General features: G+C 40.1%; 1 protein-coding gene and 1 long non-coding RNA gene across 3 annotated transcripts; one reads left to right on the forward strand and one right to left on the reverse strand.

Moving 5' to 3' along the window:
* Positions 1-22,441: 22,441 nt before the first annotated feature.
* plxna4 (plexin A4) lies at positions 22,442-234,443 on the forward strand. 2 transcript variants are annotated; one of them, XM_067490113.1, is made up of 32 exons: positions 22,442-23,080; positions 45,009-46,357; positions 58,328-58,510; positions 147,301-147,429; positions 157,909-158,009; positions 172,514-172,637; positions 176,166-176,319; positions 178,532-178,631; positions 179,043-179,157; positions 186,564-186,764; positions 187,594-187,690; positions 189,319-189,509; positions 192,605-192,756; positions 193,811-193,934; positions 194,106-194,242; positions 194,434-194,601; positions 194,893-194,986; positions 196,892-197,131; positions 197,544-197,690; positions 198,667-198,901; positions 199,244-199,386; positions 201,058-201,326; positions 206,226-206,292; positions 206,969-207,115; positions 209,155-209,314; positions 214,123-214,226; positions 216,737-216,836; positions 218,869-219,059; positions 222,321-222,490; positions 225,659-225,871; positions 229,855-230,005; positions 230,789-234,443. In XM_067490113.1, exons 2-32 carry the CDS (start codon positions 45,113-45,115, stop codon positions 230,882-230,884), a joined length of 5,748 nt encoding a protein of 1,915 aa, XP_067346214.1. In that variant the 5' UTR covers positions 22,442-23,080; positions 45,009-45,112; the 3' UTR covers positions 230,885-234,443. The 2 variants fall into 2 exon arrangements, with proteins under 2 accessions (XP_067346214.1, XP_067346215.1); XM_067490114.1 differs by lacking the exon at positions 22,442-23,080 and adding an exon at positions 25,214-25,234.
* On the reverse strand, positions 228,214-230,871 carry LOC137106596 (uncharacterized). Its single transcript, XR_010911980.1, has 3 exons — positions 230,770-230,871; positions 228,646-228,684; positions 228,214-228,339 (listed from the first exon to the last, which is right to left on the reverse strand). It is a non-coding gene; the product is annotated as an uncharacterized lncRNA (long non-coding RNA).
* Positions 234,444-252,176: the final 17,733 nt, after the last annotated feature.

The following is a 252,176-nucleotide window of genomic DNA, read 5'->3' on the forward strand; positions in this document are numbered from 1 at the left end:
GGATCAAGACAAGAACTGAGACAAGTAGGACAAGCACAGGGTGACTGTGCCTTTGAGGTTTTAGTTCCTAAACTTTGGAGCTCTTTGCCACCGGACTTTCATTGGATCTGTCGATATTTTGGATTCTTTAAAAGCAGCTCAAGACTTATTTGTAGACATACTCTTTAATGTTTTTACTTCTTTTCATACTTTTCATATTCAAATTTCTGCACCAACTCGTGAATCAAGACTCTCTCTGACCATTTAAAGCCACCAGAAAATAAAGCATGTTCGTGTTCTCTGATGCTTATAGCAGGTTAGTTATGATATTTATGTAATAGTGCTTATTGTATGTTTAATATATTCTGCAGCCTGCACCTCTACCCTTTTGCCCTTCTGCCCGTTCTGATATCTTTCATCATTAAGGCTTTCACTTGTCTCTTTAAGTGCTCCGCACAGACAGTAAAACTTTGTCGCCTCGACTGTAGAAAGCGATTAGGATGAAGCTACAATTTCATTTTGATGCTTTCATGATATTTTAGTCCTATATTGCCTCTCATCTCCACAGGAAAAAAAGAAACAGAAAAAAGCGGCAGAAAGCACTCAACTCTGCAATACAAAAGACAACATCCTCCAACACGATGACTAATCACATTCAATTTAATGACCTCTGAAGAAAAAGGGAAGTTTTCCCCTTTAAAGTTTTTCTACACTCCACTCTATGGCCGTTATCCATTTGTGCGTCTCTTTGTGCCTCTTTTTCTTCTTCTGCTTACTCTTTTACACTGCTTCATTTCCTTCCCTCTCTCTAACTTATCAAGTTTACTGAATAGGCTGGCAGCCTGGGGGGCGGATCTGTTTGGCGGTGATTGGCCCTCCTTGCTTGCCAATGAGGTGTGAAGCGCCTACCACGCTGCTGTAACTCTTCTCTGAGGGCCACCCTCACCGTCTTTCACACACACACTCACACCATCAAAGTTAAAAGCACTTGACAAATGCATTCACCCACACAAATTAAAAAAACACAACAGAAGACCGTTTCAAAATGTGCTTATGGTTATGACAAGGACACCTTGCACTGTTTGGACTTCAGTAAGAGTCACAACACGCACACGCCCAAATGTTCTTGATTGCCAGCGATGCCAGTGGGGCCTGCAGATGAGAACAGAGCGCCACACACTTCATTCTAGTAATGGGTAGGCAGATGGCAGGCTGCTTTGCAGCCTCTGCTTAGGCTGATGGCTCTATTCATCAGGCTGCGACACCCTCCCCGTAGCCCTGCACCGGGCTACAATTTATAGAGTTCTCTTTCACCCTTCTCTGCTATTCTCTCCCATTCTTATTTATTTGTTCTTTTTTGTTTTAGTGTGCACCCCTCTCCTATTCTCCGTGGCTCTGTCTGCTGGGTGCCATAAAAGGCCGTTTTATTCCAACCCAAACTTGTGCTGCAGGGACAGTAAGTCATTGGCTCAGTGTTGCTACCTTCTTGGTTTTTTTTGTTTGGCAGCTTTTTTGGAGACATACTACGGCTGCTCAGTGAAAAGTCTCGTTGGACGAGTTAAAATGTTAGTAGAACTGAAGCCAGTTTACTGCAGTGCGGTACATTATGTTGGCATAAAACACAACACTTGTTTTTTTACTTAGATTTGATGAGAAGATCAATACCACTTTCATATCTCTATTCTAAACTTTTATTCTAAAGCTACAGCCAGCAGCTGGTTGGCTTGTGGAGACTAGAAGTTGAAGATAAAATGCTGCTGGACCGTTTTCTTGGCCAGGATAACTAGAAGTTGCTGGTGCAGAGGTTCCCAAACTTTTCATGCGAATATGATTAGTTTCTGGCTGTTTAGTTTAATTTTCAAAATTTTTCTTAAACATAGTCACTTTTTACATCTAAAAAATAAAATAAGCTTATTTGCCACAAAATTGTAAAAACAGTCTACAGTCAGTGACTCTTCTGGAAAATGATGTGCATGGAGGCCTGTGGAGAGAGGGTCAGCAGGGATGATGTGAGGTAGTACTGTGCAAGTACAAACCAAAGAAAATGATAAGCTGTCACTGAACAGCTTCACAACTATTTATGAACGTCGTGTGTCATCAGAACTACATTAACACTAAGAAGGTTTTTTTTGCACCAGCTTTTTAAATTGGTAACAGCTCTGCAATGAAGACTTCACGTACGGCGTGTCAGTTAATTTGGTACGAATCACAAGATTGTTGAGTGGACAAGCTAAACAGATAAAGATCCATCAGTGGGAACAGATGATGGACTGAAGGCCGAGGATAAAGAGAAGAAGATAAACATGATGTAAAGAAAGTGATGGAATAAATACATGTGGATCTCTGTCACGAAAGGTTTGACATCAGTTATGGTGTGTGTGTGTGTGTGTGTGTGTGTGTGTGTGTGTGTGTGTGTGTGTGTGTTATATGAAGGGGAGACAGAGGCAGTGAGTGAGAGGTTGGTTTCGGCTCTCAGTTTCCCTCCAGAGATAAAGTGAGCAGTAATGAGGTCCTAAGCTGCTGTGCTGAAGAGACAGTAGGGCCGTCAGGAGAGGAGGCTGACCTTAAAGACCACACGCACACACACACACACACACACACACACACACACACACACACACACACACACACACACACACTTAAAGCGTAAAGTCATACTATCTGGTAATATACCATACATGGTCATCGGTTAAAAAAACTACAATCAGTTTCTACAGACCTGCAATAAATTTGACACTGAAAATTTAATACTAATTACTATTTAATGTAATCTTGCTGGGTGCCATTATAAACACATTCACTCACATCATCATTTTACTGCATAATGGTAAATGGCTGAAGTGCTTTACCTATTCACACAGACACGATGGTGGCTGCCATACAAGGTCCTCACCTGACCCACCGGGAGCAACTTGGGGTTCAGTGTCTTGCCCAAGGACACTTGGACACATAGCCAGGAGGAGCCAGGAATCGAACCACTGACCCTGAAGTTTTCATTTCTCAGCTATCTCTGCATTATTTTTAACAGTTTGACAAAGTGACAGTACTCTCTATGCCACGCACCGGCCAGCGTGCGCCTTCACTTTTCTGGGCTTCTTGGATTAAGAAGAACACCGGCTTGTTAAAAAGTCTGGAGTCAGAAAAGTTTGGTAGGGAGGCAAAAGTCATTGCTGCCCGAACCCCAAACACTAACACACTTATGTTCTGGTATCCTGCTGCATTTTACCTCCTAAAAGTAACTGGAGCTGGTATTTGGATTTCTACCGTACTGTTACACTACTGTACTGCTATATTGTCAAGTACGACATCATAGTACTCACCACATTTCTTTTGTTATGGTATAAACTTTGAAATAATTTTGAAAAGAAAGTGTTTTCATGTAAAACTCTGCACAGTGAGCTGTAACTATGAACTCTTTATCCACTGATACATGATGTGATGTGCACGTATGAAGGTTACACGTAGCTACATTGTTCAGTACATGTTAGCAAAGCCATAAGCCAGTGGCTTCTAAACCTGTTACATGGCCCTGCATAAGCCTATCCATCCGTGACCTGCAAGAAGCCAGTTTAGACTAATCCTCACAACTGTACAAAATGTTTTCTCACCCTTCAGAAGAGGATTTAAATTACTTTACACTTGCAACTTGCACTCTGGCTTGTGACTGTGATGTGGTCTGCAGCTGCTGCTGCTGCTGTTGCTGTTGCTGCTCGGAGAATTTCTGATGTTAATTTTCTCCACGAACCTAATATCAAAGCCCATTTATATACTTTATATTGTGCTCACTTTGTCCCTTCTGATGAGAAATAACACATGCGCACGCTAAGATGTACTTTGTCGCAGCCTTTTTGTTGTCCGCTGAGATGCTTTAGTACATAAACACGTACATACACACAAACCTGTGCACCTGTTCACACAACACACTGACACTCAGGGAGCACAGAGACACACATAGGTATTTATTATTTACAACATGGCTGTGGCTTATGCACATTGCGCACAGAGGGCTGGAAATATATGCTGCCCATTAAAGTACATGCATTTGTTGAGAGTATTCATTTTTTTTTATTGCTTGGTTTTGTCACTGCTGGTATTTAATCAGCACACACTTAATGAAGTTGTTAATATGTCTGGTAAGGTTGCAGCCTGAAAGCGTCGCTGTGTGACAATGCTTTGTGGGTCCCAATTGGTGAGGAAAGGCCATGCCTTTCTTAGCGATGTATCACGTCCTCGTCTCGGTGAAAAAAAAGCCGCCACCCTCACAGTTGAGGGACAGGGTGCCAGTGCTGCAGCCTGCTCGTGCAGAAAGAGCCTTTACACCCTGCAGCGTAGCGCTGCTAAACAAATCCTTATGACAGTTGTCACTTTCTAATTTATTCATGATGTACTTTTGGATTGTTGTTTGGTCTAATGTTTGTCAGTAATCGTAATGTTCTGTATTGTTGCCTGGAAATGTGACACAGTTACAGAAATATTTTTCCAAAGGACATTAAAGGAGACATGAAACTAAACTACTCACACACATGCATAAATTGTGTGTGAGACCTCATTGTCCCTGACGCTTGTGTAAAGTGCCTTGAAACATTCACAACACGCACACAGACTCAAACATAATGTTGGAGAGTCCTACTGAGATGCGTGACATCTTAAAACGATCAAACACACAAACATCTGTATAACCCATGGGACACTGACACACAGCCAACACTCAATCCAGAACATTGGAATATGGCATTGAACTGATGTGCTGTATTAACTGTTGTGTGAGCTCATGCGTGGGTCATTTTCAAGATTGTTTCCTAGTTCCTACATTTATCAGCTTTAAATTCACAAGATACATTAGGCTTGAACCATCTGGAAGACATCATTGCAACTTTCTATCTAATCCTTTTATTTTTTTCTTCAGCATTTAGGCAGTTGGTTCATCTGCATTGCCTGCTCGACAAAGACAAAACAGTCAAGCAAAGGAAATGCAGTAGTACCTACAGTCCACCCTAATGAGCTGCCCCGGACTTACACTCTGTGATAGTTTGTCCTTCTTCAAAGTTAAGTTGTGCAACTCTTCTGCAATGTCACTTTCTTATGCACAAGCTGGCATTTATTTGAATTCACAAAAGACTGTAAAACTCTCGCCCTCATCTTTAAAACATTTTATTTACAATTCAATCCCACGTCTTTAACTTTGATGGACCTCTTATATGTTTATATCTCTGCTGAAAATTGAACATGACTTGGTTTCCTTTGAAAATTGTATACTAACTTATTGCTTTTCAGCAGAGGACAGGGTTGGAGTTTATTTTTCCCATCATACTCCTGGTGAGGAAAACACCGCACGCTGTCATTTCTCCATCACAGGGCTATAGAAAAACATCCACACTTATGGAGCTTCCACTATACCTGACCTGCATGTCTTTGGGCTGATAAAAAGGAAACTGTAATGTGGTTACGCAGCAGTTTGGAGCCAAGTGTGACCTGTGAACCTTCGTGCTGGGAGGTAACCAGTGACTAACTTCCGTTCACATGATGAGAAACGTGGACTAAGTTAACTGTACATAGTAATGTGATGTGTGACATTTTCCCTGCTCCATCAAACAGTCATTCAGTCCCAAATGTATGTTGCTGCCATGGTTATTTCCAAACATGGCACTTTGCTGTACTTTACCTTATTTTGCTATGCCTAATGGGAAAGGGATTTGCAGATGGCACCCATGCATTCACTATATAATTACATTAGACAGGCCAACTGATTTACAATTTAAGTCCTGTGTAGATTTTAAAATGTAAACTGTATAAAAACTATAGGAATGGTACAGAAATACAAAAGTGAAATTTGCATGTAAGTGAAAATATCTGAAAGAAACATAAAGAAATAACCCCCTTACCCCCACCCCATTTCACGTTTGTTAATCAGAGTAATGGCAGATGGCAGTTCACTTACTTTTGCCTGCCACCCCAGCTAAATGAACCATTCTCACAACAGTTCCTGTGCAATAGTGACAAGCACCCACTGTACATTCAGCGTCTTGTTTACGTTCAGGCAGAAACATCTATTTCGTGCAGAAAATATGTTGTTTTAGCTGAAATGAGGCTTCTGGCAAAGGACAGCAATCATATCAATTTCATAATTTAGTCTACCATTAGCAAAAGAAGAAAAGGAAAAGCTCACGCAGACCCTCTGCTCAGCTGCCTCCCCATCGGGCCCTGCTCAGCTCCTCTTCATTGGAGAAAGACATTCTGAGTGTTGACTAATCAAAAGCCCTTTTATGGGCCGAAGACTGATGGATTAATTAGGGCTGCTAATTTTAATCACACTTAAATATTTATAAGGGGGAATTCTTTTGTTTAGCCTTGACCTTTCTGTGGAGCTCATTAGCATGGTTATTATTGCCGCTGGTGTTTTGCTGTTGCTCTTAAACATGACCACAACACTCGCCCTGGGGCCATTATTGATTTTGATGGAGCAGCCATTGTGCTGTGTTAACGCTTTGTGTGAATGACTTTGGCTTATCAGTCTTTGGAGGAGTTTAACCCTCGAGCAGTGTGTGTGTGTCTCCTGCTTGTGACAGTGTGTGTGTGTGTGTGTGTGTGTGTGTGTGTGTGTGTGTGTGTGTGTGTGTGTGTGTGTGTGTGTGTGTGTGTGTGTGTGTGTGTGTGTGTGTGTGTGTGTGTCTAGGCAACCAGAGGGGACGAAAGGCAATATCTTATCAATGAGGGGAGCTTATTGTGTTTAAGTGGCAGTGAAGATAATAGAAGCAGGTTCATAAAACTAAAGAATGTTTCTTGGCTTGTGTCAGCTCAGCACTTTCACTGAATTTCATGGCTGAAATGGAGCTGTTGTTGGCAACACACACACACACACACACACAGAGTTAACCATCTTTTTGTGACCTAAATTGTTTCTCACCTACAATTGCACAGAGCCAAAGGCAAAAAGTTTCATTACTACACAATACCTGTAGCACTTTCTGGATAATTGTAGAGGGCACAGAGGACGGGAGCATCTTTTCCCATCCAGAGGTGAAGCAGTGCTGCTACTGTATGTGTAGCAGCATCTGCAGCGCAAATGCAGTTCCTCATTACTGGTTCAGCATCACCAAATGTCTGTTTAAGATACCAGAAGCTTATACTAATGACGTGTGCTTTGGGGTAATAAACATCTTATGCTCAGAGGAAAAATTATTGTGGTGCCGTGTTTTAATGAAAACCATTAATCATTCATTGTTATTCTCTCAATTTAATATGTTCAGAGTGTGAGCTTCTGCATGAACTTTTTATTTTTTTCAATTCTACTTAAATTACCCTCCAGCCTCCCCAACCTCAACACCAGATGGTTAGACAAAAACCCATACCTTGAATGCCGTGTATTTATTATTGTTACTATGACAACAAAGGAAAGCCTGCCACCGCTGTGCTTCTATAGGTGTATCAGATAGTAGGGGGTAAACAGTATGTGGTCGTTCAGGCTGGACATTGATAAACATGCACAAAGAGGTGTGTGTGTGTGTGTGTGTGGTAGAGAAAAAAATGCAACAACATAAAAACAAATAAAAAAGAAGAGAATTTCTTATGGAATAATGCTACCAGATTGAAAGCAGCCGCTCTTTCTGGCAGCTCTGTAATCACTAAATGCCGTTTGGGAAGTGACCGTAAGCACTTCAAACCACCTACGTGTTTCACAATCAGACCGATGAATAAAAGATTTGAGTTTTAAGTGCCTGCATTTGGAATTTAAAACCAGTGGAGATGTGGGACCATGGAACAAAGCCCAAAAAGGACCAAATAGAGTTTGTGGCGACTTCTGCCTCCTCGTACTTCATGCCACTTGTGGAGGCGGAATTGAAAAGCTGTTGTCAGTGTAATGCTCGCTGTCTCTGTCTTCAAGAGTGAGACGGGGAAGCAGGTGCAAACGTATTTTCAATCCCGAGTAGCCTCTTTCATGTTTTAGTCATTGCCTAAACGCACTGTGTGGGACTTTTTGCCTCAGTCCTGCTGCCACCCACTCTCGCAGGATTTCCAACCATTACCCCACAGAGACAGTTAAGTTTTGTCATCTTAAGATATGTATATGGAGATTTTTCAGCTGCTTAAATAAGGGCTCTGTTTTTCAAGTTGTGGACTGGAACCGTTAAATGCTTTTAAAGCAAAAAAGATGCACAGGAGTTGTGAGAGCTAAAAGTGGATAAATGGATATTGCTATTTCTACAGTGGCACCCTTTCCCATAGCAACACATTAAAAAGATGCAGAAATGTCAAACTTTACAGTAGCAGTGATATGTCATTGTTTACAGATCGGGTTATTTTAGGACGAAGATTAAATTCATTTTCTTTCACTGACAATGCAGGAAGTTTAAACTATGAAGGAAGAAATCCCAATGTAAACAATAGAAATGTTTTTAGTTGTTCTGTTTTCAGTTGATGCAATATTAATGTATTGGTATGATTATTATTTAAGCTTTTGTAAATGCTTCCCTTAATTCTGCAGCAATGTACTTGCTGTTTATGTTCATTCCATTATGTTTTAGTCTCCATATTTTTTTCCATCCATCCATTATCCGTTTCTCCTGTTCAGGGTTGCGAGGGGCTTGAGCCTGTCGCAGCTGTCACTGGGTGAGAGGCATGATTCCCCCCTGGACAGGTCACCAGTCTATATCAGGGCCAACGCAGCGAGACATACACAGACAGACAACCATTCACTCTCATATTCACCGCTAGTCACCAATTACCCTAACACGCATGTCTTTGGACTGTGGGAGGAAACCCACACAGAAAGGCTGCAGACAACCGAGATTCAAACGTGAGGCGGCTACACTAATCACTTCACCACCTTGCTGCTCTATTGCTGTATTTCCCCATTTCACTAACTGTTGGCTGACAAATGCATAGTTCAATTTTTTAAAATGATTAGTATTAGTAGTGTTTTCTCACTAGATTTTGATTTGTAAGTGCTTTTGACAATTCTTATCTCAGGAAATGTAATGAAATAAAAAAAGCGTAATTTTTATCTGGTCGGGCCAAAACTGTCCCGAATGCGGGAGGGAGGCGTACAGCCATGATGTCAGTGTGCTGAAAGCGAGGAAACATGAGAGAAAACAGCCGAGAGAGAGTGAGGGAGAGGTTGAGAAAGACCAAAAATTCTGTTTGCTGATGGTAACCGGGTTACACTTGCCTCCACAGAAATGCAAAATACACACACGTATTACAGGTTTACCCTACAAGATTCAAGTACTCGGGCTTGAGTAGCGTTATCGTCTTATTTATTGCTGTCACCAGTGTGTTGCGTGTGTGTTTGCCACAGCCAGCAGCTGGACAGGTGTTGAGTGGGACAGCTCTTCATCCCTAATAACCGCAGCAGGAGAGACACACTTACAGACAGACACACACAGACAGACATACATTCGCAGCAGGTGGCTTCCTGTAAGTGTCAGTGTTCTTGTTTAACGTTCTGTCAACACTGGAACTCAGCTGTGGATGTGACGAGTGATGGTTTTTCCACTACCTCCTCTCAGTTCTCTCTCTTTTTTTCGTGTTTTTCATTGTAATTAATTCTTGGAGCACCGCGCCCTTATAAATAATACTAATACAAACAGTAGGTTTGATCGTGGGCCAGTAGGGGTTTATATTGTGGCAAAAGCAGGTCTCTGTTGCCTCTTAATTTGTTTTGTTTGTTTGTTTCCTTTCGACCCTAAACTTCTAATCTGTCATATTTTTCTCTTCTTCTTCATCACGTCCCTGTGGATAATCGTAGCATTTCCTAAAGCAATAGCCACCTGTGAAAATACATCAACAGAGAGGTAGATTTATTACTTCTACATCTAAACGGCATACTCTGGGTGTGTGTGTGTGTGTGTGTGTGTGTTGTGAAGCACTGAGGAGAGGGGTTTCTGCTGCACTGAAACACTGTAGCCAGAGCTGCTGCTCCTCAGACATTAAAGCTCTTAGGAAGCTCGTGTGTGCATCTTTTATCAGTGTGTAAGGGCATAATTTCCACTAGGTATTGGGCGGCCTGTCCAAAATGCACATAATTCAACGGAATACTGCTCCTCTTAGGCTATATACAGGTGTAGAGACACTACTTAGGTCTCCTCAAGATTTTCTTTTTTAAATATTACATTCATATTTTGATTTAAAGGCGACAATGTGTCATTTTAATATCCTCCCTGAAAGACATTTGAATTAAACATCAATCAGATGTAGGGCAGCAAAGGACAGAGCAGTGGAGACGGGAAAATGGGTTTCGGTTTCCTTTTAAGCTTTATTTCACTTCTTTGTAGTTGTAGATATGCAGCATTTCATTGTGAAAGGTGCGTGTGTTTCTGTGCACATAGGCAACATTTGCGTGCACCTGAATGCTCCTGTGCGTGCCCTCGCCGCAGGTTCAATATCTTAGCTTAGCTAAGTGACGTGGAAGGGATTGGAAGGAAAAAGAGGGAGAGAGCGGAGGTGAGAGAGATTAGGGATTGATTATCGATCGCTGTGGAGTTGTCAGGAGGCTGAGGAAAGATGGAGCAACACAGCCTATTTTCCTTTTGTTTGTATTTTTACCCCCTACTCTCTCGTTCATCGACTGGGCGGGAGATTGGCGGAGAAACAGAGCTGCACAAAAGATTCATGTCATTTCTCCTTCATTTACCCTCTCTCTCTCTTTCACTCTCTTTAGTTTTGTTGGGATCTAATTTTCTTCTCTTTGTTTAGAAATATTGAATTAAGAATGAAGGTTAGACAAAAGAAAACAACACATGGTGAAGAGAGACAACGAGAGAACAGCAAGAAAAGCAAAATGGATAGAAGAAAGGAAGATACACACACACACACACACACACACACACACACACATATTACTTTCTGGATAAATAAACCAACATGCAGAAAAGACCTTGCAGTTTTCAATTCCCAAATCAAACAAGCACTCATTAAAATCGTGTTGTCCTCAGCTGTCTTCGAAATAGTTTCCACAAATCCCATTTTGTGGAAATGCATATATTTCACCCCAAGACAGTAACCAAACATAACTGTATTGTTCATTTCCATTCAAATGACACAGATCCAAGGCATTTTTATCACCGATCACAGTGCATGTAGTCTACCAGCATTCACAAACAGGAGGGTGTGTGGGTGTGTGTGTTTCCTTTTACATGTGTGCACAAGTCAATAGAAGTCCTAGACTTAATTATTCCATTACGGAGACAGTGCACAGCAGTGTGCAGTGACTAAATCAACAGCCAAACACACACACACACACACACAGACGTCAGCTTTAAACACTACGAAGTCGATAAACCATTTCCTGTTAAGGTTGAGTGTGTGTTCTTGTCTGAGTGTGTGATCTCTGAGTGTGTGCGTATCATTCTGAACAATGGGTGTTCCTATTCGTTGGATAAATTTGTCCCCTTCCTCGAAGCTTGTCTCCTTGAGCTGTCGGGGAACACAAGTCCACGTTGGCCCTTGCAAGTTTTGTGTGTGTTTGTGTTTTGGCCACGGTGTCCAGCAGTCGATGTTTTTGTAACTCTGATTTGGACGTGTGTGTGTCTCTCTCTCTCGCTCTCTCTCACACACACACACACACACACACACACAGGTTCCTGTTTGCAGACTGCAGCACAGTATCCTGCTCTCCTTGTACTTTTATGGAAGGACTTTACACATAATGAGTAGTCCTGGGACTTGAGGCTGTTTAACACACAGACACACAGAAGTACGCACATTTTTATACCTATACACATGACATAATGCTTTCCGCACCCTCTTATTTTATCTTTATTTCAACTTTAAGACTAAACTTTCTTTATAAGTATTGTATTAATGTTGTATTTATTAATTAATTTGTTTATTCCCATGGAAATTGTTCAGGGATGAGTGTCCTGCCAGGGGAAACTGACATATGACCAGGAGGAACCAGGTTCAGGTGTTGACCCACTGACCCTGTGGTCCACAGACAACTGTTTAACCAACTGAGCTGCAGCCAGCCCTCAATCAAGTCTCATCTTTTAAATGTAAAACACATTTTTTTCCAAAATAATGCCAGCAAAGTTATGTGTGAAATCAGCTCTACGACTGACTCGTGCTGAAACGTCTTTGAGGAAAGACACTGAATCTTACCTCTGGCTCACCTGAAGGAGAACAGAAGGGAACAAAAATCGCTCAGAGAAAATCATCACTCCATATCTGTGCATGAGTCACTCCAAACAGATGCTATTAGTAGTTTTTTACTGAAGAAGCTTCAGTAAAAATCTAACATTAACATTTACATATTTAGCTGATTGGTGGTGCCTTAAACTTGTCCAGTGCCGAGCTAAGGGGAGGATTGCCGAAGCTCTATGAGTATAAAGTATAATAGTAATATAACATCTCAGCTACCAAAAAATATATAAACAATTCAAATAGGTTTCTTTTCAAAGCTGAACATTATCAAATTTGATCAAAGGTTTGTACCTGAAAACTCGTAGAGCTACCACTTTGTTGTGCAACCCTATAGAAATGTAAGATATAGACAAGACTTTCCTTTCTCTTTCCCTCACACAGACACACACACACACACACGGGTATCCTGATATATGGACACTGTAAGCCTGGGCAACATTTTCAGTGGCAGATGATGAACAGCAGTTGAAGGAGTCATATCCTCAGCGTGTGAAACTGTCCCCTAAATGTCACCTTGTGGAAACACTGCACACACCTTGGCTGACATACTCTGCTCTATGCAAACACACACAGAGAGAGAGAGAGAGAGAGAGAGAGAGAGAGAGAGAGAGAGAGAGAGAGAGAGAGAAAGCTGTATGGCTGGTTTTGTAAGGAATACATGGAAGAGCAGAGCACTTTTATTGCTTTATTTTCTCTTTTTTCCCCACATTCAGTGTTTCACCTTGGTGCATAAAAACACAGGTGCATCCTTTTTGAATCCTTTGCTCTACACACGTGTTAGAATCTTCTTGAACTTACAGTACCAAGAGTAAATAAAAACTAGCAATACCGTCACCCCCTCACAATCATTTCTTGGATTTGTTTCATACAGATCCAAGAGGAGCATGGCAAAAAGCATCTTTCCAGTAATAACCAAAATCCAGCAAAGTACTATTGAAGGTATAATATGTGCATTACAATGGCAGTACAACCTTAACTTCACACCATCTCATCAGATGAACTATTGTGTGTCCTTTTTGATATTGGTTCATTTCCTCCTGTTCTTACAGTAAACTGTTGCCAGAAGAAGATCAGAATTCTGTAGACAGGAATGTACAAAGCCCAGCTTTAGCAGTATGTAAATATGTGAACAATATGTGTGTGAGGAAGAGAGTGAGGATGAAAATGGGAGAGATCGCTCACACCATCTCTCCTCTTTCAATCAATAACCCTGTGATTCTAATAGACATTGATTGCATCTGAATCCCAGATCCCAAGTCACAAATGTGATTATAAAATGGCCAGTCTTGACACTTTATTGAAAACAATGAGGCTGGAAGGAGAAATGGGAGGAGGGAGGGAGTAGGATTGACTGGGCTGAGAAAGATGGATTAATCTTCTGCTTGTCAGCTCGCTAAAGTCTTCCCCTTCATTCACTTTTTCTTTTGTGCATTTCTCTGCATGAGCACAAGCATATACGTAGATGCATTCTTGTCTGGACATCAGATGTCACGACTAGTGTGCATCGTGGAGCATCGAAGTGTTGCTGAAAAAGAAAACACTCTCCAGTTGGAACTATTTCCACCGCAGCACTTGCTGTACCTTATCTCAGCCACCTGATGGTGGGCCTTCAAGGGCTGTGACGGACCCATCAGTCTCTTAAGCTTCTCAAAAATCAATCTTCAAACCAAACATGATTTATATGTTCTTTATTGTAGACAAAATGTTGGCATGTAATAAAATAATATCAAATTCAGGATTGTGGTATTTTATCATAAAGCCCACAGTGTCATCAGATGCATGTGTGAACAGTCTGACTTATAGCATTTTGTTTGTGCTTTTAACTGATCATAAACTCAAATTGCTGCTAATTATACTGCAAATATTTCTGATGTAAACAACTGTTCAAAAGCATTAGAAAGTATTAATAATTTAAATCTAGCTCTTGCCTAGCGTACAGTAAGTTACCAAATTAAAATGTCTGTCAATCATTTTGAGACTGATAGGAGACTTATGTTTTTAATTTTGTTCTCACGGCATTTGAATTACAAACTGTGCCTTTAAAACATCAACCATAGCAATAATTTATCTCTAGATAATCTAAATAAAAAAAAATAAAAAACATAGCAAGCAACTTGGTTTGGTTCTTACACTCGTGTGCTCCATGGAATCAGCTCCTGCAAACGCCTCTTGTTTTCATTCCTTTTAAGCACATATTTGAGGTCTGATGCTATTTGTTTTGCATCCACAGGATACAGTGGGTAATAAATGATGAATCTATCAATTAATTAACAAATTCATATCTTTGCAAAAGAATCCACGGAATATTGGTCAGGCTGCAGGTGTAAAGGGTGCTGGATGTGTTGCTGTGATGCTTTTTCAGAATGTGAGAGCTGGTTAAACAGCATTTACATGGATTTATCCACAACTATAGCCCTGCACAGTACTGTGTAACATTCAAGTCTGATTGCTTTCCATTGTAAATTGATGACATTTCCATTCAGTACCAAGGATTTGTGTGTGTGTGTGTGTGTGTGTGTGTGTGTGTGTGTGTGTGTAGGTGTATCAAACATGTGCCTGTATGTTTGCTGAATGCCATCAGGTGCCTGTGACTGAACCGCAGTGTGGCTCGGATGCTTCTGGCTGGTATTTTATCCTAGGTTACAGTACATAATTCCCTCTGCATTGAAAGACGCAGCAAAGGTATTTGCTAACCCTTTATTTGTGACACAAGTGCAGACTAAAATATGGCTTTCACCTTTCATTGCTGTTCTCAACTCAAATGTAACATAGCTATAAGAATCCAGTTTTGATGCTTTTTCAACTGTTGGAATTTAGAAGCAATGGTTTGGTAACGCAGTGAGAGCTCAGCTTTTATTCACACTGTTTGTTTCTACTGGAATGTTATTACGACTTGGTCAGAATGGGCTTTCCTCACTGACCCTAATACAGACCAAAGCTTGTACATTTGCAGTACTTTTTCTTGTTTCTTGTTTTTTTTTCGAAATGTATTTATTTATTTTTTGTCATTGAAACATCACAGCCAGTGCAGAGTGGGATTATAAGGTATTACTACAACTACAGTACAAAAGATTCATTGAAGGATTATCAAAAGCAGGGTGGATCCAGGACAAATGCATGAAAAGGGATTTCTTCAGTGACTGCGACTACAAACAAGACGGCATGTTGGGCATCCATTGAAATTTTTAATAAGAATACTCCCCTGCATATTGTTTGACAAACAGGCCAGAGTGTGCTGTTTTTATGTGTTTATATTCGAACTCAGCTTCTGTGTTTTGTTTTGTCTTCATTCACATATTTCTCGCTTTGGAGCAAATATACCAATATTATTATAATGTTTCATCAAACGTGCCAGACCCTTCTGAGCTATCGGCTGTTAACAGAGCACAGCAGTCCCTCTGTCGAAACCTCCAAGCAAAAATGAATAGGATATAGCATGTCATTCATTGTTTATGGTAACACATGCAGCAGTTTCTGGCAGAGTGCAACGACATGGCGTGTTTATGACATGTATTCATGCATGCATAATTGTACCATTTACAGCTCTTCCATCAGACTTGGAAGACTGATCAATTTAAAATGTAAATGCGTTCCCTCAATGTTCAATCAATTAACAGTGAAAATAACATTTGTAGTTAATGTAGAGTTTTCCCTTCCTGTTCCTCCCTCATCATTGTATTACAATCACATATCATCATGTATGAGCTAAAACTGGTATTTAAATGCCACACAGTAAAAGTGAATGTCTATGTATTTTCAGCTATGTTTAGTGAAGGTTTGGTTTACATACATGCCATTTTTAGCTAGAGGAGAAGTTAGAACGGACACCTGAGGATAGAGGAATTGCAGGAAGAGAGGATTAATCATTCAGTTACTCCATTCATGTGTTTTAAGGCAGCAAATGTGTGCTTCTGGGTCTGTGATTTGTTTGAGTTGTCATTTCCTTTTGAGAATGTTCCTGTCTTTTAATATTCAACATGATGTATTCAGACACATGTCAAAATGATTTTAAGTCACAGGTGTTTGGGTATGGAGACTGTAGTTTGCACAGATGGCTACATCTGCCTGGGATAGTTGTTTTTATCACAGGTCACAGAACCCAAAATAAATTTACTATGGGCACAAAGACTTCCTTGGAAAGACTTCTTTATAAGCCAAGAATTTCAGCAGATGGAAATATAACAAGATAACAATATTTGAAGACATGAGCCTACTGTAGAAAACAAAGCTATTATGGAAAGTGGATACTCTATGAGCATTAACATAAAGTTGGCCAATGCATGAATTCCAAAAGGGAAGTAGAAGGAGAAATAATGATAACCAATATTGTGCTGAAAGCTCCTGGTGAAGTTGGTGAAAGAAATGGAAATATTACATCCACAGACCACAGCAATGGACTCTCAGCACCATCAGCGTGTTTGTTTGTGTGTGTGTGTGTGTGTGTGTGTGTATGCTTGTGAGTAACAAAAAGACAGAGAGAGCATAGATGAGTAGAAAAACAAGTGCCTTCTCAAACTGGACACTGCGGTTTGGTCCTTATAAGTCTACATTGCCTTGTGACAAAAACACTATTATCATTGTGTTGGTGGCAAAAATCATTTGAGACCAGGACTCATCAAGCCAATAGTAGCCTGGCATGTAGCAATAGGCTATTATTGAGCACCTGTGGCCACAACCCTATAGTTTCATTGGTTTGTCCAGCTCTGATGAGGCTACATAGCTCTTATAATGGCGACTGTTTGGTCATTTGTGCATGCGGAATCTGCAGCAGAGGCAAACAATAAGAGGGAACTCTCTGACTGCCTGATCAGTCTTATAACATCACGCACATTGCAGTTTCTCATTATTTTCCACCTCCTCCTCTAGTGTTCTTTTTACACAAAGAAAGCCCCATGATACCAGCACAAACCAAAGCAAAGTGTTACAGAGGTGGTTCCAACATTTTACAAGATATTATTTTGAGCAAGTGAAAATCAAAACTTACACCAATATGAAAAATGTAATAACAAATACAGTGTGCATTTGCTGACTAGGTATTTCTTCATGTGCAGGTTCAGAATCAACCCTCATAGTCCATCATGTGGGCTCGAAAGCACATAAAGTGACGCAAATCAGTTATGACATTTGTGCATTCGTTTTTGAGGCAGGTGTGGTTGCCATGGCTCTTGAAGAAAGAGAAGGAGATGGAGAAACTAAAATGACTATACAGATGGTAACCCTATTACAAGATAGCATCACTGAAATGTGATTATTGCATTCAAGGATATTTTTGTGCAACGCAGCTGAAATAAGGATGCAGTCAGGCATAGGAAATCATCACAATGGCTCTCCTTGTGGTTATGAACTATGAATCTTTCTTATCTAAGTGTATGGTGAAGATGACCAACTAAAACCAAGATCTGGGGGAAAAAATGACAAATTTAAATAATAAAAACGTGAATGTCGATTACAGGTCTGTGATGATGAGAATGTAAATGGATACAGTACTTTCTAGTGCTAGTGTGATGTTATATGTTATAATAGAAACTGTGTAATGGTTTATCACTTTATTTTTTTGTTCCTGTGAGTCTTTGTATGTATATTATGCATCCCCTATGATCTCCAGCCCTTTGACCATCTGCAAGGCCAATCCCAGTGGAAGAGTTTCTATCCTAAGGGGGGACAGAAAGAGGCACAGTGGGGGTAGCATGGTCTCTATATCCATGGACATGACTTTGGATCTCTGGAGAAATAGCTGGCAAAACATTGACTCACCTGGCCCTGGAGCACACAGATTCATGGCAAGACAGAAAGACAGACAGACAGGCAGCTGCTAGCCTGATGGGGAGGCTTATGGAGATGATACATGGATGAACAAACACACACGTGACACGATAGAATAAGAACCGAAACACAAGTGCACACATTTTCACAAAAAGCATCATCAATATGCAAACTAACTAATTATATGACTAAGTGACATATTCAATGCTGTCCATCCACCCCCATGTAATGGCCCACGCACACACACATCCACACACACACACAGACAGACACACACACACACACACATAATATACAGAAATGTCACTTTCAATATAATTTACTATTTGGTAGCTCATGATACAGGGAGAAAACTGAAAACCTATTTACAATCCAAATCAATAGGATATCAGGGTGTCATTCATTGCGTCCATACAGAACATAAAACTTAATTAGCTCAGTGACACACAAATAGATATTCTACAAAAAGTAGATATCATGGATGAGCCTGACATATCTAGAGTTTGTGTCTGAAACCAGGAAGAAATAAAGCTTTGAGAAAGTGAAGGGAATAGGCAGATGCTTATGAAGACGGACACACTAAATCTGCCATCACTGCTGGCATCTCATAAATATTATCTTCTCTGGGATAGAAATGACTTGTAAATTGACCATAAGGTGGATATATATACACCCTTCATATGCTTGACTTGGCAACCTGGGATATACTGTAACAGATGCATGATGACTGTCTAGAATGTAGGTGACATAGCGTGTGTGTGTGTGCATGGTGAGTATATTGGGGCTTGCAGGGGGAAAGGGGAAGACCCCTGGGAACACTGTACCACTGTGGGGTGATCTCTGTATCCCTATAGGCTTAAGATAAACCATGTACAGCTGTGTTTAAAGGGGTTCGCTGAGTTAAATGAAAAGGACACAAGGATGCAATGCAGACACACACACACACACACACACAGCTTGTGGTGAGATGAGGAGAGCTGCTGAAATAACACTGTGCCAGCTGGCAACAGGGTCCACACAAACATAGAGCTGCACGTGCACACCTCCCTCCGACCCATTTGACTGCATTAAAAAGGAGGCTTCATCAGAGCCATTCATATTGCCTCCATAAGTCATCATCTCATTTGCATGACAAATGGGGAAGTCAGATTGGTCAGTGCATTTTAATGAAGAGCTAAGCACTGAGTTAGCATGCTTGTCTCTGAGGCTGAGTTTATGGAACTCACCAAGAAACAACAAACCTTGTGTATATATATACAATTTTGGACTAAAAGCAAAAATGTCAAGGTTAAAAATTAAAAATGAAATACACCTTGTTTTCGAACGGCAAACAAATTCTGATATAACTTTTTGCCTAGAAAGCTGACAACAACCCCAAATGATCCCTGAGAATCACTTGCACCAGTAATATTCTAAGTTGTTTCTACAGTCAGAGAGCAATAGACATTAAGATGTTTTCCTTAAAGCCATGCCTTTGTAAAGAGTGCCCGGTGGATGGTTTGAATGTGTGATTGTCTCTGTGGGGTGTCTGTCAGAATTGTTCTTTGTACACTTTGTGCATGTTCGTGATTGAAAATATAATTAAATACAAACAAAGAGTAACAAATGTAGGTTTGACCAAATATAAAGTGAAAAAGATTGTGTGTTTAATCCTTAAAGACAAATCTTTGTCTCTAAACCGAATTAAGATATGCTCATGCAGCACCCAGATATGATATTTATCCTATCATTGAAAATAATTATACAGACCCATTATCATGTGGTCCAGGCATGTGTGATCTACAATTGGACCCATGACCTTAACGTTAATTTCATAAGGTCACGCGATCCTGACCCTTTATGAAATTACTATTGTCAGTCTAGATTGCAGCGGTATTGATTTGCTGTGCTTTGAAACCTATCTTATATTGGGATCCACAGACTGTTGATTTAGCTGTGGTTGTATTGAATAATTAATTGAAGCCAATAGCTTTGTTGATATTTATGCATTTTTATCCTTCAAACGACTCCAAGACATTCACTCAGAGTCTGTCAGGAGAACCAAAGTAGAAATAATGAACAAACATCTGACACAGACTGAAATCAATGGGCTGTCAAAGTGGTTTTGGTAAATTGAGGCCACCCTCCAACACGCAGCTATTGTGGGGATATTGTCTGAACTGATTTACAAGGGGGCAGTCTTCCTCAGAGGTGACACTGGGCACTAAAAAGCTCAGAGTTATTTACAAAAGGCCATCATCAAAAGGCCACATTCTTTATCTAGAATTTCAAACATCTCCAAAATGATTTCCTTATGACCTCATTTGGTGGCACGATTGGGTCCATCTCTTGAAAGTCAAGTGTTTCCAGTCCACTGAATTCGTGTTTAAATCCTGGTGGAGGTCCCCAAAATTTCAGATAAGCATTTACAGCATCTCAATTTGCCATAACAGTGAAGCCAATGACCATCGCATCTTCAACAGAGCATTGGAACAAGCATTTGCGCAATCGGTGACGCTGCGTACCACGTGCAAAAACTTTAGGCACGTCTGGAGGCTCCTATCCTAAATTTTATCCGCAATTTTCAGAAATTACCCATATGCATGCCTCAGCTATAGCTATAGCTATAATTATGCAACCTGGCCAAGCTTAGCCTTTTGATAATTTTAATAGGCTATATTTACTTTGCAGTAACTTCGAGAAACGAGAAAACACAGGTGGTCGAGATAACGCCACGTGATACAAGCTGACAAACCAGCTTCAGGACGCTTCGCCCTTGTGTTTACAGAATTTGAAGCCCGTTAAAATTTTGCTTTTATCACGTTGATTTGAAAAGTGAGGCTGTGAAAGATGTGTGTGAGCGGCATAATGTTCGCCTTGGCTGCACAGCTTTGGGTAACATTTGAGGTGAGTAATATTTCCACAATGTTAGTGGGTGGTTTTCTGTTTATCGCTGAGGGCAACGTGGTAGCATAGCTGTTCGCCTCCCCAGCGCCATTTTGCTCAAGTTTAGCAGTTACGGCAAATTAGCATCGTTTATGTGACTGTTTTCTTGTTACTTTTGGAATATAGACGACTAGTGTGTGTTACACTTTCAACGCGTTGTGCCCCCTCCCCTACCCGAAAAACCCCGACCATAGCATTTGACCGAAATCACAGCCAGACTGAGTTTTGCGTTTCATTAGTCTCCTTAAGGTTTATGGTCTTTTACTATTGGAATGAATGGTTGTCAGGTCAGCACATCATGGTAAAGGTGCACTGTGTCCTAGCTATCTGGACTTTACTGCGAGGAGTTTATAGTCTAATATTTGCATCGTGTATAATATGTTTGTTAAAGTCCACGTGGAACTTGGAGACCGGTCCTGGAGCATTGCAGAGTCAGAGTAGCACCTTGCCTTGGTTTGTATGTGTCAGTGTCTGTTTCTTTGGCCTGTAGATGGGGCTCTGATGCAGTGTTTCAAAGCCCCTGTGGAAGTGACAGCAGGGAGGGGAGGGGGAAAAGGGACTACGGAGGGAGAGGTTGGTGCAGCAGGCACAGATGCCCCTCTGAAAGACATACTTCCACTCTGCTCTTAACATAAACCCGATTTCTTTTCTCACAAAGTTTGCAGTGTATTCGTTGTTTATTGAGTCAACTGGGCACGTTGCAAATGGGCCAAACCCACATCCTGTAACGGACTAAATAACAGTACAGACCATTGGACTTATTTAAAAAGTTATGTCATTAGATGAAAGTAAAGAAAACCTTAACATGATTGATCACGATTTTTGTTTTTAATTGTCTCTACATATAAAAAGAGAGGGCTTCAATTGTCTATATCATGAAGAAGGTTTAAGAGCTAGACCCCCGGAGTGGGGACACGATTACGTAATTAGACTTTGAATATAAAATACCTCATGTATGGGCGAACCCTGCATTGCTAAAGCTTATTAAAAGATCATCAAAGAACAAAAATGCAGACACTAATGCCCTACAACCATGCAAGTGTCGTAATTATGTTGCTGCTTTGCCTAATCTCTGTCTTTAAATGATCCTGCGATTAGATATTTAAATCTGATGATCTGAACATTTCACCTCAGTATTGTAGCGCATTTGTGTCAAATTCCCCTTTGGCATTGCCAAACCCTGTGCTCAATGGGGTGAATGCACTACGTAAACCTTTGCCATAAGATGAGTTTAATCTCGTGTTCTGTCATAGTCTGCTCTTATTTTCCAATGTGGGAAATACCCGTGGAATTGCTGAATATAAAAATCAACTTTTAAACTAATTGTCTAAAGCGTTCTGTGCGGACACCAGAAAATATAAATGGACATAGAGGAATTGCCTCACTTCCTTCGGTATTTCTTTGCTATCTTAAAATTGTATTAAATCAGAAACGTGATTGTGTTAATAAATTGCTTGTTGAGAATGGGTTTTGTGCAGTGCTTGTCAATGCGCATTAAGCCTGTGTAGGGTAGTTGCCAGGGACTTAAATGTAGCATAACCAAAGCGCAGCCCCCTCCAGATCCGTGATGTTACCGCGAGCGATTCGGGATCCTTGGTGACAACAGTCGCCTTTTGCAACGGGCGAAGCGCCATCTATCCAGTCCCTCCCGAGCTTCAAGATCCACTGCGAAGCTGCAAACTCTGAGCCAGCGCACCTCTCTCCCTCTGTCCCTTCCGCTCTCTCTCTCTCCCTCTGTCCCTTCCGCTCTCTCTCTCTCCCTCGGTCTCTCTGTCTCTCTCTCTCTTTCGCACTCCGCTGCAGCACCCTCAGCACCTCAGTTGAGCTGGAGCACCACACTGAGTCACATCTATACACGCACACACATACACACACATACACGCACACATACACGCACACACACGCACACAAGCACAGCCTCCTGCGGTATCCCATACGGCGCAGCGGCTTTTCCAGCGGCATACCAAGTGCGTCCTCGCCGGGAGATGGGAGTTGCAGCTCCGGGGTCTCAGAGTGTTCAGAGCGGCGTAGAAGGCTCCTGCTGATCGGGGATGCTGCCGGAGTCTGCTGCTATTTCTTTTTCCCGTGCAGGAATCACCGTCCAGCTGTACCTGTATCGGGGATTTAAAGTGGACAAGCCGTTTGATCAGGATATAACACTGGTCTAAGCATTTCTGATTTTGGGGGACACTGAACGGAGTTGGGGATTGCTCTGGACGTCCTTCTTATCCGCAGTGTCAATGCGGCTGTGAAGTGATATCTGCATAGATTACAGGTAAGGAAAGAGGCTTGTCACGGCATTAGTTACCACAACCAGGACAATTTGTAGTGTGCTTTGGTGCCATTTCACACGGGATTTGGGTGTGAGGTTGCCACTGCACCATCCAGGTGATGGGAGGCGTGTTGCACCTGTTCTAAATGCGCCAAGACCGCTCTGCTCACTTCGGCGATTGGGCGGGTTTCGTTCCGAACCTGTTCATGTGGACCTTATAAGCGATCCCGATGAGAACAGCTGAATAATTGAACAAGTTAGACTGGACTCCCTCTGCTTGGCGCTTCATTCATGCCCTTCATCAGTGTGAGTCGGACGGAGCCGCATGCCCAAACCGCAGCGGTAAACTCTGAAGGTTAAAAGCTGTAAGATTTGTCGGGGATTCCGCGTCGGATTTACACATTGCCTCTAAGGATAAATAAAATGCTTATGACCAGCGTTTAGTGGCGTGTTGCCACCAAGACAGCAATTGCAATTTAAGTCGTGCTCCAAAGCATGTAAATTGACAAAATAGATCTGATATTCCACAGCACATGGTTCTGTGAACGTGCTTGTAAAACTGTAGGCTATTTCCCCATCATTTGAAAATTTCAGTGGTGATAAAAAGCACTGCGTACAGCAATAATGAACGCGGCGGGGTTCTTTTTAAGAAGTTATTTAATCCGTGCTGTTCTGGAGCGTGTCCTGCATCTGATCTGGAAGGACTGTCCGAAACTATTCAAGCATTTCCAAACGGGTTCCTGTGTGAGCTTTTACAGCTTCCCTGTCCGGATGAGAGATTTCTTGTATTTCTAGCTTTTGATATCTCCTTGTAGCCAGTATATTTTTAGAGCTTACAGTTTAGCTGCACTTATTTTGTCTGTTGCCTTGACTTTCGTAGGAACTCGTGTTGCTTAATGTAACGTAAACCTCGGCACAGGATCGTAGTGGCGGGCTGTACTAAGCTTCTGGATTTGAACGAGGGGGCTCAGACAGAGCGCTTCAGGATGGTCTTGACTTTAAGGTTACGCTACTCATGTAATGTCTTTACGGGGTCTTACTCTCTCTGCTATGCATCCACGCACTAAGTTTAATGTCGTTTTATGTAAACTCTGGGAATTGTATAATCTATAGCATTATTTTTAGTTTCATTTAGGGTCACGGTGGATGAAATTTAAGGTTAAACTCGTTTTTTAACTTATTACTGAATAAACCTTCAGAATTTTTGTGTGTATGTGCACCTATGAATTTTAGTGTCTTCTGACATGATGCCTAGTTGAGGTACTAAGTAAATGTTGTCAGATCACTGAGTGACATATGAAGCAAATTTTTAACAATCCAAGGCTAGAATTTTTTTATTGCACTGCCCAACTTTAGTAAATGAAACTTGCTTTCTTTTATTTACTGAAAGGAATTGGGCCAGAGGTCTTTGGTTAGACAACATTTATAGATCATCTCCCTTTTGTTTTAACTACAGTGATAAGCATGGTAAGCAAGTTTTCCTCTGTACATAGATGCTGAATATTGTCTTCCAATTAAGCATTTTATTCTGTAAACTGCTTCCTACCTTACCAACACATTGGTTGTTGCCTTTATTTTAGTTTACAAGGTTAATCAACACAGTTTATTTCTGGGTCCGTTTCTGGTTTGTTGGTGTTTGAGCTGATTGTAGACATTTAAGCATTGACAGTACACGCTTTTTATAATAAACTACCGGTCTACTTCACCCAAGAAGTGTGATGTAGGTCTGACTTTACAGTTTCTCCCTCGCCTCTCTACATCACTGCCCTTTTCGGCTCTCTCTTGCATTTCATGCATAGAAAGCAGCTCGTCCAGCCTATGCAAAACGTAGATCTCCAGTACAGCAGTCACACTGAGTACTCTGAGCCCCTCTGCCGGTTTCTACCTCGCTCTACCCACCTGCTCTCTAGACTCAATGCATCAATTCAGTATGGATCTTGCAAAGCCTATTTGATGTCACCCTAAATCTAATGTACAACATTGTTTAATTGTGTTTACTGAAATACCTTACTAGTAACGATGCACATATTGTGTTATGCTTATAATGCACACTCAACAAAGTGTGAATGAAGGAGCAAGGCTATATACTGGAAAATCCATGAGGGGCAGTGTGGCTTCACAGGCTGGTGCAGTAGTTGGATTGAGACCACATCTAAGGTTTTTATTGACATCTTTTTTGATTTTGTTTTAGTAGGATATATATAGTATTTCTTTGGTAATTAATCATAATATTTAATGTTTTTTTAAAAACTACACATTAATTTATAAATTATAATCATGTTTTTATAGAAAGTGTTTTACAGCATTTACAAATGTATTTGGGGTTGTCAGGGGAAATCCAGTGTGCTATTCTGGATTTTATGCTTTTTGCATTGAGAGAATCTACTGGCACCAAATTCACTCTGATGGGTTTTTGGGGCAGCTGTAAACAAACATGAGATACTGCTGGTTGATATGTGCTCTCTGTTTAACTGACAGTGATGGTGAGGTAAAGGAAATTTGTTCGTCTGTAGGGCAGAGTGTCTTCACTGTGTTGAAATTCCTGCATTCCTGCAAATTCTGCATGTTATGTCACTGTAACTGTGGCGGGAAGGAAAGCTTGTGTGTGTCATTGTGTTTGTGGTATTTTACAGTGTTACTGTGTACTTTAGCCCATTTCCAAATGTTCACATTAGTGTGCTTGTCTTTTTAGCTTTTGTGTGTTCTACTGCTGTCAATGTCTCAAGGAAAAAACACTTTGTTCCTGAGCAGTTTGATAACCCTATCTCATGTATGTCTTGGCTCTTGTCCCCTCGCCAAATTCCTGCTTAGTTCTAAGCTCTTAAAGACTGTACAGCCACTTAGCACTGCTCATTCCTGCTCCCTCTCTCCTTTCCTCCCTCTTTCCTTGTGTGCTGTCCATCAAGGCCTGCCTTTGAATTGAAACAGCAGCCTTTATCAGCTGTAAGCACCTCATATTGACATACTACCCCCTGTCTGTCAGCCAATGGTACGGCTACAGGGCTGTAGTTTGGACCGAAGAGCGCGGCCTTGTCAATATTATGGCTTGCTAATGGATAAACTCTTACTCCAACCTTGGCAGTAAAGACATTTTAAACATTGAGGGGTGGTGCACTTACAAAAGTAAGCCCTAAAGAAAATCTTTGCAAGCAGGGAAGTATGAATGTATATAAGTAGGGAATCTTAACATTTCTCCTTAATGACACAAATGCTTGGTAGCTGTATAGGAAAAACTCATGCAGTGTGTCTGAGTGGGTATGAATGATGCATCTGTGACTGGCTTGGCGATGTCCAATATGAATACTCTGGTCACAGATGTATCATCATGTTAGACTGAAAGATGTGTCTGTGGATTGGACCTGAATGGAGCTCTCTGTTTGTTCTCATTCTCTCTGTCTCTCTCTGTCTCTCTGTCTCTCTCTCTCTCTCTCTCTCTCTCTCTCTCTCTCTCTCTCTCTCTCTGTCTCTGTCTCTGTCTCTGTTTCTCTCTCTCTCTGTCTCTCTCACTCACTCTCACATACACGTGTACACACACACACACACACACACACACACACACACACACACACACACACACACACACACACACACACACACACACACACACACACACACACACACACACACACACTTCCACTCCTTTGGGCTGTGACAGGACTACCAGACACAGGCTAGTGTTCCATTTAGACCCCCCTCCTCTCTAATGACACCAAACACCACAGAAACGATTGCAAATTCTATTTCCCTGTCACCAACTGTTCTTCGCACCATAATCTGTCTCCCATATTTTAGGATAGTGGGACACATGATTCTTTGACAAAAGAAAAATAGGATGTATATTTGTGCCGGTTTATTTTATTTTCTAGTTTCACTAATAAAATGTGTAAGTATTGGGTTGTTGGAATGTGATATCATTTCTTTGCTTAGGTTTAGTTCTTAGCAATTTTTGGTAAAGCTGGAGTTGAATACTATTTATTCAATTATATTTGCCATAGACCATTACTTCCCACCTGCAACGTTTCTCTGTTATCTTGTCTGTGTGGACTTGGCCTCAGAGTAGGCTTCAAAGTTGATGTGCTGTGCCGGATTCTATGTCTATGATGTTGTACTTGACTTGTCATTACAAAGATGGTATTAACTGACTGACAGCTTGATGGTTCTCATCTAAATTTGAATATTAAGATGAAGATTCTATGGCAGATTAAGAGAATAATTGCTTACAAGCATGTAATTAACCCCTTGGTAATGCATCATAGAGCTGCACACTGATGTTTGCCACAGCAATGACAGCTGAGATCTGAAGTAAGGACCTCCAAACAATAGGTGTTGTGAGTTCCTTGGGGAGAAACCAATACATGTCAGAGTTTAATTTAGGAAGAACCTTTGTTCTCTACTGAATAGTTTACGCATCATATGGGGTATGCAACACTAGAGAAGAAGATGCAAATAATTGTAAATGTGTGTGCACAAATATCCTGCTGTTGAGAACTTTTTTCATCCTGGCAGCCAGAGTCCTATTAAGCTGTCATGTGCCTTTATATTGGGTCTCAATACATGTACATGCTACTATATCACAGTTGCACCACTTTTATTTTCTCCCTCCAGCCTTCTCTCTTGCTTCCTTTCATTTTTTTTCTCAATCCTTCTCTCTTTCTGACTGTTTCTGCCTCGAGCCCTCTGCTTCCATATCTTTTTGCCTCACTCTAAGCTGCCAAGCACATAAGTGTGTGTGTGCGTGTCTGTGTGTGCGTGTGGAGCGGGGCAGAAAAATCCTGATTGTGACATTGGAATGACCTGTGAGGCAGGATACAAAGCAAGAAGGAGGCAGGGGATGTTCCTGTTTTAGATGGGAATCAGTGAGATGCGGAAAGGAACCAACATATCGGTGTGTTTGCCAGACTGTTCCTTTTGATAAGACCATATTAAGTGTTTCTCCCAGGTTTCTATGATTCATATGGAGCTGGGAGTCTAATACATAAACTGCTCTCTTTGATGCAGCGGTAGATGACACACTGTGGCATATTGGGTCTATGTTTGTGTTTGCCAAGCCAAGCATGACAAGCATTAAATTAGTTTTGTTTCAGAAGGATGAAATGATGAGAAAATTGCAGGCAGACTTACAGCCTTTTTATTTTTTATTTTATTTATTTTTATTTTTTTACCCCCTCTCGCTTGCTCTCATTTGCTACTGCACTGAGGCCTTAAGTCCAAGTAAGGATTAGGCTCCTAATTCTGTTTTCATCCTTCCTGTCACAAGTAGGCATGGGCATGCATGCTTAAGTACACACACACTTACTCACTCACTTAAACTTGGGCACAGCCATGGCTCAGGAGATAGGGCAGGTCATCTCCTAACTGCAGGGTAGGTGGCTCAATCCCTGGGCCCCACCTGCTTACAAAGAAGCTATGCCTTCAGTGGTGTCAAGTATTTTTTCAAAAGAATCAAAGTAGGTAAAATTACTTTAAAAAAATTATTTTGTATATTTTTTGGCAGTGGGATGACCAGATGATTTTAAAGTTAGTCTCTCATCGCTCTGTTTACCCATATGCACACACTCTGTCCAACTCGTTCTTATCCCCTCTCTCTCATTTCCTGTATCCTCTGAGTGTCATTGGTGTCAGTGGGCATCAGTATGCATTGTTACAACAGTAATTATAAAATAACAGGTTCAGGAAAGACCCCTGCCGAATTACAATCAGAAGGCGGTGGGATGGGGGAAGGATCTTCTTTACTTTAAAACCCTCACTACCTCATCCCACCTTCTCCTGTCTCATTGCCCCCCCTACCTCCCTTCCCACAGGACATTTCATAGTCTAGCAGCATAATGTTGGGGATGTTACAGAGCGATTTAACAAGGCTTACATGGGGTTTTGGTGTTATTCTCTCTGTGTGTTACTCCCTATTGAGTTTGGGATTTTGCCTTTCTTGAGTATTTTTTTCTTCTGTTGATGGGATTTGGAAAGGCTTCTGTCTATGCGAATGCAGTGATTGACTCAAGGCCCTACTCTTGCCAGATGCTCAGGAGAAGTTTGTAGCTCTCCTCGAATAAAACATGATTAAATAAAACATTTATTTTCCTTGAGCCTCAAACTTTGATCACTGATGGGTATTGATTTTTGATTGCTGTGTTGCCAGGAAAAAGTGACTGCATCAGTACATAAAACATTGTAACCCTGCAAACCTTCTCTGGTGAATCATGAATTTGGACTTCTGACCTTAACAGCAACTGTAGAAAAAAAGCACTGTAGGTATTTCTTTATTACACGATAGTCCAAAACCCAAAGATGCATATTATTTAAAGTACACTTGCATAGAAAACTTGTAAATACTAAAATTATATTGCCATTAAGATTAGTTGTATCTTTCTCAGAACCCTTTGTTTAAATTTTTTTTTTAACTAAGCATTTCAGTAGTGGGCAAACAATTCCTCCATCTCTCAACTCACCTCCCATACAAAACAAAGGGATTTTATGCAGTCATGAGCCCTACTCCAATTCTCAGATGAAAGTTAAGACACTTTTGGTGTATTGCAGCAAGTATCCTCCTTGACATTTTATTCTGTCAGCTTACAAAAAGGCCACCCTCCTCTCTCCTTGAGTCTACATGTGTAACTGTGAAGAAAGCGCAAGTTCTCAGGGAGTTTTTCATCCAATCCCCAAACCTTCCCTTTCTTCACGTCCATCTGATGTGCATTGTCATGGCAGTCCTTCCAGCTGTGGTTTAATTGAGTTGTTCTGGGCCCACCGGCAAATCTGGCAACCAGATAGTCATGTGGTGTGTGTGGGTACATGTGTAAGTCAGAGTGTATAACAGGTTTTTCTCCATGTCTCTGGGAGAAGCAATGTGAAGAGGTAAAGCTTGCAGAAAATCAAAGTCTAGAAACGGCCATGACCAGTTGTAGAGAGAGACGAAAGCAGGGGAGGAGGTGAGGGAGGAATGGAGAAGAGGGGGGTGGAATGCTGCATAACAATTTGCATCCTCTCGCTGCTGTGACGGGTGGCTAGAAAGCTTGTCTGATGTGTTTATGCCATAGGCTTTTTGGGATGGAGTAAAAGAGGGAGAAAGTTTTGAAGCAAACAGTGGAGAGGGAGGGTCTGTGGGGATGTTGTTAATGTTGTAAACCAGCTTTAATTCAGGTTGAGAAGTAGCTCACAGAAATTCCATGATAATGTTTAAGGATGTTTTTGTTAATTTAGTGTACATTCTGCCAAACTGTCAGTTTTATATTTTCCCATTACTTTAACTACACTCATAACATTGTATCAATCAACATTAAATAAGCTTATACAAAGTTATTCGAGTGCTGTATTTCTGCATGTATGATTCCACATCTCCTCTGTTCACATGTCTCGTACTTGTTTTGAAAAGCACTGTTACAACAGTTTTGCATCCTTAGTAGATGCAAGGTTTCAAGTGTAATAATTTGCCAGAGGCAACTAAGGCTATGAACTCTACTTTAGTCTACTCTTATTATTGATGGCTGGTGCTAAAGGTTTTTGTGGCGCTAAGTTTTGTGGTTGCGGAGGCAACACTGCCTAACACAACTGGACAATTATTTACTGATAAAGCACTAAAATGTTAACAATGAGTAAATCTCATATCAATGTGGGTTTATTGTTATAACACCATTAATAACATGATAACCACCAGCAAACTATTTTTTTTTAAATTTTTATTTAATTCAAACATTTAAATAACTTATGTTTTAATATTTATTTTTTAATATTTTAATACTACTCCTGCTATAATGGAACCAAAAGTCAACTTAGACTCTGTCATGTTTATTAACAAGTCACAGTATCACTGTTTCAACATAATGTTTTGACCTCTGTTTCTTCTGGTGTGCAAATGTCTCAGTGGTTTCAGTTTGTTTGTTTTTTTCCACTGACAGTATGGTCAGTGTGTTCACGCTGTACTGGCTCTGTTGTTTCTCATACAAGTTTTAATTCCTGTTGTCCTGCAGCAATGTGACTCTGACAAAGTGGTCCGTGAAGATGTTCCCTGATTTCCCAGTCTGGAATCATATGACCTAAGAGTCAAAAATGATGTGAGATGACAACGTGACCATTTCACCTACATCATAAAAAGTTACTAACAGATAATTTTTTTTTTTAATAGATCCAATAAAATTGTGTTTACAGGCCCTGCTGCATTTTATAACACAAGTTAATAAAAAGATTAACGACAAATTTTACACATGGGTTAAGCTTGACGATACTTACTTTATAACATCTATACTGCAGTCTGATTGTCAAAATATCTTACAGCATTTTAGAATAATATTTCACATTGTTCTAAAACATGTAACAATATTTAATGACCTTCACTCTTAAAGATGCAGTGCATCCTGGACGATGGAAATGTCTAACCAACAATACTACATCAAAATCACAAGCTGTGGGGAAATAATAAATGAGGTTTTTATTTCTAATATAAAAAATGTCAAATTAAACCATAGTTTTCGTTTCACTGTCTTTCAAATTGAGGGGTGGGGTTATAAAATATGAATTGGGATTAGTCCTACCTCTTCCCTAAAGGCCAATGTTAAACCGTTATCTATTTTGGCAGCAAGGCTCCAGGCAAGATGAATGCAGTCTGGCTAATGATTTGTAAATTGAGTAGACAAACTACAACCATACTTGGGAACAGGGATTTTAAACCGCTTTCTCTCTTTAAACCTAGGATAGCTCACCTAATGTAACTGCCAATGGCAGCCGCTGTTCTGTACATTTTTAAGTGAGAACATTTGAAAACAAGTTGGACTATGTTTCTGTAGTGTGCAGTATGATTGTTTTATACAAGGCCAAAAAGGAGCCTGTAATGGAGGCTGTGACTGATTCTTAAGCTCTGTTGCAGAAAGTTAAAATTGGCCTGTACCTTCTTCTTGAATGACAACAGGGTAGATTAAGGGGTCTTTGAATGATTTTCATCAACCTCATTCCAGTAGACCTCTTATCTGTCCTGTCCTGTGAGGCACGTTGTATATTTATGGTTCAGTTGATTATTATGTAGTTGTTTTTGAAAGCAAATTACTTTCCACAAAGACTGTTTGTCAAAGGTTTAGCATCATTTGTGCTTTGAGCCTTTTTTTGCAGTCAAGCAAAGCCAGGGGTGCAGGAGAAATATATAGCACATACATGTACACGCTATGTGTTTGTGTGTGCATTGCCCATAGCAAGACCCTCCTATCTTTAATGCGTAGACTGCAGAATGTCTATGAATGTTTTATGTATTTGGTTAAAATTCACCCTAATGAACACAAGTTTGCATTTGCCACAATAATGTGTCCCCTTGTGCATCGCTCAACTCATCAATTAAATATTAGGATTTTTATAACGAGCCCAAAGGAGAATCTGCACTATTAATTACTGACAATTATTGCCAATTACTGGCAATTACTACCTATTATGGCATCATGCAAACATTAGTTTTAGGAGTTTTTAGAGAAATGTTCTTCATTAGACAATGGAAGAATAAAGAGGATAACATGTTTTTGCACGTGTGCACAGCAGTTATGTTTTTAGAGGTAATTGGAATTAAGTGTGAACATGTTAAATTTGGGGAGCAGCCTAAATATCATTATTTAATCACATCATTTGTTATAATAATGAATATGGAGTTAGTTTACTCACTCAACACTATGTGAAATCACTGACTCTTGACTTTGTCATTTTTAGTTTGACCTTTTTAGGGAAATCACACGTTCACTTATCATGCCAGCTGTTTCTTCTTCTCTCTCTTTGTCTTGGCTTTTTCTCAGGCAGTTGTTATAATATTGCACCATTTGCTGAATATGTTTAAAAATGGGGTATCTTAGTTGCTGGAAGGGCACTTTTGACACATCCTGTCAAGCTGCTCATTTTTCAGTTTTCTGAGCTCATTAATACAAGTGAAGACAGTCTGTCTTCACTAGGATGTCCCACATTCTCCATCTACCCTACATGTCCTATTCTTGGATAATTTACACAGCACAGACACGTGAAAAGGGTGACAAAATATGGTATGGTAACTTCTTTCTTTTAAAAAAGAAGAGTGGGATTTTAGGTCATACTTTTCTTTTTAAATGAGGCAGGTGCAGAGTTAAGAGCGAGAGGGAGTCAGAAGTACATTGAAGATGAGAGAAATGCCTGTGCTGTATATGACAGTGCATTGACATACCTGCTAGACTCTAGAAGTCTGAACTGTCAGTAGCTGTAGCATCTACAGCTACTGGGTGTCAACACAACTGAAGTCCATGAACACGAGTGATGTCAAATACAGTATTCAGTCTTCTGCATTTGATGTCAAATACCATGTTGATTCAAGTCAGTGGAAATTTGTGCTGTTGTTGAATAAAACATTTTATGGTTGTTCTTGGTATTTTGTCCAACTTATGCACTTATCAACAGACAGGATGAATTAAATCAAAGGATAGGCACGTCCGGTTAATGTCAGTCCAGTAGCCATTAAAAATACATTTTAAGGCCACAAGGAAGTGTATAAAGTTTTTCCTGAATATGTTAGATCTGTAATTGATAGAATAAAATAATAGTGAATTGTCTTGAATTAGGGGATGTTACTAAATGTAGCAGGCAGTTAAATGTGAATTACAGAAACAAAGGAAATAACAGTTTAAGGGGTATTGGAAAGTCTACTGACCTCATTGCAGCTGTGCATAATAAACCAACGGCTGAGGTCTTTAAGACTCCTCTTCATCACCACTACGGATTATAAGGAAAAGCTGTAATCCATGTGCTTCGGACAAACAAACTCAACAACTGTACTGATGAGGCTCGCAGATGTGCATAATGAAATAAGATGAAATAGGATGGATTAATATGACTGGTTTGTTGAAAAATTTATTTCTTGTCTTTATGTTTGAGTTCAGCACAACACACATGCAAACTAACACGTGCATTTCACATTTTAAGCGCATTTTCACATCTTTGTGGGTCACCAAAAATTGTGAACGGAAAAAAATTGGATGTAGAAACGGAGTGAAGGATCAGAGAATAATTAAAGCAGCAGTTTAACGTTTTATTATAATCATCACAAAGCCTTCTAATTTATCAAGCTTTCATGTCTTGGAAGTTAATCTCAGAGGACATTTGTGCTTTAATTCTGTTTACCAACAGTAAACAAGGAAGACAGGAGAGTAGTTGATAAACACAGGTTATTGAACAAAAGGGGAAAGGAAGAAATAGACCCTATAGATGTAAAGAATAAATATAAAATGAAAATGCTTTTTGTGTTCAGTGGCTGGTGTCCGCCATTATGAGACGTATGAACTGGGACACATTTTTGTTTATGATCATTTACAAGTGCTTTCCCTGAAGGTGCTAGCAGTTGGTGGGCTTGTCTCAACTTGGCTCATAGCTCTTCAACTATTCTTCCCTTAGGCTCTGAGCTTTTGTTTGTGTAAATCTGCATGTGTGAGGGTTGTATGTCAATATGTCTACATTTTCTGCTGAAAGACTTATAGACTGATTTATAACATTTAATAGTATCTCAATTGCGTTTGTACTGAAGTTCCACAGTCCTGGTTATGTTAAGGCTTCCCTTTTCTCAGAGTTTTGGTCAGAGTGAATGTGTGTGTCATGCACGTCAGAATACAAAACTTCCTCTAAAGTTACAGTCAAGCTTTTCCTCTCCCCCGCCTAATAGAGCTTTTGGCAGCAAGGGCCGTCCATTACACATTAACAGCTCGGTAAAAGTTGACGAGCCTTATTGTGTATCTGCATTTAGGGACCACCTCCTGCCGTAGACCCTGATGATTGCCACTTCGATTTCATATTGATGTTATTTACTGTGACCTCTTGTTGTTTTGCGTTTTTGTATATAATGGATATTATAAATGAGGATAAAGCTTTGGTTCCTACATTGATCACACAACCTCCTATCTCCTCTCCAGACGTCACTATCTCATTCGCATTATCCCCCATTGTACAGCTATACTCTAATTCCTGTTTTATTACCTGTTACTTTGACTCTGAAATGCCTAGATATAACGAAATGAAAGAGACAGCGAAAAGGTGAAGAAAATGGAAGAATTGAAAGCTATGTGAAAATATAGATTTGATTATGTCACATTTCCAGAAAATCAACTCTTACCACAGCTCCACAGTCCTGACTATATGGTGATTTGAAAACTCATAGATCGCAGTATGCTTTTGTATGTGCATAGATGCTTAAGAGTTTGTTGGTTACATACATGACTGATGTGTGTGCATATCCACATTGAGCAAAGGTGGGATTGTTTTTCATTTAGATTAGGCCCCAACATTGTCAAGAAATTATTGATACTAAATACATTTGAAAAATACATTGGCTGTCATTACTGCACAAGATAAATATTCTTCATTTAGATTCCTTAAAACTGTTTTCTGTGATCTGTGATAATCTAAAATTGGCTGGGCAGCAGCACAGCAAAATCCTGCCTTAAAGGTAACGGGCAGCTTCTGTCTCTTTAATCAAAACACACAGGCATATGTGCACAGAAAATACTACGCTGACGTGTCATAACTCATATTTAATTAGTGTGTCGAGAGGAAGAAGGGTCTTACTAGAAACTACAGATGAAACAGGAACAAAATGGCAAGAATGAGGAAAAAGGAAGTGGGGGCAGAAATTTCAATGTCTTCTGAAATAACTGAAGAGCTGAGGGACAAATGGAAGTAGAAGATGTACAGGGAAGTAAGAATGGATGGATGGATGGAGAAAGCAAGAGCGTGTTGGGACTTCAGATGGTGCCAGTCGGCATCCGATGGAAGCGAGAGCTGATTTGTCTACATGGCCCTGCATTCCTGTCTGCCCGTTAGAGTGGGGAATGAGGGAATTGAGGGAGAGAAGGAGAGACGAATGGTAAAGGAGAGAGAGCTGGAGGCTTTGACTATGTCGTATGAAAGCAGCTGTCAGACAGTGCCTAGCAACACCATTTAAGAAGGATTTTGGCTGCATTTATAGTAATTACTGCAAATATCTCTGCCTTTTGATTCCAAAGGGCACAACATGCATATAAGTATGGGGCGGCTTGAAGAATAATCACAAGGATATCTTCTTTGTCAACATAAATTAAATTTTTTTTCTTCTTAAAAACTGCAATATATATCTAATATAAGATTATGGTTTAAAGTTTTAGGTTTAGTAAAGCATTAGTTGTCAAAAGGCTTTGAAATTTAGCTTAGGTGTGCCACTGTTGCCATTAGCTTAACCTATATTTATACTTTTTCTATTAAATCTGTATTTATACTTTTTGCATTAGTCTATTTTGCAATTTAAACAGTTAAGTAGTACATCTTCAATCTCAATAATGTTACCACAATAATTTGTCTGATTACAGTCTCTAATGCTCTGAGTGGCTTGTGCGTCTTACTCTAAACTCAGTCAGCATAATTGAATCCAGAAGTGCAGAACTGCTACCATAGGTCTGTCAAACTCAAAAGCCCTTCCCACTCAGAAAGTCAGACACAGTCTAACCCAATCACTGCGAGCTGCTGATAGCAGGCTAGTGAACTCTTCAACAGTCCTTCTAATGACATTAGAGCCTCTTGATCAGCGCTGATGATAACATACTCCACTAACCTCTGCTTGCATCACACTGCACAAAGCCCCTGCCCGAGCTCTCTGTGTGTGTGTGTGGGTGTGTGTGTGTTCGAGTGACCTTACTTTGGAACCAAGGGCTGTTTGAGTGGTGTACTCCCATAAGGACTGTGTCAGTCCCCACTCTCGTTGCAGTGTAGTAATACCACTTGTGACATTGTTTCATAAGACAGAATGCAGGCAGGGTTATTTTTGTACACAAAACATTCTGGACAGGTCTGACTCTGTGTATTTTAGAAAAATCTCTACGTTTGAATAACATCCTAGAAAGAAAGATTAGGAAATGCCAGATGTGATAAAGGAAAAAAATTGCAAAAATAAAGAGTGAGTCAAGATAGGGATAGGCATATGTCAGTTATTTCTCTAAAATCCAGGGAGGTTGTCCAATTGGATCCTTGCCTAGACCTCTTCGTTGAAATGCTCTCACTCACTGTAGAAGAGTGAGTAGGAGAGAATGACAGATAGCCAGCAAGCTAGCAAAAAAGCAAGAAATGGTCTCGCGCAGAAAATTGTTTAAGCTTGACACACTTGTACTGGATCAGTCATTTATTATGTCTACCTATGATTCTTTCATGCAGTATATTTTCAGGGTGTATACTTTTTTTTTTTAGCATTTTTTTACTGTTGCAGTCGAATACACTGCAATTTAAATACACCCTAAAGCAGTGGCAGAATGATGAATGATCATTTTAATGTATTTACATTTAAAAAATATATTTTATTTTTTATGTTTACTTGGGCTGTTCTAGGGCAGATCATCATTAACTTTGCCAAATAAATGAATATGAAGCATTGCAAAGTCACCAAAATCATTCTTGTCTTTTGCATACCTGCATCTGTAGTTCACAAGTTCAGTTTCCTGTCATGCACATGATAAAGTGTGTACCCAGTTGATAGTACAATCCTAAGGCTTTCTTTGTAATATCAACAGCTCTGTGGTAGATTAGACCTCCTAACCCTGATCTAGACAGGGTATCCAGTGACAGTAATCCATGCTGCTAATCCATGTCTTGATGTAAACACCAAGGACAGCCTGTCTTCTCCCTCTATCCTCTCTGTCCTCCTTTTTTCTTTTCTACTGCTGCCTTCCTGAGGGAGATGAGCGTGCCATCTGTTTTGTATGTCAGCATGGGTTAGCTTAGCCTGATAGGCATGTTGAACCTAATCATTCCATCCCGGCCTAAGATTTTCTCTGTTATGTCACATTTTTATGCATGGGGCTAAGCTTTATTGTACATCTTAGTTTTCTGTTGTAGTACATTATTATGGTAGAATTCAGCCATGTTGATATGTCTGTTAGTGATTTCTATTTTGCTGGAAAAGGGTTTTGGCTGCCCCAGAAAGTAGTAGTTTTATTCATAGGACTGAAGCTTTATTGGACACATACTGTATAAAAATTGTAGTGAAAGTTGTTCACTGCATTTAAACCATCCCCCTGGGAGCAGCAGTGAGCAGCCACAGGTGGCACCCTGGGGCTAGTGCTGAGTTTCTCTGTCAAGGACACACCTGCTGTGTGGGCTGGAATTTGATCTGGGAGACTTCTTTATCACAGCCTGATGCTATACCCATTGATCCACCAGGCCACTTGTGAGTCCCTCCAGGATGTCGCAATGTTGCAATCAAAACTATTAACTTAACTGATGGCCTGTGAATTTTGCAGGACCTTGCAATTTGAAACTGAATTAGAAAAACATATAAACATGCAAACACTTTGCCTTTGTGCATGGTCTTCACATTAAAGGAAAGAAGAGCACTGTTTCCATAGAAGCCATAGCATTAGCCACTGTGTGCCAATGTGCTGTTGCATTTAGTACAGACAGTACAGAGTGTAGGCGTTTATAGCCCAGTATGCAGTTACTATGTGTGGGCATTACGTTTTTGGTATTGTTGCACGGTAATATTATACTTTTATAATGTTTACATAATGTAAAAAGAGAATATCGTTTTTCTTTATCAATATGTCTCACAGGGGCCTAGTTACTAGGGGAAAGCATATAGTTTAAGTAAAACTATTTTGATCACGTTTAGTCTTTAGTTTATGCAGACATAAAAAACGTATTAAAACTGTGAATGGTTCAAGAATACCAAAACAGAACTATTTAGTTTTTGGCCATATCACCTAGCCGTATACATATGTTTTATATAGCTAAATAACTATAGCATAACCACAGCAACTGCAGTAGCAAGATGTAGGCCCCGTTGTTGGAGCAGATTTTAACTTGATGTAAAAATACTTAAAGCATTTTAATACATACAGGGTCATACGTATTGTACAATCATATCTGCCCATGCTGTTAGTCTCCCTGTATTTTCATTTATAAGTGATTTTTAGTCTTACGTGTGTACACTTTATCTAGTTATATATAATTGAATTTGTGTAAAAAAATCTTTTTTTAATTTGTCAGCGTTGTAGTAATGAGTCAGAAATCCTCCTTCGCTCTGTTCCTTGCTAATACTTTTGTTCTTGCAGACAGGCAGACTGTAGTGTCCATGTTGTTGTTTGGGTTCTCTCCTAGCTACAGCTTCTCCTGAGCTGCATGCTTTAGAAACATGGGCCTGTGCTTTTCCCCAGCCACACAGCAGGCTGCAAAAGCCACACTTTTCTTTGCTCTTGCTTTTTGTGGGGATTGTAGGTGACGAAGTGGAGCATTCTTGCTCCATATACTTCTGGTGTTTTTATCTTTCTTTTTTTTTTTATGCAAAAGTGTAATGTTGGGGTGTTGTGCCCTGGAGTGTGTGTGTGTGTGTGTGTGTGTGTATGTATATGTGGATGCTTATGCACATTTGTGACTGTGACTAGGCTGGGTGAGTGCGGGGACACTGGCTCCTGCAGACTCGGTATGTGTATACAATACAGAGTGATGCTTATTTCTCTGATCAGTGCCAGAGCTTAGCAGGGGAGGGGTGTGAGGGTGGAGGTTTGGGGGTGGGAGGGGGACATCACCAATCCAGTCAGAACATTAACTGATCTGGGACACACATTTCTGTCTGCTTGTTTTGCTTTTCTTTATCTACCTCTTTGTCAGAGTCCTGTCTTTTCTATCAGTCTCTTGCTCCTTTGCTCAGTTGTTCTTTGCTCTTTTTGGTTTCAAAGCCACAGTACCACACTATATTTTATACTTTTGCATATGCACACTTTCTGACCTACTGCTACTTTAGCTCAACACATCATCAAACCATTAAAACTCACCATGCCCCATTATTATCATTCAGGATTCCAGTAGCTAGTGAGCTGACAAGTGATGGGTCATGAGAGACATAAGCTAAATGCCAGGCAGACCTTAATGCAGAGGTTTAGCATTCTCATAAGAGCAGGTGCATTGCCTCAAGCAGTGCCCATGGTGACCTCATACATAACCCTTGCCAGCTGATATCACATCAACCAGAAAGATGGATGACCCTAGCACTCACAATGAAAGAGCACAACTGGACAGGGCAGTGACTGCCATTCACCATTTGCAGTTAGGCTAAAGCCACAAAATGACCATGTTTGAATGGTAGGCTCAAGGAATTCAGGATATGAGGAGAATCTGCAACATGTGATAACATTCAATATTGTGATGACTAAAAAAACCTTGAAATGTGCATATTAGCTCAACAGTTCCTATGCCTTCCTGTTTTTATAGGTTCACTGCTAAGAGAACCCAAATAATTACAAGTAGCAGGAGTAAAATAAATAATGCTTACATGGTCATGGTGGTGGGGTGTGTGCGGGGGTACAGCTGCTGTCAGAGTCCTCCAGAACTTGCTCAGTTTTGAGATGCTCTGTTGTAAATTAGACTGAATGATTGCACATACATAGGCCTTTAGTCACCTCTTGTTTTAGCATCTTCATAGCAGTTACTGAGTAGCAAACCTATAATGCATACACATGATTTTCAGATATTTGTTTTGAACACTTAGTTTTTTCAGTAAATAGCCTTAAGTCAACATAAATGCCTCCTCTCCATCAGAATGTGAAAAGGAGATTATTTTTTTTGAGTCTTGCTTTTTGTTGTGTCTCCTCTAATTGTCATGTCTGGCCTTGGCTCTCAATTACACAATCATTGCCAAACAAAATGCCTCCTGACAAGTCTATAATAGCATTGCCTAATAGTTTTGTCCCTGAGATTAGCTTTGCAGCATCAAAATACAGGCCATTGATCTTTGAATTTAACTGGTGGATTGTGTCTTGCCTTATATTTTTGACAGCCGGGAATAAGGCACATTTATCCATCTGCAAACCCATTTCTAGTGTGTAGCTATGTTGATGCCACTTTACCTGATAGAGCTCAAACACATCTAGTGAAACTAATCAATACTTCCCTCTCCTCTCCTCTTATCTCCTATCCTCCTCCTCCTCATCCTCCCATATTTATGAATGCAAATGTACTTTATGACTCAATTTTTGGCTACGGTTTTGCAGCTATCACGTCGAAACAGATACCTCCTAATTATTTTCTGAAGTTGAGCTCATACTGTTTTGAGTCTCAGGTGAAGATAATGCACAAACTGTTGTTTTGCCCACAGGTACAGCATTATAAGGAGTGTGTGTGTTTTGATACTTAAGTATATCTGGCAGCTAGCCCAGAGCAGGCAGCTTCACTCTCAGGTCACAGAACAGAAACCTCCCTCAACCTGTTCCATCTTCTCTGGAATATTTGTTGCCCAGTTTGTGTATGTTACACATTTCCACAGCTATCTTATCAACTTTTTCTCCAAATTCTTTCAGTCCAAGCCAGCATGACTAATAAATTAAGTGAATAAACTATTTTTTTTTTTTAATCATAATTAGAGGTTATTTTGCTGCCATGTGGCAATTTGCACATCTTCTCAAACACAACTTTCTGTTCTTTTTTCCAGCAGTAGCACCTCATTTATATAAGAGCAGCCTAGGGAAACGCCATGTACTAATGGCACACTAGCGGGTGTGTGTTTAATGCATAAATCCTCAGAACCAAAGCATGCTTTAATTAATGGTGCTTGATGATCAGCAGGCAAAGGCAAACAGCAACTAAACAAGTTTGCCCCCCCGTCAGGGAGGATAATTGCATTTCACCAGCAGATTCATGTGGCAGACACATTGTCATTGTGGGATGTTTTTCCTCTTCCTTTAGGGTGTCAGTGTTTTATGTTCACAAAACTTCCATTTATTTCTCTAGGGAGACTTCTTGAAGCATATCTTCTCTAGAGTTGTCTTGTTTTTTGATTTTGGATGTCCACTTTATGTGTGTGTGTTTGTGAGAGGTTGGAACTGCTCATATTTATCAGGACAGGTGAATATGAAGGTGGCATTACAACCTCTCCCTCTGTCTCTCAGTATCAACTCCTTTTCGTCTTTCCACTGTCTTTCCATTTGTTTTCCTAATAGTACTTGCCAACAAAATAAAAGTTGCCTGGGAATTTTAGAGGAACACTTTATATGGATGTTCCACCGGTTCAAAAATGAGATGTGGGAACTTCATTGCTGTTATCAATATGCTATTCTCCTTATTTATTGATTGATTTATTGTTAATATTATTATTATTTTTTAAGAGGGACATTATGGGTTAACTGCCCTGTAATTACTTCCTTATTTGCAGCACCTTCCACTAGCTTCTTTCTCTAAACCCTTTTCTGTCTTAAAGTGTCTTAAAGAGTCTCTCTTAAGCTTAATGTTTATGCTTTTGCAAGGAGTCGGTGCCTTACGTATTGCATAGGTACTACATACCTGCATTCCTTGGGTAATCTAATTGCACGTTGAGGCAATGCAGACTGCAAAACTAGGGGGGTTGGTGACTCAGTGGTAGAGTGTTGGTGTCAAACAACCACAACAGCGCTGATTACACCTGGAACACAGTTCAGCAACAGTGAAATAAGACATGAGTCGACTTTGCAGTTTTACTTGATCAAGGGGAGCCCGGCAGGGTCTTAGTGACTTAACACTTCACTCGAACTCAGCCAGCTCCGCCGGGCTCTTCCTTGTTCAACTTATTTATTGAAAGCAGCGACAGAGCAGACACGGGTGTGCCTTCATATGATTGGACACTATATACATATACGTTACTTCTCGTTTTAGATTTGCTAAGCAGATAGAGCTCTGAACAGAAAAACAACTCCTTTATAATGTTAAGTCAGTTAAGGATGTATACAAAAAAAGTACGTGTTGAAACCTTCTGTCCTAGCCGCATCCTGTGACATAAACACACTTTTCACCAAGTTAGTCATATGAGTATAGGGTAATGTGAACAATAATAAACCCCAATAAAGCCCCGCCCAGCCAACCTTTGTGCTGATCCTGAGCCCCGATGAAAATGGGAGGGAACTCATGCCAAATTAATGTGCGGAACATGTTCCGCTGTGGCAACCTCTGAAGGGACAAGCCAAGATCCCTTGATTAGTGTTGAAGAAAAGTGTACATTAGTATAGATCCCCTATTGTCAACTAGTGGTTTGGCAGTTGTATTGCAGAGCAACACAGACACACCAGTGCAAAGGTCTCTACTTAGATTCAATGCAGACACACATTTCACACATTTGAGTACACATGCTATAGAGCATGTGCCAAATTGGTGTCCAGATTATATGTGGTTTAGTTTTTATTCCATCATTTATTATGTGTTGCCACTAAATTTGTTTTGAGGGTTTTTAATATTTTGACCACGACTTGGCTCTTGCCATGCTTGTCCTGCAATTCCCTCTCTCATTTGGTGTGTGTGTGTGTGTGTGTGTGTGTGTGTGTGTGTAATGAGTGTTCTTTAACTTACACTCATCCATGCACAAACACACACATCTGAGAGCCCATGTTACCTTTTCTATCTCTGTATCAGTTTTTATCCCCTCTCATCATCCACTCTGGTCCTCTTATCATGTGCTGAGAGGCTGTCTACTCTTTTCATTCTTTCTCTGCCTGCCAAGAGATAGAGGGGAGATTGATAAGATTGCAGTGAGGTTGCATTTGACACCACCAAAACTTGTGATTCCTTGGCTATGAGATGAGATCTGTCTCAGGATAATGTCAGCGAGCTCCACCTTTTACAGACGTAAACATTCATAGTGATTGTAGAAAAAACTTTTTTAAATGTGCTGCTTATACTTTTTTTTTTTTTTAATACATATTCTAAGGTCACACTCCATGGTAATCGCTATGTATGATAATCCTGTTTTTGTTACAATTTATACTTTGATCAATGCCACAAACCCTTTAATACTTTTACTGTCTTCATTTGAACTTGACTAAAGTTGACAAACCTTTTATAAAGGACAAATTATGTAAGAAAAATTAGTATACATTTCTTGGCATTTTCACATGCTCTTTTGTGTATATTTTAATTTAAAATAGTGTTGCACTTTTCTTCTTGTGTCTGTACAAAAATTAATACCCAGAACTACCCATGTGATCACTTCTCCTCCTAATAGCCACCTTGTCACTGGAGAGGACTAATGAGCAGGTGACAAACGCAGGGAAGCACCATGTATGTTTACGGGAAATGCAGCAATTTCCTTTACCAATCTGTGCTGGTTTGTCCAACACTGTGTATCACTATAGCTAGATAGGTTCTACCCAGTACATGCAAAATATCTATGCTTTTATATTGATTGTAGGTTTGTGTGTGTCTGTGTGCACCGGTCTGTTATGGCTCATGTGTAATGTGTATTGGTGAGACTTTACAAATGACCCAAAACTTTATAGGAAAATGTATTTCTGCAACCACTTGTGTTTCCTGCCTGATTGTTCCTCTGCCCATAAGGGTCTTACTGTGTGTGGGTGTGTGGGTACAGTATGTTAAAAAGAGGAAAGAAGGTGCTTTTCTCTCTGCTAGCAGTGTCAGCAGGTGAGCTGCCCTATTGGGAGAAAAGAGAGAAATTGCCAAAGGATGCAGCTCCAAGGGGAGAACCAATTAGGTCTATAGCAGCTAGTGCATAAAGGCAAGGAGGATTGGAGAGGGGATGGGGTCAATGCAGTAGGATGGTGCAGAACATGGTGATCACCTTGGGTACATTTCATCACTCTTCTTCGGTCCCCTTGCTCAATCCATGGACTGATCCTACTGGCTGATGCTTTCTGCACACTGCTTATTTGAATCTCTGCTGTGCTTTAGCCTCATTCTTTTTTTGTCTAGCCCATTTCTTATCCAATTATAGATTGTGCTAGGGTCTCAAGTGTGTGGCCTTTTCACCTGCTTTTTCTTTCGTCTTTTGTCAGGATGCTGCGCTCTAATCTGTGCCACATAGTGCCACATTACAAATGGTTCAAATATTGTCTTCATCTGCATGTGTTTTACAACATTTAAAAAAAACATGTGACAGTTGCCTAGGATGTACAGTAATTTTGTTGTATTGTTTTGTTTTCATGGTGCTGGTTTTCACAAGGGATTGTCTCTCCCCCTTTAGGCCTATAATGCCCTCCATCTTGAGAGAGGCTTGATCCTGACTGGCTGACGGTACTGGACTGTGCCTCCTTCCCACTCCTCACTACTCCCAGCATCAGCACAGCTATGACGTCCTTTATCAGGACACGGGCCTGCTTTTTTGTTTGCTGCTTTTTGTCTAGTCTGGTGCTTCCTGTGACATCACAAACAGTGGTACAAGCATCGCAGATTCACAGTGCCGGCTCCCAGGTAATCACAGCATCCCTTCAGGAGGAGGGGTATGCATCATTTCGTGCTGAGAACCCTGAGTGGACATTCAACCATCTGGCGGTGGACTACCGTAATGGAAATGTTTATTTGGGAGCTGTTAATCGCATATACAAACTGTCTCCAGGGCTGGAGGTCCAGGTTTCGCATGAGACTGGCCCAGATGAAGACAACCGCAAGTGCTACCCACCACGTATCGTACAGCCCTGCAGTGAGCCACTAACGTTAACCAACAATGTGAACAAAATGCTTCTAATGGACTATCGTGAGAACAGGCTGCTGGCATGTGGCAGCCTGTACCAGGGCATCTGCAAACTCCTCCGTTTAGATGACCTTTTTAAACTAGGAGAGCCCTTCCACAAGAAGGAACACTATCTTTCTGGTGCCAATGAGAGTGGTTCTGTGTTCGGTGTTATTGTTTCATATGGCAATGCCTCTCCGGACATGCTGTTTGTGGCCACAGCAGTGGATGGCAAACCAGAGTACTTCCCTACTATCTCTAGCCGCAAGTTGGCCAGAAACTCAGAGGAGGATGGCATGTTTGCCTATGTCTTCCACGATGAGTTTGTGGCCTCAATGATTAAAATCCCTTCAGACACATTCACTGTCATTCCAGACTTTGACATATATTACATATATGGCTTTGCTAGTGGGAACTTTGTCTACTTTCTAACGTTGCAGCCTGAAATGGGGGGCGGTCCAACTACTGGATCCTCCTCTGCTGGTCGGGAACAGGTCTACACTTCCAAGATAGTCCGCCTTTGTAAGGCAGACACTGCCTTCAACTCCTACGTAGAGGTGCCTATTGGATGCATTAGTGGCAACGTGGAGTACCGATTACTCGAAGCAGCTTACTTGTCCAAAGCAGGTGCTATCCTGGCACGCTCACTAGATGTGGCACCGGATGATGATGTGCTGTTTGCTGTCTTCTCAAAAGGCCAGAAGAGACGTCCACGACAGGCCTCCCAGGACTCTGCACTGTGTGTTTTCTCACTGAGGAAGATCAATGAGAAAATCAAGGAGAGGCTGCAGTCTTGCTACAAGGGTGAGGGCACGCTGGACTTGGCTTGGCTCAAAGTTAAAGATATTCCTTGCAGCAGTGCGGTGAGTTGTACAGTAATTCATCTACCCATTTGGTGACAGAGAACATTAATTTCATGCACTGAGGGAAAAAAAAAACAATTTACAGATTATCCAAAACAACAAACACTCTAGATATTAGTATTGCAGTGTGAAATAACAGGAATACATTTATAGATCTTATGTATTCCAAACATACTGTACTGTGTATAAACAGGTAAACACATTGTGTGCTATGACAGCTAGAACAGTAGGTGTCTGTGTTTAGAGTACAATTTATGAAATCTCCTCGTTTATGAAAACTAAAAATTTGTATTTTACTTTGTAATATTTTATTTATTTATTTTCAGTACATTTTTTTAAAGGTAAAATAAAGCTAAATTGTTTTAAACTGAAGCAACCGATACTGGGCATAGGGCATTTAGCAAAATGCTGATTTGCAGCCCCTGTGTCTGGCTAGGCTTTCAGATAAAGCAAATGAAAATTTAAAAACTAGAATCAACACGCATACACACATTTCTGTGTGTGCGTACATTGCACATAACCATGTCAGCACCCTCAGCCCTGAGGTGACAACACAACTGTATTAATGAAAAAAAAATCAACAATCATTTGTTATTGTTTTAATAGTGTCAAATGATACTACAGGTGAGAAAGGAAAAACAGTCATGCGAGCCCCCTCCCCATATCACTATAATGAGCTCTTGTTATAGTAACACTGCAGGAGGCTTTCATGAACGCTCTTCCAGGTTGAGTTCATGCTCCGTCCCATTATGCTGATATGTTAACATCCATTGCATCCTTTAGTCTGCTCACCATTTAAACAATGCAGTGGAATGTTTAACCAAATTACCGTCATTCCGTTCTCCATAATGGCATTACAAATTCAGTGATTCATTTCATTTGATTTCTCATTTTATGCACAAAAACAAGGTTAAATTGGGTGTTACATATTTACACCACCTTCACAATCGGCCAAAGCAGTTTTATGTTTTTTTAAAATATTTTTGCTTTGATCATATTATATAATAATCGAAACTAGCAAGTATAAAAAATACAAGAAGATATATAATAATTTTACCAACTAAATGGTGTATTTTTCACTAAAGCCATTAATGAGGTACAAATGAGAGTTTATACAGTTACAAATACTAGCAACAAGATTGTGATCACTTTGTCATGGTCAGAAATACAAATATGATCCTGTTTCTGCCTAGTCCATATTGTTTTGACCTTAGCCATGTTGAGACATTTTTAATTTGACCATTATGTGTTTCGTTAAGGAATCACGTTTATCTGTTAATCCGGTTTCGGTGCGGCACACTCGCTGGGGAGCCTTTGTTTGCTTCTTGAGGGCCTGATAAATCATGCCTGGGTTTGAGCTGTCAGCAGGGAGAGGAAGTGTGAGGGAGCACACAAGGGTTAGCGTGGAGGAATGGTGCCATTTCAGCATGCGCCACAGTATCGCCACTGCATAAATTAGACCCTGCTGAACAAGTGACGGTGGGCTCTGCAGGAGATAGATGAGTTCTGACACAAATACACACACACACACACACGCACGCAACCACACTAAGTTTGGTTAGTTAAGAGATGTTGCTGATTGCTTATAAGGCTGGAGAAATAAAATACAACAATGACAGTAAAGAAATGATTACATAAAAGTCTTAAATGATTTATTTAAATCAGATAATTCCAACCTGTTTTAGAGTTCAGTTGTTCCGACAGCCATAAACAGTTGCACTTATGCAGGTGCACAGCCCACACACAAAAAAGAAGTTGAAGTACAGTTGCCTGAATATTGGCAAATTAATGGATGTAAACATAGGTAGTATACATGTTCAGACAGAGTTGTGGGGAAATATCTTTTTTTCATGTTTGTATCTGTGAAAGATGGATGTCTTTCTTTGCTACTTTAAATGATGCATGACTGCGAGTGCACTTTCTTTTAAATCATCAGACATGTAGTTAAACTTATCATTCATATCTATTCTGTTTCCCCTGGAGTGTATAGTAGAGAGCCATCACAGACATAGTATACACACACACACATATTCATACACACCATCTTGAACTCCCAAAGAAGTTTGCTTGGAATTAAAGTGGAAGGCAAACTGCCTTTGGGATCACCATTCCAAACAAGCCAGTGCTATTAAAAAAAAATCCCCCATTTTACATAAAATGTAGTAAAAATTTACATAACAAGCAATGGAGTTTTTTTAAATCGTATACTGCATGTCACTCTGTTGGCTCTTGGTGCTAGAGGCAACTTAGATGAAAGGAAGCATTCTCTGAAGGGTAAAGCCCTTTATCTTGCCCTCTTCCTTGCTCAGTGGCTTCGTCTCCACCACTGTCTTATATATTTCATGCATTTTCTTTCAAACTGTCATAATATCCTCCAATTAGCGATGAACAGGCTCATTAGAGTGGGTTGGGTGTATGGACCAACTTGAAGACTCATTCATTTTATTATGGATAAAAGAAATTCAAACCCCATGTGGATAGTCCAAACCACATATTGTACACACCCTTTGATTTGTAGAACTTATGATGGCCATGACTACAGTACACTTTAACAATGCTATTTATTGTGAAATGTCAGTGTCTCAGAATCCATTAAATTTAGCATGAACATATGCTTTTAATTCTTTTCCAAAGTGAGCATGCTTCAATAAAGTCTAATAATTTTTAGGTTTTAATGCTAAATGAGACGGCGCGTTTGTCTTGACTAACGACCAGCCTGACTGATTTCTTAGAGGAACTTAGAAAAACAGTGAATTAATACATTCTAATGTATGTGATGAACACTAAATCCAAATAGGGTTCATTAGAGAATTATAAACTATTAGATTTGGAGATGCGGGGGTCTTCAAATAAATATGAATAACAGTATAATCATCTTAGCAGCATGTGGAAGGTCAAATGTACATTTACAGGACATATATAGGATAGGACATATACAAGATTGCACACTTAACTCATGTCAGAACTTTGCTCCTTTACAATTTTCAATCAGTATTAGAGTGGGAGAGGTGGGGAAAGAAAGGGACAAGTTGAGAAGAAAAAAGAAATGTACAGTGGCATAAAGGGTGAGAAGGCAGTAGAGAGGATAGATGGGAAGAGAGTGAGTAGGGGGGTGCTCTCTTTCCCCACTAAATGGCCACGCTTGGCCGGGCCACATAATGCGTGCTCAACAGTATAAGTCTGCAAAGAGCCTGCATCCATAGATCATTGTGAAGTGGCATGTGACCTACAAAAAAAAAATAAAAAAACGCTGCCTGTTCCCTCCATGTCCACTGTGTCAGCAGAAAGAAAAAACAGAACAACAAAACAGCAGGATCGCAAAAGTGCTCTCTTCGCCCTCATCCTTGATTCATTGTTAACTGCCTATGCTGCTCTTTCTCACTCCTCAGTCTCCCTTCATCTCTTCATGTTGTATAAAAATTGCTGCCACCATCCTATTTACTTACTGTTAGCCCCCCCCCTCCTTGCTGCCATCCTTCTCTCCCCTTTACCTCTCCTTACAATGTTTTCCATAAGCACAAACTTAAGTACTGCACCCCCCCGTTGACAAGAAATTTAAAAGGCTGCCTGTAGTCTCTGTCAGGCCATGGCCATCCCCTCATCCCTTCTGCTAATGATCCCTAATTACATGTCATTAACTAACATGCCATGAGCTATTCTTCCACATTTGTCATGTGCTATCGACTTCTCATTTTGAATTAAGTCCAATTAATTAGATTATTCTTCTCGGCCGCCGCTGTTTGAGTCTTTTTCTTGATCTCTCTCACAGTCCCAGAACACACATGCTCATTCCTCCCTCATTTCATCCTTAACTTGAAAGAAAGTCTTCCAATAAGACATCCTCTGTCTTTCCCCATGCTCGTGTTTTGGTGTTATTCCCTCTTTTTATTCCTCTGTTTAATTCTGTGCTTGACCAACCTTCGAACAGTGTTGTCTCCTGTGCAAGCCCCTCCATCCCTCCTCCTCCTGATTGCGGAGCTTAATCAGTCTCTGGCTGTTGCTGCTGATGAGTCAGTCTAGGCCACATCCTTAGGAACGGAAGGGCTAGTGGATTCATTTAGAACATCCAGACTGCCCCCCTCCCCACTTCACTCCACTCCATCCACATATCCGCTATCCTGTTTGCTAGCTGGCTTTCTAATTAAATCTCCATACATGATACCACTTGCTAAAGGTCAGAATCCATCACAATATCATTATTCTGTGATTAAACAAGTGTCTACTGTTTCCGCCACCATACTTTTCTGGATAGCTGCTGCCTGAAAACACTGACTGAAATTGGTGCCTTCATTTCTGCGCTCTGTTTTCCAACTATCTAACTCAGTTCCCAGCATGCAGATTGTGTAATATTTAAAAAGTAATTTGGTAAATTCACTGACTTGCCAGTGTAATTTATTGGCTACACATAGCTACTCGAAATCTACATCCAGCAATAACAATACATTTCAGGTTTATCCTAGTCATAGTTTTTGTTTTTTTGAACGCTGCATTGAACTATTGACTCTTAAATTCTGAGCATTGTGTAATTTGATCATTGTTTCTGCTGCTAAGATAATGTAAAATTATATTGCACTTTATAAACTGATGCTGTCAGTAACTTGCTGCTAAAATTGAGTAGATCACAGCTCGCAAAATATATATGGAATTAAAATGTTAGTATCTCTGCACTGAAGTATGGTGCGTGAGTAAACACTTTGAGTAAACACTTTGTGGGTCTTGCTTTACAATTAGACATAAAGCATGTTTTTATTTGCTAGCAGAAATGTTTTTCTGAATTTTGCATTTTATCCACTTATTTTAAAGATGTTTTAGGTAGATGGAAGATGGAAATGCATGGTAATCATTCCAGAAAGCAATGATTAAAGATTTCCTTCCAGTATGGAGAAACATCTCTCTCTTTTTATGATAAGTTTACTTTTTCAGTTCCTGAATTTGTTAATTTACTATTCACCCCTGCAATATTTTTACTCCCACCTTGCCTTTTACATTGTCTTCCTGTCTCTGCTTACCTTCTCCCAGCTTCCCTCCCCTGATGTTTCAGTTTCATTCCAAAATCGTCATGCTGTGTTGTTATTTCCTGAATTGATTGTTTTCCCCAACCAATATTTATTATGTTGTAGCTGCTCAACTAACGGTTGGCAGGTGTGAGCATTCACAAACTCACATTTACAAAATATAACTGGGGTATCAAAAGCTTCCTCACATCAAAACCTGCCAACAGAGTACACAAATAAATGAAGTTTTTTTTCAGGCACATCCTGAGTGTGCGTATAGTTTTTTTTTTTTTTTTTTTTTTTTATACACATTGCAATATAAACACTATTTCTGCATTTTACAGCACTGTTTGAATTCAAATATGCACTAACACCATTATTCACCACTCTACATTCTGTGACTGCACCGGGAATGATGGGACATCATCTCTGAGATGACATCACTGCCAGGCATTGAAGCAGCCCTGTGTGTGTGCCCATATATACTCCGTCTTTCTTCAGTCATAATCATTGTGACTGGTTTTCGAAACAGTCCCCAGGGCGCAGTACAAAGGGGAAGTTAAATCTACTTGCTGACAGTTCTTGTACTCTGGGTCGACATTTGTGCATTCAGACTGAATTTTGTGCACAATTGAGTCAGAGTGCTACAAAAAGTGCTTTCTTTTGGAATGCCCTGTGGTTGCCTTAACAGCGGCAAGGAGTGCTGATCCTCGGCCTTCAGAAACTGACAATGACTTCTGCTTTTACCATGACACAGACCGGCACATTTGGTCTTAAGAAGAAGAATTACCCTCTCGATTTACTAGTTAACAGGGATAAAATTACTTGATAACATTCCATGAACTCACTCATTTGACTGTTTCTGTGAGTCATTAGTAAATGATAGTTAAAAATGGGTTTTTCTTGTCAACCACTAATCTTAAAATTTCCTCTAGCTGTCCAGCATTGTCTTGCTGTGTCTGCCTAAAACAGGAACCTAAAACTGTAAGATGGCACACACGGATATGTGGTGGGAAAGTTTCCAAAGTAGGCAGTTTATAAACATAAGAATAATAATAATCAGTTTGGCATAGCAGTTTTACTGTAGTGGATATGTAACTTTAATAATGATGTTTCCTTTATGGTGTGCTAAATGGTAAGATAAATTAAAAAATTGCACTACGACTGTTGCGCAGGAGGTGAGGCATCCATCAACCATTTAGTGAAAGTCTTCACTAAAAATGTTTCAAGTACAGTAGCATCTGTAAAGACAAACATGGACTGCATAAAGTAAGTTGTGGTATATAGCTGAAGTAATTAATACTCTTTGGGCAGATGCTTCACTATAGACTGGCACACATTTTCGCTAGCCATACAGCCAATGTTTTACCATAGTGAAATTGAATGTTGACATTACATCTTTCAATGAACACTGCACACCCACTTAGTCACGACATAATTTTCTAAAGCTGCCAATCATCCTGGCAGGTTGGTCATTTATCACAGTAGGGTTAGAGGAAAATAGTGTATGTCTAAGTTGCTAATTATACAAAGAGTAACCAGTAGGAGAGTTTTCCTTTTTACAGCTTTACTTTTTTTGTAAGAGGAATTTGATGAATAATTGTAGAGTAAAACATGCAAATTATTAACAACAAATGTTGCATGAATTTCATGTGGCGGGGAAGATTATCGCTCATCCAGGTGTGGTCTGGAGATCGACGTGACTCATCTGCACTTTCCAAGTCAACTGTCATATCAGCTGGAGTCAGAAGTACAGGTGTCATATCAACTGGATTTCTTCTTCAGAAATCTTCTAAAGAAAAAAGAGATCTAGTCGACATAAACTAACTTCCAGTTGATTGCCTTTTGTAATAAAATATGAAGTGCAGAACCACCAAAGTCCTTATAGTTACCACATGAAACATATTAATTACAATGAATTTTCTGCATGTGCCAGAAATGTACTATACGCGAAGTGTAATGTCTCTGTGCTTTAATGTGGGTCATTAAGTTTGTAAACTTGAAGCTAATAGAACAACACTGCAAGCCAAGATTAGACCATACATCGGACAGCGTTAGAGAGCGGATATCTTTCAGTCTCCACTAATCACATTTAGCAACTTTCTCCCTTTCGCGTGCGCCCACTGTCCCCTCTCTTTCACTACACTCTGTATCTGCTGATCCCGCTGCACAGTCCAGAAGAGAGCTCTCTTTGTGCTGGTTCTGGCAGGCAGACAGAAGCAGAGAGATGGATATGGCTGAGACTGACCTGATTCTGCCTCAGTGCTTGGCCTTTGTCCAAATATAGAGACTCTGCTCTGATGTCAGTCTGTCTTTGGGATATAGCACTATGTCTTTTTCCTCTATCAGTACGATGTGGGACACTGGCTGAAATACCTAACAGACCTGAGCAAGACTGAATAAAAATAGAATACTTTCAATACACGTGAGTGATTATTGAGCTTTTCCTATTTGGCACACGTATTCAGATACACAACAATTAATATGTGTACCATTTAATAATTTATATCTGCCATGATTCAGTGTGGAGAAGTTTGACTGTTCAGTTTTGCTTATGTTATGTTCATAAAAATAATAGTATAATAACAATCTCTCTAATCATAAAGCCAAATACCAAAAGACATAGTATGTAAGCGATTGAGGAGAAACTGTAATTTCCCAAAATTATTAACACCACTGCTCTGTTTTTACACAATTTAAAATTGTTGACCTCAGCTAGACACCATCTTTTCGTATGTCACCGACTGAACAATGTGCTCACTGAGACAGCGCAGGAAACTATTAATATTCCCTCAAGCCATCGCAGCTGGAACACAATTAACGCAATTCCCTAGGCATAAACATAGAGTCAAAATCTTTCCCACACCAATCAGAACATCAGAGTAGATAGAGAACATATGGGTCAGTTTATTTATTTTTAATATAGTGGATCCACAAAAACCTATGGGCAGAGGAAAAGGACACAGGAGAGGAGGTTGGTAGTCCTTCAAGAGGTTTTTCCTCCACTCCCTGACTGGGGCTAATATTGCCTGTGACGTTGATATGCATAGAATGCTGCAACAGAATAAATGTTTGTATGTTTTGTATGGGGCACTCGTGCTGTAGGAGCTAGAGAGGGTTGGCTGGTAACTGCAGGGTTGATGGTTCGATTCCCAGCTTCACCAGTCTACAGTCTTGTAGCTTCTTCTGTATGCAGATTTTGACAGTACTTCATACAATTTAGTTTTTACTCAGTTTTAGTTGAATTTATTACAGTATGTAGAAGTAAAAAAAAATCTGAAAATGTGCACGTCTTAATATTGTATTTGTTCTGGAACAAAACCATAGGCATCGTTACTCATTAGGGATTGTGTCTTGGCAATTAAGGAAAAACTGTAAAAGATCCTAATATAGAAATTAAAAATGGAGTAAGAATCCTAATTTTGATACCCAGGGATCAATCTGTATATACAAATGCTTATGCTTTTAAAGTATGAAAATAATCTATGTGAGCTGGGGACACAGCTTGTGAATTTTGTGTTTTCATGTGGGTCAAATGTACAAACCGGCCTAAAACCACAATGTGCTACTTCACATAGCTCCATCATAATGCAGTGCACAGCCTTTTAGGTAAAAATCATTATTAAATTACAAAATTAGAATACTGGAAAGCTTACTTCACTGCACTGCTGCCAGTGTTGCTATGTGAGTCTGCAGAAGTTCACAGCAGATGTCAACAGAATCTCTCTACATTAGGATAACTTTTGGGACTTAATTCTACGAAAAAAGTAACACAGTGTAACTTTAAAGTCTGTATGATAGTGAATACCAGTGCTTGATAAACTTGTAAAGCACTGGCCACCATACCTTCATAAAAAAAATGCCAGAAAACAAAAGCTGGGAAAAATAGTAATGCCAGAGTTTGAAATTATACTTTGAGTTGGATTGAGAAGAGACCATATGCATGACAGAAGCAGTGACAGCAGTGTCTTATTGGAAGACAATGTCAAGAGCGACATTGATATTATTTGTTATTCTGACTGGGGATGTCTGTGGCATCACAACTCCAAATGTCATGTTTTGGTAGTAGCATAATAAAAATCTGTCTGCTTCCTGAACGGGCTGACAGACTGAAAGTATATTTCATTAGATTGCAGAATGCGGGACAGAGATGGCAGCTTTGATTGGCAACCAAATAATACAGCATGTGTCAGTGACAAGAGATGAAAACACATATACACTCATTTTCACACATGAAAAAATGTTCTTGTTCTTGTTGAACATGCATCCCCCTTCCTTAAGCAGACAAACTAATGTGTTGGCAGAAATACATTACCTGGAGTGTTTATTATTAATGAAAACCACTTTTATTTTTTTGGGAAAGTAAGCTTGGGAGAAGTACTTGCACCTTAATTGTTTGAGGATGCATTCAATTACAGTATGGAGGCCCCAATTACTACAAAATACTCAGTTCTGCTTCTGATAGAAACTGTTAACCTTTGAACCCTGGCCTAATGATGCTTTTTTTTTATAACTGATGAAATACACAGAAAAAAAATGCGTTAGTGGTGATTGCAGAAAACATGGACCAAGCAGAAACTAGTGGACATTGGTGTTACTTTGTTAGTAGGACAAAAGTAAGAGAAATGTTTATTATAAATCATTTTCTTGGTAGTGTAAGGGCAAGTTACTGTAAAGTGTATCAATGTCTACCCTGCCTCATAGCTCGTAACTACAGTTTTCCAGGCGGATTTGGCAAAGGTAATCTTGCACAAATCAGGGCTTTATTAAATAATACATTTCCGATTACAACTCCATAATTGTAATTACAACTTTATAAACCCTAACTTTTTGATGAATAGTATCATTTGGATAAAGTAAATGTTTAAAAGGGTTCCTTCATTTATACAGTTCATGTTAAAATAAGCGATAAATGCTCGTATTTCAGACATAAATTATTTTGATTATTATTGGGGAGTTAAAAAAGTTTTATTTGACTAATCAGAAAATATAGCTAAACTAATAAAAAAGGTTTTAAATTAACAACCTAACCAATAAAAAAAAATCTCATCATTTAGGAACACCATTTGTCGACGGTGCACCTTGACATTACTAGTAGGGCAGATTGTGCACTCTTCACAATGGCGCATTCTGAAAAGGTCAAAGGGGGAAAAGGCAAGGAAATGGCAGAGAAATTGGAGGAAAAAATGTCCACTTAAATGTTTTTTGTTGTGCAGCAGTATTCATCTTTGTATGCTTTCTTTGGCTTCTCAGCGTCACATCCTTATCTTATCTCAGGCTAATCCATCTTTTTTCCTGCTCCTTTTCATCTTAATCTCAAGCCTCTAACCACATGACATGATCTTGACCCAGATTCAGGTCATCTCTATCGATCATAAATACCACCTGATATAACCTTATGTTATAGCCTAAAGCTCACTCTGGACTCAACAAGCCATGTTCCATTTGTCTAATGAAAGCCGACCCCATATTTCCTCTGTGGTTCAGTCTGACGCTTCTGATGATGATGGCCTTCAATGAAAGGTTGCGAGGAGACACTTGCTGGTTGCAGGATTGATCGAGAGCCTAGGGTGTGCACTTCCAGGAAGAAAAATAGAAAATACAACATAAACTAAAAGACTCCCTTCCCCCCAGAGCATTCCACCTCTGACAGGTCAAACCACTAGGCTACTGTAGATTTGAAATGGATTGATGTCTTAAAGCCAAAAGGAAGTGCCACGGTCTTATCATTGAATATTATTGTTTACTTCTGAAGCTCAGGATTTAGTTGCTTTTTGAGGTAGTTCTTGTAAGGCTCAGGGCATTGGCCTTTCTCTTGCTTTACTTGTCGTGTCCCACTTGCTTATAAAGTTAAGTTTCAGCTAATTAGCTAGCTAGCTTCAGTATGCTTTACGATTGGCTATTATCAGCATACCCCAATCAATCATATCAGACCCATACTGTTTATGGTTTGCTACAAGGGCTTCTTTTAAACATTCAAAGCAATCCACAATAAATTACTTCTCGTTAAGGCATCACAATATTGCATGGATTTCAGTCCTCACACCCACTCTCTTAAGTAGTCTGGTCTTTGTGCTTTTTAATAGAATGTAAGGACAATGCCTTAGCATTTTTTTTCATCCAAATGGCCCACAACAGCTATTAATCAAGTAATGTCTGCTTCAGTCCTTGTTAGGCCCAGTGGTTCAAATCCACTAGTACAAACAGAATAATGACCAATCTCCAGTACAGTTATTCTCTTATCAAAACCCATTAGTCTTTCTGCTCACAGTAACTGGTATGGCTTTTTCCCTGGCAAGACAAAGGGCATGCAAAAGACAAAATGCAGATAGGCACATCCCATAAAACACACCCATCTGTGTATAATTACAAAATCACAGCAATATGTGCATCCTGAACCCGAACGAACTTCCATCAGATGTTCTATTTCTTATTATTCTCCATTTTTTTTGCATGCGTATCATGGTTTCATCAATCAGGGATAACATTATGACCTCCTGTGCAATTTAATGCAATCAAAAACAGTGGCTCTGACATGAAATCTACTTTTACAAGATTATAAGTTCTAAGTTTTTGGTTTGAAACTGTCAGAAAGTTGATAATTTTACTATGCTTTTATTATTGAGGTCAAAGAGGGAAGTGGAGACTTACTGCAGTGCATTCTAAGAAGAGGTGGTTCTAATATTTTGGCGACTCACTCATTTTAAATAAGGTGGTCAAAATAATAGAATCACCTCTTCTTATAACCAACAGATGCGCGCACACACATACAAATGACATATTCTTTTGCTCACATACATATACTCACACAAATTATTAATCTTCATTTCACTCTTTGCTGTTAGGGTCAGTTGTGCGTTTATCTTAAAGGAATGCTCTGGCAGATTTCAAGGCTTTACCTGAGCAAAATGTTCGGATTTGAAAACATTTGTAAGCTTAGTATTGAATATCTAATGCTTGTTCTTTTCCATTGCAGCTCTTGACCATTGATGATGACTTTTGTGGCCTCGATATGAATGCACCACTGGGTGTGTCTGAGATGGTGCGTGGCAAGCCACTCTTCTCCGATGCAGTTGACAAAATGACGTCTGTCATTGCCTATGTCTACAAGAACCATTCGCTGGTTTTCGTGGGCACAAAAAGTGGCCGAGTGAAGAAGGTAAGGAGGAAGAATACATGATCAAACGTAGCAGATGGTTAAACTGATGGAGGCAGAGATTTGGTTTCTCTCTATTTAGAATGTGTAGTAAGTAATGGGAATTGGGGACTTGGAGGAAGGATGGTAGTAGTGAGGCGGATTGACTTTCACGCAAATCAGCTGAGTCGACTGTATTTGCAGGAAGAAGAGGTGTATGTGTGCATGAAAGTGAGTGAAAAGAGGAAGTGTGTGAGTGGGGGATAAGGCGAGCCCCTGAGGGGGTTTAATTCCTACAGCCAAGTCTATCTGGTATCTCACAATATCCTCCTTATCCATTGCAGCATATATCACACATACACGCGTATACACCAGTATCAGGAGTATCCACTGTACTTTTCCTTCACTTTCGACTTGTGTAAAATCTAGCACCCTGGGGGCAGATTGTAGCACACATCAGCATGTTGCAGAACTTGGTAGATAGCACAGATCAGCATGTTGCCAAATTGATTGGACAAAGATTCTTATGTCTTTCTTGAGGAAAGTTGATGCGTGTTAATATGAAATTTATCAGTTTGTTTATTGTAACTATGCAATACTTTATCAGTACAAGAGACTTTGAGATGTACTTATGTACTAACTTTGTATACTGTTGGTATTTTTAGGAAACAAAACCAAAAGCTATGTTGGATGGGAAGCTTCCGATTAGTGTTGGTTATGGCATTTCTGGACATATCTGACCATAACTGTTTCTTCTTTGAAAAACATGTCACACTCTGTGTGTAAGCAAAGGCCTTGGCTAAACAAGATTTGTCCCTACAGTCTAAAACAGCACTGGATAAGCTGGGTTTTGGCATGTAGTGGCTTACACCTGAAACCTCCCTCTTGCCCCTGTGCCCTCCTCTCTGTGGCAGCCCTTTTCTGATCTAATGGGATGATGCACTGCTGCTAGGTGTGACAGAAGGGTGGTAGCTTGTGTGCATTTACCCTCCTCTTCCCACCCTGACTCCCATATATTGTAGAGCCATGACTGAGACTAATTCTTGGGCACACAGGGACGAGGACAGAAAGAAGGTTTGAGTGACTGAGGAAAGCAGGGGGGAGTTAAGCTGGGAGAGAATGATTCTTGAAATCCCTTTCTAAAGGTGAGGGAGATCATTTTAAGAGTTGTGTGTAGACAGATGAAGTGAGAGAGATTATCAAGGCCAGCAAAAGCAACTGATGACATCAGGTATGTTTGTACTGTGTTCATGTTTTGTGTTTGTTGATTATTGGAACCTGTTGTTGTTTGTTGTTGTTGCTTCTGTTCTGTTTAGGGGCAGAGTGGTTGAGAAAGCAGTTCTCCACAGACAATAACACGTAGACTGATGTGCTCACTGTGGTGATAAGAGTGAATTGGGAAGGGGACATTTTGTGGTTTTGAGTGTTAAAAGCGTTACACGCTGTTTCCAGGGTTTCTGAATATTGTTTTACTTCAGGACTTCAGAAACAAATTCTGTTCCTGGTTAACTTTGAGCTTTACCTCTTCTTTACCTTGGCCTCTGTCCAGACATCGCTTTTCAAAACCACATATTTGCACTTGAGGAAATCGTGTCTGCAGGCTTTTGGCATTGTTTTCATTCAAACTTGTCATGAATGAAGTTTAAATTGCCTGGATTTACCATATGTTCACAAAGAAGCCTAAAAGACACACGCCATCTTTGACAAAAGGGGATCAATATTCCGGGTGAAAACAGGCGTACACACAGGCACACACAGCCCCATTACAATCACACGCTCCCCTCCCTTGTACATACTTCTCCGCCCCTGTCGTTAACTGTATACCATTAGATGACATCACAGGCAATAAAAACAACAATAAAAGGTCTGAGCCTCAGTCCACCTCCTTCATCAATGACTTTATAACCCCTCAGCTAATGGATGTTGATTTATATACACTCCTCCACCTTATTTGTTCTATCCCTGAACCCCCTCCTCCTGCTTTTTCTTAGATTGTCTCTCACACACTCTGTGACGTGTTCTGTTTATTCTGTGTTATTTATGATCTTGTGACTAGCACGTCACTCTGAATAAATATAAGCATTACAGTAAAAGAGACAAGGTGGACTTTAATGCAGTGTTGTTTGGATGAGCTAAATGTTAGTATTTATAGTATGGTATTTATGTTTATGACATCATGAAGTTGGGCTTGGCAATAAGCTGAGTGAATTGAACTCAGTTTGCTCGTGAAGTACTTTTATGTAATAGAGGTTAGTGTAAAATTTTGCCAATATAACATGGGTACTGTGGATCAACATGCAGACATTGCAGACAGACTTCCACACTGATGAGGAAATCGTTAACCCCTTAAATATATCCCTAACCAACATCACTGCGCACTTAACCCCACCCCTTACCTTAATTTGAACCTGAACTGGAGATCAATTGAACACATAAAAATCTTTTTGATATAGTAACAGAGAAAGACATGACTACATGCCTTCATGTGATGAACACCTTCCTGCCAGCCTAAAACAGGTTGTGCTGTTGAATCCGTAGAATTCGGTACATGTCCACAGCCACAGTCTGACACATGGATTAATACCTTCAAATTGTATGGGGTGTTTATAATTTGTAAAGCTCCATGTCTTTTTCTTTTTTAATTTTCCTGTCTCTTCTGCTATTCTTGAAATCACCACACTCCCTAATTTTTTCCTTTCCATCCCTATCCCCACTTTTTTTTTTTTTTTTTTTTTTTGCCCCTCTCGTGGTAATTTCTCTCCCTCCCTCAGTCTGTCTGTCATAGCTGAGTGAAGTTGCTGTGAGAGCTCTTTGATGGGTACCTCCTGCCATTGCAAGTGAATGGACCATATGACTTCTTTCAGCCAGTATGTTGTTCAGTGTGTGTTTGTGGCATAGGGAGTAGACGGAAATGTGACGGAGATAAAAGGCAGAGTCTGGGCAAGGTTTAAACCTATTTATTGCAGGTCAGTGCACAGCAGCAGGTCAAGGGGAAAGCCTTAAGCCCCTGCAGGCTTTGGTTTAGTTTATGGTCATCTGGTCATGCTACACATTAGCATGAGAGGTACACTGTGCACTTGAAATAAGCACACATGAATGCAGTAGTAAACGCACACACTAGCCCACGTACACACTGCTGTCAAGACTGTCAAGGTACCTCCATGGGGCCGGAGGTCGATTAGGGGATGAGAAGTAGCTGTGGGGACAAGAAGTGGGGAAAAAATAGACGAGAAGAGATTGAGGGCCACATGCAGAGGTGCTAATGCATCTCCCCTCTTTCCGTCCCAATGGGGACCATTGGCGCTCAATACAATGAGCACAAACCTTGAACTTGACAGAGGCACAAAAATGAGCAAGGCCTGGCATGGAAATATACTTGGGTCAAAGCAGCAGCAGATATATGTAAGTTTTTTGTTTTTCTGTTCTAGTTTTTAACAGTTTATAGCAAGCATTATCAGAGATGGTGTCTGCAAAAAGCAGGCACAAGCACGTTTCCTGGACTAAAGGAAAAAGGTTGTTAACATCCTAACCACTGACGCCATTTTTCAGTTTGTCCAGGTCAGACAGAAGGAACAATATATATAGAGAGAGATGTGTTATTTAAGATTGTCAGGGGAGATGGCATGAGTGAGAAATGGGTTGGTTCTACTCCTAATGGTTAATGCTTGTTGCTGGGTAAGAGAAAGGTCAAACATTCACTTTAGCTCAACAACTGTTATTTTCCGTATTCTATACTATTTATGGCCACAGTCTCATTACCGCCATCTGTAACTACAGTACTCTATTTTTTATTTTTTTTCCCCTTTTCTTTATTTCTTTTCACTACCTATTTGCTGCCCTCCTCCTTATAAACATCGGGTTTATCTTTCATTTAATTTTTCCACTCATTTGTTTTCTTCTGCTTTTACTCCCATTGCATGAATTTATTTTCGTGTAAAACTGTTTCAGAAAATAACAGTTGAAGCAAGTGCTGAATAGAGTAGTAGTCTTCCATTCTACCTATTCTGCATTACTTTGAGTATGTATTAGAATACAGATTAATATTAGTTACTCAAAAGCTTTGTAGCGTTAACTAAGCAACAATTTAGACCTAGTAGTCTCATCAGGAAATAGTTTACATTGCATAGCCATGTCATTTCCTTGAGATATTTATTGCTCTGGACGAATTCCATATGTTTTGTGGGTTGATTGTGTCCTTGTTTTCTCTGTGTGTGTGTGTGTGTGTGTGTGTGTGTGTGTGTGTGTAATGGGTTGGTTAGCCCCAGATGCAGATTATTGAAATGGGCTGAGCTGAGCCGTGGTCAGTGGAGCAGAGGATTAACTGCTTAGAGTTAATGATGAAATATGCTTTAGGACTAGCAGGCATCATGTGTGTGTGTCGTCTGCATGGACAGGCGTTTATGATTTAGATCCCCTCTCTATACTTGTTATGCTATAAAGGCAATATCCTTCAACACTGGTGCTCACATTAATGCACACCATCATCGTGGCGAGTAGTCACTACAGCCCCACCCAGTCAGTTCATTCAGCACTGTAGTCTAAACCACTGCTGTATTCAGCAAATATTCCTAGAATGTCAATGTTCCCATACTGTTAAGTATTCCTTTGCAGTCTTCATAGTTGCCTTGGCACTGTGTGTGTGAGTGTGTGTGTTGCGTCTCCCACACCAGCAAGTGCAGCAGTACATAATAAAGCATGCTCAGTTGCAAGTTGCCATGGTAGCACAAGCTGCTCTACACAAAATGTATAGACGATTTCTGCCCAGGGAAGACTCATAAACACACATGTCTGTGATCCTCAGTGTAGACATTATGCTGATGCAATGGACTGAATGCACATTAGGACTGGATCTGATGAAAGTTGACAAGTATTTAATGCTGGGCGTGGTACACCTCACAGCTTTAAGGCTGAATAAAAGTGGAACATTAGTATAATGTTGTTTTGTGCTGCTGTATTAATTGCTTACTTGCTTTACTTTGTTACTTGTTGCAGAGCTAGAAAGGCATGTCAAAGGGAATCATTCAATGGGAACCCCCAACATCTCCTTACACCTTATTTTTCTTTTCTCAGCTTGTTTTGCACTGTTGGTCCTTGCCAATTGCTTGTCCATACATCTTGTATGACAATTGCTTCTGCACAAGGTATGTTTAAGCCTCCTAATAAAATTAGTTTTCCCTCTATTGCTTTAGAGAGTTGGTGCATTGTCTGTGTGTTTTGTACTTGAATATGATTTTCTGTGTTTATATACAGTGCATCCAGAAAGTATTCCCAGCGTTTTTATTCACATTGTTATGTTATAGTCTTATTTCAAAATAATGCAAACAATACCCCTAATGACAAGGTGAAAGAAGTTTGTTTGAAATCATTGCAAATTTATTAAAAACCAAAGAAATCCAAATGCCAACTAGAAAAGGCAATTTCCAAGGAAATTACGTGGGAGAGCTATTAATTCGCCCGGTAGAGGCCGACCGCTCAGAAGCTGCTGAGAGCAGAGGCGTTTGCACGTTCAAAGCCGCAAACGCTGAAGAGAGATAAATACAAACAAAAAGAGAAAAAAGAAGATGACAAGAAAAGGAAAAAATCCAAAATCCCAGGAAAAGTTGAATTCAGAAAAGAAAAAAAGTAGAAAGTAACAATGGAGGAAGTAAATAAGTAAAAAGTTGATATTTAAAGTGTAAAGAAACAGAAAAAGAGGCAAAGTAAAAAGTTGCTATTGAAAGTGTAAAGAAAAAAGTAAGAAGTGAAAAAGCAACAACTTGATTAACAAAAGTGGAAAGAAGTAGTAAGAAACAAAGGAAAAGGTAAATATTCCCAAAGGTAAAAGAAACAAAGAAAGAAGCAAAGGAAAAAAGTTGCTTTTAAAAGTGTAAAGGAAGAAGTGAAAAAGCAACAACTTGATTAACAAAAGTGGAAAGAAGTAGTAAGAAACAAAGGAAAAGGTAAATATTCCCAAAGGTAAAAGAAACAAAGAAAGAAGCAAAGTAAAAAAGTTGCTATTAAAGTGTAAAGAAAAAAGCTAGAAGTAACTACTTAGAAATGAAGGAACCATTTTAATGCTGAAAAACTGTTGAAAAAAAAAGTTGAAAAGAGCTTTTAATTTGAAAGTGTGTTTCCTGTCTGTGTCTGTGTGGTAGTTTGAGTCCACTGTAGGGAGACTTCAAAACAAACTCATTTTAGCATTTAAATGATAAATAATTAAAATAAGAATGATAAAAGGCTTTTATTCTGAAAGTGTGTTTCCTATCTGTGAGGGTGTGTGTGTAGGGAAACTTCACCACAAAGTCATTTTAGCATTTAAATGCTAAAAAGTGGATAAAATATTATGAAAGGCTTTTATTTTGAAAGGGTATTTCCTGTCTGTGAGGGTGTGTGTCTGTTGAGGGAGAAAAACTCAGGTAAAGTGTGTGGACACAGCTCTGAGGCTGATTACATGACGTCATGCAGCTGTGTCCGTTACCATGAAAATGACTGCTGCCCGCTGCCTGCCTGCTGAGTCATGTGAGCCAAATGCAAAGGCAGGCTGGAAAAGTGCTGAGACTATGCCTCGCAAAATGCTCAAAATATGAAAAAGTATTAGTCCTATCGAAACAATTCAAAAACTGTGAGTGACAAAAGGCTTCAATGAACACACTGATGTACTTTATTTGAAGATACTCCATAAAATGAAGGCGTGGTGGCGATTTTAAAACAGCCCCCCGTTTGTGATTTGATTAGAATTTAAGAACCTCTGTTATAATGGGCTCCAATGGGAGTTTTGACGGCACTCTCTCTGCTTCTGGACACTTGGAGAAAGAACCGTCAGTCCTGTGACTATGAGAGTTACATTTACTGAAAGAACACAAAAATACCTACATTCTGATGTATAGTTTGTTTATGTAAGATTAAAGTTGACTGAAGGAAAGAAGGAAAAAAGTTGCTAAAAGTGGAAGCTGAAAAGTTAGAGTGCGTGTGATGTCACCCACTCTAGCTGCTCCAACATTCCGCAATACACACTAATGGAAAAGTTGAAAAAGCTCCAAAAGTTGCCTAAAACTAAAACTGCGATTATTCAAAAAGTATAAAAGATACAAAGAAGCTGATCAACACAGAAAAAGTTGAAAGGGACTAGACCTGTATAAACTTTAAATGAAGTTTCTACGTAAAACTATGAAGCTACAAGAAGCAGTTAAAAAGAGGCAAGTTGAAGGGAAATTTTAAGTGCCTTCCATTCATTTTCTATGGGAAAAAAAATTCATAAAAAGTGAAATATAATAAAAAGTATAAAAGTTATTAATGAGAAAAGTAATACCACCCCTGTCCTAAAAGGGACCTACGTTTAGGAAGTGGAACGAAGTTTCTACGACAAACCGTCTAGGACTAGATAGCGACCGAAAAACGAGCTATAATAATAATAATAAATACACAATTACAATTGCATCAAGTTGTATGATGCTACAAGCTTGGAACATCTATTTCTGGGCAGTTTCTCCCATTCTACTTTCCAGTACCTTTCATGCTCCATCAGGTTGAATGGGGAGCATCGGTACACAGACGTTTTCAGATCTTTCCAGAGATGTTCAATTGAGTTCAAGTCTAGGCTCGTGCTGAGCCACTCAAGAACATTCACAGAGTTGTCCCGTAGCCACTCCTTTGTTATCTTGGCTGTGTGCTTAGGGTCGCTGTCATATTGAAAGATGAACCATCACTCCAGAGCGCTCTGGAACAGGTTTTCATCGTGAATGTCTCTGTACATTGCTGCATTTATCTTTCCCTCGATCCTGACTAGTCTCCTGTCTCCCCACGGCATGATGCTGCCACCACCATGCTTTACTGTACGGATGGTATTGGCCTGGTGTAGAGCGGTGCCTGGTTTGCTCCAAGTATGACACTCGACATATAGGCCAAAGAGTTTAATCTTTGTTTCATCAAACATTTTTTTTTTTGTTTTAATAACTTTGCAAAGATTTCAAACAAACTTCTTTCACTTTTTCATTATGGGTTATTGTTTGTAGGATTGAGGAAAATAAGGAATTTAATCTATTTTCTGAAACATAACGAAATATGGAAAATGTTAAGCTCTGGGAGTACTTTCTGGATGCACTGTATTAATGAGCTCTGGAGCTAGTCAGAGATAATGTCTGCTAAGAGGACGAGTATGAGAATTAAATTCTTGCAATCCCCACAATTTTTGTGGTTCATGCTGCAAACACAAACATCAGCCTCTACAGCCAGCAGAGGCAGTCTGGCATTTAGCGAGAAACTCTTAATGTATAGACAGACATGTGCTGGAGATGGAAAGGGAATATGAGACAAAGGGAAGATTAGGAGTTAAGAAAGGGCAGGGAAATCAAGCTTGGTTTAACAATTGGAAAATGAAGCTGATGCTGATTTGAAAAAAGATGAGGAGATGAAGAAAGCTTGTTAGATGGAGTGATGCTTTAAAGGAGATTTAGAAAAAATAGATGGCGAGATGCAGGGAGGGGTGTGTTAAAGGAAGACTGAATTTGCAACACAGGGAGAGAAAATATATGAAGATAGATAGATAGAAGGATAAATAATACAAGAAGAAGAACAAATAAAAAGGTAGGGGGACATGGAATAGAGTCACAGTACTGCAGTGGTAGACAACAAGAGGCCACTAGGGAATAACAGAGGATGTCTTCCAGACCATTATGAAATTCACTAGTGCTTTTGCATTTACACAGACAACACACACACAACAAACACTGTCAAGCTTTCCATATGGCCATTCAACCCCAAAAGGTGTTTAAATGATGAAAGGAATAGGAGAAGAGGGAGGAAAGCAATCTCTTCTGAATCAAAGTATCGCAGTTTCAGCTTAGCATGAACAGCCAATGTACAGTAATCTCTTTCTGACTCTACAGATACGCTACGTGTCCTTACGTGAAAGGTGACATTGCATGTTCTTTCAGTGTGTTTAACTGTCAACCTTTATGCGTGGGCATATGTGGTCAGGTGCAGAAATAGCTGTTCACCTCAAGCGTATCATTCAGGTGTGTATTTATAGATGCCATTGCTGTAGCTGGGCCTTATCCCTGCTTTCCAGTGTTCCTTTATAATTGATGAGCTGCCAGGGGCTGAGCAGGGCATCGCGCACACACACAGCCAACCTTGGTAACCCGCTGCTTTCGCTGCTGGTTGACAGCATGTTTGCACACAAATGCATACTAAGTCAGAAGCACTTGATTCCCTAAAGTTCCTGCAGCTTGTCCCAGAGGTGAGCCTCCAGCTATAAATGATGGTCCATGTAGTGTTTCAGCTACGGGGATCGTTCATAGTGTCTTGACTTGCCTATTAGCTGCAAAAGCTTTTAGTCAGGCTCATATTAAACTACCTCAGAATGTCAACTCAATATTAGGCTGCTGGAAAATAATTTTTAAGTTTTTCCAACCGTCCTCAGAAATTGAATTAGTGTTCAAATACAAGGATTTGAGGAGATTTATTTTAGTTTTTTTAAAGATCTTTTTTTAAATGGGAAGCAAGAAGAGAGTGGGTGAGTAGCTACAAAAAGGAGGGCATGGTAGGCATGACTGAAAGCATTTAGAGGGCAAAAAGCAAGCAAGAATGATTGGTGAAAGCTACAGAGATGGAGAGAATGTCGAGATAGGGTAAAAGGAGACGGTCTGATGGGAGTGAGGGTGAGAGTGGTGAAATAGAGTTTGATGTTCATTTCACTCTTGTGAGTCTGCACCTATTGAGAAGAGTACCAGTATGTGGCAGCCTATTGAGCTGTGAGTGATTTGAGAGGCTGTTCTCAGTAGTGTGTATGTGGAGTTGAAAGGCTTCAGCCAGCAGACAGGTTGGAGAGAGAAAATGGCTAACTTTAGTCTGATCTTTCTGTTTCCAAGCAGTTTGACCTGTAGTTGACTCTAATGCGTTGCTGGCTCAGGGTCAAGACAAGGCTGGCTGCTGAGAAACATGAGTCAGAGGCTGAGGATATAAACAAATCAAAAGGCTGACATGGAATCTGTAATTTGTTCTTTCATCACACATATAATTTGTGTGTGTTATTCTTTATTGCCCCTAAGTGGATGGTACTGTAGTCATGTCTAGCTAAGGAAATGTCGAATGTCGTTGTGTATGGACATGATATTAATGTGTAACATAAAAACATGATGAGACACATTCAGTCACTTACAAAGTAATTCTTGTTACGCACCCTGACAGTGCCTTTAATGTAGTGGAGAAGTGATCTTAACTGTGTAAAATACCAAATCTTAAGGAAAAGCAAATGCACAGAAGGTGTTGTGACAGGTTAATTACAGGCCTCCACATACACTGGAGAAAATGCTCCTCTCTTTGCTTTTCTTTCTTTCTTCTACCTTTTGTTTATTAGTTCTTCTTGAGTATCTCTGCATCTTCTAGCTTTTCCCTTCTCTTTCTTCATTTTTGTTTGTCTATCATTATCTCTTTCCTTCCTCTGCTCTCTGTTCTAATTAGCATGTTGTTGTATGGCTGTCCACGGAGGAAAGCTGGCAGTTTGTTTGTGTTTACAAGCTGCTCACTAAGGGTGGCTTTGCCAGGCGGCCATGGGGCTTGTATCGTAAAGCAAGTCAGACTGTTTTGGGTTACCAGTCTTTGCTAACACTGGTGCCTGCAGATAACAAAGTATGTAAAGAAGAAAAAATTACAAATTAAAATCCACAAAGAGGTGCTGACTGATAGCCCAGTGGTCACTGTAACACCACAACGTCCCCGGTTGAGATCTGGTTAAGGACCTTTTGTTGCATTTCATTGCCTCTACCTCACTGTCTTCCCAAGTTTCCAGTCTTCATCCTTACTAGTACAATCATGACGAATATGGATAAGATGCCCCCATCTTTTCTGATAGGCCCATTCTTGAAGCATAGGTTTACTCAGCCAGTTCAGTAGCATGACTAATAACATGCTTAAGTCATATCAAGTTTGTACAAGTTTTTGTTACGCCAGCAAAAGGGAATGTTAATATGTCCAAGCTTTCTTTCTTTGGTTCTCCCTCCACCGATGGATCAAAGAGGAGGCAACAACACGACAGCACATATACAGAGATTTCTACTTATATCAAAGGTGGCTGAGTAGTTAGCAGTCACTCTCTTTGGCTTCTGTGGGAGATAGATGCTGTTTATTTATTTATTTTTTTAGTGTCTGCGAATATGTGCTTGAATTGGCATTAATTACTCTTGTGTAGCAGACTGTGAAGGCATGGGGTCTTCAACACTTCTTAAAGGTGTTTTAAGGGGTCATCAATTATAGTATAGCAACTACTTCATAGCAGCTACAGCCCAGTAAAAAGTACAGTGCATCAATTATCATTTCAATTTTCTTTCATGCATCGGCATTTGCCTGTCTGTGAGTACCGAATCATTGCATCGCAATTGTTAATTTGTGCTCCAGCAGTCGAAAATCAATACAGTGTCTAGCAACTAATCGCACAGCGTGTTTCTGTATAGCTCAGTGGATGGATGGTTCGCAGTAACACTGCCAGAGCCAGAGTGTAATTTCCCATTAGCACCTCTCAAAACCACAAATGTATACTGTAGTACCCAACGATGAGCATTTGAAGAGTACAAAGGATTTTAGTCAATAAAGATTCATAATGATCAACTGTGAGCAAATATTAATGTTCTTTGCATTTCAAGACTGATTTATCAGAATTCTCAGTTTATCAGGTTTGTTCTGCTTGTCAAATTTGTCTTTGTCTTTTTCATTCCAACTTTCATCAATGTGTAATGAATTATCTCAAAGCCATTGTTAAATGACTGGTTGATGCAAATCCACTTATCCATTTTCCATTCGTTTGTATTGTATCCGTTGTATTGTATGTATTACCTAAATGTCCATGTTACTACTCTATAAATCTTTATTTCTTTTTTATTTTCCTCTTTCTATATTCTCCGTGTCCTTTCTTCTCTTTCTGACATCCCTCCCCTCTCTAACTCGTTGTGATTTATAGCTGAATCTATGCAGCTTTAGAGGACATGCCACTGCAGGTGAGCCCTCTGTCCCCCCCTCCTCTCACGACCTCCTTCCCTGCATGCCTGTAGCCAATCACTGCACACTGTACTGTACATCTCTTGGGGCAACTAGTGCCCCCACGCACCTTTCCTCTGCTTTTTCTCTTTCTCTGTCTCTCCCCTTCTCTCTCTGCAGAGATCAGTTTGCCTCATAACTGGGTCATTGTTTCTCCTGCCTGCAGTAAATGTTAGTAGCCATTCGGGTAGGCAAGGCTAGTTTGCATTCAAGCTAGTTTAAAATGCACGGGAGACTTTCCTGTCAAGAGGGTTGTGTTTGTTTGCATTTATGTGGGTGTATTCAAACCTGTTAAGATTGCAAGTGGGTTGAAGTGGGAAAGTGTGTGTGAATGATGGTATAATATGGCATATATTAATGAAGCATTTGTTTTCCACGTATTTGTGTATATGCTGGTTTATTCTTCTGTGTTAAGTGTCTGTTAACCTGCAAATGTATTATTGGAAGTCTTTGCAAACATCAGCTGCATCTCCCAACACCTGTTTGTTTGGCTTGGTTTATTTGCACAGTCTTATATTGCTCAGCTTTTCCTCCTACTCGTCTCACAGACACACATGCCACATGCACCCTCTAATGTAGCTGCATTGGTGTCAGTGAGTTGCGATTTAGATTACAGAGACTCTCCCATTAAGCAGATGGCAGCATAAACATCTTTAAAAGGGTCCCTGGGTCTGTCTATCTGACATCAAGGCTTTGAAGTGTGCCTTAGGTACAGAAGCAGCTTCACAGACACAATGACAGGGAGAGAATAAATAAATGAAATAGAAGGAAGGAAGAGGGTGAGAGAGAAATGCTAGGACAGATATGACAAAGATGGCAGAGGTAAGTAAAAGGAGAGAGACAAATTACATGGGTCTTTTAAACACCTACCCTCACAGTTTTGGCTTTTCCTTTTTGCTTCTCACCCTTTCTTTTCCCATCTTCACTGCAGACCTTAATAAGTCGATTTTTATCTCAGCTACACCAGTGCTCCCAAAGGATTATGGGATTTTTTCCCCCTCCACGCTACACACACAGAATGGTAATTGGCAATCTTTAGTCATAGACACTTCTTGTTTTTAAGAAATAAGGTAACACTAATTTAAAAACTGCTTTTTATAATGTTTTTAGTGTTGAGCAGTATAATTAGTAATGTCTTGACTCATTTTGTAACAAGTACTAAAAGGGATTATAATTTGAGTTTCAGTTACTATTCCGGTAATGCCCACTTACCTTTCTTGCACTTACCTCAGCTTGTTCGCTGTCTTACCAGGAGTAAGATGGCCGTCCGGTCCAGTCCTAATAGGTTGGTAAAAGTTATCATCTAGCAAATAAGTGTAGACCTCCATGTCTCCATTTATGAATCCCCTAGCTAGGTTCGTTCAGTATTGAAAATTGGAGAACAGCAAAGCTAATTTTGAGACTTATGGAGAGCAGTGTGTAATGATACATCTTATGTACAGTAAGGTCATCTACAGTATGTCACGTAAAACATTATTTCTGTTTTACTGTTTCTACCTGTGGAAAAATAAACAATGAGTAGGTTTGAATTGGGGTGAGTAAGGAAATTAGAATAATAAGTAACATAAAACATTTAGTAAGTGGATTGGCCTGTTTGGACTTTTAGCAGCTGTGTTGCTACGGCAGCTCTCTAATGATGGTCACTCAAGACTCATCACTGTGTAGAGTGAAAGGCCTGTGTCACTGCAGTTTGCTCGTTGTCTTCACACAAGAGAGCAGTTAGGAAATCACTAGCTAAAAATTACTAAAAACACAATGCTTGTGACACAGTCTGTGCAGTACCATGTTAGGCTCAATCACCACTCCTGCACTATTCCTATTTTGTCTCAGCAAGCGCCAGCTCTTTCCTGCTTGATATTCATGCCTGCTGTGAGACTGGACTTGTAGTTTGTTTAACATGGATAACAAAACAGACCTACAGCGTGTTACTGTGTGCGTTTGAATATGTTTTTGGAGAGTATGTAGTTTTTATAAACAATCTTTGCCATAAGGGAAAAAAACTGTACAGTCAGATCCAGAAGCTCCCACCACAAATGTTAGAATTTGTCAGATGGGTCTACATAGGGACTCATTTAGTGACATCTTCCTGTTTCCTTATTCTAATACAGCTCATAACAAATTCTATGATTTGTCAGAGAAGTTGCAAGGGAAAGAGGATTCTTTTTTCTACAATACAATACTCTTCTATGAGCAAAGGGATAAAAAGCACTGGGAATATGATGTGCTCCTTTCATATTTGTCGAAACATTGTCTGCCAGCATGAGATTAGCCAGCACAACCTCAGTTCAGTCAATGCTCACAGTACTCACTATGGCCATCATAGTAACAACACAGCTCCACAAACTGGGCCTGTGTGTGCAGTTTGCTGTGTGTTAGCGCACACAGTGTATCCTTGTGTCTGTAGTACCTGCCTGAATCCTTTAAAAACATCATATCCTTTTCTCCACATCATTCATTCCTAACATTTGAGGACCATAGGAAATTTGACTCTGTTGTGCACACCCCAAACTAATTACTTTTTTGTCTGCTTTTCATTGTTGACTAAAACTCAGTGCAGCATCATGTTGACTACACTCGTTTTGCAGTAATAGAGGCCTAGATTTTGCTCCCCATAATAGCACCCGTAATAAACTTCTCCCCTTTCATTAATGTTAAACCCTTAGCACATAGAAGAAGGTGGTAGCTTAGTCGCAGAATGTGCTGAATGGGAATGGGGGTTTGGGTAGATAAAGCAGAGAGGAGTTTAGAAAAGGAGAAGTTCAGAGACTCAGAGAAAATATTTAATATAAACAGAGAGAAAAAACTAAATTAAGATGTAAAGGAGACAACATCCCCAAGACAGCATCCTTCCATCTTTTGGCCTCATCTCTGAGTAAATCTCTGTCTGTGTTTTGTGTTTGGCTAACAAAGCCATGAGAGAGTCAGGCAGGCACGTGGTTGTGGCCGTTCCATCTGGTTTGGCTCTCCAGATTTCTCCTTGTTAGACCATTACTGTTGTTTAGTCTCAGTTGCCCGCGTCTACAATTGGCAAACCAACCAAACTACTGTCACAACTCTTGTCTGCTGTAGCAACTTAACTTTCAGCTCCAGGTCCAGTTCAGTAAGCTTTGTAGTCACAGAAAATATTTACCCAGTTACAGAAAAGCCTCAGTCTGGGAACACGTGTTTATGTAACTGTTTTAAATGTAATTTTATTTAAATTTCTAAAAGCAACTAATGAAAATGTTTAAAATGTACTAAATTAAAACACATCAAAACACAACATACATCATTCTTGCATCATATTGTATCAACACATTTGAAATTTTGCTTTTAAAGGGGAATGCTGGTTTACCTCTATTTATTCTCACGAGTACCTTGTGTTGTGATGCAGTGCCCTATGGTTTAGGCCCTGATTCCCTGGTGGTTTAGCACACTACAGATGTAAGTGTGTGTGTGTTAGAACGTTTTGGCAGGCACCATCTTTCACACAGCGTGGGCTACAGACTTGGCCGACAAAGACACGACAAGGGAGACACATTCCAAAATAGAAACAAGGAGGGTGCATTTTCATGTCTTAGTAAAATGTTATTTAGGTTTCATTTCTCCCAGAAGAATGCCAGAAAAAGTGATAGAACCGTCTAGAGCTCTGAGTCATAAAAAAAGTTTTTCTTTTTTGCTTGTGAATTTGTTAAGATATTACAAATAAATTCTGTACTGCACCTTTTGCCTTTTGCAAAATAAATGGTTTGTTCCATAATGAGTAGGTATTTCAGTCTTCTCTCAGCATGCTCATAGGATGTTTTTCTAAATCCAGATGTCTGTAAGAAAGTGTTTTATGAACGTTCACAGCTACTGTAAGGTGTGAGACTACATATTTAGAGGATTCTAATAATAAATATGTGACTTTATTAAGTAGATAGATGCTGAGAACAATTTAGTCAAATGGCTGCGAATCATGAGACGGACTGTTAACGTTCCAACAGATAAGAGTTGCTAAACCTCTCAAACCCCTCTGTATTTTGTCGATTGTTTCTGTGCTGCTGACTATGGAAAAATAAAGTTCTCTACTGTGGCACTGTCCTTAAAGCGATATAAATATAGTATATTTACATTATCAACTTTTTTCTGTTTAAGCAAATGGTCACCTAGGCATCTTTCACATAAACAAAACATGTCCACACACTGAAATACATTGAAACACCAACCTTCCTCGTGCTAAATGGACACTAATCCTCTGTATCTGGGAATTACATACAATTGATTTATGGATCAGAAATAAAACAACTCATGATTTGAAAGAAAGAAAAAAGTGTTTCTCAGACCAGTTTAGTAAACGTATTGTTCAAAAAAGTAGGCAGCTTCAGAGGGTATGCACCCTGGCATTTTAAAATCTTTTCAGTGTAAACACTTTTGGTTATCTTGTTGGCAAGTGGTCCCACTGCAAAATAAACTTTACATAGACTACATACGTTTAAATCCCTTTACATCATACTCCTTATCTTAGTGTAGTTTACAAAAATATACCTCCTTGGCTTCATACTCAAACACCATTTTTTTGCATCTCTGTTGAATATTTCCCCTTGTAGCCATATGAGTGTGAGTCAACAGAAACCTGAGCCAGCACTAAACACTAACACATCAAAGGCCATTGTGTTAGCATACAGTTGGAAAAGTATCTGTGTCTACATTATAGTTGATATGGCAGATCCATTTTGGAAGATTATGATGTTTTCCTTGGGTACTCTGTTAATAAATGCCTGCTTTGCTGAAAGTGAAGGCATTTTTCCTCTCGAGTTTCCTGTACAGTGATAGCATATCTAGACTGCTGCTGTTGCTAGGCTCTGTTACTAGGCAACAGTTTATACTATTATGGGATTTCGTGGGGCTCAATAGGGATGTTAGCATGGACAATTTGGCCTTCTGCTTTTTACACTTACCAGGCATATTCAAGTTTGAACTTTGTGCTTCAGTGGGGGCAAACTACAGTTTTGAGTCAGCTCCTGCCCTCAACATATGTATGAATAAATATAGAGCACAAGACCAAAATAATTCTAAACATGAAATGCTAAATGATAAATAATTTGGATGCACGAAGTAAATAGTTTTTCTACTTAATGCTCAGAAAATGTGACCGATTATTTGCTTGTGTCTGTGTGCAGGCGTGGATGCTGGTAAGAGTTGATAGAGAGACCAGGAGCCAATTGTGAGCTCAACTGTTTATACATAAGTGACTTTTACTGTATGTCTTGACCTGTCCACACACACACACACACACACACACACACACACACACACACACACACACACACATACATACACACACACACACACATACATACATACATACACACACACACACACACACACACACACACACACACACACACACACACACGAAAACACAGACACTGATCCACACAAACATTCTCTTCATTGCTCTACCTGACAATTGGCATCGGTGGTTCCCCTCATCCTCTGGTGAGGAAAGTCTCTGACCTCCCTACCACATTAAAAGTATTACTGTTCAGTTAAATATAAACATGCTACAGGACTGTGATTATCTGTGCACAGATGCCACATACGCATGCCTCAGACACACAAACAACACAAACACTTTTTATATCATCAGAGTGGGTACACTCAATGATAACTCCAGCCATGTGGGCTCACCGTTGGACAGGGAAAGGAGATGATTGTTGCCAATCAGGGCTAAATTAGCATGTGAATAGGCAGTGATGGAGTAAATGGTTAATTTTCTTGCAGGTCTAAAAAAGTCTTTTCTACTTCTTACTGACTGCGTAAGATCTTCCTGATGTCCTCTACATTTTCTTATTGTGAATGAGATAAACCGTGTAACTTGAAGGATATAATGGTCATTTGTTGAGGGTAAGATGAATTGTGATGATGCAGTCCATTTGATTAAGACTACATGCATTTCTGTTTACCTCCAAATCAGAGAAGGTGCTTTTTAAAAATAGCATGCATTATTTGTTTAGATTAACAGTTTCTACTTTTTACTAGAAGCCCTGACATGTAGGGCAAAATGTGTTTTTTCAAGCATTGCTACATACAACTTTGATACTTTAGTAAATTAAGATCAAAAGTGTGACTAAGGTTAACGACCATTTGGACAGAAATATAAGCTAGTTTTTGTAGAAGTAGTAAGCCATAAGTTTTGTCTTTTTAAACTGAGGTTTTATATGTGACATTGAAATGTTTGTGGGTGTGTTTATGCACGTTTCTGCTTGTTTGTGGATGCGGTGAGTCACACACAGTAAGGGAAGTGCTTTTACAGAAAATGAGCAGTCATAAAGACAATGGAAGAGATCTTGTGTAAGTGCATATGTGTGTATGTGCATCTGTGTTTATGTTGTTAGGGCCTCTGTCCAGGTGATGAATGAGCCAGGGTGCTGAGTGGAGGAGAGTGTCCATAAAAAAAACCCCATTCTTTCCCCCTTTCTTTGGTCCTCTGTCCTTTCATCTTTACTTGTTTTCTCAGCTAAAACCCCCTTTGCTTTTTCTCACCCTCCCCTCCTGTCTTTGTTTTGTCTATATTTCTCTGTCATCTATCTGTCTTTCCTCACAAACCTCTTGTCGGTTCTGCTTCGGGCTAAAGTTCTGGCAGCAAACAAATGGGTGCAATATTACTTTAGGGGACAGTGACTTCAAAGTTTCCTTCTGTCTGGAACAATTAACAAGTCAAAGACCCCAGGGGACAATGCAAGGAGAGACGGGTTGGGAATAGAGAGTAGTAGAAAAGGAGGGAAGCATATTTAGTGAAAGACAGGGAGTTTATGTAAAAACAGGTTTAAGCTGTTGTAGCTTTGTAAAGAAAACGAAAGAAACAGCAGTATAAGTAGGACATCATGAGGGAGAGGATTAATGAATGAAGGGAAAAAGGGGTTTGGAGAGTGAAGATCGAAAAAGTAATTTTGATATTGTGTTATGGGTTTATGTCAGTTGTTTTTCAAGTTAAACTTTCTGTTAATTTTTTGTGTAACGACTGTCAAGTGACTTGCAGCTGGAATCTGCTTCCAAGGAAACTTACACAATTGATGTTTCTGTGACACAGCTGGTGTGTAGGAGCGCAGACAGGGAGGACCCACATTCAGACATGAAGGTGGGGGAGGCAGGTGCACGGAAGTCACTTTAACAGAACAAATGATGATGATGAGAAACCTTACAGGCAGGTAGAAAAGCAACGTACAGGTAGCAGCCAAAGTAGTAAAAACTAGTCCACAGGATGTTCAGCCACCTATCAGGAAGATGATAGCAGTTTTCAATACTGAGAAAAAGAAAATGGAAACTGGTGCGCAAGTAGCCATGAAAGATCGGGGAAGAGCACGACAGGTGGAAGTTAAGTAGGGCCTGGGGTAAAGGGTGATTGTGGATGTATGGAGGATTGCAAAACACAGAGGCAGAATGTCCGAAATACACATACTGTAACTCAGACACAAATTGTGACACTTCAGTACAACACAAGTTATTAATATTGTTTTTAATAGTCAGAGCTCTGATGCATGATTTTGTTCACCTCCACCAATGTGGTCATTTTTTCCTTTAACACTCTGATCTCAGCCAGCAGCCAGTACCCCACACATACACTACACAGACACTACATAAGCGCCCTCAACACCACCCAGCTCCCTGTCTTTATATCATGGCGTCTTGCCCTTGTTTGTGCCAACTACCCCATACTGTGCTAACTAACAGCCCCCTTACACACACACAGACTAACAGTCACACAGGCAACCACTCCCCCCACCAAACCAGCTGAGATGAAAAGGCTGTGGATCACAGAACTGCTAAACTTTGATCAATCTGGCAACAAGTGTAAATAGGATCATTAATAGGGATTTAGCAGGGGGCTGCTGTCTGCGATTAGGCATAAGCAAACATGCTCCCATGCTTTAAAAAAAAAAAAAAAGTATTCCTCTTTGCTGTGTACATGAACACGCACGGGGAGACACAGACACAGTTCATTTTTCTGTTTCCAGAGACAAGCTGCTGCATGCAAACAGAGTACCAAATGGGCCTTTAATTGGGGTGTAATCTGAAAAGTGTAATTGCCTGGAGTGGATAGAAAGATCTGACAGCAAGAGTTAAAGAAGGAGGGATGGGAGGAGAGGATTACTGTGAAGGAAAAAAGGGGGTTGGGAGATAAAATTTGGTGGATAAGCGTAGAAAAATAACATGAACGTGGTGGCAGGGCATGGGAAGGGACATTCGTTCAAAAAATGTAAAGTAAGTGCGATACAGTGAAAGAGACTGTAACGGCAAAATGAGTTAGAGGCAGGCAAAGACGGGGAGCTTCATATGTTTTTCCAGGATATGTCACATATGGCTGTCTCTAGTCTTATTCTCTCACACACAGCTATACTCAGATTGCAGTCATTTGTCACATTAGATCTGATTCAAAACAAGTCTCAATCCAATTCAAATCCACAAATCAGTGAGTCTTCCCCTCCCTAAACTCCTTAGATTTCTATTGCCAAAACCTGATTACATCGTTTTTCTAAGCCACAAAACCCGCTGGTGCTGTGGCTTTCCAGCTGCAAGCCTCTTATCTATCAAAACGGACTAATGAGTTTGAAACTGACCATTACAGAAGCCAAGGTAGAGAGATTGAATGTGGTTGATACCTCTTTGGAAATGCTACATAGTGATCATGGAGATGAAATAGGACAACTGTGATCTCCCAGCAGGGGTGAATAAGGATTGTCAGGTTAAAAAAATAAATAAAAAAGGGCTTGCCCCCTCCCTAATAGTGGTTTTGCCCCCATCCCTTTCTTTTGTAATTAAATTTCACAGCCTTTTGTTTGCAATGTTTTTTAAATCAAAATTTGATTAGATATTTGTTGTGGTAATAAATCATTCATTCATCAATTTCTTCAGAAGTGGCTACTGATCTTAATTGGAAACTCGGAAAGCACTGGACCAGTGACTCAATTCTTCTTTAACAATATTATCTTTATTCATTGGCATTGACTGCCCTTCTGTGTTAAGATCAATTATGATGAGCATGTGTTTATCCAGACAAGGTCATATTGTATTGTCTATTGTTTCGCGACCTCAACCCTCACCTTAACCTCCCAAACCTTGACCCTGGGTCTGTGACCTTGTGGTCGTCTATAGCATTGTTTGTCCAATGACCAAGACAAAAAGACGAAGCAGGCAGCGCAGCTGCTGCTACTTGTTCTCTTCTTGTTTTAATGAGCTTCTTTTTAGATTATGAGTTTGAGCTTGTTTCTTTTTGGGTCTCTGGTATCTTCCTTTATTTTCTATGCTTTGTACCTTATTCATCCTTTTACTCTACCTTCAGAGCCCCCTTTTTCTCAAATAAAAGGAGCCTGACAGTTGGCATTTTGCTTTTTGGACTCTAGGCTTATCCCCCCATGTTCAATTATTCATGCTGAACTCCTCACTCCCCACAGCTTGGGATGTTAGAACAAACTCGTACACACACACACACACACACACACACACACACACACACACACACACACACACACACACACACACACACACACACACACACACACACACACTGATCTGTGAATGCATGTGCCATGTGTTGGCAGTGATATTTTGGGGCTTTGTTTTGGGAAGAGGAACTGGCAGCTTCGGTATAGAGTGTATACACAAGTGAGAGACTATTATTGGAGATGAAGGCAAAAGGACTTCTATTTATCTCCCTCCCTCTGTGCCCCTCCCTTTTATAAGTGATATAATTTTAAGACTTCAGACATATTCTCACATAATTACAACTCCGAATTCTTTTTTTCATTTTTAGGTTCATTTTAACACTTTAATGTGCTAATTTTTATACATTTGACTTTTATTTATTTGTCTTTTTCTTCCATAATGCCCATTAAACAGTGCATCTCTGTTGTGTGTCGTGCTTTTTCAGGTCCTCTCATGTATCTATTTTTTCCTCTTCAGTTTATTTCATTTTCATGCTCTGCTCATTTTTCATTCATTTCTTTTTCCTCTACAACTCCTCCTTCTATGAACATCTCGAAGTCCCTCCCCTTCCTCCCGTTCCTATCTACTCACACGTGTTATTCTCTCTCAGTGCTGTGACAGTGTCTCTTGCGGGGTTAGGTAACAATGTGCCATGCGTCCTACTGTGCCACTGTAAATAATTCAGTCAAGAGGACATGGGGCTACACTCTTATATAATCTGGATTTACAAGTTAGAAAATAGTGTATGTTCGAAAGAGAAAGTGAATCATCAGCTCAACAGTCAGCACAAACCATATCCTGCAATTGTGCCATCTACCCACCAGTTAACAGCTGCTCTACTAGACTTTGTTCCCTCAGAAATATGATCATAGTGTGCCGTTATGTGACATCTCCACAACTGGTAAATCACTGCACATTTCAATTCATTGTCTTGTGTCTGTGCAGTGCTTCATTGAAAAAGCTGTGAAATTGTGTGTTTGTGCTGTTGTAAGCAATGGAGGGGGGGTCATGTATATGGAGGGGAGATGAGTTACTGGATGAAAGGAAGTACAGGAGGAAGAGAGCACAACAAGAGTGAGAACCAATAGAAAATCACAGTGAATTATAGGGACTGAATCTAAGAGTCAGAAAAGACTGAAGAGGGTATGAGGTGATGAGAAAGGAGGAAATAAGGGACCAGTGAGTGACTGAATAAGAGCGATAACCACAGACAGAGGACTCCTGATGTGAGTCATCAGGCCGGTGAGAGATGTTTCACCATGGACACGGCCACTGACCCTGCACTGATGCCCGATCTATTGATCCCATTAAAGCTGTGTTTCTGTTCCTGTGTTTCTCTGTGGTAGCTTTCCTTTCTGAATGTATCTCTCTTGATGAGATCAACAAATAAGCGTTTCTCTCTTTGCATGCATCAGTTTCCCTCTAGCTGCCTGATTCTCTCTGCACATCTGCCTTCCAATTTTAGTATCCATTTAGTCTTTTTAATGATTAGCTGCCTGTAGTGTATAGCTTAAGTGCCACAAATAGCAACGATTATACAAATTTTGATTGAATATTTGAACAGGAAATAATACCGTGACATTTGTGAAAAGTGGTGATCTAAAGGTTAGCGAAGCAAACTTCACCATCTCTGAGACATAGATTAGGGCATTGGAAATTTTGATTCTTTTGCATTGAGATCACTGTAGAACATGTTTGTAAATTAAGTGTCAGCCATCACCAAATAATTTTTGTTTACATATATTGTATGCTATACAGTATATGTGGGTCTGTTGGAGAGGGAGCGAGAGAAAGAAGTCAGGTTATTCAACAGTGAGAATATTGGCAATTACCCCCCTTTGTGCCAGTACACATGGTTAAGAACCAGGTGGTAATGTACGCACGCACGCACGCACGCACGCACGCACGCATCTTGATTTAAAATCTGGTTGGTTGGTTTAATGCTGTTTAAACCATGAGCTCATGTTTATTTTCAATTAGTAGTAGTGCCTTCATCTTTCTTTTTCCCCACTCCAGACTCATACCTGTGACACTTTTTTAGATGCACAATGTCTGGCTCTTGCATTGCACACTCAATGAACATACTGTGTAGAGAGTTGTTTCTGTTTGCCTGTAATTATTTTGATGGATAGTATTTTGGGGCCATGGTGTTTAGATCACGTTTTAGCAGAATGACTTAAATGCCAGGTATGTGCGCACATACAAAGAAGTGGCACATAAACACGCACACATACATTTTACCGTAGGTTTCACTTGGTACAGTACATGCATATATTGAAACAAAATGATTCCAGTTTAGTCTATGCAGTTGTTTCCGTCCACTTTTAGATTGCATTCTCTGTGGTCTCTCTGTAATTTAGAACATCCCATAGTGCAAAACAACTATGTACTGCTTTCTAGATGTGAATATGACTCTGTATATGTTGATGGGATGGGAAGGATGTGGTGCACTGTAGGCAAAAGGGTGACATACTGCTGTTCTGGAATAGGTTGAATAATGTTGGGCAATAGACACTTCTCAAAGTTTGGTATTCAATGTAAATATAGAAATAAAATGACCTATGTTTTGGTATAGTAAGTCTATTTTCTCATTTTCCCTTGTGTTTGAAGGCAATGCAAGCCCATGTGGACTGGGCAACTTTAAGTTTATGAAACATGAGTAAAAGCATATTCATTGATTCATTCATTCATTCTCTGTAATCTGTATCAAACATAGTCTGGCATTCCACACAGGGAGCCCCGAGCTATGAGTCTGCCACACATTCACCTTGACATACCCATCATTTAAAATCAGGAGCACTCAAAGCTCTATTTGCAGGCAAAGAGGGGTGGCAATTTTATGCATTTTGATCTGAAACTTGAACAAGCTCCTTTCCTCTCCATGCTGGCTTTCAATAAATTCAGATGATTTCCCATGTCATTAAATTCAAAATTTGACTTGCAAATGGCCTCCTTGTGCTTTCTATGAGGACGAGATGAATGCACAGTAGACACACACACTCATATATCCAGACATACAGAGGCAGACAGACGGCACTCGCGTTGCTCATGTTTAATTAAGCGGTTTGTCTGTGAGAGGGAAAGTTATGGGTCTAATGCACCTAGTGTTACCTCAGCGCGTGTTTTTTATTTATTTATTTATTTTTTTCTATTTCTAATAAACTTTTCCTTTCACTACTCAATATCCTGTGCCCCTATAGGGGGCAGTGCATATTAGTGGCCTCTTTTGTCCTCTGCCAGCATGACCAAGGTAAACATCCTCTTGGATTATCTCTTTCATTCTTTATCTCACTTTTTTCCTCCTTTCAGCCCCCTTTCTTTACCCACTCCACCGCCTTCTCATCCTCTTTCACACTCACTCCATCTTGATTCTCTCTCTTTTTTTCTGTCTCAGAGATGAAAGCCTCCCCACAGCTCCTTTCACTTCTCCTGAAGCGGTCCAAATGAGGTAGCTTATCTGATGAATGCCCCTCCACACCCTTTCTTCAGACACACATGTATATTCACACAAGCACACATACACACGCAGATGTCTTACTAGCTAACACTCTCCCGTCATTGGCTCACAGCTATGAAAACAACCCATTCTGCACATGTATTAGAGGTCCCCAAATCATGCATGCACCATATAAACATATGCATAGGCAGATAATAAGTATAACACCCACACAGACACACATGCGGTGTGCCTGGAGGCATGGAAGGCCTGGTGGGAGATATTTTGGCCTGGCATCGTTGTATGAGGTGCCTGGTGTTGGGTCCACAGGGGTGGCTGTGATGTCAGGTTATTGGGCTCCGCACAGCAATGCCTTTTGGTCTACACCGTAGGGGGGCATGAGGGAGTGCATGCGTATGACAGCTTTTATTAAACAGTAATCCTAACAGCTGTTGTTCAATCAAGCACTTCCCCTTCCCCCCCTATTCACACATTTAGTTTGTCTTCCTTGTTGTCAGGCTTCTGTCTGCTTTACCTGTAAGAGCAAAACACAGGCCAAACAAATCTCTTAAATATTAGTTACATAATACATATTAATATTAGGAAGTTGTATTAGCAACAACTATCTACATGCCTGCTTTATCTGTTAACTATCGCATAATTAACATTTGTATAGTCACGTTGAGGCAAATCAAACATTTGAAGCAGGTTAGGGTGATATTGAAAAAATAAAGTCTACACTGACTTGAAGCACGAGATGGAACACATTAACTGTATATGCATTGACCAAAGCAATAATTAATTTTTAATCTTGACCAAGCCTAGACCTAACCAGCACGGGCATGCAGGACATAATGTTGCATATGAATATAGTTCAGACAGCAGTAACCTTCCCTCCCACATAAGTTCAGGAAAGCAAACAGTGCTATATAAGCTTATTTATAGGAAAATTGGTTAAATCCCCTCCTTTCAAGCATGCACACACAAAAGTCTCTATGCTGACTATAATGCTCAGCAAGCAATAGGGCGGCCTGTATTCAATAGAGAAGAGTGTTTTTTTTAAGTGTGTTAGTAGACCCTTAAATGTAGCATAAGAATAATGGATCAGAGTGCAAAGGGTAAAAGTGCAGCTGTTCACTGGCACCTGCACTCCACTGACACACACATGCAAGCAGACATGACCCCTCTACCTGCAGCTGGTTACTGATTGAGCTCTTCCCCACCCGAGGGACCCCCTCGATGTGGGACACGTGTGTGTCTCTCACTAATTACCCCCCCAACACCAGCTTGCCAAATGTGCACCCCTTAATCTTTTCCTGGCTCTTAATAGGAAGAAAGCTACTGTAGTTTCATCTCTGTCCCCACATCCATACATCAAACAGGGCCTTCTTACTTCCTTCTCTTGTTACCCCCACACCTCCCTGCTGCTTGTCTGTCACCCAGGATGTGCTGTCCCACCCCAGCTCTCCCCCCCCAGGCTCCTGCCCTCTCCCCTGGGTACCATGTGGAGGAAAGGCCTAGGCTTTGTCTCCTTGTCTAGATCCTGACACCAACCACAAGGGGAGAAAACTTAATGATGGGTTCTGCAAATGTGCTTACTGGCTCTAACCCACATGGGTGTGGGTGAACACACACTTTCTTTCTTCTCTCTCTGCCATCCTTTCTTCCTTCTTTTTCCCACTGTCACTTTCTCTCTTTTAGTGACAGGAATGACAATAGGCACGTCTGTCCACCGTATCATTAAAATGTCCACCGATGTAAAGTACTTATCCTTTTCGGTACATAATTAAGATTATTTTAATCTAATCATCATACATTTTAAGCTCAATAACATACCAATAAACTGTGGGCAATATCCGCACTGTAGCTGACTCAATGGTTATATAGTAAGTCTCTTCTGACTGCCAGGTTGGTTAAGAAAACTACATCCAGAAAAGTAATATTTCAAAAAGTAAAATAACATTTCTTAGATATATAAATAATTAAATAAATGGATTCACGTTAAATGTTTTATGCAAACTTGAAAATATTGGGATTCAGCATAGATTTAAATACAAATACAAAGTTAGTGAGCAGGCTTGTTTACTCCAGCTGCTAGAGGTACAAAGGGGGGTCAACACCATTGTCAGCTGTCTTGGAAAAGAATGTTGTTGGGGGAACATTTAGACCATGTAATTGAGAATTCATTGCATAAAACATATTTGCATTCTGTTTAACACAAATGAACTCAGAAAAAATATTGAAATCGCACATTCTAATTAAAGTTCAGTGTTTTTCAGGCATGCATCAATGAGTTGTTTAATCCTTGAAAGTTAATGACATTGCAGTGTTCCCAAATGGACGTCTGTGTAAGACCTAAACCCTATATTCCAAACAAAACTGCACCGCTGCTGGCTTTACCGCAGGGTTACCTTCAGCACTTTGCTCTCTTGATGTCATAGAACTTGGATCCAAAAGGTAAAGCAGCAAATGTATTCCTAAACCCATACCTCTGGGTCTCTGAAGGTGTAAAAATCAGGATTCGGAAAGAAAAAGTATGACTTTGTCTTAGGTAAGGGAGGGTAAAATAAAGACACTACCTGTCTTTCTGTATGTCCATTCCCTTTTTCTAAGCAGACATTCGGCATCGAGCACTACAGAGAATTCAGGCATGACTGGTGAATACTTTGACCATGATTGACAAAAGATGGCCGTTGCCCTTTTCTCCCCTATGTTTGTATGACTGTGTGTTTGTTTGTGTGAGCAGTGAGCCAAAGGATGAAACAACTGTGCAGAGAGTGTGTGCGTGTATGTCTGTCTCGCTCATCAGATTTTGTCTTTCTGCATGTCTATGTATGTCATTTTTGGGGGGGAATTTTGCTTTTCTTACCCCTTGATGCTTCTATATGTTGTCCCCACTATCCAAGAATTCTAATTTCTGTTCTTGATCACATTGTTGAGTGTAGTTTAACTGTCACTTTTTCTTGTTTTTTTTGTCTTATTGCTTTTGGTCAGCTTCTTTCTGTGTGTTTGTGTGCATGTTTGTGGAATGGCGGCTCTTGTTCTCTCTATAGGAAGTGTAATGAGCACGCCAAATTCTGTGGAATACACAAATAGACAAATAGAACTGAAACACACTGTGTGTGTGTGTTTGTGAGTGAGAGAGAGAGGGATTGGACCCTGCCAGTGTATTTCTCTTCAGCCTAATGAGCAATGCTGGACAGCCAGTATAACAATCATATCTCTGTTTCTGTGTTTGTCTGTTTGCTTGGAAGCTGTGAGCCAATGCTAATTCTACAGTAGAAGCTCTGCCGCTTGCTGAACTCTTACTTTGCTACTCCTCAGCAACACAGCCATGTTAAAGAGTAATAACATTTCGGCGCCTCTTGGTGATTTTTGTTTGTTGATATATAAAGCTGCTTGAATATGACAAGTAATTGTATAGAGGAGATTCGAATGTCATATAGGTGGAGTGGTTTAGTGTTACGACAACAGCTGTGGTTTATTTCAAAAGCTGTTGTGAAAGTGAGGGATAAAAGTCAATGCCATTTGTTTTGGAGCTGAATGATGAAATCGACATCTCTGTGGGCAGGAAAGTATGTGTGAAAGGGTTTTTGGAAAGAATGCCTTCACATATATTGTGCAACTGTGCTTTTCCCCAAGTGACTCACAGCAAGCTTATGTCCAGTCTGCAAGTTTGTGTGTTCTGAGGGGCAACATGTTTGCAGTTAGTGAAGTTCTTTAACTTAAAGAGAGAGAGCTTCTGTTTGATACTCTCCATACATCTGACCTATGATATTCATTTGTTCATTACTTTAGCTAGGTCTGCTACTCTCATCTATACATGCATCATTTTTTATGGCAGAGACCCCAAAAAAGTGTCCTTTACTGTCCCAGAGCCAGCATCTGGATTTTGTAAGAGAATGTTTGTAATGCACAAACTGTATATTAGCCAGATTGTGTGCACCTGTCTTGTAGCTTTATTTTTGAGTTTCATTGAGCATATAAAGACGTTTTCTCAGGTTTACAGTCTTCTGTGACTTTTTACAACACCAGTATATAGTATACTATATCACATTCTGAATATATTTATTTATAACACTGTTTAATTATAGCCTCGGACTGTGAGTGATACTTTTCTTGACTTTTGGTTTACTGTTACATCTGATACCACAGACTTTCTTCTTAATTCCTTAATCATCCTCATCTCTCTTTCCTGTCTACTCACCCCTCTGGTGGACAATCTTTGTGCCATCATGCACAGCACAACGATTGTCCATGCACAGCACAGTTCTTTCTTTACATTTCACTAAATTTACATCTCGTTTAGATTTTATTTGTCTGTTTTGTGCATTGATTGCTCTTGCATCCACTACTGTGTGTATCTTCTTCCTTTTCCAATGTAATTGCTATACAGTATGACCATTATCATTATACACACACACAGACACACACACTCTCTCTCTTCATGCCTCAGGGAGCATGTTACTAGGTCTGACCTGTGGAGTTTTGGCACCAGATGTCTCCAGCTGGCACCACTGGAGACATACTATGCTACAACTCCATCCTTTGTGTGTGTGTGTGTGTGTGTGTGTGTGTGTGTGTGTACCTTGGCACTTTCAATAAGCTCCAGTGTTTGCTTTTGCCTTATTGCCTTTTGTCTTTTCATTTCCACTCTCCTCTTGCTTTCCCTCCCCTTTTTCCATTCCACTGTTGTCTTTCTTTGTCATTTTGTCATATCACTCTCCTGTTTTTCTTTGAGTATTTTCTAAATAACCACTGCTTCTTTAGATTAAAGTATCAAGACTGCAGCTATTATTGTGTTAAAGCAAATTGTTTGGCCCAACTCCCAGCTGCTTTTGCTTTAAGTCTCCCCTAAGGGTAACAGAACAGCTTGGTATAATATGTACTAATGTGAATGTTTGCTGTCATTTTTACATAAATAGCATGCATGATATGGAAAACCTGCCACATGATCAAGTGTCCAAATCTAGACACGACATCACATAAGAAAATCAACAATAGTTTCCTATACGGTGTTTTTCATCCTCTGGTTCATCATTTATGAGGCCATTTATTCTTCAGCATGCACAGGGATGTTCCTTTATTTTGTAGTGTTGAATTATTCAGCTGGTTGTTGTGATGGTTGCACACACGGTTGTGCAGGCAGACAAGCAGACAGACAGACAGACACACACATGCAGACACACACACAGACACACACACCAAGGAGATTCCCCTTCGTGAACTCCTGGGATTCTTCTTCCGTTGTTTATCACTGTGCTGTGTGTCCCCCATGGTGTTGATGATGATAAATCATGACTTGCCTGATCTTGTACTGGTTAGGAGCGGCACCTTTTTAGCAACGACATCATCCACTATTCCTTGGTAATAATTAAGAATCATATTGTATTTACACTTTTGTGTAAGTTTTTTTGTTGTAAATTATGTTGTGGTCTGTGCAAAAGAGGAATAGCTTGTATGTGGGAGAGTCCCCTCTCATGTAGCGCACCATCTTACTTAATAAATGCCCTGCTTGACTTATCATTAGGGACAGTAGTTTGCAGCAGTACTTTCCCATCTCACTGGCTCAGCTATTCCTTTTTCTTCAGTACCTTTTTATCTTTTTCTTGACCCTTCCCTTCAATTTTTTTTTTTTTTCTGAGTCAACATGTTTGCCAGCTATCACCTACTTTTGGCTTTTCACTTTTGTGCCCTGTCTCAGAATGCAAGATGGAGAAATTCATATCCTCACAACAAAAGGATGCTGATATAGTGATTACAGAGTGTGCAGTGGCTAATGTTGGCTTTATTTCTTTGTGTTTGAAAAACAGTTTTGATACTGCTCTGCTTTTTTAGTAGAACAGAAACACAGCTATTAGTGTTGCATTGAGTTAACTATGTTGCCACACTAATAAATGTTTTTACAAAGTTGTTGTGATGGGTTTTAGATGCAGTGTACATGGTAATAGATTACTTTATTTTGGATTCTCCACTTTTGCCACCCCATAGATCAAAACAGCCGAGAAGACGATTTGTAATTAGTGAATTGGAAGAAATAATTCTTAATATATTCTTAAGCTCACCAATTTTAAACTAAAAAACACATTTGTTAAAAATGCAGCTGTGACCAAGAACAAGCTGTTTATCTCTCCCTTAAACACATTGTCTCCCTCTTACTGTCTGATGGAAAGTTGCACCCTCTCCTGTGGTCTCCACCTCTGTGTACTTTCCGTTGTGTTGATACAAACAGTGATTTGTTCCACTGAGCTTGTTTACAGTTTGTTACATCATGGCACCTTTCACCTCTCTCTCCCGTTATTAGAACTGATTTGTCTGTTTTTCCTTTCATGCTGGAAATGGATTCTTAGACATTCAGGCAGAATTTGACTGTTTATATTCATGTTTTTTTGGCCAGTTAAGCACATCAACTGTCAATCGATCATCACACATCATGAGCATCTCTTAGCGCATAGGAACAGGTTTACCTCCTACCTCGGTTGCTGATACTAACAATGATGCCTTAGACATATACACACATTCCAAACACATCCAACTTGCAGATTAACAGACATTTATGCACGGTACACATAGTATAATTCTTGAGCCCTTAAAGACAGAACTAAACATTCCTGGTCTCCAAACACATGTGGTAAATAACATTAATTAGGTTTTGTTCCCTCTTACACCACTGCTGCGCTCTAGCTTATAGAACATGACTACATTAAAACGATGGTATACTGTAATGTAATTAATAATGGAAAACGCACATTTACACAGAGCAGAGCTGCCCAGAACTGATGAAAACATCCCAGTCCTTATCTATCATTCATAAGTTGAGAGGCATCTGAATTTCAAATGACCCAGTAACTTAGTCAAGTTTGTCAAAAATGTAATGTGGTTGGTTTGTTTGCGGTAATTAGAATTTGAATTAAGTAAATGATGTTAGTAAGGTTTTATCCTGCTAAGGCCCTTCTGGAGATCATATAACGAGAAATGTTTTTCTCTTATTTATAGTGCTACCTACTTGGGTTTGAGGATATCGCATGAGCTTGACATTGGACTTGGTCACAAATGTGAGAGCAATATCATTAAGCAGTGCTAATGCGAAGATGAAGTTCTGAGACCCAGTCCATACTAGCAGCTCTTTACCCATGGGGGTGTTTCCCACTCAGTCAAAGGTTGTGGTAAAGTCTTCTCTATATTTCTGAACAGTTTCAACAGCAAGTCTCCCTGGAGATTAATTAATAGTTTTTAGAAGTGAGGAGAGAGCAGTCTTAGTGGTTCATGCTCTGATACACCACAGCCAACATTTACTTAATTAGGCTAAAATACCTTTTTAACATTTTAAAAAAATCAAAAATAAACCAGTTTTTCTTGGTGCAAAATTATTTTAAAATAAATAATAAACACGTAAATGAGTTTGCATCTTATCTTATGCTGCACTTAATGAATTCACTGAAGAAGCAAGACATACCAGATGGAACACAAGACACTAAAATGAGTGCTAGTATCCTGAAAGGAAGTACTGTATATTACATCTGGCCCTAGTAACAGCTTATGGTTTGAGTGACTGAGGAAACAAAGGTGAACAGTGTTGCTACGCTCAGAGCCACATCCCTGCTTGCAGTGCTATAAAATAACCACAAAGTGTCTGTAACAGTATAATTTGGCCCACATTGTCTAAATTCCAATTTGATGGCCTCAACCCTGTCACAGTGCAGGACTAACAAGCAGCGATCTGCTTTTATCAGTTATGGATAACTATACAGCATATTACAGATGACCAAATTTTTACTTCTAAACAAAATTACAATAATAACCTGTGTACCAGTTACCAGTGAGTTACCAGTTTCTTAAACTGACATTAACAGCTCAGGCCAGTTGTCGTGACACAGGACACTGGATGCCATTCAAATATTATCAAAATAAATGAAATACTCACAGGTTCTCTTGCTCTGAAAACTTAATTGAAATTGCCAAAGGGCCACAAGGGCTAAATGTAATACAGGAGAAAATTTTTTTTTTCAAATTCCTCTTGAGATAACATAATCTCTTTTAATGTCATAAATGTATTGAAGAAAGCGCTTCGGTAGCACTGCAGCAGTTCCGCTAAGGGTCAGTAAATCCTGTGCACTGCAGAGGTAGCGGCTGCTGCAGAGTATCCTGTACAACAAACAGTAGACCTGCACAGGCGTAGACGTACTGTACAGCCAGTGGTCGTCTGCCCTCATCTGCACTTCAGATAAAAGACAGGGTAGCCTTTGCCTTCCCACATTTTTGTGTTTCAGTGCTTCTTCGATAAAATAAAGGTCATTGCTAAAAATGAAATAAATATAATAAAGTTGCCTTTTTTCATTTCGGTTTTCTATTGCTATATTTATTGAGGCTCATGTACTGTACATTTTTGACAAATTGTGGGGGGGAGTGTCAATAATGTAGTGTAAATGGATAAGCATGTGAAAATGATGTCCCTTTTGGTAAAAAAAACGTGTGTATTTCTTTGTTTGAACCACCTTTCCAACATGACCCGCTCCTAACTTGATCGAGCACTTGGGGCAATTACAAAAAGAAAAACTGGAGAGGAACAGCATGTACTTCTTTTTTTTGTTTGTTTGTTTGATCATTAACTCCATGCACAATGCTGTTTGTCATGTGCTTCTATAGGCCACATTTGCATTCAGAGATGTAAAGTGGAAAGCTCAAATCCCAGCAGGCTTGCCTGACCCCACCCCCAATAGTGCCAGTTGCTTACCTGCTGCTTCAACTCTGACACAAACACCTGGTGAGAAGATGGGGCAAACTCCAATTATGGAAAGATATACATATACTTTTTCTTCACTTCTCTGCACTTATGTAAACACTAGCATTCCTTAATGATCACACAATTTGTTAATCTGTGTTTCTAGTGGTATATTATTAGGTCCACCTTATCCTTTTGCTCTTTCTCTTCCCAGCTGGATTCTAAGGAGAAACCATACTAGTGGTTTCACCAATTTTGTCCCATTTAAATAGGCCAAGACAGAAATAGTATGCCCATGTACTAATCTGGAATCAGGCCTCATCAACTAGCGTCTTGTTTAATGAAACCAAGAAATTTGCAGTTCATTTCCTTGTCTTAACCTTGATGGCAGGTTCTCTCTGTTCATTGGACCCCTACACTGGCTGGAAAGATCTGATATGTATTTTCATCATACTTACAAGGGATGTAATATTCCTTTCATAACAGAGTAGTATTATTAAAACATGAATAGATTGAGTAACCTTGAGATTCTGACTCCAGCTCTTCATGCTCTCTTCACCGTTGCCATGGTAATGCAGCACCGCAGCGCCTTGCAGTGTAGAGTGTTTTCTCAAAAGCTCACTGCAGTTTTCATTCCAATGGATTTTGTCTCCTGTGAAAGTTTCCAGCTGCATAGGGATGACCCAACAGCTTGTGAAGCCACTGCAGGGAGAGAGAAACAAAAGAAAGAACGGGAAAGCTGTAAACAATTTGTGCATGCGTGCAATCGGCATGGATGAATGTGAACAATATGCCAGTGAGTGCAGAGAATATGTTAATGCCAAGACCAGCACACGTACAGCATGTAAACACGGTTTTAGAATTTTAATTATGTAGACAATGTCATTATTATTAGATATTCTTGTTTAAATGTAGTACATTATGTCTGTCCACAGTGATTGTCCAAAAAGATCGTCTGTCTATTTCTAGCTTTTAATGTCTCACGACATATCTGCATGTGTTCGGTCACTGTCATTCTGCGTTTCCATCTGATTTAGCCCACGTTAACAACATTCAGAGGGGATGGCAGCACCTGTCAATGAGCAACGAAGAACAGGTGCTGCTGCATCATGGCAGTGCTGCTGAGTCATTCTCACACATTTAAACACACATACACCATATACTCAATATCAGAGGGACCTGTGACTCGTTTTAATTTGTGGCATTGTCACGGCAATAATTTGTCGGTATTGCATTGAAAATGCTGAAAATACAAACCTCCTACCAATTGCTTTAACCTAGATTTCATGTTTTTATAAGATCAAAGTTATTCTTACAGGTTACAGACAGTTTTTCTTCCAAGTAGTAATTTACTAATTGTTTAAATATGTGGGGTCATTCAAGTGTAAGTAATGTAGAGATGCTATATTAATATAAACCCCCTCAAGTCCACCATACTCTGCTCTCTCGTTCACTTTTCTACCTAAGTAGAGTGCAAAACCACAGGGGTTTGAATGGTCTCTAGCTCAGCACCATAGGCTTGTGTTTAACCATTGTGTTTAACATGAAGCCAGCAGCTCACACTTAAGCCTCGTCTCTGGCAAGAATATCTAAGATGTCTGTAAAACAACAGCAGCAGACAGAACATTTGCAAATGAAAGGACCACCATTATTTATTACAGTAGTTTATATTTCCCTCACTCTTCTGTCATTAATTCTTAGTTCTGCTTTTACTTTTCTCTCCCTTAAATTGTATACAGCTTGCTTCTTTAATCCCTTCCTTCCTTCTCTTATATCCTCAATTGCTTCCTACCCACTCTTCTTCCATTTTTACCTCTTCCTTATTCGCCTTACATTTTTTTTCCCTCCCTTCCTCCCTTCCCTCCTGTCTCCTGCTGTACGCCAGCCAAGCTTCTGCTCCCCACTACATATCTTTACCCAGGCAGCACTGCCAACAATTAGAACACATTACTGCCAATTGTGCCACCTGCGGCCCCCTGAAAGGAAGAAAAAGAAGAGAGACTGTGCCAATGGAGGTGGGGTGGGTGTGTATGTGGTGGGAAGATGGAGTGCTTTACAGCTTTCTGGATAGCACCACAAAGAACAGTGTTTAATTACCAATAAGCACTGGTTTAATCAGGGGCCTGAGTACTGCTGGATGGATAGATTGCAACTGTCATCTTCGTTGTAGGAGGCTTGGGTACGTAGGAATGGTGTGTGTGTGTGTGTGTGTGTGTGTGTGTGTGTGTGTGTGTGTTTAAACGTAAAAGAGAGAGAGAGCAGAGGTTTCTGGTCAAGCAGTTGTTTGGTTGTAGAAGAATGAGTTGCAGGCATGAATAATTTGAGGGGGGTCTTTGTGTTGGGGGTTCATTATTGTTTTGAAAATACAGCAGTTGTGGAAATGAGATAGTGAAGTGCATAAAGCGAGAGAGAATGTGTATGTGTGTTTGTGTGTGCACACATTCACACCTGCATTTTGGCCAAGGACTGGCTCAAATCACAGTGAATTGGATGCGTTGTGTGGGGCTTGAGTGAAAGCAGTCTCTTCTCTGGTCTTGTGGAGAAAACGAAGAGGTGTCTGTAAGGAGATTTAGCCCAGAGCCAAAACCAATTCACAACCACTCCACACTGGAGAGGGGTCTTATCCCCCCAACCTGCCCTCACGATGACAGGCCTGAGCCTCCTGCTCACAGAGAAACACAAACTGATAGACACACAGTTGTTTGCTCTAACTTGTGTTGCTTGCATAAAATGTGAAAGCACACAGTCCCTTTGACTTAGAAGCAGTGTGTGCCAAAGTAGCATTAAAGCCTTAGTGTTTTTTTTTTTTCTATGCAGGCTGAAACCAGTGGCCAGATGAGAATGTAATCCTCCATTGTGTTTTAAATGGATCAACCTGAGAGCTTAGTGGAGGCAGGGGACACTGCAAGGAGTGACACACACGTACACACACTTTTATTAACTGTTATAACTTTTCTGCAGTTTATTATACCAGTTTCATCACTGTTTTTCATTTGTGCTGCAGTAAGAGGGCTACATCCGGTCGATAGGACTCGGTCTGTCTTCCAGAAGTGCCTGGTGTGGGCATTGTTGTGTTGAAAGCATGTGCGTTCCAGCTGTAATGCACACATTACCTCCCCAATGAATTAATAATGTTGTGTTATAATGCTGTTGCCCATCTCAAAGAGCAACACTCTCCATAACCCTACGGAGCAGACATCACCAAACACGTGCACACACATGCTTGGGTGCATGCACACATTTTCAGGCACAGATGAAACATGCAAAATTTCGTATGACACTTCGCCTCTGGTCATTGAAGACCAGATGTTTTGAGGTGCTCATGTTAAAAGACACTTGTAGCCAGTGACAGGCAAATTTCATTCACCCTTGCTATACATCTGTATCTTATCTCTTCGTCCATACCTTTCCCTCTCTCTTTCCTCAGTTGTTCCGATTTCTCGTCAAATCTGCTCTAGATTCTTAATGATTAATTGCTTATAGCTTAATAAAAGGACAAATGAAAAAAAGCAGAGACGAATGTATGGGAGACAGAGAGCAGGAATGAAGGGATAGCTAAAATGAGGATTGAATGTATACAATATGTGTTAGTTTGTGTGTGTGCGTTTGCACTGTGTGGTGTATATGTACATATGGGTCAGTGTGAAAGGAGAGAAAGTGTGTGTGTCTGTAGATGTGTGTGTGTGTGTGTGAGTGAGGCACAGGGGATCATTGATCTGCTGAAAGTGCAATGTGTGTGCTGAATTAGAGAAGCCGGCATAGAGCTTTGAGCTTGTAAAACACTCCCACAGTTACAGCTTTTAGCGCTCTGTGTCTGTCTGTCTGTCTCTCACGCTCATACACATACACCCTCATGCACACAGATCTATATTTGGGTGTTACTCGCACTATCCAGACTGAGTGTGTGAGTGCTTTCATTTATGCCTTATCTGTGAATATTGTGACATGACTGTGTGCCGATATCACTAACCTTATTTGAACTGAACAGACCAGGCTCCTGGGAAAATGGATGGAACATTTCATGTAACCTCATTCTCTGTGAAGCAAATGAGTCAGCAAATGACTGAACACTTTTCTTATTAAACTTATAGTTTATAGCATCAGCAGCACATTTGCATAGCACAGGGAAAAAATACAGTAATAAAGAAGGAGTGAAAGAGTTGGATAGCAAATGAATGGGTAAAGTTTCAATTTATAGTGTGACCATACTTCAAACCACACAAATACATTAAGGTAAAAAATGACTATGAATAAAGGGCTAAAAAGTCACGGTAAAAAAACAACACACCACATCTGGAAAAGCACTGTAAACAATAACACTTACGAATTAATCAACAACAATGAATTAATAATTATATAAATGAACTTCTGGTCGTTCCACACTCTTTATTCAGCCCTTAGCCAAGGCATGTTACCAGTGTGACTGAGCAGAGCTATGTAACTCCTAATGGGCACAATCTGTCTGACATGCATGCACAATCAATATTAATTCTCTTATCTGAGACCCAAGCTCCATCCCATTGTTCAGCCATTCAGTCATATGTCACCTGTTTCTGTCTGATTGCAGAGCTGACACGCCAGATTAGCTTGGCGGCCACCAGGAAGATAGCCGAGCAATCAGAGCTTATCTGTGGTGTAGCATGGTGCAAGTTCTCAACCGCAGAGACTGGCATTATGAGGATAAAGGCTCTGATTTCACATTTGTGAATTAGGAAATGATTGTATAGAGTTTCATTGAGCAGATTGTTGAAATCTGCTGTGATCGTGATCCTAATTAGGACCGAGCCTTGCATCAAACCAAGCTACATTAATATATTCTAATAGGGATTTGAAAGCTTGCTCTAACTTAACAGACGCTGAGCTGCAAACCTAAACAAATATGATGTAGGAGAGGCTGCAAACAGCTTCCTGAGAATTGAGTTGCTACATTTTTTGGATAAATAGACCTAGACCTAAATAGACCTGAGACAAAACTATCTAGGAAAAAAACAAGACTATATTTAACCAAATCCTTAATTGGTGTAGTTAACTGTTTAAAATTAAAATTCTTATTCTCCATAGCCTCATTTATTTTTTTGTATTCTTTGTTGTGTTGTTTCTGAATAAAATTACCATTGTATTAACAAATAGTCCCGACGCAACCCTCCCCAATTTCTACCGGGCTTGGACCGGCACTGCACAGCTGGGGAAGGGCTGTAAGGGGTTCAGTGTCTTGCCCCAGAGACAGTTTGACATATAGCCGGGGTCAGGAATCGAACCACTGACCCTGTGGTCCGTAGACGAGTGAGCTACAGCCGCCCCTTTTTGCTACTTACTTACTATCTCAGCCACTAAATACCCATAACACAGTTGCTGACATTTTTGACACTAATGCCAGTAACAAGGGCCTGAAAAGTGAAAATGTTTAACATGCTGACCGCAATAAGGCTTTCAAAAAAATAATAAATAAATAAATAATAGATCTCCAAGTACCGGAAGCAACCATAAGGCATTCAGATCCCATCCCAAGCCACCTGCTGTTGACCATTAACATAATGAACTAGCACCATCTCCATACGAATTACTGCCTAAAGCTTTAAGAGTGTCTGGGAGCTCTAATGTAGTGTCTCCAAACTTTCCTAAGATGACGTATTGATTGTGCCAATCAATGGGCCCAAATGGCCATAAGTGCATCTGGTAACCATAATGACGGCACTTAAAAGAAGGATGGATGAGTGTAATGTTCACTGAGCATCATTGTCTGTGATGGAGGAAGGAGGGAGAAGTAGATGGAGGAATGCAGCACGGACGACGATGTAGTAGCAGCAAATGGAACAAGTGGGAAGATGGGGAAGAAATGTGTGAAGACGACATGGGTGGACGGAAAATTTGAATACATGTTAGAAAAGATAGGAGGGTCGCTTTGGTGGCATAAAGTGAGAGGAGTTGAACAGAAGAATATGGTTTCATCCACGTCTTGTATATGAAAACCCTATGGTTGTCCATCCACGAAGCTGATCATGTTTCTGATCGGAAACTGCATGTAGAGTGTTGTGGTTTCAGCATCATGCTGTCTGCATCTGTTCCTTTTTTTATATGTTAATGATTAATGTGGATAACAGGGGGTCCTCTCCTCCACCAGCTTGGTCCTCTCTTTATCCATCCACCCCCTCTCTCCCTATTTTTTTCTTCCACAATTGCTGCTGAGCAGTGATTTATGTCAGCATTACTCAGATCCTGAGACCAAGTTTTGAATAAAAATGATTGCTGACAGTGCACATTAGGAATCGATTGTCAACTTTTAGAAGTAAATGAGTATGTCGTAGGAAGTAGACAAAGTTCTCCTTAAAGTGGGTTTAGATGAGGAAAACAATACAGTTACCTTGCTTAATATATAAAAATAATTTCAAGATATAAATATGGATATATTCTGTTTCCTGTGGGCAAAGCTTGTTTTCCCAGTGCTTGTTTTCCTCTCATCTGTCCTGTAGGTTGTCAACTCTGTTCAGCCGCCCTTTCACTACTAAAAGCCCACCTGGCCCTAGGCAGCTGGGTCACACAATAAGCCATTTGGGCTCATCAAACATTCATCAACCCAAATCTCTGTGCTACTCTTTCCACTGAGACATCCCCTTATTTCTTTTTCTTTTTCAAGAAATGCTATTTTTTCAAATAGTCTAGATTCCTGGATTATCCCAGTGTCCCAGTATTTTAGATTTGTATGTGAAAAGGCTGTAAAGATGTTATCAAGAGGTATGGGATCAAGCTTTTAAATCAAGACACATTTTCTTTTACAGTACATGGTGGAGTTGCACAGTGACTGATGAAGTGACTAAAATAAGCTTTGTTCAGTGGTCAGTGGGAGTTTCTCTTATTACACTACACAAGCTGGATCTGTGGATATACCTGCCTAGGGATTGAGGCTTTAGGAGTAATTTACTGTATATGCACGGAGGCATATGTTGGTCTAGGAGGAAGAGAGGGGAAAAGGAGAAAGAAGGAGAAGATGAGTGAAAGCGTAGACTAACATGAGGAGGGAGGAAGAAAGCCCTCAAACCTAATCCAGGAAAGATGGTCTCACTTAGCTTTTACATATTCCACCACCTCAAAAAGCCCTAAGGGCCTCCAGTGGCACATTCCCAACTCATAAACTCATGCATGTTTTAGAAGGGCTGAGCTCTGGGTAGTGGAGGGTGTATTGACCGGTCTAGTATGCACAACATCCCACAGTGGAGGAGAGGATGGAATAAGAGCCAATAAGAGCCTCCCCGAGGCTCTAACTGGCACCCGTCATCTTTCAATCTTTTGTATTCCAAGGTACTGTATGTCCTTTGATAGCAGCTGTAGGTGGACTTAGGTTCCCTCTGTGTATATAAATGGCCTTTATTTTCGCCAGCAGGAATATGTGAAATATGCAAGGATCAGCTATTTTTTCTTGAGTACACATCAAATCTCACATGATACACACATCGTGGCATGGCCAGAGGTTTGTAGGACTGTGCCGCAACTTTGTGGCTTTCAGGTGTGTTTCACTTGATGATTCCAGCCAATAATCAGCCCAGCATTATGTTTAAGCACATGACACTATTGATTCCTAAACCCCCCCCCCCCCCCCCCCCCCACACACACACACACACACACACACACACACTCACTCACACTCTCAAGCTACTGTTTACACAATACAGATGGCATAAACACAGGAGTGAGATTATCAGATCGGGCTTCACATTTAGGAGCGGTCTCGTAAGTTTTCAGCATTACCAGCATTATTAAAATAAACCATATATCTAGTGTCGTTCAGCTCGTCCATTTATCCAACCTACAATGTGAAATTCAGATTATTTTCTGTTTTAATTAACAGCTATTTGCGAGAGTTTGATAGATACAGTATATTTGGACTTCCACCTAACTTGCAGCCAGGTTTTAAGGTGAAAGTGTTTATGTGATCAACTTCTCATCATTAGCCAATTAGAATTTCTATTCTGAGCAAGAGGAGTTGTTTTTAATAGTGTTGACTTGATTTGCCTTAAAGTCGATGAGCACAGGTTCATTTAAGATTTTCCGAACCGGAGTTAATAACTTTATCCGGCAAAATTTTTCTCCAAAATCTCTATTACTTTTAAACGTAATCTATTTATTTATTTAGAACGTTCACTCATTTACATCCTACTTGTCAAAACGATTAATGTTCTGACTTTCTTCTTTATCTGCCCTTATTTGTTTATCCACAGCGTTAGCAACAGCTTCTTCAATAGATCTCTTCTTCAAATCCAAAACCCCCTTGCAGACTCTGCTCTGTCATTTATAAATCTCAGATAATGATGTTCTGAGGCTGAGTCTTTTATTCTGACCCCAGGGATCACTAAGGGGTCTAGACATACTCAGCACTCTGACACTGTATCGCTCCAAAAGGTCATAGGTTAAAAACAATGCAGGGGGGAGAATGATTGCTTCAAGCACCGCTCCTGGCGTGAAGGCTGACTGTCTGACGCATATACGCAAGCACATGTATTCATGACTTATTTCTTCCATTAGCCAAAGACTAGAGTGTGTCAGCTGGATAATTGAGTGATTCCACTGTTCCTGTATAAGGTAGACATGTGACTATGTCCACCTGTCTTCATTAGGTCTGCCTTTAGAGTGGCTTCTATTAAAAAAGCCCTGGCGCATTGTGGCATCAGTGTGCCATGTGTATAAACATACAGGAAATACTGGTGGCAAACACAACGAATGGCAGTGTGTGATTGTCTTCATACATTATCTTATCTGTGTGGGATGATGGGACATAGACAGTGTTATTTTGGATAGCAGTTTAATGTGTGAGATACTTGATGACAGCAGTGCCAGTAAATGTTTAATAGGGTCAAGTGCTGCTGTCCCCCCCAGGCATGATGAGCTGTTAGATGTTTGTGTCTGTGTCTGCTTCTTCTCAAGCATACATTTTTGACGCCCATCCCCATACTGTACGCATTTAGGCACAAAACACACAAACACTCTCACGCTCACTGGTGACATCAGACCTCAATTTGAAGCCAGCAATGGCCTGAGGGAATGTGATGACTTGAATGGAGACAGACACACTGACATGGTTAGAAACCTGACATTGGCCACTATTGATGAAACACACAGAGCCCTGTTTCTTTCTGCTCGCTTTCATCTTCTTTATCATCACAACAACAACATCCGCTTTTCTTTCATCAAACTTTTTCTCATATGTAGTTTCAGAGTCATTAATGTTCTGACCTTGTGTCTTTTCTGCCTTCTTTTTTGGATGGCTTAACATCTTTTCTTATGCTTTTCTACTCACATTCTGTTGAAGTAGATGGTAATGAACACAGTAATAGGTCCATTTTTGTTGAAAGTCAAAGTCATAGCCATTGTGGGCCATATCTTTTATGATGCCACATAAAAGTATGCAAGTAGTTAGAGTTTAAAGTAATTACACTAATATGGCAATTCAGTGGCTCAAATTATGAAGGCATATTTGCTAAGACAAGAGAGAAGTAAACGTTTGCATCCACGCTGATGCATGCACACACAGAAATACACAGGCACCCACTCACCATGCACAACAGACAGAAGAAGCAAGACAGATCCAGGAGCAGATGCACAGGTATTTAATTAGGACTGACTGCAGCTGTTACTGTTTATTACCTAGACATTGTGAAGATAAACACCTGAAACACACACACACACACACACACACACACACACACACACACACACACACACACACACACAGGTCATTTATTTGTTTGAGGTGGCTTCCCAAGAGAACATCAGCAGTGTGTATTTTTTTGAACAGTGTGTACATATCTTTATTACATTGTGTGGACACCTTTTTGTTCAGAACCATTGTTGTGAGGACATTAATTTTGGCCAGTCCTCCCTTAAAAGGGCTGTAAGAACCTCACCGTATTGGTGTTAAGCCGGTGCTTCTTAAAGATGCCTCAGTCTATTTACACTGAACCAAAAAATGCCGCCCTCAAGAATTTACATTTACATTCAGTCATTTGGCAGATGCTTTCATCCAAAGCGACTTACAAGTGAGGCACAAAGCAAGAAAAAAAATCTGTGTCAGGGAGAAGACATTAAAGCAAAGTGGTATGAGAGAAAATGTTTCAGTTTGATGAGATGCAAATGTAGGATAGGACAGATAGTTTTCTTGGTTAAATTGCACAGGAAGTTGAGGAAAATGATACGATAGTAATTTTATACAGGTACAAGCACCCCAGCATTGCTAATATAACCTTTGACGTGACATGTTAAACTGTTATGTGCTTTTCCTGGTTTTGAACATTTACAGCATGATTCAATTTCAGAGTTGTTGTGCGTTAACTACAGCATGACCATAAAAACGTGATGGTCACAGATTCAGTTTACTGCAGCAGCATCTGCATTGTGAGGTGGTGGAGGAGAAACAGTGAATTTGTCAGGAGTAGGCAAATGTAAGTGGATAGATTTTGGATTAGAGTAAGACTGGGCAATCTTTGACTGTCTTAAACAAAGCACTTGAATGTCACAGCAGTCATTGGCGAGTCTCCCCCTAGTGTTATGGCTGATTCCTCAAACAAATCCATAAAGGTAACCATAACCCTTAACATGCAGTGCACAAATCCTAGTCCTGTTGGTAATGCGTTTTCTCCTCCCTTGTTCATGGGTGAGTCTCCCAGTAAAAGCAACCCAAGCAGCTGGTCTTACAATGCTGCATAGTTGTGATGAATATAGGGGCGAGGGGCTAGACAATGCATTATGTCAGTGAGTGTCTTCACTGCTATAAAAAGACAAACCTCTGTTTGTCCACTCTTCCTGTGCAGGTTTGACATTTGCTTGCTGCATGGCAATATCATACTCTGTATTCCAGAAGAACCTTTTTGTGTGGGAGACCATAGAGTAAATGCTCACATATCTAACAAATAGTCTGTTCACTTGACATAGCTACACATACACACACTGGCACACACACCAGATGGCTGCTTTTGTCTTTATCCTTTTTTCCTTTCTAGTGTTTGTCTTCATCTATATTTTTCTCTCTCCCCTCTTCACTTTTACTTGCCCATAGTTGTATGTTGCCAGCTCCTAGTTTGCTTTCCAGTGCTTTTCTATCCATCACTACTTTTTCTTTATTGCTTGTATTCTCTTTTTCCCCACTACGCCATGTCTTGTCTTCAGGTGACAGGTCCCTTGCTTGCAGTTAACGGCACCTTGTTCTGTTTTCTCTCTGTCAACATCAGCGCTCTGCAAAACACACACAAGCACACCCGATGCTACTTAGCTTTTTGCAAATTTAAACAACCTGACATTTACATTTTTTTCTTTATCAAAAAATATAATATAATAATATTTCAACAATCTAGCTTTTATCTGATGCTCACTCTGTGTTGGCGTAAAAGTAGACTCCTAAAAGCATTTTATTTCTTTGCCCGCATTAAGCAGTGGTACACACTACAAGTAGAAATTCACTTGAAATAATTTCAAGTACTAAGTCCATTCTCTAAAATCTGTTTACTGCAAAACTAAGTATTTGCAATACTGCTGAATTTGATGCTGTTGATAACAATTGACCAAGTTGAATCCAGATTTGTCCAGACCAAACTATAAAAAGTGAAAATTATGGCAAAGACATGAAAAGAAATAGAAAATAAGCACCAAGATCTTTTACTTAACACAAAAAGAGCGTCCGGTGAAGGTGGAGCTGTTCTTTCCTTTTATGTACGGACATTTCCAGCTTCACTCATAATAATACATCAGCCTTTATTATTTAGTTTATTTGTTAGTAAGTTTTTATAAAATCATGCATGCAAAATAGCAATTAATGTAGTACCTAGAGGTGTTCACTGTAATTATGTATTTACCTAAATACATTGCTTTCTTTGTTATTGTAGTAGGATTTAAAGTTGTTAGTAGTTCCTGCATTGGCTTGTGCACAGTGGTGCATATTGATATTTTTATTGTAATGTAAGTACAGTGTAAAAGGCTGTCTGTAAGGTGTTGAGTATTCTATCATTATATCGTTGCTTGTGTTTAACACTGGATCATGTGTGGAGGATGATTACAGCGATACATGCTTCAGTCTCCTCTCTCCCTTAAACATACTGTACAGACAAACAGTAAATATAGTTCTTATGAACACTCCCCACCTTAATTCCCCCCTCCATTTGCAGTTGGTATTAAGAACTAGGCTACTATGATAAATGTTCCTAGGATGAGCTATTGTTCATTATTCGAGTGAGTCCCATAGGGAACCTTCTTCTCTCTGTCTCACATAGGTTGGCTGGCTAGTTAACAGCCTCCTACATACTGCATGGTTACTTTGATGAATGATTAACATGCACCATTGCTAAATGATGGCCAATGGATCATTTATACTCTGTGTAAAGAGGAAGACCTTACACAGGGAGAAAGAGTCAGTTTCTGTGGTGCCTGCACCTATCTCAGTGACTTCCTGACTGTCCGACTAATATATCTGTATTATTTTCACTGCATGCAATTTAGTGTTAACCCAACTCAGTTTCAGCTTATCACCTCATTAACGCATGCTTGTTTAGTCTTTGTCCTTACTCTACTACTGCTAGATTATTGTATTTCTGGCTGACTGACTACACAGCTTATAGTGCTTCAGTATTAGTCAACCTTTGTCGCCCTCTGCTCATGATCCAGAGTTTCTGCATTCCCCGCTCAGTAGGTCTGTCTGCTTCCTGGCATCTGTGTCGTGTTGCAGTCACTAGTGTCAGTCGCTGAGGTAGAGCTTTGGCCTTGGCAAGATACAGACTCGCACATGTCTCACACCAAACAGCACTCACACCTTGGGTCTGTTCCATCAGATATCAACAGTCTCTTCTGCACCTCTCAGCATCCTTCTGCATGTCCTCCTCTTCTTTCTATTGCCTTTCCCTACATGCCGTGCTGTGAAGACAGCCGTGAAACACAGCCTCATTTCCCCAGTTATTTCCAAGGGAAACCAAAATGAAAAAATACTACCAACCTTTTCTCTCTGCTGCCACAGTGTTCACCATAAATGCTGACAAGAGACTGCTTTACCATCATTGACCTTTTACAGGACTCCAAGTGTATACACACACACACACACACTTACTTCCTATTACTGGTAGTGCCTTTGAATCAGCAGTCTGGCATGGTGTGGAGGAATTTAATGGCACACAATGTCACTGCAATTTTAGCGCTCCATGGCCAGGCTACCAGGTGCACCATTTGTCCTTCATTCAAAGGTGGAAGTTTGAATGGGCTTGAACTGGTCTGTCTGCAAAAGATTGAGAGAGGAGAGAGTGAATTCCACAATTCAGAAGTGAATGAATTTAACATGTTAATGTCTTTCTTACAGTTAGATTTGCAGCATATCCACCAAATCCCACCTGTAAAGTCCTCAGTAAAGCTCCGTATAACCCCAGTCACCCTGCTGTCCCCTTATTGCCGCTCTTATAAGCTGTCCATATTTTATGAGGCTTGGGTTGTCCTTTCATCATGCCCTGTGACCCCACAGTATGTCTTCCAGAGATGGTGGATGAGGAACTGAGCAGCAATGGCCTTAAATATCCTTTATGGAAATACTGCTGAGCTTTCTCCCAGACTCCACACACAACCCCTCCTCTAGCCCCTCGTTCTCCAATCAATAAATAATGGGGTGAGGCGACGAGAGTATACGGCAAACAGATTGTGAGAGAAGGAAGAGAAAGCAAGGAGCAAGGGAAGAGTGCTTGCTGAATTGCAAAGAGAAGCTATGGGAGCTGTCAATGACTGGAGGGGCAGAAAGGTTTGAGAGGAGAAAAAGACCCAGCTAGGAAGGAATAACCGAATAAAACTTTGCACCAGTTTTTTATAGATAGGATAGTGTTGAGGGTTTCTCCTATGGAAAAGAAGACCTATAAAAATGACACAATATGATGCCAGATATTGGGACACTGCAAATTAATTATTTTATCTTGAAGAGCTGGTCTTAAAGCGGTGAGGGGGTAAAGGAGAGACAAATAATGAAAATAACACCAGACATTAATTCATTCAATATTTTCTGCTGTATGTCTGTATGCCATTTGTTAAACTCATGATGTTGAGGCCACTCATTTTCCTGCACCCTTCCTCTTCTACTTAAGCTGAGGTCTAGTGCCGCTATTGTCAATGATATCCTATTGACAGGTAATAACGGGCATATAAAGAGCAATGAAGTGAATTCTACGGGTAATTAGTTGAAGCCACAGACAAGTGTGTAAAGGTTGTGTGTAGATGAAAACAAGCATCTCTTGAGGCTGTGACAGGAAACCCCCCCCCCCGCCCCCCACGTTGCTCTGTTAAGTATATGACGTACAGGTGTACATGCACACAAGATGTGCACTTATTCATGATGCATGGTCTCACTCATATGCACAAACACACACGTACTACAATCCTCTTTGCTCTACTGTAAGTGTTTACTCAGTGCAGCCTTATTTTAGGAGAACCATGCTCAGTACCCATTTCCCCTGGCTCAGAAATGTCAGCTGTGGCTCCTCTAAATGACGCCCATCTGTTGAACCTTAATCAAAATTTACATAATTTTCTTCATGCACTATTATGTTTCTTCACTCCTCTTCTTCCCTCATCTCTCCCCTGTCCGCCTCCTATCTCATTTGCAGAGTTTAAATGCTAATTCGTAAAATAGAGAGTATTCTCATGGTGGCCACATATTTTGTGTAAATGTAAATCTGAAATATGATAATGAAATAAGTAGCTCCCAGTAGAACAGACCTGCTCCCACTGTAAAAAGGGTCTTGACCTACTGTGTTAATGTTATGATAGATGGATGACATGCAGAGAGCACTAGAGTTCCTCCCTATGTCCATTTGCTCTGCACTGTGCCCTTCCATGATGAGTGGCAATGGTCCAGCATTATTTGTGCCTCCAGTATGGATTTTCTTTTTCTTTTAAAGCAGGTCTAATTTGAAGTAAGTGGTGGGTCAGTGGACATCTAGGGACACCCTTTGGTGGTTGACAGGAAAGGCAATTGATGTGTTGTTTCAGTAGGAATTAGTCTTCCCCTTTTTATTTGGTCACAGCCAGCTGGACAGTCGATAATACAGATTTTGTGAATACTGGTCTTCAGCTCAATATCTGGTGCAATCAGGCAAAACCAGATGGCTAACGGTTAGTTAATGGAGATTTGTTTGTGTTTTTTAGAAATGGATTTAAAATATTGGCTATTTTTGTTCACTGATTTAGAAAGAAATCTAAGCTATTTATTAAACGTATTATTTTATACCATTACCACACCATCCCACATTATTTTATACTGTTGTGTTTCTGGAATTAGGGGGGACACACACTCAAACATTACAGTCGGTGGTTACTAAGAAACAAGAACTAATCTGCCTGCTGCCTGACCTAAATGTGAGCCTTTATCCACACAAATTACATTCAACACATGGACCCAGCTTTAAACAGGGAAGAGTTACTACTTTCTTTCAACCAAAAACAAAAGGGTATTTGGAGTGGGGCTGACCACTGTTTACTTTTCACCTCTGTTCAGCTTTCTGTCCTTTAAACACCATGCCAAATATGCTTTCACTCAGATCCTGTATGCTATAGCCTTCAAACAGTGAGTAAACTGCTAGTAAACTGCTTTTATATCCTTTTTTACTCCTTAAATCTCAAAAAAAAAAAATTGTCTCAAAATGGTGTGTATCCCTAGTGACTCATCTCCAACCTGCAGAAGGATCTGTTGCCATTTTCAGCTCTGTCCCTTACTGAAGCTTATCCATTAAGGGTGTTTGCTATAGGTGCATGTGAGAGACACACTGCATCAAACTGTGTTTTGGCTGCACAGTTATGACCTTTTATCTCTAATCCTAGCAAGGATGTCTATTTCAGGGCTCCATGGGGCAGATTGCATGGACGCTCATGATGCTAAACCAGCACTTAACACGAAGCTAGGAACCTTTAATGGCATGTGCAGGGTTTTAGAGCCAGAAACTCATCCTCAGTGTGTTAATAGGAACCACTGAAACCACGGAGTGGCTTAGCTTGCTTGACATTCAATTTACAGTTTTCTCAAAGGAGCGAATCAAAGTGCAAGGTGTAAACGGCAAAATACACTGTAATTTTCATCTGAAACAAGATTTTTGTAAAAGAAGCTAATTTCTTTAGGTCCTCTGGTCTTATCAAGGAAGAAAAATCACCAAAAAAGCTTCTCACCTCTGCAGAAGAACACAGGGGACCTGTATAATGTCACACATACCACTGCAAACAGCAATTACCGACCACTTCAGGCCCTATTACGGTTGACAATGATTAATAAAACTAATGTTGCTACATATGCAAAAAGTACGAAGTGAGTGTAAATGGTTGACCATGAAGGCCATTTAGAAAAATCTGGCGCTTTTAGATAAAAATGCCCGCTTTGCCTTCAACCAATTATTCTCCTAGCGCTGTCAGTCCCCAAACCAAGCCCATTCTATCACAGGTAAGCCTCAGGAGATGAAGCTCAGGCATAACAAGTGTGAATATTTATGTTGGTGTGTGCGTCCTTGCGTATGTGTGTTTAATTACGTGTGGGTTGCATTGTGCTGTGTTTGTACATGCATACCCTTATGTATACAGTCTACTATTTTGCTGTTTGTCCAGTGGATAGTCAGAAGGGAATGGAAGAAAATGGAAAGAAAGGTGGTGCCAGCAGGCAGCATTATTCCCTGTGGGGAGTGTTGATTAATGAATCACATCTTTCTAACCTGAGGCTGCTACTGAGCTGCTGCGCTTTCACAGCACTGCCGAGCACTAGTCAGCCCCGTGCCAGCCTCCCTCACTGGCACAACATGGCTCAGGGTGTGGGTGCTGTCACTGTTAACGGGCTGAGAGTTAGCACGAGGAGAGGAAAATTAGATTCCGGGTATGAGCGGAGACTGCCTGACAAATTTGATCATTTCAGCCTGTGGGTGTTTTTCGCTTCACACAAACAACCCCCCGCGGAATGCTGTTGAATTAGTTTGACATATGTGGTTATTATGTGGTGTAAATTGAGCATTTCATTATTGAGTTGTTTTGTTGTGCCAGTCTTGATAATTTTTGCTCAAAACTTATTATTGTGTATACTTGTTTTTATGTGCAGTCAATACTTTATAATGTTTTTGTTTGTTTTTTTCCCTTTCTTTCATGTTCCTGTGATGCTTCTCCTTCCATACACCTATGAAACGGCCTTCTTCCAATGCCAGGTATGTAATCACATTTGAAACTCCCTGACTGTACAGCTGTATGGGCAGGCACTTACAGACTGCTATGCAGCTGTGTAAATGTTAAGAAATCAGGTTTTATGTGAGGACAGTAATTTTTATAAAGTTTTATTTAAAAAAGTTCTCTTCTAACAATATTATATTCTAACAGTGTCATCTACTTTTAAAGGAGGCCATAAACTGATAGAATCCTAGTTTTATGATAAAAAAAACTATCTATTATAGGTATTAGATATATTCATCTTTATGTTACATTAAATAGGAACTTTCCACGGTCAAATGACTTAATGTATTTTTTTTCTGTTATACTATCACCGTGTTGTGCTTTTTGCACAAATGGATCATAATATCGGCGTGTTACACACTTACAGTACTGCCTGTGCACAGAATTTTCCAGCCTGTCTAGGGGTTCAATTTGGCAATCTGATGGTGGGCCAGGTCAAAATGTTCCAGTTGAACCCTCTTCATCTTTTTGTCAGCCTACCCTTTGAGTGCTCACTGGGCATCACAGACTAAAATTATAGTTAGGTCACGTGACAAGGTATTGAGGTGTGTGTGGGTGTCCTGTGTGACCTGCATGCCCTACTGTTTGGGCCATTGCCTTAATCAGTTTGCAGCTGCCACAGCAAGCACCTCACTGCTAGCTTAGCATCTTTGCTAGCAGCTTCTGTTGCATTCTGTAGAATTTGACCAGCAACTATCCCATCCTCTGCTTTATTTTGTGTTTTTCTTCACTTTTGCTTCATGTGAGACAGTGGCCCTTTAGGCATGAACAGTTTTAACAGATGAAGAGCGAGCTTTGTTGTCTTGACCTAAATATGGTAGAAGCTCTCTGCATACTCTAGGATATAGGTGCATGTTGCTGAACTTTTTATTGACTTTCTACATTTATAATAAAACGGGTATGTGTGTGTGTGTGTGTGTTTGGTCAGGAATGATGTTGCAGTTTATTGATCCAGTAAGACTGATTCCCATTGATAATGCTGTGTTACCACATCCTGATAATATGGCTTAAAGCACATCTTCTGTGCATTATTTGCAGTGTTTACTACCACACATTAGGCCAGCAAAGGGGTATACCAAGTTAGTCTATGTTGGACAGCACATTACTAGTTCTGTCCTGATGTAAGATTGGCATTGTTTTGGTGGCATACTGATAATTGGTGGCCAGAACTCTAACAACAACAACAAAAAAAAAGAAAACATATCGGGTTCACTGCATATCTCTGCTCACTTCCACTTCCTTTTTGTGGTTCTTCCCCAAAGGCACACTGTCACACAGACATGTAGAACTAAAAAGTTTTCCACTTCTCAAACAAAGTCACAGCCTCCCTTATCATAAATAGCTCTCCGCTCCTCAGCACTAATGGCCGTTTTATTAGTTCGTGATGGTGTAGTCACACAGCGATTAGCTTTTGATCGTGTTTCTTCCCAGTTAGCTGTTGTGTCATTCAATCTCACATGTCTAGCAGAGATGAAATTTTCCTAATCTGTCCAGTCTATACACAAACAGGGGAAATGAAGACAAACACATTAAACACAAAGTCCATTATGTAAGCAGCCACTTGTGTGTTCTCACACTAACATAGATGGAGACATGCAGACAAAGACGCCTGCACTCCAAGGGATCCTTGTATTCATTTTACATATTGCTTTTGACGATAATGACCTTTTCATGCCTCTCTGCCCCAGAAATGTTGATTGCATTGCTGTTGCCCATGGTAACCTGTGTTTACTGTCAGTGGGAAAAATTATTGAAATAATGATACTCTGTTTTTCCGCTCTCTCTCTTCTCAACTTTCATGTTGTTTTCTAGTATTAAGACAAAGTACTTCCCCATACTGCAATGCATGTGGGTGTCACATAATGATCATTATTATCCATTTTTTCTGAGATATTAAGTGCTGTTGATAAAACAACAACAGCTGGTATTTATAATGCAGCTGCCTTGGTTAAACAGAAGTTGATTGATGCAGTATTATGTTACACACACTTAATTTACTGGTCTAAACGTGTCCTATTATGCTGCTGTTGGTGATTGTTCTCTCACCTAAAGACATTTTTTGCCATGTACTTTATTGCCTCAAATGATACTACAGTATAATTGTTTAGATATAATGTGTTTATATCTGGGTGCATAGAGAATTTGAAATAAATCCTAGACTTCTCTGATATTGATTTTTATCTGGGTCTAAAAGTAGGTGCAAAGAATTCCAAGCGTTATTTATAATCTACTTACTTACCAGGTGTGTCAGTTTAGCTGGATGTTGGTTCACATAATGTAGGAAAAGTTGTCAATCACAGAAAAAAGAAAACAACTTTCATATTCTTTGCTGTGATTTTTGGAACTTGTTGCATTGCCCTACATGGCAGCACCAGTAACATGAGACTAGCAGACTATATCATACCAAATGTTTTGCAATGTTTCCCTAGCTTTGCAGATTTTTTTTTTGCCTGGTATTAATTTCGACATTGAGTTGACTGCAGACATGTCTAAACTGAGAAAGTGTTTTTATGTGTATCCCATTACTGATAGGGACGTGTTATTGAATATTATTGGCAGATTTTCCTTGTATCGCTGTATTTGAAGTAGGTGAAGTTCTCTTGAGAATTCTTGAGTTAAATCTAGTCTCACCCTAGTGGACGTACTATCTGGCAAACTGTAACTACCCATTCTGTTATTGTGTGTGAGTAAGTACATGCATGCAAATGTCATTTTTACCTCAACAACATAGCTTTTGAGAGAAATGCTTTCAGGAAGCAATAAGCATCACCATAGGAATTATCATGCCAGCATTTGCTGTCGTTCTTGCTGTTATCAAAAGGATCTTAAGTGGAAGCCTATTGACCTTTTGCCAGTGCTTTTCCTCCCCCAATTCAAAGGTGGCTGTTAAGCTCTTAATAGGACTTTTTAGCTAGATTTTCAATTGCTGTTTCTGGGTGAAAAATCCTGCCACACGATGAAAAGCACTTAATCCGTCAGTGGATGTCAAAGGGCTGTGATGGTGTCAAGAGCAAAAACATGGGAGAGCAGGACAGCCTGTGCTCTTTTTTTTTTTTTTTTTTGGGGTAAGCTTATAGTTTATTTAGCCTGAATATGCTCTTTTACTGCATTTCATTTTGCTTTACTATCATTTGTATATATTTTTTTTCACCCTTCCACCCTTTCTTCTTTTTTTGTGTCTCGGCATGACTGTCATTTTACAACTACTTGCGTCCCTGAATATCTTCATCCCTGCGGCCTTCTTAAAAGTTCTTGCAGTTCAACCTGGCAACACCTGCCTACCCCCACATGGAGTCACTCTGTTCCTTTCGATGTCTTGTCTGTTTTTCTCTCACCTAGTATACGCTGTGTCCCTCCCACACGATTTAACTGCTCATGTGATGGCATAATGCATGCTAATTTAGGCAGATGAGATGTGTAGCAGCAGAAGTGCCACATGTCCCTGCATGGTGTCATGGGCTGATCACCCTTTACCTGGAGGAGAAGCAGTGGAACAGCAGGCTGGGCAGCTGGCAGAGGGGTGAAAACGTAAGATGTGTAATTAGAGTTGGAGGTGAAAATAGAACTAAAAACATCTCAGAATTTAGAGTTACCCTTGGTTGCTCAAAGAAAACTCTGTTGTATGAAATTGCACCCAAATGCCTCATAAATTAATGTTATGGATAATACATACAATTAAAATAAGTTTGATTTTTCACAGACATGCCCTACATTGGAAATATGCATTTCATTAGAATTGGACATTAAAAACTCTGACAGTATAAACATTGAGCCCCTTTGTCCTGATTTGCTTCCTCACTTTTTCTTGGGTACTGTAGCTGTGTGGCTGTGACATGGTGAATGCAGGTTTGGATATTTCTCATGACACAGCAGCAGCCCATCAGGCCTGATTTGGAATTCACTGAGGATATTCGCTGACTCATTGTTTAGCTCTCTCTCTACTGACATACTGACAAGATATGGCATACCCAGGACATACACTCTTGCACATACATATGCTTACACAAACTTTGAGGTAGGCCTGCCTGCATAGTCGCCCAAAGTAGTTTTGTTGATTTATAGGTCACTGGCATATGTAACAAAATAATTTCTGACGGCAAACAATAAATCAATTTAGCTTTTCAATTTAAGTCGACTTAAACGTGACTTTGTTTTTTGTTTGTTATGATATTTTAGGCTATTGTTCACCTCTAACACGCCAAGCTCTACAGGTTTATTTTGAATAATCTGGATATTCTTTTTTAATAGTTGCAACTTATACTGAAAGGCAGCCTGCACACATTGTGTTTCGATGGGGATGTATTAACATGATTAGATTAAAAGTGAAAAATCTCCAACTCCTGCAGTGGCTTATTTACTTCCTCAAGCAACAAAGGAATCTAAAACCCCTGGTAGCTGTTTGAGCTGAATAGAAGGATGGTAATGAATTGAAGTAAAGACAGAAATGAATAGCTTTATGGATTCCAACACAGCGCTCTGCCCTGACCATGTGGGTCCTAACTCCAAAGCCATTATTATTACTATCATTATTATTATTGAAGCCATAGTGAACTGCTGGTCTCTCAGCTATCTCTGTATCACATTAAAATGCCAATCACGTCAAATACTCAGCACTCACTTTCCCTCTTGTTTCTTAGAATTTCTCTCATATTGGCTCCTTTTATCTCTGTACTAGTTTTTTTCCCTCTCACTGGAATAACTGTACAATTCTAACTGATTTAGAGAAAAACAGAGGAATCTATACATAATTTATTATTTTGTCTCATTTTTTAGTATTATCTCACAGTTCACACTTTGTCTTTGCCTCGTGTGTGTTTAGTAGTAATTTTCTGGCTTTTTCCTTTCTTTTTTTTCTTTGGTTTCCCTCTGTGTAATACTGCCTCCTATCATCTTCACCTCTTTGCACGTTGTGTCATTGGGAGATTTGGACTGCTCCAGTATGCCTGACACCTGCTTGTCTACCATAAATATAATGCAGCATCTCCAACTGAGGATCTAGCTGTCCATTTTCCCCTCCTGCTTTTAAAATATGTATGGCAGCCATTGCTCCCACTAGATCACTGAACGGACAAAGCTCACATAAATGGGGTTTAAATAATGTAGGATGAATACCAGTGTAGTGCTGGCATGCAAACCAGCTGCTAAACAGTGTTTCCTTGGTAATGTACTATTATCAGTAAAAATGTCCTATTCCTCTTTTTTTACTGCGTTGTGACAGCATTTTAGTGTGATGTTGTGCATGTGTGTTTGTGTGCGGCTTTCTCTGTGTATGCCCTTTGGCGGCGGATCCCTTACAATTTCAGAGGCCAGCTTTCCATTCGGTACATGGCAGCTTTGAAGTGTGTGTGTGAGAAAGAGAGAGAGAGTGTTAATAACTTTAACATTTGGTTCCAAAGGCCTTCTTTCTATGCATTTTTTCTTCCCTTTTTGTACTAGTGGTATTGGTACGTTCACGGTTATGGTAAGCTGTAAGAATAAGCCCTAAAACAAAGTGTTTGCCGGACAGAGGGCAACAGTTTTGCACTTCTGGTTCCCTTGTCCCAAAGGTTTTTGGCATAGGTATTTAGTTAAATTCCAAAATAAAGTAGTTAACACAAGGTCAAAAGTGGTAAATGGTAAATAGTCTGCACCTCTATTGGGCTTTTTACCTATTTTTACCTATTGGCACTCAAAGTGCTTTACACTACTTCTTATTCACCCATTTGCACTCACAATCACAAACTCACTGACAACCCGATGGGGGAGCTGCTGTGCAGCTTGCCAACACTCACTAGGAGCAACTAAGTTGGGGTTCAGAGACTTTAAAAGGACACTTCGACATGTGACCGGAGGAGCCGGGGATTGAACCAAGAACTGCGAGATTGGTGGAAAACCGCTCTGGGATGTTTACTGATGGATATTTACTGAAGTCCATCATTAAACATCCCACTCATCTTTTTTTTCATTTTTTATATATTTTAACATCATGCCAGACATGGAGACTCACTTACTCCCCACTTACTAGCCTAATCAGGTCACTCTAAGCATAAAGGCTTTTGCAGAAAAGCTTAAAATCAAAACAAATTATGGTCGTTTAGTGGTGGTGACAAAGTCATGTGACCATGTTTTTTATCTGCTCATACTCTTTAAAAACACTGTAGCCTACCGTTAGCTGGAAATGGATCTTGAAAGGTGAAAACATTGATAACTGCCCATTGCAAAGATGACACTCTAGAGTAGTAGACAAGCTTCTGGCCTTACATTTGATCTGTTCTGTACCATAGAACAGTCAGTTGTCAGTTGTTTGTCTGAACCCACAACAGACTTTGTTGTAGACCTTCGTTATTCTGCATGTGGTTCCATATGGTTTTTTTTACCAGCACACTTGAATTTTCTAAATCTCTGAAAGGTCTAGTGAGAAGATTGTGAACCATATTTGCATATTGAGATGATTCCTCTTCACTTTTTAGCCTGTTGAACTTTTTTTGATTAGTGGTACTGATTAAAATGCATAGCAGCTGCCACTGAGATCTATTATTTGCTTCAAACGATTGCTTTAAAGTCCCGCTATGAGGCACTCGGCTAGAAGTTCTAAAAAAAACTTGCTAAATGTGCAATATCTTCCAGGCTTGTATCCGAATTGATCAAACTGAAATTAGTGGAGTAAACCTCCCTCCTAGTCATCTTTGCTGATTTGCTGCGAGTCACTCAGTATAATTATTCAGAACTGCAGTTACTGTGCTTATTGTTTTCCCTCTTTGTTACTCCTTAGTTGTCCCTGTCTGAGCAGTGGCCATTTTTCCACCTACACAAGGACACTGATATACAGAACCGTGCTTGTTGCACACACAGTGTCTCACTTTCTCACAGGATAGTAGCTGGAAAGGCAACCTGATACTCAATTCATTCATGAATATTCATCCACACCTGCTTCCGGCAGAAAGTTTTAGCAGGTTTTATTGCTGCTCAGACAGAAGTTTAGAGCTGTGCTTTTTTGTTGTTTGTGTGTATGTGTGCGTGCACATTGTGCTCAGCTGCTGTCTCACTTTATATAATAGACTATATTCATCTTTATGTCCATATCCGTTTTTGTCTATGATATTCTACCTGCACACTAAAGTGATATCTTTTGCTCTGTAAAAATGTATTGCCCATAATTGGTTGATATTTTGACCTTATGTTAAAATTATGCTTTTATTCTCCTGGTGGGAGCTTACATATCATATCTCTCCTGCCAATGAAATAGCAAGGGTTACTTAATGGTGACAGGCTGATTTGTTTTACCTCCGATTAGCACAGCCATTATGCAAATGAGCCTTTTCTTGGCCGCTTTTGGCTGCAAGGAGCTATGGTGGTATATGTAGTGTCTAGTGTACAATGCTTAAGGATCTATACCTCAAAGAAAGTCTGTGATGTCATCAAAAAGGCAACATCAGTGATGCAACATCAGTACATGGTTGGGAAATCACTGTAGGCTAGAGAGAGGGAGGTTGAGGGGATTACAGTTTGGTGAGAAGGGTTTTGCGGATTGACGGTGTAGCCTAAGGCTGTTGATGTGTGCGCGCACATGGATGCTGGCTTTTGTGCATGGGGTATGTGTTAGTGTACACACTGTGTCTCAGACTGTTTGTACACTGCCAAACCATTCACAGCTTTAGTTTACAGCTTATTTGAAGGCTTTTAGTTTAGTTCCGCCTGTCTGTCTCCCTTTTCTTCTTTCATTCTCTTCCTTTTGCTTTTCTAGTCTTATTTTTCCCCCTTCCTTCCTCAAATCCCAATTACTAAATGCCCCAACTTTCCTTCTTACAATCCTATATGTCTCTTCATCCCACCGAAAGCTATCATTGTTTGAGTGTGTGTGTTAGGAGAGTTGAGAGAACAACAATCACTCATTAAAGAGTGGACTTATTGGTCTGCTCCAGTCACACAATGACAATATCTCCATCTTTACTTTTTTACTACACATGTGCGTACACACACACACACACACACACACACACACACACACACACACACACACACACACACACACACACACACACACACACACACACCATCATCTTTCCAGAAAGCTGGCAGTGTCGGAGAGGGTGTGTTTGGGGAATGAGCAGACCAGGGGAACACGACATGCTCATTAAAGAGACAAGTTATTGGCCTGGCTCACTCACACAGAGAAAAACTGCAAGAACAACTTGTCTCTGAGTGCCAGAGTTGGTGGGGAAAGTGGAAACAAAAGAAAAGGGAGAGAACAAGTAAGGAGAGAGTGATGAAGATGCATTAGATAGGGAAGAGACAGAAGTTTATCTGACTTGGCTTCTCAAATGACAGTGCAGTTGTCTTTCTTTCGCTTTTGTGTGTGGACGTAGATGGGTACGTCTGTGTATGCATGTATCTCTGCATGAACGTATGCATTAGATCAGTTTTAGAATAGGAAGATAAGACACACAGGACTCTCATGTCTTTCTCAAAGTCCATATCAGTTAAACACCAAACCAACCAAACTAACTTCAAACATGTCTGTCTACTTGGACAAGTAGATGATTGAAAAATCATCTATACTATTCCTATTAGAAAATGTTATTAAATGGGACACTCACTTATATAATTTGATTGCTTTTAGCAGTAAAATATATGTTGTCGTGCCCGACTGAATACTTTTTAGTGCTATTTTGTAAGTATTCTTCTGGCTTTATGTTGGCAAACTGGACGATGCGTTTTGACTTTCTGTGGTCATGTTTGTTCAAAGTGTTGCCACAGTAGGTTCAGAGCTGCTGCCATAGTAGGTCAGTAGAGATGAGTTGCCCTTTTTAAAAAAAAATGTTTCCATCTATAACTGTACTCTGGCAGTTTGTTGGCTTGTGACTGCAAATTCACTGAACCACTTGAAAATAGTTCATATATTTATTGTTTTTTGTTTTTCCAAATACTATTGTTTGCTGTCGAGATATAATTTGTCCCGAGTAGGGACTCCTTTCTTCTTTATGTCATTTATAATAGATAGAGATGGAAAAAGACAAACAACCTTTTAACCAAAGAAAATGTATGCGGAAAAGCCATTAAAACCACTGTAGTAGGCACAGGTAAACAGTCTGCATACCTGACAAGATGGCACCCGTGTCTTCTACATTCACGTAGTCTATACAGTTAATACTGTATGTGTAGCACATGGCTACTGGTGACTCAGTGGTAGAGCATTCAGATGAGATGCAGAAGTCAGCGGGTTCGAATCCCACTCCACCAGGTGTGGCCCCACCCAGCAACCTTGGTGCCGGTCCCGAGCCTGGACAAAAAAAAGGAAGGGTTGCGGCAGGAAGGGCATCTGGCGTAAAATCACATCCCAAATCAAAGTGCGGTACATGTTCCGCTGTGGAGACCCCTGAAGGGCCAAGACGGAACCCGTTGATCTGTAGCACATGGCCATAACACTTTGATAATAGTTTACTACAATAATTAGTTTTCTTTGAATTCTGGGTAAGGGTTGTAGGTTTAATTCAAACATAGCTTTCACATGGACAAATTCAGTAGCCCACAAGCTGTTCCTTGTGGGTACTGTCCCTTTGTTTACTTCATGTCGAATCACTGAGGAGTAGTATGACTTCATTTTGATATGATGTTCTCATTCCTGAGCACACAACTTTTAAATTTAGACGCGCTTGCTTGCAACCCTGTCACTTGGAACTGAAGGTAGGTTAATTTGGTGTTTATGCAGCACTAGATCATCAGCTGACATTTGCTCTCTTGCCAACCATTAGTTTATACAAACAGAGCAAAAGACTTCAAAAGTAATTACTGGGCTAAACAAGTTTTAAATTATTTCTCTAGGAGTTTACAGTATATTTCAATATTCCTGCCCTTTAAAGTCTGACTTTTTCCTCTACTGTGTTAAATATTGAGACTACATCGGTAGACGCTGATGACAGCTCTATACCCTGTGACATGACCTATTACATATTTATACACACATGTGTTTGTGTGCAATAAAACAATTCAGAGCATAAGTGAGGGCATGTTGTTTTCTCCTTGCTTTGTTTGGCATTTGTTAGTTTGGCCTCTGTCTTTCACTGTATTTTTCTCATTCCCCTTTTTCTTCCTTGTTCAGCCTCCTCATCCCTTTACCTTCCACTTGTCTCATTAGATTGCTGCTATTTGGACACAGTCCACACTAGTCCTGAGGTATCTTCACTCTCATTCCCACAATAGAAACCAACATGGCGGCCAATTACACTGCTAGACAATGCTCACCATAAATCATCCATTGGCCTGTCAGACACATGGGGCCTCAGCACTAGAGGAAACATGTTCTCCTCTGTTCTCCTCTACTCTTTCTGCATACTCTCTCCTTCCTTTGTTCCTCCTTTTTTTCTTTTTGTGAACTTCTTCAGAGAATCGTTTGTTGCATTGCAGTCATGCATTGCGACAATCAATCTGCATATCAGCTTGTCTGTTTTGTTCGTTTTTTCTTCCATTGATTTGTCTTTCAACCTGATCTGGCTTTAATTGAATTTCACTTCTTTCAAACATTGGGTGCTTGCTTACCTTTTCATCAAGGAATTTATTTGTTTTTATCTTGCTCACTGGCTGTCTTGCTCCCCTAATCCAATTTGGTATGCTTTAGTAACCTACCCATCACAAGAACAAATACTTTTGACAAAGCTTTCTAGTAGCAACGTTTGGTTTATTGGTATTAAGTAAAGGTAGATTGAGTTGTATGTTAAGTGTATTATAGTTTAAACTCCCCAGTTTGTCTCCATGTTTCTGCTCGAATTTTGGGGAACACAACAGAAAGCAGCCTTCAGGGGGAGGAGAGTTTGAAGGGAGAAGTTGGGAAAAAGACGAGAAATACAAGTATGGGTCAAATGCTAACTGTAAAAGGGAGATTAATTGAGTAACGTGTGTGTTGGATGTCTGAATAAATCATCATTTCTAAATGCTATAGATTTATACACCTACCTGGCCAAAAAAACAATCGCCACCTGAATCCAACTATGTATGAGCCTTTCATTGGATAATTGCTGCATTGATTAATATTATGTGTCTGGAGGCAACAGGTTATTTAACCCTGACTGAAGCAGTGAATAGATGATACCTGAATATACTAAATGACCAGGTTTTCCCATCAATAGATTTTCTTTCCCCCTGATGGCACGGGCATATTTCTATATGAGAATGCCAGGCTCAAACTGACTCAAAAGAGCAGTTCAAGGAGCATGAGACCATTTTCACACATGGATGGGCCACCTTAACCCCACTGAGAATCTCTGGGATATGCTGGAGAAGACTTTAGTTAGTGGTCAGACTCACCCATCATCAATAAAAGATCTTAAGTAAAAAATGAATGCAATGCTGAGTTAAATAAATATTTTTACTCTCCAGTCCCTCATCAAAACAATCAAGTCTGTGCTTTAATAAAAGCTAAAGCCGGTCACAAGAAATATCAGTGTGTGACTAGATTTATCAGATGATAGAGATGTGTTTGGTTGTGAACTGGTGTGTGTATGTGATAGAAATACAGCAGCTCAGTGTTTGATCAGTGCTTGTATTGATGCCCCGTATCATTTTGTGAGCGTGTACTTTGTCACATGGACCATATCAAGATGATTGTGTGTGTGTGTGAATTCTGTAAAAGTGTTCTGTAGGAGTATTTGCACAGACAGGTCTTCCTTTCCTTTCGGTCATTACATTTCACTAGGACATTAACATATTTTAGCTATACGTGTGTCTTTGTCCTTGACACAATGTTGTTAAACAATTAGGATGTCTGAAGTATTATATACTCTCTCTACTGTCTGTACTGTGTATTTGTGTTTAAACCTGGTTTAAACATTTTTCTCATCAGTGTGCCTCCACATGAAGTACACGAGTTGTTGGTTTTTCTTCCAGTTTGATTTATTATTAGTGCATCGCAGTGGTAACAATAAATTCCACCAGCCTGCAGCTGTGTTGTAGGAACGTTCATAAAGAATTTGGGTGTGTTCCTGTATCAGTGGATCCTCCTGCTGATGGTTTATGTTTTAATTGAAGTAGCACTTTGAAACCTTGAGAGAGGTCCAATAACATTGAGCAATGCCATGTTTATGGCTTTTGTAAGCCTCTGAAGCACCCATGGCAGTAGGTGCACTCATTACAAACACTTGACAGACAGAGGTGAACCCACATAAGTTATATCAAATGAGTTCATTGTAATTAGTCTTTCCTGTTTTTTTATTTTCATTGTTCATTTATGCACTAATGGATTCTGTTAATGAATGGGACACCTCTTCATTCCTCCATCTTTGCTTTCATTTTTCCATCCTACCTGCTTTCTGTTTATGCAGAGGCATCATCAGTCAGAAGAAGTCTCTATGGTGCATCACGTTTACACAAATCCACTAGAATATTATTGCTTTTTATTATATAATAATCCAAGCTCTTGCCCCTTCTTTAAATTAGATATGTAGTTTCCTACAAGTTCTGGCCTTTACCTTTATTTTGATACCAGACTGGGTTGTCTTTATGCAGGCATTCTCTCCATTTTATTACGCCAGTAAATGAATATTTATTTACAACAAAAGGTTATGTCTTCACCATACTGTGGATTTTTATTAAGCTCCATAGCTTGATTTATACATCTACATTGTCAACCACAATTTGGAAAGGTGCGTTGCTATCAGTCATGGCCCTCAGATCAATTGAAAAAAGATGAATGGGATAGTAGCATATACAGCTGCAATCAGCAAAAAGTGGCAATGGCTTCATGTCTATCAAATCAGAAATTATATTTGTATAATTCTAGAGATAATCTGTGATTGATGATAGTTTGTAGTGTAGTCAGGACCAAGATACATTTTACAGAGTGTAGATCCATGACTTTTGGTAGAATCCATCCCAGTGTAATAAAATACACACCACGATATTCAACGCAAAACTGTCAGGATATACACATATGTACACACCAAAACACACTCTGTCATGCACCCATGTATTGTTTTTGTCAAAAAGAGGATGCTGGTAATTGGGTTATGTTGTCTTTCAAAGGGAATGTGAGCTGCACTAATGATAAGCAGGCTGCCTGTGTTATGTGTCAAAACGGGATCTAGTTGTGTTTTGGTGCAAGGCATTAGAGGATGTCTCTGAATTTGATCATATCTATGTTCTATGTGATTTCCTCCTGTCATCCAATACCTCAAATCTGAACCAGAATCAGCTGGTGAGATCACTCAGATCAGAGTTGGTTTGGAAGCATAAATAGTAAAGATGAATGAGATCGGAGGTTGTGTGTGTATGTCTGTGTGTGTGTATGTCTGTGTTGCTGTGCTTGTGCATTGGTGTTGCATCTATATGTGCCTGATATTAATTTATACACTCTGTGACAGTCAATATAAATCCTTTTATGAACATCTTTATCTGTCTCGCCACCCTGACTCTGGTCAGGTCAGATTGTTACATCAGTGTGACAGCTCTGTCTTTATGTGGGACAGACATAGATATAGACAGACTTTATTACTACCCCACGTCTCTAAAGCCATATAAACTCCCTATATAGCAGGAAATACGATGAGACCACATTTGCTATCACTATCGAAGCATGAAACAAAATATTGCAAGAAACTAACTTAACTTGCTTGTATGGTGCTTATAATTTGTGTTTTATATCACTAATTAATAAGTTAAATTGGCTTCTTGTCTAGTCAGAGATATTCCAGTCCAGATATTCAGCAGGACATCAGCTGAACAGCTAAGGTTTTCATGATTATTCTCATGTTCTAGCATCTGCCTTGAACACTGGGTGCATGCTGGTTGATGGGCAGTGGTATTGTGCACTGCCCCCAACATGACTCTTTTTGAGTCCTGTCTTCACACACAATCAGATTCTTCTAATGCGAGTGCAGATTTTTAGTCTTTAAAGCATTTGAGATAAGGCCATTTTAGCCTGATTTGTTAGACAAGCAAACACCCTGCAGAAATTCATGAACACCTCTTCTCAGATAATAAAATTGATTTCCTGTCTCAATGCTACATAGTGATGAAAACAGCAGGAGGGCAGAAAGAAAATGTTATGACTGACCCAATTTACAGTATAACAAAGGCACTGGTTGCCACTAACCTGAGGCATAAAAGGCCAACATTCAGTTTTATCTCTGTCACATAATGTCATATGGTGACATTTGACATCCATATTTAAATTATACATACAAAAATGATATGACCATGTAAATAAAATGAGCTTTATTTTCTTCAATCTCTCCAACAAAGTGCAGATGTCACAGACAGTAATGACTCCTCTCTCATTTGCTTAGCATAACCAGGAGTGACATTTTTATAATTACTATTCTCCTTCACCACTGTGGACCAAATCACTGTCATTATTAATTCATTCCAAGGGATGGGGGAAGGAGAGGAGGGGGTTACAGACATAAAGGGGAACAGGAGAGAAGGAAGGAAAAAAGAACAAAAGTTGGAAGGGCAGCCATTGAAGGGAAAAATTTGGAAAGAAAAGATGGAAACAGAGTGCAGGCTAAATGAGCAGAAGATGGAGATAGGATGAGTCAGAGTTGATGCTGAAGGATAAATATATTTGCTTAAGATACGAAGTTGTGGATGAATTTCCGTCAGGGTTTCTGGTGCCAGTAGGGGACTGCAGGTGGACTCTTCCTTTTCTCTCTTCCTCTCCTTTCCTCCCTCCCATCATCACCGTGCTGCACCAGTCCGTGTTGCCATGGTAACATTGGGCGAGCCGAGCCGAGCTATGCAACAGAAAAATGTAGGAAAACACAGTGAGGGAAGGAGTGAAAGTCGGAGAGAGAAAGACGGAGGGAGTCCAGAGGGAACAGCTCTTCCATTTCCGTAATCTACAGGGAAGACAGGGTGTCCCCCTTCAGTTTCACCTCAGTGGGAAAATAGATGCAAGAAACATGTTTCTCTTTTATTATTTCAAACATGCACGTTTACATTGTCATGTATGTGTTTGGCTTAGTTTTTCAATTTTTTTTATCCAGTAGTTATTGTGGCATCACTCTATAGTTATTGTGGCATCACTCTATAGCATATATACAGCCAACAAAGTAGGAGTGCAGTGGGAAAAATACATACAGCATTTCAAGATTTCTAAATGAGGGGTACGTTTTACTATCAGAACCAATATCATTTAAGTCTGTCACCAAAGTGAATATATTGTGCACCATATCACCCAATATTAGGAGGACACCAGATGGCCTGTCTTTGCTGTTATAGTTTAAATGTGCAGCACTAGACTTGGTGTGTTTTTGTTCCTGCAAAGCACAGTTTGCTACCTGTTATGGTGCATGGTTGTGTGTGTAAATAGACCTCTTTCCTTCTCCATGCCAACACTACCTCGTTCTAAAATACTGTACTGAAATGCTTTTATAGTTGGTCCCTTTGTGTCGGTTTGTGCTGGTGTTTGTATAAAACCTGCTTCAGGATAAGCTTATTAATGCTACCAAGCAAAAAATTGGGTCTGTTAATCAGATGGCATGTTAGGCACAGTTGGAAGTGAAGTGTGTATGTGTGCACGCTTTTGTGGGAATATGTACTTGTACTGAATTAGATGGACATACACACACGGCACATAAAAAACATCCAACTAGCTCATTACCAACTTCAGTTGGGCAAATGGCAAAGGCAACAAGAAGGTAGGGCGTGTGAGATCACTGCTGAGCCTATGCAGCAGCAGGACGTGACTTTTAAGACTAACCGTATGAGTAGAGCATGTTATTGAACCATTTTGAATAGCTACCTGGCCCTGTTAATTAATATTTCCTGACTTCATGGTCCCTTGCTCATTCACTGCAGCATTCTCAAGTAATTTGTGTGTGTGTGTGTAAGGGCGTTAACACTGAGGGTTTAGGTTTTTTATTTCTGAATTCATTGATCTCTGCTTCTCTTCTTTTTTTTTTCATCTAGTTATTTAGTTAGAAAAAGGTTCAGATATTTAAATTAAACTGCCATAAACAACATTTTATAAATCATACAAAGTTAAGGCTGTATTAGAAGAGTTGTAGTTGGACCACACAGCTCATTAGTGAGTGTCCTTTCTAAATGCAGATCATTAGCTGTATCTACTTTCACCACCCACCCCAAGTTCAGGCTTCTGTGTGAGCAAGCTAATGGTCAGTAACATACTGATTTTAGCACCAAAGCGTGTGTGTCCATCCAAGTAGAACTAAGGCACACAAAATCTTTGCATGCATGTGTATAAGGACTAAAAATGCACACATGGAATAAAAATTAACCCCATGAAGTGAGGGGGGGTAATTCCATAGTAATTAGTGTTCTGTGTAATCAGTTTTTATTTTGCTGTGCTGTTGTTAGGCACAACAGACAAAACAAAAGGAGGCTTGCATGCATCTCTCCCTCTCTCGCCCCCTAATTACAAACATATCCAATTAATTACACACAAGTCCCGCTTTCATCTGTGTGCACGACGTGAGAGGGAGAGATGAGAATGCAAAGCAGTCAGGCTGGAGCAGTGACACACTAATACACAGAGAAGAAATTAATAATTAGTCACACACTGGCATTGTATGTCTGTGCATGCACAACTGAGCCTTAGAGTGGTTTCTGAAGGCAAACATGTTGGGCATTTGTGAATCAACTGATTGTGATTTGTGCCTTGACTAAAAGTTGAACAAGGGAGTTGTCCATGTAGAACATGTAGTGCACGTCCCCCTGTGCATACTGTGGAAGATGTGTGTGTGAGAGAGGGAGAGAGAGTGTAAAATAGACTGATGAGAAAGCTTCTTATCTTATGTCCTACCAGTAGGGGGATTAATACACACCTGCTGTTTTAAAATCAAGCAACTTAGCAAGGTCCGTGCTTAGAGGATCCTTTAAGCAGCCTCCATCTTGTTTTATTTTTATTTTTTTTACACATAGACAATTCACTTAATACTGTATTCCTATAAGTAACTGTGGCTTGTATGCAACAGACTTATTCCTATATGTTTCCATGACATTCATTTTTGAAGTAATCTCAGAAAAACGCATTCATGCTGTTAATTACTCCACACTCTCCTGTTCCCACTTGATTCTGTCCATTCACTAAGTGGACTGACACTTCTTTAAGAACATTTGAAATGATCAAAATGTTACATGCAATGTTATGCTCTTTATGGTTTTTAGGGTACTGTACATACCAACCTCAGTGACGTTAAATTACATCACTCCTCCTTCTCCTCATTCCTCTTTATGTGGCTCCCTCACAGCCACCCTCTCTCTTTCTCTTCCCATTAGGTGTTTGCCCTATTCCTTTTGTGGAAAAAGTAAAAGCCTTTGGGCCTTGTATTTTTTCAATTACATTTGGTGAGGGGAGATAGGGAGGGGGTTTACAGAGAAATATCGAGAGAATGCTTGCTGTCTTCTACTTTCTGAGTGCCCCCTCAGGGAGGCTGTCCAGGTAAAGCAGAGGCGTTTGTTCTTATTTAGCGCCTGTGGCTGGCTGTGATTTAGCTTGTTCTGGGAATATAGGGCCTGAACAGAGAGGAAACAGCCTTATTGAGTAGAGACACAGAGAGTAAAGGTGAGGTGAATAGAGGCAGAGGTCTTGCAAAAGATTGCAGACAAAACTAGAATGTGTGAACTAAGTAGTGCAAGAGATGAGAGGTAAAGAGCAACATCAGTAATAGGAACAATTTAAACAAGGTCAAGAGAATTGCAGAAAAAAGTTATGGGTATTTTGAGTGTTTCACTGGTTGTGGTAGGGCTGCAGAGAAGGGGGGTTGACTGGCATGAGTACTTACAACTTATATCTGAGGTCACTCAGTGTATGCGTGAGAAAGATTAAGACAGAAAGACAAAGCCCAAGTCATTGTCAAGCTCCAGTGACAGTAATGATTGTGTTCTCTGCCCCTTGACACCCAGGTCATAGCACTAAGCCTAGCCCTTCTCCATAGGAATTTCTGCCCCAAGGCCAAGTGTCTTTGGCTGTGAAATGGTTCTCAGTCTCACCCTCTCAGTGCCAAAACCACCGTGAAGTGGACTTTAGCCTGTATCAATGACTCCTCTTCATGGACTTCTTTATAATAACTAGTTCAATAGCCTGGGTGCTCGTATTCACAGTAGAATTCTTTGGTTGGTCTCATTCCTTCTTTTTATGAAATCCTTTATCAGTGACACCCACAGAACATCAGTTCAAGGTTATTTGTGTTTTCTCCTCAAGGTTGATTAGCCATGCATTCTTGCTCTGTGCGTGTGTGTCACCCTCTTCACATTCTGTGATGATTGACAGGCCTTTTGTCAAATGGAGAGGACTCACTCGGACCTCCTGCTGTGGCTCCAGTTTTGTTTTGCCAAAGGTTTTTTTTAGATTCTGAAAAATGGTTTCAGTCTAGATTCTTTGAGGAGCCATTGGATGGTTGCTCCCACGGACAGATGAAGAAGCACATGCACATTCATGTGCATAGACACCCACACACCTTTGGTCTTTATAAACGCCACCAGAGCCCCCAGCTCCCTTGCCTTTCCCCACTGTCCATTGATGTCAAGCCCTATGGCAACCCTATGGCTTTTTGTCCATTCTCCCACTGACGTGACAGTAGCTTTGTCCTCCTTTAAGGCATCTCGTAGCCATCTGCCTTGCCAAACCCCATGTGGCTTTAGAAGTCTGTCAGAGCTAATTTACTAATATTGAAAGCAGTAGCACACACCTGTCCTGTTGATTGCAACGGCATGAATAACCTGGTCTTTTCTGTCGATAGCTTTTATTATAAAGTTGGTTCAATGCCTTCACAATTTATAGACATTAACTGCAATTTAAAGAGGGCAGCTTGGAAGCATTTTTGTATTTGATCCCAGGACAATGCAGTCCCAGGTGGCATTTCACTCTCTTTTGGAAAGTTATGTTGCACAATCAAGCATTACCACCCAATGTATTTTCCCTGTTCGTTTAACCCTTACCTTTCACTCGATGGGTTGTGTGGATTTTGAAAAGGAAATTTGTCGGGTTTTTGCCTAGTAGTAATAATAATATTCATATCAGCAGGTAATTACAGTTCCTTCAATAGAGAGTTAATCCACATGTGCCCTCTCTGTGTTATCGGGGTTCCTACCAGGGGAGCTTTGGAGGCAGGCCCATAGAAAGACCTAAATTACTCTTTTATTCTGGGAAAAGACACACACACAAAATATCACACCGACACACACACACACAAAATATCACACAGATTTGTGCGTACACACTCATATACAGTACGGCACCCACATATTTCTCTGTTTCTCTCTTATCCTAATTCCCTTCTCATCAGAGCCATATTTCAGTCCATTTACCTGTACGGTCACTATTCTGTATCGGAACCCTCCTTGAACCCCTGTCACCATACATTGTCCCTAGGCCCAGACTGCAACACAGTTGGCTAGGACAGAAGAAAGACCCTGTGGCCCCACCTGATTAAAATGGTAAAGAGCTGGAGGATAGGAAAGCTAATCCTTCTACCAGTCCCATTCTAAAGCCCTCATCTCCTTGCCTGTGGACCCCCTAGACACACACATGCTTATAGATCAAGAGAAGCTAAGGGTCTATGACTGGGTTCGTTAAAACACAGAGCCCCAGGGAGATGGAAATAATAGGGCTCAAATAGGACAGTTTACAGGCTTGGAATGAAGGAAATGGGTCTTAGGGTGGGTAAGCTGACTTGGAAGCTCTACTGATTTCAACTGTATTGTTGCTTGGCAGAATGTTCTTAAATTTCCAAATATTAAATTGTCTCAAAATCTGTTAAGTCTGGTATTAGATGCTGAAAGGCTCTTATATACCATATAATATATGCACTATAATGTAATACAACAGGATACAACTCAGTATGGTACTAAAAACAAGGGTCAAACAAGGGTTTGGCGGCTGACTGTTACCATACATTAGTTACCCGTGTTGCAATACCCAATGGTCAATTTCATTTTACTAAATGACAAGTCAGTTGAAGAAAGCACATGGCATTAACTGACTTTGCAGAGTTTCAAACAGTGTTGCATGACGCGAATATTGTATCTCAGAACCTTATAGCAGTAAATAATTTTGGTCAATTAGTGTTGCTTTTCCCAAAGGACAAACTTGTCTCGAAGGCCAGTACAGCCATGCCCACAGTGCAACAGACATTCAGCCCCTCAGTATATAAGTTGCAGTGCTTGCAAAGCAGTGGAAAACAGGGAGATGTTGGTAATTTCCCCAAAGACAGAAGGTGCACTGAGTAGCTGTGCAATGACAACAATAATCCCTTTTATTCTTACCACACAGTGGCAGCTAGCAAAAAATGCTGCTGCTTTTTTGTGATATTAATTGCATTTATTGATTTGGCTTTAAACACTACAGAGCCAGCGACTTAATAATGTGGCAATTGATTGAATATGCAATTAGTATTACACGTACCGATTTTACTATGTAGGTACTATTAGTTCCAGTAACTCTGCACACCCACAACAATGGGGAACGACATATATACAAGAAAATGGATGGGGTCGGTCAGTGTGCTTGCTCAGCAGTTCCACCTGAAGATTTCCTGACAGATAATGATGACCAGCTTCCATCTTAGAGAGAGAGAGGGCGAGAGAGAGAGACCAATCTGTCTCTGTGTGGCCAAAGGTAAAGCACTGAAGTAGCACTCCCCTCCCATCTGTGCAATTAACTGGCTGCAGAGGATGGAAAGGGGAAGGAACATTCTGCCTTGTGGGCTCTTCTCTGAGGAGGAGACCCTAATGATGGTCTGTTTTAAGTATGTAATGCGTGTGGCACTGACAGCAGATAAGATATTTTATGCATATGTTGGTCTTCGATTTGTGGAGTTGAGCAAGCTTTTCTATCATATACCGAATACAAAAACTAAGGTTCCCTCTAAATCATGGTAAGAAAATTCTTCTTACTGACCTGTATTAGCTTAAGTGTGTGTGTGTACGTGTGTGCAGGTGTGTCCTTGTAGCTTGTACCCTCTTCTAGAAATAATAATTCATATTATAATTTTGACATTTACATACCTGCAAATATTGCAAAGTTAATCACATATTGCATAAGCAATTGAAACAACCTTCATGTATTCCAAACTATGTGTATTGTACATCATAAAGTGTTAATTCTTCACATTATAATCGCTCTGCATTATTGTGAACATGCAGAGCTCTGTTTTGCAACTTCGCTTGGTGTATTGGATGTTTCATTTTGTAATTACTTGTGTGTGATCACAGCAATTTCACATCACCTTCTCAGGAACAATGTGCTTCCCACAGAGCCTGCCAAATTAGCTGTTTTGTCAAAGGCTTTAGTGATAAATGCTTATCATAACAGGATAAGGCCCGACTCTTGCTGTTGTATATGTAGGTATGTTCTGTGCATTTGTGTAAACGCAGGCTTCAAAGCCTTCTTCAAATGCGGTAGTCAGGCTTTTAATAACTTAATTTTACTGATTAAGTTATGAAATCTGCTCACAAAATGTGTGCATAGTAACTAAACAGCCTTACTGAGACAACTGTAGATACTTCATGATGTTAGCTTGGAAAAAAGGAAATTATCATTACTTATGTTTTAATTTATGTATTTTGTGTTTTTTAATTATTTTCCTGTTTTTCTATAAATTTTTTTTTTTTCATCTTAAACATTAATGTTTGGCTTGTTATGGGTATACAAGCACACAAGCACAACATAAAATTTTGAGAGGTGAGGTGAGAGAGAAGTTTGTATTGTAACTAGTGTTACTGCACACTAGTTTTTTGCCTGTCACATCTGCCCTACATTTGACTGACACATTGTACTTTACTATACATTAGTGTTGTATTTCAGTGATCTCACATTCACACTCCTGAGTACACACACACACACGCGCGCACACACGCACACACTAGAGTGCCTATGTGTCAGTTGGCAGTTAGCCAAGGCCATAGTCATAAGGAAGTGACAGTGGATGACAGCAGAAAGATTAAAGGGTGTGGGAGTTGTGAATAGGGCTGGAAAACTGGCAGGTCCATAAATATCACATGGAGGGATGCCCCTCATACATCCGACCACTATACCATCAAGCAGCCCAATCATAAAGCATAAACCTGATGTGGTAAGATTCGTATAGGATGATGTGACTGTGTGTCTACATATAAATATAGTAGAAATGCTCAGGTACATAATGCATAACACACAAAGATCAGTTTAAACAACTGTCAAAAAGAAGCAACGGAAATTTAAGTTCTCTTCTTTTAAAGAAATGTGGAAGAGATAATGATGGAGTTGTTGGACATATTGTAAATGTGGCTTCACAGTGTACTGTTAGATTCTTACCTACTAACACAGTCCCCCCACCCCCAATTCCACAACAACACCAACAATTTGCCCCCAAACGCTTACAGTAAACACACAACTGCACACACACACACACATTGACACAGAGTGATAAACAACTGGAGGGGCTTCTGTAATTAAAACTGTACTGCTGTTTTGTAAGCTGTCAATGCATAAACGTGGGCAGAAACACACACGCACATTTTCTGTTACATTTACATCTCATGTACTCTTTGTCTCAAGGCTGAGTAAATGTCAGAGTGCTTGGGTGGAGATGCCTGATCAGTTACACCGTAAACACATGTCAAAATGTATTGTGCTAGAGCAGTTTCTAACACTTGGAAGAGTCTAATTAAAGGCATAATATACAAAAATTGTTAGAGAGATCATTTATTTTAATTGCTTGCTAAGAAAAAGAATGTGTGCTTTTCAGTATAAAAAATTAAGTTCTATTTGTAATCTTAAGTTACTGTTTCCTTCCTATTTTATTTATCTTTTGAGCAGTTCTCTTGGCTTTATTTGACCTATAATGTTAATGTTAATCTTTATGTGCTCGTCTGTGTGAAGCTTTGGATCAAGAAGTAACTGCAGGGTCAGTTGTTCATTCTCTAGTTTTAACCTTCTACAGATCATTCAGGTTTTCAGACTTTTTCAGTGTTGTTATGTTGCTGACTGAAACTAATTGTTCAAATACATTTTTTTTTAATATTAAATCCACAATCCTTACCCCATAATGACAAAGTGAAAAAAGAATTTTAGAAATGTTTGCAAATGAATTAAAAAGGAAAATCTAAAATATCACGTTGGTCTAAGTGTTCAGACTCTTTGCAACAACACTTGAAATTCAGCTCAGGTGCCTCCCATTTGCTGAGATGATTCTACACCTTGATTTATTGGACATGATTTGGAAAGGAATACACCTCTCTATAAAAGGCCTCACAGTTGACAAGGAACTGTCTGCAGACCTCAGAAAGCGGTTATTGCAAGACACAGATCTGGGGAAGGCTACAGCATAATTTCTGCTGCAGTGCAGCTTCCTAAGAGCACAGTGGCCTCCATAATTCTCAAATGGAAGAAATTTGGCACAACCAAAACTCTTCCAAGAGCTTGTCACTGGCCAAACTGAACAACCCCAAAGATGATGGTGGTCACTCTCCGGAGATCCTGTGTGAAGATGGGATAAAGTTCCAGAAAGTTGTCCTTGATGAAAACCGGGTCCACAGCGCTCAGGACCTCAGTCTCCATCAAACCTGAATTAGCTTGAGAGGATTTGCAAAGAAATATGGCAAGAAATCCCTCAATCCGAGTGTGCAAAGCTTGTTGCGTCATACTCAAAAATACTTGAGGCTGAAATAGCTCCCAGAGGTGCTTTAGTAAAGTACTGAGCACAGGGTCATTGTGGGGTACCAAGTGTATGTTAATGAGAAAAAAAGAATTTAACTCTAGTGTCAGGCTGCAGTATAACAACACGAAAAATTTAAGCAAGACAACGAACCGCAAATTGCTTCCTCGTTTGTGTGCTTGTTTGCGTGTGTGTCCCTCACTTGTGAGTTGCTGACCTGCCAAATGACTAATGCAAATGTGTTGTGTGTGTGTGCGCTTATCAAAGATCAACTGCTTTCGGCTTGAGCTGAGCCACCAGGCCCCCTAGTGTGTGTGCGCTCCTACGATTTTGTATTTATTTGTGCATATAGTGTGTTTTCGTTTTTTTTATCAGCGTCTTCACTGGCTTCAGCCAGTCTGTGAGCATGTGTGCACATTTGTCTGTCCCTAGTGAGGTGTGCTCTCAGCTCTGAGTGGGTGTTTCACAGACAGCCAAGAGACCAACAGGAAAATTTCCCATCAGCGCTTGGTGCAGTGTGCAGTGCAGGTTAACCACTGAAGGCTCTGAAATCCATAGTAGCAGTACAACATAGGCTTCCCTCTCTTTCCCTCTCTCTCCTAACATCCTCTCCCTTGCTCTCTCTGTCTCCCCAGATGAATCAAAGCAGAGATGAAAAGCTTTCAGGAATGCTGGCAGACAGGCAGTGCTTTACAGTAATCTAACCTGGGGAAGATGAAAGCCAGCTGGGAAGCTGGGGATAGACCAAGGGGTTAAAGGCGAGAGAAAGAAAAAGACTAGATAGAGTTTGGGGAATGACAGGAGTAGAAGGGCTAGATGGGCAATGAAAACGGTAAAAAGACTGCGTGAATTAATGTGTGGAGAGAAGGGATTCAGAGGTAACAAGAGATGGATGTTTTGTAAAGAACTTTGAGGGGTTAGACTGCTAAATGAGTAAAATACTCGGGAGTACAGTGATGGCATATTGAGTGGATGAGAAGGAATAAAAAGAGCTCAACTTGCCTGGAAGTGGGACATATTGGGGAATGGAAAAGTTAAATGAAAACGGTATTATATTTCTGTATTTGAGTAGGATTTTCTGCACGTGTCCAGTTGTCATCAAATAGCACTTCCTGAAAACTGATTTCAGTTTTACCTCCAGTCAGTCTCATTTGGAATCTTGAAAAGCTCTGATTAGCTGACTGCTCATGTTTTTTTCCCTGTCAGACTTTGTAGAATCAGTTTATGTCTCTGGATTTTAGTAGCAACTTTTTCATTGTTATCCCAATTAGAAGAAATGATGGCCAGAATTGCAAGCTAGACCCAGTTCCCATTAATTAGGAATTATTTATTTTTTTCATATTAACTAAAAGGTATCCTCAAATTTTCTGCTTCTGCCCCTCTTTACAAAAACAACTTGAGTAGCAGTTTATTAGATGTTTACAGTCTTTATTTTACTTTTATATACACATGATGTGGATGCTATGTTTTTTTCTATCTGCATACGACTTCAACGGAAACGGTGACTGACAAGGTAAAATGAAAAAGAAGGAACGAAAGTGAGAATTAAATGAAAACAGAGCGTGAAAATGGGCTTCTACTTTTGGCTTTGTAATTACTGTTAGTCAGTGTCATTTGGAGAGGTTGACACATAGTGTAATTGTAGCTGTCACACTGATGACGGCAGCCCAACACAAACCTGTGGAGTTTGAATTTCAGATCCTCTTCAGCGGAACAAACTCAATTGCAACACTGCTCACTGAACACTGTAGCAGCATCAAGTGTACCACTGTTGTCACTCAAAATGGGTATGGCAGTTGGAAGGGGGGGGTGTGCTCTTTGTGTGTGTTTGTGTGTTCTTTGAATCATAATGTAGGTGGAGCAGGCCTGTCGCTGCTGTGACAAATCCTACCTCATGCACCTTGTACTTCCTGTGCAGAATGAGAGAAGCACACCACACTGAAACGCTTCCTAACCTAATTGAAATTTTGAGGTATAAGAGGATTTCTGCACAACGTGAGCTGACAGGGCCCATTCACCAAATATCCGCTTAGACTCTTCTCTCTCTCTCTCTCTCTCTCTCTCTCTCTCTCTCTCTCTCTCTCTCTCTCTCTCTCTCTCTCTCTCTCTCTCTCTCTCTCTCTCTCTCTCTCTCTCTCTCCCTCCCTCCTGGAGAAAGAATGAACTTTTATCTGTCTTCAAGTTTTAGTGCAGCTTACTCCCATCTCTATCGAACATTGTGCAGGTGACAAGTTTACAGTTCCTCTCAGTCTCCCCTCTTTGTCTCTTTTTCTCGCTGTCATTCAGGCTTTCTCTGCTCCATCAGGGGCACTTGGTTTGCCTGTTTGCTCCTCGTACTTTGATATGTCACACCGTAAATGGGGAGAATAGGAAGACAGGGAAATGAATGTAGCTACCAAGAATGAGAGATGGAGGGGGGAGAGGAGTAGAAGAGAGGGTAAAGAAAATAGGGTGCAGAGGGAGTGAAGCCAAGTTATGGGTCGCTTTTGAAACCTTTAGAAGAAGATGAACTCGGGATTAGGTTTTCTGTAATGTCTGACTGCACGACACTTCAAGTGTTTCTGTTCATTATGATTTATAATATAGTAGCTAATGTTAGTTTCCATCTTGTTGGTCTGCATAGTGACAAACACACACGCATACATTTATACTCGCACAGAGAAACTTTGTTATTGAGGTATTGTTTCTACTCAAACATTTGGCATGCTCCTTTTATTTGTCCGCTTGTCTTTGAGATAAGATAACCAACTATCATGAAACAACATGCTCATTTATTTATGGGGTGAAGTTATTTGACTCCCACTGTGAAGCGTCCATTAACATGCACAATACTTTGCATTTGTGCTACAGCATAATGCATGGGCGTGAAACGCTAATGTGCTGCCTTGATAAAGAAGCGCTAATTTTAGAAAAACCTCCCATGGAGTCAGTGAAAGGGCGGCTTATACTCATAATGTCTTCATTGGTATAAGAGAGAGAATGTGTTCAAAAATAATACAGAAAGAGAGCTCAAAGGAGCTCATAGCCAGGTTGGGAATCATTTTCTGGATAATTGGAAAATATTATTTATCTTATATCACAAAATTCAAAGTAATTGCCTCACCAAGTATCACTGAGACTATATGCATCATAGTTTTTCTTTCTGACAAGTCCATTAAAGTTAAAGTCAGGTAGAAGAATAATAAAGTTTTGGTGCATCAGACATAATTAGGGTCAGGTTTTGGTACTGGTAGTCTTTGACATTAAGATGATAATGTGATTTGGACTGAAAATACAGTATGTATTTTTGTCATTTCCAACTTTTCTGTTCTGTTGAGCACTGTCTTAGGCTTAATGTTAAAAGGAAAGATGATTAACCTGAGTAATGGTGTCATAGCAATGATATAGAAGCCTGTTTGATGAGACTGTGGTTTCTAACCACCTCTGTCAGGTGATAAAGGATTTATACATAAATGAACAAATCTCACATTGTGTTTGTTGTGGATAAAAATAAAAAGTAAAAGTAGAATTTCTGCTTCGGGTCATGTAGGTAGGTTCATTAAAAATATTCTAGGCCAAATGCATGAAAAAAGCAAAATTAACAACATAACAGTCAACTCACTTTAGCAGCTGGCATACATTTAATATATTAAATACAGCAGCACTTTTTTTGCTTTGATACACATAAGCACCATGGGATGCATCCAGACCATTTTCAGTGGACACTGGCCTTTAGTGTTTTTGCTCTTTCACACTTTAATCATCTTTCCTCCAATAATTTCCATCATTATAGCAGTTGGTGAATCAACACATGCCTCAAGGGTTTAGTACAGTGTTATTCCTTGCTTTCCCCATCCTCCCCTCTCTCCTTGTTTTTCATTTTCTCACTCTGCCTCTCTTTGTGCCCCTCTCTCTGTCCCCTGCTCTGCCAGCAACACAATTTTTCACTTCAGTACAAAAACAGGTATAATAGAGGGACTGTGCCAGTCTGTTTAATAAAGGAATAAAGGCAAAGAGGAGAGATGAGAAAGAAAAAGCAAGTGCCCTTGGGGCCGAAGACAAGAGAATATACACACAGACACATGCTCACACACTGTGCACACGAAGTACACATAAAGAGAAGGAGGGAGCACAGACTTCCACACCCGCTTATCTCTGAGGAATTGCTTGTAAGGTGCTTCCCTATTTAATTAGAAACTATGGTAGGAACCTCCATAAATCATCACAACATAGGACTAGCTAAGAATGCTTCCAATACACATGCTGGGCCACACACACACACACACACACACACACACACACACACACACACACACACACACACACACACACACCAATCTGTATATGGTGTGTATATGTCCAAAAAGTAAAAATATTGGTCATTCAAATTCTTCAAATCCAGTCAGTTAGATCCATATATTTAGTGTGTTTGGCTCTGAGAACCAACCTAGAGACAGACTACAATGTTGTTTCCTTTTAGGAAAAAACTTGAAAAATGTGTTTCACCCACTTTGAAAAATGATTTACTATTCCCATTGCAATCAAGATCATATTACTCATCTGCGTGATTACATCAGCGCAACGATTCAGGACAAAGATAATGTTGTGTTTAGAAGCACAAGGAGATGCAAGAAACAAATCTGTGTGTTTTTGTGTGCATATACGCAGTATTGCGCATGTGGCTTGAGGCTTTAATTCTAGGTGTGTGTGTCTATGTGTGTCCGTGCATACTCACAGCTGCACATGTGCAAGAGTGTGCTTGTGTCTCCAGAGTTATTCTGGTGCCACTGTGTGGTAACGGGATCTAGGGTGATGTCTGCTCTCAGACAGTATCTGGCTCTCAGCTGCCCATCTATTATTCACACACCTGGATACACACACACACACACACACACACACACACACACACACACACACACACACACACACACACACACACACACACACACACACACTGCCTTTCTCCTTCATGTTTTACACTTTACTACACTTTCTTTTTCACAAATGTAGCAGCCTAGTTAAAAGTTCTGGGCTGTCAAGTTCTTCTAGGTATTTGCTTTCCCCAGGAATAGGCCTAATTTAAAAGTTTGATTTGCTGCACAGTATGTATTGTATGTATGTTTGTTTATTAACATATTTGTGCTTTCACTCCCAGGATACCAGACAGACTTTTGAAGTCAGTGAACCACTCTGTGTTGCATGGTAAACAAACTAGAAAAATTAGAATTGAAGAGGGCAGCCTGATGGGGTGTAAGAAAGTTATAGTCATTAAAACAAATAACACTCGGGTATGATGAGGCTAAGAATTTTTCAAAATCATCCCATCATCCTTGACCAAAGTTGATCTGAGCTTGTCAGTAGGTCATTATCAGACCTAGACATCTCATCCCTTCTATGGCAACCTGGTGGCATAGGCTGCTGATTGACATTTTAAGAAAATCAAGAGTGTGGTTCTATCAAGGAAGCCTATTGGTTTTAACCTGTTAAGATGAAAGAATGCACCCCTGTTCTTGTGTTGTGAAATACAGCCTTGCATAAAGAGGGATGCTTTTGAGATTGTCTTGTGAACGTTGATCAAAGACCGTCACCAGACTATTATCTGAAGTCTTTGTCCAACTAATATTGACTTCAGGTTATCTTAGGTCAGTGATTGTCAGTCCTATATACTCCTACTCATTATCTTTAATTTGTGATTGACGGTTAAGGAAGCAGGCTGTGGCCACCTGATGATAAAAGTGGAATTTAGTTTACTTAGTTGACTGGTTGGAAAGATTGACCACTTTGTGCATGCTTGTGGGAAGTTAAGGCATTTTTACACATGTTGATCCAGACTAAACCCATTTCTCGAACAAACATCAATGCTCATATGCTTTTGTATTTGGAAAGATGTTTTACCTAGAAAGAGCCTCTGTTTAAAGGCTACATGCCATGGGGAGAAAGTAGGGAAAGGAAATGAGAGAAACAATGTTGTGATAAATATATAAGTGGATAAACAGCACTAATACCAGTATAATACAATAATACAAGTGGTATAGTCTGGATGTTTGTACACTGATAGAAGAAAGACCCACATGTATAATTATGTATAATGATTTACTATTGTAAAGAGGCACAAATATTTTCCTCCTCAAAGCTACCTTGTTTTTCCTCTTCCCTCTGTTCCTCTAACATTAAATCTGTGTCTTGCACTGTCGTATGCTGAGCAGATTGGGTGGTTGATGTCCTTAAATGTGTCGACAGCACATACAACCTTTCCTGCTAAGTCATGACACCCACAAAAAAAAAAAGAAAAAAGAAAACACAGCCCTGAGTATTATTTCAATATGATTATACCCAGTGACCTGTATTTATACTTTTTAGCCCGTTGAAAGCCTTTGCCAGCTACACTCCTCCTAATGAATGGCATCCATGGCTGTGAGTTAGTGCACTGCTGTGTTGCCTGAAAGGCTAAGTCTTGATTCGACACAATAGGCTGATTTGGTGCCCTCACTACTCTGGGGAGCATGTTGACTTCATTAATGGCTCCCAAAGCCTTTTAGCTCTCACACTGGCCTCTGGTCACAAAATATAATGGGGTGCACCCCACTCTGTAGCACTGCCAGCAGGTTGCACAACTAATAGAGACACAGGTGGTGATGTGCTCTCAACTTATTCTTTAGCCTCTTTGGAGTCCTCAAGGCCTACAAAGTAGCTGCAGCAGTGGCGTGAACAGCAGCTCTTCTCACTACAGACTACTGGGACTAGGCAAAAAAAAAAGAAAAAAAAAAAATTGGTTTGAAAGAGAAATGTGCGTATAGGTTTTTCTCAGCAAGGCCAGGTATTTGTCTGCACTAAATGAGGTCTGTCAGGAGATCTCTACCTGTCGCCTCTAACACCCTGCTGAGGCTGTAATGAGACATTGAAAGAGGAACTGGATGGGAAAAGAAGGATAAGGAATAGAGGGGTGGTTTAGAGAGAGGCATTCTCTGACATCTGCTCTGCACAGGAGAAGTGATGGAATGAAGAATGTTGCATGAAAAAATTGAAAAATCGATGTGCAAAGAAATGAATCAATAGAATGAAAATGGAAATCAACAGTTGAAAGGCATAAGAGAAGGCGCGGTTGATAGCTAAGAAATAGAAAAGGGACAATTGCCCAGAAAAAGGCATGGCATGTTTGTCTTCACTGGGCACACTGAATATGTTTCTGTGTTTAACTTCCTCACACATGAAGATTATATCATTAGCCACTGGGGTCTTTATCTGACAGGCTTTGCAGAGAGTATTGAAAAAGAAACAAACAAATTGAACGAAAAATGATTCTTATTTCAGATCACATCTGGCAGAACAGAGACAGAAGGTTTTTGGGCCTAAATGTGGAAGCACAACAAAACAGCGCAGATGAATGGGAGTTAGCATTTATACAGCAGCAGAGGAATATGGTCTGTAGTCAACAAATCCAGGATGGGAGAGTGACATTTTAAAACGATCTGTAGAGAAAAAATAAAATCAGAGAATCTGAGTGAGTAGTAAGAAGTCAAGAGGTCACAAATGTTCTCAAGATTGAACTGGCCAGTGGCCTGCAGGCTTTTATGTCAACCTCTTGACTTTCAGATTGAGACACATTGGGAAAGCGAGAAGTGGAGAGGGAGGGAAAAGAGCAAGAGCAGAGGAGGGAAATGAGTAAGAAAAGCTGAGCTGTGAGCCCCCTGCTTGGCCACTGTGCTCAAGGCAGCTCAGCAGCAAAGGTAATGATAGCAAGGAAACCTGTCACTCACCTTTTAAACCCATTGGGGAGATTGAGGGGGAGAGGGTGGAAGGGCAGTGAGGGAGTTAGGAAGCCTCCAGACACTTGTCCCCTTTCACATCCAACCCTCATCCTTCACAGTAACATTCTTCACATTCTTCTCTGTACCTTTCTCTCTTTTTCTTTTTCTTTTTTTTTTTTTGTGTGTGTGTGTGTGTCTACCTCTCAGTGGGGGGGATGTGGTCCGATTAGTGTGCTGCACGGACCTGCAGGCTAACGGGTACCACACCTTGAATGCCACAACTGTCAGTCACTGAGCAAGGGTTCCCCAGTGGCTCTGTCTGTGATAGTGTCCAATCCCAGATGTACTGTAATTTGTCACCAATAGAAGCAAAAAGTGTAAAATCTGCTTGTTCAGTTTTAACTTTAATTATTGCTTCCACTCACTAAGTTTAGTTCTAGTTTAAGTTATACTAGTTTTAGAACTCAAAGCACCAATTTGTGGATGTTTTCCAGACGTTTCTTTTTACCTCCTGTTCCCTGTCAACTCAATCAAGATAAAACCACTGCAGAAGATTAACCTCAGCAAAGGCAAACTCAACAGGACGCCCAATGTGGAGGTCATATTTCTGCTCAGTTCTGACCCTGCCCACGCATGTCTCTGTAGTAACTTCCCTACTAACAATGACATTTCCCAGATTTTCCACCACGAAGCACCTTTTCTCACAGTGCAGGCATTGGGAGCAAAGGCATTAATTAAAATCCTACTGTGTGGCAGATATGCCTAATCGCAAACATAAAACAGAGAACAGTGAATTAAAGCGCAGAATGAGTTCAGTTCCACTCGGCAGGGTTTTTTGCCCACTCATTCTCCTATCAAGAGAGGAGTCGAGCCGGAGTAAAGAAAGCAGCATTTTAAACTTGTCTTCAGTGAACTGCATGAATGTTTTACTTCGATAAAGGAAAGTTATAGGTCTTGAAGCGTTATGGCATTATTCTTTATGTGCCATCATACACTATGCATCTGTAGTGCTTTCCTTTCTGAAAATTCAGAAAATGTGTGTTGGTCTTTGATTGTGCCTAATAACACTTGTTGTTGATGAATACCAGATAATGAGTGATTCTTTCCCTCTCTCCGCTCCAGATATGCGACACAACCAGCCTGGCACCTCACTTTAGTGTGCCACATCCTTGTTAATACCCTCAGATTAGTGTCAAATCATCCACACTCCCCCACTAGTCTCTCACCAGTCCATCTTGCCTGAAGCTGTACATTGAAGCATTGAAATGTGCAATTGTAGGGTTTGTTCTGGCATTGATTGACACTGAGAGATGCATCCAGTCTGCCCCCTAACCCCCTTTCCTTCTGTTATTCTTCCTACCCACACTCGCCCCCTCTTTTCTCTCTGTCTGCCATATGTTTCAGCGAGCTGGACAGATTTGGGCAATCAGACAGCAGCCATTGTATCGCTGTCGGTATGAATAGAATGCGTGGAGGGACACATTGCCATTATGTAGTGACGATCCGTTTCTTTTTCTCCTCTCTTTCACAGTGAATGTCTGTCTGTCTCTCTTTCGTGGCTCTTATTGCATGTCTTGCCTTGCCAGGTTGAATACCTAACACACTGCTGTGGTTTGACAAAAAGGGGTTGAAACCTGAGTAAAGTGTGGCAGGTTGGGTTACGGTGGCATTTGGCATGTGGCTCTGCTGGTGCTGCTCCAAAATGTTTCTGATTGATATCGTGAACAAGGTGAGGACCCAAGAGTTTAAAGAGGAGCCCCCAGGAGGCCAAGATAAGCTTTGTTATGCTTTTGAAAATGTAATCACTGAAATATCTAAGTTTGTTAAAACTGACAAATTGGAGTTAACACTCTAGTTATCTATCTGATAGTATTACCCAGTTTTTCAGTACCGTCAAAGAACATCATATTTGTTGCAAAATGATACTGTGATATTAGGACTGTATAAAGATGTTTCACACACTGTTTTTTTTTTGTTAGTTTTTTTTAAACATTTTCCACAGCATTGTTGCTCAAATTAAGAAAACAGTTTTCAGTTCAGCATTACTTACCAAAATCTTAGCTTTGGATTTGCTGCAAGAGAGCCAGGACCACAAATATAATGCATGTTTTTATTTTTAAAGCATTTTGTATTTTAAGTACATTTTTCATCAGATCTATTCATATTTACAGATATTTGATCCAGCAGAAAAATGTTCATGAGTCCTTTTGTCTGCAGAAATGCTGATATAGACTTTGGGTTTGCCCATGTGCATGTTTCAGCAAATTGGTGGAATTCCTTGTGCAAATATTGTGGTCATCTAAGTTTCCCAGCATGCTGTATGACTTTGGATGACATTCTGCTCCTGCCCACTCACCTCACTGTGGTTGAATGACCCATGACTGAGCATAGCAATGCTTTAGTCAGCAGCTTATTCTGGCTTCCACCAGCAGCATGTTGGTCATGGTGTGTTTTCCTGCCATGGTGGGTTAGTGTGTGTGCCATGCTTAACAGACTGCAACTCTGTGTGACTTGCATTCTTTTGCCACAGCAAATTCTATGGCAAGATTGCAAGCAAGGACATAGTTCTCCAGTTCCTCTTTCTGTCCTCTCTCAGAACCACATATATATTTTTTTTACTTCAGTTATTGTAGGTTTTAGGTAGACGTAAAATCAATGTGTACACATACACCCCCCAAAGGTGCCGTTGTCTACTTGTATTATTGGCTGCGTAGATCCTGCACTTGCCATCATCCTGCACAGCCCTCATCTGCACTACTACAGCACTATTTCTTGTCTCCTGAGGACGCACCAGACTCCTCCTGAAACGTTGACAGTCCATCTCACCACTTGATGCAAATTCCTTTTAACATAATGACACACCAGATCACTGAGATTATCCAAAATCAATAAGAGTATTCAGATGTGTAATTGGAGATACTAAATGACTACACAGGAACATAAACTTTGCACATCCTAGGGATGCGCAAGGTATGTTTACAATCAACCAATGATTTTAAAAAAATACATTTTGACGTTACAATACTGTGATAATTCCTTGCTTTTTCTTGGGCCTATTTTATGCATTTTTTCGACCATTGACTTGATGTAGTTTTAACATAAACCACTCAAGCACAGGTCCTATTGTTAATTTGTTTCTGTAGAATAACATATGTACAGTACAATAATCACTCCAATATGTAATTTTTACCTGCCTCCCAAATGGAGTCCATGCCTAGTCAGAGGAAGAGCCGTACTCTCCATGTGTTCTTGTGGTCTACATTGCCAATATGAGGAAACTGAGAGAGGGTACTCCTGTGGTTTTCACACCAGAATGGCTTCCCTGTCTGTATCACACCTTCTGCTAACTGTTAGCCCCATGGAGAGAGGGAATAGTCACTTTGGGCACATTATTTTCCATTGACAGATTTAAAGCAGGAAATAGCATCTGTACACAAGGCTGCATTTGATTTTCTCTGCACTGTAACCTAAAACTGTTTTACAAATGTACCTACACTTGTCACTATTTATCGCAGCCACTAGGGGGATACGGCTTATGACAATGGTGGCCTCTTTATAGAGGACTTGAGTCTGTGATGTTGCATGAATCTTTACCCGCACGCACGCACACACACGCACTAAGAGAAAGGATAAATGTTTACTACACACATTTTGCAGGATTAAGGAAGTGTGCAATGTGAGTCAAAAGTACCGATAACTCTCCCCACTCTCCCCAGAGTATCTCTCATTAACATATGAGTAGCTTCAGCCAGACGGCCAGTGTGCGGGAATGCCTGTGCCTGTGTGTATGTGAAAGAGAAGGTTAAATGCCAATGTTTTCTATTTCTATTTTCTGTGTGCGTTTGTGTGGGCCCATGCATCTCACACCTTCCTACTACTCAGAAGCAGAATGAAGTCTGTCTGGCAGTGAATGTCTATTGTGTAGTGCTAATGTGATAGCAGAGATTAGCATTGTAATCCATTTAGCATAGAGCAGCTAATCCACTTTATTACTGTTGAAAAGGAATCAGATGATATTGGCTACCACCACTGTAGCTGACTTAATGATTTTAGGCTGATGAAAAAATGACTTTAAGATATATTAATAATTACTATTGCTGACAATTAAACTAGGATTACTCATTGCATCACAAATCTGAATGATTAGGCATTGCTTTTTATCAAGGGAATTAAGGTATTGGTTGTGTTTGGTCCATGCTAAGCAGGCTTGTTGTTTGTAAATAGTCTGAGTGGGTGTGTGTGTGTTGGTGTGATTGTAGTAATAAAAATTCTATATGAGTTATTATTTTCATTTATTTCTTGGCTATTATCACCATATATTATAGAATAGTGCAAAGTTGACTTCAAGGGAGATCTGTAAGCCCAGGAAAATATAATCTATATTTATTAAATAGTTTACATGTGCCAATAATTGTACAAATAAGTGTATCTGTCTTTGATCGGGCATTTTCTGCTGCTTTTTCACCACCTTCTACTGTGAAACTAAATGACCTAGTGTTGTCTGCTCACTCACATGCTGCACGCTCCCTGGTGGCTCATTTGTTTTGTTGGTGGTCAGATTGAAGGATAATATACAGGAGCTTCCCCTTGAAGCCCTTCTGCTGCCTGGTGACTGTGGGTCTGCCCCAACACAATAAAACTCTCTATTCAGCCATTGCCATTGACTATCTGCCCTTTAACTCTGCTCAGCAATTGGCACCACAGTTATCTCCGATGTGGTGAATGTAAGCGGATACACCCACATCATTGCATACATGTGCATGCACACACAAGCATATACATGCCTTGTAATGAGTGTCTATGCACAGTGCCTCAAATTAACTCTGGCCTTGGCTCAAATGGATGTTAGTTCCTACCTCTCTCACTTTCCTCCCTCTCTCTCACCCCTATTTGCCTTCTGTTCTTTTCTTTGCATGTGACCGTAGCGCATACAATGGGTCCCAGTGAAAGTGTGTCAGTCTTTGATACACACAACTTAAGGTCCCTTGAGATTAAGATCAGTACACAAGCCAAGCAGGAGGCAGAGCAAGAGAAGAATGAGTGAGAAACAAAGGAGTAGGGAGAGTAGAGGGTGAAATCAGGGTGAAAGATGGTGCCTGTATAAAGAAATGTCATGTTGTGAAACTGTATATCAGTAGAAACAGCAGGTGAAGGGCAATACTTAAATGGCATTCAGTGTACTACAGCGTCTCTTGAATTTCTATGTAAAGACAAAGAGAACTTTTATTGGACAGTAAGCAGTAAATTCTTTGGTTTCTGCTATGTGAAGTTAAAAGTAACTAGGGAAAATAAATTTACCTAAACATACTTTACTTTCTAAAACTGACATTTGGTCTACTAGTTTTGTTATAATGCAAAAAAATAAACCTTAAGAGACCACACCTTATGCCACCATTTTACCAGCTTAGTTTACCTTCTTAGAACAGGTGAGGTTTATTGACCTTTAAAGCAACTTTAGCTTTAAGGCAGGGCAGCAGAAAGGTGTTTTTAATGATATGCTGACAGAGAGAACACAGAGTATGTCATCAGCATTTTATAATTAATCATAAAGTGACTCACCTGTCTGCTCCACCATCTGCTTCCTGTCTAATTTTCTCCCATTTGTGCCTGTTACCTGTGAACCTTTTAGTGCTGAAGAGCACAAAGAACTATTAAGAGTCATCACAACTTTAACAAGACTTTCTTCACACCTGTCCACAAGCCCACACAGGCCTGTGTATGTACTGTATGTGTGAGTCTGTAGTCTACCAGGTGCTAAAAGTTGCTTGGGTAGGTATATGTCAGAACAGTGTGTTACTGGGAAATTACAGCCACAGGACCAGATTTAGAAAAGATCGTTTGGATCACACAGTGTACTGTGTGTATGTGTGTGTGGCGATGTAAGCAGATGTTCAGGCACAACCCAGAACACTTTCATCACACCACTAAATGTGTGTGGGGCCAATTCCATGAACTTTCTGCTGAGTAAACACACCTAGGGGCCCACAGACACACCTCTTGCCCAGATGCCTAATTACTATAATCACTTTTGAACGGCTCAGACTGTAATACAGACTGAGATGAGCTCCTCTCATACAGCATGATGCATGGTAAAAACCAGTGACAGTGTGTGGTAGACGGACAGTTTTGCCACTAATAACGGTCAGTGTTGAGCTCCAGTGTATGTTTTTAATGATTATTTGGTTCACATCATTTGCACACTGTGTTGTACAAGATGACACTTTTGGTCCATTGCCAAGTCCGTCCTTAAGGAATGCAGTACTTCGCTTTCACACTTGTTTGTTATTTTAATCATCTATGGTTTAATAAGTTCAGCCCTATCATCATTTTGAGAAAAATAGTTTTGATATTGATAAAAGCAAATTGTGATAAAGTAGATGTTACTATAATTTCTGTACTCTTCATAACCTTTGGATGGCATTGGTATCATTCTTTTTCGATGGTTGTTAAAAATCTAAAACTAAATGCTTAAATATCGTAGCTGAACAAGGCACTTTACCTGCTACCATATCAGATGCTAATTATTTTAGCTCAATTACACCTAAGAAGGCCATAATGCAAGGCCATGGTTTTGAAAAATGTTTATTTCTTTTTAATGGTATAATTTTCAAACCTCTAAAGCTGTGCAAGCACTACAGTTATACGAAATGTTATGCATCTCTTGATTTAAATAATTATTAATGGACTTTTTTTTTTTCTTTTTCCAGATCCGGGTAGACGGCTCATCTCGCGCTCTGCAGTATGAGACGGTACAGGCAGTGGAGAATGGACCCATCCTCAGAGACATGGCCTTCTCTTCTGACCACCACTACCTCTATGTCATGTCTGAGACCCAGGTCAGACACACACACACACACACACACACACACACACACACACACACACACACACACACACACACACACTCACACTCATCAAACATCCCCTGCTGACTTAATATCATAACCACTGGCATTTATCATTTTCTTATGTCACAGGGTGGAATAACCTTTGGTGTAGCATAGAGGATTTCATTACAGCCTGGCTGGAGGAGAGAAAAGGATTAGATAGACTATTGGGTGCTATGACCATGTCTTTTTATAGAAATAGACTTTGGGGGTAGAGCTGGAGTGAATAAATGTGTTGAATTATAGAGAGAGAGGAGAGTGGTCTTAGTCCACTTGTGTGTGTGTGTGTGTGTAATGCATGTGCACAGATTCACACATCCACACTATCTCTCTTAGTGCCTTTGATGAAATGGCATGTGGAGCAAAATAGCAGCACTCCGTGTAATGGACACAGTCATAGAAAGACTGTGAACACCTCTATCAGAAGCAAAACCTTGCTAAAATACCGCCACAGAAAGTCTATAGCACGCTTGCTGTGCTCACATAAATGCACACTCGGATGAATCACTGTGTTAGATATTCACTTTCTCTTCATATTACACGCATGAGCGTGTATTTACAATATATTTAATACGCGTACAGTAAGTAGTCATTTATGTGAGGGGACTATGAAACACTGGTAGAATAAATCATACAGATCTTTTCTTTGTTTGTCGGTTTTGTTTTAGCTACTTTTCACTATTAATGGGACTTGGAAATAATATTGCAAATCTCAAAAGTTACAGATATTATGCAAATCATTCCCTCTTGCTTCTTCCCTTTATCTGCTGACACCTGTGATAACAGGTGCTGTGCAATTGTGGTCCGGTTTTTGTTAGTGGCGATAGCCTTGTCACACCTGTAATATTGTCTGCAGCTTCTGAAGGATTATTGACCTCTCTGGCACCTCGAAAGTGTCAGCATGTGCTAATGCGTGGTGCCAATTGTTTGTGTGCATGTGTGAGTGCATGCACATTTTAAACAGCCCAGTTTAAGCTTTAACTGCTTTATCAGACAGACAGTGAGTTGAAGGTGCCCTTTCAAATACTCTTGCTGGCTCTCTTGAGGTCTCGGTCAGTCCATCTGTGGAAAAAGAAAGCGAGAGAGGCCCTTTCAGTGATGGCATCCAATTACAAGTCCTTGTGCAAATCTGTGTGAGAATTTAGCTTTTATTTTCACTTAATCATTTGGTTACATGAGATATTGCAGAATAACAAGTGGATTATTAATAATACTTAATTTCCATTTCTTCTATTCTTTTGGATCCCTTTATGGCGCCCTATTGTTGCCCGGCATCATGTTACAGATTTAGCATTTTTAATTTAGATATCAATTAGCTTACATTGAGGGAACAAAGCAGCCAAGTGAGTTTTACTGTGCAATTGTGGTCCCATGTGCATATGTGTATGAGGCCTTTGTAATAATTAGTCTATTAGCCTAGTTAGAGGGCTAACCTCCACTAACTGTTTAGGAACAACATCTGGGAATTACCACTCACACAAATATAGAAAGCAGTTAGTGAACACAACACAAACACGCAGAGGACACACAGAATTTTATTACACACACACACACACACACATTCTTGTAGTGTGGATACATAGTCTAAGATGAATGTAGCAGATGAATAAAACTCTAAGAATGTTAATTAATCCAATAGCTTTTTTAATGACTTTGTAAAATCAATCTCTTAAAGTGCTTTGTCTGTTTACTTATCAAAATATTTCTGCTAGGTATTGAAGATATGACAATTTATTTATTTATTTATTTATTTTTTGTCCTATTGGCTTATCCCGTGACTTCAGGGTCGCCACAGCGGAATGATTATCTTATTATAAAAACATTTTCATGATTAATTTGACAGATATTTCTCTTGGTTAACTGTATTGCCGTCATGTGTCGTTGTGTCAGTTTTTCATGCAGAGCCAGAGAAAACTGCTTTTATTACTGATTTACTGTTACTAAACACAGCACTGATTCCCAAGTGTCTGTGATCACTGAAGGAGATGAGTGCAAAATCCTTCTCTCTAATGCAGAGATCTTGTAGCAGCAGTATTTTGACAAAACAGGTTTGCGCTCACAGCTTTCTCTCAGCAAGTTGATTCTTGAATGTTTGCTCTGAAACTTTGAACAAATTCTTCCCTGTCACACTTCTGCCTCGAGTCAAAATACATTTTATTAAATGTCAAAAAGGGTCACAGAGTGTTCTACAATAAATTTAAAGAAATAAAGATACTTACACAATCCAGTATCCACCACTTTTGAACCTTTTAGAACAATAAATGCAGGTATTTGTTTTTTTTTTTTATTTGAGTTAAAATATTTGGATGTCACCGCATCTAGAATTTCTTGTTTGCTTTTTGTTAACCTCATTTGGACAGTCAAGTTCAAAGGCCACAGTGTGGTCACTCATACATGCAAAAGTTTGAAATTCAATACAGTACTGCTTGCATTAGTTCAACAGTGGTTTTGAATAACATCTTGCACACACAAATGCACAATCCCCAAATCCCAGTGGTGACAAACACTATTAAAGCATCCTGAGCCGGTCGATAGCTGAAGGCCACCTGCTGTTTCTGAGGCCTGGGACCCAGACACTGAGAGAGTGTGATAGAGCAAGGGAGAAATACAGAGAGAGAAAAAACATGATACAAACAGAGAAGAGGAGGGGGCTAACCACAGAAGGCTGAGAACAGAAATGGTCAATATAGCTTCTCCCCCTGCTGTCGTTCGTCTTGAAACATTTCCCTCCAGAGTACTGAGGCCTTTGGTGGACCAACATTATGCTGATAGATGTTTTTGTGTTGCTTCATATTTCATACTATAAATCTGAAAATAAATAAGCATCTCAAACAACGTATCGAATGTTGAAATGGAGACATTTTAGCATTTCATGGAAGCTCTAGCTGCTCAACCGTCCTGGGCGTTTGTTGCCGGGTTTTTGGTTTTATAATGCAGCAAATGTTTTCTATTGGTGAAAGGTCAGTACTGTTGGCAGACCAGTTCAGCACCCAGACTCTTCTCCTGTGAAGCCGTGCTATTGTGATGGATGCAGTTTGTGGTTTAACATTCTTACTCAAGAATGCAAGGCCTTCCCTGAAAGAGACGTTGACTGGATGGGAGCATATGTTGCTCTCAAACGTCTATGTACTTTTCAGCATAGATGGGCACAGAGATTACTACTGATTATCTGAATCTCTTGATGATAATATATATTGTAGATGGTGGGATCTTCAAAATCTTCACAATCTTACACTGGGTGACATTTTTCTGAAGGTTTTTCCACAATTTAGACACAGTTTGTCACATCTTTCTGCCCATCTTTACATTTGAGAGGCTCTGCCTCTCTGAAATGCTCCTTTATAGCCAGTCATGTTACTGACCTGTTGCAAAATAACCTGATTTGTTGTCAAATTACTTTTCCAGCCTTTATGATTGATTATTGTGAATAAAATATGGCTTGATGAGATTTGCAACTCATTACATTCCGTTTTTATTTGTTACACATCATCCCAACTTTTTTTTGAATTGGGGTTGTATAAATATTTTCTAGTCATTTAATTTATATTCGATTTTTCTTCAACCACCTTTTTGTCTTTCTTTTGTCCGTCTTGTGATTATTTCTTCTTTGTTTGGTTAGCTTTTTCTTTCAAGATTATAGATTTTTTCCACAAAACCAATCACTTCTGTACTTATGATTTGTAAAGTGAATGAGAATTGAACATTTTGTATTTGTCTCTCCATCTCCATTTCTTTTCAAACCCTTTCTCACTACCCATTGTCATTTTTACAATATCCCCCTACTTCCGCCGTCCGTTGTTTTTTGTTTTTTTTACCATTCCTCGCTGGCAGAATAATCTGTCATTCCTACTCTCTCAATAATCCAGTGATTGGATGACCTCTAATTGGAGTTTATGCTCTGTGTCTGCATTTCTCTCTCACTCATACAAACACTTTCGCTCTCTCACATACATAAGTCATCTTATTAGTGGGTCAAACAGATGTTCTGGTATAAAGAGGACAGTCAGATTATAACATGAACCATGATTATGGATATTAGGGTTGCAGTCTGAGTGACAGGAACAGGTCCTTGGGGTTCACTACTATGTTAACACTGGTTTATCTGTCAGCCGTGATATCTGCATAGAATGAATGTGTTAATGTTGGTGGATGTTTCGGGGAGTAATGGGGTCATTTCAGCATTAGTTCAGTAAGTGAATATAAATATACAATTTAAACAATCTATGAAGAGAGTGCATTTTTTGCTATCTCAATGTTAGTAACACCATTAAGACAGTAGTAGTGCATAACCATTTTTCTCTGTTTGTCTATGTGGAGTTTTATTATTCAGGTAGGGGGCAAAAAAAACCCTATTTCTGTGTCGACCCGATGAGGAGAAAGTAATTTGACTGATATCATTTTGATGACAGAGTACATTACTCAGTGGCTGGCTGTGCTTAGACTTGACATGAGTACCAGGGCATTTGGGAGCCATTCAACTGTTTTTGTTGTGTCTTAGTGATTCAGTCCAACCTCCAATGTTCCACAGTCATACCATTACCCTCCAGCAACCTGGCAAACACATATACTTATCCTGCCACTAACTGTTCAGTCAGCGGTTAGATTTGATCAGGTTTGCTCCTGCATTGATTTCTTGCAAAATAATTTTGTTTTCCAGCAATTTATGTGGCTTTTACATTCAGCACACAAATTGTGGCAACTGCCACACTCATGGTATTAAATTATTTATATTCAGCTCAGCAAATGCAGATCTGTAAGTGTGAATTATTAAATCTGTGTGTACTACCGTGGAGTGTAATCGTTCAAAGTTGAATGCCTTTTTTTTCCTGTTTTAAATGCCCAAGGGCAATACCATAAGCCAATTTGTGGAAGTACCACATCTTTGTTTTTCAGCAAAGATGTTTAATACCAGGATCTTTTAATTTCAGTTGGCAAATTTTTACCACATCCCTTACAGTGTGGCTCTCTCGCCCCTCTGTGGCTGTGAGTTATGAAATTGTTTAGATGTGCATATTATGTTGTGACACAGTTTGGCTCCAGGCTGCTGTGATCTAACAAGGAATGCGAACTGATCTGATATGTTGCAGCCACTGCTGCCTGACACACTTCTGAAAAATGTCAACGAAGTGGGGCAGACAAGGTTGGAGTGAGCTCATCTCGCTCAGTCCCTTTTGAAGTTTTACTTTTGTCTTCTCTCGTCTTTCTACTCCTTGTTCTACCTTGCTGTATTTCAGTAATACAATCTTGTATTACAATCTTCTCTTTTCCATCGTTGCAGGTAGCTGTGAATTTGAAATCCTATTAAACGATATAACAAAGAGAGAGTGGAAAATGTAGCATTCACATGAGCCATCAGCATCTTTTGTCACCATCTTATCGTAGGAAACAGTCAATGTGCACTGTATTTGCATAATGGTGCCCTTGTTTTTTGCTAGGCTATGCCCGAGGGCAAGATGATGGTGTGTGTGTGTGTGTGTGTGTGTGTGTGTTTTGCTGGCTACATATCTTGGAGATGTGGGACGTGGAGAAATGACAACGAAGGCCAATTTTATCCTGCAAATGTCTGTTCACCCAGGTATCAAACCCCACCCTGCAGTTTAATTGCTCCTTACCTTGACGTGTGTCATATTCTGAGAGTGCAATAAGACAACATTAGCATGATATTAAGGCATGTTGTGTCTTTTGAACTTTGCTGATTTAGAGTTTTTGGTTAGTGTGAACATTACGAAGATGACATATTGAGAAAAATATAGCAGAATTTAACTCATGCAACAAATTCTAATGTTTTAACTGTTATTAATAAAATGCCTCAAGCTTGTTTACCTACTTTTTTTCTGTGTATGGGTGGCCTTGCTCTCTTTGGAATAGATAAGTGAAAATGATTGATTAGATGTGAGTCATTTGTCATGCACTGACAATCTTGACAGCACAATGAATAGCTTTCTCATATGAATTCTGAGAATGTCAACTGAAAACAATATTGCACTTGTAGCCACTGACCCACTCTCTTGACTGAGTTTATGTCATAATGCTGTTGGTTTGCTGTTGATGGATTGAGTGGTGCGTCAGCTGTGATGAGGCAGCAGGTCATTGATGTGTTCCTCGCTTCATTTGACTCCCACGTCAATCTCTCCTCCATCCAGTGAGGTGGGACACGCCACACCACACCACAGAGAGAGAGAGAGAGAGAGAGAGAGAGAGAGAGAGACCATAAATGAATGAAGGAATAATTTAGAGTAAGAATAGTTATCCAGTGTTAGGATAGAAAGCAGCATATGACACAGACCAGAATTAAAGAAGTGAAGTTTAAAAAAAGATTATTGTTTTACCATTTATAATAAATGTCATTGCCCTGGATAAGGGGGCTTTATAATATCCAGGGGAGATGAAACACTTTCCGAAACACTACGCATGATAGCAGAATGATGAAAGTATAGGTAATGATTGAGAGTGTCAGGCCTGTTTCAGTATTCAAGACATGCTGTCATGATAACAGCAGTTCATCTCCACAGTGGATATGAAATTACTTTTATATCAATTGTCATATATATTGTATATGAATAATAATTTTTGTTTTATGATTGTAGCTGATTTGCTTGCATTCATCGGGGAAACTTTAGGATAATTAAATGCAGATGACTAGTATCATAAGCAGCGATACGTCTTTGACACAAACACAATATTGCAAATTTACAGGTTATTAAAAATGACCAAATAACTCTGCATTGCATTTTTTTCTGGAGTTATTTCTGATTAATTTCTGCATCCTGGCCAATAGTAATGATACACTAGTAGGTTTGTGCTAAGTTAATGAACAAACTCATTTCAGGGAAGGAGAAAAAGACAAAGCTAGCCTCAAGGAAGAAGAGAAGAGATAAGAGAAGTTCAGTATGCCCTAGAGGCTGTAAAGCAGAAGAGGACTATCACTTTGATTTCTCGCTTTCTATTCATTTGGAGTGGTGGAGTTTGGCTGCAGGTGGAATCTCTGTTTAATTATAAGTGGAGAGGGCAGGAAAAGACTTGGATAAAGAGAGAAATAGAGGAGGGGGCAGAAGAATTAGTTGATAATGGAGGTCTCAGCAGATTTAATAAATGATCACTTTCCCACTCCAGGTTGACTCAGGGGCCCCTGGTATGTGAGGATGAGGAGAAGCAGGGGAGATTGAGAGGAAAGAAAAACAAAGTCAAGCTTCATCAACTATCTTATTGAAGTGATTGCAGTGAGTAAAGATATTAAAGAGGAAATTCTGAACTATTCCTCTCTCTGTCTCTTCCTTTGACACCTGAACTGGGAATAAATATAATTCTGAAAAAGGAAAGCTTACTGTAGATGCACACTTGCTATGTGTATTTATTTACTTGGTATATAATTTGACACCATTGTTCCACCACAATAAATGGTCAAGTGCATCTTCATCTCTCTTCCCACACATTAAGGTATCAAGTACTTTTGTAAAAGCATGATTATATTCAGCAGCTTTCATGCCTTCCTATTGTGAAAAGATGGAGAGTGCAGGGTGTAATGGCTGTCATTTTCTCACCTGAAAAGGGGGAAAATTAAAAATACCCTGCACCCCATGCTTTGTATTTATCCCTGGTGATATGATAGTGTAGCCATAGTAAAGAGAACTGAGGCGTAATGGTTATCTCTGGCAAAGCCCATGAAAAAGATACCATGAAATGAATGTGATATCGAGATGAGAGAGACAAGGGGTGCACTAGGTCGTTTAGTCTTCAAATCCCTCTTTTTCTGGTGGGGGGGACAGAAGTTTTGCCTGCTTGAGTCTATGTAAGCCAGATTGAGAATGGAGGCTCTAGAGAGATGATGAATGTATGATCTTACACACCTCAGAGCGTCTGAGTGACAGAGAAAGACGGACAGAAAGAGAGAGGGAGAATGAATGATATCAGGGTGCACACTCTGGAACAGAGGAGTCATATTGGCCCCCAATTCCTCTGCTGGGCTCTGAATGTGGTGTGCGTTTGTCTTTGTATGTGTGTGTCCATTTTATCTTTATAGGAAACCATTTCCCCAGATGCAGGCATCTGAGGCCTCGATAGGCATCAGGACATCCCTTCCATTCTAGTCTAAACCTGTGTGTGTATATGTGGGTGGTGTGTGTATCAACATATCTGCCACCGATGAAGTGTTAAATTATAAAGCGCTCAGATATGGTGGCATTGTTTGCTATAGTTCTGTCTGGGCGCTTCGGTTTTATGGCAAATCACAAGGTGACAAAACCACTCGATGCGGTGACATGGCTACAGAGATTACATAAACAGTTTGGCAGCTGAAATCGGTCCACACACTAGCACAGTGGGCTTTCTTCTCAGTGACTAACAGGTTATTTAGTTGGCAGGGGGCAGAGGCAGTGGTGGATCTTGGGAGGAGGAGCTGTTGGTGGAGAGTGATGGAAAGGGAGAAAATTTATCATGTGAGACACTTTGGGTATCGGTGGGAGTTTGATCATGTGCACACGCACTTGCAGGACTATCTTTCTGATCCTATCGCAAACCCATTCCCCTTATCTACCTAATGCAAATATGCCTCTACACAGTGGGGAGGGAAAAAACATACCTGCTTATATTTCCCCTTAAAAATGTGCACACATGCTTAACATGCAACGATGCACTTGCATTGTTTCTAATCTGTAATAGCATGCAGGATTCCTCTTGACTTTGTCAGGGAGATACGCCCCCTCTGAATTCATTCGCTAGTGTGTGATTCGTAAGTGTGTGTGCAAATCTCCTGGAGTATGCTATTTATAGTACTTGGAGAGATACACGGAACTAAAGGAAAGAGCAAAAATGAAAATTGTTTTTCGAGTATCTCCACTCTGCCACTGTGTCATCATCAGACATCAGTGACAGTATGTTCATCTTTGTGGTACACATGCTGTCCATATGTGTGCTCACATGAAATGAATTCCACGGTTAGCATTTGCAAAAGTGTAGCATTGGACTGTTATATATTATATGAGAGAGAGGAAGACAGAGAGGCTGTTTAACAGAGATGTGCTGTGATATCCTCAAGTTGAACAGAGGGAACTGCCTTAAGTGCCAAGCTGTGCTTTAGAGATACTACTACTCCTAGGCATTTCTGATCTCATGTTACATTCAGTCATGCCCTACATTGGATGGTTTAATTATGGTCCTTTTTGTACTCTTAAATATGGAATTTAGTCAGTAAAATGTGCTGTGGAGAGATGTATAATTGCTTCACTTATATCCCGAGGTATAAAGTCTATGCTCACATTAAATGCCCTAATACTCAGTTCCAATTCTTTTTGGTCTGATCCACTCTTTTCATTTTGATATTTCTCGTTCATGTTTGTGACATTAGTTCAGCTCTAGCGTGCGTGCCACTGCAGTTCAAACTAACACGCATGCACATATTTAACTGAAATGTAAGCCACAGGCTTACAATTGCACAGTGTTATTTATGTGACAGTCAAACAGCAATAAAAAAAATTGCTCAGTTATGACATGTTCGTTACAGTTTGCCTTGAACAGAAGCTCTATAAATGTCCAACAAATCTGAAACTTCACCTTCATCTCTGTTGTTGCTCTGCTTTGCCATAAGGAGCAACCAGAATCTGAGAGAGTGACAATGACTGACAACGGCTATAGGATGCACAGTAGAACCCCATATGAAATTGGCCCAGAAACATGGCCAAAGAAAGAGCCCTATGAAAAAGAATAAGTCCTCAACACGTCATCACACGTTGTGCTCTTAAGGTATGAGGTGAAGTTGCCTCAGTGCCTCATTTACATAGTGTATTTGAGCAAGGCACTGAATAATCTCTTGCGATCTTTACTAGTGCTGATCAAGTCAAGGTTCTGAATGTTTAGATCTTTACTTTCTGGGTTTTTTTTGTTGGATTCTGATTCTCTTTTGCTTTTCCTTCCATTAAAAGAAACTAACTATGACAGCAAAAAGGAAAAGAAAATATTATTTTAACCTCAACCTCATCTGAAGCCTCTTTTCCACGACAGCGATTACACACACACACACACACACACACACACACACAGGTTTACTCTCATAACACAGTATCAGCTCCACACTGATGATGTCGTCTCTCTTTCCAAGCTGTCATCGGTGAGTAGTGAGAGTGACAGCGGTCATCCGCCAATGACGGCTCATTAATCAAAAGTGCCAGTGAATTCTATTATTGCACCATGCTGTTACCATGGTGACAAGAGGAGGAGATGGCTAGTATCTACCTAAGCTCTACCCCTTACAAATAATTTTTGCAGATATATTCTCCATCACACCCATACCTAAACAGTGCCTTGAAGCACTACACTTCTGTCATTTCACATTTCTATTTATGATTTTGCTCTGTTCATTCTAATAATAAATGCAAAACAATTTAAGCTTTCACTGTTTTTCCAAAGAATTTATTTACTGTGGTATCTCTGCAGCTGTCTAGGGTGCCGGTGGAGGCCTGCGGTCAGTATTCAACCTGCAGTGAATGTCTTGGATCAGGGGATCCCCACTGTGGCTGGTGTGTCCTGCACAACATGTAAGTGTTCTGTACACATAGAAATACTATATTTCAATGTGTATTATTAATATGTATGTTATTTTTCTTCCTATGAATTTATTCAGCTTACAACATAGTTACCATGCAGTTTGTGGAGTGCTGTGTTTGGGTTATTAGCTTTTCCTACCTCATTGATGTCTGAGCTTATGCCCGGGACTCATTGAGCATACAGTGACTCCTTTAGCCAACTCTGGCCAAGTCTTAGATAACTTTCTAGGAGCTTGGCCTTGTGCCAGTGCCCCCCTTTTAACATCTGTTGCCACACCTAACTCCTAGCATTGCTTACCAGCTCTGAAACCAGATCCCGGTGAGAGCATAGACAATAGTGGGCATTGGAAGTGCTCTAAATGGCTCTGATCCAAACTTTAGGAGTTAACGCAAGGAGAGTCGCTTCCCTTATTGCATGAAAGAGAATGAGACCCCAGAAATGATCTCATTTACCACAACAGACTACCTCTCTGCCTTCCTTTCTTCTCTTCCCTGCATTTTTGCTTTACCTTTAACCTTCTCTGTCTCTGTCATTTTTGATTTGATGCACACACACAAATTCTCACGCACCACAGCTGCTGTCAAAACCTTGTCCCTCAAGATTGAAGTGGAAGATGGTGTTTGCTGGGGGCAGGGAGATTTCCCACTCCACTGTAAATTGAAAATTGGTTTCTTGTGTTGGTGATAGCTCTTGGGTAGAGAGTGTGTATGTGTGTGTGTGAGTGAGTGAAAGTGGGTACATTTAGCACCTTTATCCCTGCTGGCACTGAGAGGACAAGGCGAGGGCAGAGAAGCAGTATGCCTGTGAGAGGAACAAACACACAGAAACCCAGAGATGAGGGAGGACGCGCAGAGTTGGTGGGACAGATGAAGAAAAGAATGAAAAATTGTTAGATGGCAAAGGGAGAGAGGTAGGAAAGCAAATTAGAAGGAAATAGGGACTAGTATTTGTTAGTAACAAAAGGAAAAGAATCATTCTGATCATTCTGGATACAAATTAAGAGAGAGAGAGAGAGTCCTAAGCCCCTTTCGGACAAGCACTGAAATCCTGAGGTAATGCAGATATGACAGGGCTGTACGTTAGAATGCAAATGTTTGAGTCAGCTTGACCAGACAATATTCGATTTTTACTCAGGCAGCTCCCCAGTACAAAGTCTGGATTATATCCGAGCATAGCAGATAATTATCAACGTTCACCATGATCGTGTTGATGAAATCTATATCCTGTAACTACAGTGAAAGTGGTCAAATACAGTACCTGACAACGATTTACTCACTTGTATGAAGAGGATAACAACAAGACCAATGTTCTGTATGAATTCATAATATATCAGTACAGGTGTTTATTGGTGATCACAATTTCACAAAACATTAATTAATCATATAGTTTATTGTAGCAAATGTTTTTATTTACATGTTTTTCCCATAGATGTTGTCAAAGGAAATAATTTAAAAACTGCGTAAGGACCACTGTGTTTTATCTGCCAATCTTAAGTGTGTATGCAGCTGTATTTGATTTTGGTGCACATGCGTGTGTGTGATTATGGTACACATACCCATTACTACCCTGGAAATCCTCCCACTCAGAACAAATGGGTGGCCACATATTGGCCTGTCACACCTTGCCCGATAGAATCGAGCTCTTTACACACATGCTCAGGGAAAAACACACACACAAAGTGCCCTTAGTGGAAATTTAGTGTCATGTCACCAAAAACGAGAATCTAGCGCAGAGAGAAAATAACCAAATTGCCACTTTAGTTGATCTCAGGTGTGTAGGTGTTTGACCATTGCAAGAACAGAAAGCAAGATTGTTGGGGTCATAGCATGTGTGTGTGGTTGCACATCAGCGGTCACACCTCCTGTCAGACGCAATTTGGCCTCCTTATCAGCCTTCTTAACACAGACATTCACAGACTTCACATTGCCTCTACCACACACAGAGATGTCTGTCTCTTGAGGACAGTCAGCTGTCTGGATTGCCTGGATAGATAAAAGCAAAAGTCAGTTTGACTTTGTCAGTGGTGAAACTAATTAAACTAAATTAAATGATTCCTAATTTGATAGTCAATTCAGGTCCTGAAAACATCCAAGGAGAAGAAAGTCTACACAGCCAAATGCAAGTAAGTAACAAAAAAAATTGTAAGTAGTAAGTTTGGCAGTATTCAATTTACCTAAAGGGATTGAGGCAAAGAAAGTTAAAGTAAGAAGAAACTGTGCTGTCCTATGAGGAGGATAGTGTGACCATGAATTAACAATGTATTGGGACTGTCCTTGGTGGGCAGGTCTGACACTCACTCACACTCACCCACATCCACCCACACACACATACACACACCCACACACAAACAGGAACATGCACATGCTTAACCCAAAGCCCTGCTCTACAGGCATGAGTTGCCTGTAGAGCAGGCATCCTTAGTACTTCCTCATCCTTAGTACTTCATTCTCTTTCTACTTGCTAAAATGTTTTGTTTTTATTTTATTTTTTATTTATAGTTTTCCAAGATTAAATACAATAGGAGACAGATTGTTGTAACAGATTTACACTTGAGAATAATAAATATAGATACTGTAAATATGAAGATGGTCTATTATCAGACAGGTGGATAACAGACTTAACACTCCTGAACAAAGAGGGCGGCTGCAGCTCAGTTGGTAAGGTAGTTGTCCACGAACCACAGGGTCAGTGGTTCGATTCCTGGTCCCGGCTATATATCAAAGTCTCTCAAGACACTATAACCTCAACAGCCCTTTCCCATCCCCAGCTGTGCAGTGCCAGTCTAAGCCCGGTAGAAATTGAATTTTACCCTCCCCAATTTCAAATGACCCTGAACTCATGGGATAAGCTGAAAGGACAAAAAAAATAGATAAATGTTAGCAGGAATGCTGGCCGTTATCATTTGTTAATGATATTTAATGGATAAATGTCCAATAGTCCCTTATTCACTAAATATTTTTTACCAAATAAACCACTGGTTAAAAAGATTGCTCTGTCACAAAATGTAGGCAAAGGAAAAAGAAATAAATGAGCATCTATGAATGAATGACAACAGTTTGATGCTGAAAGCCCACAAGATCAGTTTGCAGTACTGTAGAAAAAAGAGATAACACACATCATCATTGCAAATTATTGTTGGAGGATAGTTCTTTGTTCTTAAATTCAGTGCATGCCATCTTGTCTTATATTTGTTTAAATATATCTGAAGATAATAAAAACAGGCACTCTGTTTAGTTTGCCGACTACAGACCAAATGCTTCAACAATATATACAATATCTTAAAACATATACAGCAAAAAAAACAAAACAAGGAACTATTAAAACTGATATGCACTCTCACACCCACACTTTATGCTCGAAGAAGAAGGTGTTGAGAGGAAGGATAACTTGCAGTTCTTCTACAACTTGTGCCTCAAGATAGTTTGTTATTCCCAATCAACCTTGAAATCACCTTACTGGTCTGAGAGCAAACAGAATTGCAACCACTCCCTCTCTCTCTCTCTCTCTGTCTCTCTCTCTCTCACACACACACACACACACACACACACACACACACACACACACACACACACACACACACACACACACACACACACACTTGCACTCTCTTTTGCTCTTCTTCCTATCCCTCTCCTTCTCTATCAACATTGCCTTTATTTACTCTATAGATCGGTGAGGGGAGCTGTGAGAGAGAACACCAGGGGAAGAGGAGAAAGGCAATCAATAGTACAGAGGAGGGAATCAACAGGAGTGGATGAAGCACCTGGTTTTGTGTGTGTGTGCATGCATGCTTGTGTGGCTTTGATAGCAGTTATTGTCCTTGACAAACAGTCAATTTATTAGTAAAGCCAAATCGCTTTTGTACTCACAGACGAGTGTAGCTTTAAATGTTTATGTGTTGGGTATGTATACACATTATGCTCCTATTTATCCTATCTTCTGTATATCCAAAAGACCCCCTACGAAATATTGAGCTCAGTAGGAAACATTGCATCAGATTTGTTTTTCCCTCCCTGCAGTGAGCACTGCCACAGTTTGAGTAAACTGGAAGGCTCACCTGTCAACCAAACTGTCTTAGCCTATCAAACTCATGCTCATCCTCTCTTCTGCTGAAATGCACAACTTATGCTAATGCCTGTCTAACTCGGCAGGTGGAAGGAATGTTTTCACTCATATCAGCCGTTCCATTTCATTGTTCCCTGTCTTTGTCTTTTACCACTGACATTGGATGTCATACTCTGTCCATCAGAAGAGACCTTCAACAAGGACTCTTAAATATTATCTCTAAGGGAGCATAATAGGACCAGTTCATAAATGCATACCTTGTATTTTAACAAAATGTATGGAAAAGACTCCTGATAAATCACTTTAAATTATGTAATTGGCAAACTATTGACTATTGCAGTATTTGTTTCATTTAACAGAACCCCATGGTGTCACATTTTAAAATTTATTTACACTTTGAAGCTAGTCTGACATGGCATATTCCTTCTTTCTGTGTGATTTCCACATCCACATTCTAACCCCTCCAAGTAGATACTTCTGCTATGAAACACTATGCCAACAGCGTTACAGCTACTTTACGATATGTTACCTTGCCTAATGCCAGTCTGTCAGCTGTCAGTTTAGTAAGTGGTTAACTAGGCTGTCAACGCGCTTGTCATGCATGACAGCCAGACAGATTGAAAACCATATTTGGAGAAGTAGCATTGTCAAAATGAATGCCATCATATTCGGCATGGGTGTTGAGAATATCTCACATTACTCTGTAATATCAGTGTCAGTTTCAAACAAGTGGTGCTAATGTTGCACCACTATCACATTAATAATTGGTTTGACATATCTCAATCTCTGCCTTTGGCTGTGATAGTGGTAATATTCCCAAAGCCCTGAAATCATTTTCTCTTTCTCACTTTTTCTTTTTCTCATCTTAACCTCTTCCACTCTTGACTCACTCTCAATCTCTAGCAGCCAAGTTTCTGTATCCGTGTTACCATTAATTCACTCACGGCCAACATTTATTTAACTATCACCTGTTTGAGTATGTTTTGTGTTTTACCCCAGTTATTCATTTTGTGTCTTAACCCCCTTATGTATGTTTAAGCATCTCTGTGCGCGTTAGTTCTTGCTCATATACTCCCTCACTCTTCCAGCTCCTTTTCTTTTTTCCTTCAAACACTCATAAACATCGATCCCTTGTTCCCTCAAGTGGAATGAGGGCAGTAAAGTCATCTGTGCCACTGGCCACAGGCAAATGCCTTCTCCTAGTTCATTAGAGAAGGTCTGTCTATACAATCAATAGACAACCTCTAGAGGTAAACTGTGATGTACACAGCAGTCCTTATGATTCAGTGGACCCCACTGTGCACTTCTATGGATTCAAAAGCGAACGATTGCTGGTGTGGACACATTTTACATGCTCGCTTCTTACATTTTCATTTGGTATAGCATTCTGTTTTTAATTACAAATGCTTTCATTAAACAGTATTATGGGGTCACACAATCATGCCTTGATAAACAGTTGTCAAACACATGTACCAGCTTATTATATTGATGCAAAAAAGTTCAAGAAGTCACAAGTAAACACATAGGACTGCTGCTGAAACTTGCAAGTCATGCTGCAAAGCTTCTTGTCTGCTTAATCCTTTGTATTCCAAAGGCATCTTTGGTGCTGTCAAATGAATAACCTTTCCAGAGGGAAAAGCTAATTGGCAGATCTATTGAATGTTTTTCCTTTCTTACCCTCTCTCTCCCGTATTAATTCTGCATGGCCACTACCTGTCGCTGTGTTCACAGTCATCCGTTACCTTAGTGTGCTCATTACTGTGGTATGCCACACTAATGCTAATTAAACTGCAGTGCCACACTTAGCATGCTACCAAGAAGTCATTGTGGTCGGTTGCAGCAATCACTAGCCTCCCCTTGGAGATACCCGCAAGTGCTTGGAAACATATTGTTGGCAGTGAAGGGCATTGTTTACACCCAGAACGTTTCATCTTTTACTATCATGAAGATAGAGATTTACCATTAAACTAGAAACTTTAAGAAAAAACATTAGCTTGGAGCTCAATTCAATTCAATTCAAATTTTAACTTTATTTATATCACGCGAATTCACAACAAAGTCATCTCAAATCACTTTACATAATATAATATAATTACATAAACAAAAGTATGTAGAGGGAACCCAACAATTCCCCCTTGAGCAAGCTCTAGGCAACAGTGGAGCGGAACAACTCCCTTTAAAGGAAGAAACCTTCAGCAGAACCAGGCTCAGGGTGGGCAGCCATCAGAATTGACCGGTTGGGGTGAGTGGAAAGTGGAGAGGGAAAAGGAAAGAGCAACAAAAAGCAACAACATAACATCGGGCAGCTGTGTAGTGGAAAACACACTTGCTGGGGACACTTGCAGAAATGGACAGGGAGAGAGACAGAGAAGGAGGGGGACAAAACAAGCTTTCTGGTCAATGCTGAAACATTATAAAATAAATATTAAATGATTTTAAATAAAATGCCACTGCCAGCAGTTCTCCAGATTCCAACAATAATATAAGCTGTTGCATTTTCCTTGTTGATGCCAGGCTTAACTACTGGCAAATGCAACCACTAGAGACAACAAAATACTACCAAAGATAGTCATGTTACCTCAGTGGTATGGAAAAGGAAGATACCCCTGTTCCCCTCTCTCTCTCACTCACCTTTGTGACCAGGCTTCGAAGAAAGTAGCACAAAATTGCATGGAAGCCCTGGTGTGAGCATCTTATCTCCACCTGCTATGTGGATGTTGGGTGTTAAGAAGCATGTGCAGTGACCTTGAAACATTGAAAATATTGGCCGTTTAGCCCACTAATCTGTGGAGCTTTTTAAAGATACATTACAATTCCATCCAATTGGCTGAGTGTTGGCTTTAGTTATTTTATAGCAACAAAAATATAAACAAATAGAAGGGCCTTATCCTATAAAAGTGACTTTATCAACTCTAAAAGTTAAATGTATTCAAAATAGTTTCTTTTATCTTGAGGTCCTTGCACCCATGGCACTTGGTCTAATGTTTGCTCCCAGGGGAGAATAGCCATCTCCTGGGTATGGGCGACTGCTTTCACTTCCCCCTCCCTCCACCTCTTGCTAGATGCTAAGGGAAGTTGAGGGAAGGGAACAAGGCCAAGAAGTGACAGGGGCATCAGGATGGAACGGAGTACTGCACCTCCTAGTTCCCTCTCAACTGTCACCATCACAGTGTGAGGACACACAGACACACAAACGCAGCTACCTAACTCCAACACACAAGCACATAGACAACAGCTAAATGTCCACTTTAAAGTCAGGGCCATTGCTCACTGTCACCTATTGTCACCCTGCAACACCCACAGAGGAACTCCAGGAAATAGACACGCGGACAAAGATACACAGTCACAGCAGGGAAGGAAGGTGTTTTGCTTTTGTCCAGCAGAGCATAAACCAGACACAGGGACTGACATGAGACAGAAGATGAATGAGAGGTGCAGTGACAGTAAAAAAAAAAGTGAAGATATATGGTGATGTATTCTGAGCGATGAGAGGAATGAGTTGGACAAGAGAGAGGAGAGAGATGACATAAATTCTCAGAGCAGGGATGAGAAAAATCTTCAGGTGAAGAGCATAAATTAAACTCAGAAAGTAGGTGCTCTACAGAAGTTGAGGATATGAGGGTTAACACATAGACACACATGTAGGGTACTCCCACAGGTCTCCTTATGTGTCACGTCACATAGTGGTTGCTATGACAGCAACAGCATAGTACGAATTAAATAACCATGTTATATATTTAAACAGTAATCCCCACTCATTACTATATTAATGACTGATGGTATACTGTGATTACACGTGCATGCCAAGATAATAGGATGTCATCTGTATGCCACTATCAAAGATTCCCTCAAAAGCTGAACACCTCATTATCATGCAGTGCGTTGAGCCTTACAGTTGTGTTATTAGGCTCAAAACATACCGTATATTCAGTTACTTTTATCATACATTTGTTTTATACTTCGTACACTCTGCTTACACACACATCCGAGTAACCTAATGGTTACCTTGGAAAATTAGTATAGTTCCAGTGTGTCCTCTTATACTGAGTTGCAAACTGCATTGAGGCTGTACATAAACACATCGTAACTCCACAGGCTATCGACCGCCTAAATCAATAGCATCACATGCTGCCGTCTACAGCTGTGCACACATGCAGGATCATAACAAAATATACGGAAGATAAAAGCCAATTGCACCATTGAGACCAGCTCGAAAAACATCCCCAAGTGCCCTGCACTATCACCCACATGGGCAGTTATGAAAACATCATTAAATAGGGGGCTTGAATTCACAAATATCTTGGGAAATATGGTAGATGCAGAACAATGGTAAGGTATTGTTTCCCCGTGTCAGTGTCTGGGCTTTTATTTTATGAATGTGAGGTCAGATTGTGTTTGATCTAGTAATAAATGGGACGTTGATGTATGAGCTGCTGGGAGATGCTCCAATATTAGCTTTGAGATTCTATGGCTGTCTCATCACATCTAAACCAACATATTAGTTAAATTTTCCTCAAGTACAATAAACATCAATCTAAGAACTCCCATAACGTAATTTCCAGTAAGAAGAGCCAGTATAGTAAGCTGGATAACTAAAGACAATTTAGTCTTTTGTAAAGACGATGTCCAGTCTTTGTATTTTTAATATAGTATTACGCTTTTTGATATCTGTTTTCATAAATTCCATACAAACAAAATGATCCCATTATTCAGGTAAAGAATTCATAAGAGCCTTACTTTGTAATTGACATCCGCTTTGTCGTAGCCATCTTTAACCTTCTTGCCGCACACACAAACACATCTGTGAGCCAGACAGATAAAGCTGTTTAATGTAGAGAACCTGGCCTAATGGTATCTTCAGGGGCAGCAGTGGCATCACATATGGTAGATAAACAGCCTAATAAGGCTGTCACACCACACTACCATTAAATGGAATTGTTTCTTTGTTTTTGTGTGTGTGTGAGAGAGAGAGAGATGAAGGAAGTTGGTGACGCAGCTTGTGGCAGCTGCTAAAATTGCATGGAGGAGTGTGAACCACCAAAAATCCCGACGTTGAGGAGCAGCTGCTGCTTGTTTGCCAGACTGATGCTGCTGATGACTATCCATTCTAGTGCGTTTGTGTGTGATAGCGAAATAAAGAATTTATGAAGGTTGTTGAAAAGAAATGATAGTAGTCCTCATTTTGTCAAACATTTATGGATTATTTATTTCTTTATTTATAAGTGATAGTCGTATCTCATGTGGCTTTATATCTGTGCAGACTCTCAGCAGCAGTGTTACTGTGTAATTTTCCGCTCAGCCGGTGTTCTTGCATTGGTGCTATGTAAATGGGATGGTTCAGAGATTTCTGAACCTGGGGGCAGCCACTCTGCAATGTCTTTGGATATGGGATATATTGTGTGTGTGTGTGTGTGTGTGTGTGTGTGTTTGTGTGCGCGAGCGTGTGTGTGTGCGTGTGTTTCCACAAACGGCAGTAACAGGGTCATGGCCAGTGGGCCAGGTAATGACTCTCCATGCGGATTTCTGCTCTGTGGATCACCACTCTTAATGATAGCACAGGGAGGCACACTGACTGCCCTGTGTGTGTTTAGGTGTGGGTGTTTTGGGCTGGGTTATTGCGTGTCGCAAGGTTGAATGTGGATGTGTCTTTGAATCTCTCTGACACAGCTCCTGGTCTACAGTAACTTAAACAACCTCAGGCTGTTAGTACAGTATGTATAGGATTTCCATGTAATATCTTTTGGATGGATACTGTAGTAATTAGGTGTCAGTTAGACTACAGAGTGACTGTTTAATGTGAATTGTTTTACCACAAACAATACTGTAAACTCAGAAACCATATTGTGTGGCATATAACTGCTGAAGGTTTTGTATGTGCAAGAATATGCAGGTGTGTGAGTTATTATATATTTTGTGTGTGTGATGTTTGCTCCAGTAACATGATCATTTGATGGAGCTTAGGATGGCTGGACCTCAGCTTTGTGAGAATTTCATAGCTTTCCTTTCCCCGTTTGCTTCACCAGCTCGATGGCTGATATTAGATATGCATTACACCTGAAGTCTCACTTGGCCAGATACATCTGCACCATCTCTTTAGTACAATCCCTCTATGCTCTCCAGAGCCCTGCAACTGCACCCCACTGGGACTGAGCCTGGAGTTATACTTTGTACTAGTGCCTTGAACACACCGGAGTATTGTGTGTAAGATACTGACTTTGATCTTTGTGTGGTTGTTGTTGTTGCCATGATATTGTGTTGCATTGAATGATAAACTTAATAACTCTAAGTTCCACTGTCTAACTTTTTTGCTACTATTCTGTTTTTCCTCAGTGTCTCTAACTGCTCTTTGAGGGTTTTCTTTGTTTCCTTGTTTTTTTAATCTAGTTGTCAGTTCTTTACCAATTATGTCTATTGGTGGGCTTTTCAAAGCCAAACAGTGAATAAAAGAATGAATAGTCGTTAGTATTGCTCTTTTAAGCTAAAGGGTACTTTTGAAAATCAACGTGTTACAGGGCCTGCAGAGACTTAGAGTGATTGGAATTCATCACCTAGTGTTGATTAGGAATATTTTTGGCCTGTGTTGCATTGCACAAAATAACAGGATCGTTATGTATTCTAAACATTATAGTCAATTAGATCATCAAAACAGCTAAGTGATAAATATGGGTGATTAAATATATTATCTACAAGACTATTTAGTTTTGAATGGCTGTGACAGCCTCATCAGCAACAATTGGCGAGGCTAAAAATCCTTCTCTGCCCTCTCCTCAGTCTTGCTCTAATTGTGTCACCTTATCAAAGACGGGGAGAAACAAGAGTGCAGATTAGTTTCCATTCAGAGCCAATCTAATCCTTTCAGCTCACTCTCATAATGTGTCATTGCCAGTCAGACAAACAGCTCTCCACAACAGCAGTGTTTACTAACCAAATGAATAGATGTTGGGCATCTAATTCTCCACAAAAAATTGTATTATTTATGACTGTTATTTGAAATCTAAATCGCTTTGATTTCTGGGGTTCTGGTCTATTCTTTGATTGCAAAGTTTACAAAGGGTGGGATTGTTTCATATTGTTACAACTGCTGCAATCATTTGTTTCTTTCAGGGTCTTTCTGGATAGTAATTGAAAACAATTACCCAGTGCTTGGCTCTGATAATGCCACCTCTTACATCAGCTAAACCATGTACAGCATTATCTCCAGTATCTTTGCACTTTCAAGCTCCAGATCAGCCAGAAAGCTGCGCCAATTATTCCAGTTAAACCAAGTCAATATATGTGCACGACCTCTTCCGAAAGATAAACAGGTGTTAAGTGGCGTTGTTCACAGCGTCTCAAAGTATTTACTGCAACGTTAAAGTAGTGTCAGTGATTACAAGGAGTCACATTGCTATACAGTAGCAAAGTGTCCATGGCAGACTCCTGCACTACAACAAAAATGCCAACATTCCAGCTGGCAAGGTTTCATCTGTGTGGAGTTTGCATGTTCCATCATCCCAACAATATGAACCGTAACGATGATGGATGAATGGCCAATAGTGCAACATGCTAGCAATACAAAATGTAGTAATTTTCATCTGAGATCATCTGTAAAGATAAATTTTTTTAAAAACTCTTGGATCAAGCAACTCCAAAATTAAAAAACATGTCACTGAGTGCAGCAGTGTTACTGGCTAATGTGTTCCTAATATGTTTTGGACAAAAACTAGTTTTAGTGCCTCTATGGGGATTGTTGAAATATGATTCATAAAAAAATATTTAAAAAGCAACTGAAGTTATCCTTCAAGGACTAACATAAGTGATGATGAAATATGATATTCTGTCATTTATTGTATGAATAATTATTTAGTTTAGTTGAAGAATCGGATATAGTGTAGAAGGGTCAAACCATCAAGTTCTTCTGACATTAATGTCCTTTGTTTTTGATGGATGAGAGTGTTTGTTTATGTTTTGTTTTGTTTTTGTACATGAAAATCTCCAAATTCATTGCACATACACAAGCATAACACATTTGGCTCTTTCCAATTTTTAGAGCACAGTGATATACCCTCCTCTGAATACATAGTCTCATGAAGATGTATTACCAAGCACCAATCCAGTTCTGTCAAGTTTAGGTTTGACACGGACATTGCCTCGTTATCCCTTGCTAGCTTGTAAGATACAATGTAAATGTCTGTATAGGATAATACTTGTGTGCTGCAAATATCTGTAGAAGTAATTGTTTCTGGTAAACATTATACACTCAGACTCAAACACAAAAAAATGTAACCTAAAATCTGGTTTTCTCTGAGATTGACATTAATGAGTCTGCAGCCTGTCTTCGTCCCCTGTTTCTGCCACATAATTTCCCTGCATCATCATCTTTCTGTTTCGCTCACACTGTAATTTACAGCAGCTAGGGTCTCACAGAAATAATATCCTAAACCTGGGCCATATAGGGCTCAGCAGGGAATAACAAGCATTCATCAAACCTCACAAATCAAAATACTATTTGGGATCTCTTTCATGTTCACCCAGTGAACCAACCACGTACAATTACATGGGAAGATAAAACTTAATAATAAGTTACGGAAGCATTTGTGTGATGCTAATCTGATGGAACCGTTGTGAATCAGTGTGTTATGTTGTCTAGTAATATGTCTTATTATACTGTTGCCAACACCATATTGTCCTTAAAGAATGAATAAAATCTGAAGTAGCTATTAGAAGATATTTAAGGAAATGGCATTTTCATGCATCCTTTGTTTGTTTGTTTTTATTTGTGAGTGTGAGAAGGAAATTTATAATTCCATGGAGTGGTATAAACTTCTCTTTACTCATTATTCAATGTGCCCAGTAAATGCTAATAATGCAAAACTGTCTCTTTGGCATGAAATCTGAGGTTGTTCTACCAAAACACAATATAGAGTACTATACACTGACATCATTATATAACAGCTTGTACACAAACCCATCCCATTGACTGTACTGGACAGAATGTCCTGTTTAGCTGTTTTTAAACTTTATTCTATTTTGTAGTGTTGTTCTTTCTACAATGTGAATAGGAGCAAGCTGATTATACTGTATGTGTTTATTATATGCAGATTTGTAGGTGAAAGTATTTGTTGGTTTGCTGTGTGGGACGTTTGTCTGGAGGTACTTACATCATATGGTCTTATTAAATACTTGAGCTAGAAAAGGATGAACAGACAAGAGTTAAAGAAAAGCACAAAAGAACCCAAAGCGATTAAAGCCCTATTCAAACCAGCTTAGCAGGGAAAGCTGTACACGTGCGCACACACGCACATACACACACACACACACACTCTTTCCACTCCTCCTGTTCTCTTCCTTTCTCGAGCTGATTATTTCTTTTCTTTATATGTTTGTCTTTTTTGCAGCACGTTAGGCCGCTTAACTTTACAATACCCATGTCAGGTCAAAACCCACCCTCTCATTATCACAAATTCCGGATAAAAAGCTGCTTGCTGCATAAAGTACTACTGTATCTCAGATGTCAACCATGTCTTAGAAGTCTTCCTTTCAAACATTCGTAATGACCTTTTCCTTTCTTTCCATTCTGTTAAGGAGTTTCGGGGCACTCTGTGGATTTGCCAGGTTGTTAATTGTGCTGCAGGTTTTTGTCTAAATCAGTAAAGGATTAAACTTGAATCCTCTACTGATTTAGTAGAGGATGTTTATGAGGGGATTAAATGAGAATGTGTGTGCGTGCATGTGCCTCTTTAGAGGACCAAAGGTTGAGGTTTTAGCACAGTTTAGGCTGTTTGAGGTCTCAGAATGTCTCATTGTTGCTTTACTGTGTAAACAAGTAAAAGTTATTCAGAGGTTTTTTCTTTGGGTTCAGCTTCTTCTGGTGTAATACTTAAATATTAAAATTTCAATTGCAGTTTTCTGCTAATAATGAAATACAGTTCTCTGCCTCCGTAAATTCCGTAAGGAGACCGCAAATTCCTCTTACAACACAAAAGGTCAAGTTCTCCAGTTTACTTACCAAATGTAATAGTTTGGATTAGACCACCAGCTCTAGTATTAAGATGGGAGAGGAATCCATCCCTGCCCCCTACCAACATCCATATCTCCACCTGCACTTGGCATTGCCCATGAATGCCAGTCATTAAGATTTACAAAGACAAGGCCTACCTCGTTCCCAGCGGACCAGCTCCACTTCCACATATAGAGCAACCATTGTTTTACATGCAACTGCTCCCTCCCCCTGGAGACTGGGATTCCATTCACTGTAGCTAGTACAGTGCCAGAGAGGAAATATGATAAATGCATCTAACTCACAGAGCGAGAGACACTCTCCTTCTCCCAGGTGCCAACAGGTGTTAAGGGGTAAGGCCTGGTCAGCTTACTAAGTGTGTATGTGTGTCTGTGTCTGTGTGTGTGTGTTTGTTTCATCTGTGAATAAAACCCCCTCTGTTTTTTCCAGGTGCACCAGAAAGGAGAAATGTGAACGTTCATCAGAGCCCCGGCGCTTTGCATCAGACATCAAGCAGTGTGTGCGTCTCAGTGTTCACCCAAATAACATCTCCGTGTCCCAGTTTAGTGTTACGGTGAGTGGATACAAACATACTACTCATACACACTAAAAAAAGAAACATGAGCATTTTCTTTTCTAAACCTTTTCTAAAGCTTGGTTAAATGGCTTTTGTAGATGCAGCGTTGGCCTTATCATCATTCTAACTAATTTGCCTACTTTAACTCCATCTATCCTGCGTTACCACTGTAGCTTCTCTATTCATATGTACAAAAATGCATTGTACAATAATTGCCCATGGTACATGTTTTAATGTGCTCCTTCTTTGTACCATATGGGGGATGAAATATAATGTGGTCAAATTTTAATTATAAGTACTTCAGTACAATTTTTCTCTCAATAAGGAAAAACACATGCTAAGCAAGCATTTGTTTTAGTGGAGCAATATTGCAGAAAGCAGTGAGGATTGCCGAATGTGTTGCAAGTGAGACAATCTTGTCTGGCAGATTGACAATATTACACACTCAAGCATAATTTGTAATGCAGTGTAATTATGCTCTAAATTTTGATTAGAAGCCAGTGTTAACACTATAATCCTGCTTTACATCATTTTACTGCCAGCCAACATGAATCCTTCAAATCCTGACCTCATAGCTTACAGTTCTGTCCAGTGAAATACCCTCCCAACAACACGTCAGCAGTCATTAACAACACACAGTTTGGCTCAGCTGTGTTTGTTGTGATTGTTGGCAGTTTTCCCCCAGACATTTTATTTTTAAACAGCTGCCATATTTAAAGGGTCTGAATTGGTTTTGATTGGTTAAGTGTAGATCAGAGTGCAATTTCTTTTTGTTTTTGTTTTTTTTTTTCCATAGTTTTGTGTCTCCACCTTTTAGCAGGGTCCATAAAATACCTGTTTCAACCTCTATTTGTTTAATAATGACAATCCTCACTTTATAAGCTTGCACTGAACAAAATTTCATCTCTACTATTGCCATTCAATTTTCTAATAAATAGCAATGATGGACAGAAAAAAGCTGCTTCTAATGTAGTAGATGTGAGGTGAGGGCCTCTGTGTGTAGACATTGACATTGCCTGAATGCATTGTCTCATTCTACATCTTCTGAGGCTAACTGTTATTTTTTCCTCAAAACATTCAATGTTGCAATCTGTATTAAAGGTTGTAACATTGACTGTAATAAAAATCCTATTGACCTTAACCACCTTAGGTAATGTAACAATTCAATTGTGTTTTTCTATTTAATGGTGGTTTGGTTCTGAGTGACCAGCTGCATGAATATCCAATATGATTTTCTAAGGTCAACCCTGAATGACTATATTCCATCTATGTTGCTCAGAGGGTCACACAAGAGGTTCATTTTCTGAAGTACACCTCTCCATCACTCTAATGATATTCATGGTGTGTGTGATGTTGGTCAAGCCTGAGTCTTCAACAAATGTTTAACCTTTTCCCAAGCAAGCAGCCTTTACTCAAAGGCTATGCCACACATCTCCCATCTACAGTAACTGATTGCAGGGAAGAGGCTTCTGTGAGACAGACAGGGGCTCCTCTTGACCTTTGTGTTATTATATATTTGTTTGTACAGATAAGCCAAACATTTTTGAGAGAAACAGACATTTCATCGCTGAAATCAGAGCCATTGTATGTCTGAGTTCCTTGACTTTTGAATCTGTCTTAGAATAATGAAATGGAACACAAATACAAAAAAATACACAAATAACTGTGTAAAAATCTGCCTGCCGAAATGGTATGGTTTCAAAAAATAATTTATCTAATATGCAGGGACATTTGTATGTAATTTTAATTTGTAAGATACATTTTTTTTAAAGCAATGTGTGACTTATTTAATGTATTATTTATTTATTATCTTGCAAGAAAACAAAGGTGTTGTCATCTGATCACATTGACATTGGGGCTACAAACTGTATGATGACATGAAATTGGGTTCTCTGGGGCTTTGGTGAGAGGAAATGCACTTTATTATAAGCTTAGAAAGACAAAAACTGTAAATATACAAAATGGTTGCAGAAGAAAGGTGCAATGAAATACTGCACAGTACTCGAGATAATTGTAATTATTATAGTAGTAATACTTGTCTTTCGGAATGTTAATTCACATAAATTTATGTCAGGCATTAATCCATTTATATAAATGTGTCTTCATTTGTCAGTTGTTACTATGAAGCTGTAGGTTCACCTTCTGATACATTTTCCAGATTGGGAAGGTGATAGACTACAGCTGCAGATGCTGCAGTGGATATGCAGACTCCGAATTATAAATTCACTTTAAAGCAAATCGACAGAAGCCTAGTTGTGCACTGCCCATCTTATGTGTAAAGCTGTGTACTCAATCCATTCACACCCACATCATCGTCTTTTCATTAAACAGCAATATAAAAACAGAGCAGGTCAGCCCTTCTCTGCCGCTGAGGCAGCTTTCAGCATCACATCACAAGTGTACTATGGATTGCCCTTCAAATCAATGCCTAAGCCAAGCTCCACTGCCGACAAGCTTTTCTGTCAGTATGTATATTTTTGTATTTTTTCCCCCACCTGCCTCACCAACCAAGTCTATTTCCATATTATTCAAGGACTGATTTTTTTTTTTTTTTTTTTGTACGTATATCCTGTTCCACCTGAAGCCAGTTTTTGCTGAGATGCATATAGGGCTTACATTGCATTTTTAAATGTAGTGGAAAAATTAGTGTGTCCTCTTTTCCTTCCCTGTCCAGCAGCCTATCCACCTGCACTTTTTGCCCCTCCTTTATTCTTCACCACCTCATTTGTTCAGCTTAATCTTTCTACTACTTGTCTCCTCCTTTTATCTTTTCATCCTATACATTGTTTCAGTTATCGGCCCTCGATAACACGTTCAATCTCTTAGAAATCCTTATCCCTCCACTTGCCTTGACATCCTGCTCTTAAAATTCCTATACACTTTTTCCAATAAAAAGCCATTTTCTCACAGACCAAGAGAGTTGGGACATTAGGAGGGAATGTGAAATCCATACAACTCATTGATGTCAGAGTATTATGGAAGTTGAGCAGACAGGTTATAAGCCTTGTGGTCATTAGATATGTGCTGTGACACTTATTCCAGGTTTAAGGTTTAGGGGTTTATTATTAATTTGCCGGGTGGCTTCTCACATGGATCTTTGCTCTGTACAGCAATTGTGCCTCTGCTTAGCACTTTTTTACAGGTATGAAAAACATAGGACTGGAGAGAACAGTGACTAATAGGTTTGTAATGATATAAAAAAACTGCCCGTATGATTAAAAAGTCATTGATGCAATATTCATCAATATGTTAAAAGAAAAGAAAAAAGCAGATGGCTGCCTAGGTTCAAACCAAGTTTTAGAGTTTGTGTTAAACACTTTATATGTAGGGCCTATTGCGATACTACTTCCACATTCTGTGGTACATGGACACGGGGACACAAACCGGTCGTATAACAGTTAAGTTGTTCTATAATCTGTAATTGTTGCCGGCGGCTTGACAATGTCTAACTCAAACCATGTTCAGGTGAATGTGATGCCACAAAAACTACATGAACAACACCTTTATGTCTTTGCTTTTCTGTAGTTGGTGTTGGAAGCCCATAACGTCCCAGAACTTTCTGCTGGTGTCAACTGCACTTTTGAGGACTTGGCTGAGATGAATGGCTTGGTGGAGGGAAACCGCATCAAGTGTTCTTCACCTGCGGAAAAGGAGATGCCACGTATTATTGTTGACAAAGGTAACCAGACAGTCGTGGATTTTGCAGATGGCATTTGATGTTTTTGTATTGTAAACTGACATTAGCAGTTGTGATAATTTACAGGACGACTTTAGATAACCAGTCAAAATGTCATTCAAAATGTTTAATATTAAGAAAACCGTAAATAAAATGCAATTGCCAAAATCAAGAAGTTATCGCACCTGCTGAATACTAACATCCGTGTCTGTCAAGGAAATGCACATTAATCTGGATGTTTTCCCTTCAGTCAGAAAGTGTGCCAGTTCTATGGTGCCGAGTGTTCCATTGATTTTTTGTTTTCTTGTTGTCATCAGTAGACCATCCGCAGACCATCAAAACTGTAGGAAATGTTTAGTATTTGAATTAACATTAGTTATTAGGCCGCTGTGAGATTTATTTACCCACCCTCAGTGTCGATGTGCTCCAGGGGGAGTGATGGGAACCCCGTTAACCCCAGTGTAAAAAGGAGAATATCAAGTGTTCATACTACTTTCCGCTAATTTAGAGCCTGGAGATTACTCAGTCCCGGGAGACAGTCATTTTTGCATTGCCTTCCATGGACAGACCACTATTACAATTCTGACATACATTCCCCTAGTCTTTCCCTCCCTGCTCCATGGTTGGGTAAGAATGGTCTAATTAAAGCAAACTCCAGTGTAGAAGGCCTGTCCTGAGACAGACAGTCTTTCATTGCCAACCCTGAAAGTGTTCCCATATTGACATAATGAAGATGCTATTCCATCTTACACCTATGAAAGTGCTGAATTAAAAGAGAAGGGCACAAGGGAAAAGGTTTTTTGAATTGAAATTGTAATAAAAAGGGCATTAATCATGAAGTCCTTCATATCTTAGCTGTTGACATGCACAAATATGTATAATTGTTTATGGAATTCATTCACTCACCTGGAAAAAAAAACATCATCACACAGATAAATATAGAGAAATACCACAGATTCAGCACTGCTAAAAAAATGTGAGGTTGCCTTCGGGAATTAAATTTGTATTTAATGCTTTCTATGTTAGTCACATGTAAAACAGGTGATGCTGTAGTCATCCAAACATAGATGTGTAAATATGTTATCTGGGACAGACAAAGATGAAGTGTTAAGTATCTTTTGTTTTTCTACCACATCCCCAAACACAGCTTATATCTTTTCCCTGTGTTTCAGAAAGAGGAAAATATTACACATTTTGCCTATATTTAGACCTTTCATCTACTATTTGTAGTAGCACTCATTAGTCTAAGCTCACCTGAAAGAGAGAAAAGAATGGAAAAGACTGATGGAAGGGTAGCAGGCTTCAAGGTAAGGTTTAGGTGGCCTAATTAGGACAGATCTGTTGTCAGAGGTGCTTTAGGGTGCTTGATGAATGATTCCTTCTTTGTTAGGAAGATAGAGAAAGACATGGGGGAAAAGAACTAGTCTCAGTGTGGAGACCTGTGTATAGAGACTGAATGGTGATGAGAGAGAGAGGAACGAGATAGAGTAGAGAAACTGCAGTTAGATGTGTGGATGTGCTGTTGAATTAAACATGAACTCCTTCATTAGGGCCAGACAAAAGGAAACACCAAATACAGATGAGGCGCAAGCTCACACACACACACACACACGCACAAAGACACGCGCAAAAAACATACATGCTTTCTGTTTCATCTATTTCCCCTTTACTTTGACAAAGACACTCTCAAAGACTTTTCCTAGGGAATATTCTCCATCCCAAGAGAAATGCTTGTGCACAACTTTCATTGTCTCTTGTAAGGCGAAAGGGATAGGTAGGGATAATCCATCCAACAATCCCGTCTGGTCTCCCTCTCTCGGAGATTGTGCTTTTAGTAATGCAACAGGCTGAGCACCTGTGGCTCAAAGCAGTGCAGTCATCTGTTCTGTATAGGAAAAAGCTTTTGTGACTAGACACTAAAAAGGATAAGTGAATAAAATGATTATCACACACACTAGGGTTCTTAAAGTGTCTACCCTCTGCTCATGTTGGAAAAATAGCTGTGGCATGCTACCAATACTATGCTACCATAGTAATGTTCAAATTTTCCCATTTGTTTCAAGGTGTGAACGAAACTTTAGTGTGTTTAGTAAATTAGTTTTGAAACAAAGGTACATTCTTCTGAATTTCTTGGATTAACTTGAGTGCAGCCCATTCTCTCTACCTCTGTGTATCAGACTATAATATGACTTGATTATGATCTGTTTTTTTCTAGGTGATCACCAGATTGTGCAGCTCTATCTCAAGTCCAAGGAGACAGGCCTGGCGTTCGCAAATACAAGTTTTGTTTTCTACAACTGTAGTGTGCATAAGTCGTAAGTCACTTTGAATGAGCCTTTTGTGTATCAAACATAGAGAAGTGGGAATTTCACTAAATAGGTCAAATCATGGAATATTTGAACTCTGGCAAATAGATAATTGGTATCCCTCATATTGATGAAATTGTTAGCTGAAAATGATAAAGTGAGTGTGTGTGTGTGTGTGTATATGTGTGTGTGTGTGTGTGTGTATGTATATATATATATATATATATATATATATATATATATATATATATATAGATATAGATATATATATATATATATAGATATAGATATAGATATAGATATAGATAGATATAGATATATATAGATATAGATATATAAATAAAATAGAGAGAGAGAGAGTTAAAAGGTATATTAAGCATTTTTAACTCAAACCTTCTGTTTCCTCTGATCTCCATACAGGTGCCTGTCCTGTGTAAGTAGTCCCTACCAGTGCCACTGGTGTAAATACCGACACGACTGTACCCATGACCCCCGCACATGTTCTTTCCAAGAGGGACGTGTCAAGAAACCTGAGGTGAGCTCCAAAATGAGTCACATAAGTATTCCATCCATCCATCCGTTATTTTAACTGTGAACATGTAAACTCTGCACAGAAGGTCACACATCCCCTTTAAAGTAACTCACTAAATCATCACCGGTGCAGTCAGTTGATTTCAAATGTGACTCCGTTAGTTAAATGAAGTTTATTGAGTGCAGTGAAATGTGCTGTAAGTGATTGTAGTATAAATGTACCTGTTTCTGGGAGGTCCACTCACTGGTGATTCAGTATCCTGGCCTAAGCTGCTCCTTGAAGAAAACAGAACATGAGGAGATCTGTTTTCACTTTAAAACGAACAAGTCTTTTTGTATATTTTTGCAAAGAACCCAAATTAAGTCTGTGTGATTTAATGTTGTTAGTGATACTGTTGATGCCTTGATTGAAGGCTTGAGCTGTTTTCAGGAGGCCCAAAATGTCTAGCAGGAACACTGTACGGTAAAAAGCAATTTTCAACTTGCTTTCCATCGCTTTAGTTTTAAACCTTGAAACTTTCCTCTGACTTTTCTATATTAAAATATTTCTCTGCTTCTAGCTGAAAAACATGAAGTTTTCATGTTTAGGAGATCAGATTATATCATCTGGGTGAATGCGCCCTTTAAGATGTGGCGCATCAAGACGATATCCAGCGACCTCCGTAGTTTTATTGCTGACCAGCTCCAGCTGGCCATTTCATGGTAGGCCATCTGAGAAATAAAACATGGTGAAATAAATTGAGGGGAAATGTTAAGCTATGTGAGACTAATAGCTATAATTCTAGGTTTCACATTCAAACAGTTATGTTAAAAGGATTGAGACACCTTTCAGCTGTACTGTTTTCCATCTGGCATGATTCTCTTGGCATGTCTTGCTCTTGACTGCACATCAAAGGGCAGTGGAAGCTAATAAAACTGAGCTGTTTCCTCTTGCCCATCCCTATTCCCTGCAACAGCTTAGTCTGTGTGAATTATCAATAGTATTGGCAGCTAGTTCTGTTCCCGTCGAAGCAGAGCCCACTGTAATTAGGTTGCTGTGCTGCAGAGGACAAGCCAGTCAGTGGATAGGGTACATTCAATGAAGGCCCCCCACCCACAATGCTGTGAGAGGGTTTGTATTTGATTTAGAATCACTTCAGGTCAGTACAAAGAGGTAAAAGGTTTGGCTATGTCTGTGTATCTGCATTGCCTACTCTACATATTTGTATGTTTGTGCTTATGTGTGTTTGCACTTTTTGTCTGCCTGTACCCTGCACGATCATGGTAATGTTCAGGGGAGGGCTTAACAGGAAGTTAGTGGCCTGTTAATCCTAGCCTGAGGTGGGCTATGATGAAGATCACTAGTGCTCATGTCTGGGTTGGCAGACGCTGCACGACGGGCAGGGACAAGCTTAGCCAGATTGCATCCTTTGATGAGCAGTCTGCTCTCAATTGTGTTATTCCACCCATGTTTCCCCCAAGCCATTCAACCTGTGAAGACGATATTATTTTCTTTTTTCAACGTTTCCATTATCCTTTTGAACCTTCTGCTTAGTCAGACCCAAGCATGAGTCTTTGCAGGTTTACTTTTCCAATTAATTCAGATACTGGTGGTCAATATTGACTGAGGATAATAATGTGTGAATCCTCTTATTGTGTTGCTGACTGAAATAAAACCGTAAATAAATCAAGAGGGGGTTGTATTAGCACATTAATGACATCCCTTTTTGACGTTTTGTTTGAGTAAAAGCAGGTGTTTTGGAAGCCTAATGACTTTTAATTTGCTTTTAATTAACCCTTCAGATTCCGGGTCATGTTTTTGCAGCCAGATGTTTAGTTGCAGTTTGAAATTAATAATTTAGCCACACACACATACACACAAGATTAAGAACATGCAGACACACAGCAAATTACATGAAAAACAACTTTGCAGGCCTCTTTCTACTGCTGATTTGTTTTTCTACTATTACAATGAATGGATTTCAGGCAATGATCTGAATAATCCCTTAACATTATGCTAATGATTGAGGCCTGGCACGTCTCCCTACTGGTTGAGCATGTTGTTAGTATGCAGGGCAAGACAGAGTTAAAGCCAGGCCTGAGCGTACAGTTGGGTCCTTTTTATTAATGCCAGCAATGATATGGGCACCCGGATCAGACGTTTGCGTATTGGCACATTAACCAAGGCCACGTCCCTGTTTGTGCCTCACACATCTCAAGGTCTGAGCCATTCTGATGATCCTCACTGACAAATAACGCACATGCAGCTCCATTTGAATACACTGAATAACAAGGCAGATGTTATTCCTGACCACTCCGTTTGCGTTGATTACGATTTGAATAGAGTGGACTTGCTTACCTGATAAACAGTGTTTGTTTACCAGCATGTATAGTATGTCTTCCTCTATCCCTAAAGTGTTCACATAGTCACACCTAAAGCAACTGATGAGGACTGGGAACACATCACTGTTCTTTGTCTGATAAAAACCCTAGGAGGATATTTCCCTTTCTTCTTCTCCTGTCTAGAACACAGCATGGTCATATCCTGAGCTGCTGCCAACCCTTTTCCCAATAAAGTGTATTCTGCTTGCTGGGAGAGGAGAAAAAATATAATTAAAAAAATAATTATATGTATAATTATTATGTGTGTGTGTTAGTTGCATTGGTTTCTTCTTGTCTATGCTCTGACAATCAGTGCTTATGAATTGTGGATCAAGTACTTATTTCCTCAAGTAGCTAATTGTCAGCAGTAGTAGCTGTTTCCTGCCAATATTAGAGAGGAATAGTAGAGATAAGTGTTTTTGATTAATAGACAAATCAAGGTCATACATGAAGAGAGTGAAAAAGAATGATCGAAGAGCTGAAACTCTTGCATAGGAACCTGGGGTGGTTTTTACCAACATTTAAATTTTTGGATGAACTTTCAAATAAATTGCTTTCTAATTGAGGCAAAATCTTTGTTTTTAATCAAGCTGATTTTCTTCAAAGTGCCCTGCCCTCTATGCCCCACAGGAAATCTGTTTATAACCATAATAATAAATGCCAGTGTTTCCCTAAGACAAAGGATTAAACGAATGGGAAAGGCAATGAGAAAATGAGCAAGTGAGGAGATATTCTAAAAAAAAAAACCTAGAGCAGGGAGGGAGGGAGAACAGAGAGATGGGTAGAGCGTCTTTGCCTCCTACAGGCTCTGTAGAAGATGATAAAACAGAGGCCAGTTAAAGAGAGCTCTTGGTAACCACAAGGAGTGTGTGTGCATGTGTGTATGAAAACTTAAGATCCTCTTCATCTTCACACCTTACACTGCTATAATTATGGGCCCCTCTCAGTCCTTCGCTCTCATCCTCCCTCCTCCCTTGCTTCAAACTATGCCAAGGGCTTTTACATTCACAGTTCCCACTCCGCTTCCTACTCCCTGTCACTCTCCTCATCGCCACCCTTCACACCTCCCACCAGCCTCTAATTATCAGATCTAAGTAGGTCCCAGAGAAGAAAAGAAGTCACGAAAGAGAGGGGGAGAGAGAGAATCACTAAGAGGCTGCTGGTAAGAGAAATGAGAGGGGTCAGTGAGCTGGATAGGATGACCAACACTGGCTTGGTTTAGAGAGATAAATGAAGGAGGGATAAAGCATCAGCACAACAGAGAGTCAGAGATGAGGTCAGAGAAAACAATGAGTCACTGATGGAGAGAGGAAGAATGAGGATAATTATATAGTGAAAATAAAGAGAGGTGCCAACTTGATTTTCAGAAGTCAGCGGTTATTATGTGGTTATGGTGAGTCATAGTATTGACAGGTACTTTTCTCTTTCTAGTGCTTCTGCAGTGCAAGTCCTTGATTACGTGACTGTAGGACTGTCACAACTTTTGCCTACAAACACGTAAAAAATATGTCCCAATCAGCCACAACATTAAAACTCCCTGACTAATATTATTACACAGTTTTCACTCATGGCACTAAAACAATTCTAACCTATTGAGGCATGTGCTCCTCGGGATCTCTGAGAATGTCCTCTGGCAAGACTTCAGCGGCCCAGTCATCTAGGTATCATAATTTGGACCTTGTTAAAGTCACTCAGATCCTTGTGCTTGCCCATTTGTCCTTGTCAACTTTAAAAACGTCCCAACTCATAGATTGGTGCTATTTTATAATCAGTTATATACATTTATTGAAAAAACTGTTTTCATTATTCACTCTAAATCTGCTCATGCAAACAGTTTCGCTAAAAATTGGTAAGACATCCACCAAAGAGATTTCTGTCTTTACAACACAATAAGTTCAAATGTAAAAGTATGATGCTCACATCACATTTCTGCAAAGACTTTACCTGTTTTTTTTTTTTTTTTTTTTTTTTAAATATCCCAATATGTTGTCAGTTGTTTTCATAAGTAACTAAAAAAGTATGTCTCAGTGCATCTGCACAGTTAGGTCTGTAGATTGTACCTAACCACAACATGTTGGATTGTTTATGAATATAGTAAATACATTTTAAATAAGCATAGAGCCATTATAGGACTGCTGTGGTTATTTTTTACTACACCTCAGTTCTTGATGACACTAACCTCCCCCTCCCCCTGCTTCTGGTAGGAGCCAAGCAGGCAACAGTATTGAGCCTGGTGAAATGAGAAGTTGTAAATATTTGTCTGTATGCTTGCACATAGCTACAGGATCAGTTTCCGTAGAGTGAGGTTTCTGTACATTTTATTTGTGTGATTTGCATTTGCTCCTACAGTACTTCAGTCATTGGGGTTTGAGAGGGGGGGCAGCAGCAATAAACATTGGCGCTGACATTAGATCGGCTTAACGCTGACATAAATCTTAACAAGCGACAGTGAGCATCACTGCCAACACGACCAACATCAGTAGCCCACTATGTTTGTCCAAACCACTGAGAGCCTACTTGGCCTCAGGCAGTGCTGGCAGTGATTATGGTGTGTTATGAGTATGTATACATACAAACAGAAAGGCAGAGCTAAGTAGGGGAAAACACAAGCTAACAACATTGTACACATACATGTAATCTTGCTTCTAGATGTTTTTCTTTGGTGTTGATGCAATTAAGGAGTCTGTTTTGTGTAATTTTCTCTGTCACAAAACTTTAAAATTAAGATTTTACTGATTCTGAATAAGTGTTAACAAGGCTGTACTGCTAGCAAGATTGAAAATGTGTAGTTGTTTATGTGTGTGTGCAATCTGTAGCACTTGAGGAAGCCTAAGGGGGTTATAGGTTAAACTACACCTGTAGGTGTAGGTCTGTGTGTGAGAGATTATTTACCTGAGACTACATGGACAGGTATTTAGAGGTATAAAAATGGCAACCTGATGTCAGTGTGGTAAATAGAATTGCAGAAGGTGTTGATGAGATGGTGTATATGTGGGGTGTTTGTGTAGTCAGCAGCTGTTTAAATTTACATTTTAAAGTTTACATCTCCATGACGTGTTATCATAAAGGGAGATGATGGAAGAAATGCTCCCTTGGTTCTTTTGACTTGTGGTTGTTTATCTTTGCCTCTCGGCCTACTGTAATGAAATTCCAAGGCTGGAAGTGTGTGTGTGTGTGTGTGTGTGTTTGTGGGTGCTTGCTTGCTTGCTAGCATATGTGCATACATTCCAATGTCAATGTATCTTTACCTTGAATAATCGGTGGGTTGGTTTTTGTGTAAGGATTTGATTTTCAGTACTACAGATAATAGTAACATTGTTCATTTGAGAGTGTGTGTGTGTGTGTGTGTGTGTTTGTGTGTAAACCCCTCATCACCAAATGCCACTATCAGTGCAGATCTGTGTCTTCAAGATTTAGCTTAAGTCACCATGTTACGTCAGACTTCAGTGCTTCCCATGCCTTCATTTCCACAAACCAGATCAAATTTATTGTCCCTATTGTTCAAGTGGATTAACTGGAAGAGATGTGATTAAAAATGGATTGCATCTCTCTTTGCTCTCCTACTCATTTTCATTCTCCAAATACGACCCCTCGTTCTTAGGAAAATGAGATTTGGAAAAGCAAACACACATGCAGCAACTCTTCCTTCCTCTCCTCTACCACTGAACTCACTCACCCTGTGTGTCATTTATCTATAATGAGTTTGTGAATAGTGTCACAGAGCGTTCCCCTCTCTCACCACGCAGCCATCCAGTCAGTCACTTAGCCTAACCCAATGAAGTGGCTTTTAATGAATTTCAAACAAGCGTTATCAACCAGTTCAACGTGCGCTATGCTTCGCTCCCCCCAGCTCCATCCATGCAGGGGCTCACCTTATCTGCTCTCCTTCTTTTCGCCCTTTCCCTCTGCCTTTTTGACATGCTAAAGCTCCTCCTGTCGCATATGCGTTATGGTATTTTTTTCTTTTTCTCTTTTTCAGTCTCTGTTTTTTTGTTGTTCTTTTCTCTCATTTTGCCTATTTTATTTCGCTCTCTCTCACGCTCTCTCTCTCTCTCTCCACCAGTCTTCAAGAAAAACAAGAAAGAGTTGGAAAACTACTTAGAAAAGTGCTGTTCTCTATTTACAATCTTTACCTCCCTTTACCTCCTTTCTCACCTGTCACTTCTGCTTGTCAGTCATTTCCTGTTCTTGCTGCTGCTTTTTTACCCATTTGTCCTTTCCATCCTCCCCTTCTTTGTCTTTCCATTTCTCTTCTCTGTCCATCTTGTATGTCCCCCGCACACCTGTAATCCTTTCTCCTCTCCTCTTTCAGGCAAGTCATAGGTGCTCTATAATTAGCCAACTACTCAAACCTGAATTGATTGGCTGTTAATTTTAGACCTCTAATTGCTAAGTGACTCATCTCTTTCTTTCTTGCTGTAGCTGTTTCTTATGTCATTCTTTCATTCCTAATTACTACATAAGCAGAAATCAACATTATTTTGATGACTTAGTGAGATTTTCTTTCATCAACCAAACAGTTGATATAATCTCCATATAAGTCTCAATTTCATTGTATCATTAATTTCCCCTCCTGTGGATAAGGACAGTAGAGTACCTTTTGAGCCAGTCCTTTACTCATGGTGAATATGAGCATATCCTACAACTGTCTAACATAGGCTCAGTTGATCTTAACCCGGTGATGAGCATAAATAAAAGCACTGAAACACTGACACTGATTAAATTAAGCAAATGTTGGTGAAGTGGTGTTGGGTGATCTGCTACATGATGAAATAAATGGAGATTGTTGATGGGTTTTTTGAGTTTACAATGGATTACTGTATATGCCAGTAAGTTACTTCAGTTCAGTGCTACTGGTACAATTAGTTTGAAAACCAATTTTTATGTTAATATAATACCAAAAATTCTTCAGGGACCAGCTCAAACACGATGTTGCAAGACTTTCTATACATTACTCCAACATAAATGTTGTTCCTTCTATGCATTAGACACACTGAGAACACATGTAGTTATTCACTATCCTTTCCTGTTGCCTTGCTTCTCTTCCAGGGGTGTCCACAGTTGCTGCCTGCCGACAAGATCCTGGTTCCAGTCAATGTTGTGAAGCCAATAACACTACGGGCAAAGAACCTCCCCCAGCCCCAGTCTGGTCAGAGGGGTTACGAGTGTCTGCTGACCATCCAGGGAAATGAGCACAGAGTTCCTGCCCTACGCTTCAACAGTTCATCTGTGCAGTGTCAGAATACATCGGTGTGTGTTTGTGTTGTTTTTATCGCAACACCTTCTGTGAAATATCATCATTGATTATCACCTCACCACATCCCAACACAATCGTTATAAAGATGCCCCATTTCTATTGCTTCCCTATAAGTGACCACAATATTTTATTTTCAATCTTTAACACACATTTACATAAGCGCATACACACACACAGTGATTACAGCGGAGAGATTTTTGCACTTCTAGCTAAACTGTGTAGAAGAGACAAAGTCAGCCATCCCTGTGATCAGACTCCATTCACTGACTGAATAATGCATTGACAGCAATGAAAGACTAGCATGAAAAAGGCTCTGTGCTGGTCTTGATGCTAATCATCTGTTGATACAATAACATCCCATCTTCCTGTCTATCTTCATCACCCTGAGTGTATGTGTCAGTTTCTATGTGTAGAGATGTGTGTGGGATTTGTGTGTATAATCACAGTACAATCCAAATATTGTACTTTGATTGAGCAGTGAAGGAGGGAAACTGTAATTTAGCAGAAAATTATGATTCTAGCACCAACCCCACATGCTGTTAGTGTTACAGAACCAAATGAAAATGATATTTGAAAGCTCTCTAATGTGTATAGTGTGCAGTTGTGAATTCTGAATGCGTAAGCGTGAGAGTTTATATGTGTATTTAGTACAGCCACCTGTTGATGATGAACTTTGCATTCAGAGGAATACTGTGAAACCAGAGGCTTTTGGATTTGGAGATAATAGACAGTTTAAAGTAGCACAGAGACTTCTCGCTCTCTTTCTCATTCTCTCTCTCTCTGATCTCCCTTTTATTCCCACTGTGGTTGCCATGGTGATAGTATTTCTACGATGGGATGGAGATGAGTAGTCTTCCCGTGGAGCTGACAGTCATCTGGAACGGAGATTTCACCATCGACAACCCCGCCCACAACAAAGGTGAGCATACACAGCGTATAGGGTGTACGCATGTGTACATGTACACGTAAACTTTAATTCCTATACGTGTCCATGGCTTCCATGGTTCTTGTAGTATCATAAGAATACGCACACACACACACACACTCTTATTCAACATAGTGTCTTGTAAACTCTCACACACAGAGACACACACTAAGTAAAGCCGATGTCTCCCCATTGTTGCCCTTAGAGCTGGTGTCCATGGCAACAGCAGGGACTGCGCTTAGGTGCAGCATCCTGATGTTGCCTTGTAGAGTGGTTAACTTCAATACATCCTCTTTTAGGGTTTCCTTCTGTAGGTCTCCCTTTACCCTTTATTTCTTTCTGCTTTTACATCTTTGTGTTGTCTGTTCATCTTTTCTCAGCTCTCTAAAAGCCATTTCCTGTCTGCTCTTATGTATTATACAGTATATATATTTCTTTGCTGTTTCCCTGTAAACACCTCTCTAGGAGTTTGGCAACATCTCTCTGTCCCCACTCTCCTCTCTTCTGAGTTTTCTCATTTCAGCAGTTAAATGTGTTTTATTAGCGCAAATGATCATAAACCAATGATACCAAATTAACGCCAATAAATACCCATTCTATTATACCAATTGACATTTTAAGTCTAAGTAAACTTTCAATTCTGGATTTAAGGTAGGTAAAGTGGGATACCATGAGAGATTGCTCTTACGCCTCTACTTAGCATGTATGTGGAATGACAGCTCACTCTTAAATTTTTAAGCATTCTGTTACTGAGCTTGATTCAGTTTGGCCACTGGCAATCCACTACATTAAGTGATACATGCTAGGGCAGAAAAGCAGCCGCATGCTGGGGGTTGTAGTTCTCTGACAGGAAAACAACTCATTTTAACCAAAGGCAGTAGAGTCAGACAAAGGAATTGTATTGTTAAAATGTGGATATGCCAACATGACACTGTGCTCTAAGGCAACGTTTGAACAGTGTTTGGGTAAGTTTGTGTGGGTAAATGTGTGTGCGTGTGTGTTAAAAGTTGTGTGGATGTGTGTCTGAGTCAAATGCGATGCACAAGACCTATCTTTGAGCATAACTGTAGAATAAAAGAAGCAACAAAAGTTAGAGAATGACAGGGGGATGCTTAAACTAAACTCCCACTGACCTTCCTGCTATCATGGTTTGCCTGTGATGGAAGAGGCTCCTAGGGCATCATTTGATGGACAGATCACACAGGCATCTAATAGCAATTAAATGAAAATTGTTGGCCCGTTTCCATGGAGATATGCTAAATGTGTAGTGGGTGAGCAGAAATGACAAGCAACAATGTAAGAAATTCAAAGGGAGAGGGAGTTTGTATAGACGACGATAGATGGAAAGATAATGAGACATTGATATCAATAATTTTCTTTTTTCAACAGCTGACAGACATTGAGAGAGACACCAGTTTTACTTTTTGTGTTTGGAAGCATTTGTCTATCATCGTAGAGGCTTTTGCCCAAAATAATTTTACATGCATTAAAATCTCTGTAATCATTTGTACAAAGGTTGTTCATATGACATCTCTACATTTACTGCCGCTACCTTCACCTTATTTCCTGATTTCCCTTTTTTTTCTTACCCTACCTCTCTGTTTCCTTCCTCTCTCCTGCAGTCCATCTGTACAAGTGCGACGCCCAGCGTGGAAGCTGTGGTTTGTGTCTGAAGGCAGACCCACTGTTTGGGTGTGTTTGGTGCAAAGGAGAGAACCGCTGCACCCTCAAACAACACTGCCCCCACCCTGAAAACCAATGGCTAGAGCACAATGGCATAAACAGCAAGTGCACCCACCCACGGATCACACAGGTGAGACCCAAATACCAGGAAACAAGTCCACGCATGCAGCTTATACTTCATACCTAAGTACTAAATAAGTCAGGCAATGCCAGCATAAATGGAAGTGCTTTTTAACTCAACAGCAGAACAAATATACCTTAATTATTGTGCACTGATCACCTGAGACTTAGTAACGACATACAGTAATGGTAGTGGATGTGAGTAAGCATCAACTACTCAGTGTAACAGCATTTGGGAGGAGTAATACATTTTAGACCTTTTTAACAGTCCAGTTACACAACTGATTAAAAGGTTTTAATAATGGCAAAATACTTGCGCCACAATTACAGCAATCACATGAATACACATGTGATTGTCTTTTTGTGGATGGGACTTACTTCTCTCTTGGTCTCTGTGTGACCATACAAATGTATAGATAGGCCTTTTAGGATGTATAAAGACAAATCATCCCTATTGGGGCTTCTGTAATAATATTCAAAGGCTTCAAACTCCAACTTATTCAAGCAAGTCTACGTAAACACGAACACTGTGGGAGGCTAATTGACTTGACTCGTGCATGACATACAAAAGTTGTGATAGCAAGTGGCATAAGGGTCAGTGAGATAAAAGCTAGGAAGATCTAAAGCAATAAAGACCTGACGAAGACAGAGAAGGATGGGTTGAGGTTGAAAGACTGGTGGTTATGATTTGGTAGTCAGAATAGTTTTACACTAGGCTACAAGGGTCCTCCCTCCTTTTTCCCATCATGAAAGATATAAGGGTCCTTTCTGTGTAATTTCCCATTGGAGGAAAGATAGGGGCAGATATCGAATGACAACAGATGAAGGGATAAAGCAAAGCATGAATAAGAAGAGAAGGGTTTTGGAGTGATTGGCTTGGACAGTGAGGACAACACATGAATGAAAAGGTAAAATGTTCCAGTGGTTTCCACTAAAGTACAGCATCCCATACAGGAGCATACAGATATGTCCAACACTTGATGTAAGCAGCACCATGGATACACCATCAGATTCAGGTAATTTAAATCTTAGACGTTACAGCAGAATCACTCAAATTCTCACTGATGTTTTTAACTAAGGAAAGATGGAGAGGGAAGACATGCATGTTCAAAACAGTTGACTTAATCACTTGATGTTGTCTTCTTGTTCTCGGTAATGTGAACTACTGTGGTTACTTCTTTTCAGTCAAGTATTGAGCAAAGTAATGGAAATATGATATTTAGTCCCTCGATTCACTCAATAAAGAGTTTGGACTGGTTTGGTCCACCATCCCCCCACTCCAGTATTTGTTTCACCCTGACTCATGGATTTATTCATGGAAGTGGGCCCTCCTTACATCCCTGAGGCTGCAGCAGGGACATATTGCAGCCGTCTCACATCCCACATAAAAACTGTCAGTGGGTGACGAAGGAGGACTTTTCCAAGACGACCAGGCCCCTAATGCATTCTAATACGCTTCATTATAATGACATCTCCCATCAACAATATGGGAGGGAGAGACTCACAGAGCTGGAAAGAAAAAAGGAGAGAGAGGGAAAAGTGATTAAGTGTTTGCCTCTACCCAACCGTCAATTATCTTGTCAAAGTCACAAATCTAATCAACGCCTCATTGCACCTCCCACACCCCCTTTTCTTTTTCTTGTTCCATCTTTTTCACTATTTCTGCACATTAATCTCTCTCCATCCTCAGTATTTGCTATCCGAGAACAATAATGCATTTTGTCCAACCTTTTTAATTGTATGTATTGCAAACCCATTCCCAGAAGGCTCTTTTTTTCAAATTGAGATATCAGCACTAAGCCTCATAAATCAGAGACATCAGACTACATAGTGACAGTGTCTCTCACTTGAGAGCCAATAGAAAAGAGAAAAGAGAGTTCAAATAGTAAAATACTTTTTTTAAATCTAAATACAGTACTAACATAAACACCATCATCCACAACATTCTGTATGTACATCCAGCCAACTGTTAAAACTGCAGGTGGTCACTAAGAAAAATGAGTCTCAGACCCAGTGAAAGTTCCTAGGTTCACTATTTTTCAGAGGGAGGGTTAAAGCTGGGCCTGTGGGATGCAGTACAGAGGACTTCTGTTTGGCAAAGACTGATAGAAACCTTTCTAACACTCATTCATCTGTACTGGACTTATGATGTGCACACACACTTACTGGCAAAAAAGTAATTGTGTGAGTAAAGTGTTGATGGATGTTGAAACCGCTTCATCAACAAGGAGAGATGTTACTGATAAATCAGACAAAGCTATGATTATTGCAAAGATGTCAACCAACCCAGGTTTAAAGTTAATCTTATGTAATAGATTGTGGTGGATCACAGTAGATACAGGATTGAGAAATGACAATACCTCGACCCTGAGTCTTGACCCCTAAGCTGTCATTGAACTGTTATTTTGTCATGTGCTGTCTCTTTGCAGCCATCCATCCCATCCCTCCAACTACTGTGCACTTACATGGATGATCTGACACTCTAAATTCTTTGACATGCCAATATTCATTTATAGATAGATTACTAACAAATTTGTCATTTAAAATACTACTACTAATAAAAAAAAAAAAAAAAAACCCTTACAGATTCCAAATGAAGGATGGCCCACAGTGCTGCAAATGGAGATATCAGAAAAAGAGAGAGACATGTTATGTTATTGTGTTAAAATAGCTTTTTAATATTTGGCAAAGGACTCAGTCATGGAATTATGTGGCATAACAATGAATTGACAGTAAGACTTGATTTCAGGTGCCGCACATTTAAGTGTGTAGTCAAAAGTCTTAAGTTCCAAACTAATGGTTGCCATGTCACAAAAGCATTTGTCATGTTTTTCTAAATTTTTATAGTAAGATTAAGTGCAACTAATTTGTTTGAGTATGTAAAATAGACATTTGACATATTTAACAAAATAAACATTAAAACACATGATGCAAATCAAGAGTTATCATGTATATCATCCTGTACTACTACTTCTACCCTCTCTGTCATCTTCTCAGTCGCAAGTTGTTTTGTCAGCAACCTGCTATGTGCAATATAGTAATTCATGTTGTTTATGACAGCAGCCGCTACTCCAAAATCATCAGTCTAGATTTTAATTTCTACAGATCACCCCTCTCCGTGGTCCCAGAGAGGGTGGCGTGCTTGTCACTATTCGTGGTGAGAATCTAGGACTGGATTTCACAGAGATTCAGGGTAATGTGAAGGTTGCTGGAGTGGATTGCACCCCCATACGTGAGGGCTACATCCCTGCTGAACAGTAAGTCACACATTATATAAATGACTGATTACTAAACACTGCTAGAACAAAGTAATAAAAACTATATGCTGACCTTGTCATTCTCAACTTTCTTGTAGTGTTCTATTTTAGGCAGCAGGCAATTTAGAGTAGCAGTTACTAGCACATATATCCTGATCACTACAGGTTGCATTCAATTGGTTCTTGTCTCAGAACTGCTGCAGGCAACAAAGAAGCCTCGATATTTCACACATACACAGTCCTACAATCATTTAGAAAGTTCAGGATGTTAAATTTACTTGACATTTGAGTTTAATCCAGCGCTTTGGTTCCTTACAGGTGCTGTTTATCAAATTATTTTAAACTAGTTTAAACTTGGCTTATCAACAGACACAGTGGCGCTTCTGCTAAGAAGTAGTGTGCCAGCACTTTCTAAGCAAATGCTGACCCTGCAGAAGTGGTTGTTGTATTTGAGGTCATACTTTAAAGGATAGACTTTTTCCTTTTTCTTGCATAGGTTGGCAGAGTGCAGGTGGTAAAGGCACCGCCAAATAATACATTATTTCATAAAAGTTTAAAAATTAGTTTAGTTCATTCATATTACATAATCTGCTCTGCATTTCTGGAGAACTGCAGCAGGGTTTTCCAAATGTTATTGGCAAGCCATTTTTATTTTTTATTTTATTTTTGTATGACGTGTGCTGTCACTTCAGAAAGTATTTACTGATAATGCTCATTCACTTTTTTTCACATTTTTCGCATGTGGAACAGATAAAATTGACATTTTTCCTTTACTTATACACTCAACAACCTATAATGACAAAAAGGGGCTTGGTCAGGGTGGTGGCCAAGAACCCAGCGGTCACACGATCAAAGGTTTAGAAGTCCACTCTGAAGATGGGAGAACCTGCTAAGTCTAGTTTATCATTTACAGTCTATAATTGTGCAAAAGTGAAAGGGTCTGGCCATTTCATGAAGCCAATGAACATTTGAGTGTGTCTATATGTTAATTTCCATGTGTTTTTCTTTCTTACATGTTCCACATCTACATGTTTTATGCTAATGTGTTTTCCAGGATTGTGTGTGAGATGGGCAAAGCAGAGGAAAGCCAGTACACTGGTAATGTGCAAGTCTGTGTCGGGGTTGGAGAATGCAGACCAGAATTCATGGCAAAATCATCCAAGTATTATTACTTTGTGGTGAGTCTCAGAATTAAAATACTGTTTGTTTTCTTTAAACATGTTGAACTTAAAAGACAGATATTTAAAAATGCTATTTGTAAGTATTAGGAGTAGTAGGACTTTCTTTATTCTTCTCAATTTTACACTCTCCTTAACTTTTGACCTTTTTAAACTCTACCCTTTCTCCAGATACCGAGGATTAACAACCTCAAGCCCAGCAGAGGGCCAGTCTCTGGTGGAACCATTGTCAACATCACTGGCAGCCATCTTGATGCTGGGAGTAATGTGTCAATCTTGTTTAAGGATCAGCCATGTACTTATCTGAGGTTAGAAGGGAACACAACAGAACAGAATATGTCACATGAAAACGGTCAAATAATAGCTCAGTCAAGGACAGCCTTAGTTAAACTACAACACCAGCTAAAAGCTTTCTCTCTACAGTTCATGTCCATACAGCTTAACACTGATAGGCTATATCAGATGTACAAACCACGGTTTCAATCTGTCATCACTTTAGGAGGGGTGGCCAGTGGCTCACCTGTCGTACCCATGCTTCTCTGCATGGCTATGGAAATGTGTCTGTGTCTGTGAGCATAAACAAGGCTCATCTGCAGAAAGATCTGCGGTTTGAGTATGTAGAGGATCCCACCATCAACAAGATAGAGCCTGAATGGAGCATCTACAGGTACGTTATAATGCAAGCGACTCTACATGTAAACTATCACAGCAGTTATATTGATCAGCAAACCATAAACCAAACACAAAGCAAAAAATAAACAGAACTAACAAAAAATCCAAACAAAAATGTAAAAAAATCTGCTTTCCAAAGCCCAACAATATAAAGCCTACAGTGTTATTTTGAGCTGATGTGTATGTGTCAGTATGATTCCCATTGAGTTATCCTTGTCAAAACAACAATAGCTATTTAACCATTCCATTTAACCTTGTTCTCACACATTTTTTCCGTCTCTTTCAGTGGACACACCCCAGTGACAGTGACAGGAACTAACCTGGACATCATTCAGACCCCACTCATCCGAGCCAAATACAATGGCCATGAGACTCTGAATGTAAGTGGCTGCAATCACAAACAGTGATGGTGATCAAATCAGCTGCCATGTGGTTTATCTTGGTAAAAGTTTTTTTTGTTTTTGTTTTTTTATTATTTTTTTATCTAGGCCTGTCCTTGCTTTGCCTTGCTATGTATATGTGTGTGATTCTAATATTTAACTTTTATTTTGTATTATGAATTAATTTTGTTTGGTTTGGTCCAGCAATCAGAAATAAAGTTGAATGACTCAGTTTTATGGCTCTAACATCTCTTGGCAGCTCCACATGCCAAAGAAAGCCGGTCTTAGTTTTGTAGTGTAGTTTTAGTCAAAGCAATTTTCTTTTTCTTTTTTCTCCAAAGCAGACTTAATTCCACAATGTTGTTTTGAGGTACTTTACATTTGTACACAAAAAAACTGAGAACACGGAGATGGCATAGTGAAATTTAGTAAGTTGCTATTTAATTGATAGAGAATTCTAAAATTCCTGTCCACACCTTTGTAACAACGAGGAAGTTCTGAACTAAAAAACACACAGAGATTGGCCTTCATCATATTCTTTTACCCCTTATTTACCATTTCACCCAAGGGAGGATAGATGAATTCATACAAGGATTTCATTGATCAGATTGAAAGAAGATGGAGTAACAAAAGGTGGTAATGCTATCTATGTGGATAATTTGAGCATCAGCTTGCTCCACGTTTAACATCTGTACTCACATATGCTTGTGCTGGTCATTGTGTCTCAGCTACTTTACAGGCAGCTTGTATTTTGAACCAACACAAATTAAATGTGCTGACAGCTAATCTGACATATCACTTTCTCAATCCTACATGCCAAAGGTCTGTACTGAATGAATGGGAAGCCGAAATAAATATCAGAAGCTGATGAAAACAATGTTGCTGGAAAAAGTTTTTTTTCCTACACTGCACCTTCCTGCAGCAGCGTAGGAAACATGTCAGTGCTGTCCTAAAAACCTTGTAAGGGTGTGAAGTTTGATGTTTCAGGAGCCAATTAGGAATGGGAGGCAATGGTTTGAGTGGCTTCATGGCAGAGGTGACTTTAGACCTGTGCTGCTAGTTCAATAGTCAATCCCTTGTCAGAGAGAAATCAAGATGTTGCAGAAATATTGCATGTGGCATTAAAAAGACTGCACGACCTGTCCATGTTTATAAAACTGGATTTGACGTGTGAATAATGAACGATAACAAAACCACTTTAAAGTGCATGTCTAAAGACCCATGCGTGACCATGTCACGCACAAAAAATAACAAAATAAGAGTGTGATGAGACACAAAAATGCCCAGTATTAGACACTGTAATTGAACGGGAAAGTTATAAGGACGGGTGAATGAATGTGTCAAAGAGAAGAAAAGATCACAAGAGGGAATAACGGGTTAAAAAATGATGAGAGGGTGGGGGTGTCTTTTTGGAGCATAATGAAGGAACTGTTAGACTTAGTTATCACTCCTGAATCTTCACACATCAAAGTCTGATCGTGGAGAGACTACACAGGCTCCCTAACTGCACCTCATTTGAGGGCTTTCTTTAAGGAAAGAACTTCCACAGGTTTTCTTTGCACTTTTTGAAATGGAGGAGCTTCCAGTTTGAATTAAGTCTCTAGTGGGCTTAGTGTAACGTTGTGACTCAGGTTCACACTAATGACTGTTGATGGGATGGTTTAACATATAGTGAAGTTGGTGTATCCTCAGTACCAATGTGATGCACTTGACTTGTAAAAAGGCATATGTGAGGCAACAGGGAACAACTTTAGTATCAAGAACATTCAGATCTAGCCATGACAATGTATGTAAAAATGCATATTGCTGTACAAGCATAATGTTTATTTGCTTCAACTTAATATACCATTTAATGTGCAGATATTTTGCTTACTCCTAAACATGATTATTTATGTCTACTCCCAGTTGTGCCAGGTGATCAGCCCCACATCCATGCTGTGTCAGGCCCCAGAGCTGCCCATCAGCCTAGCCAGGCAGCAGGAGGTGCCTGAACGACCTGATGAGTTTGGCTTCAAACTAGACGATGTGCAGGCTCTGATGGCGTTTAACAACACAAATTTTATCTACTATCCCAATCCTGAGTTTGAACCACTTAGTGTGTCTGGGGTGTTGGAGCTAAAACCTGGATCACCCATCATACTGAAGGTAGGAGGGTGGACCTTACTCGTCCATATTCACTGACAATCTGGTATTTTAGTTTTTTTATTGTGTCATGTTATTGTTGTGACATTCTGATTTGTGAATAGTTAACAGTTATTAAATACTTTACATTGGGAAAGGAACGATTTACAGTTCAGTGCATAAAAAATCTATTGATTTAGATGGTATCGTGCTTATGTTAATGTTAATATTAATAATGATAATAAAATCTGAAAAATATTCCTATTGGCATTTATTGATTTCAGAGTACCCAGTATAAAAAACATTAATTGATCATGAGATGTTAGGAACACATTCCCAAGTGAGCACTCCTGTTACTGTAGATTAATATCCATATACTTTTTAGTCCAACTCCTTTAACATTACAAACACTATTGACACACATTCTCTCCTGCAGGGGCGGAACTTCCTTCCTCCCACCAATAGTGGAAATGGCAAATTGAACTACACTGTTCTGATTGGAGAGAAGCCCTGCGTGTTAACAGTGTCCGAGACGCAGCTGCTCTGTGAGTCACCCAACCTGACAGGTCGACACAAGGTCCTGGTGAGTGACACAGCTCGTGTTCACGAAGGCAAGACAGATGCACACAAACAGACACACAGCTACATGACTGACTCATGGCAGGCTATGGTGGAGAAGGCACACAGACCTACAAATCAGTTGACAGCTTGACGTAGAGGCGGATATTCCTTGTGTCGTTTTGTGTCTATCTCTTTGTCCACTTCCAGACAGACTACAGCTCTAATCCAATTAGCTGTGCGGTTCCTGTTTCAGCCCACAAGCAGACAAAAGACAAACAAATAAGCCTTCAGTAAGAAGAATTAGGGCCCCAGAAAACTCAATAAAAATTCAATTTGTGGATTTAAGAGGGACCACTTTGAACAAAGCTCTTTCTGATGTTACCACCTGCATGCAGTGTTGCAGAGATGTACACATTACTGTAAAACAATTAGTAGATACACAAGTAAACAGAAGCGTGTATACACTGAAATTTAAAATCAATATGATTGTCTAAGCTATAGGGGCTGCAGTGGCGAAGTTCGTAGCGTGGCCGCCTAAGTCCAAAGCCCCGGTAGAAATTAGGGAGGGTTGCGTCAGGAAGGGCATCCAGCGTAAAAACTGTGCCAAATGATCCAGTGTGGCAACTCTAAACTCAGGAAAAGCCGAAAGGACAAAAATAAAACTGTCTAAGCTATGATCTTCAATATGAAGACAGAGAAATAGCTTATAGACATTATGTTTGTGCTTAATAGATAGATTTAGTGTTACCTTAAAGAACATTATACTTCCTTCCTATAATTGTGAGTTTGACTGTTTCTTGTCTTTGAAGTGCCAGATTACCCATTACCTTGCTGAAGTAGTATTTTAGTTGAGCTGTTTTCTTGGTATAGCTCTGTAATAATTAGCCACAAGTCTCATGTTGTGTATCCACACTAAGATACTAACATTGATTTGTATTTATGTACAGTATATGCATACAGTAGTTATAACCTCCCTTTTTATTTTTGACTATCAAAAGGCACGTGTGGGGGGTATCGAGTTTTCCCCAGGTGTGGTCCACATTACATCCGACAGCCCCCTCAGCAGCACCGCAATCATTGGCATTGCTGCGGCCGGTGCCCTGCTCATCCTCTTCATCGTGGTGGTGCTCATTGCCTACAAGCGCAAGTCTCGTGAGAGTGACCTTACACTGAAGAGACTGCAAATGCAGATGGACAACCTTGAATCACGTGTGGCTCTGGAGTGCAAAGAGGGTAAGAGGCAGATGCTGATGTGTAGTAGGTTATATGGATGGTTGGGTGTTTATTCATGAATACATCCAACTTGCTACTTTGGTAATGTTTTAAAATTTTCAAATTCTTTTTTTACCCAGTTTAAAAAACTTCATATCTACATATGAGGTTTCACTATCTTATGGAAAGAATACTAATACTCAGTTTATTATGGATTCCATATGTTGTGTGAAATTAATGATTTCTGAAAGTGAAGAATACTTACAGAATGTGCCAACAGTCAGTATGTTATACATTATAGCGCAAAACCAACCTTTTGTTTTGCAATTAGCCATAAATAATAAATGGTTTGTCTGTCATCAGCTTTTGCAGAGCTCCAGACAGATATCCACGAGCTGACCAGTGATCTGGATGGTGCAGGAATCCCATTTTTGGACTATAGGACCTACACCATGAGGGTCCTCTTTCCAGGAATTGAAGAACATCCTGTACTGCGAGACCTGGAGGTATTATACTTTCCAGTTTTATTTCCATACTGTAGATAGTACCTTTTTTATTAAGAGGTCACCTTGTAGTTAGCGAAAACAGTGGTGTCAAAATGATCAAGTCATAAGCATAATATTTATTTCCTGCATGTGTCAGATAATGCTTTTTAGTGGGGACACAGGGTGAAACTCTTTGTTTATAGGGAAAGACAATCATGTTCTTCATTAATACTATATGCCTGAGTCTATCAGTTGTCTTCATCAGACAATAGCGTATAAAAAGAGAACAGCTAAAGCTGAAGTTGTTAGCAATTTCCCAGCCAACTAAGCGTCATACTACCACTTTGTCTGATTGTATAGTGCAAATAACACCAGTATGTGTACCTGTTCTTTAGACTCTATCAAATAACAAATGCAATACAATTAGCCTTATTTGAAAAGAGAGCAAAATGAGCAAGCAAATTAACAATGTGGTGGGTCACAGTAGGTGAAATTGACGTTGGAGTTGTTTGTGTTGCTGTCTGATAAACAAAAGGCTTTTGACGTCCAACAGCACTTTTTCAAAAACAAACAAGGCAGCCCTCAAATCAGAAACGCACCCCTACTAATAACCCTAACGATGTGAGATGCTGTGCCGTTTTCTCTCCCCACCTCAAAACAAATTAAAAGTCAATCAGAGGGGGAAAAGCAAAAGAGAAAAATGAAGTCATTTATCCCCAGTGGTGACATTGATAGACAGCCATAATTGAGCGGGTCGTCTTGTTCCATTAAGAGAATGATGGACCCTCATTTCAGTGCCCTCTGGGTTGGCCACTGTATCCTTGATGAGAATTTCCAGTAATAAGCAATTTTAATTATGTTTTAATTGGTATAAATGTCAAACTGTATGAGGAGTATAATATGGAATAGGAACCTGATGAAGGAAGCAGAGGGCCTGTCTTAGGTGGCTGATGGCTGCCTAATTGTTATTTATGTGTCAGAATTTAAAATCAAGCTTTGGACACTGAGTTGGACAGAAAGAGCACAGATGATGGAAAGTTTGTCTAGGTTTACTGAAACATTGTCATTGTGCTGAGTTTATAGTTTTCCCAGATTTCCATGTGCGTCTTTATTCACATGCTCGTACAGTAAATATTTTACATGCAAAGAAAAGGCAAGTGCTTCAGCATATGCACACACAAACACTACATATTTCGTCAAGTGGCATAAAATTACACTTGTAACTTAACAATGCCTCCCAGCAGATTACAAGGGATTCCTGCAGGAAAGGTAAAAAGACAGAACATATGCTAGCTGACAGCTGCACTGTGTGCATAGAAATGCTGTCTTAGCATGAATGCTGTTGACAGATTAAAAAAAGGCACAGTGCTATTTATGAAATAAAAAAATGGAGAAGAGAGTCATGCAGCAAGAGACTACTATAAATGGTGCAGGGACAATTTGGGCTCAGATGAGGGGATTTCACGTCACTGCACTGCACTTTTATTAATGAGGAACACAGTGCCATCAGAGTAATAAACACCCTTTCAAGAGGCTAAGTGATTCCTTGTCTCTGTTGCTGCTGTTGTCAGATTAAATGTAACCAAGGCTTGAAGATGGTAAACTCTTAGTTATACTAGATAAATTATATCATATTATAGAATATAAAGTAATATAAAAGTTTAAGTTAATATTTCTTCTGTGTCCTAACAGGTGCCAGGCTATCGCCAGGAGCAAGTAGAGAAGGGCTTGAAACTCTTCGGCCAGCTCATTAACAACAAGGTCTTCCTACTGTGTTTTATACGCACTCTGGAGGCCCAGCGTGGATTCTCCATGAGGGACCGTGGCAATGTGGCCTCACTTATCATGACAGTTCTACAGAGCAAGTTGGAGTATGCCACTGATGTCCTCAAGCACCTACTGTCTGACCTCATAGACCGCAACCTTGAAAGCAAGAATCACCCCAAGCTGTTGCTCCGCAGGTAAGAAGCAGCAGGAAGTGCAAGTTTAACTCCAATTACTAACAAGTGCTGAATGTTATACAGCTGGCAGTGACCGTTACTGATGTTAAATGCTACATTGAATACCTGAAGATATCTTACACATAACACATTAAGTTTCTAATTGTAGGGTTGTATTTTCCCTGGTTAGGGATAGACAAAAACGGCTTGTGATGGTAATGCCAACCCTTTACTATTAAGGATATGCTACTCATTGTTCCCTATCTGTGACATGTTTGGATTAACTCCTATGACCTTGAATTGCTGGCTCTGTCTCAGAGACTCGCGAGTGAATTGCCATGCACATCATTAGCAAAATAATTATGATTAATTAGCAGTAAATTATATTTCAAATAGCTCAAGAGGGGGAAAAAAGTAATTTTTGAAAAAAAAAATGAGTAGAGTGAATCTGTGAAAAGCTCACAATGCTCCATTGGATTTGTAGTGCGAGCCTTGATAGCATGCACTTCAACACAGCACTGTATGTGATTATGCTTCCTGCCCGCGGTGCTTGGTAAATGTGATGATTATGGTTACTTGAGTAAACAGGCTTCCTCAAAGCTGTTGTGAGTGATGTGTTTGTCTGATTTATACATACTTATATGAATATATAAAATTCTGATATTTCCTCTGGCTAAACCATACTGCCAGTAAAGTCTCGCACATAAACACAGCAAACATATGCAGAGAGGACTGAAATGAAGCATATTCACCATAAAGTCCAGAAGACCTCATGAAAGCCTGTTTAGACTGTACTTGGTGACGCAGAGAGGGAGATTAATGCCGTCTGGGCAGGAGGCGTGATTAATTGCACTCTGAGCATGGTGCAGCCACTAAACAGTAGCGTAACTGCTGATCCTGGCAGTAGATACAACATAAGAGATGGCATGTACCTCTGAGACAGGGAGGAGCTAGTCAAGGACAATATGGGCACAGAAAAGCTGACTACTAGGGCACGGAGGCAAATGGTAACATCAGCTCTTCGAACACTTACCTTATATGTTACGATAGCCTTGTATGTGTTGTATGCAACTATAGTGGATTTTTCTTATGACAGAATTATATTTGATTGTTATTTTAGGATGAAATTCTCAAAGATATAGTCACAAAAAGTGTGGCAAAGACTAAGCGATATTTTCCTTCCCCTAGCACCAGGCAAATACATTACACCCTCTTCTATAACACTTTTTCCACTTTCCTTCTCTTTCTTTGCCCCTTCCTTGTCATCAGGAGTAGAGGGGGATAGAAAACCTAGGGAAAACACTATTGCTCTGAGCCAGCACTGGAGAGAGAGCACATGTTTACAACAAATGCATGCCCAGTTTGATTGCCCATTTGTCATACACGTGGTGGGCACAGATCAGGCTGTCTTCATCTAATTCTTCCTTTTTGGATGCGCTTATTAATCCTTCAACATCCCAGCATGCATTTCAGATGTGATGAGGCAGTGTGAGCAAGCTACGCCACCCCATAGTGTGGGCTGACTGGCGTGTCCTTGGATAGCTGAAAATAGCCCGTATACACAGACATGAGGCTGTGAAGATGAAGCTTAATCTTGTGTAGGAAAGATAGTACCCCTCCCTTACTTATTTTCTCTCATTAATTGGCTCTATATTTTCTTGTTCTTTTTTTTTATTTTTTCTCATTTTGAATGTTTTTTTGCCCCACCTAATTCTCTGTGCTCTCTTTACGGCTGTCTGTTCGTCTTCAGTTGTGATGCTTGCACCGCTTGTGTCATGCTCCCACTATCTTTATCTCTCTCGCCCTCTCTTATACTCACTCTCTCAATCTATACTCCCCTCTCTTCCTCCCACCCTCTTTCCCCTCCCCTGTTTTCTTGATTGCTAAATCAATGCTTAAAGTGCGTGAGCAAGGTGTCTCTGGCACAGCATCTGAGCACGGCTACCCACTGCCTCCTCTTCAGACAAATCTGTATGTGTGGACGTTTGTGTGTGCCTTTTTTTTCCTCCCCCTCCACACACAAACACACATCCTTCCATCTGTCCTATCTCAACCTGTGCTGAAGCACAACCACCAAGCAAGCTAACTAACGAGAGCCTTCCACAACCATCTGTCGCATTCCTTCCTGCATTCTACTTCAACTCCCCTCTTTCCCTTCGTTCTTCCCTCTCTTACTCACCTCCCCTCACCACCATGCCTATTCCCATCACATGGCATTAAACAGCATTTCCATACCCTTAAATTTTGTTTGGCTTAAGTTAATGTGTCAAAATAGCAGTTTTTAATATTGGTCAAAAGATGAAAGCACAATATGTTCTGGTGTTGATCACAACCTCACTTTGGCTCCAGCTCAATCTTTGCATAGGACTAAAGTCCAGCTGGTTTAACTAAAAGGCTGATGTCTAAAGGAGAATATTTGCTTGATTCTGTGTATGAGCAGGTGACACAATAAATGTCTAAATGTGCACATGGGCATCACGTGCAAGTCACTGTCAGTAGAAAGCCATTGCTGTGAGACAATTTGACACACCAATGTCCAATCTTTCTTACCAGGAGCCAGAGTGTGAAATGGAAATGATATCTGACTTCAAGCTGTGCTGTTTGAACATGTGACTGAAACCAGGCCAGACTCTCACACCTAGTTGAATGTTTGGTAAACACGGTGGCAAATCATGAGCAGTAATTGTAATGATTGTAATGATTCATAGGTTCCAGCTTCTTACATGTACAGTGAAGATTAAAGATACTTATTTTCTGTGAGGTTGTGATAGACATTTTTCAATGAATATACAAAATATCAGTAAATAATCAATAGCAGTGAGCCGCAGACTTAATATTCTGCTGCAGTGATCAATCCAAAGCTGAACTTCTGTTTGATTTGATCTGATCGACAGGGGAGAAGAATTACTTTTTGAATTTTGTATAGTTAGATTTATGTTCACATCTAGCATCAAAGATTCACAATTTTCCAGTAAGCAAGTGTCCATTTTAGGCAGATAGACAAATGCTTGTTACTGGCAGATATTAGCAACCAAAATGTTAAATGCGTAATGAAGCACAGACTCCCATCAACCCTACCTCGATAATCATGTGAAACCAAGCACAGCCAGGTCCCTTCAGCTTTAGATCATTCTTAGTGCCCACTACCCCTCTGACTGACTGCCAAGTAGCCAAGCCTGACCATGCCAACACACCACGGCACATTTCATTGCATTAACCCAAACATAGAATATTCTGTTGAATAGCAGCTGAGGAGAGGCTCAAAGAAGATTGTTTGAAAGTTGTAATACCAAATGCTAACGTTACATCTTAAAGCAGCTCAGTCACAGTGCCATTTTTATCCTTGTTCCCCATAGACCTTGCTATGATTGAGAATGAGCATAAGCAAACTGGGGGGGCTGTGCCAAAACTTCTTATTACTGCAGGGCTGGCACTGACTGCCAGAAGCATGGACAGGCACACACACAATAAATACTAGTCAGCACACGTTGTGATTGGTGAATACATGCGCAGTGGGATTAATTTGTGCTTTTTGCACACTAGCCTTAAAACTGACGCACACTTGTCTATTGACACAAATGCACACAAACACGCGATGTGTTGGAAGTGAGTAAAGAAAACAAGTGTAAGAAAAAGAAAACGGAAGGTTAGACTCAGCCAACCACCCAACTTCTTGTTCTTTCCTTCATTTTCCTCCTTCCTTTCCAGCACACCTCCTCCTTTCCCCAAACTCCTTTCATCCTTTTGATAAATGGGCTACATTTGTGGAAATTGAGAGGATTTGGAAGTGTGTATGATTACTAGATCCAGAATAGGGAAGCCAGAGGGAGGGGGAACGACAGCAAGGACACATGAAAGAAAAGATGAAAAGTAACCTTGTTGACCCTTGGATCTGTGGACAGAGGAAGGGCTGGAGGGGCAAAATAAAACCGGCGGCACAGTGAGAGGCAGGAAGTTAATCCCCCCCAGGTGTTGTGCCAGTGTTGGCAGGGGGTACCAGGCAAGCCCATTGGCATAGCAGACATCAAGGCCCCCCCACACATCTCAGTTTGGAATCCCTTAAAGAGGCTGTCTGAATGGTGATGGGTGGGAGGGCTGCAGGTGGCAGCCGAAAACACACGGGGACAAAACCTACACACACAGTCACAATGGACACTAATCCTAAAATATTGATGCCTATAGTAGTTGCTCATTGAAAGCCGAGGGAGGGGTGTGCGATTGTGTGTGTTCGCGGTGTTCTATCAGATTACCCAGATACCCCTGATGCTGGCCAAGAAGGTTGCTGTCAAAGGATATCCGATCCTTACCTCTCCTTTTTCTCCCCTTGCACTGCCGCTGTTGTTATTACGTATGCATATTAGTCATTCACACGCGATCACTCACACTCTTGGCCCAGGTTATCACACACACACAAGTGCAGACATACACCATTTTGCCACACCAGTGGAGCATGGATGCCAGGCAGAAAAAGAGAGGGAGATGTATTCATTCACTTTCTATTGTGGATGGATCGAGTGTTAGTCCAGTGAATAGGCATGGGAGAGCCTAATAATGAGGCCAGTGTTATTACAGAGCTGCTCGAGCCCCTAACGACATCAATCCACTGGGATCAAATAAAGGCTTTTAATTGCTTTGCCTCATATTAAAATCCCCACTGTCATAGACGAGCTGCCCTTTGCGTGCCGAGCATAAAAGTCAGCCGCAAGATTGTCTGAAAGGCCATCATATAGTTTGAGCAAAGGTTCTCTCAATTCATGTCTTTGCAATTATGTTTGTGTAACGAAAGCCTTTTCATTAGCAGTGGTCATCATGTTTAGCAGAATGTTTGATGATGATGTTGAATATTTATGATGGTAATAAGACCGTGGGAGATCATATGTTCATTATGTGCTTTGTGTCTGTACGTCTGTCTGTTTGCAGGACTGAGTCTGTCGCAGAGAAAATGCTGACTAACTGGTTTACATTCCTCCTCTACAAGTTTCTGAAGGTAGTTTTTTTTTTTTTTTTTGTTCAGTTATTTAAAAATGTGAATAATCTTAATTTAAAATCACCATCCTGCCTTACCTACCTCTTAAAGTTCATCATCTCATTCATTAGTAAAAAATGTTTTAACATGCATCTACACTACACTACAATGTTTCAATAAAGATAATTACTTTTTACTTAATAGGAAACAAGTCTTCACTAAAAGCAATGCCATCACTTCTCTCTACCCTTCAGTCATGAAAATGTCACCATCGTTCTATTTTTCCTCAATCTCTCCGCTCACTCCTTTGCTGCAGCTGGGAGCATAATAAAAACCGTGGTAAATGGCGAATCTGTTCTGGTTGATGAACAGCAGTGTTTTTAGGAGGGAAGATGTGGGTGGTTTCATGAGTATCACTTTTATGACACTTTTCACTGTTTATCCAAACAACCTTTCATACTCTACAGCTTCATTTCAGCAGAGTTTATATATTGATAGCTGGTACAATTTTATTTTTAAATTCCAGAGACAATGTGATGTTTATAAGTCTTGCTCAGCAACTTTGGAGTGAAGTCACTCAGGAAAACCATTATTACAAGCATTTGCTGTGAGTTGAGTGCAGAAATACTGCAGCTTCACACTTTCTTACCCCTTCCCATATTTTTCTGTGTTCCTCTCTCTTCATATCTATTTGCAGGAGTGTGCAGGTGAGCCCCTCTTCTCTCTCTTCTGTGCCATCAAACAGCAGATGGAGAAAGGCCCCATTGACTCCATTACAGGAGAAGCACGCTACTCACTCAGCGAGGACAAGCTCATCAGACAACAGATTGACTACAAGACTTTGGTAAGGAGTTCACCTGCGTAGGGGTCCTCGGGGTAAAAGGCTACTCTTAATATGCTCTCAGGGACCAGAGACTAAACGGGTTGGTTATGGGTTGTCAGTCATGAGATTTGCAATGGGACATAAAGTTGTCATTGTCATGCTTGACATACGGAGCACAGGAGTCGCGACCTCACTTCCTGTTGAGACTGGAGCTGTCAAGAAAAAAGCACAATGAGAAGGATGGCAAAGAGGTTATGCATGTGTATGAGTCTACACAAACAGAAAAGCAATAAAGCCTTTACCTTCTGGAATTTCTTATTTATGGATTTTCTAAGCCAATCATTTTCATTTCTTAAATGTGATGTGTTGTGTAGGGAAGACTCAGACAGTTTAGTCCTTCTGTAGTCCTGTTTTACAAGCCACATCTTTTTAGACTCTGAATAGATTTTTTTTTTTTAAATACTAAAAAATGTAGTCTACCTTGTTTGACAGTTGACAGAAGACACTGTGTATCTTTCAGTTTGCTGCATAAGGGGCTGCTCAGATTTGCCATTCTGAACCATTAATCACCACAACATTAAAACCACCAACACAGAAAACATGGTTATCATTAATATGCAACAATTTAATAAGCAGATAAATAATTTAAAACTTTGAAGATTACCTTTTACTAAACAACTACCATTTGCTACTACCTTTTCTCTTATATTTATCATGCATGCCCTCCCAGGTGGTAAAGCATCTTGAAATTAAATAAGTTCATGTCCAAAAAAAACCCATAATATGAGTTTATATTTGGTTCTTCCGCCTGTTCCACCTGTCATTTGAAGTGTATATTACTAAACTAAAAATGGCCAAACAAAAGCATCTTTTCTTAGAAACCCGTCAGTATATAATTGTCTTGAGAGAGGAAGGTTATTCTCTATATAACCTATATCGCCAAGAAAAAAGGAACTTTTTTAAAGGTGTACACTATAGTCTTATGCTGCAGACGCAGTGTAAGGCCCAAGTGCACTTCTGCCCAAGAAGACAAGTAGTTATGAGTGTCCTTAAGAAACAAGGGAGAAGCCAGTGTGCAGATACACTGTGCGTAGGAGACTCAGGTCAGCTTACCTCATGAGCAGAGTTTTCCAAGGAAAAATCCCTACTAAGATTGGCAAATTGGAGGAAAAGATTGCAGTGAGCCAAGATGCACAAACAATGGACTTTAGATGATTGAAATAAAGTCTTGTGCACTGATGAGTCAAAGTTAGAGGTGTGTAGATCTAAGCAAAGAACATGTGACAGACAGAGCTAATTAAAACATGACAGATGCCTGCCTAACACCATCAGTGAAGCATAGAGGTGGAAATGTGATGATCTGGGGATGCTTTGGCAATGGGAGAGTGAGTGATCTGCATCGTGTGCATCCTCAATCAGCATGGATACCACTCCATACTGAAGAGGCATGATATTCCCTCTGGGCAATGACGGATTGGCATAACTTCATTTTGTAGCAAGAAAATAACCCCAAGCCTTGACTGATTAAAACCAACAAAAAAAATAATAAAAATACAGAAATGTTAGATGCTTCCAGACTTTTACCAGTGTACTTAGAAGATGAATCCGAGAAGAACCCATTTAACCTCTTATGTATTAAGTGGGTTTGTGTTGATCCTTGTATCTTATTGATCTGTATACCAGGTATTGTACCAACACCAGAAGGCAGTACAGGCAGAATTTATGATTATAATAATGTTATAATTAGCTTGTTTACCACCCATCAATTCAGGTAGGACATTGCTGACTCGCTTCAGGCTCTGAGGAAAGAGCAGTTTCCTTGGTGAATGATCTTTGTTTTACCCACTGACCCTATGGCTAGCACAGAATTATTGCCTTTTATGAGTACTAATCTACCGTGCAATCAACATTATTAATATAAAATATACAAAGCTCTTCTCTACCAACATTAAAGATGCAGCACAATTTAATCTTGTCCTCAGTCAACAGGGGAAAATATTTTACAGGTTTAAATATTATTCTCACTCGCATTGGCTGTTTTGCGTGTATTTCTGCTACAGGTCGTGAACTGTATCCATCCAGAGAATGAGAAGAGCCCAGAGATCCAGGTTAAGGTGCTGAACTGTGACACCATCAGCCAGGTGAAGGAGAAGATCCTGGATGCCATCTACAAGAACGTCCCTCACTCACACCGCTTAAAAGCCTCCGACATGGACCTGGGTTAGAATATTTGCCTTCTTTTATATAAATAACAATAACATTGGTGCATTTTATTTACTGGAACTCTCTGTTAACCGTCCATGGTCCAACTAAAGAAAGAAGTTACTATGCCAACAATTTAGTCAGGAAGCTGTACTTGCATTTCTTAAGTCTGCCTTTCTTCTTTCTGCAGCGTAGGTCACGCTGGCTCTGTATTAGAGATGTGCCTGATGTGTGCATACTGTAAGGCAGTTTGCATAGAGAGCAGTCTTACATTGGTCAGCAAGAAAATCAAGATGCAGGTTTTGCAGGTACAATCTTTGTCTCAGTGAGTTGGCCAGTTGGGAAGTTCGACCAAATCTGTCACCTTTAGGTGTGAAGATCACCCCAGCTCAAGATTTTAAGTTTTCATGCCATTACTTGGAATTTCGTGCCCCCCAAATGACCTTAGGGTCAGCTGTCTAACCCAGTCCTAGCACAAGATGGCCTGGAATTTACAATGTGTACTAAGGATCCCACTGATCAAAGAAGATTGTTTTATGTTTATGGAGAATGTCAGCCTTGCCTTAGAAAGTGTGTGTGTGTGTGTGCTATATGCAGCCTGTGCCTGATCACAAAGTGGAATATTTAAAATTCAGAGTTATTCCCTATAGATTTTGCTTCACCACATCCCTATAGTTACTGTATAACTTGTCAAAACATTGTATCCATGCAGTGTTTCCGATCTGTGTGCCTGGAGAAAAGCAGGCTGAACTCATTGATTTCCACAAAAGCTTTCCCACCCCACTCAGGCCTTCTTAAAAAGTACAAATCTTTTTAGATATAGAGAAGTAGCTTTCTTTTCTACCTCGAGAGACTCGACTTCCTGGCTCTGTTGGCTCAGATGTCTGAGATTGGTCTCTCTTTTCTCCAAACGTCCCATCGATCGACTGTGTTGTCGACCAGTGTCTGAGTCAGATGATTGATCAGCTAATCAATTGAGATGCTCAGTGATCTCTTCTCCACAGAATCCTGTGCTTAGTGTTCTTTTTTTCAGAGTAGGAAAGCATATACAGGAAGGGCTTGCAGGTTTTCTACCATGTATGCTTCAAAAGAACAGCTGTGTTATGTTTTTATTCGGACTGAGTTGCATAATTATATTTGCAAATTTCAGCCCATTTTCGAAAAAGTTGGGATGATATGTAAACCGCAGATAAACAGAATGTGTATTGATTTACACAACACATAATTTAAAAAAGTACTGTACATTGACAACATATCAAATGTTAAAAGTGAGGAATTATTCCTGAAAAATAAATATTCGTTTTGAAATTCTTCTTTTAACAACACACTGTAAGTGTGAGAAGGAACTGAGAAGACCAATTGCTCTAGTTATAAAAGCACCTTCTTCCATTCTTGTTTGCTCTCCATTAGCTCCATTAGTTTGGGGCATAATGCACCAAACGCTTTCAATGGGCAGCAGGTTTGGACTGTTTGCCAGTTTACCACCTGGAATGTAGTGTCACAGAGCCATGTTGTTGTAATACGTGCAGAATGTGGTTTCGTATTTTCTTGCTGACATTTGTAAGGTCTTGCCAGAAAAATATGTGGTCTGGATGATCTGTTGTCTGTAATTTCCAAAAATTTGAATTGACAGATTTGCAAATCTTATTGGTCCATTTAAAAAATATATATTTGTGTTCAAAGAAGGTGCTTGGGTTTTTCGATCTTGTTTCTATAGTATATAGTTGTTTCTTTGCAGAGTTTTAACTTTTTGAGTTTAGAGTTTTACTTACTTGATGCAGTGACAAACAGTGCAACTCATCCAGTGATTTCTACTACAAAATCGTGTTTTAATGTCACGCCTCCAGGGGACATTTAGTTCATGACCATTCCATATAGGTTTTTGGACTTTTCCCTTGTATACAAAGAGCCGCAGGGTTACTCTGTGTGTATGTTCAGTAGGTGTGCACAGACATTAATGCATCTAAGCATACCGCTGTTATGTTTATTTGTCTGCTCATACCTACAGTTTGTCTCCCCACCACGGACCATGCTTTTTATGGTTTATTATTGCCAGATGGATTTTCCAAGTTCCTGTAGCGTGTTTATAGTGTATTTTTTAACCAACTCTAATTCTAAGATGGGCTGAGTGCAGACCAGAGGGAGTCTGCCTGTGTGCTAGCTAAGTGAAGAGATTGGTTTAGCCTTTTGACGACACTCCCAGGTAAAATTTTTTTATGGCCCCCCTTGGGCAGAATGTGTTGTTCTATTATTGTTTTATTACAATAGGGAATTGGAAATTGTCAGGGTTAGCTGGCTACTTACTCTGTATGTGTGTGATTCTATGATAAAGAGAACAGCAGAGCACATTCAACCTCTATATATCTTTATATATAGAGATAGATAGATAGATAGATAGATATATCTATAGATAGATAGATAGATAGATAGATAGATAGATAGATAGATAGATAGATATATCTATATATATAGATAGATAGATAGATAGATATACAGTATATAGATAGATAGACATTTAGATACAGATGGATATAGACAGCATATATCTTGGTGCACAGATTAGAAGACAGTTTTCTCAATCAGTCTGTAAATGGACTCGGAGCACATTTGTCATATCCTTTCACTTTTGTGGGTTGTTCTATATTAGCAAGTCTGGCTGATCATTGTGTTTTGTTTTTTAAACACCTTTGATTGGAAGAAGCTGTGTTCTACGTATGATAATATGGGTTGTGATGATCTGTGAGACACAGCCCCACACATATGAACTCGTATACAGAGAGCTGATGAGGACAATCGGGTAGTGGCAAGCCTGTCCTGAGACAGATTGGCCAAGAATGTTGTTATCCCAGGTATTCTTTTTAATTCTCCTCGGTTGCTATCCACAGTCCTCTGCAGGGGACCAGGATAGATAGAATTTTTAAAAATGTGTTTATTTGTGTCGTCTGTGCGCCACCAGTAACAAATGTGTGTCGGCATCTCTGGAGTACAACAGTCACCTTCAGCCTTTCTCTACACAATCATATTTCATACACCCTCCAGGACCTTTATCTCCTTTGCTATGTTTGAGTCCATAACGTCTACATACACACAGCCTAGCTGTTCTCGTTCTAGTGAGCAGAGACCACTAGATTTTGGAACTGGAGGAAGCTCAGTTTCAAAGTTTCCCTTTTTATACCGTTCTGCCTTTCTTTTCTCTTCACTTTTTCATTTGTTTACTGAGCCTCAACCAGAGATGCTCGCTCATTTGCATCTTTATGGGAAGATGTACTGTATAGACAAAAACAACAGGAGAATCTTTATTTCCTGCAGATTTTTCAGATGCTAACACAATTCTGGTCGATTCTCTAAAGACAGGCCTCATCATGCACCACAGTGATTGCCGCTTTGTTCTCCTGTTTGTGATCAGAATAGGAGATGACAGTGGCCAACGCACGTGGGAAGCACGGCAAGGAGCACAGACACAATAACATATTCATAAAACCCAGGATGTCTGCAAAAAGAAAAGAGGAATCATCTGCTTGTTTGTTTTCCAGATGGCTTTCCTTTTTCCCTTATGATAATGTTGCCGGTATATTGTGAGAAGTTTGTATCAAAGCTTCTGCTTTGTTTGTGCTGAGATTGTGCAGATGCAGGAAGCCTCAAGTATATGTAGTGTACATGTAATGTAGTTGTAAAAGCATGAAAATGCCCCCTGTTGTTTAAATGAGAGTCACTCGTGTTTACTGGAATCTGCTTGTTGAGAGGTTTAGACATGCTTTATGTTTATAGCTTTCAACTTTCTCCTTTTAGTTTTGGTGCGGACCTTAGTCTGGTCTGCTATCAAAACTCCCAGCAATAACATCAAGAGGAGCAAGGCAGGGGGCTTAGAGCAATAGATTGAGGTTTTACAAGAGGAGAGCTGGGATCTTTTAAAAGCAGTGCATAAGGGCTGGTGCTGCACATCGAAGAAGGAAGTGCACAAGCCCTGGGCACGCAGCTGTAATCACACTCATTGATTGTAGCAGTGAAAGAGATGGAATACGACCAATAGGGCGAGCTTCATTCTAAAAAGTGTAGAGTGGGTGATTATTTTAACTTACCTGTTCTTACTGTCTCTCACACGTCATTTTGCTTCTCTTTTTTCTTTCTCCTATCCCTAAGATGTGTTTTTCCTTCTACTTTAGTTTGATTTAAATTCTCTCTCTATTATTCTCTCTATAATGTTTTTTTTTTTTTTTTCTTAAAGAAAAACCTAAATCACTCACAGACTTATGGAAAAGATTGAGTCTTTCTTTGTTTGTTTTTTCTGGCGCCTTTTCAGGTACTGAGATTGTTAATGTTTTCATCTGAGAATTACAAACTAAGGTTAGAAGTCCAAACTAACCTTTATTAATGCATAGGGAGAAATTGTATTGCTACACATACAACCAGTATTCATGATGTGAATAATGAAAATTGTTACAAGCTATATCAAGATGCCTGCAGTCACATTTAATGTAATCAGGACTTGCAGACCCATTGTTACTCCCAGCAGCACATTATTTAATCTAAATGTATTGATTATCACTACAAACATACCATTAGAATTTGGAATCAACTCTTTATGTAGCTCAACAACCACTGGCGTTAAGGCCTTCTGGAATAGAAATTCAAAAGTAGGACAGAATCCATTGTTTTCACAAAGGCGTGTCAGCACGCTAACTTTCATAGGAAGATTTTGGGATATGACATACAAAATGATTGGAGAACAGCATCTACTTACCAGAGGAAACAAATAAGGAGTGGTGCAGTGTAAATCCTGGGGTCATATTCTGGCCTTTTTGAGTTTCCCTTTGTTTTCTCTGCAGAATGGCGACAGGGTCGAGGACAGCGTATGATTCTGCAGGATGAGGACATCACCACTAAGATCGAAGGTGACTGGAAGAGACTGAACATGCTTTTCCATTATCAGGTATGCTTGTTTCTGTATATTTTAATACTGTACACTGTATTAAGCTCATTTTATTGTTTACTCTGTTTTAAAGCAACACCTAATAGCAGTCCCAGTATTTTAAGTTTAAAGTAGTCTGTGTGTCTAGGCTTATGGTTTTTTCAAGTCTACCCATGTAAGCCTCTCTTCTCTAGCACCCTATCATCATCATTTCTTTGCCTATAGTGTGTCTTGCTGTTTGCAATGCCCTCTCAGCCTCTCCCAACTCATCTCTGCTTTTCATCTAAGGCTGTAGGAACTGTACCAAGATCCAAAACTATATAAAGTACAATTATTAGGGTAGAGGATAGCTGTTCTCTTCCTTGTGAGTATGAATTTCATCAACAACAGAATCATACTGAAATGTAAATGTGGGGGAAGAAATCTGATGGGCAAATGTCAATGTCTTGATGAAGAGGATTGGTGTGGGTTTCATAAACAACAGTGGTCAGAAATACCTTTGTGTGTACAGTAAATTGCATGTAGAGTTAACAGCATTAGCAAAGATCTGAAAATACACATTTATTAAAAGCCTCTTGTTATTGTGAATTTAACAAAATTACTAAGAAATTTCTCTTCACATACATACACATACATGTTTTAATGCAGAGCCACAAACATGAGTCAGTGGGTATTTTGAGTCATGAGTAGTTCAGGAGTCAAGATGGAAAAAAACTGCTTTGTTAACATTAGGTTAATAATTCCAGAAGCTAAGAAAGCAGCCACTGTCCCCTTCAAGTGCAGTTTGTGAGCTGCCTAAATTAAATGTCAGTGGCAGCAAGTGTCAACAGGCTTGGAGTGCGAGGCGCTGGTGGAATGGATTAGGGAACTGATTTGAATCGGAGATAAGATAATGAAGACAGAAGTTAATTTATTTTTTTCAGGCTGGGGAATAAGGGCGCCTTATCCTTGACAGACCACAAAAAAAGAAAACACTTGCGTCCTCTCAAAATTTGTGATGAGCCAAGATGGCACCACAAATACATTTAGTTCAACACTTCAGTCAAGAGAATCTTCCATACTTTGTTCAACAGCTTTATTACACTGAATATTCATATTCACTGCTTTAATTTAAGAAGGGTACATTTAAAGTTAAACATCCTGTTTCTTTACTAATCAAAGTGTTCAATTAGTAAAAAAAATAGGCTGATGCCGCCAGTGCCCCCACACATATACTGTTATATTTGGTCTTGGGCTGTCCTCCAGATACTGTATGTTATCTTAGAATTGCAGAATGCAAGATGACCAACCAGACACACTCAATAGAATCATATGCTCTGTCTAAACTAATATGGTTTTATATTAGTATTGCCACTGGCCAAACTCTGCCATTCATTCTGCCTTCAGTTAAAATGTGAAATGGTGCCTCACATACATCATTTTTAGGTCTGAGTGACTTTGATTTCTTGCTCAGGAAAACATCACATAATAGCTACAAGCAAAAATGTGGCATTTGCCGTATCAGATCTCTGCTTCATAATGAAAGACATTTTTGTCCTCCTCTTTTAGGAAACTGCACTCCACTTTCTGCCTTTATCCTCTCTTCCAAATGTTATTTTCCCAAATGCCACTCCTTTCTTTATTGCTTTATGTTTCTTTATGCTGTGTTCATTTTATATCAATTCAGTATATAAGAGCATTAATCAGGGGGCATGCTTTAGGATGTTGGAGAGTTGGGGGTTTACCACAAAGAAATAATAAGATCTGCCCTGGGGATCTTCTGCTTACAATGATATAAACACATTATGCATAAGGAGCAGATTGAGTGACTGGGTGAAATAATGATACAATCTTAATAAAGCCCTGGCTCACACGTGTGTGCACACATGCAGAAAATACATCTCTATATACAAAAGGTCCCTAGTCCTTATTCCCTGTCCCATCCACCCACACTATGATAGAGATCACTTCAATTAACCCCGTCTTACCCTGCAGCAGTGGTAGCCAGATTATGCAGAATATTCTATGGGTGGGTGGGAGTGTGTGTGTACGACTGGGATTGTTGTCTTAATTGAATCCTGGCAGACTGGTTAAGAAGGAGTGTGGGATTGACTCATTCATTTACACACATTTATTAACACATAGCCCAACACAGATGCATTTGATTCCGCACACACACACACACACACACACACACACACACACACACACACACACACACTAACCAGAAAAGGAAAGGTATTATTGAAATGAGACCATGGGGCATCCCCTGTTACACAAGCTTGTATAATACTTTGCTAACTCTCCGTCCTGCTGTCAGACATCATATGTATGTGTTAGACTGAATAGAACACATAAGGGTAATAACGTATTCTGTGTTGACTAACATGAAAGCAGAATAGATGGAGGGAAATATAGAAAATGACATTAATACAGTGATCTATGTGGTGTTTGATTGGTTGTGTTAGACATTTGCACACATTTAAACTGCTAAGGGCTTTTGTGGTTTTTATTGTATGACACATCATTTGCATGCTGTGGCTGTTTTTCAGGTGCCTGATAATGCAGTAATGGCCTTGGTACCCAAGCAGGTTACAGCCTACAATTCAGTAAACAACTCCACCGTGTCTCGAACCTCTGCAAGTAAATATGGTAAGCCTGCCTCTTTCTGGACGCCTTTAGGTTTCAGTTCTGTATCTGTGTTATAAAGTCAGTATCCCAGCAGATTTCACTAGTAGAACTCACAACATGGTCATGTACTCTTATTATTTCCTAATAAATATTAATAAATAATATTAATTGAGTCAACATGAAACTAGACCTTATCAAGACAGAAATTAAAATATGCCACACCTCTGCTTCTATCATTACGCTACCAAATCATGCAAACCTGATTTACCCTGTCAATGAAATCCCAGATACAGTACAATATATTTAGGGAAACTACTACACTAGTAGAAACTGTGTGAAATCTGGTCATGAGCATCCACTGGACCTTGCATGTCCAAAGTGACAGAAAGGCAAGATGCGCTTTAAAGTATTTCAAAGGATTTCTAAAACATAACAAGATAACCAATAGACTCTTTGTTCCCCTGTTCTTACCTCTTGAGACACCAAAGTGTGTCCTCTCATCCTTCCATGTGCCAATGTTTTTTCCGCCTGTCCGTCTGCTTCACGTCTCCTTGAACCTGGGAAACCATCAAGTTAGTTGCTGATCAAAGGGCCTGTCTCACTGGCCACAAACACTTCAGACACATCAAATGTGGTGCCACATTATTAGCATTGCCTCATTTCCATATGGTCTCACCTCACCTCTGTGGCTTCAAATTAGACCAGATAGGACAAGTTGAGTGTTGCAAAAGAAAGGATAGGAGAATGGCATGAATATCTCCCTACACTATTTTTTTAGGGGGGGGGGGACTTCAAACACTAGTGTGGTTCACTTCACAACTGTTGTGATATTTGAGAGAGACTTTGAACTCTCCCTGAGTACAACCAAGTAGTGAAGGAAGTAGGAGACCATGTTAAGTTTAATGTAGGTGCTGGGGAGGGAGAGTGGGAGCAGGAGAGAAAGTTGTGGGAAAAGTACAGAGATTAAGACAAACACTGCATAACATGTTGAGTCAGAGAATGAAAGGAGAAACCTTTGTGTTTGATCTTTGATGTAATGTTTCCATCAAAAACCAAAAGTAGAAAAAAAAACCCTACCAAGGGAATAATGGCTCCTGTGTGTGGAGCTGCATGAGAATAAAATCAAACCAGGAATCTCCCCTGTATCACTGACTCTGTGTCACACTCAGTTCTCTAATTTCTCATATAAGTGATTATCTCAAGACAAATCTACTGCTCACGCTCGCCAAGAAGAAGCACCTAACATCCACTTGCATCCACACAGCCTCACTGTCCTATAGTGTCCCAATGGACAGACAAACCTTTTCAGATGGTCACACTTGAATCAAATTTGAGCAGCTGACACACAGACACCCACACACACTTATCCAACTGCCTCTTCTTCCCTCATACACTCTCTGTACACTCCTGTACACCCTTGCTTTCCTCTCTGGACAGATTGATTCCTGTCACAGTGAAAAACACACTTTTTTCCCCACTGTTTTCTCCAAACCGTACCCACTGATCAATTTTTTTTCACACTGCGTAAACATCCATTGAGCCATGTGTTTGGAAATGTCATCGACACTCCAGGCATTGGGTGGGCCATACATATTTCATCTCATGTGACACCTGTTCGATTTTGTGTCAGCCAGCTATGCCTGGTTTTGTCCCTGGGAGAAAAGCTATGAAAAATTAACTATGCACACTTTGTTAAAGTTTCATATCCAATCTCCCACACCTGTAAATTGGAAGCCACAAGCCAGAGCACTGTATTTTGGTGTTGACCTGTAGGTTATGCCTTTTCTTGCCTTGACGGACAAATCTGTCCTTTGAGTACTTTTTCTATTTTACCTAGTGTTTTGCTCTGAATGTTTTTGTTTTTGTTTTGTTTTTTTTTCTGTCCTGAAAAAGCATTTTTTTTTTTTTCCCATTTAAGAAGGAAATTTTTATGGCATAGCAAAAAGTTACAAACCAGTGTAGAAAACACTAAGACTGAATGTGCATTGTGATTTCCTGACCTTTACATTTGAAATCTAGGACTGCATGATCTAATTCATGTTATTCTTTACAGAGAACATGATAAAGTACACTGGAAGCCCCGATAGCCTGCGTTCCCGCACACCTATGATCACTCCTGACCTGGAGAGCGGGGTCAAGGTTTGGCACCTAGTGAAGAACCATGAGCACGGAGACCAGAAGGAGGGCGATCGTGGCAGCAAGATGGTCTCCGAGATCTACCTGACACGACTTCTGGCTACCAAGGTGAGCCATCAGTGTTTTTAAAAATCGTACATCATTATTTGTTAATTCGTTGAAATGAAATTCACTCAATTATTTAAATTTGTAAAATTCTACAGGACATACAATTTACATTACAAGTAACATTTTAAACTGTTTGTGGGAAATCATTTTTCTTGAAGCAGTTCACAGGTCAAAGGGTAAAAGGTCAATTGAAGCTTTCCCTGCGTTACAGTGACTCAGAAATCCCTCACTATATTTAAATATTCATGTTTACTTTGGATGAGTCATCTCCGTGGAAGAGATTATTCAAATGTATTCCTCTATCCCCACAGGTAGAAAGAGAAAATAGATATTTCTGTTTGTTTTCTCTTTTCATTACTGTTGAATTGATGCAGCAGCATATCAAAAAGGTTAAAGACAGAAAACCCACAAAGCTAGTGAAGGTGTTTCTGTAATAAAAAAACGATGAGACAAAACTAGAAATGGCTATAAAATTAGTCTCTTTGAAAGTGCCTTGCAACAATGGTCACCAGGGAGAGGGGAAAAAAACTGTTAATTTGGTCTGGATGGAAATGTGACTTTGATCCAACAACTGAATGCAAATTACCAATCCCCTCATAGTGGACATTTTTTTTAAATCAAAAAACCCATTCTATTAGACACAAAGAGATGTACAGTGAAAGCAAAAGGAAAAAGGGAGGCTACAATCTCACAATGTTCAGAATTGTTTCGCAGATTACGTAAAGAACACAGCCCAGTTCTGTGTATGTAATTTAAATAGTGGCAGGAGTCATGATGCATTTCCTGATTCCTTACCCTAAACTAACCTAAATGAATCCAAACCTATAACCAGGTATTAACCCCCGAACAGTCATTTGAAAGGACTGTGACCAACATGCCCCCATTCCTATGTATGTAAGTACACAATGTCTTTAAACAGACCACGCAAACCCAAACGTTATTTTTAGAGTAGTACCCCCAAATAATGTGCAAACAATTCATTAAAACTGTCTTTACTTGGTTACTTTTATTTATGGATTTTGTTATTGAACAGCACAGTATGGCAATGGCAGCATAATGGTTTGTCAGAACATGTGACTGTATCTGAGAAAGCATCAAAAGGTCAATAATGTCAGTAACAGTACATAGCAATAGGTATGTGTCAACTTTGCCATCATTAGAGCGCATTAGAAACTAGAGCCTACTAGTCATACTGTAGCAGCACTTTTTGTTTCTAAGAAAACAACTGTGGCAGTTTTTCTTTTAAAATGTAAAAAGTCTTTTTAAAGGGTCCCTTAAGAAACAATAAATCATCATTACCTCAACTGCATCGATGTCTGGGTGCGGTTTAGCTGAAGCTAACAATTTAAGACTTGAGAAAATATAATGAGATATCACAGGCTATAACAGGCACTGTGACAAATAAACAAGTGAACACTGCTTATCCTTTGGAGAACTAATGACTGAGCAGATGTGTCTGTAAATTAATTGAAGCATTTAACTTAGTAAAAACAGGTCAAGGGAGCTTTGATATCTGTGGAACAATGAAACTGACGAATGCAGAATTAAAAGTGGGAGAGGAGGACTGCTTGGTCGAAACACATACTATAAAGCCCCTTATATACGAACTGACGCACACAAACACACACACACTCACAGGCACATCACCTCTTGCCCTCTAAGAACTGCTGTGTTTCCCAGCCATTATCCTATTCCAGAGTGCAGGTTGGTGGCTTCTGACTGCGGACAGCACATCATCTTTCCAGATGGATTGTTTTTGTGAAATAACCAGTTTATCTTGACTGGTCATCTCTCTTGGTGAGAAATGATTGGGCAGACAAGCAGGGTAATTGACTGCATTTGGCTTTCACCTTACCAATAAATACCTCTCCCTGGCAATGGCGCTGACATCTCTCATATTAGCTCCATCAGTGTCACTCTGACAGAGTGTGGGTACAGGGTGTGTGGAGGGGCACAGAGAAAAATGACATTTTCTCTCCTCACTTGAACACTCAAATACTGTGTGTCCATCTTCACCTTGCCACATCTCCTTCTTCATCTCTCTGTTTCTGTTTTCAACACTATCCCGCACTCTTCTGATTGTTTGCTTTCCTCTAGTTTCAATGTGGAGGCAGATGGCATCAAAACATCCAGATGACATATTGTGTTTAGAGTGAGGTCTAATGACAGGGTAGATAGTGGGAGGCGTAAGGTGTGTTGGCGGACTCAGCTCCATCAGGGAAAAAGAGAACCCTGTGATAATGACGGTGTTGATGCAGAAGATAGGAGATGACTTAAAATGTCACAGCACTTGTAGATGCGCACACAAAACATACTGCATAGTATACATGCACTCACATACCATTAGGTCTTCTCTTCGCAGCTAGTGAAGACTGTCACTTGGAAGGCACATGGTCTTGATATAGAGATATGTGATTTCATCTTCATAGAAAATTGATAAGCTGTCGGGAATGTGGGCCACATTAGAATTATAGCCTTGATTGTAAGACTAACAAGATTCTCTCCTCCCACTCTCTTCTGCCTCTTCTTGACTCTGTGATCCGGTCACCCGCTCCAACCCAAATTGGATTTTTATTTGCCAGTGCCCATACACACCTCATCTGCCACACTCAATGGCCTCTTTTCCTGAGATGAAACCTCTGTCGTTATATTTCCATCCCTCACTCTCGCCTTTTCCTGTGCATCCCATCAGCTCATTCTTTACCAGAGGATTAGATTCTGTTACTCTGTCTTCTCCTCTTCCTTCTTAAAGTCGCCAACATTAAATCAAATTAGGGTCAATGGTGCAGTGTGGGGACTAATCCCGCAGCACAAAGAGGCTTAGGAGATGCACCTCCTGTTACCAGATATTATTAAAAGTCAGCTGTGAAATAACAATTTTGCCCATCAAAGCTGCAAGAAGATTTAGGGGTCAGGTAGGCAAGATAGTCAGACATAAACATCGCAGCTAGGGGACAAAGTGACATGCTGTGCACACTGCTATGCCAATCTTTTTGTCAACATTATTCAACACTAGTGTATGGGAAAATGTATTACACAGCGATAGCTTTATTCACTGGTTACCTGCAGATCAGCTAAAATGGAAAGAAGCCTGCTTTTTCGAAAGGTTTAGAAAAACAAATTTGAAAACTGTAGTTTTGCATAGAAGGTATATGAAGTTGTAATTGTCACCTGTTATATGATTTAATGAAAAATAAAAAAGCTTATTTAAGGATTCCTATATATAATCTGTTTTCCACCTCTTTTCTTTCTGTGCCGTAGGGTACATTACAAAAATTTGTGGATGACCTTTTTGAGACCATCTTCAGCACAGCCCATCGAGGCAGCGCCCTGCCACTGGCCATCAAGTACATGTTTGACTTCCTGGACGAGCAGGCCGACAAACACAACATCCATGACCCGCACGTTCGACACACATGGAAGAGCAACTGGTGAGTCAAGTGCTTTTAAGCATATTAACATGCACATACTGTACCAGCATACACAGCCAGATGTGTGAACACTAAAATACAATGACACAATGCGCTTCATAATGTTTGGGAAAATGACCCCTCATTTATCCATTAGCATGTGTACTCCAGTGTGAGATTTGTTATAACAGAGTTGAACTTCTGGTCACGAGGCAGTTCCATAGCGTAGCTTTTCTATTCATTTCAATATTTCTACATCAGTACAGTGCCGTTGGCTCCATTCGTGTTGTGTTCATTCTGCACTGTTATTGCACAGCAGTCACAATTAGTACATGTTGCCACATTTCACATGGCTTTGCCCAGTGTCAGTGCCAAGCTGACCACACGCCTCTTTCCTTCCTAATATCCATTAACCACAGGGGCATGTAATCTTCATTAATGCCAACCACAAGGGGCTAATCCAATTGGCTGCCAAGACTCTCCATCTATTATCACGGATAGCTGGGCCAAAAAACGCCTGCCATTGTGGAGATCTCCATAGTGACAAATGTACGCTCCCAGGTGCAGGAAGTTGCATATCTGAATTAATATCCACTGATTAATTTAGACCATAGTGACCTCTATGAGCTCACCTTAAGAGGTTGGCAGGGGTTAAACAACAAACAGTGTGCCAGAATGCAGTGAGGAGAAAAATTAAAAGGTGAAGAAAGGGAAGTGAACTCATTGGGAGTTAAACGCACGCTAATATCTCATTAGCCTCCTGTCCTTTGCCAAGATCCCAGCATGCATCACTCACCCCAGGGCCCAGGAGAGCCATAGAGAGGGAAAGGCATCATCGATCCACATCAAGGGACAAACAGAAAGATGGAGGGAGCAAAGGAAAGGGAGAAATATTTAGTTTACACTGTAGCTCTAAATTTGGTCCTTTCCTGCATCTGCATTACTGAGCCATTTACTTTGTGCGTTAAGTGTTATTTGAGAGCGCAACGGGCCGCTCTGGCATTAGACATTTAATAGAATGGGTTCTCAGTGGAGGGTTGTGGATGAATACCAATTCATCATAACACACCCTCACAAAAAGGCACTAATATTGCACACAGCATTATGTGCTGATGCCATCACAGATATCTGTTGTGTGTGTGGGAAGTCTATATGTCTTTTCACTCCTTACTGTGTGTGCTTACCTGCAACCTTTAATCGTCTCTAAAGACTGTAATCTTGGCTGCAACAAAAGCCTTTATTTTTTCTGATGGTAGAGAATAATAATGCCTGTGCCTCTCCCATGCTGGGCCCTGTCCCATTAAACCTACCAGGCCTGTTGTCATCATACACACCATTAACTTCAACCCTTCAGAGCCCCTACACCCAACTGCTACCCCTACCTCCCCCTTAGCGCTACTTTAAGTTCCCTGATATAGCTCTTATGTTCGTTTGTCCCTCAGACTGTAGTGCTTCAGGGCACCGTGTTGTTGCTTCTTATATTATGAAGAAAATGAGTGTTTGTTTTGTGTAACTCACAAGCAAATCAGATTTCCATTAATTCTACAGAATCTAAAACATGGAGAAATCCAGGAGTAATTGTACTGTAGACCAGGATTTATTTCCATCCCAAATGGCATCATTTGGACTTTAAATTCATTGAAGCTGTATGTTGCGTAGTTCACAGAATTGGGTTTTTAATTTTTTTAAGGATTCTTTGACTAGACGTGACAGCTTAGCCACTTCCCATGAAAGTCGTGGGTAGACAAGTTATTTTTTTAAACTAGATCACACTCTTTTGAGTTTGATTTGACTGCACTTTGTAGTCCTAATATGATGGTCAGTGAAATAGTCTTTTAATAAAAAGGCTTTTTCTGACTCAGTCAGTGTAATTCCTCTAGGATAAGAGACACCCTTGATCTTGGCAGCTGATATTTAACCTAATCCCTGACCAGAAGGACCGATCATGGGTATGCTTCAGACTTCTAAAACTGCTCAGCATGAGTTGACTGCAGAATATTTCTCTGCTTTGCCCATTACACATTAGATAATACGTAAATGCTATTATTGTGGTTATTTTGAACACAGAAAATTATGCGGGAAGACTAATTTTAGTATCTACTTCCCCGATAGAACTGCATATTATTTCTATACGTGTATATATATACATACACACCTCAAGGTACAGGGCAACTGTGGCAGATTGTCAACAATCAAGACAGCGCAGCAGTGGTGTTAATATCCCTTTGATCCCTGCACCAAATCCCACTGGATTCTTAGCTTAGATTAATTTTGAAGTCATAATGCAGAGTTTTTCCTTCCTTTGAGCCCAAATCCTCTTTTGTTAGATTGTACATCTGGATGGATTTGTGGGTGATTGTGCTAGGATAAATGTTTAGTGGGATGGTCGAGGAGCACTGGTGGTATTTAAATGATTGCATTTGAATTTTTTTTTTTTCCCCACCCCCCCATCTGATTTTTTTATTTTTTAACTTGTATTGGGAGCTTCTCTGTGTGGCACCAAGCTAGACTGCGGTGTCTTTTATGTCCATTTTTTTGCTGCATCAGCTTAAAATGCATAGCCCAGAGAATAGTATAGCTATAGAGATCCAAGTAACACTCAGCTCTTTAATACCACCTGAGCCCTTTCACTGCAACACACCGATAAAGCTGGCCCTGTATCTACTCATTTTGGCAGAAACAAGCCTAGCAAATAAAAAAGACTTGTATATTTTTATTATTCTGGACAGGCACAAAATAGCACCCACTTGCACAAATGAGGCAATAGGAACTGTGTCACTGTGTGGCCCCCAGCGAGGACCCCTGGACACTGCTAGAAAAAATTAAAGCCAGCCACCTGTTTTTAAAGATAAAGGCTTTATTGAATTGAACACTCACATCAGCAGGACCTGTGGTAGTAGCAAATATAAAAATGTCATTCTGGGACCTAATCTCAGAGCAGTTAAACCAGACTGTTTTACTTTACACCCTGTGTTCCTGATATATATAAAAAAAAGTTATTGACATGATACTTTATATAGCAAAATATGAGAGCACATCAAAATGTCACATGTGGGTTTGTATCATACTGAAATCCTTAGATTTTTTTTAAATCAACATTTTATTCAGTTCAAATACTTTTAGCCTAGAAGACAAAAAAAAACACTAAAATAAGGTACAAAACTTCAACTTTATTCTTTCTCCCCTCAGCCTACCTCTGCGTTTCTGGGTGAATGTGATCAAGAACCCTCAGTTTGTGTTTGATATCCACAAGAGCAGCATCACAGATGCTTGTCTGTCTGTGGTGGCCCAGACCTTCATGGACTCTTGCTCCACCTCAGAACACCGCCTTGGGAAAGACTCGCCCTCCAACAAACTGCTTTATGCCAAGGACATCCCCAGCTACAAGAGCTGGGTGGAGAGGTGAGTTGTCTGTAATAAGTGTGACAACGTGTGTCTCAAAACATTAGAAAACCTACATTAGTCATGTTCTATTCCCAGGGTATGAGATTCACAGTAACAGAAGAGTTAGTGGTTTGGGAAGGTGCAGATAGGAGGCATTTCTGAGAGTAGCTGGTAATTTACTAAAATTTAACTTTTATTTGTCAGCACCGAGGCAAAACAGTCTTCTATGAAAGATGGGGTCCTGTGAAACAGTTAAGTATTTATGCATATGTAGCCTGAGGACAAGAATATGTGTGTGCTACATGGTTGCTAAATGCAATCCGGTGGAAATTGGACTGCTGTTGGTCAAAGAAGGAGAGGAGGAAGGTGTGTTTGTAGGCAGAGAAAGATGAGGAAAGCTTTGAATGTTGGGACTGTGACAGGGAAGGCTAGAGAGTTAACTGACATGATGCAGAGAAGGAAGGTGGACATACTGTGTCTCCAGGTGGAAAAGGAGCAGGGTTAAAGTTGTTCTACCATGGGTCAGATAGGAAGAAAAATGGAGTAGGAGTTAACCTGAAAGAGGAGATTGTGAGGAATGTTGTAGAGGTGAGAAGAGTATCAGACAGGTTATTGAGTCTGAAGCTGGAAATTGAAGGGGTGATGTTCAATGTTGTTAGTGGTTATGCCCCACAGGTAGGATGTCAGTTAGATGAAGTGATGCAGAGCATTCCCAGAGGTGATGAGAATGTGATGGGCAGGTTTGGTCTTCAGGACAGAAGGACAGATGGTGGTTGACTTTGCAAAGAGGATGGAAATGGCTGTAGTGAACACTTTCTTTCAGAAGAGGCAGGAACATAGGGTGAGGTAGAAGCTCTCAGGTGGACGACGTCCTGTGTAGAAGTTGTAATCTGAAAGAGACTGTAAAGTATTGTTAGGGGAGAGTGTAGCCAGACAACACAGGATGTGGTGAGGAAGTTGAAAAAGGAAGAGCTTCCAGATGACTGGACCACAACAGCTAATGTGATCAGGGAGACAGATAGGAGGGTCCTCTGTGTTACATCTGGAAAGAGGTTAAGGAAGTTCAGGAGTGTATACAGGCTGAGAGGACTTTAGACAGGAGTACAGGGAGATGCGGCAAAGAGCATATGAGGACTTGTATGTTAGATGGATTTTGTACAGGTTGGCCAGACAAAGAGGTAGAGATGGGAAGGATGTGCAGCAGGTTAGTGTGATTAAAGATAAGGATGGAAATGTATTGACAGGAGAACTTTGAAGAGTTGACTGGTGTGGAGCAGGAAGTAGCAAAGATTAGTAAGAGTGAAGAGGCAGTTGGTCCTGATGACATACCTGTGGAGGTGGCAGTAGAGTTTCGGACTAGTTTGTTTAACAAGATCTTGGAGAGGATGCCAGAGGACTGGAGGAGAAGTGTAATGGTGCCCATTTTTAAGAACAAGGGAGATGAGCAGAGCTAGGGTAATCAGCAATATGGATTGAGTCCACCAGATGCCGATGGAGAAGTACAGAGAGGGTCATAGGGAGTTGCATTGTTTGTGCTATTGTATGAGGAAGTCTGGAGTGGTGCAGGACATGTAAGACCGTGGTGAGGTGTGCTGTAGGTGTGACAGAGGAGTTCAAGGTGGAGGTGGGTCTGCATCAAGGATCAGCTCTGAGCCCCTTCTTGTTTGCTCTGGTGATGGACAGGCTGACAGATGAGGTTAGACAGGAATCTCCGTGGACTATGATGTTTGCAGATGACATTGTGATTTCTAGTGGTCTGCTCTGGAAAACAGAGGAATGAAGCTTAGCCACAGCAAGACAGAATACATGTGTGTCAATAAGAGGGACCCAGGTGGAACAGTGATGTTACAGGGACCAGAGGTGAGTGCAAGCAGGTTGGAACAGGTGAGCTCATGTTAGATGGTTTGGACATATTCAGAGGAGAGACTAAATATATTGGTAGAAGGATGTTGGAGCTGGCAGGCAGGAGGTCTAGAGGCACCCCTGAAGACATGGACTCACTGGCCAGTTCATTAAGGACACCTGTACATTGTTATGCAATCCAATCCAGCAGTTTTGCCCTGAATTCTACTTTATCTCAGTTCTTAAGTGGAAACTGATCATGTGAAGTTCATTATAAGAGGAGGTAGTTCTTAAACTCATCCTATTCAAAATTAATGAGAGGGTTAAAACATTAGAACCACATCTTCTTATAATACACTATACACTGACAGTTTCAACTTAAGAACTGAGACATTCTAACATTGTAAACTAGAATCATGGCAGAGCTGCTGTATTGGATTGTACAGGTGTCCCTAATAAAGTGGCCAGTGAGTTTATCTGGATACAAATAAATGTTGTGGATAATGAACTCACTGTGGCGCAGGAAGGTAGAGCTGGTTGAGGAGGTAGTTGGTTCAATCCCTGGCTCCTCCGGTCACATGTCGAAGTGTCCTTGAGCAAGACACTGAACCCCAACTTAGTTGCTCCCCCATTGGTGTAGGAGTCTGAATGGGTGAATAAGAAGCAGTGTAAAGTGCTTTGAGTGCCAATAGGTAGAAAAGAAATTCACATACACTAGGATTTGTGGTAATAGGTATAAAAATTCAGTATCCTGCTGTGCTCTTATGTATCCAAATGACGCCTTTGTTGCAAGTTTAATGGATCACACCAGCGAACACCTCATGCCTAGAAAAAGCCTCAGTAATACAGTAGTGCTAAAGTAAGGGTTATTCCTGGGAGACAGCAAAGAAAGTGAACACTGTAGAGGCCTCATGCTACCATGGAATTATAAAGACAGGTTTCTTACTTACCTGGTGAACAGCCTAATGGAAGCCTCTTCCTCAGTGCTCCTGTGTAGAGAAGAGAGAAGAACATGTACAAATGTTACGATGACAGAGTGAATCCACTTGAAGTACTGCTTAATTTAAGTCAACAAAAAGGTGTCTTTTGGGTTTGGTTGTTAAAGCGGTGACGTCTTACAGCCGTGTTTACTTGCTGCAATATGTTGTTATTCATTTTGGCTGTCAAGTAAAGCATGCTGGCATCAAGTTTCAGAGACAGATTGGTCATTGTATGTCTCCATACAATGACCAATCTGTCTCTGCTGTCATAACAATTTATGTTTACATGTGGAGAAATAAAAGTTCAGTATGCAATTCTTACTGCGATTATGCAATAAAGCTTTTTTTTTTAAGTACTGGGGATTGTAGTTCAAGTAATTTCTGTGGAACACTAAATGACTACAAGTATGCACTACATCTTGAAACACTAAATTGTAAAGGAATCATAAAGCTCAAAAGAAATAATTGACTTTGGCAATATAAAAAAGTTTCATGCTATGCCTTCCAGAACAGAATTTTTGCTTACGGACACTTTTTTCCCTTCTCCAACAAGCACACCTGTTTTCTACGCTAAAAACCCCCTGCCAGTCCCTACCCACAACTGCCCTCCAGCACTGAACAGGTGTGGATGTGTGTCTGACCTCTATAAAGGCTACAAGCAGCACCCACCTGCCTTTTCCTTTGCTCAGTTTGCTCTGATGACTTGTTTCCTGGCAAATATCATCTCTCACACACTCTGCCAAAAAGTGGGCCAGTGCTTGAGCGGCTGCAGCTACAGGAATTTAATATGTAAATAAGGAGCTTTAATTAACATAGTTGATAGGGGCAACACAGCTGCTGCTGACATTGACTGATTGCCTTTATCTCAATGCAGAGTGTGTTCTGTTATGGTGTTCAAGGTTAAAATCTAAGCCCTGACAGTGTCTACTACGACTGTACTATGACTCTATTTTAGTCATGTTACTATGCAACAGACTTGTTGCTTTCCTTAAAGATCTTCAAATACCTACAGTACTCTAAAGTACTGCAGTGAGGCTCTAAGGAGAACAGCGGGTCCATCTACGTAAAAACACAGCACAGCGTTACGTTTCCAATATCATTAAATATTTTAACAATTACACTAAACATATTCCTGACCAGCTGATTATTGGGATTTTATTTTCTCCTCTCTTTTTATAGGTACTACTCAGACATTAGTAAGATGCCAGCGATCAGCGACCAGGACATGAATGCCTACTTGGCAGAACAGTCACGGATGCACATGAATGAGTTCAACACCATGAGCTCTCTCAGTGAGATTTACTCCTATGTGGGCAAGTACACTGAGGAGGTATGTCATACTGTGACTCACAATTACTACTTAAGTTCAACAAATCCTTGTCATCAGTGACTAATATTTAGTACATTTTACAGTCAGTCAATGATGTAACCGCGTTTTGGTAAGAAGATTTAAAGGGACAATCCACTTACGTTGCACCTATTATTCACATTGATATCAATCTAAATTATTTAGGGGTGTTTTCAAAAATAAGAGAAATATGATATTGCATTTAGCAATTCCTTTCAGTGATACAGAGGCAGCATGGGAGGCTACTAAAGGATAACTTCAGTCATTTTCTAATCATGTCCAGTAGTACACAACTTGGATTAGGTTGTAAATCTGTGCCATGGGCCTTTGTCAATGTCCAAACAACAAACCATTCAACTGGTGACATGTTTCCTCATTCCAAAATGCTAGGTTGAGAAATCTAAATATGCTCAAAATCACCATAATTCCACCGGAGATCTCATACATGCACAGCTGACTGATGCTTACGTCAGTTATGGGAGGGGTCAAAAGTTTCTCGACTGAGCATTTTGGAATAAAGAAAACAACTGGAGCAAAATCCAGTTGCCATCTGTCTGGGTTGATGATTTAAATCATTTTAATAACTAAACAGAACAACGGCACAGTCAAATAGCTGACTGTAGATTACATTAGACAATTTCTTTTTAGAAAAAAAATTGCCTCAGGATTACGGTATAACATGAAAGTACTGGCTGCAGTTGTTACTTGTAGCAGTGTGAGTAATGTATTTGCATGTCTGTGTTTACCTCACTGTCCTGCTGGTAGATTGTGTATTCACTGGAGCAGGATGATGCAGCCAGGAAACAGAGGCTGGCCTTCAAGCTGGAGCAGGTGGTGACCTTCATGAGTGTGGAGAGCTGAGGACCGCACTTCCCAGGGCGCACTGGGAAGAAACCCCGTCAGAAACCGAGCCGTGCCTGAGCGAAGATCTGTCCCCATCTTTTTCATCATGTGACTTCCTCCCTCCGCCTTTCAAAGATGACTTCTTCCTTGACCTTTTTTCTGCTTCCTCTTTCCCAAGAAATATTTTGTTTTCCTCATCGACTGCTGCATAGACTAGTTTACCTGAACATATCTGAGGGGTGGTTCAGGGCTGAGGTTGGCTTCCTCTACAGTGCAATGTGGGGGATCCCTCAGCTCCACCACAGGGAGAGCTTCACGGTGATTGCTTGAAAGCTGGCCATATTGGCATATGTCAATCCTCTTGCTGGAAGAAACAAGGGGAAAAACATTTTTATGTTGCCTTCAAGAATTTACACTGATAGGTAATTCTTTAAAAACCACAATGTTGGGTGTCCATTTTCTCGAGAACTTTTTACAAAATAGGATAGTTAAACCATCTCTAGAGTCCAGTTTATTGTAGTTCTATATTCAATATACAGAATTAAGAGGAAACATCAGAAATGATGACTGCAAGCCAAATTAACAATTCTGAAGGAAATTAATGCAAGGATGGTTTCCCAAGTTTACACTGTACCTACAAGTGAACCATACATATCTGCGAAATTTGGGTTGAGCCCAGGCAAACCTAGAATGTTCTTGTTTTTAATGTAGCTGGAGTTGTTTTTAACAAAAGAAACTGATGGGGGCAGGGAAGGATTAGTGCTTCTCGGAACTTTGCTTGATCGAAATGTGACTGATATTAAAACTTGACTTAGCAGAGCATCCCCAGCCTATACCACTTAGCAACATTCACACATTTTTCTCTGGCCAGCATACATTTACTTAAAAAAAAAATGCTCATGATTTCTGCTTCCATTTGGCTTATGTGCCTACTGCAAAATTTCCTTATTATTAGACAAAAGCCTGGAGGCCCCGACCCAAGTTGGATCCTCTTTAAGAAGCACAGTACCGACTCTGGAAGACAGTGTTTTGACTGCTAACCCAAACACCAGGAGCAGTCTTCGTCTGGCTCACGCCACTGCGACGGTCTATTAAAGCACACACACACGCACAGATACACAACTAATCAGCAGCTGCCCAACATCGTGACTGCCCAGATACCTACACCTGCAGGAGGTAAAGGGAAGAGCTGACTGAAATATACTTGGTAACGAAGGATGATTCAACACAGTGTAGCCAGAGACGGCTGTCTGCTACCAAAAGGGCCTCTGTGCTCCAACAGTAGCACTTCTTTCCAAGGATGTTCTTATTTAAAAAGACTTTTGTGTAGAGGAATCAAGCAAGATGGACTAAGTCGGTCAGCCAAAAACCAAAGGAGCTTGAAATTTTCAAAATTGTCAAAAATGTATTTGTAAAGTGCCACTGAGGAACGGACAAAAAAAAAAGGATTATGTAAAAGACAACCACTTCTAGCACAAAAAATTGACTGGAACTTTAAGAAACCTGTGTGATTTTTCTGACCTCAGTGTGTCGAGGTGAGAGGCTTTGTGGGCGAGGTGATCTGATCCTCCTTTCTCTTTCCATCGTCCCGGGTCTCTCCGGCTCTCGGCACACCATTCAACCTTGTGTCCGGCTCCAGACTTAGCAGTTATTTTTTTGTTTCACACAAGCGTTGGAGATTGTAGCTAGTTGCATACAGCAAAACACCAACTCTTGAGTGTGTAACTGTTGAGGCGCTTTTGTCTGTATTAGTGTAGTTGTCCTCAGTGGTGGCAGGGGGCAGCCTTCTCCAAGCCTAAAAAAGAAAAAAAAAAAAATCTGACAAAGCAGAGCAGGAAGAACAAGAACCGAGCATCACAGCAGGATAAACAGAAAATGACAGACATTGATAGTAGATAAGACTTGTTGGATGTGAATCCCCACTATTGGAGAGTGCGACTGAAAGAGAGATGGAGGCGCCCTCCGTATCTTTTGACCTCTGCCCTTTCTTTTGCCTTGACAACGTGCCCCATGTGGTGATGTGAATGTGTGAAGACCGCCCTAGGTCCACCTTGGGTCCTTTATTGGCTTTTTAAGCGCATGTAAAATGTAAACAATTTAAGAAACTTATTTAAAAAAAAATGAAAAATAAGATTAAGCCTTGCAATGATGATGTGGATGTGTTCTTTTATCTTTCTTTTGCTTGGAAGAATTGAGATGGAAAGTGGATTGTTCATGTAATAAAAACTATAACTTTCGTTTAAGGTGGAACCTTTATCCATTTTAATCCCTACCACAGACCCTCATGCCCATGGTTTTTGTCAAGTGTTAAATGCTAAATAAAACATATATACCGTTGCATGTTGACCTACTTGGATGGTATTAAATGGAACTGCCTTGCTCAAACATATTTATATAGATCTACATCTAGGGAGTTTCAAGTAATTTATAAGCCAACTTTTTATGAGGTTATGGATCTCACATCAAACAAACACTGTGGCCATCTTTCTTGTCCCTTCAACTCTTCCCTCAATTGCAGCCCTTCAGTTTATTTTAGCTGTGGTTTTAGTTTCGGTAGGACAGACACGGTTAGCCTTGCTCTGCATTAAATGTATTATTTCATTGCAATAATTGCTTTAGGTTGGTTTCCCTTTAATCACATTTTGAATGTTGACGACCGATTTTAACAATGGATGGGTTTGCTAAAGGTTAGTTTCCTCAAAATACAAACATTACTGTTCCTCACTTAGAAACAAGTGGAAAGAACTATGTTTACATCTGATAAGAATTACAATTACTTGATAGTGGACTTAAAGTTAAAAACGGAGTTTGGCAAGTGACTGTTTTGTCCTTGTGTTATGCATGTGAGATATCCAACTCCCTGTCCATTAACTACAGTCTGCAGTTCTACAGTACGATCAATGTCTGCTGTTACAACTTGACGGGGTACATTCACAAGGTGATGCCTGGACACGTGCAGTAAACATATCAAGTATATTCATTTGTAATTGGAAAATTAGGGGAACAAGGACTAATTTAACCACTAGATGACTGCAAGACTGACATTATAAAAACTGAAATAAAAAATCAAGTCTTTCTTTTATGTAGCCAGTGAATACTGTGTCTACATAGCCAGAGTTTCCCCCTCCCAGCCATGTGTTAATGAATACCACAAGGTGATATTCCTGGCCTGTCATTGTGAATCTGCCCTCGAGTGTACCATCCTGTCTTTCATTTTTCCCTGCTCTGTGTCTTCCCCCACAACCAAGGTTGTCTGTTTGCAGCCACCTTGCATTGCCAACAGCACAGATAAAGTTTCCACCTTCAAACGTTTTGTAGGAAATAAAAATGTCCACCTAGCTCAGTGTTATAGCAGGTGTTACAGAGACATGCTAGAAAAGACTTTTACTAGACCATATTTGAACGATAGAGTATCTTATCGAGAGATGAAAACGGAATCTGGGGGATATAAGGCGAGCTTCTCTAACTTTGTTATAATTAATTGTATACCTGTGTATGTAAATATAATGCATTCCTATTTTGCAGTCAAGAACAAAATACTATTTGTAATATAGAATAAACTTTATTATGAAACCAAGTATTTCTTGAGTGTTTTTATCTAAAATGAGTCCAACGCTTGTGTTAGCTACATGCAATTTAGGAGCGATGTTATAGAAAACTTGATGCAATAACCACTAACAAGTGCAGCTGGGTAATAGCTCTAGATCCTGGAGTGTTTTGCACGATGTTGTCTCAGCATTACTCTAATTTTCCTTTCTGTCCTTGTGATGGGCAGCAGGGATGTTGAGGCCTCCAACTCCCTAATGCCAGATGGAACAACAGACACACAAAGATGCATAATAAAGAGCACATCATAACATACCTGAGATTTCCTTGTGCTGTCAACTGCGTGCGAGAGGACATACGGTGCCTTACAGTAGGCTTTATTGTAGCACAGGACACCACCTACAGTATGAAAAGAAAGATGCAAACAGTTAAAATAATTTTTGCAGAGGGAACGTCATACACCAACTCAACACACTGTATTGTCCAATTCTGATTTGGCAACAAAGGTGAAATCTCTAAACTTATCAACTTTAATAAAATCAAGGACAGGATGACAGCTTGAGCCCTCTACTCAACATGACCACTGGTGTGATACTGCAACATCTGCATCACGTAACACTCACACTTTCCATAGAGAAGCAAGGAGTGTTTATAAAACAGATTAAGGCTGTAAAGATTTTTAGGATTCTGCTTGATCAAGAGCTTAGTCAGCACTCTGACAAAGTGAAAAACATACACAGATGGGTTAGTAATAGTCTGTGATGTTTGTCAGGTTGAGATTGGAAATCAAACATTGTGAATTTGCGCTATATAAATAATGTCCACCACTATTTTCTGCAGCTTTATTAAAAAATAAAATAAAATCAACATATTATATAAAGCACTTTGAGCTAGTACAATTGCTCCTTCATCAGAAAAGAATTGAAGTTAATTAATTTCCTAAGAGGAACTTTTTCACAGAAATATTTTCATTATTTTACTACAACTTTCTTTTGATTATGAAGGAAAGGTTGTACTACCTGAAAATGTATTAAGTATTAGTTGATGAAAGAACAACACTCTTTGTTTTACTCTTATTTCATCTGTCGGCTGAATGTGCTCAGCGTATGATAACATGGCATCTGAGCTTTTAATTTATGTGCTTGGCCTCTTCCTCTACTGGATGGTTTTGTTTTCACCTAAAGAAAGGCAGCTTTAATAGGGACATTAACACCATGGTTAGGAGATTATACTGCACATTACTGATGCTACAAGTCCCTTCCTTCCCATTTCCTGTTACCTCATGCCAAGACTGTCTTTTGAACTCAGATCTTTGAGAGAGCTCCTGGACAAAGGATGTCCAGCATCGTTTAGCCATATCGTAAATAAAGAGTTTGAGTCACTGTGAGGATTTAACATTAGTTTCTATCTGTTGCCATCAATCTTTATCAATACCCTCAAAAGGTGAGAACGGTCGATTTCTAATTGTGCCGATCAAGTCCAACAGGTCCCAGATTTCATTCCCTCATTTTTCAACAACAGTGTAGGTCAACAGCAGAGAAAAATAAGATAATCCAGGTTTCTGATGGGGTATTGTTGGAACTAGCATTAGGATAGAAAAGCAATGGCCCAATGCATTAACATCCCCGTAGTGTGCAGTTTTACTTACAGTGCCCAGGTACTAAACCCTTTCCCTCTCTCCCTCTTTATGATATTGTTACAGAATTATTTGGACATCCCTCACACAATTTATTTTAACTTAGATAATTAGTCAGACCTTTCCATCCCCCTGCAGTCCCACATTGCCACAGTAAAAATGTTAATTTTACCCAAGATTCATTCAATCCATAATTCTTCTCTGCCCTCAACTGTTGGAAAAAAACTGAAGTCTAGGATCTCTACATCTCCATTTTGTAAAAAAGCATCCTCACGTGAAAGTATCAACTAATCAACTACTAATCTACTACAGTATATCCTTGGACACTTGAGGACGTCTTTTTGCCAGTTCATTACTCAAGCAAGCATTTGACTGAGATGCCACCTGGGACCATTAAAGGTGCCTCTCATAATCCAGGCCATCAGCACATTTGTTTCAATTACCTTCACAGAACCCATTTAACAGCTCACAAGCTGCACCTTATGGGCAAACTTAATGATCTCCCGTGCACTTTGTTGTAGGATCAGACACAGGCTACGTCCACACACTGAGAGCCAGGTGCTGGTATTACACACCCTGTGTTTTTCCAGGGCATCTTTGACTTCCTCCACTGACAATACGGTCCTTTGATCAACTGTACATTCATCACTCCATCATAGATTCTAAGAGACCTCCCTGGAGGACTGAGGTTTACATGCATGACTCCAGAGCTATTTGGGGCACAAAGATGTGTACTTATGGGGGAGGAGAGACAGAATTCATGACGAAAAAGAACTTCAAATTTGACGCTGGAGAAAACACAGACAGGGGAATGAGCAAACACCAGATGGCTGCCGCCTGAATTCCCGAGTATTTAAAAAAAAAAAAAAAACACCAACAAGGAGTTCCACGTGTGATTAGAACCTCAGGCTCATTACTGCATGACAGGTATTGGTCGTTGAACACACACACTTCGCTTTCTAAGTCACAGCTTTTGACTAAACATACCTTAAGGACCAGGGCTGTCTACCCCTGCTCTATCAGGTAGGTGTAAATGTATGTCCTCTCCACAGTAGGTACTGTAATGCTGTCAATCCTCACACACATTTAGCTAATCCACACACACTTTCTGTAATTCAGCCAATCTTATTCTGTAATAAAGACTGCAAGCGATTGAGAGAGAAAAACCAAAGAAGAGAAGAAAAGATGCCATCTGCAAGCACAGGACCCTGAGCAGATCTGCCAGGCCAAGCACCATCAGGCCCACATCCAACACCCAGACAACCTGAGTGACATTACATTTCCAGGAAAACTGCTAACTTTTTAAACTGCTAACTCTTTTTGCATATTCTATTCTGTCTATAATAATTACTTTGTTACTGCGGCCCACTAGAAACAAAAACAAAAGATTTTTCCACGGACCACAGGCTCAGTGGTTCAAACCCCAGTTGCAAATGAGCAATGTAGCATGAGCAATGTGCAATTTATAATTTTTATAAGAAGTCTATCATTGGCCATATCATTAGAGGAATGGTCCTAAATTCTATTTTGCACTATTTTACTACATTGTGCTTCATCAGAGTACCTGGCACATCATTCCTATGATACCTGATGTGATGTAACACAGGTCCTTTGTGTCCTTTTTTCTTTTGTTCTTAATTCCCCATCAGTATTCATTAAAATAAAAGTTGGTAAGAATATTAAGGGGCGGGAGCCTAGTACACAGTTTGACACCCAATTCAGGCAGAATCATTGTCATCAGTGATTTACTTTGGCATACTAAGCAGCTCCCCTACCAATAACCAAACCATGTCATATTGGGCAGGACAAAGACAAACGTGTCTGCCAGTTGGAAATAAAATGAGAAAGCCTGGCCCACAATTCACTTAAGACTGGGGTGGTCTGTCAGAACCAGCTAGCAGCAGATATTAAATATATGGAGCCAGGTGCATGCAATTAGGTGTTCAGTTAGTGTCCTTAATTATACACTTAAACTACAATTTGTCCAGCATGGATTCTTTAAAAAATTTAAACAAAGCAAAGAGTAAATGCACAAACATGATCCAGCAGAGCTGAATTTACATCATACAGATGTAAATTTACATATTTCCTCCCAACTTTGACAACTTGTCTACTCTGTCTTCCAAGTTGGAATTTCTAGTCACAAACTGGCCGATAACGAATTTTCTAATTAATGAGTAAGGCTGGCTCACTGGACCTGGACCTCTCATTGTGTCTGGCTCTAAGTCAGCCTATTACTACTCCAAGCAATGCAAATGCTGCTTAGCTCCTAATCTGAGCTGCAGTTACAAACGGCTCCATGAGGTAAATCTGTGGATTGTGTTGATAGCGTCAAGAGGCAGGTTCCAAAAGCTTTGCTGCTTTAATGAGATGCCTTTCCTGATGTGATGTAACGCCGGTCATTAGAATACAGGCTAAGCAAAAACGCAGGCATAGGTACAGATTAGTTAAATCTGGATTATTCTTCAACGTGACCTCACTCAGGAAATCAAAGAGGAAAATTCCTGCCTCTGAGCAAAGGTCACACTACAAAGCTGAGCTGTTCTGCAGTAAACACACAACTGCTTTCATCAGCTTAGTTATGTCACATACAAGACACACACAGCTTCCACGGACGCCTTTTTGCAACATCAACTTCTCCACATGACACAGTAAAGCCCACCTCCACCCTTCTACAACAAGAGCGCCTTGATAACACCTTCCCCGAGACACAGGTCTTTAAAAGTCAGAGGTAAGCAAAAAAAAAAAAAAAAAGACAGGTAAATGGAAAACATGAGTGACAGATGAGGAAATAGAAAGTTCTCTGTAGCAAAGGAGGGCAGAGGAGGTGTGAAGTGTAGAAAACAGAGTGATGACCTGCTGGAGGAGTATGCCCATAGATGGGAGGCTGTGGCACTGGGGCCGGCTGAGTGGCTGATGGCGTCGAGAGATTGAATTGGCCCAGTGTCACCCTCCATATACCAACCAGTGAACTGGGAGTAATGGGTGAGAAATAGAAAGAGGGAAGGTGGAGGGGGGAGAAAAAGAGAAGTGGAGAGGGAGGCCTGCCAAGTGTCACCCTAATTTCCTGACTAGTGAGCTGGGAATAATGGAAGGGAGGAAAGAGGCAACTCTGAGGGGTGACGGGTTGAGAGGTTGGATTGAGGTAGCGAAGGGGGCAGAATGATAGAGAGCTGTCTATGATTGCTTCACACCAGGGGTAGTTTTCCACACTCCCATGATCACTGCAGCCCTTTCACCCCAAACCCCCACCCTGCCAGCACACACACACGCACACACACACACACACCTATGTGAGGTGGCTATGCAGGGAAACCACATTAAAAGGTCTGCATGGAGATCCTGTGATGGACTGACGTTGGTTGGACAGAGGACTGTGGGGATGGTGAGGCACCTGAAAGTTTAAATATTAATAATTTATGATGATTGCAGCTCACTTAACATGCAGCAGGTGCCAGCGATGTGTCTCTAACACTGGAGCTCCAAGACAAGACAAAGAAGAATACTGTAAGTGTTTCCAAGCTTTGTCTAGTGAGCTTTGTCCCCCGTTTCTTTGGATTTTAAAATAAATTGCTGCCAAAAATCATTGTAATGATCCTCACCAATAACCTCACAGTTATTAAAACATCTGGTCACTGCATGTGATTTGAGTTTTGGAGTGAGGCTTCAACTGGCTGCTGTGTCGACTGCCTGTCCGGATGGATGGATGGATGGATGGATGGACTGATTGATGAAAGGACTACAGCTTGGACACTGGTTGACAGGTCTAATTTCAGCAGTGGACTCAGAGATATTGACAACTGCAAGCGAGCAGATGGGAGCAATTACGGATATTAGTCCATTCTCCTCCGTCTGCTCGGTCTTGGTAAACATTTGTGTAGCTGGTGGCAGCAGGGAAGAAATCCGACAGACGCAACGTTAGAGCCAGAAACACCCTAAACACTACAGATGGAGAATGAAGAGTCTCTCAAACGGTTTCAAACAAATACTTTAAGCACTTGAAGTAACCTTCACGCTGAGACAAGGTACATTTGATGGATCCGACTGGCGTTGGACGGTTCCCTTTGCTTCCTGCACGAGAAGCTGACAAAAGGTCAAAGAGTAGGAAATGCTGAGAACCATTTACACTTTGGATTCACACCAAACTACATGTGTGACACCTCCTCTCCAATGGTGGCCTTCCCTGACCATGAGCACCAGATGGATCCATGTGGTGCTCATGGTCAGGGAGGTTCTGCACATTCCAAGATCTAGACCAATCCTCAACATCACCATGGACACACAAACACACACTTTTGTTTTTATTACGTTGTGGGGAGTTTCTATCGACTTACTGTATATTCATTTTTGGATGCTTTGCCCCACAGCCGACTGTGTAAAGGAATTTTTGGCCCGACTATGTAACATACACACACACACACACTCTCCTGTATGAGCGCCACAAATCTTTTTCCCCATTTCAGACTCTAATCAATAACAACCCTGCACTTCCTTCTAAACTGCACATTTGCTCTGCGGGCTAGCACGCCATATGCTCTCACTGAAACACAAATTACCAGAACTGCATGAGCCTATACAACGTAGTAAATTGATTGTGTGGTTGACAAGTACGTTGAAATGATCATTACTTTGTTTTAGGCACATGTGCTGGACGGGTAAGTGAGTCCCTGCATTGATAATTGTTACAGCAGTGTAGCACAGGTTTGAATGCTAAAATCCTTCAAACTGCACATAGATGCTTACTACTCCAAACCATTATAACTCGCTTAAAAACTATGAATCACTGCTATGATAACATGGAAAGTGCATTTCTATTGTACCAGTGTCAGATTTTCATATTCAATTTGGCCATGCTCTTAAATTAAACAGCTACTGCACATGCGTAATACTTAAATATACATTTTATATACACTGCTTATTTGTATGACCCCAACTAATGGCTTATAGGATAAAACAACATTAAAGAAAAAACCTAATAAAAATGTTGTATTCTGTTCCATCTCGTATCTACGACAACAAAACAAATCATTCATCAATCATTGTCAAAGGAATCAGTGTTTCTGTGAGCTGCTCCTGTGAGGCACCACACAAAGGGCAGCCCTCTATCACAGTCAGACACCTGTGGGCTTTTGTCCCTGGCTCAGTCACACAACTCATTCCCACCGTGTTAGCCTGTCCACAATGGACAGGAGCCCATCAGCTGGGCACTGAGTTGGACCGTCTCTGTGGACTGACTGCTGCATGATACACGAAAAAGAATCCCACTAGGCACATTCACACAAAGATTAACGCAACTACCCTCTACCCCTTACCCTTCCAAAAGAACCACCATACGTGAACAAAGCCATGCACATTTTCACAGCTTCTCCAGCACCAACATTATGAATATGAATAACCCTCTGGCTCAGACTTCAGCAGCCTGTGCCATTCTGTGCTGCGTTCAAACCCTCAAGATGTCAACACAGAGACAGAAGGTCAAACTGAGAAACAAATCTGACAACACAGTGTGGGCCTGCAATCGGCTATAGGCTTTATCCAGTGATTGGGGGCTAAGACACGCTTGTCCTAGCATGGTCCCGATGTGCTTAATTAAACAGAGTAAATCTGGACGGAGCACAGTGACTTGCATCATTTGCATATGAAGTAAATGTCCCTGTGGTGAACTAAAACTTTGCATTTCAAGAGGCTGACTTGTCAGGAGACGCGTGACGACATCTTGCTGAGAGGCTACAGATTTTAAAGGGGTGGAAACGATGGCAGTCAGATCGTCCTCTAATCCAATTCAGCGGCAGCCATTTGAATAATTGATGTGGGGACATAAATTGGTCCATTCCAGATGTCCCCTGCTCCCTTAATCAATACTGATTCCCTTAATCAATGGTTGGCTGGCCAGCCCAAGGCTTTGGCTGTTCTCCTTCCACACAACCAGGCTACAGCCGGAGCTTCCCACAGTCCGAGTCACAGGTGGTTGGCTGCAAAGTGGCTGTTAGCGGTGATGGGCTCTGGGTAATTGAGGCTCTTACCCGGAGGGGTTGGGGTGGTGTGAGCAACAGTGCGGACGGCGAGATTGGCCTGGTGTCATGAGGAGACACATGGCCTCCACTGGGAAATGAGCACAGACAGATTCCAAGACTGCCTTGAAAAGACAACTTGCGTCATGTACAGAATAAACCGATTAACTGAAAGTCAGAAGAATATTGAGAGACAGTGGGTTGGTAGCTAACTACTGTATGAGAGACAGTCAACTGTCTTTTGAGAAGGTCAATACAGCACTGGGAGACTTTGACGTTGGCTCATGCTACTCAAATGAACCCGAACCCGCTCTTTTCCATGCCAATAATCTGCAAGCATAAAGGCTGACAAATGTGGAGTACACACACAGGCAGATAATGGTGGGCAGAAAGAGTCGTGTGCCAGGATGCCAGGACAGAGTGGAGCACAGCAGCGTGTGACAGCTGGGCGGCACAGCTGGGGGAGACAGATAACCCTCTGTGTGTAGGAGCTGACAAAACAGCCACTTCCTTCCTCAGAAGACTCAAAAGAACTTCACCTGATGCTCTACCTCTCTCTGTACCCATCGTTCCCCTTGTCCCTCTAAATGCTCCTCTCTTTCAAGCTGCCTCTCATTTTATACTTTCACAATCCATGCACCCGTTATAGACTTCATGTTCTTCACATATCCGTCCCCTTGGCCGGCATACACCAAACCGAAGTCGCTTCACACTGACCTGTGTGACTTTTCTGGGCCTGCCACCCATCAACAGGTGACAATTACAGTTTGATAAAACATAAACAACAAAGATATTTCACTATACTTCAGCCAGCAGTTCAAACCATTAAGAAGGAGAAATGAGTTACATTAGAAAAAAACAAAACAAAAACATGTGTCAATCAATTTTTGAGAAAAACATGGTGCAATATTTGCATTCATTTAAATTTTTATATTTGGTATTCTGACAATTATTTTTTTTTTTTTTTTTTTTTTTATCTTCCTTAGGTCCACCAACCACCAAATAACTGAGTCTTATGCACGACAGATGGACATCAATTACCGATTTCATCTCTTAATTTGGTAATGGGCAGATATTAAACAGTGTGTGTGTGTGTGTGTGTGTGTGTATGTATACACATACACACACACACACACACACACACACACACACACACACACACACACACATATCTATAGATGCATGGGTTGCACACAGGAGTGCAAATTGCTGTCTGTACAATACGCCTGTTTGGGATGTATGCAATGTTTAATTTCCCAACTAGCTTCTTTGAACACGTCTTGGAACAGTCTCTGACAGCATCCTTGGAGGGAGGTGTTGTCATAATCGATTTACAAAGCAATCACAGATCTGCACATAGTAACAACCTTCAACAAGTCCTTGAGCACAATGGCTTTCTGCTGATCAAAACCATCAACAGAAAGCCATTAATGAATTGGTTGTTTATGCATTTGAAGTCACAGTAACAGCAATGCGTCAGTGCTGCAGCAGTGATTGGTACAGTTGTCAGGTTGAACGCCACAGTATGTCTATCGATCTTTGACAGAAAATGTCAGCTAAATGGCACGTGATCATTCTGCATTTGGGAAGGGATGAGAGTGAGAAATGTAAGCTAGCATAGAGAAAGCAGTGAAGGGAGATAGTTTCTTTTGAGGTTGTTAAACATTTAAAAGGGAAACCAAGTCGTATTTACAAAAGGCAGCAGGAGCAATAAAAACCTGAGCGCTCTAAACCACCAACCTGAGAGCATTCAGAGTTATTTGTGACTGCAGTAGGAAAGCTGTCAACTTCATACTGGTATTTCCTTCCATTTCTCTGCTACATAAATCCCTATAATATCTGGTGTTTATTTTACTGGCCGTCCTCAGGGGGAAAAAAGGAAAAGAGAGACTGGGTGAAGGCTGGCTGCATTCTATCAAGGCAGGGACACAGCGGTGCAAGACACTTGTGAGATGCTTTCTTGCCGTCAGTATCCATCTGTTTACCTCGGTGCCAAAATGGCGCTAGTGATGGAAAGCAAGCATTCTCTTCAAAGGCCATTAAAAATTAAGGAGTTGAATGAACGGATCATAGGGATTTCCAAACCTATTTCAAGCCCCAGCTCGGCAGAGCATCACTTTCACAGTTAAACATCTCCCTACAACAGTATAATCATTTTTATTTTATACAGCACCTTTAAAAAACATCATCATGTCCAATCCGGAGCTGCTCTGAGCCGGAGACACTCGGAAAGCTAATGAGCCAAGCAATTAACTTCCAAAAGTGCAAGCTTGCCATCAGGGAGATCAACAGACCTGTTGCTTACGTGAAAGGAAATGTGAATGATTGTAGCCCATTCTCAATCAGTGTACAGAAAGAGAATGGAGGAGGACAATGCTTTGAGTCTCAATCTGTTCATCGATCATCTCGACACAGGTGTTGACAAGCTGTCATCAGGGGCAACAGAGGTATGTCCCACAGCTCATCACAAAAAAGTGTATATGACAGATCTGATCTTGGGTTTGATTCCTAATGGGCCCTCGGGTCACACCGCAGCCTGGCAGTGTGTCATTTAGGAGGTCCAGGGATCGGAGACTGGCCTACCAAACACACAGCCCCGGTGGTAACCAGGGACATCACTGTCAATGTACAGGGAGAAGGTGTGTGTATATGTGTGTGTGGTTTATGTGTGCGTGATGTGGAAGATGGAGGGGGCTGTCTGTAAGGGGGAGAAAAGAACAGATTGACAGAGCGAAGAGGGAAATGCACTTTTCAAATGTCACCTTGCCTTGCCACGCTTTACACAGAGAAAGAATGGTGTGAAACAGAGCACTCACAGAAAATAGCTTGAGGAGCAAAGAAAGAATGTGACTTCTCATTTTTAGAACTTTGTGGCAAAGAAAACTGCACTGTCTGGTTCGCTGGTATGTTGTTACCAGATTGCAAAGTACAGTATCTCTAGCAGACAGACACTCTCCTCAATCACCATGTTTTCCCATCATTCTTTAACTTATAACAATGAATGTACGATGCAGTGAGTGCAACATTATGGAGACACTTCCTTTTGTTTAAAAATTTTAACTTCTATACAGTACAGAGGGATTAAATGCTGTTTAAATAGGGATATATTTTATAAAGATAAAACATTAGAAAACAAACAAGCTCAATGTTAACTTTAACCCATAAAACCCCTGATTACATGTAATGCTTGATCAGAGTATCTTAATAAGTACGCTTAAATCTAAGAGTAACCCTAGAAAAGGCCTTGTTTCTAGTTTCTGCTATTACAACATGTGGTAGATGGGAAAACGGGTGATTCAGCTCCTACTGGGCCTGTGGGAGGACTGGCAACCAAGCCAGCATCAAAAAATAAGTAAGGAATAAACTGTTTACTATTTCTGCTTCCACTTCACAGATTATTTAGAGCCAGCGCGCAACAATTTTTAAGTCGCAGAACAAGCAAATCCAACTATTTTAGAGTAAAATTCCACGCTGATGCTGCCATCTGTTTGGATACTGCAGCATTTCTACGAGCGCGCCATTTCTCCACGTACATACTACAGCGTCAAAATTTACACAAGTTAATGGCTGGTCTAAAACTGCTTCGATTTAGAGGAATCAATTCATCAGTTACAGATTTACCCTGTCCAATGCAGACATGGTGTAAAGCAGCTTGTTCAATGATGGTTTGTAAGTTTAATTTGTGGTTGTTACTGGGAAGTGATTTTGTTACATAATAATCTTGGTTTGTAATTCATACTTTGCTTTGTTTAGTCAGCTTGTTCTGAAAGCTATTTATCCTCCTAACAAAACAGTTTAAGTCTCCTTTCTGAATATCTGTTTTTTAAATTAGCTGTTTACAACAGCTACTGAGCCAAATGTTTTTCTGTAAGTGGGTCACAAGCTGCAAGACCTACTGTATGTTCTGACTCAGAGATGCACATTTAAGCAAAGCAGCAGTAGTTTTATGAATTCTTTCATGTGAAGTTACACACAGATGTACCTAGGGGGGGGGGGATTTAACAGCTTTGTTTTTTTTCATTTGTTTTTTTAAAAAGGGGTCTCCTGTAATTTATGACGTGAGAAGGTTGTTGTAAAGTTTTAGCTCCAAAAACAAACAAGAGGGGGCAAAACTTTAGAATCAAATTTTCATATAATCCACCACAGTACGACTCACCAGCCACTATGACCTGAATAAAAAACACGTGGCAGATTTATCAACTTTGACAGTTTCAATATAAAAGCAGAGACGTTTGTGGTTCAGTAGCCTGTGCTAAAGTAGAGGTTAAGGTTTACTGACAGATGTACACATCATAGTTCTCAGACATACACACACACACACACACACACACACAGGGTCCAATTTTCAGGTGGTGAAAACACAGGAACTAGTTGATAATTACATAATCAATGACGTGGCCAAATCAGTCACCGAATCTTAACATGCTGCCCAAATTGCAGATGAACACAGAATTTGCCGCCACCTGCCCAGACACAGCATTTTGATGATCATATTTATTTTGAAAATCAAACTAAAATTGGTCAGCAGTATTAAAAGTTCTGATAGCAGCTAAACACTGTAGTGTGATGTGTGATCAGCTCTGTGCCGGAGAGGAAGTTGGAGACAGCCTCTCCCCACACTCCTAAAAACACATCAATCAAGTCAGTCAAAAATGTCAGAGACCTTCTACTTGTCATTGCAGGCCGCTTTGTGGTGATTGATTGTGTGTTGGTCGCCTCCCTCCACTTCAAACCCCCCATCCCCTTTGTTACACGTGCGTCAATTTGCACACCATGTGGAAAAATAAATTATGAGGTTTTGAAAAATGATTCACAATATTCCCTGGCAATTTAGATAAACAATTCCTTTTTACTAAAAGAAGGGAGCAAAAGGGAGACGGGCGGTAACAGAGAGGAAGAACGGAGATAAGCCAGCATTGCCTTTTATATTGACATTTATGGCTTAGAGGCTGTGAGAAAATGTGCATGAGTGTGTTTGTGTGTGTTGAGAAGAGAAGATGCTTTGAATATTTGATGCGTGTTGAAGGCTGCAGTGGCCTCTATAGGCAGTGTGTGTATACAAAGACCCATTAAGCTGCATTCTCATGGGGAAGGTCTGACAGGTAGAGATTCACGCTGCCAACACTGTCTATACAAATATCTGTGTACAGTGATTCAAACTGGCCTCAGTATAAATACCCTTGAAACACTTTTTCACTCTTCTCTACCTTTCTTCCTTATTTGTCTTTCACAGAATCTATTCAACTCCGTCTCCTTCCATCTGCCACTTGATAAGACTGTCACTCATTTTTCTCTCGTCGTGTACATCTCTTCCCCGTATCTCCTGCTAACACGATTTGTCTGTTTTGCTCACTTTCCACATGTATCCTTCTCTGTAGCATTCTGTTTTACATGCTGTTACCTTCTGGCTATAATGTTACCCCCCCACCCCACCCCGACTTTCTCCTGTATTCCCACACTCAGATCTGTCAGATGACTTCATGAGATGAGCTGGAGAGATGAGAGAGATTGCAGCCCTAATGGTGCGACATGGAAGATTGTCTCAGCGCCTTTGATAAGCGAATTTAACAGAGCGGTGGCTCTGTGGTGAACCGTGCTAATTAGGCACGGAAACCCAAACAAAGATGTCTGGCGCTAATTGAGGTGAGGTCAGAGGGATTGAGGGGAGCGTGGACATGTTTGTAACTGTGTGTGTGTCAGAGAGTGAGAGCTCCAACTCATCCGTGAGCTATTACTTGTATCTGTGTCTGTTTGCATGTGTGCCTAGTGGGATTTGACTTGATACCCCCTTCGGGGAGCTGATAATGGCGATCTTACCCTTTGAGTATTTGCTTTGTGGCTGGTGACAGAAGGTTGGTGGATGACCTTGTTTCCCAAGTGCAATGAGACTTGTCCCCTACACGGCACCGGCTACCATTCCACTTTCACGATTATAATTCCACAGGGGAATCTGTGTGGGGTCAGTAAGGGAAAAAAAAGAAAAAAAAAACTATGGTTAATCCCTCACTTCATACTCAAATTACATAAGCTCACTTGCACATTGATTCCATCTACACATCTGTGCAAATGGATCTGTGGACAATCACTGGGCTGTACACTGCCCGGTTCAGTCCCTTAAATGAGCATTATTGACATGTTTAGAGCCAAGCCAAACGACCTCAACTGTTTAGCCTCCCATCATTGATATTATTGGCATGTTTACAATAACTATGGCTATGCATCTGTCATTGCCAGGATATCCATATGTTCATGACTGATCCGGAAAGAATGAGAGAAATGCTTTTGGACAACAATTTTAACTCAGGCCACTGGGGATGTAAGAAAGAAAGGTTGAAAAAGTAAGGATGGGAAGCTGGAAGCATTTGGAAAGAAGCTTTTGAATCGACATATTATCCCTATATACCACAGGTATTTAATCAGAGCACTAGAAAAATATTTTAAAATAATGGCTTCCTGCTTTCAGTCAGAGAAAGGCTGCGATTTCACATTAAAAGCATTTCTATGTCTGCCAATCAAGCCAAGGTGACATACACAACACAGTCCCAACTTAAAGTTGTCACATTCAACAATTCTAATATTAAAAAAAGACATGAATCACTCACTAGAATGAACATGTTTTTGTAGTTCTAATCAAAAAGCTCACATTAGCAGCTGAATCCCATTGTGGCTGAGATTAGTTCATGGTAGATAAAGTTCATAATGGAACGCATGCAAATAGCAATTTTTTTTACCTCAGGCAATTTTATATCATGTTGTCAACAACATAAAGTGACAAGTTGTCCCTGTTATCCAAACTGAACCAGCAATGAAAACAATCATACATGTGACTACAGAACCATCATAGTTTGTTCAGGTTTAGGCGTAAATACTTCATTGCTAGATCTTTATCTTCATAGTTACAAAATTAAATTTGGTTAATGATGCGGAATGAGGACGACTGTTTAAAAGTAAAGTCAAAAGGCCGTCTCCTGAAGGAAAGCCATGCATTTCAGGACCATCATTTGTTTTTCGCCTTCACTAAAGCCATAATTACTGTAACTGCTTGTTTTTTCAGAGCCAAGACGATGAACTGTGTCACTGTCCAAATACTTAAGGACTGTATGTTACTGTCCATACCATTGTACATATTTGTAAAATGTCCTGATTCTTTGACACAATTCTGTTACACAGAAATGTTTGTGAATTGTCCATGTAAAAAATAACGGATGTAATAATGGAAGCCAAATTTACCTCGTAATACTTGATGGGTGCAGACAAAGTTTCTCATTATAGTGACCATCAATTTCAATAGCGTGAGATATTTAGATGCTGGCTTCACAGATGGTGAGAGTTTACCATTATTAAAAAGAGAAGGAAGCTGGCTGACAGCAGCCAAGACACATTTTTGACAAGTAACTCTCCTCAATGCATCTATTTTACAGAACCTTGAGCAAAGAGTTGTCTAGGTAACTCAAGGTGCACTCTCTCATTTGTCAGTGGCGTGGAGGGGGGGTTTAGATGGAGAGTGTGAGAGTGTGTGTGTGTTGGGGGGCAGAATAAGGGCCATTAATGCACTCTGAGAGGGCTTATGCATATTTCAGTGGCTTAGATTAAAGGTTGGTTGGCTGGGAGTCGTGTACCAACCAAGACGAAACCCCATCTGTGACATGTTTTTAACCCTTTGACTGACTAACGGCTTGTGGGGTTGCAGATATGAGCTCATGTAGCCATTTCTCAATGCAAACATCAGATGTATGCTCAAAGAATGGTTCAATGATGGACTTTACCATTGATGAGTATTGACAAATTGAATTGAGATGGTCAAACTGTGCATTTTTGAGCAATTGTGTTTTTTCTTACGGTGACTACTATCCGATGGGTTTAGGCGTCAATACCCCATTTTAAGTAGAAATTAATGTATTGATTTAAGATGGCATCATGAGTAAACACAAGTCTTCTAAAATTAGGACTTCTTGGACTTCTTTGCTGTGAGACTTTGACTCTCCGCATCATGAAGAGTTATAACTTGATCTGGGACTGAGTTTTGAATTACCCCGAGGGGGTATGAGCCATCAGGAATTGATGACTGTGATTCTGACTTTTTGTTTTGTTCAAGGAAATGGAAAGGAATTGAACATTGAAACAGGTCTGGAATCTGTTAATGCATCTTTCTCTGTTTTTGATATGTGTCTAGACTAAAACGATGGTGATCTTCCCCTAAACCAAAGATTTTCTGAATCGGCCTCAGGATTGTGTAAATCCGAGTCGGCTGGCTTGGCATCGTAGTGTGTACGGGGAAAACGGAGCTCTAGTAGAAACACTGTTACCAAAACAGGAGTTGGACTTCTGAGGACGGACAAAGTAGTTCAGGTCCTTGAGGCCATCATGTTTCTTCTTCTCTGGTTTTCTGAGGCTGGTTTGCTTGTCAGTGCTTCAAGAATACTGAGTTGTAGAAGATTTACCCATTTTCCCTGATTTGCCAAGAGCGTTTTAGACAATCGGCTTGTATGCCGTTTTTGTGACCACTGATTCCTACTCTTTGTTTTTCTAGCCCACCTTAGACAACTCAGTTTGATGGACTACAGTATGTAGCCCTACTTATTTGTTCAGGACAAATTTAAAAAAAAATAAAAAAATAGAATCAAAACCACCCTAACCCTACACATGAATGTACAAAATGTTATTAGAGATTTAAGTTAAGTGGTTGTGCCAAAAAGGGAGAATTGGGACCGGTCCATGTTCTCGTCCCAACTGGCTTGGACCGTCTTCAAAAAGAGAACACTGCATCCTGCTACTCTTTTTTTCCCCCACTCTGCTCAATTCCATAGCTGAGATCAGTTTGTGTACTTGCCATACAAGATATTCTAAGTTTGGCCAATTTCCCCGATTGTCCCAATGATTCTCACAACAGCTCAGCTTGAGCCCAAAGGAAGCCACAAACCAGATATAATAATACACACAGCCTGATTTTGAACAGGACACAGGATCCAATAGGAACGGAGACATTTCTTCACCTGTCTCAGCCGTCACAATCTCTATATTTATGACAATGCGGTTGGCTCCTGTGTTGCTACATGTCTGTAAAGACAAGCAGCCAGCTATGTCTATAAGCCAAAGTAAATCACAGGGCTTTGTGTCTGCGTGTGGGCGAGTGAGATGGAGAGGGCAAAATTGGTCTGCCTATGTGCATGAGCATCCGAGTACAACACATCTCACATCTCAAATCTCTTAATCTTGTTATAATTGCCTGGTGAGCCTCTCTGCTATCCTTCACCTTAATGCCTCATCTTCAACCTGACCTCACTACTTCATATTCACCTCCACAACAACAGAACATTTCACAGCTCATGAAGCAGACACAAAACTTCAGACTTAAACACCAGATAAAACCTTGTACTTTCTCCCTTTGGACCAATTGAGCCTGTGTAAGCTTTGATAAAAATAAAAATCAAATCAGCTCTATGGTCATTTAACAATTACACAACAACAGAAATGGAGAATACAGACCTGTGACAGATAGGAGCATATATTCTGAATTTATTTAGAAAGAATATATAAAGATAGTATATGGCACATCTAAAGAGCAAACACACACTGTTTTGTCCATTCTTACAGTATAGTACTCTCCTCTTTGAAACACACAGTCAACTGAGAACCACACCTGCTCAGCCTCTAGGTTTCTACCTAAGGCAAAAACTTAAGCTGGGCAAACTGCCTGTGGTGGGTCAAAGAGACCCTCTACACATCTGCAGACTCTGTAAACAACGACAAAAGTCTGTTCAATCAACATGACTGCAGTCTGAGGATGAGCCAAATTCGAAAAAGAACATCAATGGTCCATGGGGACCAGCTACAGAGCCAGATGAGAACTGCTCCATCTCCGCCAGGACTGGTGACCCGCTTCAGAGAGACAACCTCAGCCACCTCCTGTATCATCCATTGCCAAAGTGTCGGCCTAATACGACATGGAGAAACAAATGCTCCCCTTGATTTCTTTGATGCAAAGGATAATTGCTAAATTAAAATTGCATTTTGACTTTTTCATCTTCTATTCATTGACCATGTATTAAATTTCCATAATCTGCCACTGCTGTTATCTAAAATTCAGGTTAATACATAACTTGGTAATCCTTCATTT

Source organism: Channa argus, chromosome 21, assembly GCF_033026475.1.
Source record: "Channa argus isolate prfri chromosome 21, Channa argus male v1.0, whole genome shotgun sequence".
NCBI lineage: Eukaryota > Metazoa > Chordata > Actinopteri > Anabantiformes > Channidae > Channa > Channa argus.

Bases quoted from the DNA above. Each gene is read 5' to 3' on its own strand.
- plxna4 (XM_067490113.1), top strand. From the start codon at position 45,113: ATGACGTCCTTTATCAGGACACGGGCCTGCTTTTTTGTTTGCTGCTTT. The intron at 176,320-178,531 runs GTAACCAGACAG...GTTTTTTTCTAG, and splicing joins ACGTATTATTGTTGACAAAG to GTGATCACCAGATTGTGCAG. The intron at 197,691-198,666 runs GTGAGTGACACA...GACTATCAAAAG, and splicing joins CAGGTCGACACAAGGTCCTG to GCACGTGTGGGGGGTATCGA.